A 258,992-nucleotide genomic window follows, 5' to 3' on the forward strand; every position below is an offset into this window, starting at 1 on the left:
AATATCTATCTCAACCTGTAGTTTTCTGACATGTTTTTTCAGGCCAGTCTTACTTTCTATCAGTGGACGAGTGATGGATAATTTTAAATGGAATCCATCTTTAAAATAATGATACTATGTAAGGACTGTATAGGACTGTATAGGACTGTATTAATAATATTAAACAATAGCTTAGGATCGATAGCTTGAGAGCTAGAGCTAGCTCCGGAGCACCGGAACTGAATAAATACTTTAGAAAGTAATCTAAGTACCATAAATACTCTTTACCAGAATAGAAGCAGAGGGCTTGTAACTTTACAGAAATGGTTATAAAAACCTTTTAGGCTATAATGAGTAAAAGTCAGAGTATAACAGAGTTAACAAAATACCTTAGAATGAATTTGACAGACACAAGAAAGAGAACTCAGACAAGCAGAACTTAGAGGGAGGTTCAATCAAATATATTCACCATTGTCTCGGGAGAGAAGAAGACATGCCATCCGGACAGCGTTTCACAACGATCTCTGCCCATGTTCAAATTGAACAGGGTTGATATAGCATACCGTAATCAATACACCGAAAAATGTGTTGAACAACAAGGTTAAAAAACATATTTGTTCACAAATGGACAGATAATGCAAGACGTCACGAATATTGCACACAGGAACTATCTCACGGGGCAGAGATAGTCCTGATATGAATATCAGTTAGTGGGACCGGGGGACAGGGCATGACGTCATTGAGTGCAGTTTACCAGTCTGTTAGAGAGAAATCTAACTTTCAAAGGCAAAAACACAGAGGCTGGGTGTTATGGCCAACGGAAACAAAACAATTCTTATCTACCAACGCTGGCTAGGGCTAAAGTATTACTATCGAGACTCAGAACCATACTATTTTAAAGTCAGTGGGACAACCGGACATCAAATGTCAGTCACAGGGCAATTAGATTAAAAGGTCAAAAGGTCAAAAGGCCATTCACCCACAAACTAGACCAAATATATCTATCAACGAGCATGTCCAAACTCAAACTGTTGCACAGACGCTCCCACTTTCTCTTCCCGCATAGACGAATCCACAGAGCCTGGCCCTGTAGGTCAGGTGTAGGCCTGCAATCAATGCTGAGGTGTCAAGCTGCAGTGCTGCTGCACTTAATGTGACACCTCAGCTATGCCTGAGGGCACCCCTCCGTGGATTTGTCTACATACTCTATTCTATGCGCACGTTTTAGGCTTTAGCTTTGTACAAGAGCAGTGAGATTTGAATTTTACATTGACTTCTGTCTGTCTACTTATATATTCCCCACAAACCAAACCGTCTGAACCTACCAACAACACACTACCAAAACATGGAAATAATTGATGAAAATGAATAGTTTATTTAATCCTTATGTTCCTCTACCTGGGCAAGGTATCATAATGTCTGGGCTTTCTGTCGTATTTCTCTCGGCATACTGTAGAGTGTAGAGTTTCTTCTAAGCAGAGTCAAACAGTTTAAAACTCAACTTTTAGTCATTAAAATAGATGCACACAAATTGCTCCGACGCTGTCAAAGTACACATATTTTATAAACCTCAGCATTAAAAAACAAAATGCACACGTACTGTATACATAACCAGTCAAATCACAACTGTCGCACCGACTTGCAGTTAAGTTAACACAGCGTATATAGTAAACTAAACCCTGCAGCGCATGCTGAGCAGCCGTAGTTCAGCAACATGTGACACCCTCCCCTCCTCTGCAACAACAGCGTCTCTACTCCCCTGGCTCGAAGGATAATAATGAGGGCTGGGGTTGGCACCTGGAGGTGCCTCTAGCTTGCAGCCTAGGGCCGGTTCACACTAATCAGCCTGGTGTGAAGGTATTAGCCCGGGCTGTCTGCTCGGACCGCCTCATTAAACACCTCCGCTGACGGGGGCCAACATCAGCCAGCTACTCAGCGTAAGTCCCTGGGCTCAGCAACTGCACTGGCTGTCCAAGACCTTACTCCCCTGACACCGTTCACATGGAACTCCAGTCCCGAAGAGGTGGGTGGCTGCAGTAACAATGCATATACTGTCTGTGTGTGTGTATATATAGGCTTGTTATTGCAGCAGCTGGGCTCAAAACTCCAATGTCAGTGTTTTGTATCTTCAACTAAACTTCAAGTATGTTTCTGTGTTGGGTGGGGGGGGGGGGATCGTGACCACAGGGTAAGGGAAATAATTTCATACCCAATTCTGTCTTTATGCAGTCAATATAAGGCCCTGAATCACGGAAATGAGACTTCAGTGAGGTGTCTTATTGCCTAAAAGCATGTGTCCATTGTGCGCTGCATGGTATTCCACTGTGGCGTGCGTGCTCTCAGTGATTGCCTCAGCTTGGTTTCAGTGATGACTACTGCATCTTAATGCCAAAATCTATAGATTATTACCTGAGCCTACATTAGGTGTATCAGCCCTGGCCTACGGCATCCACATAGCCTTATTTATTCATGAATGAAGATGAGAAAATAGCATTTGATCAACATTTTAATTTAATATATTGATCAGCATTATATTGTCGATGAGGAACTGTATAGTAGTCCTGCTGGGATTCCCTAACAGTGTGTAGAGGGCATGCTGCTGGTGGGCCTCGCCCCTTGTCGGTACACATGCACATGGGTTTTGGTTTCCTTAACGCCTGGATAGATTCCTCACTCAGCCCTAGGTTCTACCAAATGTTGGTCTATGTTTCACATGCCGAGTTCTTTTCGCAGCGAGTGAGAAAGTGCTGTGGTGAATGCAGGGTTCAATTGCCTTTTTGAGTATTGTGTTGCATTTTGTCAGTGAACTCTGTGTGTGTTGTAATCTTCTAAGTACTGGACCCTCGTCTGGTTCTGACAGACCGGTATTGTGTGTGTAGGCTGGGTGGTGTGTGACAACCCGGTTGAAGTATTCCTTGGTCCGGCGACGGACAGACGGACGGGCCCGGGAGAACAATAACATGACACGAGACAGTATCACGCTAAGACGTTCACAAGATTTTATTATACACACAGGACATGTATAGCTGGATCCTAATGACGTACCTCACAACACTTGAGACATAACAAACTTACTGCAGCAAGCTGACCTTGCTGTCTGAGATGAGATGGTGTCAGTAGCTAGTATGCTACAGTTCATTCAGTACACAATACATTGTGCTCTCACGTACAAGTACACAGCATAGGCACTCAGATCATATCACAACAGTGTGTATCACTGAAAGGCACAGAAAGGCCCTAAGCCCCTGTCGATAACAACCATGAGGAACTTTAAAACGTAACCCCCCCCCCCCCCCCTCTCTCTCTCGCACTCGCACACTCGCACGCAGACATGCACACACAGCTGTCTGGATGGAGAGCTGAATATTTGCTTTAACAGCATGCCGGGTCAGGAGTCAAGTGGATTTGTTCTTCATGAGTGCAGAGAATGAGTGCACAGAGGGGATGGGGGGGTGTAATGAACAAGTGGTGAAGGATGTTGTGGTAGAGGATGACATGCCGTGCAGGGTATAAGGATAGATGCACAGCTCCAGAGAGTGAGGTGGAGACCATGGATCAGAAAGACGGCAAGAGGCGGAATAGCGGGAGGAAGGGAGAGAGCGTCTGCTGGCCTCGGACAGCCGTGCATCCCTGGAGACTTCTTATCTCCAAGAAGATCCTCTGCACCCTGCCCCCCCCTCCCCCCTCTGCACCCTGGCTCCTGTCCTGTGCCCCCCCCGCACCCTGGCTCCTGTCCTGTGCTCCTCCCCCCTCTGCACCCTGGCTCCTGTCCTGTGCCCCCCCCCCGCACCCTGGCTCCTGTCCTGTGCTCCTCCCCCCCCTCCCCCCTCTGCACCCTGGCTCCTGTCCTGTGCCCCCCCCGCACCCTGGCTCCTGTCCTGTGCTCCTCCCCCCCCTCCCCCCTCTGCACCCTGGCTCCTGTCCTGTGCCCCCCCGCACCCTGGCTCCTGTCCTGTGTTCCCCCTCTCTTCTAAACCCGTGCTTCTCAAAGTGGGCTCCCTAAAAGGGGTTCATGTGGGTCCCCAGCAAAACAAGGAACACTTCATTATCGACAATCTCATAATATATTGTGTGATTGTGTGATGATGCATATAGGGGGGAGAAAGAGAGAGAGAGAGGGAGAGAGAGGGGGGGGGGGTACCTGTCACTGTGTGCCATGCCTTCAGGCGGCATGCAGCTGGGGGTAGGGGGTGTGCGGGGTTAGTGTGCATGTGAGGAGGCAAAGAGAAGGGAGGGTGGGAGAGAGATGCATGGTGTTGTCACCATGCTTGACTGAGAAGCCACCTTTTTGGTGTGTGTGTGTGTGTGTGTGTGTGTGTGTGTGTGTGTGTGTGTGTGTGTGTGTGTGTGTGTGTGTGTGTGTGTGTGTGTGTGTGTGTGTGTGTGTGTGTGTGTGTGTGCGGGTGCGGGTGCGGGTGCAAGTGTGAGCATGCGTGCATGAGTTAGCACATGGGTGTGCGTGTGAGAGACATATGGGGAGATGCAGAGCACTGACAGGCCTTATGTGATTCACGTCTGCCAGATTATTTTTGGTAATTTACTGCTATTGTTTAAAGTTATATTCAGTTCATACTGACACACACCTCCCTGGTTGCTTTGTTTGTTGTTTGAATGACTGTGTGTATGTAAATGTGTTTGTGTCTATTGCGTATAGTTCACAAACCCTTTTGGCTTTCCCTGATTTCTGGAGCCTTTTTATTAGGTGCTTGTACAAGAGAACGACTAACGTTTCGACCTATGCGGTCTTCATCAGAGTCATGATGCTATGAATGAACGATAACTTGCCTTATGAAGAATAAATTGAAGGATGTAACAAATAACAAATAATAAGACTTGAAATTAGACCATCCTGAACACATTTACTTTAAACTGTGTCCAGTTTTTTCCACTTTCTCTCATGTACCCCTGTCCCTATAGGGGAACATGTACGCCCATTTGGGAACCACTGGTGTATGGTGTGTATTGATTGATTTAATACTTTATTAGTCAGAAATGTAAACAGCACGTGGTACAGTGTTGAAGCCATAGTTCATCTTTTTTTAGCTTCGTATCTTTGGCAGCAGCTACAAACGTCGGATGCGTCTTGGTGTCTTCATGTCGCGGGCTTACAATGAAAATGAATGGTAGACTCTATCTTTGCATCTGCCCGTGTAAACGCACCAATAGGTAGCAGTAAACTTAGCAATCTCATGGGAGCTGCATGGGAGCATACTGTATGGATCCATCAAGTATCTAGACGGGAAGCTGTTGGAACTTTTAACGAAAACAAGCAGGCTATGGAATGCACTCATTTGATCCTATTTAATGATCCCCCGAAATGTGTCCGTATTTTCAATTAGTTCTCTTTTCTAGTTCTACTCTGTTGTCTAATGATAGTGCTTTACTCACTATAACGCCAGGTAATTGCACTCCCAGGGAAGTCAAGTTATTAAGCAGCTATCAAAATGATCAAGAATATATAGTTTTCTCATTTTCAAAACAATTTCCAGTTTGCCAGACAGAACAGAACAGAATTAGATCACAAGAGTCCAGCTGATTTGAGCCTATATTTTGAGAGAGTTGTTTTTTAATGAGTGTCACTGGAGAGGAAAACCTTCTATTCTGATTTCCTCACTCATGGAACACAGGAGCAACTGATAATTATGATCTACAATATTTGGTCTTATCACGTCCAGCCGGTCGCAGGTTCCGACCCTTGCCAAGGTTCAACGTCACTTCAATGAGACATCCTTCTCCAGGTGACCTAGTCATGGATGATCATTGCTCAGCTTGTGTCGAAGTATCCTAGTACTTTGGTCCGGGGACTGCTTAAATTAAAATATACAGCATTAGCGTTAGTCTGACGTCCCAATAATCTGACAACCATATAAATCCAACCATATAGAGCCCCATACTAACAATATCCCCTAACCCTAACCGGCCACATTGTAGGAATAACGGAACGACTGCGTGCATTGATTTTCACGCTGCACCATCTGTGTTGGTATTGATGATTAATCAAGTTCAATGTATAGTATAATTTAAACTGTAGACCCCCTGAGGCTTGCAGTTGCTGCCGGGATTTGTTTTATGGAAAATGGCTAAAATATGTTTGTTGACCGTCCCAGCCATACATGACAGACATTAAGTTTGCTGTCAAAACCGTTTTGGTCTAAGTTTACAATTCGCCCATCAACCTTTTACAACCTGGCTTCCCTTTTCTCCAAGCCTAGACTATATGTACCAGTATACTGTAGTACTGCACGTGCGACCATCAAAAAAGGACAATCCAGCAGCGTACAACCTATTACGTCCTGTCGTGTTCTGACAGACAGACATAATCAAATCCAATTATTCCCCTCCTCCCTCTGCTCCCCATTAGTGCTCGTCTCCCATTCTCCGTTCCAATTCCCTTCCCGCAACAAAACATTTGAATGACAATGGTGTGTCGGCCTGACACCGGCAGCAGTCACGCACACGTTCTCCTCCTCTGCCAACTCTCATCCTCCCTCCCTCCCTCCCCATGGCTCATCCCTCATTTCCCCAGGTTCCTCATTTTAAAATCGATCAAAAAGGAAAACAAATGACAGGATTTCATATCAGTGCAGAGATGCCTCTCTAGACTACAAGGTGGAATGACTATTTCCACAGACAAAAAGAGCCCCATTAGTGGCAGGTGACCTCGTACCACAATGTGTACCGTGGCCCCTGAATGAGTCGCCCTGGTGTGTGTGTGTGTGTGTGTGTGTGTGTGTGTGTGTGCGCGCGCGCTCTCTGGATAATCAAAGCCATAATTCTATAGTACCTGAGCTCCTCATCTAGTAAGACGAGTTCAGGTACATGGAAGCAATCTGTCACTTTTCTTACTTTTTAAATATTTGACTTTCTTTCACTCTGTCTCTCTCTCTCTCTCTCTCTCACAAACACACACACACACACACACCCTTGGGTTTCCTTAATGGCTGGCATCCCATTCATGATAAGAAGCAGAATCCATACGTTATAGAAATTATACTTCAGAATTATTTTGTAAGGCATGGGTCATTATGTGTTTCCTGTGCATTTCTGTTTTGCTGCACTTGGTAATAAATTCTGTTTCTGTGCAACATAAAACATGTTGTATACTTTGTCAACAAGACAAATCCTGCTGTCCTCTGGTACAGGGTTATGGTAATGTGGAGGATTTTAGTCAACCGTGCTTATTATGGTGCTCTCAGAGTAATCTAGTGGGAGAGAGGCGACACTATAGCGTTGACTCCCATTGTAACAATGGAATGCGGAAGTGCTCATTCTATCTCCATGGGATAGTTCCAATGTTTGGAACTATAGCCCATAGGCTCCCGCTTTGCGGCGAGATCAAAGCGTGTCGCCACTCTCTTATTAGATTACTTTGGGTGCTCTGCAGTACTGTTGTCTACTCTAGACATGTCCTAAGAAGGTTGTAGATCAGCTGTTTCCAGTGCGTGCAACCAAGTCTAACTCTATCCACCTGTTTCCTATAACCCATAAGTCTTTGTGTTTGTGTCTGCATAACTTCCTCTTGCTGTGTTGTCAGATTTGGCAAGAGAAACAAGTGGCCAGGTCTACATTTTAACAAAAATAGCACTACATATTTTCAGATGGATGTTACATATTAATCTGGGGTTCTTTGACGTGAAGAAATGTGAGAACCACTGGTTTAAACAACATTAGGAAGCAAGCCCAAAAAAACTGCAACCAGCAACTACCAATAATTTATTTGCAAGCAACTTTACAAAACAAGCAGAGGTCACTTAAGTGAAGCACACACAGTACCTTGTCCACGAAACAGGTCAATAGAGAAACCATGATGAGGTTCAGGACCACGGACAGTTCCTCCACTAGAGGAAAGGGGCTGACGCAGAAGGGTGAAATCAGCCCTCAACGGCTTCTGCCAGAAATTTGGGAAGCCTTCCCCTCCCGTACCCCTCCCTTACTGGGCCGGGCTTTTCTTTCTTTTTACATGAGTTGGGCGTTGTCATATTCAATTCTTCACTAGTCCGATCCATTAGAACACAGTTTGCCGGCCACTGCTACAGAGCTCACAATGAGGTTATATCTTCCCTTCTTCTCTGGAATCCTGCCTCAAAGCAGACCGGAGGTAGAAAACTGTCGTTCCCTGATGTCATCGCTAGGGACACATCAGTAAGCAGGAACTGGGGATGGCAATGAAGGACCGGAAAGTCTGGCGTGGAAGTATGAAATCCACGGTTGAAAAATGGTAATGATGATGTGTGTGTGTGTGTGTGTGCGTTTGCGTGTGTTTCTGTGTGGGCTTGTTTCTGTGTGTGTGTGTGTGTGTGTGTGTGCGTGCGTTGCAGCAAGGACTCAGATTGGCTAGGTGTAATTACAGATGTTTCAAGTTGACCTTGTCAAGGTGATTTACTGGTGTACAGCTCCTCCCCCGCTTTTAACCCTTTCCTCTTCTCCTCTTCACGGACGCTTTCGTCCTGATGCTCCCATGTTGCTTCATGGGAGACGAGCCAAAACACACGGACGGACGTGTCTGATCGATGTTGTGAGCTTGTAGATCGGCTATTTCCACAGTGCATTATGTAGCTTAAGTGGTTAATGTGAGTTGGAGCATTCACTGTTGTTATTGTCTGGTGGAAAAAGTACTGAAATGTTTTACTTAATGCAAGTAAAAGTATAGCAATACTGCAATATACTCTGTTACAAGTACAAGTCCTGAATTCAAAATGACTTTAGTAAAAGTACAAAAGTAGGCCTATTGGCATCAAAATGTAACAAAAGTAAAAGAATGAGTGTACAGAATGTCCCATTTCAAGTTTTCAAATGTCTAAAAATCTTTTGAAAATAGTAGATCTATACAAGCTCACAATGCATCGCATCGCAAAACATTGTGGTCGGCTATTTTCAAATGGCCAATAGGGCTGAAGTGGTTCATGTAGGCCTATGTTTTATAATCAAAATGAACGAACTACTACTAACTACTAAGTAACTACTAACTAAAGATTTCAATATAGTGGAGTAAAAGTATATTTGCCTCTGAAATGTAGTGGAGTAGAAGCAAATGTACTGACAATTTGACGTACTCAAGTAAAGTACAAATACCTCAAAATGAGTACAGTACTTGAGTAAATATACTTATTTACTTTACACCGCCGTCATTTCCTGCTGCTGTCCCTCTCTGTTGCACCTCCTCCGCCCAACTCTCCTTCTTGTTATCCAACTCTACCTTCTCCTCCTTTAACTCCGTAAACCTATTATTCTGTCCACCCTCACACATCCTCCTTTCTTTCCACTGTCCAACATCACTCTCTCCCTGCTGGGCCTCCTCTGTGGCCTGCCTCCCCCCGAGCGTAAAATGCTTCTGTACATAATAATATTGAGCGTTCGATTTGAAAACTAAAAACTAAAATACTTCCAATTCCGAATAGTCTGAAACTTTGCACACACGCCAAGGAAGAACCACCCCCTCAGATCTTTCAAATGGGCCACTATATTCAGCCCACTACACATTTTGCCATATACTGTAATTCTTGAACCGCAACGTTGCAGCGTCTTGTCGCACAAACTCTATTTCTCTATGGTTGACAGCCGGAATGTAGACGGCACCCGGGTGAGCAGTGTGGGTTAGCGCCCCAGCCTGTGTCTGCCGTGAGGAGGAAGCCCAAAAAAAAACACGCAAGGCATATCAGATAGTCTACATTTCCAAAAACAGAATGCATGTATTTTGTCCAGAAGCAGGGATAATAAAACAGGTATTACTGTAATCTCCACCGGCCATGAACATGAACCAGATGAACCCTGGTATTATCAACAACAATGTGGTGCACATATAGAAACCCATGAGAGTAAAGCAAACATACACACTGTCAAATTGCTCATCCGTTATCTTTTGCATGACAACGTTGTGATTCATGAATGAGTTATGAGACTTTGTGGGACGTGCAGGTGTGACAGAGGGGAGGAGGAGGGGTTCCAAGTGGAGGCCATGGTGAATGATGCGAGGATGATATTTGTGAAAGTGGTTGCGCTGTTCTCTCCCGGAGCATGTTCATTCATTTACTTTAACCATAGCAATGGAGTTACCCGGAACAAGAGAGCCATTACTAAGTGGAACAGGGAAGGGGAGCAGCTGGGGCGAAATTCACCTGCCGCTTCCAATGTGGATCACAAATTACACTCGCAACGGCAACACCCTGATGGGGGGCGGGGTGGGGGTTGGTGGCAGTGTTGCCCAATTTTGCGAGAGAAACAAGCAAGCATGTCTATGGAAAGAAACGAGCACCGAAACAAGTGTCTATATAGGGCAAGGTCAGTCAAACTTCATTGTCTAATGTTGTTTTAGAGCAGTGGTTCTCAAACACGTGCATTTCAAGGACCCACAAGTCAATTTGGATGCTCATCTGAAAATATTTTGTGCTAGTAACTCCCATACAAGATTGTAACGATGTAACGATTTCCAATATTTACAAGCGACTGTACTGGAAAACAAGCCCAAAGCAGCTGACTTGGCAACACTGTTAGGTTGTTGAGAATGGGCACACGCTTGGAGAGTTTGATAGACTAGGTCTCAGCATGAAGTGGACATACATCACACAGATTATCATGTTCTACAAACAAGCATGGACAATAACAAGAAATGCTTCAATAGGGACTAAAGGTGGACTGGAAATGAGCTTTTTGTTAACCCACTTAACCCTGCAATGGGCTGTTGAGTGGGTGGGTGGAGGGCCCTGCCGCCCTATATGCTGTACTTATGGGTGACCAGAATCCTGGTGGTTTCGTACACTGTCCCTAAACAAAAATAAATGAACAAATACTTGTTAAATTGACTTTTCTCCTTGGCAGTGATAGCTTTGAACCTTAAAGTATATATGAATAGAGACGGCACCCGGAGGAAACCCTGAGGCGAAATGGACATAGTGGCCGAATTTGTCATTGCCGCTCGAGCACATTGACTATCATTGCGCACGTTCATGTTATTGGGCCCATGACACGTGAACGAATGTTTCATACGTGAATGCGTGCAATGATAGTCAACGGCCAGCGCGTTCATGTGTTTGGGGCAAATCCATCCCAGAATGCACTCTGTTCCTACCCGGAAGGAGGAGTGAAATCGCCTCATGCGCTTTTGAGCAACTTAATGCAAGTGGATGGAAGGAGAACTCGGATGCCATCTCTATTAATATATACTCTAAGCTTTGAACACACCGTATGCTGCTTGTCAAAGATGGCGTTTCACTTCATGTCTTCCATCTTCGTTTGACTGAGATGAATCTTTAAATAGCACTGCCATTGTGCACGTGAATATTTGTTAAAATACAATTACATAAACTAACATTATAGAGCTCATGAAACGCTGACAACCACAGGGTCGGTTACGGAACATGTTGACTCTCCTCTCTGTGCCTCAGGCTTATTAAAACATTCTTGTGCTCCTCCATGGCTCATGTGCAGACCTACCACAAATTCTAATAAAAGGCTTGTTATCATGACTACCATGACCAGATATCCTATTTTATAAATTCATATATACACGTGAAGTGTGTGTGTGTGTGTGTGTGTGTGTGTGTGTGTGTGTGTGTGTGTGTGTGTGTGTGTGTGTGTGTGTGTGTGTGTGTGTGTGTGTGTGTGTGTGTGTGTGTGTGTGTGTGTGTGTGTGTGCGTGTGCGTGCGCGCGCGCGCCCTTCTCAGATCACCCCCTCCCTTGTTAATAGATACCAAAAGGCAGCGCAAGCATTCTTCTTGGTTGTCAGGTTTCTCTCCATATGTGCATTGTGCAGTGACTCGTTGCCTCGCATGGGGGCAGTGCAGTGCCATTCTCGTATTCTAATCTAAATAGTGCTGAGAGAGCCCGGAGTACATGATGATGAAAGCCCCACAGGCCGCTGTGTGGCAACAGATTGCTAATATATATTATATAGAATCCCATATAAACACAAATCAACTCATTCTACATGGGCACTCCCCTCCATCTGTGACTGGCTGTCAGGACACAGGGTAGCGCTGCTCGGAGAGGCTGACCTACGCCATCTATCTCTGCATGGGCCTGACAGTGTGACGTGTTCTTTGGCCTGAAGTTCCCCGTAACTGGCCCCCGTCTCTCTAGAAGCATTTCCATCACACTCCATATGTGACAGAAACTTTGTAATATAAGCAAACGACACTCACGCATGCATTATTTGTACCATGGATGATAATGTAGCAATCTGTCGTGCCAATAGGGCTGAGCTCGATTGGCAGGGCTGTTGCAGGCTGGGTCTTGGCTGGGGGCTACAATAACATGCCCACAGTTGAAATGGTCTTTATCCACATAAGATAAATGTGCACTTAATTGCACAATGTCATGGGAGTAATGAGTCACAGAGAGTGGGTGTGCTTACATCAGTGTGGAATTCAAAGGAAGTCTCGTGACACAAGCTTCTCGGTTGGTTAAAGGAAGAGGCTGGGATGTTGAGAGTGTTGCAGCGTTAGCCATTATCACAGCATGTAGTGGTGGTCGATAACAAAGCGTGTGCGTCAACGATGGAGTTTTAGCCAGGATTTATGCGCATGCTCAGACAGAGAATGTCTTGACGTCATGACGTCAACATGGCTTTGTATAATTAAGTGTAATACTCAACATCCCCACTCAGTAGCCTAGAAAAAAAAAAAATAGGCACTCTTAAAGGACCACTTCATTTTTCATGATTATTAGTGAGGACCTATTCAATTTCCTAGATTTCCTAGATTTAAATGACTATGTAAAAATGGAGATATGTTTTGCCAAAGGGACTTTCGTTGTAGCAGATTTTATTTGTCAAGCTTGGGAAAAATGACAGAGTACTCTGTATACATCTGAGGTGTAATATAATGAATTATGTAATGTAAACATGCTGTAATTGCAAATGTGAAATTGTGTCTTATAAACCCATGAGGGTTGGGCACAAGGTGTGCATGACACGAAAATAAATAAACAATCAATCAATCAATCAAAATATGAAGATAGGTTGAAAAGTGGTGAAGTGGTCCTTGTTTCTCTTTTTTTCTCTGTTCCCTGTGACAGTCTCGTTGCTTGCTATGTGGAGGGTAGAACGTTCGCAGTAAATACAAACGCAGAATGGAGAAATTACGCGTCAAGGGCTTCAGCCAAATATGGGGAGGGGAATGGGGAGGCTTCCCCTACTGGGCAGGGCTTCAGGCAGGGTTTCTTTTAAATTAGTTGGGCGTTGTCATATTCTAATGTAGACCGAATGCCCGGCCTGAGTGAGTGGCTTGCCTCGCTAATCATTCCAGTACGTTTTAACAACATTACAGTACGTTCTTTTTCTATCGGACGCAGCAACTACTGGCGATAGCAGGCGAAGAGGCGATAATCGAAAAGTGGGCGGAGGAACGTCGTTCAAAAACATGAAAATATCTTATCTTTTGGAAAACATCGTCCGGCGATAGCCAATCATTCATGTGTTGCTTTGTTTACCCTCCATGCGGAACGTTGATACGTTTACATTACATACGGTAATGACAGCAGGAATGCCCACTAGGAGATTCTTTATCGCCCTGTCGCCACTGTTCGGCTATGGAATCCTGCATGCGCCACTTTTTTGCGATAAAGTAACATTTTAGACCGTGACCGTGGCTGGTTAAGACTCACCCGTGGCTTCCCTGTGAGCTTATAGTTTTAGGTTAGTGTCAGGGGAACGGTTATTAATGTCCGACATACCAACCGTGGCCGATTAAGACTCACTCATGGCTTCTGCGTGCAGTGCCACTCAAAGTGACTACTGGGTTTGGCTCTTAGAGTATATATATTTATAGAGAAGGCACCCAGAGGAAATCTTGAGGCGAAATGGACATAGTGGCCGAAAGAAGGTATTGCAGCCTGGCCCCAAACACATGAACGCGCTGTCCGTTGACTATCATTATACACGTTCACGACGGACGACGCTCGTGCGCGTTCAACGGCAGCGCGTTCATGTGTTTGGGGCCACTCACCATTGCAATCCGTCCCAGAATGCACTCTGTTCCTACCAGGAAGGAGGAGTGAATCCGCCTCATGCGCTTTTGAGCAACTCAATGCAAGTGGATGGGAGGAGAACTCGGGTGTCTTCTCTATAGATATATATACTCTATGGTTTGGCTGGTTTTGTCAGTTGGAAAATCTAATTCAACATTCGACCAGGGGAGGCGCTAATGCTGCCTCTCCGGCTGCAACTTCTTTTTTTTTCTTTAAATTTTTATCCCACGATTTTGTAACCCAGTTTTCTTTTCACCCAGTGCCAATTATCTAATGTAATCCTGGGCGCTACACTTCCTCTGCCAACCTGGGGGGGGCAGTGGACTGACCTCATGCCTCCTTCTATGCATGAGGAGTCCAAGCTGCTTCTTTTCACCTGACAGAGGGGAGGGGAAGGGACACGTTATTCCGAATTTCCGACCAGTTCCTTTCCCCTCCATCAGGCGCCCCGGCTGGCCAGGGGGAGGTAGTTTTAGAGACCAGGATTACGGCATGTTTTTGTGAGGGTATCTACCCTAGGGGACACAGGGAGAACATGCAAACTCCACACAGAAAGGCCCTATCGCCAACCCCCGCCTCGGGTATGGGCACTGATGACGCGGAGGAGGGAACACGCCGCCAGTGCCCACAGTGTCCCCAGCGGGAATCAAACCCAGGACCTTCTAGCTGTGAGGCGATAGCACTACCAACTGTGCCACCGTGCCCCTTTCCGGCAACTTCTGACAAAAAACATGGTACTGGCTGACTTCATAAGCTATGTAAGCGGTTGTTTCACCCTGGTCTAAAACTTTTACTTTCCTGTCCTAAGTTTATCATCTGTAGCTCGTCGGAAATAACTTTATGTTTTGGAAACAATAGTGCGAAGAGGGGTTTTCACCACCGCTTTTGTGACGGATTCTATACCTATAACCAATGAGGGATATCTCTATACGGAAGCTCTTCTCAGAGGGAACAGCAGAGGGTGATCTGCATAGTGTTAGTCAGCTAATTACCCAACCCGCGAGAGTGTGTAATTCTACTCAAACTGTCATTGATCTCATTCTGACCTCGGACAAATCAAGAATCTCCAAGAAAGGGGTTATTGTATGTGGGCTTAGTGATCATTTTATGATTTTCTGTACGCGCAAAAAACTAAAACTAAAGTCTGACTGTCACAAAACAGTCATATCTAGGGACGTCAAAACCTACTCTAGCGAGGCATTTAACCTTGAACTGAAGAATCTGGATTGGTCCGATGAGCTCAGAAGCTCACTAGTTGAGGAAGCATGGCTTGACTTCAAAACCAAATTTACATCAGTACTAAACAACATGGCTCCTTTGAGAGCCATGGCTGAATTCGGACAAAGCCTACTGACTGCAATGAAAGCCAGAGACAAAAAATGCTCTGAACTTCTTAAATGCAAGTCCAAGCTAGCCAAGCGCTTCGACAGTGATCTCCTAACCCAACTGGGCATCCTAAAAACCCAACGAAACAAGCTAAGAAACATTGTAACTACCATGACTAAATCAGCTAAAAGTAACTTTATCAATGATAAAGCAGAGGAAACCCAGCACCACGCAGCAGCTCAAAGGCCCTTAAAACTAGGCTCCAGACTTCCCAAAACAGACTGGTCAGGCTCCTACTTGGCCTCACCCCCCGAACCCACCTCACCCCTGCCCACTTTGACAGGCTGGAATGACTTAGAGTCGACGACAGAGTACAGCATCTTGCAATGGGTCTGGTCCACAAGATTCGATACACCACCAAGATACCCATGTACCTGTCTAGATACTTCCTTAATGTTAACGAAGTCCATAGCCACAACACCAGAGGGAGTGCAACGAACCATGTAAGATTCGGCACAAACAAGGGACTAATTATTTTTCGCTCCTATGCCACCAAAATGTGGAACGCCCTACCAACATTCATTAAGACATGCGAATCCCTTGACTCCTTCATAACCGCTCTCAGGCACCTACAGACGGCTGCAATTCGAAACTGGCCCGTTAAATCTGAATCCCCCCCCACCACCCCCCCCCCCCCTTTTCCCCTCACTGTATTATGTTTCTTTTCCCTTTTTACCTCCTTTATGATGAATTCCTGTTCTGTTCCTTGACAATATAGAAGTGTCTATTTGTACGTCTCTAAATGTTTTGATGAATTGTAAACAAGTGTAATGCTTAATTGGGTCGTCCACTCACAGTTAACAGTCTTTGTATTGAGTTTTTGCTTGAAATGTTCTGTAATTCTGCAAACTGTTAATACATATCAAAATACTCAAGTGCACCAACACGATGGTTTCACGCAGTTGCATGTGTGCTAAGAACCGAGTCTATAGCTCGTAGTTCTTGACGTCACCATCAAGTAACAGTCGGAACCCCTTTGGCTATACTTTCTCTGGGCCCATAACCTGTTGTGGCCTTAGCCATTATCACAGCGTGTAGTAAATGGATGGTGGTCGATAACAAAACGCACCCTGGCTAAAACCCATCGATGGAGTTTTATGCGCATGCTCAGATACAAACTGAATGTAGTGTGCCTGCGTAGTGTTCACGCAGGCACGTCGTGATGTCAACATGGCTTTGTATAATTAAGTGTAATATAGTACACAGAGAAACAGAGAGAAAGAGCCACAGACTGCCTGCAGTCAAGTAGCCTACGCATACAGAGCTCTCACACATTCAACATTTAACACTGTCAGAAATACATAGTAGACAAATAGTCAGGCAGACAGATAGATATAGTAAATAATACAGACAGACAACAGAATGTCATAAAGGCTGAGAAAGCTGCAGTTATTTTTTGGAAGCATAATTGCAGTCAAATAATCAGCCAGACTTCAGTTAATTAGTCAGTAAGTCAGGCAGACATCAACAGCTATAACAGACAAGCAATCACTGCATTCCAGATCAGGTCATATTAAAAGGTGGCACAATCAAGAAGGCAACAGCTGGGACTAGCCAACAGGGAGAAATGTGAGTCCACACTGCCCCAATATATCCACGCAACATTAATATTTCAAATTTGTTTTTCTGAGAAGTTAGTAGATTTATGTAACAGATTTTTAAAGGGGAACTCAATGTTTATTTTAAAATGCGTTGCTTTGGTCTTTGGATTTATTCTGTAGCCTGTATGTTTAATTTGCCAATGCTACTAAGAAAGTGCATGGCATCAGAAAGTCATATTGCTCAGTGAAATGGAGGTTCATGATGTCTGGTGGAGAGTTAGAATTGGCATTAACACATTGAAGAAAACCGAATCTTGAACGTATAATTTGCATTTAAAAATGTGATAATATAGTATCTGCACCTCAAAGAATGACGTTATATAGTTCCCAGAACGGCGAGTAATTTTTTTCTAATTAAAAATGCCCGGACCAGAGGAATCCTGTCACACGCTGCCACAGCGCTATGTTGTATCAGTTCACTGCACGCAATGACAATGAAACATCTGCTCTGACTTAGCCTGAGGAGGGATCTGAATAAATAACATAAAGTTCTCTGAACTCTCTTATTATTCGTGCTGTGGCCATTCATTTGAGAGAACCACCAGGTTCACGTGAATAGCCTGACATTATGAATCTGTCGATAGTTTATAAATATCAGCCAGGCTGCGCCTATACAAATGACAACTTAGAAGTGTCTCTTTCCCCCCTTCAGTTCCAAGGAAATGAATAATTAAATAAAGAAATAAATAAATAGGCTAAGAAAAAGACGACTTCGGCTGCGCGGCTAAAGCCCTGCTGGGGGCGGGGGAGCAGCGTGAGCGCATTTACGCACAGAGAGAGAGAGAGAGAGAGGGGGGGGGGGGAGAGGGGGGAGTATTGAGAGAAAGAGAGAGAGAGAGAGAGAGAGAGAGACATAGGGGCAAAAGAGAAGCGCAAGCAGAAGCAACTCCAAAACTGCCCATCTTTCGAAAGCATCAACCACTCATGCAGTGAAGGTGCAACAGAAGATGCACTAGCACTGGTGATCTTCACCTTTATTACCTCCACCTGCGAATTAAGGCGCATGCCTCTGCAACACACGGCCAACTTCAAGTTCCCCCAGCAGCAGCGGCGCGATGAGCGGACACGACCATGGATGTGCCACATGAGGACCGGACAAACTGAACCGATCACAGCCCAAAGTTTGTCTCGAAACACTGTGACATTGTCTAAGAACAAGAACGTACAACTTTTGTTGTGTTTTTTTACGCGTCGTACGTCGTCCGACTCTTGGATTCCTTGGATTCCGCGCGACGTGTCTTTCTGTCTTTATATGTTCAGCCAAGGAGACTCGTAGTTGTTCAGGGTGGTCCCTTGTCAGGAAGGTGAAATGAAGGTATTCGGTTGGACCATAGCTATCCTCTGCCAGTGGATTCTACGCAAGGTATGGAAGTTTATTTTTGTGTATTTATTTATTTCCCTTTTCTTTTCTTTTTTCCACCTTTTTTTTAACCCCTTTTCCTTCATACAAAGTAATTAATATGCCTTATAATGTGACAGTGATGATCTGCAAGGTGCCGTTTTTCAAGAGATTCGCGAACATGAAAAAGTTATGCTTTTTATTCGACAACATAAAATGTACAGCCTATTTTTTTATTACCAGGATTATATTCAATATAGGGAGTTAACTTAATAGGCCTATAGGTTATGCCTACTATATTATATTTTATGAGCGTTTTATAATGTCATGTTTTCTGCAGGAATCTCCATAAAATAGGTGTAGCCTTATAGGCCTACTGTATGTGTTCGACAGAACTTGGTTCAAAGTTATGTGAGTAAAGAACTGCTGCTGGACTATGAAGTGCGAACGTGTTCAATAAACCAACATCATGGTATAATTTATGTCTTTCTTAAGTTTTGCCGTGTGATATTTATTTTCCAACTGCACGGAGGGATGTAGCCGGCTGAGCAGTTCCTCTTACCCCGCTTAAATAGCCCCTTATCTATTTATCTATGTGCGCTCGCAGCAACTTCCTCTAATTTTTCTTCAGAAGTTAAACACGCCCGTGGCTTGTTTTATTATCTCAGCATCGCTTAGCAAAGAGTTTGCAGCCTATTTTGGATATACTGCCTCTCTCTCTCTCTCTCTCTCTCTCTCTCTCTCTCTCTGCAATGTGTGAACACTGAACACGCGCGCGCGCGCGCACACACACACACACACACACACACACACACACACACACACACACACACACACACACACACACACACACACACACACACACACACACACACACACACACACACACACACACACACACACACACGTACAGTATAGGATGCTTGTGTTGTAAGTGCATGTGTGCAATGCATGCAGTGTACTGTAGGCCTATGTTGTTTGCAGTCAAACATCTTTGTGTACGTGTGTGTGCGCGCGTGCGTGCATGTTTTTTAACAATGAATGAACACTGCACTAAACAAAAATGTACACACTCTAGTGTCTAGTCTAAAGAGTTTAGTTTGCTCCAATATTAGGAAGAAGTGCACCGCACATTTAATGCCACTATTGAAGCCGAGGTTTGGCTACTCAGTGGTTTCATGGTGTATACTGGGAATGACTTGACATTTAGCTGTCCACAAAGTACTGCTACCTATCGGCCTACTGTAGTTCATTTAACCCCAACGCCCCACATAAGGAGGATGTGGGTGTCGCCTCAACCTGCAAATCAGATTAATGAAAATAGTAACTTGTCGCCATCAACTGTCTTGTTAATTTCAAGCTAAAGTATGGCCAACGTCAACACGATAGCTACCAGGCCTGAGGCCTCTAAGCCTATACGTGTCAGCCAAATCCGTTAAAGGGCAGTTCTCTATACCTATCCATCTCCTGAATTTAACTCTGAAAGACAGTTTAAGTCTGAGAGTTTACATACATTTGTAAATGCTCAGCATTATGTACACATTTATATAAGGATTTTACGGCCCCCAGCTAAACACACTATGGTTCTGTTGAATGAAGTGCTGTAGTTCTGTCAGAAAGACTTGCTTTTACACGTCAGCAGCAATTTAGTTAGCTGCAGTTTAGTTGATATTTATGGCATACGTAGGCGTGTGTATTTATTCATGAAAACCTTTTTTTGGGAATGTATAATTAAAAACAATGTAGGACACAAAAAATAAATGTAAAAAATGTCCGTGACCCACAAATGGGTTCCAACCCAGTGTTCGGGAAGCATCTGTAAACCACAGCTTCTCCTTTCAACTCTGACTCCACCTTTTGTCTGCTTTCTCTCCGTTGTCGTCATCCACTATTATGTCGTTTCATTATCACATTATCTCTCCTTTGTCTCTCGTTTCAACGGGTAGACATACCTCATATTTGTAAACAAAGCTGTAAAAAACAAATCTGACAACAAACATCAAGCATCACAGAGGGTTATACAGTAATGACAGCACTGCAACGCTTTATGGGCTATTTTTACATATCTTAAAACAACGCACTGCTGAAGTGTAAAAGCAGGTCTTTCTGACAGAACAACATCACACCATTTTTAGCACCAAAGCCATTGTTTGTGTAGAAGCCATTTCACTGTTTTTTTGTTGGTTTGGTTATTATTATGATTGTTATTATTAGTATTCGTTTTGTATTAGTTTATTTGATTATTATCTGGGCACCATGGACATGGGTACACCTCTCCAGGGCTTATGTATGGACAAGGGATGGGTGGGGGGAGGGCATGCATGCATCTGGGTGGACAAATGCTTATTTTATTTTATTTTACCAGCGCCAGGGAACAATGCCATGAGAACAATCTGTTTCTATATGCACATTTATTTTGGATCAGTAATCATGCAAGCTAAAACTTCAAGTTGGACAATGTGTTCTTTTGTCTGCGTTGAAGACAAGCCTTAGGTGCATCAGTGGTTTTTATTGACTTGTTTGGACTGTTCGAGTCGAGCCAGTGTCCTTTAGCTGGGACTTTACGCAACAGTAAAATCCGTATAATGTATCCATTTGTAACTCATAAATGGACCTTTTTACGGGTCCATTTGTAAACTCTCTGAGTTAAATTAACTATACGTTTAATTCAGGAGGGGGATAGGTATAGGATCAACTGTTTAAAACAGATTGGCTGCCAGGTATGCGTGTTGCTTAGTGGCCTGGTGTGGTCAGTGTACTCTTCATACACAGAGCATTTGATGGCTGTGATTAGGGTGTGATAAAAAAAAGAAGAAAGAAATGGGGGGGGGGGGGGGGAATAGCACCCCGTTCTTGCTGGCAGATTGGGGTTAGGCTCTATTGTGGCAGGTAATAACAGCTACGTTTCTTTTGAAGATTGAATGCAAATCATTTCACCGCTGGTGAAAGTGGAGCCACTCGTCAACCGCATGGGAGAGGAACTCCAGTTCAAGTATTGGGGTTGGGCTGGCATTGTATTATATATCAGCCACGCTGCTTAATAGTGTTCCATCTGAACACATATAGCTGTTTATGGTTTTCTCTTGTTGTCTTTTTTTGTTCTTTTTCTTTTTAACACAGCGTATTGTGTAGGGATAACAAATCAGTGTTTGTCACTGATTGGTTGGGGAGAAAATGCTTTTGGGGTCATACAAGTTGCAGAAATCTAAAATGTAAAAGGTACAAAGTGTAAAGTATAAAAAGGAAAAGGTGATATAACATTGAAAAGGAAGAATGAGGATGTGGGGAGTATATGGCATGCTTTCTTTGGTGGTCGTACTAGCACAAAACAAACCTCTACGTGTCTAATTGTGTAGTCTAGAGTGTACAGTACCTAAGTGCACAAAGGAATTATACAGACGTACACAGAAATGATGAAGAAGGGAACATATGACGTATATCATTTCTGAATCAACACTGTATGATTTATTTGATACATTTTTTTAGTGCAAAAAGCAAGGGTAGATTGGGTCTCATAGTAGTTTGAAAACAGAAAATCAAGCCAAATTTAATATGGTGCATAAGTGCAAGTCAGCTGTGTGTGTGTGTAGTGATTTTATGCACAAGAACGAAAGATGTGTGAAAAAGCAGCTGCATTTCAGTTTTTGAGCTCCCCGTAGAAACAATAGCATTAGCCAACATCACAACCCGGCAAAATCCTCTTATCTCTGCCATAAAACAACTATAGCAATATACCCCAGGGATATTACAAGGACTGAGTCGCTTTAATTTCATTATATCTAAGGCCTATTTTTCATTTATTTATTTATTTGTACTTTCACTTGCACAACTTTGCGTTTCAATATACAACTAGATGTGCGGCGGCCTCCTGCTGACTGCCACTATAGCAGAGGGAACAGAACGTGCACGCTGTGCATGTATGTATACCGGGGGGAGGGGGGGGGGGGGGGGTGCTGTACTCTACTAACACACGTGTTTACGTCAAGCGTCATACGTTGTTGTGCCAGAGTGAATCACATGCTTCTTCACACTTCATTGTGGAAATAACCTGAGCCATCACAATGGCATGAGGATCGCGTGTTTTTTTTCCCTCCCCCCACCACCCCCAACACTGATTGTGCCAAGTGCTCTCCTTCCCAGTTCCCCCGTCAACGAGTCTGTCTGTCAGTTTTGTCAGCTTGTCAGCCCAGTCACTCTATATGCGTTGTCTCTGCAGGCTTGTCGAAACACCCCAACCGATACTTTGTCATGCCCCCTGTGTGTCACGTGGCTGAATATAATATAGTCATAATAATTTAGTTCACAACACGTGAGCTTGTCCATCGCCCTGTTTTCAGTCATACAATGAATCCTGAAACTGTCATATATGGCCCAGTTTCCTCAACCAGGAGCCACAATTTGTAGTCTGTAAATCTGTGCAAATTATATTCTCTGTTCACAAACCGATTAGATGTGTAATCTGTTGAATCATGATGACAGAAGCAATCATATTACTGCTATCTATTGCCTCTGAAAATGTTCCCAGAGATCAAAGCGTTCTTTGACTTGGGCGGAAAAAAAGGGAACATTTTCATACATTAATGTTAAGGGATTTAAAAAATGGCGTGCTACAAGGTTAAACAAAGATTAATTTTTATTTAATTTGTTTTCTCATTCTCCACCTCCCTTTAGACGGCCCCATTTTGTGACCATTACTTTGAAAATGAGTCATTGCTTGCAGATTGCACTGAATAGGCTACTTACTGTACACCACCAGCCCTCTTATAAGCCTTCAGGACAGCCAAAGTTCATTTAAAAAGCATGACGCTGGCCCAGGCCGTAGCGTAACGGTCTGGGCACCGGACTGGTGATCCAGTCGCGGTGTGCCGCGGGTTCGACTCCCGAACCCGACACGGCCTTTACCGCATGTCATCCCCCCATCTCTCTCCCGTTTCCTGTCAGCCTACTATCTGTCCCTTAAAAAATCAATAAAAGGCGTAAGCCGCAAAAAAATATCTTAAAAAAAAAAAAAAAAAAAGCATGACGCTTTTTTTTCAAATGTAAAACAAGTTCTGACACGTATGATGGCATTGCATGACTCTCATTAACATCAACAATTGAGACCTTTTTTCTGTCTTTCTGTCTTTGCATTTGAGTGACATCATCACCTATAGAAAAAGTGCCTCAGGTATGTTCTATTCATAATAACCCACCAGATCTTTTTTTTTTGCAAGATCAGCGATAATGCTATTGAAATGGGCGTATGCTGCCGGCACAGAAATTGAAAGCTAAACTGCCAAGCCGCATTCAAACTGCAAACAGCCTGTGCACTCTCACTTTGACTGCCAGGTTGGCTATACATGAAGGAAAGGCGCAATATTGCTGAAATGATGGTTATAGCTTGGTTTGTGGCACACTGGAGATAGTTGACACCTGGGTTGGGATCTGGAACCGCAGGAACCGGATCCAACATTGAGGAACCTGGAATCAGACCATTTACAGGAGTCACACTCTCACACTGTCAGAGCTAGTACTGTATGTGGATTTCACGTCTGCTGTACAATTACAATACAATATCAAACGTTTTCATTCCAAGGACCACCATAACTCTCAGAGAAGGGGGTCCATTTGGCCCTTCAAGTTACCCAGAGGGTCCCTTGACCTCATTCACTGTGAGAACCACTAATATGATTTTCTTTTTGAGAAGCCTCTCAAAATGCATGGCTTTTGAAGATTATATGTTTTTTTGTTTAGAGCACTTAACATATATCGTTTGCCAGCCAAGTCTATGGACTTTGAGGATATATTTGGTATTTGGTTTCATTTAACGCTCCCAAGAGTTACATTATTGTTAAACATCTGCATTACTTCATTTACAAGAAGTCTACACAATTATAGAAGGTAGAAGGATTGTTATTTTGATAAACGTTTGGCAAAAGCATGGAATTGTAGACAAAATCTTATCCAACAACAACAAAATATGCTTTAGTTTTGGATTCGGCAAAAAACATTAAATGGTGGTCCGTGGGCAGAATAAAGGCAGAATAAATAATGGGCCTTGAAATGAAACGGGTTGGAAACCACTGCAGTATAGAGAAACCATGATGAGGTTCAGGACCATGGACAGTTCCTCCACGAGCGGACAGAGGCTGTGATTTTGCTCTTTCTGTAGACTAGACTAGAGACTAGACTATCTGATGAATTTGCTGATGTTATGCACTGAGAAACGTGTGTGCGTGTGTGTATGCGTGAACCAGTTGCCAGAAGGTTCGAGCTACAGATAACAGTAATGAGCATGCAGTACTCTTCAAGAGACTATAGCAAGTCAGCAACAAAGGTGTCTCACACTCTGGCTCAATATGCATTTGTCTTTTGAGAAACACACTTTTTCATTAGGTACACATGCACTAACATAAGGACCCTAGGCTGATTTTGTAGTTTGTTTTCCAGTTCAGGTTAAAAACTACAGCACATTAAAACATGACATAAATACATAAACATTGTTGCTGCAGCTAATCAAATTAATGTTAGATTTAGGTGTGCCAATATGCAAACAGCAGTGGAAACGGTACTCACATTTTTCACTCATCATAGTGTCTGAGCAAATAGGCATAGTAGTGTATATTTTACGTCATGATGATGTACGATGATAAGAGCGCCCCTCACTTCACACAGGTGTGATTTTTTACTTACATACACCGGTTTCCCCACTCGTGTATCCTTGCCCTCCTAGTTTCTTCCTCTAAACATCGTAGCCGAAAATGTGATGTGTGATGTGTTGTGATGTGTTGTGAGCTTGTAGATCTGCTATTTTCGACAAATAATCGCATATTTTCGCAGAGTGTTCGCTTGATATGACGTGGCCAGTGGCCACAATAGGGATACTATTACTATAGGCTTCACGTTGTTAACTTATCGAGAAGGTTTCTTTGTAATTCATATATCTTTCAAAGCATAGGGAAAAGATGGCCATGGTGACATCCTGCCTCCTGGATATAATACGATCTATTGGTGTCAGGTCTTTTCCATTTAAAGATGAAGCTGTTTCTTTCTCAGCCTGCTTCTACAGTAAGAGCCTCGCTGCCACTGACCTCAGGTCTCGGGGGCCCTGGAGGGAGATGGATAGAGACAGAGGGAATGAGGACTATAGGTGAGGAGAGGTGGCTTTCATGGGGGAATGAGCAGCGGGTTAGTTGGACGGTAGCCGCGAGGAGGACAAACATGGCGAGGAAGAGATGAGAGAGGAGTGGGTGTCCATCCGTGGGCCTAAAGATGGATGTCTCTGACACAGAACCTTATTTACCAAAGTCTTTCCAACGACCTCCTAGCAGATGATTTCAAAAGCAGGCTGCAACACAGCAGATGTGCCTTGTTTTTAAAGAGCAGATCTAGTTGACAGACAGATAGGCAGACAGGCAGGCAGCACGAGGCAGTCCTGTACCAACATTGTACAGCTTCCAGGGTACATGTAAATACTTAGCTGCATGGTCAGTAGAGTTCTGAAAAAAAAAAAAAAAGAATCCTCGACCAATAAACCAATCCACCGCTGTGTAAACAGAGTACGCAGTCACGTGATTCAAGAGTCAGCAGTACTAGACTATAGTGTATATTGACCACAGATCAGGCCTTTTTAAAAGTCTGCAGGTTCACGGAAAATGTGTTCTTTATGCCACAGTGGAAACATGAGAGAGAGAGAGAGAGAGAGAGAGAGAGAGGGGGAGAGAGATCACTGCATGGGCTCCATATCACCCAATAAGACATGGGTGTGTCTCTGCCAGGATAATCTGGAGTGGAGTGCCCATGGACAGCTGCTGCCACGGCCCCCAGGAGAGCAGCACGCGGCCCAGCCAGGGCCATGGTCCAGTCCGTCTCTCCCCTCTCCCTCTCTCACTGTCAAACTGCCAGCTCGTCTGCTGGAGGAGGAGGAGGCAGAGTGGGCGAGGGAGATGTAGTAGAAGAAGGAAGGAGTCATTTTTACACGGGGGGAGGGAGGTGGATGCTGAAGCAGTTTGTTCTTTTACGCCTTCCATTGTGATTTTCCATTCTGCCTGTCTCTTTCCAGCTCTGTCTCTCATTGAGAGAATCAAGCAGAGCATCTCTGTGAGTGAGAGTTTTTCTTTTCTTTTCACAGTCACACAGTCATGCTATGTGCGTTGACTGTAGCTCACATTTGCTTTTCTTTTCCTTACCATGTTCAGCAACTCTCTCTCTCTTTCTCTCTCTATTTCTCTCTCTCTCTCTCTCTCTCTCTCGGTTCAAGGTTTTTTATTGTTACGTCTTGTGTACAGGAACATAATTTTCGCTCAGCCCCTTGAACATTGCAGTAGCAAAGTGCCATGATAACGAAAATGATTGGAAAACAGAAAAGGAAAGCAAATGGCACTCAGTGTATAGTAGTTCTCCCCCCTCCCCCTGTTTCCTCCAGTGCACAGCAGGGCAGAGCAGTGAGGAGTGAGAATGCAGGTTGAGGTCAAGAGACCCACCACACCTGATCTATGTGAGCTGAGCTCACAAACCAACACACGCACGCAGCCAGGCACATACTCATACACAAGCACATGCGTGCATGCTTGCAGGTGCACAGGGGAATGTGTTTGAGCTCAATTCAGAGCTCACATACATACATACATACATACATACATGTATACAGATTACAGACATACATACATACAGATTACAGACATACATACATACAGATTACAGACATACGTATACAGATTACAGACATACGTATACAGATTACAGACATACATGTATACAAACATACATACAGTACATGTCAGTTTTCACATCAATCAATCAACTTTATATATATTTGTTTACATCAATGTAAATGGGCCAGAGTTAGCCGAAGCTAAATTTCATCTGTAGTCCCTGGGCAGGCTCTTAAAAAATGAATGATAAAAAGAAGGACAAAGTGTAGTGTGCCTGCACACAACACCATGCGTTGATGCCATGTGTGCATATGTGCAAGCACCCAACACTACGTCGATACAAAAACACAGTACAATACATATAAAAGAAAGACAAAGTGTGGTGTGCCTGCACACAACACCATGCGTTGATGCCATGTGTGCATATGTGCAAGCACCCAACACCACGTCCATACAAAAACACAATACAATACAGTACAATACAGGAACAGATCAACATGGTACAGGGGACAGAACAACGGCAAGTGAAGTGAGAAATGACACCGGTGATGAATACTAAATAGTGCTGATAGTTACTCATGATTACAGATTTGAGTTGTTTTTAGCCACCTTTTCAGGTTGAATTTGAAGGTCAGATAGTTGGAGGTCTCTCTTAATTCTGTAGGGAGACTGTTCCAGTGATGGGAGGCTCTCACAGAGAAGACTGTTTTACCAAACACACTACGTCTGATTGGCACTTTACAGTCCCCTCTGGTAGTTGCCCTTGTTGTTCTGTCACCACTGTCCCTTCGATCTATGAACTGTTTCAGTGGTGGAGGTGCAAGTCCATTTAAGATCTTAAAAATGAGGCAGGCATCTGCAAAGTGTTTAAAGCCGTCAAAATGAAATAAGTTGTAATTTTGAACTATATGGCAATGGTGGTAACAGTTGGGCTTTTGATCCAGTGTTTTTAATGTCTGTTTGTAAAGTGATTCTATGGGTTTTAAAGTTGTCTGATTTGTCTGTGACCAGGTTGTGAAACAGTAGGTTATGTGTGGAAAAAATCATAGCATGCATGAAGAGTTTGGCTGCATCTGTTGTTAGATATGGTCTTATGTGTCTGAAATTGGATAAATTGTATTTGATTTTATTGGCTACATTTTTAACATGCTTTTTAAATGTCAAGTTTGAGTCTAGTGTAATTCCAAGATATTTAAATTCTGATACTACCTGAATACTACTACCTTCAATAAGAACGTCAGTGTCAGGGTCTGTGGAGTTCCGTGAAAAAAACATACCAACAGTTTTTTTTGTATTCAGATGCAAGCTATGTTGTATGAATCACTGCTAGTCTCCATGGAACGGCTCCCGTAAAATTGTTCCCTCGGTTAAGTTGGAGGGAGCAAAAAAAAAAGAAAAAAAAGCCACACAAAAATGTCTAAGTAATCAACAATTTCTGAAAAGGAATCAATTTGGAAAATATTACAGGAGGTGCGCAGCACCATACCCTCATCATGGTACTGTCAGACACGTGGAATGCATGCTGGGTGGAAATGAATTGGCTAAGGGAATAATAATACCCCACACACACACACACACGCACGCACGCACGCACGCACGCACCCACGCACCCACGCAAACAAGCAGTCGCTAATGGAGAAATGCACATGTTCCACGGTTTTCCGCTGTTTCCGCCTGCACGAGCGAGGTGGTGGCTAGACAAAGAGCTTATTTATTACGCCACAATTACCAGTGAGCTATTACTGACCCGATGGCATCATGGGAGAAAATGAACACTTTGCTGGAACCGATAAGGGGGGGACATTATAGCCGGGTTTGTCATGGCCCTGTAACGCACTCCGCCAAGAGGACAGGCATCCATCACCCCCTCCCCCCACCCCCTCTCCCCCCTTCCGAGGGAGAAGGAGTGTGGGGGAGAGAGAGAGAGAGAGAGAGGGCGTGTGTTGTTCATCATTCTCTCTCATCTATAATGTCGGCTCCAGCTCAGACTAGGGGCCAAAGTGTGTTTGAGCGAACTGATGTGTTTTTACGACGCGACTGTGAGGTGTGATTAAGTTACCATATACGTCGGCGGACGCGCAATAAACGCCAAATATGAATGCATCACCTGCAAGTCAACAGATATCCAGCAGAGCTCTAGCAAAGCCCCCCCCCCCCCGCCTCCCACAACCCACTTTAGCCTGATTTATATACTTCGACGTGCGCCGGTGTCGGGCGGCGGAAGTGGCCGATTTACGAGCTCATAATGTGTCGGTGATATGGCACGTTATGAGCTTGTAAATCTGCTGTTTTCTGGAATTTATTTGAGAAATGGGGACACCAGGCTGAAAGTGGTTAATGTCCTAATTATATTCAATTAGGCCTATACTAGTTTTTCCCGAGTCTCTGCTGTTGTTGTTGTTGTTGATGTTGTTGTCCTCTTTGCAATGTCTTCATAAATAAAGCAAGAGAAGGGACACAGGCTGTGTACCATGTGGTGGTCAGCCCTACTTTGTAGATCGCGCTGCTCTACTTTGATGGTCCCCTGTCATCTCAGAGATGGGAGCGCTAAATAAATGTGTCCCCCATCGCTATAGCCTCACCCTGTCTCACGTACCCTCTGTCTGTCTGTCTGTCTGTCTGTCTGTCTGTCTCTGCCTCTCAGTCTCTGTCTGTTTTGGAGATGACGTGACATCTGTTGATGGGACCTGTTGTACGTTTCACACATTCCTGATCAGCAGCAGCTGTCTTCTCTGAGGGAGGTGGGTGGGTGGGTGGGTGAAGATTGGCGTTAGGTGGGTTCCACTGCGGCCCCTTTTCCACGAAAAAAACGTTGGTTTCTAGAACTGGTTCCGTTCTTGATTCTTGGAACCGTGGTTGCTTTCACGGAACCGGAGGGCAATTTTTTTTGGTTCAGTTCCAAAGCAACTTTAAGGGTTCTGAACCAATTCCTTTTCAGTTCAACCCCGGTGGAAAAGGAGCCCATGCCTGTGGTCGTAGTGCCTTGCCATTCCACCTGCTGGGAGAAAGTACACATCTCTGCTTCATAATGTCACTATTGGCTATTCCTTTCTGCGCACGTGTTTCTGTGTGCGTGTGTGGGTGTTTACTGGTGCATGACAGGAGCGTGTGAAAGGCATACAGGACCCTGAATTGCTTCACACACACAGCATATATAGTATCCATCCCTATATGTGTTGTCTCCATTTGCCCGTGTATACACGTAACATATAGTATATCCTGCGTAGCTTACATGCTACGCATGCATGCGACTGCATGCATGCGTCGTCAATACCATGCATCGCCCCCGTTATTAGACAGCCTTGGGGTTTTTCACAACGTCGGTGATTAATAGTGACACACCTGGGGCAGATATATAGAGCGGGATTTTGTGCATGTAATGAAATATTAAAGTGTAATCCCAGAGACACCAAATATATCATAACTCACACTGCAGACGACAGGGGTGTGTGTGTGTGTGTGTGTGGGGGGGGTGGATGCTCAGGGTCAGCACGGAGCAAGGACCCTGCCGCAGATGGGAGCGCGGAGGAGGAGGAGGAGGGATTCGTTTTTATCATTTTTTAATATCTCTGGCATGGCATTTGTAACGCATTAGTTCAGACATGCATTGAATTTATTGGATGCGTGACTCAGAGTGTGTGTGTGTGTGTGTGTGTGTGTGTGTGTGTGTGTGTGTGTGTGTGTGTGTGTGTGTGTGTGTGTGTGTGTGTGTGTGTGTGTGGGGGGGGGGGTGGATAAAAGACCACTGGAATGATAACCTCTTTGGTGAAGCCATGTGGACGACTGGGGATTGTACTCCACCGGACATACAGAAGTATTTCAGTCATTTTGAGGGGCGAGATTACATCATATGGCAGCCAAGTCTACGGTCTTTAATGTTTGTTTAGGACACTAAATGACTAAATGGCAACGTAAGACGTCATGTGGCCGATATAAATATTGTCACTCATTTTGTTTCATACAAGAAACCAGCCAGGATTGATAAAGGAAAGAAACAAGTACAACTGTAACCAATGTCTAACCAACAATTTAATTGCCAAGACAATCTTGTTTAAGAAAATATTTAGACTTCCAAACTGCTATAAGATTTTGTCATGTAGCAGATAAGTCTATGGACCCCCATGGCCTTTACAAAAGCAAAAAAGGCGCCCCTCACTTCACACAAGTGTGATTTTTGTTTAGCCTTTTATACTATATGACGTTGTACATCACATAATGGAAATAGACGATCTACAAGGCCACAACACGTCGCAGCATGACGCGGTGTGAGCTTGCAGATCTGCAATTCTTTGCAGAATGCAAAAATGACATGCCCAGAATTGGCAACGCTAGGATTCATGTGGTTAAGACATGCAATAATGGATTCGTGTCTGCTGTCTCCTGTTTATCCTTTCAGGATTTTCAGCCCTGGTACATGAGAAACAGGAGATGAAAGCAAGACAATCTTCTCGTACTGAGACATTATGAATTCTGTCCTGCGGACTGTCTGTCCATGCAAAGCATTTCTTTTCCATTTGTTCAAGGGCTGAGCTTAATGGACAAGAGTGGAGAAGGTGGCGCTCTCTCTCTCTCTCTTTCTCTCTTGCCCCTTTCCTGACACTGTCTATTTTTCTCCCTTGCACTCTTTCATCTTACACCTCTCACCCACCGCACCTGCCTCTCTACACCCCTCACAATTGAACCTCTAACCCCCCCCCCCCTCTCACACACACACACACACACACACACACACACACACACACACACACACACACACACACACACACACACGCATCCCTTTGCCTCGTCGCTCCCTTCTGTGCTCGTTCCTCTTTGTCTTCCTCCTCCTTCCCCTTTTTTCTGCCATGATGATGTTGGTCATGGTGATGATGTTGGTCATGGTGATGATGTTGGTCATGGTGATGATGTTTGGTCATGGTGATGATGTTTGTCATGGTGATGATGTTGGTCATGGTGATGATGTTTGTCATGGTGATGATGTTTGTCATGGTGATGATGTTGGTCATGGTGATGATGTTGGTCTTGGTGATGATGTTGGTCATGGTGATGATGTTGGTCATGGTGATGATGTTTGGTCATGGTGATGATGTTTGTCATGGTGATGATGTTGGTCATGGTGATGATGTTGGTCATGGTGATGATGTTTGTCATGGTGATGATGTTGGTCATGGTGATGATGTTGGTCATGGTGATGATGTTGGTCATGGTGATGATGTTTGGTCATGGTGATGATGTTTGGTCATGGTGATGATGTTTGTCATGGTGATGATGTTGGTCATGGTGATGATGTTGGTCATGGTGATGATGTTTGGTCATGGTGATGATGTTGGTCATGGTGATGATGTTTGGTCATGGTGATGATGTTTGGTCATGCCCACCAGTCTTGTAGCGTGTCAAGATTAAAATGTGAAGAGAACGCCGTGGACCTGGCTCGGCTGCCAGTACCTGGTTCTAGGCCCAGATCTGTGTCTTTTTTAAGGGGTTGGCACTGTAGGAGTCAAGGCGTCTATAAGAGTCTGTCTGTGAGTCAGGGCCTAATTCTTGTAAACCACCGATCAGCGCCACATTTACCGTATTCATTTCATAACGGAATTGAATGGTTGGTCTGATCAGGCTGAAACCTTGCTCAAATATAAAGTCATACCCTCCTGGCTTTTCTTGAGGGGCGCTAGCGGCTCCAACGTCTGGCTTTCGGAATTATGTAATTTGGCAGCCACGTCTATGGACTTTTTGAGGGGTGCAACCCCTCCAAGGTCTGGCTTTCGGATTTATGTCATGTGGCAGCCAAGAAGTCTATGGACTTTTCGATGGGCACTATAGCCCCTCCAACGTCTGTCTTTTGAAATTACGTCATATGGCAGCCAAGCCAAGCCCACTCATATGGTACAGCCAAGTATATGGACTATGTTTGTTTACAACACTTTAAACAGAGTATAGCAGCCAAGTCTATGGACTTTTAATGTTTGTTTAGAGCACTTTAGACAAACATTTCCAGGCGCCCCTCACTTCACACAAGTGTGATTTTTACTTTCTTTCAGGCACCCCTGCTGGCTGAATTGCTACGCTGTCATGCTCTCTTGGAACTTGTGCTTTTCATCAAGATGTCAGTCGAGGTCTTGCAGCTGAATTAAATAAACTCTCAGGTGTTGTTGTTTTTTGGTTCATTATAGCTTCGTTGCAGGACTGGGTGGGGGGTTGCTGTGAAGGAAACGGGGGGTATGCAAGAAGCATCCTTTAATTCGGTCCAGGTGTGCCTGGCTGGGGGGGGGGAGAAGAAGTGAACTTGAGGGGTGTGTGGGAGGAGCATGTCTCATGTTAAACACCCTCCTGCTGGCAGATTTCATTATGCTCGTCATGCAGCGCTTAACTGTCAGAATGTGTTAAAGCCAACTTGCCGTGAATGGTAGAATTCCACAGTTTTAATGTTGTTAAATTAATGTTCAGAACAACGTTGAGTGGCCCGAGGAAATCTTTGTTGGAGCTGTCAACGTAGTACGCCGTTAATTTTGGAGAACGTGTGTCAAAACTGCAAGGGCTGTGGTTTAATTAATGCTTGAAATACTAGAAATAGTTCTGTGACTGCAGGGAAGAGAAGTATGTCATGTATTTCAACACCAGAATTGGCATGTGTTTGTCCAACTGTGACCCGAGAATGTAACTTCAATATGTTTCCATTTTAATGAAGTTTATGTACTTTATATCCATATGCACTTATTATAGGCTCCAGAGTGTACACATTCTGCATGGGCACACATGCACCCAAAAATCTGTTCAGTGCATAAAAAAATCACACCCGTGTGAAGTGAGGGGCGCTCTTATCATCATATTTCATCACTTTTGGTGTCCTCAATAGGAGGGGCTAGCGTGTCTGTCTGTCTGTCTGTCTGTCTGTCTGTCTGTCTGTCTGTCTGTCTGTCTGTCTGTCTGTTTGTCTGTCTGTCTGTCGTATGAATCTGCTTCCCTCATTGGCCAACCCAAACCGCCAGTTTCACAGATCGGCGAAATGTCATGTCACATTTGGGCCGCAGTCCCTGATTGGCTAACCTGACCCTTCAGCTTAACTGATTGGAAGCGCTTTGCATAACGTTTGTGCTGCATTGCAGTATAAATGTAATCGACTTGCATCGTTCCCGACACGCAAGGCCCCAAATAGGCCCGCGCCCAGGGGACTGCCCATAAGTCCCACCTCCCGTTAGTCCGACCTATGTGGCAGGTTAAGACTGAGGTTAGGGTTAGTGACCTATGTGGCCGGTTAAGACTGAGGTCAGGGTTAGTGACCTATGTGGCCGGTTAAGACTGAGGTTAGGGTTAGTGACCTATGTGGCCGGTTAAGACTGAGGTTAGGGTTAGTGACCTATGTGGCCGGTTAAGACTGAGGGTTAGGGTTAGTGACCTATGTGGCCGGTTAAGACTGAAGGGTGGCCGAGTAAGACTGAAGTTATTGTTAGAAACTTACGTGGCCGGTTAAGGTGGAGGTTACGGTTAGGGTTTGGGATAGTATTAGTTCGGAATTATGGGAGGTCGGAATAGTGTTAATTAATTAATTTATTTATTTGACAGGGACAAAGCTCATTAATCAACATGTCAGTTTTCACATCAATGTAAATGGGCCAGAGTTAGCCAAAGCTAAATTTCATCTGTAGTCCCTGGGCAGGCTCTTAAAAAGTGAATGATAAAAGAAAGACAGAGTGTAGGGCGCCTGCACACAACACCATGCGTTGATGCCATGTGTGCATATGTGCAGGCACCCATCACTACGTCCATACAAAAACACAGTACAACAGATAAAAGAAAGACAAAGTGCAGGGTGCCCGCACACAACACCATGTGTGCATATGTGCAGGCACCCAACACCACGTCTTGTTGCTCTGTCACCACTGTCCCTTCGATCTATGAACTGGTTCAGTGGTGGAGGTGCAAGTCCATTTAAGATCTTAAAAATGAGACAAGCATCTGCAACCCTAACCCTAATAAGGAACAGGTGTTGTGATGTGGAGTGTAGCACGTCATCCTGAGGCTGAATATTCTCTATAGCAACTGTAACGTTGTTAAAGCAACTTGTATGATAAAGCAATTATTGTATGGCAAGGGCATTCATTGCCCTCATTGTGCCATATAGCCCTCGGACAAAAAAGATTGTACGATTGATTCCTGACTCCCATAACGGATGAAAATCCGAGGCAGTAAATATTGCGGCTCTACTGTCACTCAGCGTGAGTCAGAGTAAAATCATCCGGAGCCCATAGTAAAAAAAAAGAAAAAAAATTGGCATCCTGGTGGGAATAGCACAGATGGAACCCCTTCACTGGTAGTCTCAGTTCACTTAGCTCGCCAGATGTCATCCTCCCATCGGCAGGCATTTGGACCGGGGCCCCAGTCCCCCAGCATGTAGTAACATGACCAGTCAGTGACAGTGACATAATGTGGCACCTGGCAAGACAGAAACGGAGCGCAGAGCGAAAGGTAGAGGCGGAGGAGACGTAAACCCAATTTAAGCCCATTTATACTTAGTCGCCGACCAGAAATAGCGGCTCCACCATGAGGCGTCTGCAGCGCATTGTGAGCTTGCGGTACTAGTATTTGCGGGCGCCCACCAGAGCATAGAATTGAGCATATAACAGAGAAACACGCTGCACAAACGGCTATAGTGGCCGGGGGTAAGAGTGGCAGGGCATCTCATTGTGTTGCGAGTTGCATGATCTGGCGGTTCACTCCCTCCAGAGGAGTGGGAACAATGCAGCGCGGCATAAACAAGGAGGACGGGGAGCAGGGAGGGGAACCAGGCAGACTAATCCCCACGGCGACAACGGGGCCAGGCAGGGAGTGCTGATCACACTCTTCTTCCTCCCCTCATCATGACTTTGGGGAGAGAAGTTGGCAACAATGAACCATTATATGCACTCTACTGTGCTCCACAAATGCCCTATGCTCTACTCTGCCTCACTATGTTAAGCTACAGTCTGCCAGTTGCTATGTTTTGTGTCGCACTGTTGTTGTCCGTTGTAAGTCCTGCTGCTGTACAATGGCGTATTGATTATCTGTATCGATCATTATGTTGCCGACGCCCGTCTGTGTGAAGTGTTTGTGCTCTTAGTATTACACATTGCTTTGTCTACTCTGAAATTACCTACCTGGGTTCCATTTTAGAGGCAAATCTTTCCAGTGGGGAAAATGGCAACTAAAGCAATCCAAAAAGTCAACCAAAGAACAAGATTTCCTCACTGCTCAGTAAGAATACACGAGGATTCGAGCAGGAGCACTCGTCCAAGGTTACTTCGACTAAGCATATCACTTCATGGTACTGTACCATAGCACCACAAAGGCCTTAAAGGGCCACTTCACCCCTTTTGCAACCAGATCTTATTTTAATGATGTTTGGGAGTCAAGAAACACTTTCCAGGTGGTGGCAATATTCGGAACTGGCCCCTGTAAAAAGTTCCTCTCCTGTTCACTCTACTCTAAATTTGTGTTACATTACGTATTATATCACTCTGCAGTTTGTTTTTCTCTGAGCGGTCATGTTCTCAGTTGGTATTTACAGTGACTTTGTGTCCTGGTCTGTCACACAGTGAGGTGTTGAGATGTCACAATCTTGTCATGGTGGCCAAATAAATCTCTATTTCTCTGTCTGTCGGTCTGTTTCTCTCTCTCTCTCTATCCTTCCTCCCTCCCTCCCTGTCACAGACACACACACACACACACACACACACACATGCACACGCACAGTCGCACACATGCACACACTCGGGGAGATTAAAAGGATCTCTGACTGTGAGAGATTAACTGCCCTGTTGCCTTGTAAAACAGAATTGCCAAAAGGTTAAAAAAAGATATATATATATATATATATATATATATATATATATATATAGGTATCAAAACCTAAGTGCAGACCTTGAATGAGTAAACATGAACTTCAGAACCTAGAATTTATGGTTGCAATGTACTAGCTGAACGTCATTCTTGAGATTGACTTGGGGGTCTAACCTTAGAGTAATAGAAAAGGTGATGGGTCCACAAATTTTGCTCGTCTATAAGTGTACGCTCCAAGGCCCTCACAATCTGCAGCAACAACAACAAGCACAAGGAGTTGAGCAGGGTGATTTCTTTTTATTTATTTCAACCCTGCAGGCATCCATATTCTGGCATGTCATAAGCAAACATTCTGTGTCATTCCAGGTCTACTGACCTGCCAAGACCTCAGTGGCTGCATTGAGCTGTTGATGACGGCTATACTGTTTTGACCGCGATGGAAGCGTGGCTTTCACCCAATTTCAGTTGGGCCAAAATTGCGCTGCTGTTGGGAACAACATTGAGTGGGCAGAGGACATCTTTGTGGGAGCTGTCAATGTACGCCACGGCAACTCACTCGCTTTAGCTCACTCGGTGGTGGCTCTCGTTGCTCAAGTTGGCTTGAGACGGCACCTCTCCGTCGCGGTCAAAACAGTAGCTGTCATCAGCGCACAGAATGCAGCTAATATGAGATCTTGGTAGGTCAGTAGAAACCTACTGAGACCATTGAATGGTCTGATTTAATCAATGCAAGTTGTGCCTCATTCACACGTACCAATCAAGCAATGTTTGGTCTTTTTTTTTTTTTTTTTTGCCACCACAATGCTTTTCCAATGGGAGTCACATGGTTTGATCAAACATTTGTGTTTGATTGCTGATTGCTGGTGGTGTTCTGCCCCTCCAACCTCATCAAACAAAAATGTTTGGTCAAACCATGTGACTCCCATTGGAAAAGCATTGTGGTTGCCCAAAAAAACAAAAAAACTACCAAACATTTGCTTGATTGGTGTTTGGTAAGTGTGAATGAGGCCTCACAAAACTTTGTGTATTGATGTTTTTTCTTTTTATAATGAAGAATGTGACAATGTGTGTATCATTTTCTCTGGTTTCAAATGCAGTAGGTCAGTGCTTTACTACATGTTTCTTTATGATCTGTGGAGCATGGTCAGCAGCCTCAATATGTTTCCTTTGCTTCAAATTGTCCTTGAGCTCGTGTAGTCTTGTCATTGTCTCGTTGTCTTGGGTTGGGAAGCTCTGTATTTAGACCTATTCTAAAAACCCAGTGATTTGTTCTACGTAAAAAAAAAAAAACCTATAAGTTACACCCGTGTGAAGTGAGACGTGATCTTATCATTGTACATCATCATACATCATCTCATTCCGGCCAATCAGAATTTGCGTCCTCACCTTCGTCTTCAATGTTTGTGTTACGCAATGTTTGTGCTTACACGAACACAAAATTGTCCATTCATTGTCAATGGGATGTAATGTTTGTGTAAAAACTAGAACTTGACCGGCCGAAACCATGCCACGCCATTCAGGTTGCCAGTTGTCCGGGTGTCCGGGTGTGTGTGTGTGTGTGTGTGTGTGTGTGTGTGTGTGTGTGTGTGTGTGTGTGTGTGTGTGTGCGTGCGTGCAGTGAAAAGGGGCGATGAATGGGGAATGTTGCGCAATTAGAGTGTGTCAGACAAAAGTAATATTTGTACTGTAAATATGACAGTTGCATGGATGCAATGTAGCCTATTAGAATTCCTGTGGCATGCAGGTTTCTTTGTGCATGGAGAGATGTGTGCTAACGGAGTGGTTTGGTAGTAGAAGCCGAACAGATAAACTGCCATGTGCTTGTGTACCCCCTTCTTAGGGTAGAAGGATAACATAAAAATGGATGGATGGATGATTACAGTAGTTCCATCTTGATATGAATTGATTCCCATCTGTGATAACGTATATGCTCTTTATTGAGGTGGTAACCCAGCCTTCCTGTCATTTACTGTACCATGTCCGAGATTAGATTTGGTTGCCAAATGGTGTAGTTAATAGTCTAATTTTTGTTCTTTATTCAGACATCTGTCTAACATCCCTATTTCCATTACCTTCATCAGTGCTGTAGAGATTACATCTCGTTGTCCAATGGTTAAGTTAATAATTTCAAGATTAGAATGAATGTCATGTCATCACAGATAAAGAGATTTCCTCCAGACCTGTTCAGCTGCTCTCTCTCTCTCTCTCTCTCTCTCTCTCTCTCTCTCTCTCTCTCTCTCTCTCTCTCTCTCTCTCTCTCTCTCTGTCTTGTTTCAGAAGGTACACAGCAAAATGTACATTTTGCTCTGGGAGTTAGTGTAAACATTGTTATACTCTCACAGTGTACTTTAACAGTAGAGAGATAGATTTTACATTACAATATTCAAACTATCTATATTTGAGTCATGTGTGGACATTCCTGTGTAGACAAGGAATGTGACCTATTGACCCCCTGCAGCTGACACTGATCGGGGTCGGATTCAGCCAGACTATGCCGTGCAATGCATGTTGTGTTACAGGTGCAATGATAGGACGATTACACAGCTATGTGTGTCCGTATGTGTGAGCACGGAAAGCTGCAACATGGTAACTCTGTCATTTCTCGACCGTTACGAACGCGGGAAGGCTCGCCGGAACCGGGCCGCACCCCCTGGCCGTGTTCCTGGGGCCTGGATGTTGCAGGGACCCCCACACGGTACAGTTGCACCGCTCACTTCACACAGGTGTGACTTTTGTGTAACACCATCCAAAGGCGCGCAAAAAATCTAGTGATTTACAATCCTGCTTGGGGGAATTAAGCTGCTGCAGCATTAAAGGAAGCTTGATAGTACAAGATACATGATAAATGACTTCTAAAATGGTGCTGTGTTATTCGCTACAAACGATAAGACACAGGCCCCGTGTGAATTGTGAACTGCCACTGCGTGCTGTGAACCCTATGAAAGTAGTATGAATGACTCGATGCTCAAGTCTTCTCATAACATCAAGGAAGCAGTAAATGTAGTGCTCTAACTGTGGTTAACACTTGGTTAGGCTCGGCCCAGTCCCACTAAAGCTGTTCCTTGGAGTGGTTGCACCACTCAAAAAGGCAAAGAAGTTTAGGCATAAGTGTTTTAGCGGTGACGAAAATGTTGTCACAGTCACGAGAGACAGAGTAGAGTCGCTGCTTCTTCGCCCTGGAAAGGAGTCAGCTGAGGTGGTTCGAGCATCTGGTTAGGATGCCTCTCGAGCGTCTCCCTAGGCAGGTCCTCGATGCACGTCCCACTGGGAGGAGACCGCAGGGCAGACCAAGGCACAGTTTGAGGGATTACATCGACTCGCTGGCCTTGCATTTATTGAATTAACAAAGCAATGTTTTGGGGAACAGGTGAAGGTTTGTGCTAACCAAACTATTTGGCTGATGTTGACATTGGACATGTAGTAAGTAACATTAGTCCTTTCAGATAATATCTAATAGGACCAATTTTCACATATTATGTGCAAAAAAAGAAAAACACAAATGAATGCATACGTATAAATCTACATTAACTAGAACAATTCTATTGGCATGGCAAAGACAAGTGAGTGCATTTACAAGTGCTTGTGGGATAACTGTCCCCTAGAGACCCAGCCAGGTACTGTATAATGAGGTTAAATGATCTTTAAAGTTCTGTCTCAGAAGGGAAGGGAGATAGATAGAGACGGAGAGAGAGAGAGAGAGAGCGAGCCAGGAGATGTATACATACACGACTGAAGAATTAAACATATCTCCAAGCTCACAATGCGTCACAACGTCACACATTGTCAGCTTTGCTTATTTCCGCCGTATAAATCGGGCATAGATAACACATTTCCAGTCTTCTTCCTGTATTACAATTTACAATTTAGGCATTTAGCAGATGCTCCTAATCCAGAGCGACTTACATTAAGCAAGAACAAAACATGGCAATACCTCATATACATAAAAGATAGTTATCATGATACCATATCATGATCATACGTAAGCTAAGAATGTACAGTAACAGTATAATGAAACTATGCATATAGGCCTATACTACAGAGTGCTATGTCTACATAAAAATGCTATCTAAGTTACATAAGCTCAGCCTTTGCATACGCCTGTAAGGTCGTCGGGGCTAGGGCATTATGTCTATAGGTTTTTTTTGTAATCGCCATCCTTTGTGTTATCATTATTACCTTTTTATATCTTAATAGAATTTCCTAATTGTAAATTCTATTGTGACTTTTCCTTGTGTGCACAGGAGGAACAGAGGTTGTTTTTGGTGTTCTCTTTGAGGAAATGCTATGCAAAGGTGGGACGAGAACATGATTAATGCACCTGTACGGCTCCCAGTGGTTCAGCCACACTGCGCTGTGAATAACACCTTTACCTAGCACAGAGAGAGAGAGAGAGAGAGAGAGAGCCCTAAAGTCGGAATGCTGATTGCCAGAACTTAAGTGCCCGCTTTCCTGAAAGCCTCAGAGAAACAGATGCATAATTCCATCATTGATTCAGCCGGCGGAGAGTGGCTGTTTAGTTGGGGGTGGATGGAGGGAGCGAAAGTGGACGTGGTGGAGGGAAATGGAATGGGGGGGGAAGGGGGGGGGGGTAATAAAAATAACAAAACCCAGTCTCCACCTTAAAATTAAAAACATCACAAGATGAAATAAGAGGGCTGTGTCGAGCCACCAACTGAATATAAAATGCAAGCCTATATGGAAAATATGTGGTGCCACATGGAAGCTGCACAGAATGCTAAACTACTGTAGGTATGGGGGTACCTGACACCCCACAACACACTGCCTGCTGATTATCCCACAAAGAATGTTCAGAATGTACACATCTACACTCTGTCCAATGAAACAGCTTCGTTGCTCACCTAGGCAACAGGAGACAGGAACAGATAGTAGGCGAGAAGAGAACATCTCCCATGTTTAATAAGATTTTGTGTTATTTTTCTCTGCCTGTAATGCCTTTATCATTGCAGATTGGCTTAGTGGTGAAAGCTATTGATTTGAAGTCGGAGCTGCAACCAGGCTTCACGCGAGACGAGCAGAGATGGAGGCTGTTACCGCTAGGTCATTTGTACACTTTAGTGTGTCTTTCTCTTCTTTTTTTTTAACCCATTACGACGTCCGATTTACAAATGCCTTCTAAATCAGTATAGTTTTTTGTGCCAAGGACCTCCAAATTGATATGTTTGGCCGCGGACCCCCATCTGAAAATGTTTTGTGCCAGGGACCCACATCTGCCACCCAGAAGAGAAGATTTGTGTTAAAAAAAAATATATATCAAGATTTTTCAAAAATGTAAAACAAATACATGTACATCTGCTATTTTTGAGAATCCCATCAACATAAAATGTTGAAAAACATAATGTATCTAACTAAAATCTAAAATGAGGCTTTCTTACCTTTTATTTGTAGTTGTTACGTCCCCACCAAAGAGGTCCAGGAGTTATTTTGTGAAACAACCCATTATCGGCTATTTCCCCTACCATAAGCCCTCAATGGGGCATTGGGTTTTAGTGCTAATTCGCTTATTTCCATCGCTCGAAAATCAGTATGTAAATAGTAGGCTATCCTAAGTGGCACTTTACTACTTATTTCGATGGAAATAAGCGAATTAGCACTAAAACCCAATGCCCCATTGAGGGCTTATGGTAGGGGACATAGCCAATAATGAGTTTTGGCACAAAATAACACCTGGACCTCTTTGGTGGGGACGTAACAACTACAAATAAATGTAAGAAAGCCTTCTAGTCCGAAATTCTCCTTTAAGGGAATGGCTTCTTTTCCTCCTCACAGATAAACCTGTGGTTTTCTACTCCAGGAAGGAAGTGAGACCAGTGTCCATGACATCAGAGACACTGGGCTCACTGCTACAATCTAAAATATCTAAAACCACATATTACACACATAAAGACCCCCGGGAAAGTGTTCTAAAGCTTCTAAACGTCATTAACATATATTTTTTTGCAAAAAGGGTGAAGTGTCCCTTTAACAAATGGGCCGTATTTAATTGTTCTGTTAACAAAGCGAAGCTATCCCACCATCTCGTGCCATCGGTTGTTACCATGGAGAGAGATTGTTGACGTGTATCAGCTGGAGAGGGTGTGTGTGTGTGTGTGTGTGTGTGTGTGTGTGTGTGTGTGTGTGTGTGTGTGTGTGTGTGTGTGTGTGTGTGTGTGTGTGTGTGTGTGTGTGTGTGTGTGTGTGTGTGTGTGTGTGTGTGTGTGTGTGTGTGTGTGTGTGTGTGTGTGCGCGTGCGTGTGCGTGTGCGTGTGCGTGCATGCGCACATGCATGCTTGCGTGTACCTGCATGTAACAACTAGACCAGTCATTGATTGCTGAGAGTCGTACTTGTAGTGTGAATAAGGCAAGTGGATAAGTGGAAGGCTGTGCATGCGAGAGAGAGAGAGAGAGAGAGGTAGAGACCTGGTCCAGGAGAGATATATGGAGATGTGATGAGTGAGTGATTGTTTGTGTTGGGACCTAGTTCCTATTCTTAGCTGTTGGGGGGGGGGGGGGAAGGGGGGGGGGGCAGGAGTAATGATGGTACCTGACCTTACACACAGTCCTCAAGGTCAACCATCTACTGCTGCATTGTGGGTAAGGTGTTCCTGGGCCACTTGGGAGATCTGCCAGATTGAGTTTGATGCTGTTGTTGTTATTGTTGCCCATGACTTTGCCCCAGAATTCATCACTATTCTTCCTGAAAGAGTAACGGACACAATCGGGAAAAACAGCAATTTGTTCTGGGTTACAGTTCTTAACAGTTGTTTTGTGAAGCACGTTACAAGCAATATCTTTTTCATGGCACCTTCAACTTATGCATCGATAATTCATAGTAATGCCAATTGGGGGGTTACAAAAAAGGATCACTTCAGCACTGGGACACCGAGGTCTTTGGCTCATTAATCGAATGTGTCCTTTCTTTACAGTTTTACAGATTGTTGATAACAGTCACAATATTGTAAACAAGATAAATAAGAGATAATAATAAATAACAGATAATAATTAATATCACTAGACAATGGACATTTCCAGTGTCATATTTCTTGTGCACATTGAAAACAGGCCAGATAACTAAATTCTCGAATATTCAACAACATTTTGTGAACAGTTGCAGAGCAATCATGCCTTCATACATGTCCCACGAGCCTATAGACCAGCACTGGCTAATCGAGCCAGTGTCATCAGATTAATACCAAAATATGTGTTAATTAATTTGACAGTCTTTTAAAGTCTGAGCACATTCAACTCAGTCCAAACTGTCATTCAGTCTTTAGCCACGTTGACACAGTTTAGAGTGCTGAATTTTTACACTGCATGCACCAAAATTAATACATTATTATAGCCTGACAAGGCGCAGTCCTGAAACCACAGACATGTACGTTCAGTTGCTGAATGAGCAACACGTGTTGTGTAATTTGAGCAGGACATCTCTACTGGATTTAACATGAAATATGTCAAGCATATTGTGTTGTGGGTTGAGAGACCAATCTGTCTCTTTCTCTCTCTCTCTCTCTCTCTCTCTCTCTCTCTCTCTCTCTCTCTCTCTCTCTCTCCACCACTGGCACGCACGCACACAGGTCTGAGCTCTCTCACACACACACACACACACACACACACACACACACACACACACACACACACACACACACACACACACACACACACACACAGGTCTGAGCTCTCACTCATGACACCATATTCTGGCATGGACTGCTACATTTCAGATATGACTGTACTGTGTACATCTCACCCTCACGTACAATTGACTCTTAATGAAATTCCAGTACTTCTTCTCACAAAGGACTCGCAAAGTAACTGTGGGGCAGCAGAAATGTGACAAGGCTATGACACACTGAAAGCGTCACAGACACACGCACGCATCACTGACGCGCACCAAGATAAAAAATAAAGAGACCCTTCACCCCTCTGGTTTTGCTCCAACTCATTTCATAGCAGAGGGTCTACTGTACGTACTGTATGCCATGCATCGACGCCCCAAGATAAAAACCGAGCTCTGAGAGACGTGTCAACAGGTTTTGACGTGTCCAACTGATCAGAATCAACTTTATTGTCACAAAAAGTGGGTGAAATTTGTTTTTGTGCATAGTTCCCATCGTGTAATGTTTTTCCAGGAAAAACAAGAAATGGAAGAAGAGAAGGGGGGGGGGGGGGGGGGGGGGGACGACGACGGTTGAGCGCTTTTACCACCAAAAGTACAAGTAAATGGTTTCCGATCATTTAGAAGCTTGTTTCACAAACGGCGCAGCCGGCTTTAGTCGTACAACCAAAGGTATTTTTTTAATTATATTTACACATTACACATACACTGATGCCTCCAGTGTGCCTGCAGCCATTGTATGCAATGCGTGTGTTTTTTTGTTATTGTTTTTTTCAGGGGCGCCAGCCCCTCCTATATTCAGCTATAGTGTAGATTTTTGTCTTACACAAAGATTAAAGATGGGGTGAAATGGTTAATTTGGGCATTTTATTTTGAAGTTTCAGCCTGAAAAGTTATGTTAAGTTTGCCCATATGATGACCACGGATATGGTCTAAAAGTGTGAAAAACGTATTTTCCATTTCACTAGGTCTTTAAATTCCCATTGACCGTATAGAGTATACGTATGGCAGTATAGAGAGCAGGATTACTGCATGTTTCTTGTGAGGGTACCTACTACCTACCCTATAAGGGACACGGGGAGAACTTGAAAACTCTACACAAAAAGGCACTTTTGCCAACCCCGCCTCGGGTATGGGCAAGGATGACGCAGAGGAGAGATGCACATTGCACACCCCCAGCGCCCACAGTGGGAATGGAACCCAGGACCTTCTAAGCTGTGAGGCGACAGTGCTACCGACTGCACCACCATGCCTCCAAGCAATGCTGACACAGTGTGTCAGAGGCTTCACATTTCAAATCCCGTCCTTTGATTGACTGGTGAATAAAAATGTAATTGAAGGAATCACACTGAACAGAGAGAAAGAGAGAGAGAGAGAATGACATTAATGTGTGCAGTGTCCAAAGATGGGTCTGCTTATCCTGTCTTCTCTGATCAGTGATCACACCATAATGATGATGGACAGTCCTCCATTATATCCATTTCCCTGTGCCTTATACACGTGCACAAGCCCAAAACAATGCCATTAGGTGATTTAGACGGGGTTGCCTACTGCTGGAGATTTGCGCTGTACCGTTCTAATCAACCTCCGGAAACATACGTAAATATTCTGGGGCGGACATTTGGCAAAAAATAGCAGACAATAGCCGAAATACGACGTGTTGTGAGCTCGTAGATTGGCCATTCTCCGTAAAGAGATTTTGTGTAGTACTGACAAAAAGAGGGGTCCTATTTAAGACCCCTGAGGGTTTTACTCTGGTAAAACTAAGTAGGCCTACAGTGCATGTAGTCTTTTTTAATCCTTGAATGTTGAATTAGTTGGCAAATCAATTCCCTTGTGTGAACTGTGAACGTCATATGACATGGCACTGATTTGTCTGAAAATAGAAATATTGGTTGGTTTGGATTGTAAACTGTTGTAAAATATTGGAGGTTCTTTCTCCTGTGTGCAGGAAAAATAATAATAATCAGCAGCAAAGAAGTATTGGCTAGAAGAGGTGAGAAGAGAGGGGGGGGGGGGGGAGTCAGTCTGCCTTCGCTCTAGCTTGGATCATTAATTAGCCTTCTAATTAGCAGGAATGCCACAGTTGGAATGTGACGGCTGCGCGGGGACGTGTGTGTGTGTGTGTGTGTGTGTGTGTGTGTGTGTGTGTGTGTGTGTGTGTGTGTGTGTGTGTGTGTGTGTGTGTGTGTGTGTGTGTGTGTGTGTGTGTGTGTGTGTGTGTGTGTGTGTGTGTGTTTCTGTCTGTCCTGTGACTGTGACCTGCCCTGGCTCCCAGTTTCCCAGCTTGTTAGAAATGACAGATAGATTCTCCGCCGCACCCCACTCACATAACCCACCACCCCAACCCATCCATCTGCTGCTGGAAACACGCCAAATCTTTATGGCCATTTTGCTGTGCATGAGTGTGCGTGCGTGCGTGCGCATTATGTGAGCAATTATGTGTGTTTAAATTCATAGCTGTTGGCAAGGGCTGGAGGAGCCAAGAGCCTAAGCCTGAAAGAAAACCCTCACACTTTTTAGTTATGTTACTTATACTTTGTTTTTGTGTAATTCAGACGAGACCACATTTATTCTGTTGCTATTATGGTGATTTGTACAGTTCTTCAGAATCAGAGTTAAGATCAAATCTGATTTTAATAGTCAGTATAGGTTATATTCAAGGAATTTGCATTGATATGGGTCGGAATTCACGCCAGAAAAAAAGTTAAAGAGTAAAACGGTAACGACTTTCTTAGAAGTTTGGGTTGTTGCCATTTTTATTAGGAAGAATACCCGGAATGGATCCGTGTATCGGTGTATCCGGATCTAGATCTTCAAATAGTAAAATTAACAGGAAGTTAACATAAAAAAAACAGCATGAGTTTTTGTGATGCTCTATATTGACTGAATCAACTTCGTTTGTGTTTGTTTACGTACTAAATACACATACTAAAAGAGTGACATTGAAAGCTGCTCCTGTGTACAATGTAAGTCAATGAGGAGCATATTTTTGAATGATCAATTTCTAAACACTGAAGCAAAATGTTTTATTTCTTGTCCACATTTGGAGTTACATCATGGCAAGGTACAACCCAAACCTCTACAAAAGTGGTCCTCCCCTTTAAAACTTCACACAGTTCCGCCCAAATGTAATCGTTTGTTGCAGAAAAAATATTTTTGGGGGATAAATCCCCTCTATTACTTACACATGATCACAGGTGTGACATGACATTGTAATTGGCTAGCAAGATTAGTGGGAGGGGCCTATATAAGCGATTGCGGCAAACACACTTTTCGAGTGGTATATGATTTCACGCAGATTTCATACTTTATATATGAAGCCATGGGCGTTACATATTACTACAATAACTTTATATATGAAGCCATGGTCGTTACATATTACAATAACTTATGAAGCCATGGATGTTACATATTACAATAACTTATATATGAAGCCATGGATGTTACATATTACAATAACTTATATATGAAGCCATGGATGTTACATATTACAATAACTTATATATGAAGCCATGGATGTTACATATTACAATAACTTTATATATGAAGCCATGGATGTTACATATTACAATAACTTATATATGAAGCCATGGATGTTACATATTACAATAACTTATATATGAAGCCATGGATGTTACATATTACAATAACTTAATATATGAAGCCATGGACGTTACATATTACAATAACTTATGAAGCCATGGATGTTACATATTACAATAACTTATATATGAAGCCATGGACGTTACATATTACAATAACTTAATATATGAAGCCATGGACGTTACATATTACAATAACTTAATATATGAAGCCATGGACGTTACATATTACAATAACTTTATATATGAAGCCATGGACGTTACATATTACAATAACTTATATATGAAGCCATGGATGTTACATATTACAATAACTTATATATGAAGCCATGGATGTTACATATTACAATAACTTATATATGAAGCCATGGATGTTACATATTACAATAACTTTATATATGAAGCCATGGATGTTACATATTACAATAACTTATATATGAAGCCATGGATGTTACATATTACAATAACTTATATATGAAGCCATGGATGTTACATATTACAATAACTTAATATATGAAGCCATGGACGTTACATATTACAATAACTTATGAAGCCATGGATGTTACATATTACAATAACTTATATATGAAGCCATGGACGTTACATATTACAATAACTTAATATATGAAGCCATGGACGTTACATATTACAATAACTTAATATATGAAGCCATGGACGTTACATATTACAATAACTTTATATATGAAGCCATGGACGTTACATATTACAATAACTTTATATATGAAGCCATGGACGTTACATATTACAATAACTTTATATATGAAGCCATGGACGTTACATATTACAATAACTTTATATATGAAGCCATGGACGTTACATATTACAATAACTTTATATATGAAGCCATGGACGTTACATATTACAATAACTTTATATATGAAGCCATGGACGTTACATATTACAATAACTTAATATATGAAGCCATGGATGTTACATATTACAATAACTTAATATATGAAGCCATGGACGTTACATATTACAATAACTTTATATATGAAGCCATGGATGTTACATATTACAATAACTTTATATATGAAGCCATGGATGTTACATATTACAATAACTTTATATATGAAGCCATGGATGTTACATATTACAATAACTTAATATATGAAGCCATGGATGTTACATATTACAATAACTTAATATATGAAGCCATGGACGTTACATATTACAATAACTTTATATATGAAGCCATGGATGTTACATATTACAATAACTTTATATATGAAGCCATGGATGTTATATATTACAATAACTTTATATATGAAGCCATGGATGTTACATATTACAATAACTTAATATATGAAGCCATGGATGTTACATATTACAATAACTTAATATATGAAGCCATGGACGTTACATATTACAATAACTTATGAAGCCATGGATGTTACATATTACAATAACTTATATATGAAGCCATGGACGTTACATATTACAATAACTTAATATATGAAGCCATGGACGTTACATATTACAATAACTTAATATATGAAGCCATGGACGTTACATATTACAATAACTTATATATGAAGCCATGGACGTTACATATTACAATAACTTTATATATGAAGCCATGGACGTTACATATTACAATAACTTAATATATGAAGCCATGGACGTTACATATTACAATAACTTAATATATGAAGCCATGGATGTTACATATTACAATAACTTATATATGAAGCCATGGACGTTACATATTACAATAACTTAATATATGAAGCCATGGATGTTACATATTACAATAACTTAATATATGAAGCCATGGACGTTACATATTACAATAACTTATATATGAAGCCATGGACGTTACATATTACAATAACTTAATATATGAAGCCATGGATGTTACATATTACAATAACTTAATATATGAAGCCATGGACGTTACATATTACAATAACTTAATATATGAAGCCATGGACGTTACATATTACAATAACTTCTGCAAAGAGGGTTGCCGCTGCAGAATAGAACTAGCGTGAGAAATGCAATATGAACTAATTTCTTGTCACATTGCTCTCCTCAGAAAACAGATTGAATTGTTTTCATAACAGCACGTGGTTAGTTTGATAAACGGGTAAACTGCATATAGTTAGTTACTTTTAACAGACTACAAGGAACACCCTGTTGTGTCTCTATACTGCTGCAGCCATGCTGGCTGCTCTCTGTGCTCTGCCTGCCTCAGGGGAGAGGGGGTGGAGTTAGTTGGTTTTACAGACAGTGTGAGGATCCAATGGAGTTCAGAGGTTTCTTCAGAAGCGCTTTTTCATACTTTTCAATGTCGCATGCAGTCCCTCCCCCTTTCAGAACGAGTGGCCCAGGAAATGGTTCTGCATTCATTTTCTCCATAGGCTTTTCCTAAAGTATTTATTTAAAGACGGTTACGCCGCGGACAAAGCCAACTCGGATCGAGACAAATCAAGACAATGAACACAATGTTTTGGGCCGATCAAATAATTTATAAGAAGAAAAACAACAAAAAATGTGTTTTAACCTGCCGTTTTTTTCTACTTTCTAATTATTTGTTTGGCCCAAAACATTGTGTTTATTGTCATGATTTGCCACGACAAGAGTTGGCTTTGTCCACGGCGTAAACGTCTTTAAATAAATACTTTCTGAAAAGTCTATGAGGAAAATGAACGGCGATTTATTTTCCGGGTCTCTCGAGGGGGCGGGACTGCGACGCTCTATATTGTTTGTGTAAACACAAATATTGTGTAAACCCAAAATAGGGTCATAGGGCCTATGACATGCTCTGAATGGAGACGAGGGGTGTCGAACTCAACTTGGGGCGAGGGCCGCATTGGTCAAAAGGTCACTTGATGGGGGCCACAACCAGTTGCGGACGCACGCTCGATGTCTCAGTCAGTCACTGCTATAATATCTATCTATCACACACACACACACACACACACACACACACACACACACACACACACACACACACACACACACACACACATAGTGCTCAGACCCAGCCAGCCACACACATAGCTACTGGAGATTGGAGAACCTGATTTGGACATGATCTGATGCAGGACAATGTCACTATGACAGAAAGAGAAGATGGGTCTGGCCACATTCATTGTCCCTATAATGTGCACGGGCTACTGGCACCGTTCCACTTCATCATATCACGCAAGAGATGCCACACACCAGTATAGAAGAGAGATAGTCACTTACTCACTTGTTGTAACTTGTAGGGATGCCACAAAGTGACCATCAGCGAATTGCAGATTAATAATCGATTAATTGAACCCACCCCCCATATTAATCAATATCAGATAAAACTTATAAGATTTTATATTATGCACATGCCATGGTCACATAACCATTATATGTTGAGTGCATGCTTTGATGGTTACAGTTTTATAATCAGTTTTGATGAGTAAACCTTTGTGGAGATCTTCTCAGTTCTCATTGTATGCAGTTACTACCATTCAGGATGGAAAATGAAATCCATTTGGATTTGGGGAGAAGTAGTTTCATAAGGGGCTGGTATGAAGTGCTTGATATAAAGAGCCCATGTTCAGTTCACTAGTCTACACTCTACTCTACACCTGCCTTCATTTCATCTGATTGTCTGTCTGGCAGGCACTTAACAAGCAATCGTTAACTGTGTCTGTTAGAGAGAGGGGCAGAGAAGAGTGGCTTTGCTCAACTTGATTTATACTTATATTCTCCACTCTGATGAAGGTACATGTTCGATATATCATGCAGCCTTACTTATTAGCCTATATTGGCTATTAAAAAAAGGCAGGCGGGCCGCAGAAGACGACGTCACCAGTTTGACATAGGCGAACATTTGGTGAAAATCGGCGAACTTTCGGCTAAGCTGACCAACGAGTTGTGAGCTTGTATATTGGCTTTCGACAAGATTTGGTGTAAAGGGAAAAAGAGTACAGACCTCTGGGAGCCCTGTTCAATTAACTATGTACACATTGTACAGGGTAAAAGAATATGATGGTTACAGTGTAAGTAATTGTGATAAATGTTATTAACTATGGAATCGTGCATTTCCCGTCAGTCAGTCAGTGTATCACTCAAAATCCCCATTATGTTGCCCAGGTCTCGTGAGTCGTGACATCACGTGACATCATCAGGGATGGAGATCCCTGATGTCATAGTAAATGTGACCTGCTGTCACAAATAAGGCCATGCTTGTATTACTTGTATTGTATTGTATTACTTCAATGACGTGTGTGAATTAGTCCTTGTATGACGCTGCCAACCGAGCAAAATACTTTTCTCTCACTTTAAATTGGTTCAAGTTCTTGCCACTAGCCCAGGTGGCTGCGGAATAGCGGTCCAGGCACCTATAGGTCACGTCCACACAGAGATGTTTAGAAAGAATGTCATGTATGTCATAAAAATACACACAGAATCATCTCAAGACGTGTGTCAGAATAAAGGGGCTCATCTGGCACAGGGCTGTATGCGGACATCTGTCATGGCTGAGGGTTGAACACAAGAGTCTCACCATGCAGTTACATATAAGCCTAACTAACACTAATATGGTTACAACACTATAAGCAGCTTCTGCTAACATATATAGTACTCCCAGCACCAAGAACAACTTCTCACAAGAACAACTTCTCACAAGAACAACTTTTTTTGTGTGTATACAGATGTGGCAACTGAGCTCTTCACACTTCCTTGATCTTTCACTGAAAGTTCCCAGATTTTTCACACTTTTCCAACTGATTGTGTTGATTAAATGTGAAAAAGAGGTTGCGCATCAGCAATAGTTTTCATTTTTTCTTTTTTATAATGTTTTATTGGGTTTTTTCTTTTTTTACAAGGAAGGACATACAAGGAACATAGTACACAAAAACAAAACAGAACAAAACAAAAAAAAACATCATCCAAGACAAAATAAAACTGACAATAACACATACCCACCCACCCACCCACCCACCCACCCGCTAGCCCATCAGCAATGGTTTTCAACCCAAATCCAGTATACATCAAAAAATAGGAATTTCAAAATTCCAAAAAGGTAACACATCCAACAATTAAATAAATGGCGGACAAAGTACTCACATTTCCATTTCTTTATTGATTATTGTGCTGATTGTCCCATGATTTTAGAGTTAAAAAACATCTGGTTGCAAACGGGGTGAAGTGGCCCTTTAAGGACTTCTCCTTAATGCTATGTTGCGCATACATGAAATGCAGCACAGCCGTCGACTGCTGCAAACATGAAAAATAAAACGATTTCGCTACTCACCAGTAACCAATACAAAGACGGTTTTCTGGTGTCGAAAGCCTACTTTCCCTATAGTGGACGCACTGAGCCCCCCACCACACATAATGCACAAAATGCACTTTTTGGCCAGAAAAGAAACATTTTCACCGGAATAAAATGTTACTCCACTGCGCAGATTTTATTTTCTGGTCAAAAAGTGTGTCCAGTGTGTGGGGGGCTCAGAGTGTGTCCACTAGGGAAAGTATAGCTTTCAACTCCACAAACCCGTGGTGAGTAGAGAAAGTGCTGTGCATCTTTCATGCAAAAGCAGGAAGTTGAAAGTAGAAGTCGTTAACGCTATGGACCAGAGCTAGTGTTTATAGGCATACAATTAGGAAGATATTCAGGTTGACCATTAGAGGTCTGTAACTCTATAATGGCTTTGTTCATTTTTGTGTGTATGTGTGTGCGAGTGTATGTGCATGTGTGTATACTGTACTTGTTGTAAATTCATGTACTGTAAAGTTATGTTGTTTTATGTTTGTGTGTGTATTGTCTTTGTTTATTACACAGCTTGGTTGAATACTTGATTCTGATTGGTCAATCGCCAAATTCAGCAGTGTATTATTTCTGGATAATGACCGCTCCACTCTATAACAGAATGATGTCTAATCAAAGCCTCAGAGCACCTGCTGCGCCCCGCTTGATTGACTGCTGTTACCAACATGACAGCCATGTAAACACACACACATGTCATTTAGCTACAGCTACACATTGCTACACATTTGAGCGAGAAATAGACGATACAGTACCCGAAAATGGATTCTATTTGATCAACTCACTTCCTTGTTTTCCGACTGTGCTGCAGCTGGCCAGCACGACACTTTCATACCGTAAGCAAGGAAATTTGCTGTGTTTTGGGTCAATTTATTAATTTATGTATTAAGTAGCCATGTAATAAGCGGGATAATGTTTGGCTGAGTGGTCATTGTTGATAGATAAATCACAGACGGTGATTAACCACCCACGCGAATGCATTGCATGCACGTGTGTTTACCAAAGTGACACTGTAAAACCCCAGTGTTAACCTAGATAGACGAATGGAACAGCGGTCCTTTCCGGCTAATCGTCTAGCCCTGGGCCAGAGCAGACCTATACCACACACAGTAATTGAGCCGTAGACGTACTGTAGTTGTACTATTAGTCACAAGTCTGGGTCTCTCTGGGCCTCTTTATTGCTTTGCTGTATCAAAACAAGCCGTACAGTACCGTATGTATCAGAGCGGCTTTGTGTTACAAGTGCAGCCATCACAGTGCTCCCACTTTACTCTATACAACAGTCAACCTCTACTGTTCTTCCACCCAGGGGACGGATTGTTACAAAAGGAACACATAATGGTCTGGGAAGCGCTGGATTGAGAGGCGGCGGCATGCCTCCAATGTCTATACGCTGTTCAGCCGCTCGGAAAACAGCCGGAGAGTATTGGTGCAAAACTAAGGACAGGAGGGCATCTTGCAGACGCGTATGAGTTGTTGAGTGCAGTGAATGCAGGTTCTTCTGTCTGTCTGTCTGTCTGTGTGTGCTGTGCCTCAAGGTGAGATGACCTGAGTGGAAACAAAGCCCAGATGACATACAACAGTCCCATGTGGCAGAGAGAGAGAGAGTTCAATAAACATACACACAGAGAAAAACAGGCGCCAGTTGTACATGTATCTCAGTGTTTACTTGATGGATGGATGGCAGGATGGCAGACATGCACGAGGGCAGGCAGGCAGGCAGGCAGGCATACAGACGGACATGCGAGACAGACAGGAAGGCAGACAGAGAGTCAGGCAGGCAGGCACGCAGGCATACAGACAGACAGACAGACAGACATGCGAGCAGACAGACAGGCAGGAAGGCAGCTAAACAGGCAGGCAGGCAGAGAGACAGACAGGCAGAGATCCAGGAGGGAGGAGGGGTCGTCCGTTCACCAGTGGATAGGAGGGCACCAATAAGTGCAGTGGACACAATCGTCTGTGAAGAGACAACCCTGTGTTTCTCATTTCTGTTCATATCTAGTTTGATATTGGGACCCAGGGAGTGAAACCAAGTGCAATGATGGAAGACCACGGTATTTGTAAGAGAGAATGGGAGGGAGAGAGAGAGAGAGAGAGAGAGAGAGGGAGGAGGGGGGGCTGAGGTATAGGGGAGAGAGCAAGCGTATGAGTAAGCTGCACTCCGGACAAGTTCTGGATGAATAAAGACACTGACAGCTTCTCTGTCTCTCTCTCTCTCTCTCTCTCTCTCACACACACACACACACACACACACACACACACACACACACACACACACACACACACACACACACACACACACACACACATTACACTCTGTACTTCTCATCGGGTCCACAGAGGGTTTTGTATACCAGTATACAGTGTTGTAAACTAACCAAGTACATTTTGTATAATGACATTTTGAGAGACCTTTACATTACTGTGCAATATGTCGATTTTTCTGTACTTTATACTTGTCCACTACATCTCAAAGGCAAATACTGTTTACTCCATTGAAATTATTTGAAACCTTACTTTGCAGGTTTTATTATTATTAAAACAAAAACATACATTTTGCTATAGGGTGACAAGATGTCCCGGTTTGGTCAGGATTGTTCCGATTTAAAGCTACTGTATATATGAGTCCAGATATCTATATTAACAAGTGAGAACTTGTACCCAACACATGGCAAGAAACCCAAAGCCACAACAGCTACGTCGCTATTGCAACACCCACAACACCATCTTACACACTACACCCACACACACTCACACGGCAGTGACGTCACACACTTACCTTCGCAGTGTTTCAACGCTATCTCCTCCTATCGCGCCCAACGCCAACACTCAACACCACCCGCCAAACACTGGCACTGGCACTGCCACCAAAAATGCCTCCCTTCCACACTCACGCCGCCAATGCATTTGTTTACTACAAACATTATCGCCCGAAGCACCCACACCCCCGGAACACTGTTGCCCTTTCACCACGCTAAATTCGCCAGGTCTATGCAAGTGAGCACAAATTACATGTGAGAAAATTCATTCACAAGCCCACAAATGCCATTCAAATGCCATTCAACACACACTACGACTCGCTTACAATTCGCAAACCTGGCAACACTGCCCTGTCTTCTAATAGGCCCACACTAGCTCTCAGAATCTGATTCTCATCTCCCGCAGGAGAAGAGAAACGAGGAAGAAGAGGAATTGTAGCCTCACGATTTTGCTTATTCCTTCTAAATCTCTGTATTTAAAATATAACTAACTCAGCGAATCTCTTAGTTACATCAACATTGTACTTTGTCAGTAGTTTGTTTGTGCCTAAATATTACGATTACACGGATCGCTTTGGCTATTTTCGCCTGCCAGCCAACTGCCGAGTACACACGACTGCACACACACGCACACGCACGCCTGGCTTGCACACGCACACACGCACGCCTGGAAGCCACGATCTCTCTCTCTCGCCACGCCACGCCACGCCCCCCCCCCCCCCCCCCCCCCCCCCCCCCCACACACACACACACACACACACACAGGCTATGGTGGCGCCGCGCCAGCGAGACAGGACGTTATAATCTTGAGTTTCATTAAATAACTGTCTTTCTCCGCACGCGCACGTGCGCACACAACATTATTCAAGTGAAATGCGTAACGGCAATATTGGGCTAATATAGGCTACCAATATGTGGGTAGCCTACAGGGATTTACCCACGGAATGAATATATATATATATTCATCTATACCAGGGCTGCCCACACTTTTTTTTTTACTTCAGAGCTACTTTCAAAACCACCAGCTCATATACCCACCAAATAAAACTATCATCCCATTGCAGAAAATAGTTACAAAATGTAATTGAGGCTACATACAGTGGTGTCCCCTTCGTCTGTACCAGGCTGACTTCTATAGGTTTCGAAAGGTACCTTTCTTTTTTTTTCTTTTTTTTTTCTTTATTTACCCAGGGAAGTGGCTGAGCACAGGTGCTCATTTTCAGCAACCCTGCACATCGAAACACACACACACACACACACACACACACACACACACACACACACACACACACACACACACACACACACACACAACTATTGCATTGTGTGTTTGAGCTGACAGGCCCTTTTTTATGTCAACTCAACTTATGTCATCTCAAGCGGCAGATGCAAAAATAGTTTTTTATATTAAAATTATATATATTTCTAGGGCCATGTCATGTGCTCTACCTGCAAAGCCTTTGTGATCTATAACTTTTGGGCACCGCTTAACGTCAGATCAGTGGTTTTGTCGGCCAGCGCCAAAAATGCTCCCCGACAGCATAATCGGAGCAAATACCGGGCAGTGTGTATGAGCCATAACGTGTTGACTACACTACACTACACTAATAAGGACACATAATAATAACTAATAACCCATCCGTTACTACATGTGGAGTCAACTCCCGCAATTTCCTTCTTCCCATAGTGCGCGGCAGCGGCCGCGAAATTGTAGTATCTCTAAAACACTAATATCTCCCATTGTTCAGCATTCAATAACAAATTGTCATGGTTTTCATCACAATTAAAATAATATTTGTTGGGTCCAATTGTTCCATAGACGTTTATCTTGTTTAGTTCTGTTCATGTATGTATACTGCATGCTCACACCTAACCAATCACAAAACATGAACAATGCTTTGCGTGTCTGAGTTCAACGCTTATGTGTGTCAGTCAGTCGTTGCTTGTACAGTATGTAATGACTATAGTGCCACTGTGTAGTGCATATACTGTACATGTGAATGGTATACGTGTGAATGGGGGGGCTGGAAATATGCTATCCTCAACTTAAGCCCAATTTTATACTTTGGCTATTCAATAGCCGATCTACAAGCTCACAACGTGTCGCATCGCAGCGTATTGTGAGCTGGAAGATCTGCTATTTTCGTTAGTTTTTTTTTTTTTTCACGCACCAAGGTCGTCTGGATCGGGACTCGAACCGCAACACGCTGTCATGCTGCACCCACCCATGCCTCGCCCCTTATGCCTAAACTTCATTGCATTTTTTTTTACTATGTTGAAAAACATTTTTAAATAGTTTTTACCCGATGTACATTTATGCCAATACTTTAGCACTTTAACTCAACTACAATTCCGTATACAGCCCTTGTACTTTTTAATGTATATATTTTTTTGTAAATCAACACCTACTGCATGCAACATCAACAGTCATCAACAAACATAGTGAAAATAGCTGATCTACAAGTTTAGATCGGCCATTTTTCCACCCGACAGTGGCGCTGTGCAGTGGTTGGAGTGATTGGGTTACTTTGCCCTGCACCGTCTTCCAGCAGCCTGTTCTGTCCGGTCCTGTCCAGACTATAGAGGAACAGAATGAGAGCAGGGCCGCTGGTCAGCATTCTGCCTCTCTGTGTCCAGATGGTGGATGTGAAGGATCCAGTTAGGGGTCCCAGCGCTGCGTCCTTGAAGCCTGGGTGATTTATACGCCGGCAAAGGCATCCAAAAGGCAGCTAGGGGAAGAAAACTTACACTGTCCGCGTGTGTGTTTGTGTGTGTGTGTGCGTGCGCGTGCGTGTGTGCACGCGTGTGTGCGTGAGAGAGAGAGAGAGAGTGCAACGTGTGTATTCTTTTTAGAAGTCCAGTCACGTCTGCGAGTATCTTTTCTCTTCCATTTAACCTAATTGCTCTTATAGTATACAGAGTGATGCTTTTATTTATTTATTTGCTTGTCGATTTGTTTACTTTGGATGCTGCATGCTGCGGGAGTGCACGTGCATATACGTGTGTCTGTGTGAGTGTGCGTGCGTGCGTGTGACGTGCGTGCGTGCGTGTGACCTTGCAGTATAAGCGGTGGAAACGTCCCTGTGCCCCACGCTGCCTGCAGCTCGATGGGGTTATATCCATGATCACCACCCACTGCTTTGTCTCCAATTAACTGTGCCATCAGATGGCCCTGCCCGGAGCCAACAGGGGGCACGCAGGTCGCTTCTCTGAAGTAGCCGCCCTCAGCCCACCCCTGCAGCCATGCTCAGCCTGCCCCCCAGCGCATGCATGCGCACACACACACGCACACACCCTGCAGCCTGCCCCCACAGGAGGACAACAGGGGAAGAAAACGTTTAGTCTTTTCATCTTTTTCCAATCATCCAATTACGTCTTACCAGCACTGGCTGAGCCGGCTGAGTCATGAAAAGGCTAGGAAGGAGGGAGGGAGGGAGGGAAGGAAGGAAGGAAGGAAGGAAGGAAGGAAGGAAGGGAGGAAGGGAGGAAGGGAGGAAGGGAGGAAGGGAGGAAGGGAGGGAGGGAGGGAGGGAAGGAAGGACTGCATGAGTATTGTGTGGGTGTGGAAGGAAGGGAACAAAGTGAAAGGAGGGGAAGCGATTGGGGGTGGAGAAAAAAGCGAGTCTTTATTATGGTGAGTAGTAACTTTGACATGTCGGTGTCATGCCCAGCGCCGGTCCATCCGTCATCCATCCTTCACTGATGACTGAGTAGTGGAAACAAATCAGAGCAAGCCAGGCTTTATTTTGCCGCCTGGGTGACTCGCCGCGCTCGGCACAGGCCCTGCGTGTCCCTCCATATACCTGCCTGCTGGGAATTTATAACTCTTCTTCTTCTTTTCTCCAACTCCGTTCATTAGGCGGATGCGTCAGCACTGCAGCCATTTGTGCATGTGTGTGTGTGCGCATGCGTGTGTGTGTGTGTGTGTGTGTGTGTGTGTTGTTTTTTTGTACTCCCTCCAATTCATTTGGTTCCTTATTTATCTGCAATGTTTCTGCTGTTCATCTCTTGCCAAGTGCTACGTGTATATTTATTATTTGTGTGTCTGATGCGTTTGCGAAACACAGAGGGCATCAATCTCTGTCACTTAGCCACTCGGCGGCGTCGCTCATCCTGCCAGACCCCGGGAGTGACGCGTCTCCTCGCACCCGTCCTCGCCATCCCCCGCCTCCCCCCAACCCCACCCCACCCCACCCCCCTCGCTCCTCAAGTGGGAGGGAGCTTGCTCTAAACTGCCATGAATTTTAAAACTCTTTCGATACATAAATCTTCAAGAGAAACAAGGCGGATGGTAGGACATGTGATGAGAGGTGCGGGGGGATGAAATTGTTGGGGTGTTTGTTTTTTCATGCATTGGCAATCGGGAGTCAAATATATGTTTACACATTTACGAATGAGAAATCCAGGAGTGCCACGTCAGTTCTCATAGCTATTCCACTCTCCCCGTTGTGGCACACTGCCTGGGTGCCCACCCCCCCCCCCCCCCCCCCGCACACACACACACACACATACACACCCTACCACTCCAGTAGCAGACTTCTGCAACAGTTATTTAGATGAATGATTAAAGTTAAGGCACAGCCAGCAGGAGTCTCACCACTCTTATTTAAAGGAAGAATGGGGGAGCTGTCATCTTATGATGCATTGCCTACCACCCTGCATGCAAAGGAGACGGCCTCCCGCTACAAGCACACTGCCGCTGTCACTCTCTCTCTTTCTCTCTCTCCCTCCCTCTCTCTCTGTCTTTAATTCTCTCCCTCCCTCTCTCCTTCTCATTCCCTCTACCTATCCTTCCCTTCCTCTCCCACACATCATCTACTCCTATCTCTCTTACTGTCTGTCTCTGTCTTTCTCTCACTACCACCCTGTCCACCTTTCTCTGCCCTCTCTCTCTCTCTCTCTCTCTCTCCTCCCTCTCTCTCTCCCTCTCTCTCTCTCTCTCTCTCTCTCTCTCTCTCTCTCCCTCTCTCTCTCTCTCTCTCTCTCTCGATCTGTCTCTTTTTGTGCACGTTCCTTTCCTTCACCTCTATATCGGTGTCCCTACTCCCTAAGCTCCTCTCTGGTTGGTCCCCAAGTGGTGCTGCTGGGAGTGATTGATCAGGTGCGGCTGCATCGTTGGGAGACATGGCACTGTACCCACCCGCCCACCCAGCCACCCACCCAGCCAGCCAGGCAATCGCTGCCCGGCATGTTGATCTGATTTGATCAGAGATACGGGAGGTTCAAGGGAGGATTGCTGTGCGGCTGGTGATCTATTGCTGCTGAAGTCAGAGAGAGAGAGAGCAAAAACTTCTAATGGCTTTGTAGATAAGACGTGCCGCACTTGCTCGTATTATCTGCTCAGTAAAATGAACCTGCAAGGGCCCGAGGAGCCGCCTGGGTTCATTTGAGACTCTTTGAGTCAAAAGAACGCTGTAGATTTTACTGTGTACCCTGTAGGCTGTACCCTCATAGTCGGTTTAATCAATTAATCGGTTGGTTTGGTCTCAGTCAACCAAGACTTTTTCGGTCGATTAGTCATTTTTATGCTTATTTCCACGCACGTCTGCTGCAAACTCTATATTTAACCCTTGAATTCTGCCCGTATTATATGTATGTAACTGCAGTTCTATCTATTGTAATACTGTAGAGTCCGTTCTGAATCTCACCAACCTGAAAAGACTGCATGTTCTGTGCATGATTCATGTGCACTGCAAATCATATTTAACTGTTTATTAAGTCCTACTTTATGATGTTGTTGCACAGAAACGATAGCCCATCTACAACTTCACAACAATTGCTCTTTTTATTTGTGGAAATGTCACACATTTTGAAGATTTTCACCTATAATGGCATATGAACAGGAAGAAGGGCGCACACCAGTATTGGTGAGGTGCTGGCCTAGGGCGGTAAACATAGAAAAATATAAAAGGCTGTACACTCACAGCCACGATGCTATTTATTAAAAAATAAACCAACGTTCCGACCTGTAAGGCCCCCTGAAGAAGACACGTTGGTTTCTTTTTAATATTCAGCATTGTGGCTGTGAGTGAGCAGGCTTTTCTTATTTTTCTACCTATAATGGCATGCCTGAAATAGGGATGTGTGGTTGACAGATTTGTTGATTTAATCAACTAAATTGATCAGATATTCCTATTAGTTGATTTATCGTAGAATATAGTCGAGGACCGTAAAAGGGAGACTAGTAATGGTTATAAATGCTCATCGTACCATTGGTCTATATCAGTGGATCGCAAAGTCGGGTCCAGGGACCCCTAGGGGTCCTTGAGGATCCAGGGGGTCCCCAGGTAAATTATGGTTTGGAAACAAATGGACCCTATATGGGTCTGTAACTCTGAGAGTGTACACATGGAATTCTCAGAGTTAAATTAACATTGATTTTACAATATACATTGGGGGCCCCAGAGATAGAAATGCCATTAAATGGGGGTCTGTAGAGTAATGCATGTCAAACTGGAAGTCCATGGAATTAAATGGGGGTCTGTAGAGTAATGCCTGTCAAACTGGAAGTCCTTGGAATTAAAATGGTCGAGAATCTCTGCTAGAGTCGTACAAATCTTCTCGTATGGGGGTGTAGTAGACAAGGGGGGTATAAAGGCACAATTAAGCTATCGCGTCCAGCTATAGCACATACACATTGGATGGATCTAATGAACACGTTTGAAGTGATTTCTCTCTCTCCCATGCTGACACGTCATGCACATGCATATAAGTAGAGGAGACGGACAGATATAGCCCTGCAGAAGGGTCTGCTGACCTTTTGACCCTCAAGAATGGTCTCAATTCCTGCACCAGTGGCATACTGTATACAAATGTATACTGGAACCGTCCAATTCCAATTACTGGCCTTCATGTTCTTATCCACAAGGAAGGAAATCTATTTGACTTGTTTCCCTACAGACTCAGTTCCATGGGACACCCTTGTATCATAAAGACTTGATTCCATATCAGCTGGATTAAGTGTCATAAAGACTTGATTGAATTTCAGCTGGATAAAGTGTCATCGCCACAGATCACACCCTGACTTTGGATGTCAAAGGTTGAATGTTCCACTCAGTCACAAAAGCATTCATTCACAATTCCTGGACCCTCAATTGGAAATATGACATTCACGGTACAATAAATGTAGATTCATTACATTTATACATGTAAATACAGATTGTGTGTTATGTGAAATCTAAAGCCATGAAAAGTGCATGCGTACACCCTTTCCCAAAATGAACTTCAAAGAAATATTGCCTCACGAAAACATGTTGACGACGTCTGGAAATGTCACGAGACATCTCAATGTCTCCATCTTGCAAAGAGAGTGACATACAGAGTAACTGAGCCATGTATTGCACAACGAAGAGAACTATATATTTGGGGAGGCAGACAGAAGCAAGCCAGGATTAGTGGGATAGTGAAGAGTCCATGAAGACCGGATGAAGGGAGAGGAAAGGAACGGACGTCTGATGAGAGGGTCTTGACCACATCGCTACACAGACCAGATCCCGACGCTCTGACCTGAGCATCCACCAGGCGACTGAGCGTCCACCAGGCGATCCCAAGCACTACATCAACCAAGCCCAGGGGTTAGCCAGACCAGCAATCGAAACCCCTGCCGCTTGTACGCAACCTCTCTCCCTCAGAAGACAGAAGACCCCAGTCTGTCTCTCTCTCAAGCTCTCAACAAAGCCAACTCTCAGGAAAGTGATGCATTTACATCAGGTTTCTAAGTTCATGGCAAAGAACATTATCTATCATATAGTTATTTCATTATCATTTGATTTGTTTCTTCAATTCTATTTGAACCTGTATTAACCCTTGTTTAAAAATTCATTTGATTATTGTTCTACTAAGTTTGTCTATTAGCTTAGGTGTGAAAATAAATTGATTCATTTTTTTAAACAAGTCTATTATTTGCTCAAGAGTTGAACTTACTAATTTTTGACACATGCAAAGTAGGAAAGGCTATGTAATGGAAAAGACCTCTTACCTTCAGATTCCATAGATTTATTAAGATGAAATAATAATTGATTATTTTATAATCTTTTAATTGTTATATTAGTGGTTTAACTTAAAGGCTAAATACAAATCAATCTGGTGCTTATTCCTAAGCTCATTTCACTGGTGCCCCTTCTTAAATTCAGATTGATTTTGAGTCTTAATTTTTTAACTTATAATTCATATTTTTATAATTATGAATTACACTAATATAAAGTCTACCGGATTAAATATAACACCATACATACTACAGGGGTCCCTGCCATATATTTTCAAATGGGGGTCCGCAGGGCTAATTAGTGTCAATTTGGGTGTCCTTGACAAGTTGACATGAAAAAGTTTGTGAACCACTGGTGAACACCTACAGGTTAACAATGTGGATAAAGTTATTAGATATAGAATGACATCATACTGTTACTAAGCTGCCCGTTGGTGGTTATCCTCTGTCTGTCAGTAGGACATAACATTTACAGATCAGGTCATATAAGGTCATGTAATCTACAATCGAGATAATCTGTAAAAGATAAAAACATGGAATTGTATCGCAGGTTTTTTTTTTTCATAAGCAGCTTATAATCAGTTCCTGTGTCATACACCAGTGGTTATCAAAGTGGGGTCCGGGTATACCCCCAGGGGTCCTGGGGGGACAACGACAAAAGCATGTGTTAATACAGCATCACAATCATTTTAACCACTTTATCCATTGGCAATTCAAAAATAGCAGATCTACAAGCTCGCTTTCAAAAAATATATATACTATATCAAACATGTTTTTTTTAACAGAATCATCTTCTCCCTAGCACAAGATATTTTCAGATAGGCGTCCACGGCCAAATAAATATCAATTTTGGGGGTCCTCGACTGTCTCCCTAAAAAAGGCCATTTTAGATTTTAGTATGACAATCTTGAAAATATGGTGTGCCCTGTGACGATTGGGTCCAATATTTAGTTCAATGACCATGGAGCTAAAGAATGATTCAGAATATCTGTTCACGTTCATTCTCAGATTGGAATGAATAGACTCCAACATTATTCCAGTCTCCTGAAAACTTCACAGATGCGGGAAGTAAACCTGAGATTGCGAGTCTTGCTATGTCCGTCTTGGGATAGATCCAGTCCCTCGTAGTGGCTTGTATTACTACTATATGTATAGGGAAGACAATGTGTTTCATGCTGGTATTTGCCATGGCAGAACTGCCAGTCAAAGCGAAGAAGACTCGACAATCACAGCGCATCCTCACCGGACATGCTTGCAGAGACTCTTGGGTAATGAAGTCAAGTGCTCTGCCATGTTATTTGTGTCCAAAGTGGCCAATGATATCCCAACTATACATAGCGCTGCTTTCACATATATTTTTATTCAATTGTTAAATTGTGATATTCTCAAACATGAAACAAATGAAATACAGACAGTGTACATTTCCCAAAAGGAAACCGGTGAAGCATCTGTGTCATTTATAGATTTTTTTAGTTTCGTTTTTTTTTCGTTAATGGCTATTCAAAAATAGCTGATATACAAATTCACACAGTACTGTATGTCAATTCACGGTTGTGCATCTGTAATTTTTGTATGAGAACTACTGGTTTAGAAGGCATTCGTAGAATCAGCGTCAGGTCTTAAGGGTTAATTCAGTCTGACCATGAAGCAGGTATGAATTATAATCCCCTCTGTTGATAAAACAAAATCACACCCATGTGAAGTGAGGGGCGCTCTTATCATCATACATCATCTCATTCCGACCAATCACAATTTGCGTCCTCACTTTTGTCATCAATGTTTGTGTTTACACTGGCCTAATGTGCACAAACACTAGTAGGAAACGGTAGCAAAACAATGTTTGTGTTTACACAAACCCTCAAAGCTGGACATAGAAGGGGCTTGCGGCCCTCAAAAAAAAAAGAATGATCAGAAGGGGGAAGAAGAGGCATCCAGCCCAGCACATCAAAACTTGATGATAACCTGACTCAAAATGTGGGCAACAACCCCTCGAAATTAATGGCCGAGGCCATCATCTTCCCACTGAGAGTAAACAAGGCAAAGTTGTAAAACAAACCACCATGTTAAACCTCAACAGCTGTACATTATAATTACATTGTTTATGTAAAGCCCAACTAGGGACAAGAGAGGAACATTAGCAAAAGCTATAAAGATCTGTGCAGCACATTCACTCTTGGTCCTGGATCTACATTTAAACCGCATTGTCCCTATCAAATAAAAAGCAATACAACACAAGCACATCCTGCACTGCATTGCCTTTTATTTTATTTTGCCCCCACCTTCGAAATGTTCAAAAGCACACTCAAAACCCACCTTTTCAAACTGGCTTTCCCTACATAACCCCCCCCCCCCCCACACACACACACACACACACATACACACACACACACACACACACACCCTCTTTTGATTTTGATTTCTAGTTTTTAACCTTTTAAACCTTTTAATTTGTTTTCTAATAAATATGTCTGTACCTAGAAAAGCGCTATATAAATCGTATATATTATTATTATTATTATTATTATTTTAGAGTTTATTTTCAGATATGTCAGGAAACCAAGCTAAGGGCAGAGAGCTGAGACGAGGTTTGAACCCAGGGCCTTCCTTATATTACACTCACAAGCTGTGCACTACAGTAACTGGCCACCAGGCACCCCATTTATTGCCTTTATTACAGTCATGTCTTTTCTGATGTTTATTGGTTGTCTATGAAGAATCCTTGTACTGCCCATAAAGGCCAAAATCGAAACCAAAATGTTTTGCTGTTAGCTATTTTAAAAACAAAGCAAAAATAAAGTAATAAACTACAAATGAAGAAAGCACCATATGGCGTTCCAAAATAATCTTATCTATACCATCTGTTCTGTACCAACCATTGCCTATGAAGTTTAAGAACAAATAATTCTGTAGTTAATGTATGGTTAATTATAATGTTGCAATCCTTTCCAGTGTCCTATAGCCTGAAGTGTAAAATTGTTTCACTATTGAGCCATTGGGTCATCTTAAAATCGTTTCATCATTGTGGTCCAAAAATAAACAAGCTGTCTCTGCGTTATTGTCAGGGAGGTATCGTTTGCGATAGTCAGTCACTCATACGTATATGATACAGTCTGTTTCTAGCGAAAATGTTACTAATTCAGTAGCAGTAACAATAGCGTTTTCTCTCAGTCAGTTGATTCTTCATATCCATATATGAGGCGGTCTAAAATCCCCCTATGGGGATTACAATGCAAATAAAAAGTACATGAACCAGTGGATTTCCGCCCTGCGCCGATATTGACGTCAGACTTCGGTGCTCTATAATGGCAAGCGTACGTGGGAACTGCAAACTAAGGCCAGCTGATGTTTATGTAATATTCTTGTCAACTATAATGAAAAGAACACAAAACTAGAGTGAATCAACATTACTGTTAACCACTTAAAATCCTTTTGCCTAGCTCTCCACACCAAATCTCTTCACTGGAAATAGCAGATCTACAAGCTTGCGACGCAGCGTTCTATTATGTTCGTCTATTAATTGCCCAGAATAGAGCTAGGGTTCATGTACTTAACCTGTGTTTGAACTGAAGTTCATGTTTACCCCTTGGACATGCTAGCTGATCTAATCCTGGCAATGTGTCAAATCCTTCAAGACTTAACAACATTTTTTTTTCTTTGACCAAATGATTCACAGATTGCCCTGTAGCTTCTTTTTTCGTGATTTCCTTCTTATGTTATTACAAATGAAGACTGACACATTACCGACTGCAAACAGACACCACAAAATTGGCTAGATAGTGATGCCAACTGTGTGGTAATTAAAAGCATCCAGAAGTTCATTCACTTACATCAATACACCTGTCCAAGTACTTACTCATAGACTGCTGTTTTAACAAGCAGGCTGTTTGTTCCTGTATATACCTTCTGCTGCTCTACTACCTTAGTATTGGATGGACTGGCTCCAGAACATATTGACTCCTTACTTCACTCTTAGCCCGAGTGCCACAATGTTTTCTCAACAGTAGCAGTGGGTTATTTCCTCCAGACCGGTTCACCTGCTATTGACCTCTCTCTGTCTCTCTCTCTCTCTCTCTCTCTCTCTCTCTCTCTCTCTCGCACGCACACACGAGTGCCTACACACACACACACACACACACACACACACACACACACACACACACACACACACACACACACACACACACACACACACACACACACACACACACACACACACACACACACACACACACTCACACACACAGCCTTTGTATCTCTATGGGCGACACTCAGCCAAAAGCCTATGTAGCGAGGGTAGAAATCTGTTTCTGGCTGCATCACATGGATTCACGTGGATAGCCAGAGTGCCTGACTCTGCATCGGAAGCAACTGGGATGGGGGGGAAACTTTGCCTACCTTGCATCCATTTCACATACTGCACTATCATTTTTTTTACAAACAATTTCTCCTGAGGGGGTAGGGGTGAGTCTGTGCCATATAGCATCAGCATTGCATCTGATGATCAGTGTTGCCAGAGTTTGTGTGGAAACAAGCTGCCAGGTCTATGAAAACAAGCCCAAAAGAAACGACTATTTACAGCCCGAAAATAACTGATCTACAAGCTCACAACGTGTTGCAGTGCACAACGTGATATAAGCTTTTAAATCTGCTATTTTCCGCACAAAATAATTTTGGGGGGAAATATGTCACACATATACATGAACATTTCTCCTATAAGATCACTATGTGGTTCTAGGAGAGATATGCACTGTACTACCATACTGCATGGCATGGTTTTCTCTATAACCAGTTTCAAACATTGGTTTATCAAAACTGAAAACATTGGATAAATGAAAACATCTAAGCAAGAAACTGTCCACTATTTGTTTTATGCTTAATATTACTTTGTGGCTTTTTCACCGCAGAATATGGTTCTAGTACACACAGATACATACACATTCATAAGCAGTGTTGGCAAAATATTACTTTAACACTAATATACTACTTATTACTTATTACTTTTAAAAAAAGTAATAAAGTTACACTACTTATTACTCCCTGAGAAAAGTAACTAGTTACTTATTACTTTACTTATTACTTTTTCTCTCGCCCCCAGTAATTGCATATTTTGTCACCAAAAGTCTTACTTTGGGCCCAGGCCGTGGCGTAACGGTCTGGGCACCGGACTGGTAATCCAGTCGCAGTGTGCCGCGGGTTCGACTCCCGAACCCGACACGGCCTTTACTGCATGTCATCCCCCATCTCTCTCCCGTTTCCTGTCAGCCTACTGTCTGTCCCTTAAAAAATCAATAAAAGGCGTAAGCCGCAAAAAAAAAAAAAAAGTCTTACTTTGCATTTTCAACATTAGCAGTCCCCCCTCCCCTATTCTGCAGTGTTTATTTAACTCATGATGATGGATCCATTTGTACACATAGATTAGAAGTAGATTTCGACGTGGAATATAGCTTCTTCCGTATGCACAACTTGCAGTGGACAATAATGTTCATCTCGTCTTGATCACGGACATACTCAAAATAATGTGAATACTTCCAAGTATTGAATGTTATAACGCTTTGTTGTACCGGTGTTTCTGTCTCCTCCACCTCCTCCATTGTTAGTTTATTTACATCTCTTCTCTCTAACAGTGCAGTCTAACGAGTTACACACACTAGTTTAGGTTGTTGTTCCGTGTTCCGGACGGTTTAAGGCCCGCCCTTCTGCATCCGATACTTCACACATACGTACCGACGAGTGTGCATCGTTTCCGTATCCGCTCTAGAGTCTAGATCTAGAGCGGATCAGCAGTCTGCAAAGCAACTCCACCCCAACCCAGTCTACCATTATAAATAAACACTCAAACCCACAGTTCCACCAAGGCTCGTGAAAATAGTAATAATATTACTTTTGAAAAAAAGTAAATGTAATATTATTACTCAAAATGTGAAAGTAACTAGTTAAGTTACATATTACTGGAAAAAAGTAATAATATTACTGAAAGTAGTATATTACTTAAGTTACTTGCCAACACTGTTCATAAGCACATACACCTGGGATTTTCTATATTTCCCTTCCAATTCAATCTTAGTAGCATCTGTAATATTCTGCAATATTGTCAGCATACTACACTTAAGCCAGTGCACAGTAAACAGTATATTCATAAATCCTTTGATGAAGACATCACAGTGCAGCACTGCCATCATTTTCATTTCTGTTGTCTTTTTGTCTTTCTTCTTTATTCGTTTTACCTTTCTTTCTTTCTTTCTTTCTTTCTTTCTTTCTTTCTTTCTTTCTTTCTTTCTTTCTTTCTTTCTTTCTTTCTTTCTTTCCTTTAATATTACAGTGTAACTGAGTAAGAAAGTACTGCCGCAGCAGACAACCCGCAGCACTCCAGGTTAGAATACAGTCCTTACGGTGCAAGGCTCGAATAAATACGTTGAAATAAAGAAAATGCCAGCACTCATTGTATGTCCTTTTTATAAGAATTTATTTACCTCTGACGTTGATAACGAACGCGTTTCAGCCTGTGTGGCCTTCGTTAACGCTGACGAAGGCCACACAGGCCAAAACGCGTTCGTTATCAACGTCAGAGGTAAATACATTCTTATAAAAAGGACATACAATGAGTGCTGGCATTTTCTTTATTTCAAAATATTACAGTGTATAATATAGTAGCCTATGCTGGACGAGTGAAAAAAAGTCTAACTCTAAGTAAAATACTTTAACCCACATTCAACCACAATAATGTTTTAACATACAGACTATTCTTCAGCAAAAAGGGATTTCAGAGAGTTCAGCTGCCCCTCTTGAAACAATATTGTAGATATTACCTCTCAAAAGAAAAACGAAGAAAAAAAACCCTGATTATTCTCTATGGGTTGAAGTGGTTCTTTCTCTCTTTTGTCTTTTTCACTTATTGCCCTCATAATCTGTGTGTGTGTCGTATATATATTGTCTCTTTACCTCTCTCCTGTCTTCTAACGCTCCCTTCATATTGTCTTACAGACCTCTTTGCTTTCCCTTTGCCCGTTGCCTCCCTTCCTCTTCCCTCTCACTGTGTTATCTGCCTGGGCTCCATTTCCTTGCTCCGTGGTACTCCCTGACTCAGTAGCTTTCATTTTCATGATAATCCAACAACACCACTGGACTGCGAAATCACTTCTACTGCCTTCTCACCACACCACCACCACCCCTTCCCTCGCTGGGATCCCCCTCCGTCCCTATTGGTTTATCTTTTCTCCTTGGGGCTTTATTTTGCTCTCTGTAATTAAATGTCATTTTCAGCTCTTCCCCGTTCTTTTCTTCTTTTGTGTGTGTGTGACGTGTGTGTGTGTGTGTGTGTGTGTGTGTGTGTGTGTGTGTGTGTGTGTGTGTGGGGGGGGGGGGGGTCATCTGATCATTGTCAAAATAGAAAAGGGTCACGTGTGTGTGAGTGAGATGCATAATGTCTTGGCATAGGTTAAGCCTGGTTAAAACCCACTACCACTTAGTCAGGGAGTTAACATGGTAAGTTACACATTATCTTTGTCCTAGTTTCCTTATTAATGGATTTTATAATACATTCAGTTATAAGTCGACAGTATAGTTTGTGGTGATTGAGTTGTGAAGTACTGTATAAAGTGCAGCAGTGAAACGTGATATGATTTACATTTAAACTAGAAGTGCACTCTGTCGAGGTGCCAACTTGCACCTTGTGTGCAAGCAGAGCGAGCAAGTACTGCTACTAACTAATGTCTATTACAACTGCTGTTCTAAATGCTTTAGACCCGTTATTGACCTTATACCAACCTTGAAACGTACCTTAGTTACGTCACCATCACCAGCCAATAAGCGACAACCCTGACATACACATACATACATACGAACAAACGTACAAACGTACATACGTACAATGCATACATACATACGTACATACGTACATACGTACATACATTACATACCCGACGGACACCACCGACATACGCAGGCTGCAGCCGATTACAGTTCTTGCACGCTCTGCTTGCACAAGTAATAATACAGTTATTAGTATAGTGCCAAACCACAACAAGTTGTTTCAAGAGACACACATATAGAGCAGAGACCCAACATTGTCCCACCCTGAGCAAGCACTTTTTGCAACAGTCTAATAACGGCATGGCTCCCATGTGGATCATTCTGAGCCCATAACAAGACCCAGTGATTCTCATTTCAAGGACCAGTTTGATATGCATTGATATAGGCCATAGATTTCTTTTCTTCTTTTTTTGGAGGGTTGCTAGCCCCTCTAACACCTGCTTTGTGTGTTCCTCCCATGATGTCATGTGTGTGGCCAAGTCTATGGACCTTTTATGACGACATTTCTTGCGTACATCAAAATCAATGGCAAAAAATGACACAGGTGGGTGACATCAGAGAGGAGGTGGGTCACATTATACATAATCATTGTGAAAAGAATCCCCCAATCGAAGACCCCTGATGGTCCCCAGACCCAATGTTGAGAAACTGTAAAACGTGTTGCAGAGAGAGACTGAGAGTGAGAATGCAGGCAAAGGAGATGGAGAGGTTTGTTGGGCTTCCACACGACCTAGCACCGAAGTGATCAGGCAGTAGTAGTAGTTTAGTAGTAGCTTGAGTAAAGCATCTTATGAGTTAATATTTAGCAAAATAGTTAAGTGACTATGGCACCGCATTGTAAAGACAATGCTGTGGTCACTCACTACCGATACAGTGCAGTCACTACCGAAACACTGGTTGTTTTGTCTAAAATCAAAGATAGTGAGTTATCAACCAATATTTTAAGATCATGTTTGGTTAGGTGTATGTGTAATGTCAACTACCAATAATGCTGAAATCAATATAATCAACTTTATACATTTTACAAAGCATGTTGCGTTTTGATTACTCTCAATAATTCAACATAATTGAAATGTATTTAATTGTGGAACCACCTACCTAAATTCTTAAAAATGGTCTGTACAGGGGGGAATTGAAAAACTTTATTTGAATGTTTCGGTAGTGACAAATGTTGGGAGAGGAAAGATATTCCAATACATTATTAAAATAAAATATGATAATTGACTGTGCCTTTACTAAATATGTATCCCTTAGATCTGTTTTTTCCAAAATAGCATACTAATTTCACACAATTTCCAACTCGTAAAAATAAATAAATAATACAAATAAATACAAACATACATATTTAGCCACTTGCTCGAATGCCCCCGCCCCCTGTCCAAAAATCACGAAAATCGCTAAACTGAAATAAAGCATTTAAAGAATTAAAGAATTTAACACTCTAATAACAACCTACTGTAAAACATACAATCAGCAAATTGCAAGATAGCCGAGGACAAACAGACACACAGTCACAGAAACATACTGACACAAACTCTTAGATGGCTTGCTCTTACACATTGTCATATTTCATTGTAAATAGTCAAAAAATCACACCTGAAGTGTGAAGTGAGGGGCGCTCTTATACATTGTCTCATTCCGACCTCGGACCAATCACAATTTCACATCTCCCATCAACTCATTCTGGCCAATCAGAATTTGCGTCCGCACCTTCGTCTTCAATGTTTGCGTTTACTGTTTACCCAATGTTTGTGTTTACACAATCACTGAAAACTGGCCATTCATTGTCAATGGCATTCGATGTTTGTGTTTGCACAAACACTGAAAGCTGGCCATTCATTGTCAATGGCATTCAATGTTTGTGTTAGGACAATGTTTGTGTTTACACAAACCCTCAAAGCTGGACATAGGAGGGGCTAGCGCCCCTCAATAAATTAAAACTTAGAACAATAACAAAAATAGACAATCTTCAAGCTACAGTACAAGCACAACACGTCATCATGCAACCCTTGTAGAGCAGCTTTCATACAGGGCTGAAGTACATACACATACAGTATCCCCCAGGACAATCACTTACACGTTGTGCACAGCTATTCACATGCCCACATGACACACAGAGATAAAAAACCCCATTTCAAGGCTTGTGAGCCTGCTTTTAAAATAGGTCAAAGTTAGGCCACATCTCAGGTCCTGCAGGCTTTTATAATCACTTGGATCATAGCAGACTGTCGCAGGTTCTATGCTTACAAAGACCAATCGTCCACAAGAGGCCATATATCCTGCAAAAGTGCCCTTGAGCAAGATATCTATGCTGCTCGTTAGGAATCAGATAATAGCATTCATGAAATGAATCTGTGACAGCTCATGGACCCCTGTCAGTGACTCATATCTCTCTGTCTGTACGACATTCTTGTCGTTTGGTATTTCACCTTGAAGTTCAGTGGCACAGTGAAATAACATTCTTCTACAATAGACATTTAAAAAAAAAAATCTGTTGCCATTATATACCCATATACATGACTTGAGAAGCTGAAATTGTGTATGCTGTTAACTACCTGCGGAATTGTATCAGGCATTATTTTAGATAAATAGTGTTCCGACTTCAAAGTAAACCCGGGTGTTGTTTTTCTCAGCTTCACAACCTCCTTTCTTGTGCCTCTGATGGAATAAAAATAGCTTAATACAAAAAGCATACGTTTCTACTGATTGCCTCAAAGGAAAATCAGACATCTGTTAAGAGAGAAAGATTAAAAAATTACGTAGAGAAGCATTCTCGCTCACACAGAAAACAGTAGGCAATATTAGATACTGTAGCTTATTGTAGCGCAAAGCAGTGGGAGGGGAAATGTCCATTTCACTCCTCTTCGTGACAGCGAATCAATGCAGCCGGGGGCACAGATAGAAATGAATTGATTGTCACCAATAAAACTCCAATTAAACAAACAGAACAAGCCTGGGAGAGAGAAGCCTCCTCCGAGACAAGCAGCTCTCATCTTCTCATCAGTCCTCGGGGGAGGTTTGGGGAGGGGGGGTGGCAGAGAGCGAGGTCCATTTCCTCTGAACAACACTCTCTAGGAGTAGAAGTTATGGATGAATGTGAAGAGTGGGCATGCTACAGATGGCGAATCAGATACCCATTAGATTAGAGAGAGGCAGAGGGAGAATGCCATTGATCCAAACGCATTCCTAACGATGTAACGGGATCTTAATTATGGTGGCATGCATCTGACCTATCAGGATTCTAGTCAAATCCAGAGTGCGCTTGACTTTGTTAGCATGAAGTCCACTCACCAATATGTCTCCTTTTTGCGCTCTCTCTCTCTCGCTCTCTCTCTCTCTCTCTCTCTCTCTCTCTCTCTCTCTTCTCTCTCTCTCTCTCTCTCTCTCTCTCTCTCTCTCTCTCTCTCTCTCTCTCTCTCTCTCTCTCTCTCTCTGCTGGCAGCTACTGTACTGTACTTTCACTCACAGTGCCTTCACTGTATTTCATTCTTATGTATGCACTTATGTATGTTCTAGTCCTCCCTCCACCCACCTAAACAGCAGTTAAGGATCCTTTATGCTCTTACAGGCCATCAAATGAAGTTAAAGATGAATAATGTTCCCCGTCCCCCAGAGAACGCACGTGCTCTCCCGACTCTCTTCCCTTCTCATCTCAGTTCTTTGCTAATATCATTTTCTCCTCAGTATCTCCTTCTATCTCATATGCTCCCTAATTCGATTGTTCTTTTTTTCCCTGCTATTGAGTTCCCGCATCATATATATCTGTATTCAGAGAGTCACAGGAATCCCACTCCATCTCCACATGCGATTTTCGGCATTGCTCTCCGGAATGGGAAACACGTTGCTAAATGGAGGAATGCGCTAATGTCATATTGTGAAACACGTGGAATGCCAAAAACATATATCACTTCAATTGAATTTTCGCTGAGCTTCGATGGTGTTTATGGATCCATGTAGTGGGTTGTATAGAGTTAAACCTTATTACTCTTGTTTATCTTTATGATGTGTTACAACGGTTTCTCCATATACTGTACTGTAGAAGCCTTTTAAAAAATGTTTTTAAAGATATCTTTTAGGGCTTTTTTATGCCTTTATTGCTAGGTAGACAGTAGTGTGACACACAGCAAAGGTCGTCGTGATCGGGACTCGATTTCCAGCCTAGGTGCCCGGACCGCTAGGCCGGCCCAGGCCGCACAATATTTAAATTGATATCCGAATTCCAATTATTTGCAGGGTCATATCGGCCGATATCGATACCGATAATTATGTCATTATTATGTATTATTTGCTGAATTAAAGAAGCTGGTGAAAGTAGTCACTATAACAGCTGAAGCCCAACACACACCGTCTGTGAAGCGGGTGCGCAGCGACGCGGCACAGTATTGCCGCACAGCAACACCCACAGGATGCGGCACACTACCGCGCGGCTGGCCAGCCACGCCCACGGATTCCCGGATGGAGGCCGCATGGCAACGCCTGGAAAATAGAACAGCGGCGTATCGGAGCGTCAGGCGAGGCGTGAACTCGCGCCGGCGCGCGTCTGACGCCGCCGGTGTGGGATAGGTTAATTGAAAATAACGGAGGCGGCTGTTTTGACGCGCGGCGTTCACAGACGGTGTGTGTTGGCCTTGACACAGAGACAGGCAGACTGGCTGCCGTCATCAATATCGGTGAAAATAATCTGGATTATATTTTAGATCGGTATGGCCGATTTTCATACGCTAATGATTATATTGTGCATGCATCTCTAGGCCTACTTTATTTTAATCGTTTTGTAGAGCCCGCCGAAGCCAGATGTTCAGTCCTAGATCACAGGATATTAAAAGAACAATTAACTTGAATTATTCAATGAACAAGCAAACAAGCAAATATGAAATACACAAACTGAACTTTAGTTAACCACTTATAAACCCTATTCTAACCTTTCTAACCTCACAATGCATGACCGTCAATATAGGGACACCAGTGAAGTAGTTAAAAATCGCTTCATAACTGCACGTAAGTAAGCCTTGCCGAGCCATGAGCCTATATTACAGTATATTACAGTAGCGTGAGCTACTTGATGTAGAAGTACACCTCCTGGACATGATGCTATACTGTGTATATGTCGCAGGGATACCCTTGGTTCTGAGTGACAAACAGGGAGGCATTGGGTCCCATCTTTCAGAGCCTTTGTTATGTTCCAGCCGGGGATCGAACCCCAACCTCCCAGTCAGGGCGGACACTTTAACTGCAGATACTGATGTCAAATAAGCAGTGGTGGAAAAACTACTCAAATGTTCGCTTAAGTAAAAGTATCAATATCCTATTGTAGAAATAGTCTGTTACAAGCACAAGTTTGGTATTAAAAAGTCTGTGATGCGTTATGAGCTTGTTGATTGGCTATTTTCCAATAGCCAAAGTTTAAATAGGGTTTATGTTTTGTAATAATTCAAACCTTTCAAATAATTATAGTGGGATAAAATTACATTTGCCTCTGAGATGTAGTGAAGTAGAAGCAAATGTATTGAAAATGGGAAGTACTCCAGTAGAGTAAAAGAGAGTACTTGAGTAAATGTAGATTATACTTACTTACTTTACATCACTGCAAATAAGTCAAACAATGGCCTATATTTCGGGCAGACCGGTATATCGGTTATAGGCTCTACCCTTTTCTCTTATTATTTATTCAGATTTAACAGTGGTTATTGGGAGCTATATGCTATAGCATATGCCTTGAACAGCCCAGTGGTTGTTGGAGAATAGAGTGTAGCTTTAATGAATTACTACCGGGCAAATATGATCTATAATTACAGTGTTTTTCCAGCAGCATCCCAGAGGTTAAAGAACAGAGCGTGTGATTACCAGTGAGATGGTTTAAATCCACAGATCAGCAATAGCATTTAATTTGGGAGTATAAAGTGGTGACTGGAGGGCTGCTTTGGTCCCATAAGGGCTGTTAAAGTGCCTTTAAATAAAGCTATTTAACCCATTAACACACACAGCTCCTGTGGAGTTCCTCAAGGCTTGTATTGTTCAGTGCCTAAGACCAAGGAGGTGTGTGTGTGTGTGTGTGTGTGTGTGTGTGTGTGTGTGTGTGTGTGTGTGTGTGTGTGTGTGTGTGTGTGCGCGTGTGTGTGTGTGTGTGTGTGTGTGTGTGTGTGCGTGTGCGTGTGCGTGCGTGTGGCTGTGCCATCTCTCACCAATCTCACTAGCTAGCTATTGATGTAAACGGTCATGGTCACATGATATGAATGATATAATGAAAGGCATACAGAGTGGACTGAAGCCTGTGTTTCTCACACCGTCAATGTTTCATTGGTGGCATGCTGCCTGATGTGACCTTAAAGCAACATCTGCTCGTTGGCAAAATAAATAAGTCTATAGCTTCATATGGATTTCATGTCAACAGAAAATATTTGATATGTATTCTAACAATTCCACACCCTTTTCAAAGGATTTCCTGTCAAGAGAGAAAAAAAAATGTGATATTTATGCTAATAGAAAAGTCCAACCATTTATTGGTTTCCGTTGACATTTTATTACTTTCATAGCACAGGAAAAAAAAGTAGCTCTTTGACTAAAGTAATCTCTCTCCATTCTATTGATGTAGGCCTATACCTAGCCTGACCCAGAGCGAGACATTTCTCGTCTAGAGGGGCGGGTCGCGCCTCAGAAATGCGCGCACCCTGATTGGATCTCATCGATCTGTCCGTCACCCCCGGCCCCTCCTCTCCCCCCTAGTGCAGCGCTACGTCACATCATTTAGAGCGACGCCCACCCGGAAGGGTTGACTCCCACTTTTAGACTTGTTCAGCCCACGGCTTTTTCCAGGCTTTCATCTTTCGCGCAGACGAAATGAAAGCCTGGCTATCGAGGCTAGCCTATACCGTATGCTGGTAAAGTTGCTGATTCTGTATAGTCCACGCCCTCACGCATGCATGCATGCACAAACGCACGCGCACCTCCCCCCCTGTACCACTCTAACCCCTGATGATCCTAACATGAGATCCTGTATTTTTTACAGGCTTACTTCGCTGATAAAGCTGACCTCAGGAGTTAGGGGGATGATGATGATGATGATGATTGCAGTGATGATGCTAACCAATTATGTTGATGGTTCTTGTTTAAGCTGTGAGCGCCCATGAGCTAGTGAGCTGACAGCGTTCATAGTGGCATCGCAGTATCCTGACAGATGGCAACATGTAGAGCTTGCTGACAGCGCAGAATCTGCGCATTCCCCTACATGCAAGATGAAGGCATTCTGCCAGAATGCCTCCATGCTGCATGTATACGGGGCCTATATGTCTCTCGTGCTTGCCTATATTCCAGTCATATTATCAACACGCTTATACCTGTACGCTGTCGGCTGCCTGCCTGCAAGTCCACTCACACTGCCAATACATAGTGGTAGTGGAAGCGGCACCTATACTGTACTCGTGTAATCGTTTTTTACTTAAACCCATTTAGGCCTGACGTCGAAATAAAAAAAAAGTCCTCTGAAAGAATATACATTAAAAGATTTGTGCCGCATTTTCACGATTTTTCAAAAATCGCAGACCCACAAGCTTGGGTATGAGCTTGTAGATCTGCTATTTTTCAATAGCTAAAGTATAACATAATGCTTAGTTAAAACACCAAAATGGGTTCCCGCCACAAAATGGGTTAAGTGAAGTAAAGGTAGAAATAGCACAATGTAGAATACTCCTGTTACAAGTCCTGCATTCAAAATGCTACTTGAGTAAAAGTGCAAAAGCATTGGCATCGAAGTACTCATTATGCAGAATTATGTCCCGTTTCACAACAATGTCCCATTTCACAAAACAGCAGATCTGAAATGAAACGGCGGTTAAGTGGGTAACATGTCATTGTTGGCCAATGTATAGTTTTGTAATAATAATTAAAAATCTGCAAAGTAGGCTAACTAGTAACTATAGTTTTCAAATAATTGTAGCGCAATAAAACGTACTAGGCCTATATTTGCCTCTTGAGTTGTAGTGGAGCAGCAGAAGTACTAGACAAATGGAAATAAAGTAAAAGTAGTCTACGGTACTTGAGTAAGTGTACTTGCATGGTTACCTTCTACCACTGCCGATATCCAAGGTACCTCCTGCAAGGCTGCTGAACAGTCAAATCCTCATTCATTGACATCTCGGAGCATGAATATTGACCCGTAAAGATTTGACTGTGTGCACAGGACCTGATCAACAAGGCCTGTTAGAAATCCTCATTGAGTCATTATCCAGTCACTGGTCATTTATCAGCGTCTTTCTCGCTCCTTTCTTTTTTTTTGCAATTCATTTCACAGACGTCGACAGACTTCCAGTTTATTTTCACCTAGATCAATCCGCCCAGAGATCAGCGCTGTGGGCGCGTTAATGAATGACCAGCAGAAATAGATACATTAATTGAATGACTGAATACATTAGGCGATGTATCGAGCGCTGCATGGCTGCCTCGACAAATAGCAACGCACAGTTGTTATTGGGTTCAGTGATTGATGGCGGACGAGTAGGGCTTTGGCATAAAACTGTCTGTTCCACAGCAATGCTTTAGAATTAGAGGAGACAGAAACTGTCCTTGCATTACTAGACGGCAAGCGCATAGGACCTGATCTTTTTTTCTCTTTTTTGTTTTTGTTTTGCACAGGTTTTAGTCTGTGCCTGTTTGTTGGTTTGTTTATCTGTTTAGACAGACGTTTAAAACTCACTCCTCTGGTGTTTCTCCAAAGGCAAAGCATTATGTAACATTGATGAAGAACAGATTGCCATCCCCCTCATGACAGTTTGGAGCTACAAGTGTGCGTGGACGTCAGCCGCTCTCAACTGTTTGTGGATGCAGGGCCCACTTGAACATTTAAAAAAGTGTCCGCGGCTCACCCTTATATCAGTGGTTCCCAAAGTGGGGTCCTTGAGGGAGTTCCAGGGGGTCCTCAGCTAAATGATAGTTTGTAACCAAATGGACCCTTATGGGTCTGTAACTCTGACAGAGTTTTTGTTTTTACAATATGAATTGGGGGTCCCAGAGATAGAAATGGCATTAAATGAGGGTCCATAGCCTTAATGCATGTCAAACTGAGGGACCTTGAAATTAAACGGGTTGAGAATCACTGCTGTAACAGTCTTCTCTTATGGGGGTCCATGGGCTAATTAGTGTCAATTTGGGGGTCCTTGACATGAAAAAGTTTGGGAACCACTGCTCATATGACCACTTACACTAAGTGTTCATATGTTTATTTTAATGGTCAATCGATTGTGTTCTGCTTGAATCAATGGAACTAAGATAGTACACTTATACAGTACATAGTTCCTATTTAGTGGTATCATTAAAATAAAATAAAAGTTTTCTGAAATAAATAAATAAATACAAATAAACACGTTGCTAACAACTAAGATGACACGAATGCGCTTTCCCGGTTTCAATTGGTTAAAGGAAAAATACTGTGCCATTATTCTTTTATATTAATGTTATATTATTATTAGCGTTTTGGAAATTATTTGGGGGCCCACTTGCAATACCCTCACTGAGCACCAGTGGGCCTCGGCTCACAGGTTGAGAATCAAATGGTGGAGAGAGAGAGAGAGAGACAGAGAGAGAGAGAGAGAGAGAGAGAGAGAGACAGAGACTATACCTGATGAAGGCCACAGAGGCCCAAACATTGTATTTTCTGCAGCTGCATGAATACAAATATTTTTCTGGGAGCATTAAGACGGTGTGGACCTTCTCTCTCTCTTTCGCAAATATTATTTATTCAGATCTAGCACCTGTCCAAATTGCAACTCTTGAGAATCACTGGTGTGTGTGTGTGTGTGTGTGTGTGTGTGTGTGTGTGTGTGTGTGTGTGTGTGTGTGTGTGTGTGTGTGTGTGTGTGTGTGTGTGTGTGTGTGTGTGTGTGTGTGTGTGTGTGTGTGTGTGTGTGTGTGTTGCACGTGCGTGCGTGCGTCAGCGTTCGTGTTGAACAGGAGGATGGCAGTGATGTGATTGATGGAACATGAAAAGAGAACATGAGCAGATTCCCAGTCAATCAGCCCAGTGTATACTCACCCTGTCTGTGGATTAAAGGCAGAGCTCACTTCCATTACCATGTAGAAAAAACAACGACCTTATAAACAACTAAAATGATTGTGTTTTCTGGTCCAGTGGAGATTGGGATTCAGGGTGCAGTGGTACTCTCTGTGTGTGTGTGTGTGTGTGTGTGTGTGTGTGTGTGTGTGTGTGTGTGTGTGTGTGTGTGTGTGTGTGTGTGTGTGTGTGTGTGTGTGTGTGTGTGTGTGTGTGTGCGCGTGCGAGCAGTGCACACATGCGTGCCGAGGGTCTGTGTGTGCGTGTGCCGTGCTGTGTGCACTGGACCTTTACTTACATTCATAGGTCTGGTCTCCTAATTCTTTTGTAAAGACATACTCCCTGTGTGTAAATTACTTTTTTATCCACGCAACCCCTGAATTACATTGTTACATTATAGCACCCTGTAAATCAGATTAACAGTAGGTAGGTACATGTAAATCTTTCCTGCTAAACTACAGTATGTCACGAGCAAAACTTGAGAGAATATTCCATATAGACAGATTGAAAATAATACTTGGTGTTTATAACCGAATAAGTACATCGACACCTTGTGAGCTTGTAAATTTTCTATTTGAACTATTTAAAAATGTTTTTCAAAATTGTTAAAAGAGGCAAAGAAGTTTAGTTTAGGGATAAGGGATAAGGCACCGGCAAAAATAGGGCCCTTGGTGTACTGTAGGCTGAAAAAGACAGTTCATGGGTCAGTTTTTCTAAGTATAGAGGGTCTAAGAAGGGGTTAAACTGAAGTGACATTGATACATTCCAAATATTATCATATTATATTCTGAGCCACGACTGGATTTGCTTGCGTCAAGCCACCCCCACTTTGAGATCGCCCTGATGTGGAGTTATGATTATATTTATTATGCATTCATATTACAGGTACATCAAATTACACAGCCTAATGGTGGAACAATGCTATGGGCTGTACTTTAGGTTTAGGGTAGGATTTGACAATCATTTATGTATAATTTACTTTTAATGAGCGGCTGTCTGAATGACTTTTAATGACATTCTCTCTGCTCTCTGTCTGCTTCAGGTCCAAGGGCTGGATAAGCAGGTGGACCTCTCAGACTTGGGCCCGGTGGGGTCGGTGATGAAGACGCTCCCGTACGGCGTGGCCGGAGGTGCAGCGGGCGGTCCGACGGGCGGTGTGGTCAAGCCTCCGTACCAGACGCGCATCTTCTCCACCTCCATCGACCACCAGACCCCCATCAAGTCCAAGCCGCCCACATACAGCTTCCTGAACCCCTACGACTGGGCCAGGAACCAGTCGCTGCTGCTCGACCAGACAGGCTACCGCTCCAAGCGCAAGCCCTCCATGGGCTCCAAGTCGTCCAGTAAGACCAAGAAGATCTTCGGCTGGGGAGACTTCTACTTCAACGTCAAGACCATGAAGTTCAGCCTGCTGGTGACGGGGAAGATCGTCGACCACATCAACGGGACGTTCACGGTGTACTTCCGCCACAACTCGTCCAGCCTGGGCAACGTGTCGGTCAGCATCGTGCCGCCCACCAAGGTGGTGGAGTTCGAGGTGCGGCAGCTGCACCCCCACAGCCAGCCGAGCGTGCAGCTCCACCAGACCCACCAGACCACCCTCGACCCCAAAGAGGTAAAGACCTTCAATTGCCGCGTGGAGTACGAGAAGACCAACCGCTCCAAGAAGCCCAAGCCCTGCCTGTACGACCCGTCGCAGACCTGCTTCACGGAGCACACCCAGTCCCACGCCGCCTGGCTGTGTGCCAAGCCCTTCAAGGTCATCTGCATATTCATCTCTTTCTTCAGCATCGACTACAAGCTGGTTCAGAAAGTGTGTCCGGACTACAACTTCCAGAGTGAGCACCCTTACCTGGGAGTGGGATGAGGAAGTGACGCTGAACCGTTGAGGGGAATAATTTGAGAAAAGGAGACGATGATGAAGTTGATGATGATGATATTATAGTGATGGTGATGTTACTATTATGATGATATTGACAGGGACAGTCTTCTGTCCGCTCTCGACTGCTGTCGAGCTGCGGATTTAAAAATCCAATATAATCAGCATTATGGATGGTTAGGAAATGGTTATATTTTCTGACATTCTTTTCAAAACTTTGTATTTGTTCACTGTTTTTTTTGTTCTCTCTCTCTCTCTCTCTCTCTCTCTCCTGTAAATAAATAATGTACACAGACTCTGCACAACTATTGCTTTTAGACATTGGTTTCTCAGTGTTATTACGTTCTGTCTGTTGGAGAGTTCTGTTGGAAAAAAAAAGAAGAAGAAGCTGGAAACAAGTAAATCTGGTATTTCGGTATGCCCTCCAACTACAAAGCAAACCTCTGAAATAGCTGTGCTATGCCATTGCTGTATGGCAGACATTAACGTTCTGGTAGACTGACTGTTAATCATTCCCTCAGCTCTACATTTCAAGAGAGTTCTATGTATGAGAAATGCTATGCTGGATATGCATACAATATAATGTATGACAAAGCACATTAAAATCTCTTTAACTGTTTGTCTGTCTTTCACTTGTTGTGATCTCTTCTTCGCTGCAGGAGGAAGAATTGGTCAGAAATTCAACATTTTGTCCCTTCGGGTAGAATGTCCAAAAGCGTTACTTTTCAGGAAGTGAAAAAAAAAGAAGAAGAAATAAAGAATGTTCCAATGTGGATCCAGTTATTATTCAGTCTCAAGCTCTACTTTTTCATTTGTTAAATATTTATAAAACCCACGAACACACTTGATAAATAGCAAAAATAGCCAATCTAGATGAAGCTCATGAACGTGTCTTGTAGATTGGTTATCTTTTCTACTTACCGGTATATGTATGACGAAGTAGGGCATTCATTTAGGAAAAAAACAAACATTTTATCAATTTATTTTTTCAATTTGCACATTTAGTTACTGTAGGTTTCAAATGGAATGACGTGGGTACAGTATATGTAACAGCTAGCTTTTTGTAACAGCTACAGTAGCAGCACAAAATAGGCTCACTTCACACACAGTGTACTGTAAGTAATTTCTCCATTTATGTTATCTTTGCCAAATTCAGCAACAATCTGAAATTAGGCCTTAAGCTGCATTGCTTTCTAATGAAGAATTGATAGCCAACTCCAATTATCTAAAAGTGTGGGGAATGACAAAATGATTGTCATTGCTAGTATTAGTCCATGTGAGGGCATGACTGAAACCTTTCTGTTTGGGTGATATCCATGTTTGTATCTGTCTGTCTTTGAAACGGAATAAATACAACTAAGGAACTAGAATACAAAATGCACAAATTAGTTCTTCTAATATCATATCACATATCAATGATATCACTAATGGACAGAATATTATCTGTGTTTGATAAATGCAAACAGGGAAAAGAAAAACCCATGAGCACAAGTTGTATAAGTCATCAGATGTATGATGATAAGATTATAATTTAAGGTGCTTTACACAAAACATTAAGCATGACTCTGAGCATTAAGACTGTAAAAGAAACACATTATAAAAAGGCCATTTGAACACAATTAAAAATAAGTAGTTGAAATTAAACCAAAAGATAAGAGAATGAAATGACATCGTAGAAGAGATGCTAAAAAACTAATTAATAGGCAGCAGCACAGTTGTATCAGACGAGACGTGCAGTTTTACGTGGTAAACAAACTCACTAAAAGAACAGGAATGCTGCTTCTTCACATTCAGTAAAACTGCATTCAGAAAGTAAACCTGCCCTGCAGTGGCGGCCTTATATATGTTTCAATCGTTTCAATTGAAACGGGCCTCGAGTCTCCAGGGGCCTCCCCCAAAAAAAAAAAAAAATAGTAGTAGTAGTAATAAGTATAGTGTGTTGTTTGGTTGTAATTGTATAAATAGTAGTAGTAGTAATAAGTATAGTGTGTTGTTCCCAGTGTGTGCACTCACTGCACTAGCAGCGCTGACAGTTGTGATTGCATCATTGTATAGCCAATGCTGCCTTCCAGTTATACCTTAAAGTAAAAAAATGTTTAATCAAGCAAGCTGCTTTTGTGTATTTTCTACTTGGCTGTGTATGCTGTTCATGCTTTGAAGTCCGATAATACACACTGACAAAAAAAATAATATATATATTTTCTTTTTTTTTAATTATTAATTATTAAAATTATGACGTCATGAACGGGGCCTCCCGATCCTTAAGGCCGCCCCTGCTGCCCTGCTCCAGATGCCCTAGATAGAACCTAGGGGTGCGTTCGGAAATGTGCCCCGGGAGTGCACTCACCTATTAGTTTGCATTGCACAGTGCACTTTAACCTGAGACCTGAGAAGTCTGGATGGTTCGTGATGTATCACAAGATCAGGAATGCATGTACTGTAGGCCCTACCATTCAGTGCTTTATAAACCAACAGTAGTATTTTGAAATCAATCCTTTGACAGATGGAGACACTTTTAATTGATATTATTCACGTTTTAGTAAGGAACTATAAAGGCGTTTGCATTATTAATACATGCATCTTTGTTGACAATATTTGGATTTTGGACTATATTGCGATATATTATTGGTTACAATTACTGACCACTGATTGAGTGCACACACTATTCTGTCACTATTCCTTGCTGTCTCTTCCTCTTGTCTTGTTCTCAGTCTCTCTTTTTCTTCTCAGTCCCTCAACACAATCATATGTTCCTTGTGTCTTTCTGATCAAAAGATAATAGTGCTGAGGAATTTCATTAGAAAACACACAGTCGATGCTAATTGAATCTTCATCTCGCCGTGGCTCAATATCCTATTATGTTGTTGATCAATGGCATTCAGATGGAGGTCCAGGGAGCCTGGGAGGTCCATGTATCTCCGGTGGGCTGCGGTGGACATTCAGGACACAGAGATTGATGGACTCCCTGCAACCCAGATTCTCTGGAGATCCACTCTTTATCATGGAGGGAGTCACTACAGTGGTTTAGTCAAGTGAAGAATCACCAAACCAGTTGTCATTGAAGGATCCTTAATTGTTTACCCCTGTGTGTGTGTGTGTGTGTGTGTGTGTGTGTGTGTGTGTGTGTGTGTGTGTGTGTGTGTGTGTGTGTGTGTGTGTGTGTGTGTGTGTGTGTGTGCGTGTGCGTGCATGTTTCTGAGAAACATGCTGAAAATTAGTCTGCAATAAAGAATGAAATGAATAAAACATTATGCCTTTTGTAATTCAGTTTGTAATATTTCAGAGAATAATTTCACACCACTAAAATCGAATGAACTGCATTATAAACACTCTGAGAGAAATATAATTTCACATCATTGTGATGCAACATTCTCCAGTTCATGTAAGATACATATGCAGTAGGCCTATGCATTAATATAAAATAAGCAGCAATCTATATATATTTATTTATCTGGTAGCTCATGCCCCAAGATCAATTATTTGGGAATTGTGGGTATTATTAAAGACGATTTGTATTGATTTGTATTGGACCCTCTTGTAAACAAGTGTAATGCTTATTGTATCAGACGAGACGTGCAGTTTTACGTGGTAAACAAACTCACTAAAAGAACAGGAATGCTGCTTCTTCACATTCAGTAAAACTGCATTCAGAAAGTAAACCTGCCCTGCTCCAGATGCCCTAGATAGAATGCTTAATTGGGTCGTCCACTCACAGTTAACAGTCTTTGTATTGAGTTTGTGCTTGAAATGTACTGTAATTCTGCAAACTGTTAAAAAATATTTCAATAAATCAATCAATCAATCAATTCCACTGTATTAGATCGATATTTGTCTATCATATTTGTTGCTGAATATTGCGAAATGAGCATTCATTCAATGACCTGAGAGAGTGAGACTGGAGCATCTCACGCCAGACTACATGCCCCATAAACCCTTTCGGCGAGACAACCGCACACGTAACCACCCACTTCAAAACAACCCTTTCCCAACCTGACCAGGACCCCTTCATACAAACAGCGGTGGCTTGTGTGACAGCAGTGCGACTCTACTGACACCTGGAAACATGCTGTCTTTCACTCTGAGACAACTTGCACGGGTAAGAACATCACACTGGCCCTTGATTTCATGATCGATGCTAGCTTACTATGTTCTGTGAAGAGCTGAGATGACAGGTGAACTAGCTAGCTGATCTAGGTAGCTATAAGACTTAACCAAACGTCAAATTAAAGCTGAACTGCTACTTTGGCTCTCGAAGGATGATCGTGTGTAGCAGGAGATAATTTTGTCAGCGATCTCTGTCTATTTCGTACATATTTCTCCTGTATAAACGCTGTAATAATAACTGCCCAGCACCACTGAGAAGCTAGCATGCTAGCTGCTGCCTGTTAGTCCATGCTGCTGCTGTGCATCCTCCTTCCATACAGGGCATGCCATGATGCAACAGTGTCGGGTCTGTTTCATCATGAGCTTCTGCCGCTGACCTGACGTCACCTGAGTCAGTCAATGCCGGGCATAGTAGGCTACTATTAGTAGGGTTATGTCAGTGCATACTACATAAAGTCGTTAAAAACCAATTGGCAAATATTGCTTCTTGTCGTTGTAAATCCAGCTACTGTAGCTAATTCGATTATTTAGGGGAAATATAAGTGATCATATTACTGCTTTATTACATTATCATATAATTTGTATATAGTACTATATACTGTACAGTTATTTGCTGCAGTTGTATCAAAACTTTTTTCTGTCTTTAGACAGGCGGTCATAAATAATTATTAGATGGCCCTGACACCAGAGTGCAAAGTGCAGAGGGACTGCATGTCTGCTAAGAACACCAAGGAAATATTAACTTGTTTCCTTGCTTATGTTGTTATGTAACGTGTTATGGCTGCTTACAAAAGTAACAATACTATAGTCTTATTTATTGTGACTATGCTAGTGTGAATAATAATAAACATATTCTAAACCCTGTTTAATCTTGTTAACTAGGATCTGAAAACTACTCGGTGTGTTAGTTAGTATTCTTAAAATAAAGCATTGTGTCTCTCTTAGACGGCTCAACATGCTATTGTACTTCTATCAGTTTACTGTAATCCTATTTCAAGATGAATAATCTCAGTGAACTTGAAGTATTGTCTATCTCCATTGCTGTTTTCAAAATGTTTGCTGTTCATTGGTTTAGACTTTAGAGCACTATCTTCACTGTTATCTATTCCGTTAAACTTGGGCTTTGTGTCAAAGGGAGATGGAGCTGTTCAGAAATGTTTGAAATGTTAATGTTAAACAAAAGTGACCCGCTTTGCAGTGTAAAAACCACAAAACGGGTTGTTTGAGTTCAGACAGATAATGTTGCCAAGTTTTTGCTGACTTCTCGCATGGTCAGTTTAATACATGTGGCTGTGTTAACTTTGAGGTTTCACATTAGCCTGAGTGGTTCACGTGTTTACTGTACATGTGTCTCATATTGATGGTAATTGTATAAGCATGCATCTTCATTATGGTTCAAATGGACTCACAAGAGGGCCTTCTTTTTGGACAAAGCCTTGTGATGTCCTTACAGAGTTGCCAATGCTCTGAGCGTGAATGTACATGCTTGTGTGTACACTGTACAGTACATGGATGTATTTTCATTTGTATTTTAGCATTTTTAAAAGGAACACCTGTCTAAAACGTATGAATCATTATCTGTAGAAAACAGATTTTATTCTAGTTTTTTTAGGTGACTTCTTCTAAATAGACTACTGTACTTGCAACAGGTTTGGAATTTAGACAAAACGAATGTTTTTAAAACATTATGCAAAGCGTGTGCTAGCTATTGTGTTGGGTAATCATGCTTAATGCTTTTATTTATTGACTAACTAATATAAACACCCACATTACAATGTACTGCACATATTTCTCAAGGTTTATGGCTTTGGAATAACGTGCCAAGTTATTTAAGTCGTCTCTTAACTTTGATGCCAATTTGATTAAAAAAAACAGTAATGTTACCTAAAGTAAGCCAGGGCCCACCCAGAAATGTTTGCTTGCATATCATTTGACCCCTATAGTCATTATCCAGCATTGAAAGTTTAGTTTCTATTTAGCATGTTCTTGCTTTGAGAGAAGCCAAAGCTCAGTCTTCAACCAATGAGGACCTGTGAGAGAAAGCACTCCCCCATACCAGTACAGATCCACAATCTTTTGAGGTCAATTGGCTAGAATGTCAACTAAAAACTGTAGACATCCGGATTGGGCAGCTTGATGCAGGCTTGACCGGATTTTGGTATCTGTGGTATTTTACCGACCATTCACGCACAGTGGCATTTCTGCTCTTACATCATACTTTGGGTTTGGGGTTTCCTAACTCTACCTGTTTGAGCATGACTTCGAACTTGGGGCATTACATTTACTTAGTTTGACTCTGTTCCACAGATAAATAATGTGACAAATTCTGATCTACAGGCTCACCATGTTCTCGTTAAAGTTTATACAATAGAGGCCCAGCACTCAGGTGTGCTTTTCCCACGTCCCTCTTCTGTGCTTGATGTTTGGTACCCTGCTGAGGCTGCCAGTTGGCACCATTCCACCACGGTCACAACTGTTGGCAAAGTTCCATTCTAGCCCTCCGGTATCGTGTATAGTTTGCTCCAAATTCCAAGACTAAGCTAGTGTAGTGCGATATGGGTTAAACCCTGATGAAACCAGCCTACCTCATGACTCTGGTTATTCTATTAGCCCTATTAAAAAAGCCCTAAATGGCTGAAAGCTCACAATGTGACGCATTGTGAGTTTGTACAGTAGATCCGCTACAGTACTTTATTTTCATGTTTGATAATTTCCGCCTGTAATGAAATGCTCAAAGTAGGGATGCCAGGGTGAACGTGGTAAAGAAACTGTGGTAGATTCTAGTTTGTATGTTTAATATCGGTATGTTTCAAGGGATAATTTATGTAGGCAGTGTTCTTCAATGTAGTTCACACTTTAATACGTTTGATAGAAATATTGTAAATGCACTAGGAGAGATGATTTTCAAAATCTGTATTGATTATTTTATTTTCATGACCACAGTTGATTTTCGAAAGGGCTGGTTATTGTTAAACAACCAAGGCGTTGGCAATCCACAATGCCATACATAGTCCAGTGATTCTCAATCTGTGGGTCGGGACCCCCAGGGTGGTCCCCACATGATTTTGGAGGGTCCCCAGAATACCGGTAGATGACAGTGAAGTAACAATTTAATGACTTTTAAGGCCTTTTTTTAATGCCAAACAAAAGGAAAGAAAAGAAAAAGGCCATTATTGTACCAAAATGTCAAATAAATATTGTGAAAATAGCAAGTAGAAACTTGCTTTAACACATTTTGGGCGGGAACCCCTTTTGGTGTTTCAAGCATTCTGTTATACTTTAGCAGATCTACAAGCTCATAGCATGCCACCGAGTGGCGCGCTATGAAGTTGTAGATCTGCTATTTTTGAAAAATCGTGAAAATATTTATTTCAGAACTGGAGGATTTAGAAGAATTTAAAAAAATGTTGGTCAGGCCAAATGTCACATTTTTGACTATCGGTCAAATCATCTATAGTCGGTGGTCTACGACTCAGATCGTCTTCGGATCCAAAAGCTCTGGCAGGATCACTCTAATCACATGATCACTACACTAATCACACAATCACTGTAATCACATGATCACTACACTAAGTAATCACACAATCACTCTAATCACAGGGCACTGAAGCAGCAGATACACATTGTATTATTTGGAATTCATTTGGGGCCGCTTCCGGTTCCCAGTTCGGCAGCACAATTATGTAAAGTGCCATTGAATTAAGGCGCTATAAATGCACCATTTAATTTGAAGTTTACAACCCAAGGTTGAACCAAAGTTCAACATCACTTTACGTTACAGACGGTACACCTTATCCTCAGTGCACATGTTTTACACCCCTGAATACATTACAGCTTACAGAAAGTTACAAGAAGAAATACCTGAAATACCTGTTCACTTTGCTCCTGTGTTTTATAGATAATGGGTAGGTAGGAGGAAATTATTGGTTATTGTCAGCGCCTTTATGTGGGGAAGAAACATTTCTTCTTTAACTTGAAAATAACTAGCATTGTGTGAAAAGATTGAAAAATTCTTGGTGGGTGGGTGGGGGGGGGGGGGCAAATATTACTGCTTCCAAAATACATTTTGCTGAACATACTGTGGATATAATGTAAGCTATGGAAGAGTGAAAGAGGATACGACGACAGGTCACAACTCAAGCGCAACCCTCACATTATCACAAGCGTCCAGTGCTTTTAGCGTTTAGTATCTCAATCCAGTGAGCATTCGGGGGGTGACGGTGCGTAGCGTGAGTACAGTGAAGTCATCTTCTCTGTTGGATGTCTTGTGTGCAGATTACAGAGTTAATGCCGCTGTCTTTCACCTCGGCCTCTTCCTCCCGCTGGAGATTGGCTTTGTCGCCGGCGGCGCTTAGCGTTCTGATTGTTGCTCCGACAACCTCTTGACCTGACAGGACTGAAGGTGCTCTTGAGAGTAGACACATACTGTAGCACGCACGCACACACACGTGCACGCACCCACACACAGAGTACACTACGGGGATGGATTTCTCAGTCTGGTGTCATCCAGGTTGAATCACAGGGCAATTTGTAACGGGCAGCCTTCCTATTAGTCGGTGACAGAGAGAGAGAGAGTCAGACTGACTGGTGCCCTGGTGACACTACTGCTTCCCTTCAACCTCAGCAACTATCTTTTTCTCATGGCTGTTATTCTATTTATTATTTTTGCCAGTTTTGTTTGGGGGGGAATATTTGTATTAACATTTAAATGTATTAACGAATCCCCACATTCAAATAGATTTTTATAATTGACTAAATGTATTTTAGTCTGATTCACATATACTTCATCACCCAATGGTGTGGCACAAAATAGCTGATGTATAAGCTCACAGTATCCTGGCTATTTATGCCATTTCATTTAGAGTGGCGCTAGACCAGGAGAGACAAGTCTGCAAGGAGTGAATAAGAGGACTTTGGACACGGCGGCCGGTCAGAACAACCAGTGGTGTCTTGGCTAATCGAGGCTTGTTATGTGGCAAGAATACGACTGACTGTCTATATCAGTGTTTCTCAAACGTTTTCATGTCAAGGACCCCCAAAATAATTTGAATTTGGCCACGAGCCATTTGAAAATATTGTATGCTACTGATACTACTAGTGTTAAAAACTTCTAAATTATTTTCAAAAATAGCACATCCTGTATAGCGTCAATCCTTTTCATCCCTGGCTATATTCGTCACATTCTTCTTTTTCTTTTTTCCTCATAATCTGTATTACAAGGCCTATTGTTTTTTTTGTTATCAAATGTTTTTTATTTAAGACAATAAGACACGTTAACATCATGAATGAAAACAAAACGCATATAAAAACACATAACAGCAAAAGCAAGGAACACAAAAACAAACAATGGTAAATGGTGCATTTATATAGCGCCTTTATCCAAGGCGCTTTACAGAGATTGTGCATTACATTCACCCATTCACACACACATTCATACACCGATAGCAGCGGAAACCATGCAAGGCACCAACTAGCACATCGGGAGCAATTAGGGGTTCAGTGTCTTGCTCAAGGACACTTCGACAGTAACTCTGGGGGAGCCCGTGTTCGAACTGGCAACCTTACGGTTACCATCCAGGCACTCTACCCCTGAGCCACCGCCGCCCCAACAATCCCACCCACCCCTCCCCTCGAGACCAAAGATGCCACAAAATGTCAGTACTCCTACTACTACTAACAAAAAATAAATAAATAATGATACAAGGCCTATTGTTGTTTGTAGCAGTGGCTGATGGACAGCAGTCATCTGAGAAATTGATCTCCTCTCAGGATCCCGGTGCAGGAAATGGACAGAAATGATGTGATACGTAGTGTAGTATAGTCAGTCTAAATGAAATGATTAGTTCTTCTTTCTTTTTTTCCATCGTCTTCTGTCACGGTCACAGATGTTTGACAGGAGTGACAAAACCTCCTGCCGACATCGAGTCAACAGTGTCACCCGTCTGTGACGGGAGCTGTTCCCATCTGTGTTGGATTGGATGTTGCACTTTTCTGCTGCAAAGTTTTCATCAAGTTCACCTTCAAACGACGGCTTGATCGGCCTCCTAAAAATAGTCCCCCTTCTGTGACAGATCTGGTGCGTTGCATCTTGGCTCTGGCTTTTCCAGGGGATCAATTAATCATGTGTTTATTAATTATAATATTCCTGTAATGACGGGCGCGGGGATTGGACACACAATATACTGGCAGGCACGGCACACAGGCCTGTGGGAAGGGAAAGACGGGCCGCGGGGAGCGCCCCATGCGTTGTTTGTTTTTGGGATCTGGAGCTGTTATGTCCTGGAACAGATCCTGACAAAGACGGAAGTAATAAAAAAAAACATTGTTTGTTTTTGGGATCTGGAGCTGTAGTGTCCTGGAACAGATCCTGACAAAGATGGAAGTAATAAAGAAAAAACAGCACGCAGAAGTGCCACTCGGCTCTGCCTGCTTAGCAGCTTACGATGATGTGAGGGGAAGGAGGGAGGGGGGGCGACCAAGACAGGTGCCCTTGTCTCCTCCACACAGTCTGCAGCAGCTCTCTAACAGGCAGCCCCTGTGTTTGCCTCCTCTGCTGCTGCTCGTTGGCGTCACAGTAGAAACGCAGACAGCGAAGGACGGTTCCTATCAAGGTTTAACGACCCGTGTGATTTCTCGGTGCAGGAATGCGTCTTCACAAGGCAGGCCGACCTGTCTCCCTGGGCGCCTTAGTCTTCCACCCAGAATCCCAGTCGCTTCCCTCCACCCCAAACCCCCTCCCTTACTTACGACTGCCACCGGTGACAGAAGGCCAGGGGAGAGGAATCCCAAAATCGGGCACTAATGTGCCAACCTCGTCCCTGGGAGTGTCCCCTCGGCTACACTGGGGAGCAAAAGAAAGATGAAGGCAGGAGGATGAGACCAGCCGCAAGGGAGTAGATGGCCTAGGCTGCTGCTAAGGATGTACTTTGGCTGACTTTATAAACTGTAGACAGTAGGGTTATTACCGCCCCCCCCCCCCCCCCCCCCCCAAAAAAAAAAAAAACTTTTTTTGTTTTTTTTGTTTTTTTGGGGGGGGGGAATAATAAGAGGGCTAATAAAAGTTACAGGTATGGTGTGTGCGATATTAATTGTGAGATTACCATAATGACGGTAATCATTAAAGGACCACTTTTGAACCTATCTTCATATAATAGGTCCTCACTAATAGTCATGATAAAATCTGTGTCTGTGTCACATAGGAGGCCTAAACTAATTGAATACCCCTGCCATAAAGCATTACACTTGTTTACAAGAGGGTCCACCATTTTCAATTCATCATATCATTTTGTACACTATGCACTTCTATAAAGCCAAAAACAGGAAATCATCATAAAGGAGGTAAAAAGGGGGAAAACGTATACAGTGAGGGGGGGAAAGGGGTGGGTGGAGTCAAGGGATTTACATCTTAATGACAGTTGGTAGGGCGTTCCACATTTTTGTGGCATAGGAGTGAAATGAATTTAGGTGGACCCTCTTGTAAACAAGTGTCCACTCACAGTTAACAGTCTTTGTATTGAGTTGTGCTTGAAATGTAGTGTAATTCTGCAAACTGTTAATAAATATTTTAATCAATCAATCAATCAATCCTTGTTTGTGCCGAATCTGGGTTGCACATGGTTTTTTGAACTCCCTCTGGTGTTGTTGTGTTGCTGGCATGATTAGACTGACTGAGCGTCACTGTTTATTATGATACACTTTTCATTTCATAAAAAAAAAAAAAAAAACATTTCATAAAAATAAAAATAAATAATAAAAAACGTTTTTTTTTTTTTTTTACCGCGGTAATGGTATGCATTACATACCGGCGGTATGGCGGTATTGCGGTTATTGCACCCAGCCCTAGTAGACAGAACTGTGGTGAAACATGTCTTGACTATCTCTGCTTATTTCTTCCCCTTTTTTCCTCAGTTTCCCCTCTCACATGTAGTAGTCCCTGGTCTTAGGGAGGGTGTAGACCAGTGGTTCTCAAAACGTTTTCATGTCAAGAACCCCCAGATATATTTGGGCACAGACCCTATCTGAAAACATTTTGTGCCTGGGACCCCCATACAAGATTTGTGTTATCTACAAGCTCACAACGCATGACGCATTGTGAGCATACAGTAGATTGCCTATTTTCAAATGGCCAATGTACAGTACTGTATATGGTTAAAGTGGATAAACTGAGTTTGATGCTACAGTATATAGCGCTCCTGGAGAATGACACAACACCAATGTATCATGCCATCTCCCAATTACAAGTTTACAGCCTCTCTTATACAAATAGGCTTTTGACTGCTGGTAACAGGTGAAAGAGTTATTTACTCTACTACCTCTGTCAGCAGTTATCTTACATGGACTGAAATGTCATTTTCCCAGATACACTTTTTAAAAACGGAAACAACAATGTCATCTCAATGTATTGTACTTAGCTTAGGATTTAGAAGGCGTTTTTAAAATCAGCCTCACATGCGTTTAAAATCAGAGTTTACAATTAAAATACTTGAGTGAATCCTCCTCCGTCTCTGCCTCAGAACCATGGGTTGGACTGACAACCCTATATGTTCACAATCAAGGACCACACCACCACATAAAGACGTTTAACAACATTTATTTACAAAAATAAGAATGCATGAAATGACCCATTCTGACCTGAGATCAGATTCTAACGCACAGAAGAATGGTGGTTCTTTAACGCATTTTGACCTGAGATCAGATTCTAAAAATGTCTTAAATCCTTTCTTTTCAAAATCTTTTTATTAAAGTTTTTTGACAAACCCAGGGGCAAGCATTAAACAGAGACATATCAAATATGAAAAATAAAATAAAAAATAAACTCCATCCCCTATCCCACCCACCCACCCCCCACCCACAATCCCAAGGATAGTCGGAAAATACATAAATCTATATATCTATATACACATACACGAAAAACATGCATACACAATTACAAAAAATAAAATACAAATAATAAAGCAGATTATAATAGCAGAGCAGAATTTGTTTTAGTTGTGGTTGGCGTGGCCGAGGCATAGGCACGGCACACTATACTGTTTGTGTGTTGTGGTAGAATGTCATAAACGGACCCCAGGTTTTGTAAAACTTTTTTTCAGAGCCGGCAATTGAAAACCTTAACATCTCCAACTCGAGACAGGACATTATATCACGATAAATGTCTTAAATCCTGACGGTTTAAAAAAATAGCAGACCTACAAACTCGTAGCGCGCCACTCGGTGAATGAATAACCTGAGTAGTGTATTGGCGAGATGCCGGAGAGTGTGAGTATGTTACGGATTGGAATGTTTGTGGAACCATAAGACTAGACCTTATGGAAGGTAGTTCCAGAGAGTTTCCAAGGGTTCAGGATCCACTGGTCTCTCGCATCCACAAAAGTGGTGAAATAATCAGGATCCTTGGAGTGAACAGTTGACCAAGGGGGTTGGTCAGACAGGCCTGCCAGTGCCACTACCGGGATGACTCTGATTGAACTGAGACATTAATTTGAGACGCAGTCAGTTCTAAATACAGTATGTAATGGACATTTTGAGTTTAATTAAGAGATTGCCTTTTAGTTCAACGGTGTTACATACCTGTTATTTGTTCTGTTATTGTGTTATTGTGAAATACTTTGTGTTGAATTGAACTGACGTTACTGAAGGTACTCTGCAGTCTAGAGGGGGGGGTGGTGTAACGCAGGAACAAACGCCAGCCTATGCCCAGCCTACAGTATTGTTGTCAGCCTATTGTGTGTGTGTGTGTGTGTGTGTGTGTGTGTGTGTGTTCACTGTAATTCTGATTGGATCTCGGGCACAGAGAGTTCTGTGGCGTGTCTGTTCTGCACGCTGCTTGAGTTGTGTTCCGGTTTTCAATGTATGGACAGACTGACAACCAGAGACTGTATATAGTAGTGTGAGAGTTCTAGCCTATACCTCTATGTTATCGTGCTAACCAGCCGTTGCAAGTATACTGCCGTAAACATTTTGCCAGTAAACATCCTGCACTGGAGATTCCTCCATGTTGTGGCATTATTTACCATTCGCCTCCACAACAGTATTTTATTCAACCAAACACCAAAGCAGTTTTTTTTTTTTTTTTTTACAATGCTTGTACATTGCACTGCATTTGTGTACAACTTGGTGCATGTTGCAATCCAAGACTTTTTGCATACATGCTTTTGTTAAGTACACACATGTACTATTCCTTCATTGTGTTTTTACGTGACCTTTAAGCCTCCAGCATTATGGTGATTGATTTCTAACGATGTGGGAGGTGTCGAATGAGTGATGGACAAGCACTAGTGTTGATTTAGAAATTAGCCTATTTGGTTTAAGTGCATACCTGTCAAAATGTGTTTTCCCCTCTTCTCAGTTCACTACCATGCTGCTAATAAAAGTAGAGAAGTGATTTATCATCAAGATTGAATGGATTCCATTCCTCAGCAATTAATTTTCTGAAATTGGTTATGTTACTGACACTATCAGCTCTCTGTCAGCAGGCCCTCTAGACCTTCCAAGTTGGTTTTAATTTTGGTGGGATCATTTAAATGTAGTCCTATCCTTTTCACACATGACAATGTAACAGCATCCTTGCCCTCGAACACAATGGGTGCACTCTCCAATCTCGATTGGAAACCATATTCACACTGTAGGAAGTATAGGTTGAAGAGGCTTATACTCTGGATGATAGTGTTAACCCACGAAGGTATCAATCGGGATATGACCACATGAACCCTATAGTGTCCCTATTCTTGGGTGAACATTTGGCCAAAAATAGCCGATAGCCTGCAAGCTCGACTATTTTCGGCGAAGAGATTTGGTATAGAGGGAAAAAAGGCCAATAGGCCAATAATAGAGCCTTGGGTGACCCTGGTTAACGAAGTGTAGAGTTTAAGTTAATGCTTAGCCATGGTTAAATAAACTAAAAAAACTAAAAACATACAGAGACGGAGCAAGTCAAAACCATATGGACTCTGCACTCGCATGATCAGCCATTGGAGCAAAAGCAGCGGAAAACTTGTCAGCCCCAGTCCAGATTAGATAAGGTGGAAGTGCTGAATGTGTTCTCTCTGTACCGTCTTCAGCACACTGGGGCAGTAAAAAAAACTCAGTTGGCAGAACTGCTGATAGAGGCATAATTGAACAACCATGCTGATTATTGATATCATACAAACACGCCATCTTCTAATTATACCGGGCTCACATATTTGAGTGCAAGAGAAGATGATGGTAGTACTGTAGTAGGGGGGGAGGAGAAAATGATGGGACTGAAATGTTGCCTTATTCATGTTGGACAAATCGACTGCGGCGCTGCACGTCGTTTCAAATGTGTAAAGAATGATCAAAGGCGCTCCCCACAGAGAGATTGTGTTCTACTATACATACGTCTTCATATCTTTAACAGTCCTTGTTTGAGACTGAGGCCTCAGCTCAATTCTTCTCGAGTCGATGATGCGCCATTAATACCACCAAGTGGTAAGAAAACAAAAATATTACAGTATTTGTATTCTTGCAGCGTCTGGTTTAGGTATATGTATAGTTTTATATTTAAGCCCACTTGACACCGCAGCCAACATCAAAATTGATGGGCCTGGACACCACTATGATGATGGCCAGAGCCTTTCTGATAACTCTTTTAAAACTGTGTAATCGCTTGTCGTGGTGTTCAAACATATTCCAAAGTGCCGACCACAACAACAGAACGGAGCAGGAAGTGCTCCGCACCGCTCCACCCCCTCCATTGTAATGATTTGGGACTCAATTTCCATTAATGTGACCCACCAAACTTTTGGGTGCTGTAAATGAATTGGACTTTTTTTGCTGCTTGCCTTCTTCAAGGGGCTGTATGGCTTTCAGAAACCTTAGGTTAGGTTTTAAAAGCTGTTTTTAGAAGTCTCAACAAGTCTAAAAGGGTTAAGTTACAGATAGTGATATATTATTGATATCTAGGACCAAATATTACAGTATCACCGTGAGTTACTCCCCTAGTATGCATTAAGGTGTAGTTACATTGTGATGCATTGGGTCCATGGCCTATCACTGGTCCCCATTGACCAACCCATCCTCCTTGTCTCTTCTCTCTAGCCACTGCGCCAGCACGCCCCCCTGGCCCTGAGCGTGCGCGGGCAGCAGTCCTATGCAGCGGAGCTGGAGGAGGAGCGCGGGTGGACGGGGCAGGACAGCCTGGCCCAGGAGGACCCAGAGATGTGGGACCTGGTGCAGAAGGAGAAGGACCGGCAGTGCCGCGGCCTGGAGCTCATCGCTTCTGAGGTAACGCAAGTATACCAAACTTATGTAGATCTCCGAGTAGCGGATCTGAGATCGTGTTTGTTCAGTTCTCGTCTTGTTTTAGCATCCAACCTTAGAATAGGGCCATCATTGGCACACAGGAGGGCAATCACTGGCACACTGTAATTTGTTATAGTCAATTTATGTACTCATGAACTATTGTGTAATCTTTTGCAGACCTTTCCACCGTTTTTCAGTGTTTTTTACTAACCTTTCAAGACCCTCAGAATATTTCGCTCCATGACGATGTACACACCTAGTGTCTCAAAAGAAGGTAGAGAAGCTGTGCTTGGGAGAAAAGCATGCCATCGATGCTCCGTCCCCTAGTTATTGGCAGTTGAATGTAGCTTGTTTTCACCAAAAACGCTGTCTAGCAACAGAAAGCAGATACAAATGTATTTTTTATAAATCCTTTTAAAGGGATTGTGACATAAAAAAAAGGTTTTGGAATTGTTCTTGTTTTTTTTAGGTTTTTTAATCTCAATTGCACCCAAAAAACATAAACTTTTAACATTCAGTAGATTTTCTGTGATCTGGGGTTTTCTGGCTCAAACAGGTGCTCTGATTTGCCGGCAGTAAGTGACATCACTTACTGCAAATCCCATATATTTCAATGGGATTTGCCAGCAGATGTCACTGTTTCACTGTGTTGCCTGTTTTCATTGTAGCTCAAAACCCCCAAAAAACCCCAAAGAAAACTTCAGACCACAGAAAATCCACTGAATGTTCAAAGTTCAGGTTTTCTGGGTGTAATTGAGGTCATAAAACCTAAAAGAAAAAAGAAAAAGAAAAATAAATGAAAATGAATGTCATAAAACCTTTAACATTACACTCAACCGGCTTGGTAATCTTGTAATGATGTTATGTAATCTTCTTCGGAGGTTCCATGGGTTAGCTCACATGTTGCGTAAGATCGCCCTCTATCGTAAACACTGAAACCACCAATATATGTCAGTACATGTGCCAAAATATGTCAATGGCAGTCGTCAATGAGTCCCCTCACATCTATTCAAACTCTGAGCTCTGACTTTTCTGGGAGATACTATAGGTGGTTTTATGGAACAACTATAACTTTTTCCTGTTCACACGTGTGTCTGGGTAGTTTTCATGAATGTGTGTAGTTAAACTGGAGATACAGAGTAGCCTATATATGCGTATATTATCCAATTAAATTGTAATAGCCGTAACCTCATATTCATTGTTGGAGTATGAGCCTCATATATGGTAAGCATAGCATATGGTACTCTACTCTTCCTGACACCTCCTGCATATTCCCCCTCCAGGCATTCAGACGGGACACAGAGGCCTGGGTGCAGTAGAGTGGAGCTAGAAACCAACTGGTACAATAACTCCACTGTGTCCTTCTTTGAATAAAAGCCATATGCACCAGGGTGGATTCAAACCCACAACCTCTGTGATGGTGGGCGGGGACAATTTAGTTTAGGCATTTAAGCAAGGTAAACACGAGGTGATGAAATGGCTATTTTAGCATTATAGGTAAACCAAGAACTCAGTCTAAACAGTATAATATAAAACATTTAAAAAATCTAATTATACAGACTTCTAAGCAGGTTATAATGCATTATGGGAGGCATATCAAGTGTTACCAAAAATCGAATCTGCCCCCATATACAGTACCCACCTACAGTAACGCAACAGCACGTTGATTCTTAGTCAGGGTGGTTCACAATCAGTTGAAAACCCCTGGACTAGTGGTTTGCGAGATTAGCCCTGGACAGACAAACGGACACACACACACACACACACACACACACACGCACACGCACACGCACACGCACACGCACACACACGCAAACACAACAACATCACCAGTAGTTTTTCTTCTACAGGACCTTTTCAGTTCTCCTGGCAGTGTAGTTGATAAATGTAACTTTGGTTCGGTTTTGCGGCTTCTGCTGAGCTTTCTCAGGAGTCGGTGGCACCGAACAAAACGGCTCGAGACGAGATCCAATGCTTCGGAGAGCTCGTTCTCTATGAAAGTCATTTCCCTCTGCAATCTCTGGAAGGTTTATCTGTCTAAGCTTAGATCGTTGGCTTCTATTCTCTTGGTAAGTTTTTTTTCACTGACTGGAAGACCCGGCAGACTTTCGTCGGTGTTTGAGATGCAGTCGACAAGTGTGCATCTGTTGTTCTTTTAGTGCAACTTCTCATGTTGCGTATGTGAGTCCTCCATGTTGCGAACAGGTAGTTGTCACTATTTTTATGTCTGTTCCTAAGATCTGACCTTTTTCCTGACTCGTTTCATTAGAATGGTGCAAGACCACAGTCTGAGCTTCCTATTCACCAAATCTGTCAATGGCCCCACAATGGTCTCCACTTACTTTGAAAGAAGAAAATAAAGGCAGGATACAACACTATTTGTTTTGTTTTTCTTCTTACTAATTATTTGATCGGCCCAAAACATTGTAATTATTGTCATGATTTGTCACGATCCGAGTTGGCTTTGTCTGCGGCGTAACCGTCTTTAAATAAATACTTTTTGAAAAGCCTATGGAGAAAATGAATGGAGAATCATTTCCTGGGCCACTCGTCGTTCTGAAAGGGGGCGGGACTGCGACGCTCTATTGCGTTGAGGATATCCTCGAGTTAGGCTCATGTCTCATTGATTTTAGCTGCCCACCACAATTAAAATTCGGCATTCATTTTTAAGGCTGTGATTAAAATCATGAAAAACATTGCTGCTTTCCACAACGTTTGCAGCGTCCCTCCCATTCTAAAAAGATTCTCATCTTTCTCACAGAACTCCACACCCCTTCAAAGGAAAATAAACATTTTCTGAATTAGCTTTTTCGACCACAGAAATGCTCCGCTTGCATTGCCTTCTGTAAAGATAAGAGTAGTGATCAGTCATTACCAAGGTGCCAAGGCACCTTGGGGCTGTGTGCTGCTCTCTTTTTCATTTTTATTTATATATTTTTTACTATAAAAAAAAAAAGCAGATGTCTTTTTTTATAATCTAGTGTTGTTCCTTTCCCTCTCTTCTGCCTCTCCTCTTGCTGCCACCGTAGTTGCTCAGTGGAGTATATCAGAGCCCCTTTGCACCCACCCCTGCCCCGCCTCGACACAGAGCCTGACCGCTCTGCTGGGAGATAAAGCTGATATCTTCATATGGCCTCTCTCTGCCTCACTCGGCAGGTCTTTCCTCTAAGGGAAACATTCATTTGTTTTACGCACCCTTGCATGCATGCACGCACACTCACACACGCACACACACACACACACACACACGCACACACAAATCCTTGCACACTCTCTTTCTCTCCAGCGCTAAGAGGAAACAATTGCATTTCCAATTCTAATGGCTACGCAGACCTCAGCATGACTGGTGGGAAGGCTCTTACAGGGGTTGTTATCTCCCTTCATCTCTTCTTGGCTCTCAGGTGAATCATTAGCATAGAGCTGAGGCTCTATGCACAGAGCAGCGTGAGGTAACATTTGAGAAATGGACGTTGTGAGGAGGGTTTTCCTGGGACTAAAATTGTTGTTTTTTTTATGGATGAAAAGGTTACAGATTCAAACGGAAGCTTTAGGGTTTACTTTAAATCACTGCAAGAAAAAAGGAAAAATAATAGCTAAATTGGCGTGTGAGGCTGCTATTGGATTAACTTACTGTAGCACACTGGACATAATTTCTTCTTCAGTGCTTAACCACTTACTGTAAATCCTATATATTTCATCATACTATGTACATGATGAATAGCGAAAAATAGTTTTTTTTATCCCAGGAACCCATTGCTTTCACCCAGTGTCAATAGTGTAATCCTGAGCGCTACACTCCCTCTGCTAACCTGGGGAGAGCAACTCCTCATGCTTCCTTCTGTGCATGAGGAGTCCAAGCTCCCCCGGTTGGATGTAGTGCGTGGAGGAACACGATATTCCAACCAGCTCCATCAGGTGCCCCGGCTGGCCAGGGGCACCTGTCAAACCCAGGACATTCTGGCTGTGAGGTGACAGCGATACTGAGTCCGACTGTGCCACACCATGCCCCCCTGTTGTTTTGTTTTGCTTTATTTATTTTTTTCTTGAAAATGTTGGTTAATTGTGGAAAACGTTCAATGGTCTTTTAATTGAATGTTTCCATGTGTGCCTAATGTGTTTTCAGTGCCATGCATTGTTTATAATATAGTTATAATAATAATAATATACAGATAAAAGAAGAAGCAATGCGTGAGTCTGTGAATATGGAAAACCGTAAATGGGTGCTCTTTGGAGAGGGTTTTCAGTTTCAGGACAATAGTTATAAGTTCATATAAGTATAAGTTGTAGATCTCACAGTGGGAAAAAAATAACGTTGACCAACACCTCCGGGTGAAATGGGTTGGTCTTGGTCAGCTGCGTTTTTCAACCCCATATGTTCTACTTGAACTGAACGGAGCTGTCTTGGACCTTTTTTAAGTTCTCCATCTTTTCTTTCCCCCACTGTGATATCTACAAAGGAATTGAACTTATTACTCTTTTCCTATAGTTGTTATAATATACAGTAGTAGTTGTGTATTGTACACTGTGAGAGTTTACACTGATGCTGAATTGAAAACACCATAAAAAACCCTTGCATGAACGGACAGAACTTCTTTGCCATGCACCACAAATCGTGCTGTGCTTTTTGCCTCATTTGGAGTGTTTATGTCGAGTGTTGTGTCCTGCAGCGAGTGGTGACTGGTGTTGCTATGAGAAGTGCCGGGGTTCGATACTGCAATGATCCGTCTGCAGCCAGAGGGGAATTTCACTATCACTTAACACACTTTAATTTGCAGTCCGTGTCCCTTCTGTCCACTGCAGCCATTGATCCGTGTGTCTCTCTTCGTGTGTGTTTGTGTTTGTGTGTGTGTGTGTGTGTGTGTGTGTGTGTGTGTGTGTGTGTGTGTGTGTGTGTGTCTTCGTGTGTGTTTGTGTCTGTGTGTCTGTGTGTGTACCTGTATGTGTGCGCACAGAATTTCTGCAGTCGAGCTGCTCTGGAAGCGCAGGGCTCCTGTCTGACCAACAAAAACAGTTACAACAAGATCAGGTGCAGCCATTGATCCATATGTCTCATGTCTCTCTCTTTGTGGGTGTGGTTGTGGTTGTGGGTGTGTGTGTGTGTACGTGTGGCTGTGGGTGTGTGTACGTGTACGTGTGGCTGTGGGGGTGGGTGTGTGTGTGTGTACGTGGGTGTGGGGGTCTGTGTGTGTGTGTGGGTGTGTGTGTGGGTGTGGGTGGGTGTGTGTATGTGTCGGTGTGGGTGTGTACGTGTGTTTCTGTGCACAGAATTTCTGCAGTCGAGCTGCTCTGGAAGCACAGGGCTCCTGTCTGAACAACAAGTACTCAGAAGGTTACCCGGGGAGAAGGTGAGTGCCCCTACTTACACAAAGTATGTTTTGCACTCCGTCTGTCCGTCCGTGTGTGTGTGTGTCCGTCCGTCCGTCCGTGTGTGTGTCCGTCCGTACGTCTGTCCGTCCGTCCGTCCGTCCGTCTGTCTGTCTGTCTGTCCGTCCGTGTGTGTGTGTGTGTGTGTCTGTCCGTGTACAGATAATCTCGGCACCGTCGGCCCGGTTGATGCCAAACTTTGCACACACACGGATGCAAATGACGATCCTCTGCCCCAAATGTTCCAGTTTTGCAAAACGCATTACTTTAGTCGTACACATCTTTTCCATACATCACGCAAATTGGAAATATGGGCAAACAGACAGATCTGATTGCCCATATTATTCCATCACGATTGGCTAAGATTGCCTATCAAAGTTTGCAGGATTGGTCCGTTTTGAACAAAATGCCTCAAATCATGAAAGCAGAGTGCAATTTGAGGGAAATTTTGCATGCACATTCCTAAAAGGCAGAGGAATAAATCTCACCCTTTTCACATTGGCCAAGCAGGTGCCAGGTGCACTTTTACAAAACACATTTTTGGAACAAAATGCCTCAAATCATGACTTTGAATGTCGAATTGCCATCAAAGGCATAAGAAGGAATGGCACCAAGCCGGGACGCCTGATGGAGGGGAAAGGAACTGGTTGGAATAACGTGTTCCTTCCACGCGCTACGTCCAACCAGGGAAACTCCCCCCTGTCAGGTGTAAAGGAGCAACTTGGACACTCAAGCATGAAGGAAGCATGAGTTCGTTGCTCTCCCTAGGTTGGCGGAGGGTGTGTAGAGCCCAGGATCACATCACAGGATGATTGACACAGGGGTGAAAATGGGTTACAAAATCGTGGGACAAAAAATATAAATTATAAAAAAATTAAATTAAAGGAATGGCACCATTTTCACATTGGCCTATTCTAAGGTAGCCTCGGAAACCCAGACGTTTTATTTAATTCTAATGTAACCTACCTTCTCTCTCTCTCTGCGCAATGTCCCCATACCGCAAGACGCGCACACCTAACTGCTTTTCAACTGCTAAATAGGCCTATGACATTTCTCATGTCATTATAACGTGCTTAAAAACACTTGTTGCTTGTCTTCTACAACTTGTAGAAGATAACATTAATAGTTGTTAATGACATGATGTGGGTAATAATATTTGACTGGTCGCAGATCTTTATATAGCTCTCTACTCCCCCTAGTGGACATAATATCTACATTGTGAAATGCGCAGATCACGCAAACCTCAACAAAACAAAAAGAAAACAATACAATACCAATGGCCCCCCAACTGTAGCCTGGTGGAAACCTGTGCTCCAATGAGCACTTTTTCTAGTTATTTCTGCAACAATCACAGACGTGTTCTAATGCGTCTCTCATTTGGCATTATTTAGGATTTGTGGAATTTAGGCTCATATTAAATCCCATGGAGTTGCTGTATTTTTTGTTTTGTTTTGTTCATTGTTGTGTTTTCGTCTCCTACTCTATTGCTTTGCTCTAATGTAATGACATCAAAGAATGATGAAACTGTGCACTGTTTTCTCCTCTTCATCCACTTCCTCTTTAGAAATGTCCCACTGATTTTCACTTCAGTTGATCAAAAAGTTGGTTAATGTTATTGATGTTGTTTGCTGCGTCGATTAATTAGATCTCTGCAATACATTGTTAACGCTAGTGGTAGTCAAGTTCAAGTTCAAGTTCAAGGTCTGCTATTTTTGAAAAATCGTAAAAATGTGGCACAAATCTTTGAATACGGTATATTCTTTCAGAAGACAATTTTTTTTAATTTCGTTGTCGGGTCTAAAAGGGTTAAGTAATTTTTTTTATACCAATACTTTACTCAAGTAAATTCTGAATTCGGCACTTTTACTTGTAACGCAGTAGTGCTCCATTGCAGTATTGATGCTCCTACAAGACAACTGAGTACTTTCTCCCGGCGCTGCCTGTGCCAGGTACTATGGCGGTGCAGAGGTGGTGGATCAGATCGAGCTGCTGTGCCAGAAGAGAGCGCTGGACGCCTTTGATCTGGACCCCAGCCTGTGGGGGGTCAACGTCCAGCCGTACTCGGGCTCTCCGGCCAACTTCGCTGCCTACACGGCCGTGCTCAACCCCCACGACCGCCTCATGGGCCTGGACCTGCCCGACGGAGGACAGTCAGTACACTCCATACTTCATACTTTTAACATTTTAAGCACTTACATGTATCTCATCATTTTGTTTTAACTTTAGCTGTTGAAAAATAGCAGATCTACAAGCTCATAGCAGAGTGCCGCGCCATGAGCTTGTAGATCTGCTATTTTTTTTAACTCACAAAAATGTGACTCAAATCTTTGCTTCTGGGTGGTCCGTGTATACACATAAATTTGGGGGACCTTGACATAAAAAAGTATGAGAATTAACTACTGATGTATAGAAACAAGTTATTCAGAAAAGTTACATGATTTAGAAGACATTAAGACAGGTCTTAATGGGTTAATTCACTCAATCTTCCACTCGGTACCTCTTCACTACTACAACTACAGCTAAATATTGTTCTTCTGCAACTTTACTGCCTACACGGCCGTGCTCAACCCCCACGACCGCCTGGCCCTGCCAGACGGAGGACAGTCAGTACTGCATACTTGATACGTGTCTCTCTATATCCTCCCCCCCACTCTTGTTATTAATTCACTCTTTCAGTCACTCCTCTACTCTCTAATTCACTCAAAATCTTCCACTCTGTGTACTCTTCAGTCTTCACTACTGCAACTACAACTAAATATTGCTCTTCGGCACTAAGGAGAATTTTGTATTTTTTTCTTTCGTTTCTCAACCGTTTAAATTTCAAGGACCCCCAGTTTGCATTAGGTCACGGACCGCAAGATTTTTTATTTCCGCCCGGGGGGTTTGATTATTTTTTTGCCCCTGTCTGTCCGTCCGTCTGTCTGTGCGCAGCTGATTTCGGGTACTGCTGGACCCATCACCGTAAAATTTCACACACACACACACACACACACACACACACACACACACACACTCACACTTTCAATTCTGACCATAAGGCAGGGGTCGGCAACTGGCGGATATGATAAAGTAAATATATATATATATATTTTTTTTTAAATAATTTTAGTCTTACAGAAGGTTTTCCACACTGTGATGTACAGTATATATTCAGTCATGAAAGCAAGCATGCAGACTCATTGACTTAAATACCGTGTCAACTTTCCTCTTTATGCTTTTGGGTAGTTGCATTTTCTCTTTTCTTCCTACTGTAACTTGACAATTAAAATGTTTAACGAACTAAAGTAAACTGGCTGCCACATGCATAGCGGCGCTCCCAGACCCCAGCTGCTGCCAATCAATCCCGTAATGACAGCCCAGTTTATGCTGTCGTGTCCCGAATTTAGCCGAAGTACAATACATTCATTTTTCACAATAATGTTAATTGAAAAAACAGTGTGCTTACAGTTTATTATGCCACTACACAACTCCTTTTTAATTTTAATTAATTCTCTTCATCACAAATGTATGTTTTATAAGGCAGTCTGTTGCAAAACATACTTGCCAACCCCTGCCATAAGGGGGTGTCACTTGTGCAAACAGTCGAACAAACTCTTATTTCTCATCACAGCTTCGTCATGTCCTGACGTTTGCACTCCGCAACTGACACGTTGGGTAGGAAACCTGGAGCGCACCACAAAAATGGAGAAATGACTAGATTTCTAGTCTTACAGAATATGTTTTGATCATGTACACTACAGTACAGTATGTATTATGTTTCAGTCATGAAAGCAATTAAGCATGTAGACTCATTGACTTGTTGCATACTGTCTTCCCAGTCTGACCCATGGGTTCATGTCTGAAGTAAGGAGGATCTCAGCGTCGTCCATCTATTTTGAGTCCATGCCCTACAAACTCAATGTAAGTAGAGACCTCTGCAGTTATATCCACATACTTCTAGTTGACTCTTTGAATGCGGTGGTCAGAGGTGTTTGTATTTGTATATATTGGGTAACGTGGTTATGGCTATGAGTCCAGTCATGACTTGAAGCTGCAACATACATATAATACTGTAATATATTTGAATCTGTATAGTGCCGTATGTTAACACTATATAACTAATGCAACTGCGGTGATTGGGGGTGGACTATATCTGCTCTTCTATTGAGAAGTATCAGCTAGGGCCACTACTGATTGATTGACGAGAAGTATTTTAGAAAACTGAAATGGAAATAACTCAACTTCCCAAACGTGCTCTCTGTTCTAGCTCAACAGAAGAAAAAAACGTTGCGGCTTGTACTGGGGATCTGGATTAGAAACCCGAAAGTTACAGATTGCAGCATTTATTTATTTTTTCACTTAATTTTTATTGAAGAAGAAAAAAAGAAAAGAAAAGGACAAAAAGTAAAAGACAAAAGGCTGCATTTTTCATATTACAAAAAAGAAACATTCAGTGAAATCCTATTGCAATATCGCTAGGCTGAGAGAAGAGATTCCACTTTTCCCATTTTTTATAGAATTTATCCTCTTGTAGTCTAAGTATGAATGTTAGTTTTTCCATAGCATACAGTTCCTCAATAATGTCCATCCATTGATCTTTCGTTGGGTCCTGTTGGCACCAGCGTCGTGTGATTGCTTTTTTACTTGATGCTAAGAGGATCTTGATTAGATATTTATCATGTATTAGAAACTCTTCAGGGATATTTCCCAACAGTAGAAAAGAAACAGTCTGAGGTATCTCAAAACAAAGAATGGTCTCCAAGGTGGAGTGGGTATCCAGATTGCAGCATTTTAAAGTCCATCTTAATGTTTGTTTTTTTCCTGCTTTATCTGCGATACAACTGCAGGCACCCAAATTGGACATTACAATGCTAGAATGTATAAATGTAGACAGGCAGGAGGAGTATATCATGGTCACATTGGTATGCTTTTTCTGTGATTTACAATGTAGCTGATAACATCTGTACTATCCCACTGCTGTGAACCTCGCTCGTTCCGTACTCCATTCTAGTGAGAAGAATGGAGTGATAGTGTGTGTGATAATATATTGTGTAGTTCATCATTGCCATATCTGTTGGTTTATCGTGGCTTTAAAAGTATCCTCACTCCTTATGCGTTCTGTCAGAGATGAACATGCCATGTCGTTAAGTGACCAGTAGCGTTGTTCATCCTCTCGCTGTTTGTTATAGTGTGTGTATACATTTGGCTTCGGCAGTAAATAGTACTGATAGTTTGAAGCAGCAATTATCATGAGGAAAGGAATTATTCTCCATGTTGGCATCATTAAGACAGAAGAAACTGCTAAGTAAAGTGTGAACATTGTTAATTAGTTGCATGTTGTCAGTGTTGCACATGACAGCACACAGGGATTCCTTCGCTGGCCTTGCAAACTTGAGTCCTCAGTACATTGAATGCCATTGTCTTATTAAAGGACAGAGACTACAATTTAATTTATTAATTTATTTTCTTTTTTTGGGAAGATCTACTGGTTTGAGATAGTTCTGTTGTCTTGGTTACATTTACTAGTCTTGTTTGAGTGTTATCCAATGCATTTGAAAAAATACCTTCAATGTATGCAGTGGTTTGGAAAACAGAATCAGATAAATAAGATGTACATAAACATTTATTGTTTTGCTGCAGTGGGCCAGTCTGGGCCCCACAGCGACAGCAGTAAGGCTGGGCATTTCTCAAGTCATTCTCACAGATATGAGAATTCAGTGAGTTTGCCATGGTGTTTTCTTTGGTTGTGCAGGTGGGTTGTTGGTAGTAGTTGTGGTGGTAGTAGCTGATCGATGCCCTGGAGAGAGTGCACGTGTCCAGGCTCACTGATGGATGGGCGGGCAGGACCCCTCTGCGAGAGAGATAATGGGAAATCGACAGGCCGGCCAGCACCGGCGGCTCGCCTCTCACAATGAGCACTGTGATGGAGTGAGGGGCCGCACAGAGATGGGAGATTATTTGCTTGTCTAAATAAAAGCTTTCCTGCTCCTCCCTCGCTAGCTTTTTGGCTCTTCTAGGCTATGGTCTCTGCGTCTACTCGTTCTCCATCCTTCCTCTCTTTCGCTCTCTCTCTCTCTCTCTCTCTCGCATTTATCTTTCTTTCTTATTCTCTCCGTCACTGTGTCTCTCTCTCTCTCTGTCATCTCTCCAACCCGTCACTGAGCTGCTCCACGCTGTTCTTTTTCTCTTCTTTTTATTAAGATTGTGCTTTCTAAAGAGAAGAGTCACGACAAATTCTCCTCCCATATCATCTGATCAATTAGAAGAGGCACGTTTGAACTGGTGTTTTATGCACTAATGGCATTTGCGCCAACTGTTCCTCCTCGATCAGTTTGTTGGAAATTCAAGTCCCTTGTTCCCCAAATGCCATTTTTAAGATGGCTGAGAGCCTGAGACGGATGGTTTGTCTTAGGAGTGTTATTGGAAACCTTTTTTTTCGTATTTTTCTGTCCACACTCTGCTTTCAGGGAATGTTCACCAGATGTTATTGACACTCTAACCCCTCCTCCCAAACTATCTCTCTCTCTCTCTTTCTCATTGTCTCTGTCTCTCAACCCATCCTCTCTCTCTCTCTCTCTCTCTCTCTCTCTAGCCCGCCACAGGACTCATTGACTATGACCGAATGGAGATGACTGCCAGGCTGTTCCGGCCCAAACTCATCATTGCCGGCACCAGTGCATACGCCCGCCTCATTGACTACGCCCGCATCAAGAAGGTGCATAGGGCCGCTTTATTTAATGCTCAACCAACCTTCACCCTCCCACCTCTGTCAAACTCTCTCTCTCTCTCTCTCTCTCCCACACACATACACACACACAGACACAGACTCACCTGCTACCTGTATTTTTTTCTTCTCATTTCCTCTTTCCTCTCTGGACATTAGGAAGTTCGGACATCCCCTTTCTCTGTATTTAAAAGTCAGCCAGCCGTAACCACAGCACTGTCTCTCTCTCTCTCTCTCTCACACACACACACACACACACACACACACACACACACACACACACACACACACACAAACAATGGTGACTTGTCACCTCACAGCACACCTCTCTCTTTTAGAATGCACAAGAGTCCCATTTATCTGTTTTGTGCTGAATGTCCACTCAGTCCATGACTGGCCCTCACTGTTGTGTGGAGTTCCACTTTAGCCAGTAGTATCAGATGGAGAGTTGCCTTGTCGAGAGAGCCACGTGTTTATTAACTACTCGCAGCTACTCGGCCTGAAGAGCCACCATATTATCTCTCTGTCTCTGTGGAACTGTTCACTGTTTTATGGGGCAGCCTGCGTGAACAGGCGGCCACCAAGGTCATGAGGGTTACAACGCCTAAGAGTACCACACTATTTTTCTCCTTTTCTTATGCTCATCTCTGTCTCTCTCCCGAACTCATTTCCATCGTCAGCATTTACGTTCATAACCTTGCATTCTGAAGTCCCTCCAGCAACCCTCCTGTCTCCCTGAATTCCAATCTAATAATAAAGATGTGCTGATCCAGTTTAGATATGAAAAGGACAGAAGATTGTCACGATAATGCACATTAATTGGGACTCTAAAATGATTGCTTATCGCTCTGATCATTTGCCAGCGAGTGATTTGCATGTTAGCGAGCTATTTATTGTTTGAGCCCCACTCAATAAAAACTGGCAGGGAGCAGTGCAGGTTTATTGAATATGCCATAATGTTTCAGGCCCTCTGAAATAAATACTAGTGAAGAGTATAATTACACCAGCCTGCCACTGTTGTGTCCAGTCCTCTGCCCATTTGAAAACATACAGTGCTTCTTGTGACTGAAGTTAATACTATTTATTAAAATCGCTTTAAGGATGTTCTGCAGAAAGTGTGACTGTTTTCCTTCCCCTCATACATATAACTCCATATGCAGTCTCTCACTTTCACCATATATAAATGTACCGTGAATAAATAAATGCAAAACTAGAGTTATAATCCAGATCCTTTTCTTCTTCACTCTTCAGTTGTGCGACGAGGTGAAGGCCTACATGCTGTCGGACATGGCCCACATCAGCGGCCTGGTGGCAGGCAAGGCCATCCCCTCTCCCTTCGACCACTCTGACCTGGTCACCACCACCACTCACAAGTCCCTCCGAGGAGCCAGGTACAGTGGAGATTATAGGGAGGAGGAGCCAGGTACAGTGGAGATTATAGGGAGGAGGAGCCGGGTACAGTGGAGATTATTGGGAGGAGGAGCCAGGTACAGTGGAGATTATAGGGAGGAGGAGCCAGGTACAGTGGAGATTATAGGGAGGAGGAGCCAGGTACAGTGGAGATTATAGGGAGGAGGAGCCGGGTACAGTGGAGATTATTGGGAGGAGGAGCCAGGTACAGTGGAGATTATAGGGAGGAGGAGCCAGGTACAGTGGAGATTATTGGGAGGAGGAGCCAGTTACAGTGGAGATTATAGGGAGGAGGAGCCAGTTACAGTGGAGATTATAGGGATGAGGAGCCAGGTACAGTGGAGATTATTGGGAGGAGGAGCCAGGTACAGTGGAGATTATAGGGAGGAGGAGCCAGTTACAGTGGAGATTATAGGGAGGAGGAGCCAGGTACAGTGGAGATTATTGGGAGGAGGAGCCAGGTACAGTGGAGATTATAGGGAGGAGGAGCCAGGTACAGTGGAGATTATAGGGAGGAGGAGCCAGGTACAGTGGAGATTATTGGGAGGAGGAGCCAGGTACAGTGGAGATTATAGGGAGGAGGAGCCAGGTACAGTGGAGATTATAGGGAGGAGGAGCCAGGTACAGTGGAGATTATTGGGAGGAGGAGCCAGGTACAGTGGAGATTATTGGGAGGAGGAGCCAGGTACAGTGGAGATTATTGGGAGGAGGAGCCAGGTACAGTGGAGATTATAGGGAGGAGGAGCCAGGTACAGTGGAGATTATAGGGAGGAGGAGCCAGGTACAGTGGAGATTATAGGGAGGAGGAGCCAGGTACAGTGGAGATTATAGGGAGGCGGAGCCAGGTACAGTGGAGATTATAGGGAGGAGGAGCCAGGTACAGTGGAGATTATAGGGGGGAGGAGCCAGGTACAGTGGAGATTATAGGGAGGAGGAGCCAGGTACAGTGGAGATTATAGGGAGGAGGAGCCAGTTACAGTGGAGATTATAGGGAGGAGGAGCCAGGTACAGTGGAGATTATTGGGAGGAGGAGCCAGGTACAGTGGAGATTATAGGGGGGACGAGCCAGGTACAGTGGAGATTATAGGGAGGAGGAGCCAGGTACAGTGGAGATTATAGGGAGGAGGAGCCAGGTACAGTGGAGATTATAGGGGGGACGAGCCAGGTACAGTGGAGATTATAGGGAGGAGGAGCCAGGTACAGTGGAGATTATAGGGGGGAGGAGCCAGGTACAGTGGAGATTATAGGGAGGAGGAGCCAGGTACAGTGGAGATTATAGGGAGGAGGAGCCAGTTACAGTGGAGATTATAGGGAGGAGGAGCCAGGTACAGTGGAGATTATTGGGAGGAGGAGCCAGGTACAGTGGAGATTATAGGGAGGAGGAGCCAGGTACAGTGGAGATTATTGGGAGGAGGAGCCAGGTACAGTGGAGATTATAGGGAGGAGGAGCCAGGTACAGTGGAGATTATTGGGAGGAGGAGCCAGGTACAGTGGAGATTATTGGGAGGAGGAGCCAGTTACAGTGGAGATTATAGGGAGGAGGAGCCAGGTACAGTGGAGATTATAGGGGGGAGGAGCCAGTTACAGTGGAGATTATAGGGAGGAGGAGCCAGGTACAGTGGAGATTATAGGGAGGAGGAGCCAGGTACTTTGGAGATTATAGGGGGGAGGAGCCAGTTACAGTGGAGATTATAGGGAGGAGGAGCCAGTTACAGTGGAGATTATAGGGAGGAGGAGCCAGGTACAGTGGAGATTATAGGGAGGAGGAGCCAGGTACAGTGGAGATTATTGGGAGGAGGAGCCAGGTACAGTGGAGATTATAGGGAGGAGGAGCCAGGTACAGTGGAGATTATTGGGAGGAGGAGCCAGGTACAGTGGAGATTATAGGGAGGAGGAGCCAGGTACAGTGGAGATTATTGGGAGGAGGAGCCAGGTACAGTGGAGATTATTGGGAGGAGGAGCCAGTTACAGTGGAGATTATAGGGAGGAGGAGCCAGGTACAGTGGAGATTATAGGGGGGAGGAGCCAGTTACAGTGGAGATTATAGGGAGGAGGAGCCAGGTACAGTGGAGATTATAGGGAGGAGGAGCCAGGTACTTTGGAGATTATAGGGGGGAGGAGCCAGTTACAGTGGAGATTATAGGGAGGAGGAGCCAGGTACAGTGGAGATTATTGGGAGGAGGAGCCAGGTACAGTGGAGATTATAGGGGGGACGAGCCAGGTACAGTGGAGATTATAGGGGGGACGAGCCAGGTACTTTGGAGATTATAGGGGGGAGGAGCCAGTTACAGTGGAGATTATAGGGAGGCGGAGCCAGGTACAGTGGAGATTATAGGGAGGAGGAGCCAGGTACAGTGGAGATTATAGGGAGGAGGAGCCAGGTACAGTGGAGATTATTGGGAGGAGGAGCCAGGTACAGTGGAGATTATAGGGGGGACGAGCCAGGTACAGTGGAGATTATAGGGAGGCGGAGCCAGGTACAGTGGAGATTATAGGGAGGAGGAGCCAGGTACAGTGGAGATTATAGGGAGGAGGAGCCAGGTACAGTGGAGATTATAGGGAGGAGCCAGGTACAGTGGAGATTATACTTTGGCTTTGACACCTCATTTCAGAGCCTGATGGAAGAGGGCACAATGATCAAAATGGTCTGTACTCTGTACAGTACCTGTACCTGCACCTGCATCTGCTTAGCGCCCACAACAAGCTCTTTAGTTTCCAATGTACGGTAGTTTGATATGCCATATGCTTTTGTTGGTATTATCAAACCCTGAATAGGTCTCATGCGGCTGCAGATTAACCTTTTTGTGGCAGTGCGCCTCAGGTGTGCATTCTTAAAGAGATTAATAGTGGAAGAAAACTCAGAGCTACCTTTGTTCACAGCATGCAACTCTCTGTGATTGCTGCTGACGCCTATTTTGTGGTTGTAAAACATTGTACTAATACTGTAAACTGTATGTATGTATGTATGTACTATGTATGTATGTTTCAGTGCACTTCTATTAATTTGCTCCATTTTTAAGAGCATGGCCATATTCTGATTAATGTGATATATCTATTTTCTGTATCTGTCAGAGAAGTGGGATATTGATTTATTTTATCTTTTTATATTATAAGAATAAAACGATGGCTTTATGTAATGTGTCATCACTAGTGCAGTCCAGAGTGTGACAATTGCTTGGCGCACTGCTTTGCAGCGTTTTCAGGAACCGTACGTGTCATGGCTGCTTGCAGTGTTCTCGAGGACCACTCATCCGATCGGCTTCACACTTGACCCACTCCACTCCCTTTGGGGCTTAACAATACACCAAGTGTGAAGTCAATCGGATGAGCGGTTCTAAAGATGTACAAAGGACAGGCATACAGTATACATACAGGGTTTCGGTAAATCTAAAGATAGATGGCAGGATAAAAATAGCGTTGTCAGAAATATTCAGTTGACTCTTTCACTGACTGCCTGTATCATGATTATCACAATGCTCTGTATTATTGGGAATCAGCCCGAACCTACAAGGGACTATCCTTTGTGTTATGCATAGAGGTGCATGAGTGACATTGGCTACCCAATATGCACCGCGTTTCATGGTGGTCTCACTTTTTATACTTTTATGTGACGTTGTATAATCGCCTAGGGAGTTAATTCATGAAAAAAAAACACTAAAACTTGGAAAATGGATATTGGAGATGGGATGTTTCTGCCCGACAACAGCGATATACTTGATCAGTAGGATTCTCTTGTTTTGTGTCGTGTCCTTCAGAGCCGGCCTCATCTTCTACCGTAAGGGTGTTCGCTCTGTGGATAAGAAGGGCAAGGAGATCATGTATGACCTGGAGGACAAGGTCAACTTCGCCGTCTTCCCCTCCCTGCAGGGCGGCCCTCACAACCACGCCATCGCCGGTGTGGCCGTGGCACTTAAACAGGTCAGGCAAAACACATGTCAGTGTTAGTGACAAACTTGTACCTGGTGCAAGACATTGATTTTATCGAAGTAAAATGTAGACTAAAGATTTCTGGTGTTCATTCTGGCAGCTGAACCACAATGGGAGATAGTATATTCTATATTCTTTCTTTGGTTGAAATGAGACAATTTGATTCAAGGTCTTGTCACCATTGGAAACCAAATTTGTTGAAGCTATTACAGTAAAAAGTCTTAGCGTAAATATTACAATTTGAGAACAACACCTTTTGAAAAATTGAAATAGAAAGCTGTTGAACTCAAACGTTGTGTGTTTGTGTGTGTATCCAGGCTCAGTCTCCCATGTTTAGAGAGTATATTGGCCAGGTAATGAAGAATTCCAAGACTATGGCTACAGCTCTGCTCAGCAAAGGCTACACACTTGTCTCAGGTAATAATAAAACTAAACTACATGTTCAAGATTCCCAAGCACAAATATTATTTTATTTAATCTATCAAATTGATTAGTTAGATTAACTGTTGTCTCTCTCTAATTTCAACTGATATTCAACCGTTCCTGGAACCTGCCAATTACTTGGGTTGTGAGCAAGTGGCTGAATGTGCTAAATCTTGTACTGTGTGTACAGTATTCTGTATAATGTACTGTAATACACAAGCCTCAGCTGTTTTTCGGACCTATAGCCTCCAATACAATGCAGGCCAATTTATACTCTACACCCTGTCTATCAGTCCCTCGTCTGATGTGGCTGAGAATTAGACAAACAATCTTGTGCAGTTTTGTGACGAGTCAGACTTTTGCTCTATGAATTCACCCGGTTCAATAATTGGTGGCATGTACAGTGGTGGGTTCTTTTCTCTCGCTCCAGTGTGACACTGTCACTGAGCGAGACAACTTCATGTATTTTTGTATTCTATGTTGTTTCCTTATGGAGAATATTGGGGGGCAAGTAACATTCCTGCTGGAAAAACAAAACAAAAAACAGATTGAATAAATAAGTCTCTTTTATAGGTAATTTCTCTCCCTGAAAACATTGCGTTCATATATTAACTCATCTTACATTCATTTTATTTGGACTTTTGCTCCTGGATTCGATCCCAGTACCAGTGATTTTGAAGAAGTTGAAGTGAAAACAGTCCAATAGCAAAAAAGATTACCTTCATTAGCTTCATTTTGAACTCAAAACCCATCCATGGTTAAATCAACACAAACCTTAATTTGGAGACATTTGGGGCCATCACCTGACTGCATTTTAGAGTAAGGTTTAGCATTCTAAAGGTCCATGATTTGGAAATTAAAAACTCATTCTCAACCATTCTGGACCAGTTATCACTCTACTCTCTACTCTACTATTTTTATTTTAAAGAGAAAGCTAGATCTGTCCGCTAAGTACAGTTTGAATATTTCAGGTGGGACAGACACCCATCTGGTTTTGGTGGACCTGCGGCCTAAGGGCATCGACGGAGCGCGGGCCGAGAGGGTGCTGGAGTTGGTCTCCATCACTGCCAACAAGAACACCTGCCCTGGGGACAAGAGTGCCCTAACTCCTGGAGGCCTGAGGCTAGGTACTGTATGAAGACCATCTCTACATAATGCCATATGTGGCTGCAGGGACGGATTAAGACTTGCAGATTAAGACTCCCTTGGGCCCAGTTGCCTTTTTGGGGCAGTGCTTCCCAAACTTCTTAGCTCAAAGACCCAAAAGAGACATTTTATGTCTCCCAGGGACCCAAGCCAGTGAAAGTAGCCGTAGCATCTGCTATTCTTTCACTAAGGTCGCCTTCACACCAGAAAGCTTTACTGCGATTAAAACGAATACTGCTGCACATTGTCGGAAAGTGAGCTGGTGGGAAAGGTGGGAAGCCTCATTCGAATCCTAATCGCACTTGATTTCGATTCGGTGCAGGTGGGAGTTGGAGACGGAGAAGGGAGAATATTTTACGCAGCGCTAAGATGTCCCCTTTTTCCGTGAATAGACGTGATCGAATGAGGAGACCGAAGCCCTCATCGAAATAATATTTCGATTGATTAATGTGCTCATCTGACCATATTATGGTCAGATGAGCACATTAATCAATTGCTTAAGGCAACTCAAAAACACTGCAGTGTACATAATATTCTGTCTGTGCGTAAACATGGAGGGCTGTCACTGTGTGCAGGGATCCAAGTGCTGGAGACTTACGCATACTTAATCATGATCTATAAACTGTATAGCATGGCATATGCATAGTAGTAGCCTACTAATTTTATATGATCATATAATCTATATAATCTATAGGAGTACATATTGTAAACTAATTAAGGATCATTTTGCGCTCCCGTCTCCATGTGCCCAAAATAACAGTACGCACGCACTTCAACTATTCAACTATTACTAGAAGCATAATTTTAACACCATAGATGTCACTGTGTAGTTTATGAATTGAACACATTGATAAAGTTCTCTGCTGCGTTTCCAATTGCTGCGGATGACAGCGCAGTGTGAACGCAGCAAATTAAATATGCAAGAATCCCAATTTCTCCGCCCATTCGCATCGAGTCTACCGAAGTATTAGGTGTGAATGCCTTGATTTTATTATTTGTGAAATTATTCTGAAAAATATGTTCGAGAGGTTCGAAAAAATAGGTAAAAAAAAATATATATACACACACACACACACACACACACACACACATTCTCTCTCACACACACACACACACACACACACACTGTGTGTATATATATTATTTTTGTATGAAGAAAAAGGGATATTTGATCGCAACCCATGAAAATGAGTCCACATTCCACAAAAGGGTTCCAACTTCCGAACCACTGTTTAGGAAACACCTTTTTAGAGAGGCCCCACCGCCACCACCCTCACCACCACAACACAAAGGGGTGACTAGGAACCATGTATGTACCCTCGAAAGTTTAGGTGTTTAAAATCATTTGGAAAAACAACAAAAAAGAACTACAGAAGTGGGGTCTGGATGGTCTAGGTCTGCAAGTTGTGTTCATTCACTATACTTTTCCTGTATTTAACTACAGTTATGGTAGGTCATAACTGCCTCATTTTTTATACTTTCCATTAGTACTTCTTACCCTCTCAAGATATAGATACATTATATAAAGAGTCGTCATAAACGGTTAAACCAGATCGCACTGAGCTGATCATCATTAATTAATTAGTGTTTGGTTTACTCGCTTGTTCTTCCAATAAGTTGTACTTTAGTCTCTAGTTGCTTTGAAGACGGGGCCCTTATTAGCTTATTTTTCTTTTTTGACCCAAAATGTGGAGCTATTTGTGTGAGCAGCCAATCAATCCACAAGCACGTAGCAGATCTGCACACATGGAGAGTTTGTTGGGGGCTACCCACTCATAGTTCAGGAAGTTCACAGCTCTCAAATCACACATTTCTTAGCATTCTAAAGTAAGAATCACTGATGACTGATTGGGCAAAATGAAAGAAAATTTGAAGTAGAAGTAAAGTAGAAGTTTTATATGTGCCCTTTGATACATGTATCGCACGGTGTGTGATACAAAAAGAAACACCGACTCTCATGTTCTCGAATTAGGCAGTGGATGTTTTATGGATTGAGAGAATAGAAACATATTATTATTATTATTTTATCATAGCTGTACACACAAGCTCTTTTTCCCTTCTTTTTTTTCTTTTCTTTTCTTTTTGGGTGGGAACATGTCAACTTACTTTCAGGCGTTCCTGTACTCTGTTCTCTTTTCCAGGTGCCCCAGCCTTGACCTCCAGACAATTCAAAGAAGCGGACTTCCTCCAGGTGGTGGAGTTCATGGACGAGGGCTTCCGAATTGCCCTGGACGTCAAGAAGAAGACTGGCAAGTGTGGGGGGAGTGGGAAGAATGTTATTATTGTTATCAGCGTAGGCTGGTTGGCAAACGCAATCAATATACATCTATGGCCCTTTTCATCTTTTAATAAAGTATATAATTGTTGTTCTGACCACACGCAGCATTCTGAAGGTGTCAATAAAATAAATAAAGTAAAAAATAATCTACACCTTGTGCTACCGTATACCTTGCCTCAAGGCATGTTTACCTTATTCTACTACAACAAAATGACCAGCATTGGTTATAAAACACAGGAAGTTAAAGCCCTGCTTTCTCCAACTCTCTTTTCTGTCTCTCTTTCTCTCTCTCTATCTGAACCTCCCTCGCTCTTCTCTTCTTCCTGTGTCCTCCACAGGTAAGCTCGCGGACTTTAAGAACTTCCTGCTTCAAGACCCAGAGACCGTGTCTCGGATCGATGACCTGAAGCATCGCGTGGAGACCTTCGCCAGGCCGTTCCCCATGCCGGGCTTCCACGACCACTAGGACTGGGCCAAAACGAATCGTAGCGGAGGTGTGGCCAGGGTCAGACAGCTGGGTAGAAGATAATGAGGTGGTGGTGGTGGTGGTGGTGATTGTGGACGGACACCAGTCAGTATGGATAACTCTGGAGATGATCACAGACTTTGTTTCCTCCTCCGTGTAACCTGCCAAGAGAAGAGTATTTCCTTTTGTGAAGTCATCCAGTTACATTATACATTGTCTGAGCCTGGCCTTTAAACGAGAGACGGGTTGAGATAAAGCAGCGTCATTTCAGAGTAATTCCTCTTTATAGTTCGTGCAAGTTTTCATGTAAAGATCCACTTGTCCTTGCACTGCTTCTTTAACATAGTGTCAAAAATTTAACATATCAGTCGGAAAGATTAATCAAATGACAATGAACGTGCTTTCAGAGTTCCACGTGAAGCCCTTTGCTGTCAAGGACTGTGACTTGATGATTTTATTATTAGACGCAGAAGAGTCTTAATGCTGTTGGGCAACAATCTTAACTAAAGTGACTTATGTAGATGACTATGCTCACATTGAGAAGTGAATATGTGTCAAACCCTGTAACATTGTGACATTTTCTGTATTTAACCTGATAAATGATAAAGAAATGGAGTGGTGTTCCGTAAAGCAGCATTGGTAATAGCCCATTAACCGAGGGAAGCAAATATATAATTTGACGTTACGTTTTTAATTTCAGTATTGGGCATAGATGGTATAGGGGTAAAGTATCGAATTTATGCCAGTTATTCTAACTGAGAAAGCAGAATATACAATGACACATTTTAGTCAGTGAAAAGGTTGTCTTAATTATTTTAATGGTACTTTCTATGTATTACAAAATATATATACATTATTAAAATGAAGGTGTTCAAGTTAGAGATTGGAAGTGTGAAAAGTACCACTCACCCCCAACTTTGCTTTGTCTTCTTACATACCATAGATTTGATATTTGCAAACCAGTATTTCGGTATTTTGTTACCGTGTCCGTTTTTTGCAGATAAATAAATATATATATATAAATAGAAAAATCACGCTGGATTTCATGACCTTTTAGATATGTTTACAAAGAGTACAAACTTTGTACTTTGTTCTTTTTATACGTAATTATTTCTCTAAGTCTTAAACTTCCATTCTCTAAGTCTTAAAGCTGTCATTAGTTTTATTTTGAGAGAAATTAACGAATTGAAATGAACGTATTAGAGGTGCTCCGATCAGGGTTTTTTGGGGACTGTTCCCGATCACCGATTGTTTTTCTTGTGCGTGGGAAATTTGAATATTTCCAAAAGTATTATATGTCAAAACTGTTCCTGTATGTGTGGGGAGGAAGGGGAGAATGTTAAAGCCTGTCACAAAGATTCAAAACGATATTATACTACCGGTATATCTGATTGACTTTTATATCACTTAAATGGTATAAAAGATCGGTTTCTCCAGATCGGATAAATCACCGATCGAGTCCTTTTGGAGTGAAAATCAATCGGAGCATCTCTAGAACGTATCCCTGCATATCCGTTTAATTGTCAAATATTTCAGTTTTCATTTCATATCACAGTATTTTTTTTAACATGATATTTATGTCCACTGTTCACACAATCGGGGGCATTTCGATTCTTGTCATCACTGCATCAGTGAAGGAACAAGCTTATTGTCCCTTTGTCCAGTGGTTCTCAGAATGGGGTCCAGGGGTCCTTGAGAGGGTTTCAGGGGGTCCCCAGCAAAATGAGTTAATATGGCATTAAAAACAGTCTAACCACTTTAACCCATACACTACTTTGGCTATTTGAAAAAATAAAACATTTGAATATTTGTGAAACATTGTAATGCTAAAATGAACTAATTTTATATGGGGGTCCCTGGCACAACATCTTTTCTGATGGATGGATGGGGGGGGGGGTCTGCTGCAGAATACATACAGTATCAATTTGGGGCCCCTTGACATAGAAAATGTTTGAGAACCACTGGCGTACTAGTCAAACGGGCCTTGCCGTACAGCACAATGACGGAACAGGGAGAGGACTATGGCATGTTGCCTATCTTAAGTGTGTTTCACATCTGCACAGTTTTGAAAACTTTCATTTTACAGAACATTTTTATAGAGATTAATCCTAATAAAAATATATATATGCAGTAATTCAAATTCTTAAGTGTGTCGTGTCATTTCTATAATTATTCGTACCGTACACTGTGGACAACTATAAAGGTTAAATACATTTTCTACACTTTACCCACTGCACTCTGATTAAACTACTTGGTATGCTTGTATTATAACCTTGACTGCCTACTTGCATTATGCTTGGTTAGTTTGCCACATACTCACTGCATGTCTTGTACAGCTTCTTGAACATTGTCATGTCAGATTACATACAACAGTAGCATAATATAATTAAGGAATGAATAATGGACTCACTCTATGACCTGAATTCTGTGTATTTTTGCTGATTATTTTTAATGGCCCCCATTGTCCGATCTACATATAAATGACTAATTTCACTCCCTGCTGAAACCAGAATAGATCCTCTGTCCTTCATTATTTTGGTTGCAGGAATCATTGAGACTTTACTGACACGGGATAATAACTGTAAAAGTTCTTATTCTCTGGTAACACTGGTGGGCTAGAAAAAAAAGAACGAAGAAGCTATTCTGGATTGAACGGTAGCCTATAATTTACTATGTCTGCACCATGGACAGGGAATCTACCTATCAGTTCCGATGATTATTTATTGAGATATGTTTTACAAAATCTAACTATAAAGTAATCACTGTAGGCAATATTGCCTTTCTGGTACATTTCCTTAAAATACTATACCAATCTATCCTGAAACTCTATCACTATAGAGTCACATTATGGATGACGAAATAAAACTCACTTCCCATGATAGCTGATTATTTGACAATAAATCATGTCTGTTTTAATGAGAAGGGGGATAAATGACACATGTCAGCAATTCATTTGAATCATGTATGTACGGTATTTAGTTCGTCATTATGTGTGTGCGCACGCACGCTTGAATCTCTCCCATGCTTGCCTGTCATAATTAGACATGGTGAAACATGATATGGTAATACAGAGACCCGAATGCACACAGGAGCTGTCTGCCTGGGTTATTTCATTTCAAGTGTTGAAACACCCAAAGCTCACTAACGTGCTGTAATTATCCCATAAAACATGAGTGTTCTTCATGCTTGTGTGTGTGTGTGTGTGTGTGTGTGTGTGTGTGTGTGTGTGTGTGTGTGTGTGTGTGCGCGCACGCGTGTGCGTGTGCGTATGAGTGCGTGTGCGCGCACGCAGTTAGTGTGAGTTTTGTGTCTATAGGCAAGATTGATGGCACATTGATGGATTGATGGAAGCCAGTGTCGTGGTTCACACAGGACTTACACTTGTGTGACAATATCAAAGTGTGTGTGTAAGCCTACTTGTGTTAAATACTATAGTATGTGTATGTCTTCCGAAACCATGAACTATATAGTATGTCCTTTTATCATGTTTAGAAAATAAATAAAAAAGATCCTCCAAATCGTCCAAAACTACATACGTATGTCTTCCGAAACCATGAACTATAGTATAATCCGTATATCTTGTGTTCAATCAATATTCTGTCTGGTGTCTGATATTAAGGAAGACATACCTATTTCGTTTTTCATGACTTTGGAGGATTAAAAAAAAAAAAAAATCATGAAAAAACGACATGGTTTCGGAAGGCATACTATAGTCTGTCCCCCCAGTGCCTCCACAGTGCCTCCACAGTGCCCCCCAGTGCCTCCCAAGTGCCCCCCAGTGTCCCCCCAGTGCCTCCCCCGTGCCCCCCCCAGTGCCCCCCAGTGTCTCCTCAGTGCCTCCCCAGTGCCCCCAGAGTGCCTCCCCAGTGTCCCCCTTGTGCCCCCTTGTGCCCCCACAGTGTCCCCCCAGTGTCCCCCCAGTGCCCCCCCCCAGTGTCCCCCCAGTGCCCCCCCAGTGTCACCCAGTGCCCCCAGAGTGCCTCCCCAGTGTCCCCCTTGTGCCCCCACAGTGTCCCCCCAGTGTCGCCCCAGTGCCCCCCCCAGTGCCTCCCCAGTGCCCCCCCAGTGTCCCCCAGTGTCCCCCCAGTGCCTCCCCAGTATCCCCCCAGTTCCCCCCAGTGCCCCCCCCCAGTGCCCCCCCAGTGTCCCCCCAGTGCCTCCCCAGTGCCCCCAGTGTCCCCCCAGTGTCCCCCCAGTGCCCCCCAGTGTCCCCCCAGTGCCCCCCCAGTGCCCGCCCAGTGTCCCCCCAGTGCCTCCCCAGTGTCCCCCCAGTGCCCCCCAGTGTCCCCCCAGTGCCCCCCCAGTGTCCCCAGTGTCCCCCAGTGTCCCCTCAGTGCCCCCCAAGTGTCCCCCCAGTGCCCCCCCAGTGCCCCCCCAGTGTCCCCCCAGTGTCCCCCCCAGTGCCCCCCAGTGTCCCTCCAGTGCCTCCCCAGTGCCCGCCCAGTGTCCCCCCATTTCTTCCCCAGTGCCCTCCCAGTGCCTCCCCTGCAGTGCCTCTCCAGTGTCCCCCCAGTGCCTCCCCAGTGCCCCCCAGTTCCCCCCCAGTGCCTCGCCAGTGTCCCCCCCAGTGTCCCCCCAGTGCCCACCAGTGTGTCCCCATTGCCTCCCCAGTGCCCTCCCAGTGCCTCCCCAGTGTCCCCCCCAGTGCCTCCCCAGTGTCCCCACAGTGTGTCTTTCTTCATTTTTTCATTTTTTTCAAATTCTCAAAAATGATGAAAAACAGTGTGCTATAGTATGCCGTACGATATGGGCTATAGCCCATGGTCCAAAATGATGAAAAACGAGGATTACAAAAAAATCAAAAATTCAAAAAACGATGGGCTATAACCCATCGTTTTTTTCATTTTTTTCATTTTTTTCAAATCCTCAAAAATGATGAAAAACAGTGTACTATAGTATGCCGTACGATATGGGCTATAGCCCATGGTCCAAAATGATGAAAAACGAGGATTAAAAAAAAATCAAAAATGAAAAATCGATGGGCTATAACCCATCGTTTTTTTCATTTTTTCATTTTTTTCAAATCCTCGAAAATTATGAAAAACGGCGTGCTATAGTATGCCGTACGATATGGGCTATAGCCCATGGTCCAAAATGATGAAAAACGAGGATTAAAAAAAAGAATAAAAAATTCAAAAAACGATGGGCTATAACCCATCGTTTTTTAAATTTAATTATTTTTTTCAAATCCTCAAAAATTATGAAAAACGGCGTGCTATAGTATGCCGTACGATATGGGCTATAGCCAATGGTCCAAAATGATGAAAAACGAGGATTTCTTTTTTCTTTTTCAAAAAACGATGGGCTATAACCCATCGTTTTTTCATTTTTTTATTTTTTTCAAATCCTCAAAAATGATGAAAAACGGCGTGCTATAGTATGCTGTACGATATGGGCTATAGCCCATGGTCCAAAATGATGAAAAACGAGGATAATTTTTTTTTTTCAAAAATTCAAAAAACGATGGGCTATAACCCATCGTTTTTTTCATTTTTTCATTTTTTTCAAATCCTCAAAAATGATGAAAAACGGCGTGCTATAGTATGCCGTACGATATGGGCTATAGCCCATGGTCCAAAATGATGAAAAACGAGGATAAAAAAAGAAAATTTAAATAAAAAAAACGATGGGCTATAACCCATCGTTTTTTTTTTCATTTTTTAATTTTTTTCAAATCCTCAAAAATGATGAAAAACGGCGTGCTATAGTATGCCGTACGATATGGGCTATAGCCCATGGTCCAAAATGATGAAAAACGAGGATTAAAAAAGAAAAATTAAAATTAAAAAAACGATGGGCTATAACCCATCGTTTTTTTTTCTTTTTTTTCAAATCCTCAAAAATGATGAAAAACGGCGTGCTATAGTATGCCGTACGATATGGGCTATAGCCCATGGTCCAAAATGATGAAAAACGAGGATATTATTTTTTTCAAAAAAAAAACAAAACAATGGGCTATAACCCATCGTTTTTTTAATTTTTAAATTTTATCCAAATCCTCAAAAATGATGAAAAACTGCGTGCTATAGTATGCCGTACGATATGGGCTATAGCCCATGGTCCAAAATGATGAAAAACGAGGATTAAAAAAAAATTCAAAAATTCAAAAAACGATGGGCTATAACCCATCGTTTTTTTCATTTTTTCATTTTTTTCAAATCCTCAAAAATGATGAAAAACGGCGTGCTATAGTATGCCGTACGATATGGGCTATAGCCCATGGTCCAAAATGATGAAAAACGAGGATTAAAAAAAAAATCTAAAATTCAAAAAACGATGGGCTATAACCCATCGTTTTTTTCATTTTTTCATTTTTTTCAAATCCTCAAAAATGATGAAAAACAGTGTGCTATAGTATGCCGTACGATATGGGCTATAGCCCATGGTCCAAAATGATGAAAAACGAGGATTACAAAAAAATCAAAAATTCAAAAAACGATGGGCTATAACCCATCGTTTTTTTCATTTTTTTCATTTTTTTCAAATCCTCAAAAATGATGAAAAACAGTGTACTATAGTATGCCGTACGATATGGGCTATAGCCCATGGTCCAAAATGATGAAAAACGAGGATTAAAAAAAAATCAAAAATGAAAAATCGATGGGCTATAACCCATCGTTTTTTTCATTTTTTCATTTTTTTCAAATCCTCGAAAATTATGAAAAACGGCGTGCTATAGTATGCCGTACGATATGGGCTATAGCCCATGGTCCAAAATGATGAAAAACGAGGATTAAAAAAAAGAATAAAAAATTCAAAAAACGATGGGCTATAACCCATCGTTTTTTAAATTTAATTATTTTTTTCAAATCCTCAAAAATTATGAAAAACGGCGTGCTATAGTATGCCGTACGATATGGGCTATAGCCAATGGTCCAAAATGATGAAAAACGAGGATTTCTTTTTTCTTTTTCAAAAAACGATGGGCTATAACCCATCGTTTTTTCATTTTTTTATTTTTTTCAAATCCTCAAAAATGATGAAAAACGGCGTGCTATAGTATGCTGTACGATATGGGCTATAGCCCATGGTCCAAAATGATGAAAAACGAGGATAATTTTTTTTTTTCAAAAATTCAAAAAACGATGGGCTATAACCCATCGTTTTTTTCATTTTTTCATTTTTTTCAAATCCTCAAAAATGATGAAAAACGGCGTGCTATAGTATGCCGTACGATATGGGCTATAGCCCATGGTCCAAAATGATGAAAAACGAGGATAAAAAAAGAAAATTTAAATAAAAAAAACGATGGGCTATAACCCATCGTTTTTTTTTTCATTTTTTCATTTTTTTCAAATCCTCAAAAATGATGAAAAACGGCGTGCTATAGTATGCCGTACGATATGGGCTATAGCCCATGGTCCAAAATGATGAAAAACGAGGATTAAAAAAGAAAAATTAAAATTAAAAAAACGATGGGCTATAACCCATCGTTTTTTTTTCTTTTTTTTCAAATCCTCAAAAATGATGAAAAACGGCGTGCTATAGTATGCCGTACGATATGGGCTATAGCCCATGGTCCAAAATGATGAAAAACGAGGATATTATTTTTTTCAAAAAAAAAACAAAACAATGGGCTATAACCCATCGTTTTTTTAATTTTTAAATTTTATCCAAATCCTCAAAAATGATGAAAAACTGCGTGCTATAGTATGCCGTACGATATGGGCTATAGCCCATGGTCCAAAATGATGAAAAACGAGGATTAAAAAAAAATTCAAAAATTCAAAAAACGATGGGCTATAACCCATCGTTTTTTTCATTTTTTCATTTTTTTCAAATCCTCAAAAATGATGAAAAACGGCGTGCTATAGTATGCCGTACGATATGGGCTATAGCCCATGGTCCAAAATGATGAAAAACGAGGATTAAAAAAAAAATCTAAAATTCAAAAAACGATGGGCTATAACCCATCGTTTTTTTCATTTTTTCATTTTTTTCAAATCCTCAAAAATGATGAAAAACAGTGTGCTATAGTATGCCGTACGATATGGGCTATAGCCCATGGTCCAAAATGATGAAAAACGAGGATAAAAAAAAAAATCAAAAATTCAAAAAACGATGGGCTATAACCCATCGTTTTTTTCATTTTTTCATTTTTTTCAAATCCTCAAAAATGATGAAAAACAGTGTGCTATAGTATGCCGTACGATATGGGCTATAGCCCATGGTCCAAAATGATGAAAAACGAGGATTAAAAAAGAAAAAGAAAAATTAAAAAAACGATGGGCTATAACCCATCGTTTTTTTTTCGTTTTTTTCAAATCCTAAAAAATGATGAAAAACGGCGTGCTATAGTATGCCGTACGATATGGGCTATAGCCCATGGTCCAAAATGATGAAAAACGAGGATATTATTTTTTTCAAAAAGAAAACAAAACAATTGGCTATAACCCATCGTTTTTTTAATTTTTTAATTTTTTCCAAATCCTCAAAAATGATGAAAAACTGCGTGCTATAGTATGCCGTACGATATGGGCTATAGCCCATGGTCCAAAATGATGAAAAACGAGGATTAAAAAAAAATTCAAAAATTCAAAAAACGATGGGCTATATAACCCATCGTTTTTTTCATTTTTTTCAAATCCTCAAAAATGATGAAAAACAGTGTGCTATAGTATGCCGTACGATATGGGCTATAGCCCATGGTCCAAAATGATGAAAAACGAGGATTAAAAAAAAAATCAAAAATGAAAAAACGATGGGCTATAACCCATCGTTTTTTTCATTTTTTCATTTTTTTCAAATCCTCAAAAATGATGAAAAACGGCGTGCTATAGTATGCCGTACGATATGGGCTATAGCCCATGGTCCAAAATGATGAAAAACGAGGATTAAAAAAAAAATCTAAAATTCAAAAAACGATGGGCTATAACCCATCGTTTTTTTCATTTTTTCATTTTTTTCAAATCCTCAAAAATGATGAAAAACAGTGTGCTATAGTATGCCGTACGATATGGGCTATAGCCCATGGTCCAAAATGATGAAAAACGAGGATAAAAAAAAAAATCAAAAATTCAAAAAACGATGGGCTATAACCCATCGTTTTTTTTCATTTTTTTCAAATCCTCAAAAATGATGAAAAACAGTGTGCTATAGTATGCCGTACGATATGGGCTATAGCCCATGGTCCAAAATGATGAAAAACGAGGATAAAAAAAAAAATCAAAAATGAAAAAACGATGGGCTATAACCCATCATTTTTTTCATTTTTTCATTTTTTTCAAATCCTCAAAAATGATGAAAAACGGCGTGCTATAATATGCCGTACGATATGGGCTATAGCCCATGGTCCAAAATGATGAAAAACGAGGATTAAAAAAAAAATCTAAAATTCAAAAAACGATGGGCTATACCCATCGTTTTTTTCATTTTTTTCAAATCCTCAAAAATGATGAAAAACAGTGTGCTATAGTATGCCGTACGATATGGGCTATAGCCCATGGTCCAAAATGATGAAAAACGAGGATAAAAAAAAAAATCAAAAATTCAAAAAACGATGGGCTATAACCCATCGTTTTTTTCATTTTTTCATTTTTTTCAAATCCTCAAAAATGATGAAAAACAGTGTGCTATAGTATGCCGTACGATATGGGCTATAGCCCATGGTCCAAAATGATGAAAAACGAGGATTTAAAAAAAAATCAAAAATGAAAAAACGATGGGCTATAACCCATCGTTTTTTTAATTTTTTAATTTTTTTCAAATCCTCAAAAATGATGAAAAACGGCGTGCTATAGTATGCCGTACGATATGGGCTATATAGCCCATGGTCCAATATGATGAAAAACGAGGATTAAAAAAAAGAATCAAAAATTCAAAAAACGATGGGCTATAACCCATCGTTTTTTAAATTTAATTATTTTTTTCAAATCCTCAAAAATGATGAAAAACGGCGTGCTATAGTATGCCGTACGATATGGGCTATAGCCCATGGTCCAAAATGATGAAAAACGAGGATTAAAAAAGAAAAAGAAAAATTAAAAAAACGATGGGCTATAACCCATCGTTTTTTTAATTTTTTAATTTTTTTCAAATCCTCAAAAATGATGAAAAACGGCGTGCTATAGTATGCCGTACGATATGGGCTATATAGCCCATGGTCCAATATGATGAAAAACGAGGATTAAAAAAAAGAATCAAAAATTCAAAAAACGATGGGCTATAACCCATCGTTTTTTTTCATTTTTTTCAAATCCTCAAAAATGATGAAAAACGGCATGCTATAGTATGCCGTACGATATGGGCTATAGCCCATGGTCCAAAATGATGAAAAACGAGGATTAAAAAAGAAAAAGAAAAATTAAAAAAACGATGGGCTATAACCCATCGTTTTTTTTTCTTTTTTTTCAAATCCTCAAAAATGATGAAAAACGGCGTGCTATAGTATGCCGTACGATATGGGCTATAGCCCATGGTCCAAAATGATGAAAAACGAGGATATTATTTTTTTCAAAAATAAAAAAAAACAATGGGCTATAACCCATCGTTTTTTTTATTTTTAATTTTTTTCCAAATCCTCAAAAATGATGAAAAACGGCGTGCTACAGTATAGTATGCCGTACGATATGGGCTATAGCCCATATCCTCGCGGTGTATAGCGGTGTATGAGAATGGGTGTTGCGGAGGATGAGAGCATTCCTCTCATCCTCCGCAACACAATGCATTCTCTATGGCAATAGCACAAACTTTGGCATGCTACTAGTCCTACATACTTACACCTAACAACCCCATTCTAGCCTACTTAGGTTCATCTTACGGTGGACATGTTTGCCTGAAAAGGAATCTTTGAAATGTTTCATAGTTTTAGAAATATAGTGCTTTCAAATTTGAGACATTTAACATGGGGCTCAATGGCAGCTCTATAGGCACGTCAAAAGTCACTTTCACCTAGAAACTCCATTCACACTTTTTATTATTCAGCTTACTGTTGAGACACATGCTGGAACTTTTTTTTATTTTTATGTTTTGTAGTTTATGAGTTATTTAACTTAAACGCCCAATGCATTCTCTATGGCAATAGCACAAAATTTGGCATGCTACTAGTCCTACATACTTACACCTAGCAACCCCATTCTAGCCTACTTAGGTTCATCTTACGGTGGACATGTTTGCCTGAAAAGGAATCTTTGAAATGTTTCATAGTTTTAGAAATATAGTGCTTTCAAATTTGAGACATTTAACATGGGGCTCAATGGCAGCTCTATAGGCACGTCAAAAGTCACTTTCACCTAGAAACTCCATTCACACTTTTTATTATTCAGCTTACTGTGGAGACACATGCTGGAACCTTTTTTTATTTTTATGTTTTGTAGTTTATGAGTTAATTAACTTAAACGCCCAATGCATTCTCTATGGCAATAGCACAAAATTTGGCATGCTACTAGTCCTACATACTTACACCTAGCAACCCCATTCTAGCCTACTTAGGTTCATCTTACGGTGGACATGTTTGCCTGAAAAGGAATCTTTGAAATGTTTCATAGTTTTAGAAATATAGTGCTTTCAAATTTGAGACATTTAACATGGGGCTCAATGGCAGCTCTATAGGCACGTCAAAAGTCACTTTCACCTAGAAACTCCATTCACACTTTTTATTATTCAGCTTACTGTGGAGACACATGCTGGAACCTTTTTTTATTTTTATGTTTTGTAGTTTATGAGTTATTTAACTTAAACGCCCAATGCATTCTCTATGGCAATAGCACAAAATTTGGCATGCTACTAGTCCTACATACTTACACCTAGCAACCCCATTCTAGCCTACTTAGGTTCATCTTACGGTGGACATGTTTGCCTGAAAAGGAATCTTTGAAATGTTTCATAGTTTTAGAAATATAGTGCTTTCAAATTTGAGACATTTAACATGGGGCTCAATGGCAGCTCTATAGGCACGTAAAAAGTCACTTTCACCTAGAAGCTCCATTCACACTTTTTATTATTCAGCTTACTGTGGAGACACATGCTGGAACTTTTTTTTATTTTTATGTTTTGTAGTTTATGAGTTATTTAACTTAAACGCCCAATGCATTCTCTGGCAATAGCACAAAATTTCGCATGCTACTAGTCCTACATACTTACACCTAGCAACCCCATTCTAGCCTACTTAGGTTCATCTTATGGTGGACATGTTTGCCTGAAAAGGAATCTTTGAAATGTTTCATAGTTTTAGAACTATAGTGCTTTCAAATTTGAGACATTTAACATGGGGCTCAATGGCAGCTCTATAGGCACGTCAAAAGTCACTTTCACCTAGAAACTCCATTCACACTTTTTATTATTCAGCTTACTGTGGAGACACATGCTGGAACTTTTTTTTATTTTTATGTTTTGTAGTTTATGAGTTATTTAACTTAAACGCCCAATGCATTCTCTATGGCAATAGCACAAAATTTGGCATGCTACTAGTCCTACATACTTACACCTAGCAACCCCATTCTAGCCTACTTAGGTTCATCTTACGGTGGACATGTTTGCCTGAAAAGGAATCTTTGAAATGTTTCATAGTTTTAGAAATATAGTGCTTTCAAATTTGAGACATTTAACATGGGGCTCAATGGCAGCTCTATAGGCACGTCAAAAGTCACTTTCACCTAGAAACTCCATTCACACTTTTTATTATTCAGCTTACTGTGGAGACACATGCTGGAACCTTTTTTTATTTTTATGTTTTGTAGTTTATGAGTTAATTAACTTAAACGCCCAATGCATTCTCTATGGCAATAGCACAAAATTTGGCATGCTACTAGTCCTACATACTTACACCTAGCAACCCCATTCTAGCCTACTTAGGTTCATCTTACGGTGGACATGTTTGCCTGAAAAGGAATCTTTGAAATGTTTCATAGTTTTAGAAATATAGTGCTTTCAAATTTGAGACATTTAACATGGGGCTCAATGGCAGCTCTATAGGCACGTCAAAAGTCACTTTCACCTAGAAACTCCATTCACACTTTTTATTATTCAGCTTACTGTGGAGACACATGCTGGAACTTTTTTTTATTTTTATGTTTTGTAGTTTATGAGTTATTTAACTTAAACGCCCAATGCATTCTCTATGGCAATAGCACAACATTTGGCATGCTACTAGTCCTACATACTTACACCTATAGCAACCCCATTCTAGCCTACTTAGGTTCATCTTACGGTGGACATGTTTGCCTGAAAAGGAATCTTTGAAATGTTTCATAGTTTTAGAAATATAGTGCTTTCAAATTTGAGACATTTAACATGGGGCTCAATGGCAGCTCTATAGGCACGTAAAAAGTCACTTTCACCTAGAAGCTCCATTCACACTTTTTATTATTCAGCTTACTGTGGAGACACATGCTGGAACTTTTTTTTATTTTTATGTTTTGTAGTTTATGAGTTATTTAACTTAAACGCCCAATGCATTCTCTGGCAATAGCACAACATTTGGCATGCTACTAGTCCTACATACTTACACCTAGCAACCCCATTCTAGCCTACTTAGGTTCATCTTATGGTGGACATGTTTGCCTGAAAAGGAATCTTTGAAATGTTTCATAGTTTTAGAACTATAGTGCTTTCAAATTTGAGACATTTAACATGGGGCTCAATGGCAGCTCTATAGGCACGTCAAAAGTCACTTTCACCTAGAAACTCCATTCACACTTTTTATTATTCAGCTTACTGTGGAGACACATGCTGGAACTTTTTTTTATTTTTATGTTTTGTAGTTTATGAGTTATTTAACTTAAACGCCCAATGCATTCTCTATGGCAATAGCACAAAATTTGGCATGCTACTAGTCCTACATACTTACACCTAGCAACCCCATTCTAGCCTACTTAGGTTCATCTTACGGTGGACATGTTTGCCTGAAAAGGAATCTTTGAAATGTTTCATAGTTTTAGAAATATAGTGCTTTCAAATTTGAGACATTTAACATGGGGCTCAATGGCAGCTCTATAGGCACGTCAAAAGTCACTTTCACCTAGAAACTCCATTCACACTTTTTATTATTCAGCTTACTGTGGAGACACATGCTGGAACTTTTTTTTATTTTTATGTTTTGTAGTTTATGAGTTATTTAACTTAAACGCCCAATGCATTCTCTATGGCAATAGCACAACATTTGGCATGCTACTAGTCCTACATACTTACACCTATAGCAACCCCATTCTAGCCTACTTAGGTTCATCTTACGGTGGACATGTTTGCCTGAAAAGGAATCTTTGAAATGTTTCATAGTTTTAGAAATATAGTGCTTTCAAATTTGAGACATTTAACATGGGGCTCAATGGCAGCTCTATAGGCACGTAAAAAGTCACTTTCACCTAGAAGCTCCATTCACACTTTTTATTATTCAGCTTACTGTGGAGACACATGCTGGAACTTTTTTTTATTTTTATGTTTTGTAGTTTATGAGTTATTTAACTTAAACGCCCAATGCATTCTCTGGCAATAGCACAACATTTGGCATGCTACTAGTCCTACATACTTACACCTAGCAACCCCATTCTAGCCTACTTAGGTTCATCTTATGGTGGACATGTTTGCCTGAAAAGGAATCTTTGAAATGTTTCATAGTTTTAGAACTATAGTGCTTTCAAATTTGAGACATTTAACATGGGGCTCAATGGCAGCTCTATAGGCACGTCAAAAGTCACTTTCACCTAGAAACTCCATTCACACTTTTTATTATTCAGCTTACTGTGGAGACACATGCTGGAACTTTTTTTTATTTTTATGTTTTGTAGTTTATGAGTTATTTAACTTAAACGCCCAATGCATTCTCTATGGCAATAGCACAAAATTTGGCATGCTACTAGTCCTACATACTTACACCTAGCAACCCCATTCTAGCCTACTTAGGTTCATCTTACGGTGGACATGTTTGCCTGAAAAGGAATCTTTGAAATGTTTCATAGTTTTAGAAATATAGTGCTTTCAAATTTGAGACATTTAACATGGGGCTCAATGGCAGCTCTATATAGGCACGTCAAAAGTCACTTTCACCTAGAAACTCCATTCACACTTTTTATTATTCAGCTTACTGTGGAGACACATGCTGGAACTTTTTTTATTTTTATGTTTTGTAGTTTATGAGTTATTTAACTTAAACGCCCAATGCATTCTCTATGGCAATAGCACAAAATTTGGCATGCTACTAGTCCTACATACTTACACCTAGCAACCCCATTCTAGCCTACTTAGGTTCATCTTACGGTGGACATGTTTGCCTGAAAAGGAATCTTTGAAATGTTTCATAGTTTTAGAAATATAGTGCTTTCAAATTTACAATGGGGCTCAATGGCAAAAATGATGAAAAACGGCGTGCTATAGTATGCCGTACGATATGGTCCAAAATGATGAAAAACGAGGTTAATTTTTTTTTTCAAAAAACGATGGGCTATAACCCATCGTTTTTTTATTATTATTATTTTTTCAAATCCTCAAAAATGATGAAAAACGGCGTGCTATAGTATGCCGTACGATATGGGCTATAGCCCATGGTCCAATATGATGAAAAACGAGGATTAAAACAAATTCAAAAATTCAAAAAACGATGGGCTATAACCCATCGTTTTTTAATTTTTTTTTCTTTTTTCAAATCCTCAAAAATGATGAAAAGCGGCGTGCTATAGTATGCCGTACTATATGGGCTATAGCCCATGGTCCAAAATGATGAAAAACGAGGATTTCTTTTTTTTTCAAAAAACGATGGGTTATAGCCCATCGTTTTTTTTTTTTTCTTTTTTTTTTTCAAATCCTCAAAAATGATGAAAAACGGCGTGCTATAGTATGCCGTACGATATGGGCTATAGCCCATGGTCCAAAATGATGAAAAACGAGGATTAAAAAAAAAAATCTAAATTCAAAAAACGATGGGCTATAACCCATCGTTTTTTGTTTTTTTTAATTAATTTTTTTTAAATCCTCAAAAATGATGAAAAACGGCGTGCTATAGTATGCCGTACGATATGGGCTATAGCCCATGGTCCAAAATGATGAAAAACGAGGATATTATATTTTTTCAAAAATTAAAAAGAACAATGGGCTATAACCCATCGTTTTTTTTATTTTTTTATTTTTTCCAAATCCTCAAAAATGATGAAAAACGGCGTGCTACAGTATAGTATGCCGTACGATATGGGCTATAGCCCATATCCTCGCGGTGTATAGCGGTGTATGAGAATGGGTGTTGCGGAGGATGAGAGCATTCCTCTCATCCTCCGCAACACAATGCATTCTCTATGGCAATAGCACAAACTTTGGCATGCTACTAGTCCTACATACTTACACCTAACAACCCCATTCTAGCCTACTTAGGTTCATCTTACGGTGGACATGTTTGCCTGAAAAGGAATCTTTGAAATGTTTCATAGTTTTAGAAATATAGTGCTTTCAAATTTGAGACATTTAACATGGGGCTCAATGGCAGATTTTGGCACATCAAAAAATCACTTTCACCTAGAAACTCCATTCACACTTTTTATTATTCAGCTTACTGTGGAGACACATGCTGGAACGTTTTACTTTGAATCTTTTTATAGTTTCTGAGTTATTTAACTTAAACGCCCAATGCATTCTCTATGGAAATAGCACAAACTTTGGCATGCTATTAGTCCTACATTACAGCAACCCCATTCTAGCCTACTTAGGTTCATCTTACGGTGGACATGTTTGCCTGAAAAGGAATCTTTGAAATGTTTCATAGTTTTAGAAATATAGTGCTTTCAAATTTACAATGGGGCTCAATGGCAGACATTGGCACGTCAAAAATCACTTTCACCTAGAAACTCCATTCACACTTTTTATTATTCAGCTTACTGTGGAGACACATGCTGGAACTTTTTACTTTGAAATGTTTTATTATAGTTTCGGAGTTATTTAACTTAAACGCCCAATGCATTCTCTATGGCAATAGCACAAACTTTGGCATGCTACTAGTCCTACATACTTACACCTACGTAGCAACCCCATTCTAGCCTACTTAGGTTCATCTTACGGTGGACATGTTTGCCTGAAAAGGAATCTTTGAAATGTCTCATAGTTTTAGAAATATAGTGCTTTCAAATTTACAATGGGGCTCAATGGCAAACATTGGCACGTATAAAATCACTTTCACCTAGAAACTCCATTCACACTTTTTATTATTCAGGTTATTGTGGAGACACATGCTGGAACTTTTTACTTTGAAATGTTTTAGAGTTTCTGAGTTATTTAACTTAAACGCCCAATGCATTCTCTATGGCAATAGCACAAATTTTGGCATGCTACTAGTCCTACATACTTACACCTAGCAACCCCATTCTAGCCTACTTAGGTTCATCTTACGGTGGACATGTTTGCCTGAAAGGGAATCTTTGAAATGTTTCATAGTTTTAGAAATATAGTGCTTTCAAATTTATAATATGGCTCAATGACCGCCGTTTCAGTGGTCACCTAAAACCAGTATGAATAGGCCTTTAGATTTCGAGGGGAGTGAGAGAATTACACAACACCACCAACGGTTTTGAGATTTGCATGATTTGGGGACTGCTGATCTTAAGCGCAAGTGTGAAGTCCCCCAGAGTAATTTGATTTGGCCATGTGTCTGTCCGTGTGAGTTGGAAACATGCACACGTGAGCTTCCTGCTATGAGGATGAAAGAATAAAGAGCCCCACTATCTCCACTGGATCAGGGGAAATCTGCCCAGGGCCTGTCTTCATCAGCCATGCTAATGTTGTTACACCACCACCACCACCTCCTGTTTAGCTGCGTGTCCTATTTACTTATTTAGTTGTCCCCCACTTCCAACAACTGACTTACAGTATATCTCATCTGCAGCCATTAAAATTAATCCTTATCTAAAAAAAACCCCACATCAAATCATCACATTCTGTGCTACAGACACACACACACACACACACACACACACACACACACACACACACACACACACACACACACACACACACAAAGCTGTGCATAGGACGGACTAGCGCCCCTCAAAATCTGTGTCTCCCTTTCTTTCTCAGATTTTTCTTGCTATATCTGCTTTTCTTATTATCTCTCTCTCTCTCTCTCTCTCTCTCTCTCTCTCTCTCTCTCTCTCTCTCTCTCTCTCTCTCTCTCTCTCTCTGCCCAGGGCTTAAAGTGTGGAGACGAAAGTACTCTCTTCTCAAATATTACAAGGTGGCAAACAACACCAAGTATACACCCACATGTGACAGCTTGATAACACGCTGCCACACTTCCTCGTCTGGTAAGGCCTGGGATGTCTCAGTCTGAGAACGTTTTTGGAAACATGCACTGTTTGACAGACATATCAACCATGGAGACATACAGTATCAGCATTGTTTGTTTTCTGCTATCGATTCCATTGCTTAGCTATAAAATGGCAAGTACATGACAAAAAAAAGTGCCCTTCTGGGCACAGGTCTCCACCAGGATTCTTCCTCAGCCTAGTGGGAATATGCGTGCACAGTCTCATCGCAATGGGACGCTGCGTTGAGGAGTTGTGGCGATTTGTACAAAGCGGGCTACTCCTGAAAACTGTAGGAGCCAATCGTGGCCAATCAGGATGGAATATGAGAAATCAAACAAACCTGTCTTGATCACATGACTATGGAGATCATGTGTACCGATTTGCGTGAAATTTGGATAAAATCTGAAGGAGTAATAATAGAAAATGTGTTTTACATATGTCGGCCTCCTGGTGGCGCTATAAAGAGCAGATGTGAAAAATTCCAGACAAAGGTTTTTCCTTGGCCTCTAGGGAGTTGGCATACAAAGTTATCCACAGATCCGCAGTTAGAGGTAAAAACACTTTTCGGCCAGTTATAGCGCCACCTTGAGGCTGAGTTGAAATTGTTCATGTGGCATTTCGTCCTCGGCCTAGTGGGAATGTGGGTGCACAATTTCAGGGAAATCACGCGATGTGTTCGGTGTGAGAAATCTGAAAGACCCGTTTCGTTGAATGGCTCTAGAGAGACTGTGTACCAATTTGCGTAATGTTTGGACAAAATCTGTAGGTGTACTGTGCAAAAAATAACAGGCCGTTCTGGAAAGTTTGGGGCAGAGGTTCATCGTTGGCATCCAGGGAGTGTGTGTGCAAAATTTGGCATCGACCGGGTTAACAGTGGCCGAGATTAGCTGCTCACGGACACACGGACACACGGACACACGGACACACGGACGGACGGACGGACACACGGACACACGGACGGACGGAGTGCAAAACATACTCTCCCCCCATGCCTTCGGCCTGGTGGAGACAAAAAGGAAAGCCAGAAATATCCAGGCAAAGTATCGGCATATCAAAGTCGACATTTAACCTTCGTACACGGAAATGTTCAAATTGCCTCAAACTAAAAACGGTTAGAAGGAACGCATACAGTAAGTGAGATGTAAAAAAGAAAGTGTGGGGGAAAAAAGGGAAATACAATTCCAGTGTCTGTCCATGCTTGACAGACTTTTATCCCAACTGTGAGTTTGGGGCTGACACCCAGGCAGGCCTGCTGGTGCATATTGCATGTGGTCTCGCATCGTAATTCAAAGAATATCAAATGGGACCAGCACAATCGCAATGGCCTGTGAAGCTTTTCAGGTAGGATAATGACTGTCTTCCCCCCTGTGTGTGTGTGTGTGTGTGTGTGTGTGTGTGTGTGTGTGTGTGTGTGTGTGTGTGTGTGTGTGTGTGTGTGTGTGTGTGTGTGTGTGTGTGTGTGTGTGTGTGTGCACACTTGCATGCATGTGTGTGAGTGTACACTGTCAGAAGCCCAGAGCCCGCTGACAAGTAATAAGCTGGGCTAAAGCAAGCACACTGGGCATAATCGCAAAAGCACACACACACATTTACTGTATATGTATATGCATGTACAGTACGGACACACATACTGTACACACACACACACACACACACACACACACACACACATGCACGTACACCCTCGGACACACAAACACACACACAGCAACAGCCACCACATACTGGGCAAGGCACGTGTACGTGCACCCTCTCTCTCTCACACACACACACACACACACACACACACACACACACACACACACACACACACACACACACACACACACACACACACACACACACACACACACACACACACACACACACACACACACAGCAACAGCAACAGCCACCACATACTGGGCAAGGCATCACAGAGTCAGGAGGTATATTGCTGTTTAAAGGGGGTGATGCTTGCACCAATCCTCACTTCGCTTCAGCCCACTGGCTGTTCGCTCTGTTCGAGGAGGCAACAGATAGCTTGGCGGAAGCCATAGATTGTCTATTAAGGAATATATTAGGGGAAGTCAGTGTTGCAACCTTGGTGCAATTTGTGTGTCATTGTTGGTTTATAGGCTGCGGTTGGGTGTCCCACTAGGGTATCGAGTGAGGACAAGTATGCATAGCTGTATGCCTGCAGTGCACATATAAACACACTTTCACACACACGCATGCACGCACGCACGCACGCACACGCACACACACACACACACACACGCACGCACGCACGCACGCACGCACGCACGCACGCACGCACGCACACCCACCCACCCACCCACCCACCCTTCACCACCAATAAACTGTCCAAAATTGGACACTTGTGCCAGCAGGAGGCATATTTAGAGAAACTCTGGGTTACTTTAGTAACCTCAGTTTATCAAGCGAATCGAGCGAGAGAATCGCCTAAGGGTGGCACCATGGAAATGGCGCCACCCTTAGGCGATTCTTGAGCGAGATGAGCTTAGATAAACTATTGATACAGAGTCAGTCATTTCACAAGCAAACCTCCACCAAATGGAAAATGAATGTTTTGGTCCTTGCAAACAGCGATGAAACAGTTCAATGACTCCTCTCTCCGGGCTGCGTCTTCCTGCCTCTCTGTGGGACTCTCTGAGAACTGGTTTATATGACCCACATGCATCAATGTTTGATGACTGATTTCTATTTTTGGTCCTCTTCATCCACAACTTCAATCTCAGCATGTGTGCCTACATGTGACATACTTAATTTAGGATTAGTGCAGTAAATGGTGCTTGGTAAATAGTGATTGGAAATACAAGCAATTATTGCACTTTTGTAGAACATTCCAGAGTTTGGTAAATATTGTCATCAATAATTTGAAATCTGGGTACACAATTAAATCATTGTCAGTGTAGACTGTTTCTCCCCCTCAGTAGCATCGTAATGTATTGGCTTATTTTTTATTCCTGTATGGCATATTTTCTGTAAAAAGGTCAGTGAAAAAATGGGGTTGGCAGAGTCGGCAAGATGACAAAAGAGAATATATTTTTAAATCGTTTTTTAAAGGCATTTATTAGCTTTGTTAAAATGTACATTTGGTTGTCATGTTGGTTTCATGTCATTGGAAAAGTATTTTGCACCATTTTAACAAAATTACAGAATGGTGTAACCACATACAAATATTGAATATTTTACCCACTTTAAGTGAATGAATGCTTACTCATTAGTCATTATAATTATAACGTTACATTATTTTTTAAATATCAAATGGAAATAGATTTCATTCCACAGTTTTCCTGTATATAGGCTACTATTATATTCTCATGAAAAAATACAGCTCACACCGATTGACATTACCCTGTTACACCATTTACAACATTTTCACCTTGTGACACCACAGGCACTATAACAGTCCTGATATATGATATCTTAGAGCCGGATATCAAAATCCGTACTTCTACTTATGTCTGGATCCGATTCATATTAAGGTAACTCCTCCCAGGGGGACGGCGGTGAGGTCGGCCAAGCAGACCACGGGTACTTCCCTCCCGTCCCTGCAGAACTCATATGATAGCAGGTGTTTTGGCACTTATTGTAGCAGAGCAAAAAGGACTGTGAAGGACAAATAACCCCCCAGCAATGGACTGTTAGTGCCTGTGGTGTCACAAGGTTAACACGAAGAGACTCAACAAGAGCCTTGAACAATGTAAAAATATATATATCACTTCCAGGTTTATGCCTTCAATCTGTAAACACTACTTTCTTTCCCCTCCTTTTTTGGGACAAACCCCTCTGCACATATTGTACTTTGTACATCTTGTAGCCTACTTGCACATTGTATATACTTTTTTACTTATATACAGGTTACTAAATTATTCTCTGTTCATATTGTGTACACTCCCCCTTTGCTTCTGCAACGTTTTACCTTTACTTGTCTAATATTATATTCAACCTATACTATATCCAGTATTATCTTGTTAGGGCCCGAGCACTGCACCAGTGCAAAGACCAGTGCAAAACCCTATTGAAATGATAATTTTATTGAAAATTGAGGGTCTAAACTCCTGCTTGGCAAAAATACTAAATTGGGGAGAATTGTTTATGTAAAAAAAAATAGAGCCTTGGTATTTTCCCTTTTTGGCCAATAATATTCTGGATTTGAGTCTCATGTCATTCCAATCTCTTCTTAATGCTCCCTATATTCTACCAATATTGAAAATCTGCTTCAACAGTATAGCAATCAGCCACTGTGTTCATGAATACATAAATCACAATAGGTCTAATTACTAATACTATTCTTTAAAATCGTTCGTGTTTTATTTATTCAGTATTATTGAGGGTAATAATGTGCAGGAGACGAGTCCAAGCAGGAGATTAAAAGGAATTATTACTGCAAGTCTGCAACACCATAGTCGTAGTCAGTGACACATGGACGTCCTGCCAAAGTTGCTTACTGAAGGACCTTTAGAAGTCAGGGCCCTCTTTCTTCAGGCTCTTGTAGTCTGTGTTGACGGCCAGAAACTGTGAGACAAAAGGAATACATTTAAATTGTTTTTGCCTAAATTAAAATCAGTGCCAAAATCTAGGGGAGCAAAAAAAAAGAGAGAGTGGATACAGTATGACTGTAATGAGTGCATGCTATGCAGACCTCTCTAACCATGAAAGGAACCGCTTTTTTAACGTCAGCTCCGATTAGCTTCTTCCCTCGTATTTTTGGAGTGTTCTGCTGTCTGGCCTCTTGTCTCCTCGCCCTCACCCGCGACCCCCCTCCCTCTTCATTAAGATCATTGTTTGGACTCCGGTGGAATCTTGATGCGAGACCTTTGCCTGGCCATGAAGAATTAAACATGCTGTGTCCTGACCTTTTGTCTGCAGTGCACTGACTTTCAAACTGCAAACTGGCAAGCAGTGCTACCTTGAACCATTCCCTAGCCCCCCCCCCCCCCCCCCGCTCACCCCCACCGATCAGTTCCCTGCAAAAAAACATCATTATTGTTTATGCCCTGTTTTTCTTCCTTATATCAGCCTTGGTAATATTTGCATTAGCTTGTCTGGGGATGTAACTAGTTTAGTAGCCCTCGCTTGAAGAGTTCAGTTAAATGCCCACTAAAAAGACTCCTGTTGGTACCATCTTCCTTCATTTATGCCATGTTGCTCTTTTGTTTGAACAGATGTGTCGGGGGTGCCCACAGATAAAAGAAATAAGCTGTGGTCGTGGTCCATCTAAATTAGTTTCTCTAAATGGGAGCGCATTGAAAGCCATTCTTTGTCTAGATTGGTTTTCCCAATGGCCATAATTGGAGTGATGAGTCAGACGGTATATGTTAGCCTATATATTATATATGCAGTTTGTGGAGGAAGAATAGTCACCTTCTGCTGGTTGGTTGGGTCCAGCTTGTTCCAGGGCTCTGGACTGTTCTTCTTGTCCCTCCAGCTGACATGGAGAGAGAGAGAGAGAAAGAGAGACAGAGAGGTTGAGAGAGGAGTGGAGGGGAAAGGCTGCTGAGTGAGAGGTAGGCTACTGTAAATACACAGCAGGGCCCATGTGAAATAATGAGTGGGGAAGGAATGGAAGGGGTACCACAGCTAAGCCAGATTTATACTTTGTCGTATGGCTGTGTTGCACGGCGTAAACAACCGACCGTCCGACCTACAAGCTCAGCTGTTTTCGTCGTGAGACGCTGTCATTTAAGATGGATCATGAATTACGGGCACCAGGAGAGAGAGAGAGAGAGAGAGAGAGAGAGAGAGAGAAAGAGAAAGAGAGAATGTGATTATGTGATGAGGTGAACTCAGTCCAGTGACTTGGCAGTGTTTCCTCTGTTCATTAAACTCAGTCTGGATCTCACACATGGCTGTCCATCCCTCTTTCCCAAAGAAACCACATCACACCTAACCTGACGCTGCCAGATCCAAGAAGCTTGCTACACAAATTTGTTTCACAGCTTATTGTCTCCACCAGGCCGAAGGCATGTGGGGAGAGTATGTTTTGCACTCCGTCCGTCCGCGTGTGTGTCCGTGTGTCCGTGAACAGCTAATCTCGGCCACCGTTAACCCGGTCGATGCCATATTTTGCACACACACTCCCTGGATGCCAACCATGAACCTCTGCCCCAAACTTTCCAGAACGGCCTGTTATAGCGCCACCAGGAGGCCGCTTTGTGCAAAACAAGTTTTTCGATGCCATATTTTGCACACACACTCCCTGGATGCCAACCATGAACCTCTGCCCCAAACTTTCCAGAACGGCCTGTTATAGCGCCACCAGGAGGCCGCTTTGTGCAAAACAAGTTTTTGCACAGTACACCTACAGATTTTGTCCAAACATCACGCAAATTGGTACACAGTCTCTCTAGAGCCATTCAACGAAACGGGTCTTTCAGATTTATCAGACTCCATCCTGATTGGTTAAGATTGGCTTCCAAAGTTCACAGGAGTGCTCAGTTTCAAACAAAATGCTGCAAATCATGAACACATCGCGTGATTTCCGTGAAATTGTGCACCCACATTCCCACTAGGCCGAGGACGAAATGCCACATGAACAATTTCAACTCAGCCTCAAGGTGGCGCTATAACTGGCCGAAAAGTGTTTTTTTTTCATCATTTTTGAGGATTTGAAAAAAATTAAAAATTTCAAAAAACATGGGTTATAGCCCATCGTTTAAAAAATAAATAAAATAAATTAACCTCGTTTTTCATCATTTTTGAACATGGGCTATAGCCCCTACCGTACGGCATACTATAGCACGCCGTTTTTCATCATTTTTGAGGATTTGAAAAAAATTCTAAATTTCAAAAAACATGGGTTATAGCCCATCGTTCTTTGAATTTTTGAAAAAAGAAATTAACCTCGTTTTTCATCATTTTTGAACATGGGCTATAGCCCCTACCGTACGGCATACTATAGCACGCCGTTTTTCATCATTTTTCATCATTTTTGAGGATTTTTTAAAAAATCAAAATTTCAAAAAACATGGGTTATAGCCCATCGTTTTTTGAATTAAAAAAAAAAAAAATTAACCTCGTTTTTCATCATTTTTGAACATGGGCTATAGCCCCTACCGTACGGCATACTATAGCACGCCGTTTTTCATCATTTTTCATCATTTTTGAGGATTTTAAAAAAAATCAAAATTTCAAAAAACATGGGTTATAGCCCATCGTTTTTTGAATTTTTGAAAAAAATAATTAACCTCGTTTTTCATCATTTTTGAACATGGGCTATAGCCCCTACCGTACGGCATACTATAGCACGCCGTTTTTCATCATTTTTGAGGATTTGAAAAAATTTCAAAATTTCAAAAAACATGGGTTATAGCCCATTGTTTTTTTAATTTTTGAAAAAAAATTAACCTAGTTTTTCATCATTTTTGAACATGGGCTATAGCCCCTACCGTACGGCATACTATAGCACGTCGTTTTTCATCATTTTTCATCATTTTTGAGGATTTGAAAAAAAATCAAAATTTCAAAAACATGGGTTATAGCCCATCGTTTTTTGAATTTTTGAAAAAAGAAATTAACCTTGTTTTTCATCATTTTTGAACATGGGCTATAGCCCCTACCGTACGGCATACTATAGCACGCCGTTTTTCATCATTTTTGAGGATTTGAAAAAAATTCAAATTTTCAAAAAACATGGGTTATAGCCCATTGTTCTTTTAATTTTTGAAAAAAAATTAACCTCGTTTTTCATCATTTTTGAACATGGGCTATAGCCCCTACCGTACGGCATACTATAGCACGCCGTTTTTCATCATTTTTCATCATTTTTGAGGTTTTTAAAAAAATCAAAATTTAAAAAAACATGGGTTATAGCCCATCGTTTTTTGAATTTTTGAAAAAAAAAATTAACCTCGTTTTTCATCATTTTTGAACATGGGCTATAGCCCCTACCGTACGGCATACTATAGCACGCCGTTTTTCATCATTTTTGAGGATTTGAAAAAATTTCAAAATTTCAAAAAACATGGGTTATAGCCCATTGTTTTTTTAATTTTTGAAAAAAAAATTAACCTAGTTTTTCATCATTTTTGAACATGGGCTATAGCCCCTACCGTACGGCATACTATAGCACGTCGTTTTTCATCATTTTTCATCATTTTTGAGGATTTGAAAAAAAATCAAAATTTCAAAAACATGGGTTATAGCCCATCGTTTTTTAAATAAAAAAAAAAAAAATTAACCTTGTTTTTCATCATTTTTTAACATGGGCTATAGCCCCTACCGTACGGCATACTATAGCACGTCGTTTTTCATCATTTTTCATCATTTTTGAGGATTTGAAAAAAAATCAAAATTTCAAAAACATGGGTTATAGCCCATCGTTTTTTGAATTTTTGAAAAAAAAAATTAACCTTGTTTTTCATCATTTTTGAACATGGGCTATAGCCCCTACCGTACGGCATACTATAGCACGCCGTTTTTCATCATTTTTCATCATTTTTGAGGATTTAAAAAAAAATCAAAATTTCAAAAAACATGGGTTATAGCCCATCGTTTTTAGAATTTTTGAAAAAAAAAATTAACCTAGTTTTTCATCATTTTTGAACATGGGCTATAGCCCCTACCTTACGGCATACTATAGCACGCCGTTTTTCATCATTTTTGAGGATTTGAAAAAAATTCAAAATTAAAAAAAAACATGGGTTATAGCCCATTGTTTTTTTATTTTTTGAAAAAAAAATTAACCTCGTTTATCATCATTTTTGAACATGGGCTATAGCCCCTACCTTACGGCATACTATAGCACGCCGTTTTTCATCATTTTTGAGGATTTGAAAAAAATTCAAAAAAAAAAAAAACATGGGTTATAGCCCATTGTTTTTTGATTTTTTGAAAAAAAATTTAACCTCGTTTTTCATCATTTTTGAACATGGGTTATAGCCCCTACCGTACGGCATACTATAGCACGCCGTTTTTCATCATTTTTGAGGATTTGAAAAAAATTCAAAATTTCAAAAAACATTGTTCTTTTAATTTTTGAAAAAATAAATTAACCTCGTTTTTCATCATTTTTGAACATGGGCTATAGCCCCTACCGTACGGCATACTATAGCACGTCGTTTTTCATCATTTTTCATCATTTTTGAGGATTTGAAAAAAATTCAAAATTTCAAAAACATGGGTTATAGCCCATCGTTTTTTGAATTTTTGAAAAAAAAATGTACCTCGTTTTTCATCATTTTGTAACATGGGCTATAGCCCCTACCGTACGGCATACTATAGCACGCCGTTTTTCATCATTTTTGAGGATTTGAAAAAATTTCAAAATTTCAAAAAACATTGTTCTTTTAATTTTTGAAAAAATAAATTAACCTCGTTTTTCATCATTTTTGAACATGGGCTATAGCCCCTACCGTACGGCATACTATAGCACGTCGTTTTTCATCATTTTTCATCATTTTTGAGGATTTGAAAAAAATTCAAAATTTCAAAAACATGGGTTATAGCCCATCGTTTTTTGAATTTTTGAAGAAAAAAAATTAACCTTGTTTTTCATCATTTTTGAACATGGGCTATAGCCCCTACCGTACGGCATACTATACCACGTCGTTTTTCATCATTTTTCATCATTTTTGAGGATTTGAAAAAATTTAAAAATTTCAAAAAACATGGGTTATAGCCCATCGTTTTTAGAATTTTTGAAAAAAAAAATGTACCTCGTTTTTCTTCATTTTGTAACATGGGCTATAGCCCCTACCGTACGGCATACTATAGCACGCCGTTTTTCATCATTTGAGGATTTGAAAAAAATTCAAAATTTCAAAAAACATGGGTTATAGCCCATCGTTTTTAGAAATTTAAAAAAAAAAAATTAACCTAGTTTTTCATCATTTTTGAACATGGGCTATAGCCCCTACCTTACGGCATACTATAGCACGCCGTTTTTCATCATTTTTGAGGATTTGAAAAAAATTCAAAATAAAAAAAAAACATGGGTTATAGCCCATTGTTTTTTGATTTTTTGAAAAAAAAAATTACCTCGTTTTTCATTATTTTTGAACATGGGCTATAGCCCCTACCTTACGGCATACTATAGCACGCCGTTTTTCATCATTTTTGAGGATTTGAAAAAAAATCTAAATAAAAAAAAACATGGGTTATAGCCCATTGTTTTTTGATTTTTTGAAAAAAAAATTAACCTCGTTTTTCATCATTTTTGAACATGGGCTATAGCCCCTACCGTACGGCATACTATAGCACGCCGTTTTTCATCATTTTTCATCATTTTTGAGGATTTTAAAAAAAATCTAAATTTCAAAAAACATGGGTTATAGCCCATCGTTTTTTGAATAAAAAAAAAAAGAAAAACTCGTTTTTCATCATTTTTGAACATGGGCTATAGCCCCTACCGTACGGCATACTATAGCACGCCGTTTTTCATCATTTTTCATCATTTTTGAGGATTTGAAAAAATTTCAAAATTTCAAAAAACATGGGTTATAGCCCATCGTTTTTAGATTTTTTGAAAAAAAAATGTACCTCGTTTTTCATCATTTTGTAACATGGGCTATAGCCCCTACCGTACGGCATACTATAGCACGCCGTTTTTCATCATTTGAGGATTTGAAAAAAAATCAAAATTTCAAAAAACATGGGTTATAGCCCATCGTTTTTAGAAATTTTGAAAAAAAAAATTAACCTAGTTTTTCATCATTTTTGAACATGGGCTATAGCCCTTACCTTACGGCATACTATAGCACGCCGTTTTTCATAATTTTTGAGGATTTGAAAAAAATTCAAAATAAAAAAAAACATGGGTTATAGCCCATTGTTTTTTGATTTTTTGAAAAAAAAATTACCTCGTTTTTCATCATTTTTGAACATGGGCTATAGCCCCTACCTTACGGCATACTATAGCACGCCGTTTTTCATCATTTTTGAGGATTTGAAAAATATTCTAAATAAAAAAAAACATGGGTTATAGCCCATTGTTTTTTGATTTTTTGAAAAAAAAATTAACCTCGTTTTTCATCATTTTTGAACATGGGCTATAGCCCCTACCGTACGGCATACTATAGCACGCCGTTTTTCATCATTTTTGAGGATTTGAAAAAATTTCAAAATTTCAAAAAACATGGGTTATAGCCCATTGTTCTTTTAATTTTTGAAAAAATAAATTAACCTCGTTTTTCATCATTTTTGAACATGGGCTATAGCCCCTACCGTACGGCATACTATAGCACGTCGTTTTTCATCATTTTTCATCATTTTTGAGGATTTGAAAAAAATTCAAAATTTCAAAAACATGGGTTATAGCCCATCGTTTTTTTAATTTTTGAAAAAAAAAAGTAACCTCGTTTTTCATCATTTTTGAACATGGGCTATAGCCCCTACCGTACGGCATACTATAGCACGTCGTTTTTCATCATTTTTCATCATTTTTCAGGATTTGAAAAAATTTAAAAATTTCAAAAAACATGGGTTATAGCCCATCGTTTTTAGAATTTTTGAAAAAAGAAATTTACCTCGTATTTCATCATTTTGTAACATGGGCTATAGCCCCTACCGTACGGCATACTATAGCACGCCGTTTTTCATCATTTGAGGATTTGAAAAAAATTCAAAATTTCAAAAAACATGGGTTATAGCCCATCGTTTTTTGAAAATTTGAATTTTTTTTTAACCTCGTTTTTCATCATTTTTGAACATGGGCTATAGCCCCTACCGTACGGCATACTATAGCACGTAGTTTTTCATCATTTTTCATCATTTTTGAGGATTTGAAAAAAATTCAAAATTTCAAAAACATGGGTTATAGCCCATCGTTTTTTGAATTTTTGAAAAAAAAAATTAACCTCGTTTTTCATCATTTTTGAACATGGGCTATAGCCCCTACCGTACGGCATACTATAGCACGTCGTTTTTCATCATTTTTCATCATTTTTGAGGATTTGAAAAAAAATCAAAATTTCAAAAACATGGGTTATAGCCCATCGTTTTTTGAATTTTTGAAAAAAGAAATTAACCTTGTTTTTCATCATTTTTGAACATGGGCTATAGCCCCTACCGTACGGCATACTATAGCACGCCGTTTTTCATCATTTTTCATCATTTTTGAGGATTTAAAAAAAAAAAAAAATTTTCAAAAACATGGGTTATAGCCCATCGTTTTTAGAATTTTTGAAAAAAAAAATTAACCTAGTTTTTCTACATTTTTGAACATGGGCTATAGCCCCTACCTTACGGCATACTATAGCACGCCGTTTTTCATCATTTTTGAGGATTTGAAAAAAATTCAAAATAAAAAAAAACATGGGTTATAGCCCATTGTTTTTTGATTTTTTGAAAAAGAAATTAACCTCGTTTTTCATCATTTTTGAACATGGGCTATAGCCCCTACCGTACGGCATACTATAGCACGCCGTTTTTCATCATTTTTCATCATTTTTGAGGATTTAAAAAAAAAAAAAAATTTCAAAAACATGGGTTATAGCCCATCGTTTTTAGAATTTTTGAAAAAAAAAATTAACCTAGTTTTTCTACATTTTTGAACATGGGCTATAGCCCCTACCTTACGGCATACTATAGCACGCCGTTTTTCATCATTTTTGAGGATTTGAAAAAAATTCAAAATTAAAAAAAACATGGGTTATAGCCCATTGTTTTTTGATTTTTTGAAAAAGAAATTAACCTCGTTTTTCATCATTTTTGAACATGGGCTATAGCCCCTACCGTACGGCATACTATAGCACGCCGTTTTTCATAATTTTTCATCATTTTTGAGGATTTAAAAAAAAATCTAAATTTAAAAAAACATGGGTTATAGCCCATCGTTTTTTTAATTAAAAAAAAAAAATAACCTCGTTTTTCATCATTTTTGAACATGGGCTATAGCCCCTACCGTACGGCATACTATAGCACGCCGTTTTTCATCATTTTTGAGGATTTGAAAAAAATTCAAATTTTCAAAAAACATGGGTTATAGCCCATTGTTCTTTTAATTTTTGAAAAAAAATTAACCTCGTTTTTCATCATTTTTGAACATGGGCTATAGCCCCTACCGTACGGCATACTATAGCACGCCGTTTTTCATCATTTTTCATCATTTTTGAGGTTTTTTAAAAAATCAAAATTTAAAAAAACATGGGTTATAGCCCATCGTTTTTTGAATTTTTGAAAAAAAAAATTAACCTCGTTTTTCATCATTTTTGAACATGGGCTATAGCCCCTACCGTACGGCATACTATAGCACGCCGTTTTTCATCATTTTTGAGGATTTGAAAAAAATTCAAAATTTCAAAAAACATGGGTTATAGCCCATTGTTTTTTTAATTTTTGAAAAAAAAATTAACCTAGTTTTTCATCATTTTTGAACATGGGCTATAGCCCCTACCGTACGGCATACTATAGCACGTCGTTTTTCATCATTTTTCATCATTTTTGAGGATTTGAAAAAAAATCAAAATTTCAAAAACATGGGTTATAGCCCATCGTTTTTTAAATTAAAAAAAAAAAATTAACCTTGTTTTTCATCATTTTTTAACATGGGCTATAGCCCCTACCGTACGGCATACTATAGCACGTCGTTTTTCATCATTTTTCATCATTTTTGAGGATTTGAAAAAAAATCAAAATTTCAAAAACATGGGTTATAGCCCATCGTTTTTTGAATTTTTGAAAAAAAAAATTAACCTTGTTTTTCATCATTTTTGAACATGGGCTATAGCCCCTACCGTACGGCATACTATAGCACGCCGTTTTTCATCATTTTTCATCATTTTTGAGGATTTAAAAAAAAATCAAAATTTCAAAAAACATGGGTTATAGCCCATCGTTTTTAGAATTTTTGAAAAAAAAAATTAACCTAGTTTTTCATCATTTTTGAACATGGGCTATAGCCCCTACCTTACGGCATACTATAGCACGCCGTTTTTCATCATTTTTGAGGATTTGAAAAAAATTCAAAATTAAAAAAAAACATGGGTTATAGCCCATTGTTTTTTTATTTTTTGAAAAAAAAATTAACCTCGTTTATCATCATTTTTGAACATGGGCTATAGCCCCTACCTTACGGCATACTATAGCACGCCGTTTTTCATCATTTTTGAGGATTTGAAAAAAATTCAAAATAAAAAAAAACATGGGTTATAGCCCATTGTTTTTTGATTTTTTGAAAAAAAAATTAACCTCGTTTTTCATCATTTTTGAACATGGGTTATAGCCCCTACCGTACGGCATACTATAGCACGCCGTTTTTCATCATTTTTGAGGATTTGAAAAAAATTCAAAATTTCAAAAAACATTGTTCTTTTAATTTTTGAAAAAATAAATTAACCTCGTTTTTCATCATTTTTGAACATGGGCTATAGCCCCTACCGTACGGCATACTATAGCACGTCGTTTTTCATCATTTTTCATCATTTTTGAGGATTTGAAAAAAATTCAAAATTTCAAAAACATGGGTTATAGCCCATCGTTTTTTGAATTTTTGAAAAAAAAATGTACCTCGTTTTTCATCATTTTGTAACATGGGCTATAGCCCCTACCGTACGGCATACTATAGCACGCCGTTTTTCATCATTTTTGAGGATTTGAAAAAATTTCAAAATTTCAAAAAACATTGTTCTTTTAATTTTTGAAAAAATAAATTAACCTCGTTTTTCATCATTTTTGAACATGGGCTATAGCCCCTACCGTACGGCATACTATAGCACGTCGTTTTTCATCATTTTTCATCATTTTTGAGGATTTGAAAAAAATTCAAAATTTCAAAAACATGGGTTATAGCCCATCGTTTTTTGAATTTTTGAAGAAAAAAAATTAACCTCGTTTTTCATCATTTTTGAACATGGGCTATAGCCCCTACCGTACGGCATACTATACCACGTCGTTTTTCATCATTTTTCATCATTTTTGAGGATTTGAAAAAATTTCAAAATTTCAAAAAACATGGGTTATAGCCCATCGTTTTTAGAATTTTTGAAAAAAAAAATGTACCTTGTTTTTCTTCATTTTGTAACATGGGCTATAGCCCCTACCGTACGGCATACTATAGCACGCCGTTTTTCATCATTTGAGGATTTGAAAAAAATTCAAAATTTCAAAAAACATGGGTTATAGCCCATCGTTTTTTGAATTTTTGAAAAAAAAAATTAACCTTGTTTTTCATCATTTTTGAACATGGGCTATAGCCCCTACCTTACGGCATACTATAGCACGCCGTTTTTCATCATTTTTGAGGATTTGAAAAAAATTCAAAATAAAAAAAAAACATGGGTTATAGCCCATTGTTTTTTGATTTTTTGAAAAAAAAAATTACCTCGTTTTTCATTATTTTTGAACATGGGCTATAGCCCCTACCTTACGGCATACTATAGCACGCCGTTTTTCATCATTTTTGAGGATTTGAAAAAAATTCTAAATTAAAAAAACATGGGTTATAGCCCATTGTTTTTTGATTTTTTGAAAAAAAAATTAACCTCGTTTTTCATCATTTTTGAACATGGGCTATAGCCCCTACCGTACGGCATACTATAGCACGCCGTTTTTCATCATTTTTCATCATTTTTGAGGATTTAAAAAAAAATCTAAATTTCAAAAAACATGGGTTATAGCCCATCGTTTTTTGAATAAAAAATAATAAAAAAAACTCGTTTTTCATCATTTTTGAACATGGGCTATAGCCCCTACCGTACGGCATACTATAGCACGCCGTTTTTCATCATTTTTCATCATTTTTGAGGATTTGAAAAAATTTCAAAATTTCAAAAAACATGGGTTATAGCCCATCGTTTTTAGATTTTTTGAAAAAAAAAATGTACCTCGTTTTTCATCATTTTGTAACATGGGCTATAGCCCCTACCGTACGGCATACTATAGCACGCCGTTTTTCATCATTTGAGGATTTGAAAAAAAATCTAAATTTAAAAAAACATGGGTTATAGCCCATCGTTTTTAGAAATTTTGAAAAAAAAAATTAACCTAGTTTTTCATCATTTTTGAACATGGGCTATAGCCCTTACCTTACGGCATACTATAGCACGCCGTTTTTCATAATTTTTGAGGATTTGAAAAAAATTCAAAATAAAAAAAAACATGGGTTATAGCCCATTGATTTTTGATTTTTTGAAAAAAAAATTACCTCGTTTTTCATCATTTTTGAACATGGGCTATAGCCCCTACCTTACGGCATACTATAGCACGCCGTTTTTCATCATTTTTGAGGATTTGAAAAATATTCTAAAAAAAAAAAAACATGGGTTATAGCCCATTGTTTTTTGATTTTTTTAAAAAAAAATTAACCTCGTTTTTCATCATTTTTGAACATGGGCTATAGCCCCTACCGTACGGCATACTATAGCACGCCGTTTTTCATCATTTTTGAGGATTTGAAAAAAATTCAAAATTTCAAAAAACATGGGTTATAGCCCATTGTTCTTTTAATTTTTGAAAAAATAAATTAACCTCGTTTTTCATCATTTTTGAACATGGGCTATAGCCCCTACCGTACGGCATACTATAGCACGTCGTTTTTCATCATTTTTCATCATTTTTGAGGATTTGAAAAAAATTCAAAATTTCAAAAACATGGGTTATAGCCCATCGTTTTTTTAATTTTTGAAAAAAATAAGTAACCTCGTTTTTCATCATTTTTGAACATGGGCTATAGCCCCTACCGTACGGCATACTATAGCACGTCGTTTTTCATCATTTTTCATCATTTTTCAGGATTTGAAAAAATTTCAAAATTTCAAAAAACATGGGTTATAGCCCATCGTTTTTAGAATTTTTGAAAAAAGAAATTTACCTCGTATTTCATCATTTTGTAACATGGGCTATAGCCCCTACCGTACGGCATACTATAGCACGCCGTTTTTCATCATTTGAGGATTTTAAAAAAATTCAAAATTTCAAAAAACATGGGTTATAGCCCATCGTTTTTTGAAAATTTTAATTTTTTTTTAACCTCGTTTTTCATCATTTTTGAACATGGGCTATAGCCCCTACCGTACGGCATACTATAGCACGCCGTTTTTCATCATTTGAGGATTTGAAAAAAAATCAAAATTTCAAAAAACATGGGTTATAGCCCATCGTTTTTTGAAAAAAAAAAATAATAATTTACCTCGTTTTTCATCATTTTTGAACATGGGCTATAGCCCCTACCGTACGGCATACTATAGCACGTAGTTTTTCATCATTTTTCATCATTTTTGAGGATTTGAAAAAAATTCAAAATTTCAAAAAACATGGGTTATAGCCCATCGTTTTTTCAATAAAAATAAATAAAATTAACCTCGTTTTTCATCATTTTTGAACATGGGCTATAGCCCCTACCGTACGGCATACTATAGCACGCCGTTTTTCATCATTTTTCATCATTTTTGAGGATTTGAAAAAAATTCAAAATTTCAAAAACATGGGTTATAGCCCATCGTTTTTTGAATTTTTGAAAAAAAAAATGAACCTCGTTTTTCATCATTTTTGAACATGGGCTATAGCCCCTACCGTACGGCATACTATAGCACGTCGTTTTTCATCATTTTTCATAATTTTTGAGGATTTGAAAAAATTTCAAAATTTCAAAAAACATGGGTTATAGCCCATCGTTTTTAGAATTTTTGGAAAAAAAAATGTACCTCGTTTTTCATCATTTTGTAACATGGGCTATAGCCCCTACCGTACGGCATACTATAGCACGCCGTTTTTCATCATTTGAGGATTTGAAAAAAACTCAAAATTTCAAAAAACATGGGTTATAGCCCATCGTTTTTAGAAATTTTGAAAAAAAAAAAATTAACCTAGTTTTTCATCATTTTTGAACATGGGCTATAGCCCCTACCTTACGGCATACTATAGCACGACGTTTTTCATCATTTTTGAGGATTTGAAAAAAATTCAAAATAAAAAAAAACATGGGTTATAGCCCATTGTTTTTTGATTTTTTGAAAAAAAAAATTACCTCGTTTTTCATTATTTTTGAACATGGGCTATAGCCCCTACCTTACGGCATACTATAGCACGCCGTTTTTCATCATTTTTGAGGATTTGAAAAAAATTCTAAATTAAAAAAAACATGGGTTATAGCCCATTGTTTTTTGATTTTTTGAAAAAAAAATTAACCTCGTTTTTCATCATTTTTGAACATGGGCTATAGCCCCTACCGTACGGCATACTATAGCACGTCGTTTTTCATCATTTTTCATAATTTTTGAGGATTTGAAAAAATTTCAAAATTTCAAAAAACATGGGTTATAGCCCATCGTTTTTAGAATTTTTGGAAAAAAAAATGTACCTCGTTTTTCATCATTTTGTAACATGGGCTATAGCCCCTACCGTACGGCATACTATAGCACGCCGTTTTTCATCATTTGAGGATTTGAAAAAAACTCAAAATTTCAAAAAACATGGGTTATAGCCCATCGTTTTTAGAAATTTTGAAAAAAAAAAAATTAACCTAGTTTTTCATCATTTTTGAACATGGGCTATAGCCCCTACCTTACGGCATACTATAGCACGACGTTTTTCATCATTTTTGAGGATTTGAAAAAAATTCAAAATAAAAAAAAACATGGGTTATAGCCCATTGTTTTTTGATTTTTTGAAAAAAAAAATTACCTCGTTTTTCATTATTTTTGAACATGGGCTATAGCCCCTACCTTACGGCATACTATAGCACGCCGTTTTTCATCATTTTTGAGGATTTGAAAAAAATTCTAAATTAAAAAAAACATGGGTTATAGCCCATTGTTTTTTGATTTTTTGAAAAAAAAATTAACCTCGTTTTTCATCATTTTTGAACATGGGCTATAGCCCCTACCGTACGGCATACTATAGCACGCCGTTTTTCATCATTTTTCATCATTTTTGAGGATTTTTAAAAAAATCTAAATTTCAAAAAACATGGGTTATAGCCCATCGTTTTTTGAATAAAAATAAATAAAATTAACCTCGTTTTTCATCATTTTTGAACATGGGCTATAGCCCCTACCGTAGGGCATACTATAGCACGCCGTTTTTCATCATTTTTGAGGATTTGAAAAAAAATCGAAATATCAAAAAACATGGGTTATAGCCCATTGTTTTTTTAATTTTTGAAAAAAGAATTAACCTAGTGTTTCATCATTTTTGAACATGGGCTATAGCCCCTACCGTACGGCATACTATAGCACGCCGTTTTTCATCATTTGAGGATTTGAAAAAAAATCTAAATTTCAAAAAACATGGGTTATAGCCCATCGTTTTTTGAAAAAAAAAAAATAATAATTTACCTCGTTTTTCATCATTTTTGAACATGGGCTATAGCCCCTACCGTACGGCATACTATAGCACGTCGTTTTTCATCATTTTTCATCATTTTTGAGGATTTGAAAAAAATTCAAAATTTCAAAAACATGGGTTATAGCCCATCGTTTTTTGAATTTTTGAAAAAAAAAATTAACCTCGTTTTTCATCATTTTTGAACATGGGCTATAGCCCCTACCGTACGGCATACTATAGCACGTCGTTTTTCATAATTTTTCATAATTTTTGAGGATTTGAAAAAATTTCAAAATTTCAAAAAACATGGGTTATAGCCCATCGTTTTTAGAATTTTTGAAAAACAAAAATGTACCTCGTTTTTCATCATTTTGTAACATGGGCTATAGCCCCTACCGTACGGCATACTATAGCACGCCGTTTTTCATCATTTGAGGATTTGAAAAAAACTCAAAATTTCAAAAAACATGGGTTATAGCCCATCGTTTTTAGAAATTTTGAAAAAAAAAATTAACCTAGTTTTTCATCATTTTTGAACATGGGCTATAGCCCCTACCTTACGGCATACTATAGCACGCCGTTTTTCATCATTTTTGAGGATTTGAAAAAAATTCAAAATAAAAAAAAACATGGGTTATAGCCCATTGTTTTTTGATTTTTTGAAAAAAAAAATTACCTCGTTTTTCATTATTTTTGAACATGGGCTATAGCCCCTACCTTACGGCATACTATAGCACGCCGTTTTTCATCATTTTTGAGGATTTGAAAAAAATTCTAAATAAAAAAAAACATGGGTTATAGCCCATTGTTTTTTGATTTTTTGAAAAAAAAATTAACCTCGTTTTTCATCATTTTTGAACATGGGCTATAGCCCCTACCGTACGGCATACTATAGCACGCCGTTTTTCATCATTTTTCATCATTTTTGAGGATTTGAAAAAATTTCAAAATTTCAAAAAACATGGGTTATAGCCCATCGTTTTTAGAATTTTTGAAAAAAAAGAATGTACCTCGTTTTTCATCATTTTGTAACATGGGCTATAGCCCCTACCGTACGGCATACTATAGCACGCCGTTTTTCATCATTTGAGGATTTGAAAAAAAAATCAAAATTTCAAAAAACATGGGTTATAGCCCATCGTTTTTAGAAATTTTGAAAAAAAAAATTAACCTAGTTTTTCATCATTTTTGAACATGGGCTATAGCCCTTACCTTACGGCATACTATAGCACGCCGTTTTTCATCATTTTTGAGGATTTGAAAAAAATTCAAAATAAAAAAAAACATGGGTTATAGCCCATTGTTTTTTGATTTTTTGAAAAAAAAAATTACCTCGTTTTTCATCATTTTTGAACATGGGCTATAGCCCCTACCTTACGGCATACTATAGCACGCCGTTTTTCATCATTTTTGAGGATTTGAAAAATATTCTAAATTAAAAAAAACATGGGTTATAGCCCATTGTTTTTTGATTTAAAAAAATAAAATTAACCTCGTTTTTCATCATTTTTGAACATGGGCTATAGCCCCTACCGTACGGCATACTATAGCACGCCGTTTTTCATCATTTTTGAGGATTTGAAAAAATTTAAAAAATTCAAAAAACATGGGTTATAGCCCATTGTTCTTTTAATTTTTGAAAAAATAAATTAACCTCGTTTTTCATCATTTTTGAACATGGGCTATAGCCCCTACCGTACGGCATACTATAGCACGTCGTTTTTCATCATTTTTCATCATTTTTGAGGATTTGAAAAAAATTCAAATTTTCAAAAACATGGGTTATAGCCCATCGTTTTTTGAATTTTTGAAAAAAAAAAGTAACCTCGTTTTTCATCATTTTTGAACATGGGCTATAGCCCCTACCGTACGGCATACTATAGCACGACGTTTTTCATCATTTTTCAGGATTTGAAAAAATTTCAAAATTTCAAAAAACATGGGTTATAGCCCATCGTTTTTAGAATTTTTGAAAAAAGAAATTTACCTCGTATTTCATCATTTTGTAACATGGGCTATAGCCCCTACCGTACGGCATACTATAGCACGCCGTTTTTCATCATTTGAGGATTTGAAAAAAATTCAAAAATTCAAAAAACATGGGTTATAGCCCATCGTTTTTTGAAATTTTGAAAAACAAATTTAACCTCGTTTTTCATCATTTTTGAACATGGGCTATAGCCCCTACCGTACGGCATACTATAGCACGCCGTTTTTCATCATTTTTGAGGATTTGAAAAATATTCTAAATTAAAAAAAACATGGGTTATAGCCCATTGTTTTTTGATTTAAAAAAATAAAATTAACCTCGTTTTTCATCATTTTTGAACATGGGCTATAGCCCCTACCGTACGGCATACTATAGCACGCCGTTTTTCATCATTTTTGAGGATTTGAAAAAATTTAAAAATTTCAAAAAACATGGGTTATAGCCCATTGTTCTTTTAATTTTTGAAAAAATAAATTAACCTCGTTTTTCATCATTTTTGAACATGGGCTATAGCCCCTACCGTACGGCATACTATAGCACGTCGTTTTTCATCATTTTTCATCATTTTTGAGGATTTGAAAAAAATTCAAATTTTCAAAAACATGGGTTATAGCCCATCGTTTTTTGAATTTTTGAAAAAAAAAAGTAACCTCGTTTTTCATCATTTTTGAACATGGGCTATAGCCCCTACCGTACGGCATACTATAGCACGACGTTTTTCATCATTTTTCAGGATTTGAAAAAATGTCAAAATTTCAAAAAACATGGGTTATAGCCCATCGTTTTTAGAATTTTTGAAAAAAGAAATTTACCTCGTATTTCATCATTTTGTAACATGGGCTATAGCCCCTACCGTACGGCATACTATAGCACGCCGTTTTTCATCATTTGAGGATTTGAAAAAAATTCAAAAATTCAAAAAACATGGGTTATAGCCCATCGTTTTTTGAAATTTTGAAAAACAAATTTAACCTCGTTTTTCATCATTTTTGAACATGGGCTATAGCCCCTACCGTACGGCATACTATAGCACGCCGTTTTTCATCATTTGAGGATTTGAAAAAAAATCAAAATTTCAAAAAACATGGGTTATAGCCCATCGTTTTAAAAAAATAATAATAATAATTTACCTCGTTTTTCATCATTTTTGAACATGGGCTATAGCCCCTACCGTACGGCATACTATAGCACGTAGTTTTTCATCATTTTTCATCATTTTTGAGGATTTGAAAAAAATTCAAAATTTCAAAAAACATGGGTTATAGCCCATCGTTTTTTCAATAAAAATAAATAAAATTACCCTCGTTTTTCATCATTTTTGAACATGGGCTATAGCCCCTACCGTACGGCATACTATAGCACGCCGTTTTTCATCATTTTTGAGGATTTGAAAAAAATTCGAAATATCAAAAAACATGGGTTATAGCCCATTGTTTTTTTAATTTTTGAAAAAAGAATTAACCTAGTTTTTCATCATTTTTGAACATGGGCTATAGCCCCTACCGTACGGCATACTATAGCACGCCGTTTTTCATCATTTGAGGATTTGAAAAAAAATCAAAATTTCAAAAAACATGGGTTATAGCCCATCGTTTTTTGAAAAAAAAATAATAATAATTTACCTCGTTTTTCATCATTTTTGAACATGGGCTATAGCCCCTACCGTACGGCATACTATAGCACGTCGTTTTTCATCATTTTTCATCATTTTTGAGGATTTGAAAAAAATTCGAAATATCAAAAAACATGGGTTATAGCCCATTGTTTTTTTAATTTTTGAAAAAAGAATTAACCTAGTTTTTCATCATTTTTGAACATGGGCTATAGCCCCTACCGTACGGCATACTATAGCACGCCGTTTTTCATCATTTGAGGATTTGAAAAAAAATCAAAATTTCAAAAAACATGGGTTATAGCCCATCGTTTTTTGAAAAAAAATAATAATAATTTACCTCGTTTTTCATCATTTTTGAACATGGGCTATAGCCCCTACCGTACGGCATACTATAGCACGTAGTTTTTCATCATTTTCATCATTTTTGAGGATTTGAAAAAAATTCAAAATTTCAAAAAACATGGGTTATAGCCCATCGTTTTTTTAATTTTTGAAAAAAGAATTAACCTAGTTTTTCATCATTTTTGAACATGGGCTATAGCCCCTACCGTACGGCATACTATAGCACGCCGTTTTTCATCATTTGAGGATTTGAAAAAAAATCAAAATTTCAAAAAACATGGGTTATAGCCCATCGTTTTTTGAAAAAAAATAATAATAATTTACCTCGTTTTTCATCATTTTTGAACATGGGCTATAGCCCCTACCGTACGGCATACTATAGCACGTAGTTTTTCATCATTTTCATCATTTTTGAGGATTTGAAAAAAATTCAAAATTTCAAAAAACATGGGTTATAGCCCATCGTTTTTTCAATAAAAATAAATAAAATTAACCTCGTTTTTCATCATTTTTGAACATGGGCTATAGCCCCTACCGTACGGCATACTATAGCACGCCGTTTTTCATCATTTTTGAGGATTTGAAAAAATTTCAAAATTTCAAAAAACATGGGTTATAGCCCATCGTTTTTTCAATAAAAATAAAAAAAGTAACCTCGTTTTTCATCATTTTTGAACATGGGCTATAGCCCCTACCGTACGGCATACTATAGCACGTCGTTTTTCATCATTTTTCATCATTTTTCAGGATTTGAAAAAATTTCAAAATTTCAAAAAACATGGGTTATAGCCCATCGTTTTTAGAATTTTTGAAAAAAGAAATTTACCTCGTATTTCATCATTTTGTAACATGGGCTATAGCCCCTACCGTACGGCATACTATAGCACGTAGTTTTTCATCATTTTTCATCATTTTTGAGGATTTGAAAAAAATTCAAAATTTCAAAAAACATGGGTTATAGCCCATCGTTTTTTCAATAAAAATAAATAAAATTAACCTCGTTTTTCATCATTTTTGAACATGGGCTATAGCCCCTACCGTACGGCATACTATAGCACGCCGTTTTTCATCATTTTTGAGGATTTGAAAAAAATTCGAAATATCAAAAAACATGGGTTATAGCCCATTGTTTTTTTAATTTTTGAAAAAAGAATTAACCTAGTTTTTCATCATTTTTGAACATGGGCTATAGCCCCTACCGTACGGCATACTATAGCACGCCGTTTTTCATCATTTGAGGATTTGAAAAAAAATCTAAATTTCAAAAAACATGGGTTATAGCCCATCGTTTTTTGAAAAAATAATAATAATAATTTACCTCGTTTTTCATCATTTTTGAACATGGGCTATAGCCCCTACCGTACGGCATACTATAGCACGTCGTTTTTCATCATTTTTCATCATTTTTGAGGATTTGAAAAAAATTCAAAATTTCAAAAACATGGGTTATAGCCCATCGTTTTTTGAATTTTTGAAAAAAAAAAGTAACCTCGTTTTTCATCATTTTTGAACATGGGCTATAGCCCCTACCGTACGGCATACTATAGCACGTCGTTTTTCATCATTTTTCATCATTTTTGAGGATTTGAAAAAATTTCAAAATTTAAAAAAACATGGGTTATAGCCCATCGTTTTTAGAATTTTTGAAAAAAGAAATTTACCTCGTATTTCATCATTTTGTAACATGGGCTATAGCCCCTACCGTACGGCATACTATAGCACGCCGTTTTTCATCATTTGAGGATTTGAAAAAAATTCAAAATTTCAAAAAACATGGGTTATAGCCCATCGTTTTTTGAAATTTTGAATTTTTTTTTAACCTCGTTTTTCATCATTTTTGAACATGGGCTATAGCCCCTACCGTACGGCATACTATAGCACGCCGTTTTTCATCATTTGAGGATTTAAAAAAAAATCAAAATTTCAAAAAACATGGGTTATAGCCCATCGTTTTTTGAAAAAAAAAATAATAATTTACCTCGTTTTTCATCATTTTTGAACATGGGCTATAGCCCCTACCGTACGGCATACTATAGCACGTAGTTTTTCATCATTTTTCATCATTTTTGAGGATTTGAAAAAAATTCAAAATTTCAAAAAACATGGGTTATAGCCCATCGTTTTTTCAATAAAAATAAATAAAATTAACCTCGTTTTTCATCATTTTTGAACATGGGCTATAGCCCCTACCGTACGGCATACTATAGCACGCCGTTTTTCATCATTTTTGAGGATTTGAAAAAAATTCGAAATATCAAAAAACATGGGTTATAGCCCATTGTTTTTTTAATTTTTGAAAAAAGAATTAACCTAGTTTTTCATCATTTTTGAACATGGGCTATAGCCCCTACCGTACGGCATACTATAGCACGCCGTTTTTCATCATTTGAGGATTTGAAAAAAAATCTAAATTTCAAAAAACATGGGTTATAGCCCATCGTTTTTTGAAAAAATAATAATAATAATTTACCTCGTTTTTCATCATTTTTGAACATGGGCTATAGCCCCTACCGTACGGCATACTATAGCACGTCGTTTTTCATCATTTTTCATCATTTTTGAGGATTTGAAAAAAATTCAAAATTTCAAAAACATGGGTTATAGCCCATCGTTTTTTGAATTTAAAAAAAAAAAAAGTAAACTCGTTTTTCATCATTTTTGAACATGGGCTATAGCCCCTACCGTACGGCATACTATAGCACGTCGTTTTTCATCATTTTTCATCATTTTTGAGGATTTGAAAAAATTTCAAAATTTCAAAAAACATGGGTTATAGCCCATCGTTTTTAGAATTTTTGAAAAAAGAAATTTACCTCGTATTTCATCATTTTTGAACATGGGCTATAGCCCCTACCGTACGGCATACTATAGCACGCCGTTTTTCATCATTTGAGGATTTAAAAAAAAATCAAAATTTCAAAAAACATGGGTTATAGCCCATCGTTTTTTGAAAAAAAAAAAATAATAATTTACCTCGTTTTTCATCATTTTTGAACATGGGCTATAGCCCCTACCGTACGGCATACTATAGCACGTAGTTTTTCATCATTTTTCATCATTTTTGAGGATTTGAAAAAAATTCAAAATTTCAAAAAACATGGGTTATAGCCCATCGTTTTTTCAATAAAAATAAATAAAATTAACCTCGTTTTTCATCATTTTTGAACATGGGCTATAGCCCCTACCGTACGGCATACTATAGCACGCCGTTTTTCATCATTTTTGAGGATTTGAAAAAAATTCGAAATATCAAAAAACATGGGTTATAGCCCATTGTTTTTTTAATTTTTGAAAAAAGAATTAACCTAGTTTTTCATCATTTTTGAACATGGGCTATAGCCCCTACCGTACGGCATACTATAGCACGCCGTTTTTCATCATTTGAGGATTTGAAAAAAAATCTAAATTTCAAAAAACATGGGTTATAGCCCATCGTTTTTTGAAAAAATAATAATAATAATTTACCTCGTTTTTCATCATTTTTGAACATGGGCTATAGCCCCTACCGTACGGCATACTATAGCACGTCGTTTTTCATCATTTTTCATCATTTTTGAGGATTTGAAAAAAATTCAAAATTTCAAAAACATGGGTTATAGCCCATCGTTTTTTGAATTAAAAAAAAAAAAAAGTAAACTCGTTTTTCATCATTTTTGAACATGGGCTATAGCCCCTACCGTACGGCATACTATAGCACGTCGTTTTTCATCATTTTTCATCATTTTTGAGGATTTGAAAAAATTTCAAAATTTCAAAAAACATGGGTTATAGCCCATCGTTTTTAGAATTTTTGAAAAAAGAAATTTACCTCGTATTTCATCATTTTGTAACATGGGCTATAGCCCCTACCGTACGGCATACTATAGCACGCCGTTTTTCATCATTTGAGGATTTGAAAAAAATTCAAATTTTCAAAAAACATGGGTTATAGCCCATCGTTTTTTGAAATTTTGAATTTTTTTTTAACCTCGTTTTTCATCATTTTTGAACATGGGCTATAGCCCCTACCGTACGGCATACTATAGCACGCCGTTTTTCATCATTTGAGGATTTAAAAAAAAATCAAAATTTCAAAAAACATGGGTTATAGCCCATCGTTTTTTGAAAAAAAAAAATAATAATTTACCTCGTTTTTCATCATTTTTGAACATGGGCTATAGCCCCTACCGTACGGCATACTATAGCACGCCGTTTTTCATCATTTTTGAGGATTTGAAAAAAATTCGAAATATCAAAAAACATGGGTTATAGCCCATTGTTTTTTTAATTTTTGAAAAAAGAATTAACCTAGTTTTTCATCATTTTTGAACATGGGCTATAGCCCCTACCGTACGGCATACTATAGCACGCCGTTTTTCATCATTTGAGGATTTGAAAAAAAATCAAAATTTCAAAAAACATGGGTTATAGCCCATCGTTTTTTGAAAAAAAAATAATAATAATTTACCTCGTTTTTCATCATTTTTGAACATGGGCTATAGCCCCTACCGTACGGCATACTATAACACGCCGTTTTTCATCATTTGAGGATTTGAAAAAAAATCAAAATTTCAAAAAACATGGGTTATAGCCCATCGTATTTTGAAAAATAAAAAAAAATAATTTACCTCGTTTTTCATCATTTTTGAACATGGGCTATAGCCCCTACCGTACGGCATACTATAGCACGTAGTTTTTCATCATTTTTCATCATTTTTGAGGATTTGAAAAAAATTCAAAATTTCAAAAAACATGGGTTATAGCCCATCGTTTTTTCAATAAAAATAAATAAAATTAACCTCGTTTTTCATCATTTTTGAACATGGGCTATAGCCCCTACCGTACGGCATACTATAGCACGCCGTTTTTCATCATTTGAGGATTTGAAAAAAAATCTAAATTTCAAAAAACATGGGTTATAGCCCATCGTTTTTTGAAAAAAATAATAATAATAATTTACCTCGTTTTTCATCATTTTTGAACATGGGCTATAGCCCCTACCGTACGGCATACTATAGCACGTAGTTTTTCATCATTTTTCATCATTTTTGAGGATTTGAAAAAAATTCAAAATTTCAAAAAACATGGGTTATAGCCCATCGTTTTTAGAATTTTTGAAAAAAGAAATTTACCTCGTATTTCATCATTTTGTAACATGGGCTATAGCCCCTACCGTACGGCATACTATAGCACGTCGTTTTTCATCATTTTTCATCATTTTTCAGGATTTGAAAAAATTTCAAAATTTCAAAAAACATGGGTTATAGCCCATCGTTTTTAGAATTTTTGAAAAAAGAAATTTACCTCGTATTTCATCATTTTGTAACATGGGCTATAGCCCCTACCGTACGGCATACTATAGCACGTAGTTTTTCATCATTTTTCATCATTTTTGAGGATTTGAAAAAAATTCAAAATTTCAAAAAACATGGGTTATAGCCCATCGTTTTTTCAATAAAAATAAATAAAATTAACCTCGTTTTTCATCATTTTTGAACATGGGCTATAGCCCCTACCGTACGGCATACTATAGCACGCCGTTTTTCATCATTTTTGAGGATTTGAAAAAAATTCGAAATATCAAAAAACATGGGTTATAGCCCATTGTTTTTTTAATTTTTGAAAAAAGAATTAACCTAGTTTTTCATCATTTTTGAACATGGGCTATAGCCCCTACCGTACGGCATACTATAGCACGCCGTTTTTCATCATTTGAGGATTTGAAAAAAAATCTAAATTTCAAAAAACATGGGTTATAGCCCATCGTTTTTTGAAAAAATAATAATAATAATTTACCTCGTTTTTCATCATTTTTGAACATGGGCTATAGCCCCTACCGTACGGCATACTATAGCACGTCGTTTTTCATCATTTTTCATCATTTTTGAGGATTTGAAAAAAATTCAAAATTTCAAAAACATGGGTTATAGCCCATCGTTTTTTGAATTTTTGAAAAAAAAAAGTAACCTCGTTTTTCATCATTTTTGAACATGGGCTATAGCCCCTACCGTACGGCATACTATAGCACGTCGTTTTTCATCATTTTTCATCATTTTTGAGGATTTGAAAAAATTTCAAAATTTAAAAAAACATGGGTTATAGCCCATCGTTTTTAGAATTTTTGAAAAAAGAAATTTACCTCGTATTTCATCATTTTGTAACATGGGCTATAGCCCCTACCGTACGGCATACTATAGCACGCCGTTTTTCATCATTTGAGGATTTGAAAAAAATTCAAAATTTCAAAAAACATGGGTTATAGCCCATCGTTTTTTGAAATTTTGAAAAAAAATTTAACCTCGTTTTTCATCATTTTTGAACATGGGCTATAGCCCCTACCGTACGGCATACTATAGCACGCCGTTTTTCATCATTTGAGGATTTAAAAAAAAATCAAAATTTCAAAAAACATGGGTTATAGCCCATCGTTTTTTCAATAAAAATAAATAAAATTAACCTCGTTTTTCATCATTTTTGAACATGGGCTATAGCCCCTACCGTACGGCATACTATAGCACGCCGTTTTTCATCATTTTTGAGGATTTGAAAAAAATTCGAAATATCAAAAAACATGGGTTATAGCCCATTGTTTTTTTAATTTTTGAAAAAAGAATTAACCTAGTTTTTCATCATTTTTGAACATGGGCTATAGCCCCTACCGTACGGCATACTATAGCACGCCGTTTTTCATCATTTGAGGATTTGAAAAAAAATCTAAATTTCAAAAAACATGGGTTATAGCCCATCGTTTTTTGAAAAAATAATAATAATAATTTACCTCGTTTTTCATCATTTTTGAACATGGGCTATAGCCCCTACCGTACGGCATACTATAGCACGTCGTTTTTCATCATTTTTCATCATTTTTGAGGATTTGAAAAAAATTCAAAATTTCAAAAACATGGGTTATAGCCCATCGTTTTTTGAATTTTTGAAAAAAAAAAGTAACCTCGTTTTTCATCATTTTTGAACATGGGCTATAGCCCCTACCGTACGGCATACTATAGCACGTCGTTTTTCATCATTTTTCATCATTTTTGAGGATTTGAAAAAATTTCAAAATTTAAAAAAACATGGGTTATAGCCCATCGTTTTTAGAATTTTTGAAAAAAGAAATTTACCTCGTATTTCATCATTTTGTAACATGGGCTATAGCCCCTACCGTACGGCATACTATAGCACGCCGTTTTTCATCATTTGAGGATTTGAAAAAAATTCAAAATTTCAAAAAACATGGGTTATAGCCCATCGTTTTTTGAAATTTTGAATTTTTTTTTAACCTCGTTTTTCATCATTTTTGAACATGGGCTATAGCCCCTACCGTACGGCATACTATAGCACGCCGTTTTTCATCATTTGAGGATTAAAAAAAAAATCAAAATTTCAAAAAACATGGGTTATAGCCCATCGTTTTTTCAATAAAAATAAATAAAATTAACCTCGTTTTTCATCATTTTTGAACATGGGCTATAGCCCCTACCGTACGGCATACTATAGCACGCCGTTTTTCATCATTTTTGAGGATTTGAAAAAAATTCGAAATATCAAAAAACATGGGTTATAGCCCATTGTTTTTTTAATTTTTGAAAAAAGAATTAACCTAGTTTTTCATCATTTTTGAACATGGGCTATAGCCCCTACCGTACGGCATACTATAGCACGCCGTTTTTCATCATTTGAGGATTTGAAAAAAAATCTAAATTTCAAAAAACATGGGTTATAGCCCATCGTTTTTTGAAAAAATAATAATAATAATTTACCTCGTTTTTCATCATTTTTGAACATGGGCTATAGCCCCTACCGTACGGCATACTATAGCACGTCGTTTTTCATCATTTTTCATCATTTTTGAGGATTTGAAAAAAATTCAAAATTTCAAAAACATGGGTTATAGCCCATCGTTTTTTGAATTTTTGAAAAAAAAAAGTAACCTCGTTTTTCATCATTTTTGAACATGGGCTATAGCCCCTACCGTACGGCATACTATAGCACGTCGTTTTTCATCATTTTTCATCATTTTTGAGGATTTGAAAAAATTTCAAAATTTAAAAAAACATGGGTTATAGCCCATCGTTTTTAGAATTTTTGAAAAAAGAAATTTACCTCGTATTTCATCATTTTGTAACATGGGCTATAGCCCCTACCGTACGGCATACTATAGCACGCCGTTTTTCATCATTTGAGGATTTGAAAAAAATTCAAAATTTCAAAAAACATGGGTTATAGCCCATCGTTTTTTGAAATTTTGAATTTTTTTTTAACCTCGTTTTTCATCATTTTTGAACATGGGCTATAGCCCCTACCGTACGGCATACTATAGCACGCCGTTTTTCATCATTTGAGGATTTAAAAAAAAATCAAAATTTCAAAAAACATGGGTTATAGCCCATCGTTTTTTGAAAAAAAAAAAATAATAATTTACCTCGTTTTTCATCATTTTTGAACATGGGCTATAGCCCCTACCGTACGGCATACTATAGCACGTAGTTTTTCATCATTTTTCATCATTTTTGAGGATTTGAAAAAAATTCAAAATTTCAAAAAACATGGGTTATAGCCCATCGTTTTTTCAATAAAAATAAATAAAATTAACCTCGTTTTTCATCATTTTTGAACATGGGCTATAGCCCCTACCGTACGGCATACTATAGCACGCCGTTTTTCATCATTTTTGAGGATTTGAAAAAAATTCGAAATATCAAAAAACATGGGTTATAGCCCATTGTTTTTTTAATTTTTGAAAAAAGAATTAACCTAGTTTTTCATCATTTTTGAACATGGGCTATAGCCCCTACCGTACGGCATACTATAGCACGCCGTTTTTCATCATTTGAGGATTTGAAAAAAAATCTAAATTTCAAAAAACATGGGTTATAGCCCATCGTTTTTTGAAAAAATAATAATAATAATTTACCTCGTTTTTCATCATTTTTGAACATGGGCTATAGCCCCTACCGTACGGCATACTATAGCACGTCGTTTTTCATCATTTTTCATCATTTTTGAGGATTTGAAAAAAATTCAAAATTTCAAAAACATGGGTTATAGCCCATCGTTTTTTGAATTTAAAAAAAAAAAAAGTAAACTCGTTTTTCATCATTTTTGAACATGGGCTATAGCCCCTACCGTACGGCATACTATAGCACGTCGTTTTTCATCATTTTTCATCATTTTTGAGGATTTGAAAAAATTTCAAAATTTCAAAAAACATGGGTTATAGCCCATCGTTTTTAGAATTTTTGAAAAAAGAAATTTACCTCGTATTTCATCATTTTGTAACATGGGCTATAGCCCCTACCGTACGGCATACTATAGCACGCCGTTTTTCATCATTTGAGGATTTGAAAAAAATTCAAATTTTCAAAAAACATGGGTTATAGCCCATCGTTTTTTGAAATTTTGAATTTTTTTTTAACCTCGTTTTTCATCATTTTTGAACATGGGCTATAGCCCCTACCGTACGGCATACTATAGCACGCCGTTTTTCATCATTTGAGGATTTAAAAAAAAATCAAAATTTCAAAAAACATGGGTTATAGCCCATCGTTTTTTGAAAAAAAAAAATAATAATTTACCTCGTTTTTCATCATTTTTGAACATGGGCTATAGCCCCTACCGTACGGCATACTATAGCACGCCGTTTTTCATCATTTTTGAGGATTTGAAAAAAATTCGAAATATCAAAAAACATGGGTTATAGCCCATTGTTTTTTTAATTTTTGAAAAAAGAATTAACCTAGTTTTTCATCATTTTTGAACATGGGCTATAGCCCCTACCGTACGGCATACTATAGCACGCCGTTTTTCATCATTTGAGGATTTGAAAAAAAATCAAAATTTCAAAAAACATGGGTTATAGCCCATCGTTTTTTGAAAAAAAAAAAATAATAATTTACCTCGTTTTTCATCATTTTTGAACATGGGCTATAGCCCCTACCGTACGGCATACTATAACACGCCGTTTTTCATCATTTGAGGATTTGAAAAAAAATCAAAATTTCAAAAAACATGGGTTATAGCCCATCGTTTTTTGAAAAATAAAAAAAAATAATTTACCTCGTTTTTCATCATTTTTGAACATGGGCTATAGCCCCTACCGTACGGCATACTATAGCACGTAGTTTTTCATCATTTTTCATCATTTTTGAGGATTTGAAAAAAATTCAAAATTTCAAAAAACATGGGTTATAGCCCATCGTTTTTTCAATAAAAATAAATAAAATTAACCTCGTTTTTCATCATTTTTGAACATGGGCTATAGCCCCTACCGTACGGCATACTATAGCACGCCGTTTTTCATCATTTGAGGATTTGAAAAAAAATCTAAATTTCAAAAAACATGGGTTATAGCCCATCGTTTTTTGAAAAAAATAATAATAATAATTTACCTCGTTTTTCATCATTTTTGAACATGGGCTATAGCCCCTACCGTACGGCATACTATAGCACGTAGTTTTTCATCATTTTTCATCATTTTTGAGGATTTGAAAAAAATTCAAAATTTCAAAAAACATGGGTTATAGCCCATCGTTTTTTCAATAAAAATAAATAAAATTAACCTCGTTTTTCATCATTTTTGAACATGGGCTATAGCCCCTACCGTACGGCATACTATAGCACGCCGTTTTTCATCATTTTTGAGGATTTGAAAAAAATTCGAAATATCAAAAAACATGGGTTATAGCCCATTGTTTTTTTAATTTTTGAAAAAAGAATTAACCTAGTTTTTCATCATTTTTGAACATGGGCTATAGCCCCTACCGTACGGCATACTATAGCACGTCGTTTTTCATCATTTGAGGATTTGAAAAAAAATCAAAATTTCAAAAAACATGGGTTATAGCCCATCGTTTTTTCAATAAAAATAAATAAAATTAACCTCGTTTTTCATCATTTTTGAACATGGGCTATAGCCCCTACCGTACGGCATACTATAGCACGCCGTTTTTCATCATTTTTGAGGATTTGAAAAAAATTCGAAATATCAAAAAACATGGGTTATAGCCCATTGTTTTTTTAATTTTTGAAAAAAGAATTAACCTAGTTTTTCATCATTTTTGAACATGGGCTATAGCCCCTACCGTACGGCATACTATAGCACGTCGTTTTTCATCATTTTTGAGGATTTGAAAAAAAATCAAAATTTCAAAAAACATGGGTTATAGCCCATCGTTTTTTGAAAAAATAATAATAATAATTTACCTCGTTTTTCATCATTTTTGAACATGGGCTATAGCCCCTACCGTACGGCATACTATAGCACGTCGTTTTTCATCATTTTTCATCATTTTTGAGGATTTGAAAAAAATTCAAAATTTCAAAAACATGGGTTATAGCCCATCGTTTTTTGAATTTTTGAAAAAAAAAAGTAACCTCGTTTTTCATCATTTTTGAACATTGGCTATAGCCCCTACCGTACGGCATACTATAGCACGTCGTTTTTCATCATTTGAGGATTTGAAAAAAAATCAAAATTTCAAAAAACATGGGTTATAGCCCATCGTTTTTTGAAAAATAAAAAAAAATAATTTACCTCGTTTTTCATCATTTTTGAACATGGGCTATAGCCCCTACCGTACGGCATACTATAGCACGCCGTTTTTCATCATTTGAGGATTTGAAAAAAAATCAAAATTTCAAAAAACATGGGTTATAGCCCATCGTTTTTTGAAAAAAACAAAAACAAAAATTACCTCGTTTTTCATCATTTTTGAACATGGGCTATAGCCCCTACCGTACGGCATACTATAGCACGTAGTTTTTCATCATTTTTCATCATTTTTGAGGATTTGAAAAAAATTCAAAATTTCAAAAAACATGGGTTATAGCCCATCGTTTTTTCAATAAAAATAAATAAAATTAACCTCGTTTTTCATCATTTTTGAACATGGGCTATAGCCCCTACCGTACGGCATACTATAGCACGCCGTTTTTCATCATTTGAGGATTTGAAAAAAAATCTAAATTTCAAAAAACATGGGTTATAGCCCATCGTTTTTTGAAAAAAAAAATAATAATAATTTACCTCGTTTTTCATCATTTTTGAACATGGGCTATAGCCCCTACCGTACGGCATACTATAGCACGTAGTTTTTCATCATTTTTCATCATTTTTGAGGATTTGAAAAAAATTCAAAATTTCAAAAAACATGGGTTATAGCCCATCGTTTTTTCAATAAAAATAAATAAAATTAACCTAGTTTTTCATCATTTTTGAACATGGGCTATAGCCCCTACCGTACGGCATACTATAGCACGCCGTTTTTCATCATTTTTGAGGATTTGAAAAAAATTCGAAATATAAAAAAACATGGGTTATAGCCCATTGTTTTTTTAATTTTTGAAAAAAGAATTAACCTAGTTTTTCATCATTTTTGAACATGGGCTATAGCCCCTACCGTACGGCATACTATAGCACGCCGTTTTTCATCATTTGAGGATTTGAAAAAAAATCAAAATTTCAAAAAACATGGGTTATAGCCCATCGTTTTTTGAAAAAATAATAATAATAATTTACCTCGTTTTTCATCATTTTTGAACATGGGCTATAGCCCCTACCGTACGGCATACTATAGCACGTCGTTTTTCATCATTTTTCATCATTTTTGAGGATTTGAAAAAAATTCAAAATTTCAAAAACATGGGTTATAGCCCATCGTTTTTTGAATTTTTGAAAAAAAAAAGTAACCTCGTTTTTCATCATTTTTGAACATGGGCTATAGCCCCTACCGTACGGCATACTATAGCACGTCGTTTTTCATCATTTTTCATCATTTTTGAGGATTTGAAAACATTTCAAAATTTCAAAAAACATGGGTTATAGCCCATCGTTTTTAGAATTTTTGAAAAAAGAAATTTACCTCGTATTTCATCATTTTGTAACATGGGATATAGCCCCTACCGTACGGCATACTATAGCACGCCGTTTTTCATCATTTGAGGATTTGAAAAAAATTCAAATTTTCAAAAAACATGGGTTATAGCCCATCGTTTTTTGAAATTTTGAAAAAAAAATTAACCTCGTTTTTCATCATTTTTGAACATGGGCTATAGCCCCTACCGTACGGCATACTATAGCACGCCGTTTTTCATCATTTGAGGATTTGAAAAAAAATCAAAATTTAAAAAAACATGGGTTATAGCCCATCGTTTTTTGAAAAAAATAAATAAATAATTTACCTCGTTTTTCATCATTTTTGAACATGGGCTATAGCCCCTACCGTACGGCATACTATAGCACGTAGTTTTTCATCATTTTTCATCATTTTTGAGGATTTGAAAAAAATTCAAAATTTCAAAAAACATGGGTTATAGCCCATCGTTTTTTCAATAAAAATAAATAAAATTAACCTCGTTTTTCATCATTTTTGAACATGGGCTATAGCCCCTACCGTACGGCATACTATAGCACGCCGTTTTTCATCATTTTTGAGGATTTGAAAAAAATTCGAAATATCAAAAAACATGGGTTATAGCCCATTGTTTTTTTAATTTTTGAAAAAAGAATTAACCTAGTTTTTCATCATTTTTGAACATGGGCTATAGCCCCTACCGTACGGCATACTATAGCACGCCGTTTTTCATCATTTGAGGATTTGAAAAAAAATCAAAATTTCAAAAAACATGGGTTATAGCCCATCGTTTTTTGAAAAAAAAATAATAATAATTTACCTCGTTTTTCATCATTTTTGAACATGGGCTATAGCCCCTACCGTACGGCATACTATAGCACGCCGTTTTTCATCATTTGAGGATTTGAAAAAAAAATCAAAATTTCAAAAAACATGGGTTATAGCCCATCGTTTTTTGAAAAAAAAAAATAATAATTTACCTCGTTTTTCATCATTTTTGAACATGGGCTATAGCCCCTACCGTACGGCATACTATAGCACGTAGTTTTTCATCATTTTTCATCATTTTTGAGGATTTGAAAAAAATTCAAAATTTCAAAAAACATGGGTTATAGCCCATCGTTTTTTCAATAAAAATAAATAAAATTAACCTCGTTTTTCATCATTTTTGAACATGGGCTATAGCCCCTACCGTACGGCATACTATAGCACGCCGTTTTTCATCATTTTTGAGGATTTGAAAAAAATTCAAAATTTCAAAAAACATGGGTTATAGCCCATCGTTTTTAGAATTTTTGAAAAAAGAAATTTACCTCGTATTTCATAATTTTGTAACATGGGCTATAGCCCCTACCGTACGGCATACTATAGCACGCCGTTTTTCATCATTTGAGGATTTTAAAAAAATTCAAAATTTCAAAAAACATGGGTTATAGCCCATCGTTTTTTGAAATTTTGAATTTTTTTTTAACCTCGTTTTTCATCATTTTTGAACATGGGCTATAGCCCCTACCGTACGGCATACTATAGCACGCCGTTTTTCATCATTTGAGGATTTGAAAAAAAATCAAAATTTCAAAAAACATGGGTTATAGCCCATCGTTTTTTGAAAAAAATAAATAAATAATTTACCTCGTTTTTCATCATTTTTGAACATGGGCTATAGCCCCTACCGTACGGCATACTATAGCACGTAGTTTTTCATCATTTTTCATCATTTTTGAGGATTTGAAAAAAATTCAAAATTTCAAAAAACATGGGTTATAGCCCATCGTTTTTTCAATAAAAATAAATAAAATTAACCTCGTTTTTCATCATTTTTGAACATGGGCTATAGCCCCTACCGTACGGCATACTATAGCACGCCGTTTTTCATCATTTTTGAGGATTTGAAAAAAATTCGAAATATCAAAAAACATGGGTTATAGCCCATTGTTTTTTTAATTTTTGAAAAAAGAATTAACCTAGTTTTTCATCATTTTTGAACATGGGCTATAGCCCCTACCGTACGGCATACTATAGCACGCCGTTTTTCATCATTTGAGGATTTGAAAAAAAATCAAAATTTCAAAAAACATGGGTTATAGCCCATCGTTTTTTGAAAAAAAAATAATAATAATTTACCTCGTTTTTCATCATTTTTGAACATGGGCTATAGCCCCTACCGTACGGCATACTATAGCACGCCGTTTTTCATCATTTGAGGATTTGAAAAAAAAAATCAAAATTTCAAAAAACATGGGTTATAGCCCATCGTTTTTTGAAAAAAAATAATAATAATTTACCTCGTTTTTCATCATTTTTGAACATGGGCTATAGCCCCTACCGTACGGCATACTATAGCACGTAGTTTTTCATCATTTTTCATCATTTTTGAGGATTTGAAAAAAATTCAAAATTTCAAAAAACATGGGTTATAGCCCATCGTTTTTTCAATAAAAATAAATAAAATTAACCTCGTTTTTCATCATTTTTGAACATGGGCTATAGCCCCTACCGTACGGCATACTATAGCACGCCGTTTTTCATCATTTTTGAGGATTTGAAAAAAATTCAAAATTTCAAAAAACATGGGTTATAGCCCATCGTTTTTAGAATTTTTGAAAAAAGAAATTTACCTCGTATTTCATAATTTTGTAACATGGGCTATAGCCCCTACCGTACGGCATACTATAGCACGCCGTTTTTCATCATTTGAGGATTTTAAAAAAATTCAAAATTTCAAAAAACATGGGTTATAGCCCATCGTTTTTTGAAATTTTGAATTTTTTTTAACCTCGTTTTTCATCATTTTTGAACATGGGCTATAGCCCCTACCGTACGGCATACTATAGCACGCCGTTTTTCATCATTTGAGGATTTGAAAAAAAATCAAAATTTCAAAAAACATGGGTTATAGCCCATCGTTTTTTGAAAAAATTTTTTAATAATTTACCTCGTTTTTCATCATTTTTGAACATGGGCTATAGCCCCTACCGTACGGCATACTATAGCACGTAGTTTTTCATCATTTTTCATCATTTTTGAGGATTTGAAAAAAATTCAAAATTTCAAAAAACATGGGTTATAGCCCATCGTTTTTTCAATAAAAATAAATAAAATTAACCTCGTTTTTCATAATTTTTGAACATGGGCTATAGCCCCTACCGTACGGCATACTATAGCACGCCGTTTTTCATCATTTTTGAGGATTTGAAAAAAATTCGAAATATCAAAAAACATGGGTTATAGCCCATTGTTTTTTTAATTTTTGAAAAAAGAATTTACCTCGTTTTTCATCATTTTTGAACATGGGCTATAGCCCCTACCGTACGGCATACTATAGCACGCCGTTTTTCATCATTTTTGAGGTTTTGAAAAAAAATCAAAATTTCAAAAAAATGGGTTATAGCCCATCGTTTTTTGAAAATTTGAAATTATTTTTTTAACCTTGTTTTTCATCATTTTGTAACATGGGCTATAGCCCCTACCGTACGGCATACTATAGCACGCCGTTTTTCATCATTTTTGAGGATTTGAAAAAAAATCAAAATTTAAAAAAAATGGGTTATAGCCCATCGTTTTTTGAAATTTTGAAAAAAAACTTTAACCTCGTTTTTCATCATTTTTGAACATGGGCTATAGCCCCTACCGTACGGCATACTATAGCACGCCGTTTTTCATAATTTTTGAGGATTTGAAAAAAATCTAAATTTAAAAAAACATGGGTTATAGCCCATTGTTTTTTGAAATTTTGAAAAAAAACTTTAACCTCGTTTTTCATCATTTTTGAACATGGGCTATAGCCCCTACCGTACGGCATACTATAGCACGCCGTTTTTCATCATTTTTGAGGATTTGAAAAAAAATCAAAATTTCAAAAAAATGGGTTATAGCCCATCGTTTTTTGAAAATTTTAAATTATTTTTTTAACCTCGTTTTTCATCATTTTGTAACATGGGCTATAGCCCCTACCGTACGGCATACTATAGCACTCCGTTTTTCATCATTTGAGGATTTGAAAAAAATTCAAAATTTCAAAAAACATGGGTTATAGCCCATCGTTTTTTGAAATTTTGACTTTTTTTTTTAACCTCGTTTTTCATCATTTTTGAACATGGGCTATAGCCCCTACCGTACGGCATACTATAGCACGCCTTTTTCATAATTTTTGAGGATTTGAAAAAAATTCAAAATATCAAAAAACATGGGTTATAGCCCATTGTTTTTTTAATTTTTGAAAAAAGAATTAACCTAGTTTTTCATCATTTTTGAACATGGGCTATAGCCCCTACCGTACGGCATACTATAGCACGCCGTTTTTCATCATTTTTGAGGTTTTGAAAAAAAATCTAAATTTCAAAAAAATGGGTTATAGCCCATCGTTTTTGAAAATTTGAAATTATTTTTTTAACCTCGTTTTTCATCATTTTGTAACATGGGCTATAGCCCCTACCGTACGGCATACTATAGCACGCCGTTTTTCATCATTTGAGGATTTGAAAAAAATTCAAAATTTCAAAAAACATGGGTTATAGCCCATCGTTTTTTGAAATTTTGAAAAAAAACTTGAACCTCGTTTTTCATCATTTTTGAACATGGGCTATAGCCCCTACCGTACGGCATACTATAGCACGCCGTTTTTCATCATTTTTGAGGATTTGAAAAAAAATCAAAATTTAAAAAAAAAGGGTTATAGCCCATCGTTTTTTGAAATTTTGAAAAAAAACTTTAACCTCGTTTTTCATCATTTTTGAACATGGGCTATAGCCCCTACCGTACGGCATACTATAGCACGCCGTTTTTCATAATTTTTGAGGATTTGAAAAAAATCTAAATTTAAAAAAACATGGGTTATAGCCCATTGTTTTTTTAAATTTTGAAAAAAAACTTTAACCTCGTTTTTCATCATTTTTGAACATGGGCTATAGCCCCTACCGTACGGCATACTATAGCACGCCGTTTTTCATCATTTTTGAGGATTTGAAAAAAAATCTAAATTTCAAAAAAATGGGTTATAGCCCATCGTTTTTTGAAAATTTGAAATTGTTTTTTTAACCTCGTTTTTCATCATTTTGTAACATGGGCTATAGCCCCTACCGTACGGCATACTATAGCACTCCGTTTTTCATCATTTTTGAGGATTTGAAAAAAATTTGAAATATCAAAAAACATGGGTTATAGCCCATTGTTTTTTTAATTTTTGAAAAAAGAATTAATCTAGTTTTTCATCATTTTTGAACATGGGCTATAGCCCCTACCGTACGGCATACTATAGCACGCCGTTTTTCATCATTTTTGAGGTTTTGAAAAAAAATCAAAATTTAAAAAAAATGGGTTATAGCCCATCGTTTTTTGAAAATTTGAAATTATTTTTTTAACCTCGTTTTTCATCATTTTGTAACATGGGCTATAGCCCCTACCGTACGGCATACTATAGCACGCCGTTTTTCATCATTTGAGGATTTGAAAAAAATTCAAAATTTCAAAAAACATGGGTTATAGCCCATCGTTTTTTGAAATTTTGAAAAAAAACTTTAACCTCGTTTTTCATCATTTTTGAACATGGGCTATAGCCCCTACCGTACGGCATACTATAGCACGCCGTTTTTCATCATTTTTGAGGATTAAAAAAAAAATCAAAATTTCAAAAAAATGGGTTATAGCCCATCGTTTTTTGAAATTTTGAAAAAAAAAATTAACCTCGTTTTTCATCATTTTTGAACATGGGCTATAGCCCCTACCGTACGGCATACTATAGCACGCCGTTTTTCATAATTTTTGAGGATTTGAAAAAAATCTAAATTTAAAAAAACATGGGTTATAGCCCATTGTTTTTTGAAATTTTGAAAAAAAACTTTAACCTCGTTTTTCATCATTTTTGAACATGGGCTATAGCCCCTACCGTACGGCATACTATAGCACGCCGTTTTTCATCATTTTTGAGGATTTGAAAAAAAATCAAAATTTCAAAAAAATGGGTTATAGCCCATCGTTTTTTGAAAATTTGAAATTATTTTTTTAACCTCGTTTTTCATCATTTTGTAACATGGGCTATAGCCCCTACCGTACGGCATACTATAGCACTCCGTTTTTCATCATTTGAGGATTTGAAAAAAATTCAAAATTTCAAAAAACATGGGTTATAGCCCATCGTTTTTTGAAATTTTGACTTTTTTTTTTAACCTCGTTTTTCATCATTTTTGAACATGGGCTATAGCCCCTACCGTACGGCATACTATAGCACGCCGTTTTTCATCATTTTTGAGGATTTGAAAAAAAATCAAAATTTCAAAAAAACATGGGTTATAGCCCATCGTTTTTTGAAATTTTGAAAAAAGAAATTAACCTCGTTTTTCATCGTTTTTGAACATGGGCTATAGCCCATACCGTACAGCATACTATAGCACGCAGTTTTTCATCATTTTTGAGGATTAAAAAAAAAAAAAAAACATGGGTTATAGCCCATCATTGTTTGATTTTTTGATTTTTTTTTCAAATCCTCAAAAATGATGAAAAACAGCGTGCTATAGTATGCCGTACGGTAGGGGCTATAGCCCATGTTCAAAAATGATGAAAAACAAGGTTAAAGTTTTTTTTCTTCAAAAATTTAAAAAACGATGGGCTATAACCCATGTTTTTTTTTGTTTTTTGTTTTTTTTAATCCTCGAAAATGATGAAAAGCGGCGTGCTATAGTATGCCGTACGGTAGGGGCTATAGCCCATGTTCAAAAATGATGAAAAACTAGGTTAATTTTTTTTTTCAAAAATTCAAAAAACGATGGGCTATAACCCATGTTTTTTATTTTATTTTTTATTTTTTAATCCACAAAAATGATGAAAAGCGGCGTGCTATAGTATGCCGTACGGTAGGGGCTATAGCCCATGTTCAAAAATGATGAAAAACGAGGTTAATTTTTTTTTCCAAACATTTAAAAAACGATGGGCTATAACCCATGTTTTTTATTTTATTTTTTATTTTTTAATCCACAAAAAAGATGAAAAACGGCGTGCTATAGTATGCCATACGGTAGGGGCTATAGCCCATGTTCAAAAATGATGAAAAACAAGGTAAATTCTTTTTTCTTCAAAAATTTAAAAAACGATGGGCTGTTTTTTTGTTTAATCCTCAAAAATGATGAAAAACGGCGTGCTATAGTATGCCGTACGGTAGGGGCTATAGCCCATGTTCAAAAATGATGAAAAACGAGGTTAATCTTTTTTTTCAAAAATTCAAAAAACGATGGGCTATAACGCATGTTTTTTTTGTTTCTTTTTTTTTTTTTATCCACAAAAAAGATGAAAAACGGCGTGCTATAGTATGCCGTACGGTAGGGGCTAAAACCCATGTTCAAAAATGATGAAAAACGAGGTACTTTTTTTTTTTCAACCCATGTTTTTTTTAATTTTTAATTTTTTTTTAATCCTCAAAAATGATGAAAAACGGCGTGCTATAGTATGCCGTACGATATGGGCTATAGCCCATGGTCCAAAATGATGAAAAAGGAGGATTTCTTTTTTCTTTTTCAAAAAACGATGGGCTATAACCCATCGTTTTTCTTTTTTTTTTTTTTTTAAATCCTCAAAAATGATGAAAAACGGCGTGCTATAGTATGCCGTACGATATGGGCTATAGCCCATGGTCCAAAATGATGAAAAACGAGGATTAAAAAAAAATCAAAAATTCAAAAAACGATGGGCTATAACCCATCGTTTTTTTAATTTTTTTATTTTTTTTCAAATCCTCAAAAATGATGAAAAACGGCGTCCTATAGTATGCCGTACGATATGGGCTATAGCCCATGGTCCAAAATGATGAAAAACGAGGATTTCTTTTTTTTTTTCAAAAAACGATGGGCTATAACCCATCGTTTTTTTATTTTTTTATTTTTTTCAAATCCTCAAAAATGATGAAAAATGGCGTGCTATAGTATGCCGTACGATATGGGCTATAGCCCATGGTCCAAAATGATGAAAAACGAGGATTTAAAAAAAAATTCAAAAATTCAAAAAACGATGGGCTATAACCCATCGTTTTTTTCATTTTTTCATTTTTTTTCAAATCCTCAAAAATGTTGAAAAACGGCGTGCTATAGTATGCCGTACGATATGGGCTATAGCCCATGGTCCAAAATTATGAAAAACGAGGAAAAAAAAAAAAAAATCTAAATTCAAAAAACGATGGGCTATAACCCATCGTTTTGTTTTTTTTTTAAATTTTTTTTCAAATCCTCAAAAATGATGAAAAACGGCGTGCTATAGTATGCCGTACGATATGGGCTATAGCCCATGGTCCAAAATGATGAAAAACGAGGATATTATTTTTTTCAAAAATTAAAAAGAACAATGGGCTATAACCCATCGTTTTTTTTTTCGTTTTTTTTTTTTTATCCACAAAAAAGATGAAAAACGGCGTGCTATAGTATGCCGTACGGTAGGGGCTAAAACCCATGTTCAAAAATGATGAAAAACGAGGTACATTTTTTTTTTCAACCCATGTTTTTTTTAATTTTTAATTTTTTTTTAATCCTCAAAAATGATGAAAAACGGCGTGCTATAGTATGCCGTACGATATGGGCTATAGCCCATGGTCCAAAATGATGAAAAAGGAGGATTTCTTTTTTCTTTTTCAAAAAACGATGGGCTATAACCCATCGTTTTTCTTTTTTTTTTTTTTTTTCAAATCCTCAAAAATGATGAAAAACGGCGTGCTATAGTATGCCGTACGATATGGGCTATAGCTCATGGTCCAAAATGATGAAAAACGAGGATTAAAAAAAAATCAAAAATTCAAAAAACTATGGGCTATAACCCATCGTTTTTTTAATTTTTTAATTTTTTTTCAAATCCTCAAAAATGATGAAAAACGGCGTCCTATAGTATGCCGTACGATATGGGCTATAGCCCATGGTCCAAAATGATGAAAAACGAGGATTTCTTTTTTTTTTTCAAAAAACGATGGGCTATAACCCATCGTTTTTTTATTTTTTTATTTTATTCAAATCCTCAAAAATGATGAAAAATGGCGTGCTATAGTATGCCGTACGATATGGGCTATAGCCCATGGTCCAAAATGATGAAAAACGAGGATTAAAAAAAAAAATCAAAAATTCAAAAAACGATGGGCTATAACCCATCGTTTTTTTCATTTTTTCATTTTTTTTCAAATCCTCAAAAATGTTGAAAAACGGCGTGCTATAGTATGCCGTACGATATGGGCTATAGCCCATGGTCCAAAATTATGAAAAACGAGGAAAAAAAAAAAAAATTCTAAATTCAAAAAACGATGGGCTATAACCCATCGTTTTGTTTTTTTTTTTTAAATTTTTTCAAATCCTCAAAAATGATGAAAAACGGCGTGCTATAGTATGCCGTACGATATGGGCTATAGCCCATGGTCCAAAATGATGAAAAACGAGGATATTATTTTTTTCAAAAATTAAAAAGAACAATGGGCTATAACCCATCGTTTTTTTTATTTTTTTATTTTTTCCAAATCCTCAAAAATGATGAAAAACGGCGTGCTATAGTATGCCGTACGATATGGGCTATAGCCCATGGTCCAATATGATGAAAAACGAGGATTAAAAAAAAATCAAAAATTCAAAAAACGATGGGCTATAACCCATCGTTTTTTTAATTTTTTCATTTTTTTCAAATCCTCAAAAATGATGAAAAACGGCGTGCTATAGTATGCCGTACGATATGGGCTATAAAATGATGAAAAACGAGGATTAAAAAAAAAATCAAAAATTCAAAAAACGATGGGCTATAACCCATCGTTTTTTTCATTTTTTTTTTTTTTTTCAAATCCTCAAAAATGATGAAAAACGGCGTCCTATAGTATGCCGTACGATATGGGCTATAGCCCATGGTCCAAAATGATGAAAAACGAGGATTTCTTTTTTTTTTCAAAAAACGATGGGCTATAACCCATCGTTTTTTTATTTTTTTATTTTTTTCAAATCCTCAAAAATGATGAAAAACGGCGTGCTATAGTATGCCGTACGATATGGGCTATAGCCCATGGTCCAAAATGATGAAAAACGAGGATTAAAAAAAAATCAAAAATTCCTATCGTTTTTTTCATTTTTTTCAAATCCTCAAAAATGATGAAAAACGGCGTGCTATAGTATGCCGTACGATATGGGCTATAAAATGATGAAAAACGAGGATTAAAAAAAAAAATCAAAAATTCAAAAAACGATGGGCTATAACCCATCGTTTTTTTCATTTTTTAATTTTTTTTCAAATCCTCAAAAATGATTAAAAACGGCGTGCTATAGTATGCCGTACGATATGGGCTATAGCCCATGGTCCAATATGATGAAAAACGTGGATTAAAAAAAAGAATCAAAAATTCAAAAAACGATGGGCTATACCCCATCGTTTTTTAAATTTAATTATTTTTTTCAAATCCTCAAAAATGATGAAAAACGGCGTGCTATAGTATGCCGTACGATATGGGCTATAGCCCATGGTCCAAAATGATGAAAAACGAGGATTTCTTTTTTCTTTTTCAAAAAACGATGGGCTATAACCCATCGTTTTTTTATTTTTTTATTTTTTTCAAATCCTCAAAAATGATGAAAAATGGCGTGCTATAGTATGCCGTACGATATGGGCTATAGCCCATGGTCCAAAATGATGAAAAAGGAGGATTTCTTTTTTCTTTTTCAAAAAACGATGGGCTATAACCCATCGTTTTTTATTTTTTTATTTTTTTCAAATCCTCAAAAATGATGAAAAACGGCGTGCTATAGTATGCCGTACGATATGGGCTATAGCCCATGGTCCAAAATGATGAAAAACGAGGATTAAAAAAAAATCAAAAATTCAAAAAACGATGGGCTATAACCTATCGTTTTTTTCATTTTTTTCAAATCCTCAAAAATGATGAAAAACGGCGTGCTATAGTATGCCGTACGATATGGGCTATAAAATGATGAAAAACGAGGATTAAAAAAAAAAATCAAAAATTCAAAAAACGATGGGCTATAACCCATCGTTTTTTTAATTTTTTCATTTTTTTCAAATCCTCAAAAATGATGAAAAACGGCGTGCTATAGTATGCCGTACGATATGGGCTATAGCCCATGGTCCAAAATGATGAAAAACGAGGATAAAAAAAAAATCAAAAATTCAAAAAATGATGGGCTATAACCCATCGTTTTTTTTAATTTTTTCATTTTTTTCAAATCCTCAAAAATGATGAAAAACGGCGTGCTATAGTATGCCGTACGATATGGGCTATAGCCCATGGTCCAAAATGATGAAAAAGGAGGATTTCTTTTTTCTTTTTCAAAAAACGATGGGCTATAACCCATCGTTTTTTATTTTTTTATTTTTTTCAAATCCTCAAAAATGATGAAAAACGGCGTGCTATAGTATGCCGTACGATATGGGCTATAGCCCATGGTCCAAAATGATGAAAAACGAGGATTAAAAAAAAAAATCAAAAATTCAAAAAACGATGGGCTATAACCCATCGTTTTTTTCATTTTTTCATTTTTTTTCAAATCCTCAAAAATGTTGAAAAACGGCGTGCTATAGTATGCCGTACGATATGGGCTATAGCCCATGGTCCAAAATTATGAAAAACGAGGAAAAAAAAAAAAAAATCTAAATTCAAAAAACGATGGGCTATAACCCATCGTTTTGTTTTTTTTTTTAAAAAAATTTCAAATCCTCAAAAATGATGAAAAACGGCGTGCTATAGTATGCCGTACGATATGGGCTATAGCCCATGGTCCAAAATGATGAAAAACGAGGATATTATTTTTTTCAAAAATTAAAAAGAACAATGGGCTATAACCCATCGTTTTTTTTATTTTTTTATTTTTTCCAAATCCTCAAAAATGATGAAAAACGGCGTGCTATAGTATGCCGTACGATATGGGCTATAGCCCATGGTCCAATATGATGAAAAACGAGGATTAAAAAAAAATCAAAAATTCAAAAAACGATGGGCTATAACCCATCGTTTTTTTAATTTTTTCATTTTTTTCAAATCCTCAAAAATGATGAAAAACGGCGTGCTATAGTATGCCGTACGATATGGGCTATAAAATGATGAAAAACGAGGATTAAAAAAAAAAATCAAAAATTCAAAAAACGATGGGCTATAACCCATCGTTTTTTTCATTTTTTTTTTTTTTTTCAAATCCTCAACAATGATGAAAAACGGCGTCCTATAGTATGCCGTACGATATGGGCTATAGCCCATGGTCCAAAATGATGAAAAACGAGGATTTCTTTTTTTTTTCAAAAAACGATGGGCTATAACCCATCGTTTTTTTATTTTTTTATTTTTTTCAAATCCTCAAAAATGATGAAAAACGGCGTGCTATAGTATGCCGTACGATATGGGCTATAGCCCATGGTCCAAAATGATGAAAAACGAGGATAAAAAAAAAATCAAAAATTCCTATCGTTTTTTTCATTTTTTTCAAATCCTCAAAAATGATGAAAAACGGCGTGCTATAGTATGCCGTACGATATGGGCTATAAAATGATGAAAAACGAGGATTAAAAAAAAAAATCAAAAATTCAAAAAACGATGGGCTATAACCCATCGTTTTTTTCATTTTTTAATTTTTTTTCAAATCCTCAAAAATGATGAAAAACGGCGTCCTATAGTATGCCGTACGATATGGGCTATAGCCCATGGTCCAAAATGATGAAAAACGAGGATATTATTTTTTTCAAAAATTAAAAAGAACAATGGGCTATAACCCATCGTTTTTTTTATTTTTTTATTTTTTCCAAATCCTCAAAAATGATGAAAAACGGCGTGCTATAGTATGCCGTACGATATGGGCTATAGCCCATGGTCCAATATGATGAAAAACGAGGATTAAAAAAAAAATCAAAAATTCAAAAAACGATGGGCTATAACCCATCGTTTTTTTAATTTTTTCATTTTTTTCAAATCCTCAAAAATGATGAAAAACGGCGTGCTATAGTATGCCGTACGATATGGGCTATAAAATGATGAAAAACGAGGATTAAAAAAAAAAATCAAAAATTCAAAAAACGATGGGCTATAACCCATCGTTTTTTTCATTTTTTTTTTTTTTTTCAAATCCTCAACAATGATGAAAAACGGCGTCCTATAGTATGCCGTACGATATGGGCTATAGCCCATGGTCCAAAATGATGAAAAACGAGGATTTCTTTTTTTTTTCAAAAAACGATGGGCTATAACCCATCGTTTTTTTATTTTTTTATTTTTTTCAAATCCTCAAAAATGATGAAAAACGGCGTGCTATAGTATGCCGTACGATATGGGCTATAGCCCATGGTCCAAAATGATGAAAAACGAGGATAAAAAAAAAATCAAAAATTCCTATCGTTTTTTTCATTTTTTTCAAATCCTCAAAAATGATGAAAAACGGCGTGCTATAGTATGCCGTACGATATGGGCTATAAAATGATGAAAAACGAGGATTAAAAAAAAAAATCAAAAATTCAAAAAACGATGGGCTATAACCCATCGTTTTTTTCATTTTTTAATTTTTTTTCAAATCCTCAAAAATGATGAAAAACGGCGTCCTATAGTATGCCGTACGATATGGGCTATAGCCCATGGTCCAAAATGATGAAAAACGAGGATTTCTTTTTTTTTTCAAAAAAACGATGGGCTATAACCCATCGTTTTTTTATTTTTTTCAAATCCTCAAAAATGATGAAAAATGGCGTGCTATAGTATGCCGTACGATATGGGCTATAAAATGATGAAAAACGAGGATTAAAAAAAAAAAAAAAAAATCTAAAAAAAAAAAATCTAAATTAAGAAAACGATGACCCATCGTTTTTTTTTTTTTTTTTTTTCATTTTTTTCAAATCCTCAAAAATGATGAAAAACGGCGTGCTATAGTATGCCGTACGATATGGGCTATAGCCCATGGTCCAAAATGATGAAAAACGAGGATATTATTTTTTTCAAAAATTAAAAAGAACAATGGGCTATAACCCATCGTTTTTTTTTTTTTTTTTTTTTTTTTCCAAATCCTCAAAAATGATTAAAAACGGCGTGCTATAGTATGCCGTACGATATGGGCTATAGCCCATGGTCCAATATGATGAAAAACGTGGATTAAAAAAAAGAATCAAAAATTCAAAAAACGATGGGCTATACCCCATCGTTTTTTAAATTTAATTATTTTTTTCAAATCCTCAAAAATGATGAAAAACGGCGTGCTATAGTATGCCGTACGATATGGGCTATAGCCCATGGTCCAAAATGATGAAAAACGAGGATTTCTTTTTTCTTTTTCAAAAAACGATGGGCTATAACCCATCGTTTTTTTATTTTTTTATTTTTTTCAAATCCTCAAAAATGATGAAAAATGGCGTGCTATAGTATGCCGTACGATATGGGCTATAGCCCATGGTCCAAAATGATGAAAAAGGAGGATTTCTTTTTTCTTTTTCAAAAAACGATGGGCTATAACCCATCGTTTTTTATTTTTTTATTTTTTTCAAATCCTCAAAAATGATGAAAAACGGCGTGCTATAGTATGCCGTACGATATGGGCTATAGCCCATGGTCCAAAATGATGAAAAACGAGGATTAAAAAAAAATCAAAAATTCAAAAAACGATGGGCTATAACCTATCGTTTTTTTCATTTTTTTCAAATCCTCAAAAATGATGAAAAACGGCGTGCTATAGTATGCCGTACGATATGGGCTATAAAATGATGAAAAACGAGGATTAAAAAAAAAATTCAAAAATTCAAAAAACGATGGGCTATAACCCATCGTTTTTTTAATTTTTTAATTTTTTTCAAATCCTCAAAAATGATGAAAAACGGCGTGCTATAGTATGCCGTACGATATGGGCTATAGCCCATGGTCCAAAATGATGAAAAACGAGGATAAAAAAAAAATCAAAAATTCAAAAAATGATGGGCTATAACCCATCGTTTTTTTTAATTTTTTCATTTTTTTCAAATCCTCAAAAATGATGAAAAACGGCGTGCTATAGTATGCCGTACGATATGGGCTATAGCCCATGGTCCAAAATGATGAAAAAGGAGGATTTCTTTTTTCTTTTTCAAAAAACGATGGGCTATAACCCATCGTTTTTTATTTTTTTATTTTTTTCAAATCCTCAAAAATGATGAAAAACGGCGTGCTATAGTATGCCGTACGATATGGGCTATAGCCCATGGTCCAAAATGATGAAAAACGAGGATTAAAAAAAATTCAAAAATTCAAAAAACGATGGGCTATAACCTATCGTTTTTTTCATTTTTTTCAAATCCTCAAAAATGATGAAAAACGGCGTGCTATAGTATGCCGTACGATATGGGCTATAAAATGATGAAAAACGAGGATTAAAAAAAAAAATCAAAAATTCAAAAAACGATGGGCTATAACCCATCGTTTTTTTCATTTTTTAATTTTTTTTCAAATCCTCAAAAATGATGAAAAACGGCGTCCTATAGTATGCCGTACGATATGGGCTATAGCCCATGGTCCAAAATGATGAAAAACGAGGATTTCTTTTTTTTTTCAAAAAACGATGGGCTATAACCCATCGTTTTTTTAATTTTTTAATTTTTTTCAAATCCTCAAAAATGATGAAAAACGGCGTGCTATAGTATGCCGTACGATATGGGCTATAGCCCATGGTCCAAAATGATGAAAAACGAGGATAAAAAAAAAATCAAAAATTCAAAAAATGATGGGCTATAACCCATCGTTTTTTTTAATTTTTTCATTTTTTTCAAATCCTCAAAAATGATGAAAAACGGCGTGCTATAGTATGCCGTACGATATGGGCTATAGCCCATGGTCCAAAATGATGAAAAAGGAGGATTTCTTTTTTCTTTTTCAAAAAACGATGGGCTATAACCCATCGTTTTTTATTTTTTTATTTTTTTCAAATCCTCAAAAATGATGAAAAACGGCGTGCTATAGTATGCCGTACGATATGGGCTATAGCCCATGGTCCAAAATGATGAAAAACGAGGATTAAAAAAAATTCAAAAATTCAAAAAACGATGGGCTATAACCTATCGTTTTTTTCATTTTTTTCAAATCCTCAAAAATGATGAAAAACGGCGTGCTATAGTATGCCGTACGATATGGGCTATAAAATGATGAAAAACGAGGATTAAAAAAAAAAATCAAAAATTCAAAAAACGATGGGCTATAACCCATCGTTTTTTTCATTTTTTAATTTTTTTTCAAATCCTCAAAAATGATGAAAAACGGCGTCCTATAGTATGCCGTACGATATGGGCTATAGCCCATGGTCCAAAATGATGAAAAACGAGGATTTCTTTTTTTTTTCAAAAAACGATGGGCTATAACCCATCGTTTTTTTATTTTTTTATTTTTTTCAAATCCTCAAAAATGATGAAAAATGGCGTGCTATAGTATGCCGTACGATATGGGCTATAAAATGATGAAAAACGAGGATTAAAAAAAAAAATCAAAAAATCAAAAAAAAAAAATCAAAAAAAAAAAAAATCTAAATTAAAAAAACGATGACCCATCGTTTTTTTTTAAAAATTTTTTCATTTTTTTCAAATCCTCAAAAATGATGAAAAACGGCGTGCTATAGTATGCCGTACGATATGGGCTATAGCCCATGGTCCAAAATGATGAAAAAGGAGGATTTCTTTTTTCTTTTTAAAAAAACGATGGGCTATAACCCATCGTTTTTTATTTTTTTATTTTTTTCAAATCCTCAAAAATGATGAAAAACGGCGTGCTATAGTATGCCGTACGATATGGGCTATAGCCCATGGTCCAAAATGATGAAAAACGAGGATTAAAAAAAAATCAAAAATTCAAAAAACGATGGGCTATAACCTATCGTTTTTTTCATTTTTTTCAAATCCTCAAAAATGATGAAAAACGGCGTGCTATAGTATGCCGTACGATATGGGCTATAAAATGATGAAAAACGAGGATTAAAAAAAAAAATCAAAAATTCAAAAAACGATGGGCTATAACCCATCGTTTTTTTCATTTTTTAATTTTTTTTCAAATCCTCAAAAATGATGAAAAACGGCGTCCTATAGTATGCCGTACGATATGGGCTATAGCCCATGGTCCAAAATGATGAAAAACGAGGATTTCTTTTTTTTTTCAAAAAACGATGGGCTATAACCCATCGTTTTTTTATTTTTTTATTTTTTTCAAATCCTCAAAAATGATGAAAAATGGCGTGCTATAGTATGCCGTACGATATGGGCTATAAAATGATGAAAAACGAGGATTAAAAAAAAAAATCAAAAATTCAAAAAAAAAAAATCAAAAAAAAAAAAAATCTAAATTAAAAAAACGATGACCCATCGTTTTTTTTTTTTTTTTTTTCATTTTTTTCAAATCCTCAAAAATGATGAAAAACGGCGTGCTATAGTATGCCGTACGATATGGGCTATAGCCCATGGTCCAAAATGATGAAAAACGAGGATATTATTTTTTTCAAAAATTAAAAAGAACAATGGGCTATAACCCATCGTTTTTTTTATTTTTTTTATTTTTTCCAAATCCTCAAAAATGATGAAAAACGGCGTGCTATAGTATGCCGTACGATATGGGCTATAGCCCATGGTCCAATATGATGAAAAACGAGGATTAAAAAAAAGAATCAAAAATTCAAAAAACGATGGGCTATAACCCATCGTTTTTTAAATTTAATTATTTTTTTCAAATCCTCAAAAATGATGAAAAACGGCGTGCTATAGTATGCCGTACGATATGGGCTATAGCCCATGGTCCAAAATGATGAAAAACGAGGATTTATTTTTTATTTTTCAAAAAACGATGGGCTATAACCCATCGTTTTTTTATTTTTTTATTTTTTTCAAATCCTCAAAAATGATGAAAAACTGCTTGCTATAGTATGCCGTACGATATGGGCTATAGCCCATGGTCCAAAATGATGAAAAACGAGGATTAAAAAAAAAATCAAAAATTCAAAAAACGATGGGCTATAACCCATCGTTTTTTTCATTTTTTCATTTTTTTCAAATCCTCAAAAATGATGAAAAACGGCGTGCTATAGTATGCCGTACGGTAGGGGCTATATCCCATGTTCAAAAATGATGAAAAACGAGGTTAATTCTTTTTTCTTTTAATTAAAAAAACGATGGGCTATATGGCCATGTTTTTTGAAATTTTTCATTTTTTTCAAATCCTCAAAAATGATGAAAAACGGCGTGCTATAGTATGCCGTACGGTAGGGGCTATAGCCCATGGTTTTATAGTTTCATAGTATGCAAACACAGTAAAGAACCTAGAGGCATCTATGAAAAGGCAACACAATGAGCAGAAAATAAAAATGAACCATGTAAATACAACAAATTGAGCAGAGCACTGCAGGGAGTCGAACCACATTCCGGTAAACCAGAAGTACCACAACCAGTGCCTTGGTTTTTGTTTTGTTGTACAAAAGGTCCATTCGTTGAAATGTAAATTTTGCATTTCAACAGTAAGGTAATTTCACAATTTACATTGTAGGCAATAATTAATAACGGTATGGCACCAGGCCAAAGCCATGGGGAGAGTGTGTGTGAGTCAGTTTGTTAACAGCTAATCTCCAGCACCATTAACCCGGTCGATGCCAAATTTTGCACACACACTCCCTGGATGCCAACGATGAACCTCTGCCCAAATTTTCCAGAACGGCCTGTATAGCACCACACATTTTCTTATGCCCTCCGAGACTATAGCCTTTCGCTTTTCCGTGATTTTTCAAATCCTCCGAAATCGTGAAAAACAACATACTATAGTATGCCCTCCGTGACCATGGACTATAGCCTTTAGCTTTTCTGCGATTTAACCTTTTTTCAAATCCTCAGCAATGATGAAGAATCGCGCACTATAGCGTGCCACTTAATGACCTTGAGCAGAATAAATGACCTTCAATAAGACTAGTAAATGACCTTGACCAGTATAAATGACCTTGACAAGTACAAATGACCTTGACCAGTATAAATGAACTTCACCAGTATAAATAACCGTGACCAGTATATGACTGTGACCAGTATAAATTACCTTCATGAGACTAGTAAATGACCTTGACCAGTATAAATGACATTCATAAGACTAGTAAATTATCTTCACCAGTATAAATGACCTTGACCAGTATGCGGTCCGTGACCATGGACTATAGCCTTTTGCTTTTCCTTGATTTTCACCTTTAAAAAATCCTCAACAATGATGAAGAATCGCGCACTATAGCGCGCCGCTCAATGACCTCTGAGACCATGGACCAATGAATGAAATACAACACATTAAGCATGGCACTGCAGGGAGTTGAACCCCGTTCCGGTAAACCAGAAGTCCGACACCAGTGCCTTAGTTTTTGTGTTGTTGTTCATTTACAGGTCCAGGTGTGCATACGCATCACATGACATACTGGCAGAAATGATACAGCACCTGGAACCTAACGCAAAGACCTGGCTCGTGGGGATGCTGAATACATGCATGGCACAGAAAACAATCCCTTCTGTCTGGAAAAAGGCCAAAGTGGTTGCAATCCCTAAACCTGGCAAAGACCCATCATCCCCAAAGAGCTACCGACCCATTTCCCTCCTCTGCATCACCTACAAGAGAGGCTGCTACTCCAACGCCTCATGCCACTCATAGACACCAAGCTGACTAAAGACCAAGCAGAGCTCAACCTCACCCAACACATTGAGGATGGGTTTGAGGGAAAACAAATAACTGGAGCAGCAACTGGGCGAAGCAATCACACAGGCAGCTTGTGCCTGCCTTCCTGCCTTCCTCATGTGGAAGCTGCATAGTTGAGTTTGTGTGTGTCTTTCTTTTTCTGTCTTTCTTTCTTAGGACGAAGATCAAGGTAGACGCCGTTGGAAGGCTCAACACAAGCTGATGCCCCTAGAGATGCATCCCAAAGCTTCCCTCAGGCAGCCCAGCAAGCCAGCTAGCCAGCAAGCCCGCCCAGTCAGCCAATGCAGCCAGCCAGCTCCGCCAGTCAGCCAGTGTAGAAAGTCAGGCTGCCAAGCCAGAGCATATCAGCCCTTGCAGTCAGCCATTGCAGCCATACCAGCCTTGCTCAGTCAGCTCAGCCAGGCCTCTCTCGAGGCCTGGCTCTCTGTCTGCCTGGCCCGGTCTGCCCTGCCCTGCCTTGCAGCAACAGAACGAGCCTTGCTAGCAAGCCAGCCAGCTCAGAATACGAGCTCAGCAAGCCAGCGCAGCTGGCAAGCACGCAGTTAGTCTAAACCAGTTTCAGACAGGCAGGCCAAGGCAGACAGACAGGAAGACCGAGGCGCCTAGGCAGGCAGACAGGCCAGGAAGGCAACAAAGTGCAGGCAGGGGGACTATCCGGCCTAAGGCTGCGCTGCAAGGGTTGGAGCCTGGCTTGCTCCTGCTGGTCTGGGCTGAGTGGCTGTGGCTGCACAGTAAGGCTGCAGTAACCTAGTCTGGGCTTGTTGCTGCACTGGCTTGCTCAGCTCGCATTCTGAGCCTGCTGGCTTGCCAGAAAGGCTGGTTCTGTTGCTGCAAGGCAGGGCGGAGCAGACTGGGCCAGGCAGACAGAGAGCCAGGCCTCGAGAGAGGCCTGGATGAGCTGACTGAGCAAGGCTGGTATGGCTGCAGTGGCTGACTGCAAGGGCTGATATGCTCAGGCTTGGCAGCCTGACTTTCTACACTGGCTGACTGGCGGAGCTGACTGGCTGCGTTCGCTGACTGGGCAGGCTTGCTGGCTAGCTGGCTTGCTGGGCTCCCTGAGGGAAGCTTTGGGATGGATCTCTAGGGGCATCGGCTTGTGTTGAGCCTTCCAACGGCGTCTACCTTGATCTCCGTCCTAAGAAAGAAAGACAGAAAAAGAAAGACACACACAAACCCAACTATGCAGCTTCCACCTGAGGAACCGAGACGCGAAAAAAGAACTGAGCGTCACTTGGGATGGTCACAAACTCTCCAACCATACCCACCCCATGTATCTTGGAGTTACACTGGACAGGACACTCTTCTTCAAAAAACACCTGGAGAACACAAAAGCCACGGTCAACACCCACAATAACATCCTGTGAAAACTAGTGAACTCCAAGAGGGGCGCAGACCCACAAACAATCCGTGCAACTGCCATGGCCCTGTCTTTCTCTACAGCAGAGTATGCCTGCTCAAGCTGGAGCCGATCACGTCACACCAAATTGGTCGACACAGCCCTAAATGACACCTGTCGCATCAACACGGGATGCGTCAAGACAACACCTGTCCCGTGCCTTTATGCACTAGCCGGCACCTCCCCCCGCACATCAGACAACTGTGTATCGCTCAAGATGAATGGAGAACACAGGAGATAGACAGTGAAGTTGGGAATGAACGAAGGAAAGTCTGGAATTAAATGATAGAGAACACCTCACACACACATAGTTTCCTTTCGTGGCTGTTTACATTCGAGGGTTGCCGGTCCTCTCGAACGGAACAGTTTAACGTCATGCCCAGGACGAAAAGATATAGAGAACACCAACATGACAAATAACAGCAGGAAGGCATGGGCCACAATCCACCGTCTTGGCAAAGACCACACCACCCATAATTCACAACGGTCACAGCAAACTCTATTGCATCACAACTGGTGTAGTTATTGGATGGAGCCCGCACACCACCAAAAAAAGAAAAACAACATACTATAGTATGCCCTCCGTGACCATGGACTTTAGCCTTTCGCTTTTCTGCGATTTAACCTTTTTTCAAATCCTCAACAATGATGAAGAATCGTGCACTATAGCGTGCCACTTAATGACCTTGACCAATATCAATGACCTTGAGCAGTATAAATTACCTTCAATAAGACTAGTAAATGACCTTGACCAGTATAAATGACCTTGACAAGTACAAATGACCTTGACCAGTATAAATGACCAGTAGAAATGACCGTGACCAGTATATGACTGTGACCAGTATACATGACCTTCATGAGACTAGTAAATGACCTTGACCAGTATAAATGACCTTTATAAGACTAGTAAATGATCTTCACCAGTATAAATGACCTTGACCAGTATGCGGTCCGTGACCATGGACTATAGCCTTTTGCTTTTCCTTGATTTTCACCTTTAAAAAATCCTCAACAATGATGAAGAATCGCGCACTATAGCGCGCCGCTCAATGACCTGAGACCATGGACCAATGAATGAAATACAACACATTGAGCAGGGCACTGCAGGGAGTTGAACCCCGTTCCGGTAAACCAGAAGTCCGACACCAGTGCCTTAGTTTTTGTGTTGTTGTTCATTTAAAGGTCCAGGTGTGCATACGCATGTGCGCCTGTGCGTGTGTAGGTGCATGTGTGCATGTGTGTGTGCACGCTTCAATGACCACTGTTGGACCCAATGGCGATCAAGGACCTCAGGGAGCCACCCATAATTCACAACGGTCACAGCAAACTCTGTTGCATCACAACTGGTGGCCAACAGTCGTAACCAACACCACCGCCGACCCACAGGAGAATACCATCGCACAGTGGTATAAGACCAACCACAATCAGCCAGCCCTCAAACCAAACCATTCGACCTAGAAGAACTCGAAACCCGGAAAAGCAGCAGGGATTGATGACATACTGGCAGAAATTATACAGCACCTGGAACCTAACGCAAAGACCTGGCTCGTGGGGATGCTGAACACATGCATGGCACAGAAAACCATCCCTTCTGTCTGGAGAAAGGTCAAAGACAAGTGGTTGCAATCCCCAAACCTGGCAAAGACCCATCATCCTCAAAGAGCTACCGACCCATTTCCCTCCTCTGCATCACCTACAAGAGAGGCTGCTACTCCAACGCCTCATACCACTCATAGACACCAAGCTGACTAAAGACCAAGCTGGTTTCCGTCCCGTCCTGTGCTGGACAGAGCTCAACCTCACCCAACACATTGAGGATGGGTTTGAGGGAAAACAAATAACTGGAGCAGCAACTGGAGGGCGAAGCAAGCACGCAGGCAGCTTGTGCCTGCCTGCGTGCCTGCCTGCCTTCCTGCCTGCCTTCCTCATGTGGAAACTGCATAGTTGACTTTGTGTGTGTCTTTCTTTTTCTGTCTGTCTTTCTTAGGATGAAGATCAAGGTAGACGCCGTTGGAAGGCTTAACACAAGCCGATGCCCCTAGAGATCCATCCCAAAGCTTCCCTCAGGGAGCCCAGCAAGCCAGCTAGCCAGCAAGCCCGCCCAGTCAGCCAACGCAGCCATCCAGCTCCGCCAGTCAGCCAGTGTAGAAAGTCAGGCTGACAAGCCAGAGCATATCAGCCCTTGCAGTCCGCCATTGCAGCCATACCAGCCTTGCTCAGTCAGCTCAGCCAGGCCTCTCTCGAGGCCTGGCTCTCTGTCTGCCTGGCCCGGTCTGCCCTGCCCTGCCTTGCAGCAACAGAACCAGCCTTGCTAGCAAGCCAGCCAGCTCAGAATACGAGCTCAGCAAGCCAACGCAGCTGGCAAGCACGCAGTTAGTCTAAACCAGTTTCAGACAGGCAGGACAAGGCAGACAGACAGGAAGACCGAGGCGCCTAGGCAGGCAGACAGGCCAGGAAGGCAACAAAGTGCAGGCAGGGGGACTATCCGGCCTAAGGCTGCGCTGCAAGGGTTGGAGCCTGGCCAGCTCCTGCTGGTCTTGGCTGAGTGGCTGTGGCTGCACAGTAAGGCTGCGGTAACCTAGTCTGGGCTTGCTGCTGCACTGGCTTGCTCAGCTCGCATTCTGAGCTGGCTGGCTTGCCAGAAAGGCTGGTTCTGTTGCTGCAAGGCAGGGCAGGGCAGACCGGTCCAGGCAGACAGAGAGCCAGGCCTCGAGAGAGGCCTGGCTGAGCTGGCTGAGCAAGGCTGGTATGGCTGCAGTGGCTGACTGCAAGGGCTGATATGCTCTGGCTTGGCAGCCTGACTTTCTACACTGGCTGACTGGCGGAGCTGACTGGCTGCGTTCGCTGACTGGGCAGGCTTGCTGGCTAGCTGGCTTGCTGAACTCCCTGAGGGAAGCTTTGGGATGGATCTCTAGGGGCATCGGCTTGTGTTGAGCCTTCCAACGGCGTCTACCTTGATCTCCGTCCTAAGAAAGAAAGACAGAAAAAGAAAGACACACACAAACCCAACTATGCAGCTTGCACCTGAGGAACCGAGACGCGAAAAACCGCCACCGACCCACAGGAGAATACCATCGCACAGTTGTATCAGACCAACCTCAATCAGCCAGCCCTCAAACCAAACCCTTCGACCTAGAAGAACTCGAAACTGCAATGGGAAAGTTGAAACCCGGAAAAGCAGCAGGGATTGATGACATACTGGCAGAAATGATACAGCACCTGGGACCTAACACAAAGACCTGGCTAGTGGGGATACTGAATACATGCATGGCACAGAAAACCATCCCTTCTGTCTGGAGAAAGGCCAAAGTGGTTGCAATCCCCAAACCTGGCAAAGACCCATCATCCCCAAAGAGCTACCGACCCATTTCCCTCCTCTGCAATCTGCATCACCTACAAGAGAGGCTGCTACTCCTGTTTACATTCGAGGGTTGCCGGTCCTCTCGAACGGAACAGTTTAACGTCATGCCCAGGACGAAAAGATATAGAGAACACCAACATGACAAATAACAGCAGGAAGGCATGAGCCACAATCCACCGTCTTGGCAAAGACCACACCCCCCATAATTCACAACGGTCACAGCAAACTCTGTTGCATCACAACTGGTGTAGGTATTGGAAGGAGCCCGCACATCACAGGTGTAAAAAAAACGTTCTGTATTGAAATACTGACAACGTTTCGATCTATTTGATCTTCATCAGGTCATGTGTACACAAAACATACACTTTTATACTAAGGGAGTGCCCCCATCAACCAATCAAAACACCACATTTTGGTGCCACTCCCATCACTGCAGGTGTGACACGTCAACCCTGAGTGAGTAGGTGGGGACCCAGACATATTGATGTAAATATAGTCTGTTCAGAAATGTTAGTGCCTCTCATAGAGCTTGTAGGTGATGCAGAGGAAGGAAATGGGTCGGTAGCTCTTCGGGGATAATGGGTCTTTGCCAGGTTTAGGGATTGCAACCACTTTGGCCTTTCTCCAGACAGAAGGGATGGTTTTCTGTGCCATGCACGTGTTCAGCATCCCCACAAGCCAGGTCTTTGCGCTAGGTCCCAGGTGCTGTATCATTTCTGCCAGTATGTCATCAATCCCTGCTGCTTTTCCGGGTTTCAACTTTCCCATTGCAGTTTCAAGTTATTCTAGGTCGAAGGGTTTGGTTTGAGGGCTGGCTGATTGTGGTTGGTCTGATACCACTGTGCGATGGTATTCTATGTGGGTCGGTGGCGGTGTTGGTTACGACTGTTGGCCACCAGTTGTGACCAACACCGCCACCGACCCACAGGAGAATACCATCGCACAGTGGTATCAGACCAACCTCAATCAGCCAGTCCTCAAACTGAACCCTTCGACCTAGAAGAACTCGAAACTGCAATGGGAAAGTTGAAACCCGGAAAAGCAGCAGGGGTTGATGACATACTGGCAGAAATGATACAGCACCTAGGACCTAACGCAAAGACCTGGCTTGTGGGGATACTGAATAAATGCATGGCACAGAAAACCATCCCTTCTGTCTGGAGAAAGGCCAAAGTGGTTGCAATCCCCAAACCTGGCAAAGACCCATCATCCCCAAAGAGCTACCGACCCATTTCACTCCTCTGCATCACCTACAAGAGAGGCTGCTACTCCAACGCCTCATACCACTCATAGACACCAAGCTGACTAAAGACCAAGCTGGTTTCCGTCCTGGCCGCTCCTGTGCTGGACAGAGCTCAACCTCACCCAACACATTGAGGATGGGTTTGAGGGAAAACAAATAACTGGAGCAGCATTCAGAGATCTCTCTGCTGCCTATGACACTGTCCAACACCGCACAATGGTCAGGAAAAGCCTCCTCAACAACAGGCGCTTCTATGTCCAGTTAAATGACCAGAGGAGTAAATGGAAAGCCCAAAAGAACGGCCTACCACAAGGTAGCCTGCTCGCCCCCTCCTTTTCAATATCTACACAAACGTCCAGCCACTACCCAAAGTAGTAGTACTGGAATGAAATGATAGAACACCTCACACACACATAGTTTCCTTTCGTGGCTGTTTACATTGGAGGGTCGCCGGTCCTCTCGAACGGAACAGTTTAACGTCATGCCCAGGACGAAAAGATATAGAGAACACCAACATGACAAATAACAGCAGGAAGGCATGAGCCACAATCCACCGTCTTGGCAAAGACCACACCACCCATAATTCACAACGGTCACAGCAAACTCTGTTGCATCACAACTGGTGTAGGTATTGGATGGAGCCCGCACATCACAGGTGTAAAAAAAACGTTCTGTATTGAAATACTGACAACGTTTCAATCTATTTGATCTTCATCAGGTCATGTGTACACAAAACATACACTTTTATACTAAGGGAGTGCCCCCATCAACCAATCAAAACACCACATTTTGGTGCCCCTCCCATCACTGCAGGTGTGACACGTCAACCCTGAGTGAGTAGGTGGGGACCCAGACATATTGATGTAAATATAGTCTGTTCAGAAATGTTAGTGCCTCTCATAGAGCTTGTAGGTGATGCAGAGGAAGGAAATGGGTCGGTAGCTCTTCGGGGATAATGGGTCTTTGCCAGGTTTAGGGATTGCAACCACTTTGGCCTTTCTCCAGACAGAAGGGATGGTTTTCTGTGCCATGCACGTGTTCAGCATCCCCACAAGCCAGGTCTTTGCGCTAGGTCCCAGGTGCTGTATCATTTCTTCCAGCATGTCATCAATCCCTGCTGCTTTTCCAGGTTTCAACTTTCCCATTGCAGTTTCAAGTTCTTCTAGGTCGAAGGGTTTGGTTTGAGGACTGGCTGATTGTGGTTGGTCTGATACCACTGTGCGATGGTATTCTATGTGGGTCGGTGGCGGTGTTGGTTACGACTGTTGGCCACCAGTTGTGACCAACACCGCCACCGACCCACAGGAGAATACCATCACACAGTGGTATCAGACCAACCTCAATCAGCCAGCCCTCAAACCAAACCCTTCGACCTAGAAGAACTCGAAACTGCAATGGGAAAGTTGAAACCCGGAAAAGCAGCAGGGATTGATGACATACTGGCAGAAATGATACAGCACCTGGGACCTAACGCAAAGACCTGGCTCGTGGGGATACTGAATAAATGCATGGCACAGAAAACCATCCCTTCTGTCTGGAGAAAGGCCAAAGTGGTTGCAATCCCCAAACCTGGCAAAGACCCATCACCCCCAAAGAGCTACCGACCCATTTCCCTCCTCTGCATCACCTACAAGAGAGGCTGCTACTCCAACGCCTCATACCACTCACAGACACCAAGCTGACTAAAGACCAAGCTGGTTTCCGTCCTGGCCGCTCCTGTGCTGGTCAGAGCTCAACCTCACCCAACACATGGAGGATGGGTTTGAGGGAAAACAAATAACTGGAGCAGCATTCAGAGATCTCTCTGCTGCCTATGACACTGTCCAACACCGCACAATGGTCGGGAAAAGCCTCCTCAACAACAGGCGCTTCTATGTCCAGTTAAATGACCAGAGGAGTAAATGGAAAGCCCAAAAGAACGGCCTACCACAAGGTAGCCTGCTCGCCCCCTCCTTTTCAATATCTACACAAACGTCCAGCCACTACCCAAAGTAGTAGTACTGGAATGAAATGATAGAACACCTCACACACACATAGTTTCCTTTCGTGGCTGTTTACATTCGAGGGTCGCCGGTCCTCTCGAACGGAACAGTTTAACGTCATGCCCAGGACGAAAAGATATAGAGAACACCAACATGACAAATAACAGCAGGAAGGCATTATAAATTACCTTCATGAGACTAGTAAATGACCTTGAGCAGTATAAATGACCTTCATAAGACTAGTAAATGATCTTCACCAGTATAAATGACCTTGACCAGTATGCGGTCCGTGACCATGGACTATAGCCTTTTGCTTTTCCTTGATTTTCACCTTTAAAAAAAATCCTCAACAATGATGAAGAATCGCGCACTATAGCGCGCCGCTCAATGACCTCTGAGACCATGGACCAATGAATGAAATACAACACATTGAGCAGGGCACTGCAGGGAGTTGAACCCCGTTCCGGTAAACCAGAAGTCCGACACCAGTGCCTTAGTTTTTGTGTTGTTGTTCATTTAAAGGTCCAGGTGTGCATACGCATGTGCACCTGTGCGTGTGTAGGTGCATGTGTGCATGTGTGTGTGCACGCTTCAATGACCACTGTTGGACCCAATGGCGATCAAGGACCTCAGGGAGCCACACATAATTCACAACGGTCACAGCGAACTCTGTTGCATCACAACTGGTGGCCAACAGTCGTAACCAACACTGCCGCCGACCCACAGGAGAATACCATCGCACAGTGGTATCAGACCAACTACAATCCACCGTCTTGGGGAAAATAAATAGCTGATCAATAAGCCCCAAACGCGTTGCACTGCGACGCGTTTTGAGCTTGTACATCGGCTATTTTTGCTACAACAGTAATATGCAACGTGGCCTTCTGGAGTGAGAGTGGAAATATAGTCTCTATCGTCAAAGTTGCCCACCCCCATTCTAAACACTACAACATGCAGAGGAGAAGTCATAACAGAACCATCTAAACACTACAACATGCAGAGGAGAAGTCATAACAGAACCATCTAAACACTACAACATGCAGAGGAGAAGTCATAACAGAACCATCTAAACACTACAGCATGCAGAGGAGAAGTCATAACAGAACCATCTAAACACTACAACATGCAGAGGAGAAGTCATAACAGAACCATCTAAACACTACAGCATGCAGAGGAGAAGTCATAACAGAACCATCTAAACACTACAGCATGCAGAGGAGAAGTCATAACAGAACCATCTAAACACTACAACATGCAGAGGAGAAGTCATAACAGAATCATCTAAACACTACAGCATGCAGAGGAGAAGTCATAACAGAACCATCTTAAACACTACAACATGCAGAGGAGAAGTCATAACAGAACCATCTAAACACTACAACATGCAGAGGAGAAGTCATAACAGAACCATCTAAATACTACAACATGCAGAGGAGAAGTCATAACAGAACAATCTAAACACTACAACATGCAGAGGAGAAGTCATAACAGAACCATCTTAAACACTACAACATGCAGAGGAGAAGTCATAACAGAACCATCTAAATACTACAGCATGCAGAGGAGAAGTCATAGCAGAACCATCTAAATACTACAACATGCAGAGGAGAAGTCATAACAGAACCATCTAAATACTACAGCATGCAGAGGAGAAGTCATAGCAGAACCATCTAAATACTACAACATGCAGTCATAACAGAACCATCTAAACACTACAACATGCAGTCATAACAGAATCATCTAAACACTACAGCATGCAGAGGAGAAGTCATAACAGAACCATCTTAAACACTACAACATGCAGAGGAGAAGTCATAACAGAACCATCTAAACACTACAACATGCAGAGGAGAAGTCATAACAGAACCATCTAAACACTACAACATGCAGAGGAGAAGTCATAACAGAACCATCTAAATACTACAACATGCAGTCATAACAGAACAATCTAAACACTACAGCATGCAGAGGAGAAGTCATAACAGAACCATCTAAATACTACAACATGCAGTCATAACAGAACCATCTAAATACTACAACATGCAGTCATAACAGAACCATCTAAATTCTAAACACTACAGCATGCAGTCATAACAGAACCATCTAAACACTACTCTGTTCACCTCTAGTCGATTCTTTATTCAGCCACGGACCACCATTTGAGGCCATTTAGCCTCTCAGACCCATTTGAGCCACTGACCACAATTGTGAGCATTAGAGTATAATTATTATGAATAGAGAAGGCACCCAGAGGAAACCCTGAGGCTGAAATGGACATAGTGGCCGAATGAAGGTATTGCAGCCTGGCCCCAAACACATGAACGCGCTGGTCCGTTGACTATATCATTGTGCACGTTCACGACGGCAGCACGCTAGCTAGCTAGCTAACGAACTAGCGTGCATCCCAGAATGCTCTGTTTCTACTCTGTTGTGTTCATATATTATCTTTCTACTACTTTAAAAAACCATGATCCAGTAGTCGAATGGTTAGAATCGATGCTATGTGAACATCCGGGCCCGGGTTCGACTCCCAGTCGATGACCGAGTATCTTTTCTTCTTAACAAACACAACTGTTTGTTTGCATCAAGTGGAGGTCCATAATTCATTCAGTATCTGAGCCGGCCACGGGACCACCATTTTTAGGCTCAAATACTGAATTGAATAATGGACCTCGACGAGAAAAGCTAAAACAATTGTGTTTAGTTTGGTAAGAATGAAGCTAACTTCTCAGTCCTCGACGGGGAATCGAACCCGGGCCTTGTTGTCTGCTAGGCGCCGACAGTAACCTTTCGGCCACTGGAACACGGTTTTACAGAGCGGCACGAACATAATATATAAACATCACAACAAAGTTAACATCATATAAAGTGATCACAGATGTTTGAACAACAACAACAACGTTTAAGTATTAAATAACATTTAACGTACCTTGCTGCGGACACGACGACGAGGCGGCGGACATGGTGACGTGGCAGAATCAAAACAACACTGAAGCAAACCCCCCTCCACGCGTCTCTTCCGTATTTGAGGAGGGGGGGCGTCACTTCCTTCCGGGTGTGACGTGACGTGAGGCCACGCCCGCGAGTCTTTTGCCGCGATTTTCTTTGTAGTCATTATTGTAGTCCTCCTTACGTTACATCCGGGTCCCGTCCGCTTCTATTATGATTCTGAACGCGTGAATCTTTTTATTTTTTTACAATAGCGTTATTTTTCAGAAAGGAAGCCATTGAGGGTTAAAGTGTGTCTTAATGCTTCCAACTCGACTATAATTATTATTAATGTAATTGTAAAGAAAAGAAAATGTATGACGTGGAGCTTTCTTGAGTAAGACCCGGAAGCGGGTTACGTCACGGCTTGAATAGTCAATAAAGACATCAGTCCCCTTTCTGGCAGCGTCCTTAGTGGTCTAGCGGTCTAAACACCCGACTTTCAATACAACCTTATGTAACTTCACGGGTTCAAACCCCGCTGATGTTTTTCTCAATCATTGATTCATTTTTGATTGATTGATTGAAATATTTATTAACGGTTTGTAGAATTTACAGTACATTTTAAGCACAAACTCAATACAAAGACTGTTAACTGTGAGTGGACGACCCAATTAAGCATTACACTGCAACCCCACTGTGGCTATACCTTTTTATTCACAATGCAAAGTTATTGTACTCCTAATAATATATCATGGTGTAGTCTAGCTCTGGTTTGATTGATTGAAATATTTATTAACAGTTTGTAGAATTACAGTACATTTCAAGCACAAACTCAATGCAAAGACTGTTAACTGTGAGTGGACGACCCAATTAAGCATTACACTTGTTTACAACAGGGTCCACATTGTTCAATTCATCAAAACATTTAGAGACATACAAATAGACAATTCTATATAGTTAAAGAACAGAACAGGAATTCATCATATAGGAAGCAAAAAGGGAAAAGAAAGGAAGCCAATGAGGGTTAAATGGGTCTTTAATGCTTCCAACTCGAGTAGAATTATTAACGTAACTGTACACGTGTCCGGAAGTGGCTCTGGAAGGGCGGCTGACGCTGACGTCATGGCTTACATAGACAATATAGAACTCTATCTCTAAACCTAGCAACTTAACTTTGCCGGTTCGAGCCCCGTTGATTACTTTCCAACAACACCGACTAGTTGTTTTGTGAGGTTATTGTTAGGGCTAGTTTGACATGCATTAGGCTACCCCCATTGAGTGGTATTTATATCTCTGGGACCCCCAATCTATATTGTAAAATCAGGGTTAATTTGTTCTCTGAGAGTGTTTAAATCATGGAACATTGTCGGATTTATAGTTGTCGTGTATATTTGTACGTCTAATTTTGATGAATTGAAAATGGTGGGCCCTATTGTAAACAAGTGTAATGCTTTATGGTGTCGTCCACTCACAGTTAACAGTTATTGTATTGAGTTGTACAGTGAAATGTACTGTAATTCTGCAAACTGTAAAATAATCAATCAATCCTGCCTGTGTTCTACTATGCTAGTGTCGACTAGGCTATATGGTGCTGCTCTACTACCCGGCTATAGGATCAAGGCTCTTTAGTCGAGTATGGGAAGCCGTTTAGGCCATAAATGCATCAGGAATTAATTTGGATAATGGTAATGGAGATATTGTAAAAGTTGTCACTTTATTAATCCCCCAAGGTTCTTTTTTAAACAAAGAAAGTCTGAGTTTCTATATGGCTATGGGCTATGGTAGTAATAATAATCATATATATGTGTGTAATTATTTCCATTCGTTTTGTTCCCATTTTTCCCTACATAAGTAAATAAACTAATTATCTTTTGGGAATTTGCACCTTTGCACACCCACAATATGAAATATATATGAAAGCAGGGAATCATAGCTTCAAATTGACATATTGGTCATGTTCAGTTTCACCCACCAGTTTTGGAGATATGGCTTATAGAGCAATGTCTTACAGAGAAACAGCGAGTTGAGAAAACAGGCATGAAAGGTTCACTTGTGGTCTTTGCACCTATAGCTACATGTTTAAGCATTTATTTCATATTTACATGTCGATTTCAGCTCAGACACTTATTGTCTCCACCAGGCCGAAGGCATGGGGGGAGAGTATGTTTTGCACTCCGTCCGTCCGTGTGTCCGTCCGTGTGTGTGTCCGTCCGTCCGTGAGGAGCTAATCTCGGCCACCGTTAACCCGGTCGATGCCAAATTTTGCACACACACTCCCTGGATGCCAACGATCAACCTTCCAACTTTCCAGAACGGCCTGTTATAGCGCCACCAGGAGGCCGCTTTGTGCAAAACAAGTTTTTGCACAGTACACCTACAGATTTTGTCCAAACATCACGCAAATTGGTACACAGTCTCTCTAGAGCCATTCAACGAAACCGGTCTTTCAGATTTCTCAGACGCCATCCTGATTGGCTAAGATTGGCTTCCAAAGTTCACAGGAGTGCTCAGTTTCAAACAAAATGCTGCAAATCATGAACACATCGCGTGATTTCCGTGAAATTGTGCACCCACATTCCCACTAGGCCGAGGACGAAATGCCACATGAACAATTTCAACTCAGCCTCAAGGTGGCGCTATAACTGGCCCAAAAGTGTTTTTACCTCTAACTGCATGGATCTGTGGATAACTTTGTATGCCAACTCCCTAGAGGCCAAGGAAAAACCTTTGCCTGGAATTTTTCACATCTGCTCTTTATAGCGCCACCAGGAGGCCGACATATGTAAAACACATTTTCTATTACTCCTTCAGATTTTATCCAAATTTCACGCAAATCGGTACACATGATCTCCATAGTCATGTGATCAAGACAGGTTTGTTTGATTTCTCATATTCCATCCTGATTGGCCACGATTGGCTCCTACAGTTTTCAGGAGTAGCCCGCTTTGTACAAATCGCCACAACTCCTCAACGCAGCGTCCGATTGCGATGAAACTGTGCACGCATATTCCCACTAGGCTGAGGAAGAAATCCTGGTGGAGACCTGTGCCCAGAAGGGCACTTTTTCTAGTTGGGATCTGGGATCGCGGAAGCAAATTCGATGACGGGGCTGTTCCTTTTTTTCAAGATACTTGGTAGATGATTGGATGGGACCGTCTGTCTATCACCGTGTGGGCGTGCAAACACAACCAATCATATTGACGTGTCTAGATAGCTTCACATCCGTTTTCGCACATATCCCGCCCTTAGCTCACGCTGATTGGTCCGGTACGGAACGGATTTTTGTCAGCTCAACTCCCTGAGAGATCCCAGATGAAGGCTGTGTTGGGGAACATGGTTACCCAATACCGCCCTCATCTGGCAGCGTCAGGTTACATCACACCACCAAGCACAAACGAAGGGACAGGGAGGATCGGAGGACGGAACAGAACCTAATGGGCAGTTGCTGACCACAGCCGGCAGTAGCACACAAAGATGAGGTCAGGCTCAATAGCTGACCGCTAGAACAAGTGGTATACAAGTGGGTGCACACACATGTAGCACTGTGTGCAGTACCTCAGTCTATGGGACCATCTTTGGCAGTGCAGCTTTGTTCAGTTTGGTCAATATAGTTGCTCTGCGACTCCATGTTGTCATTTTGTTAGTTTTCTGCCCAGCATAGGAGCAGAAAAAGAGCACACTCATGCACAAATAACATACATACAGTATGACCCCCCACCTTCCACACAGTTGTCTTGTTTGTTTTGTAAATCCTGTGATGCTGTCTCTTATTGTCAATCCTTTGCCCATTTGTTTTGTCACTGGTCGTGCCTTACACACACACGCACACGCGCACACTATTATTATTATTATTATTAATAACAACAATCAAATAGTAAATAAATAAATAAATAGTTTGAGGACCTATGGTTGCCCTCAGCAATGCTACAGTACTTCCAGGGTGCAACTAGAGCAGAAATAATTTTAAATTATCCAGTGCACACCTCAAGAGTGTTTTCTTCATACAGATAATAGTCATATTGCTAGAGTGGAGCATGGGGAGCAGCTGCTCATTTGCATTTAAAGCTATACGTAAACAGTATCGGCCTGTCAAAAAGAGGACTGGAGGGACTGCAACAGAGAAGTATAGATGCTTGCAAGAATGCATAATCTACAGTATATCTTCAAAGTATGTATGTATTGGGGCCTCAGAACAATTTTAACTTGTTGAAAACTAATATAATTTGACCTTTAACCACTTGAACCCTACAGTAATTGGCCGGAGTCTCCCAGGGGTCTATAAAAAGACTACCTCCTTTTTCCCTTAACACCAAATCACTTTACCAAAAATAGCCCTACATCTACAAGCTCACACAAAGCAGAGGTGCTGTGAGCTTGTAGATCGGCTATTTTTGCTGAATGTACATCAGAAAATAGGGAAGCTAAGGTCTGGTTACTGTACATACTGTAGGTGTACAGTACATGTGTCCCATAACACATTTTGTTGCCATTGGCACTTCCCGTCCTAAAATAAATACTGGTGGAATCCTGTAGTTCTAATTGCCTTCTCATATGGAACAGAGTATAATATGCAGTGGCGTGCACAGACATTTAGAGGGGCAGGTGCTCAAGTGAAAAAAAGGGCACCTTGTGCAGCACATTTTGGGGCGGGAACCCATTTTGGTGCTTTAGCTATTGAAAAATAGCAGATCTACAAGATCATAGCGCGCCACTCGGTGGCGCGCTATGAGCTTGTAGGTCTGCAAAAAAAAATTAATCAAAGAACCACTGACATAGAAACATAGCTTTAGATTGTGTGGTCTAAATAATACAGTAGAAGCATTTTTTATCAAGATTTGATCAATGTCACCATGGTCCACAAAATGTTTATTTTTTATTTATTTGTATTGCCAAAAAGGGCAGGGGGTGCTCTAGAACCCCCTAGTGTCTATCTGTGCACGCCACTGATAATATGCATGCAGACTGCAGGTACTTACATGACGTGAGGTCCTCTGGCCAGGCGCAGCAGGTAGAGGACGGACCCACTGAGGCCCAACGCCACAAAGACAAACTGAGGGATCAACTGAAGGGACAGGAAAAGACAGCGACAAGATAAGAGAGTATACAGGAAAGGAGTACATTATAGTTCCTGCAGAGACATCCGATGATAAACAAGCATTATTCTACTTTGGATCTGATGTACAGTACAGTATATAGTATATACCATGCAAACAAACACACGTGTATAAATTAGTAAATAAAAAAAACCACACATGCACGTGTAGAAGAAATACATTACAGGAGCGTTACATGGTGTCCCTCAAATCACCAGTGCTCATGTTCAGGAGAAAGGAAGAAATGTGTCAAAAAAGGCATAAAAAACAAGTCCAGGCACTCAAGGTGGATTTTGTAGGCTACAGACATTAAGGGCTGTATTTTGCGTGTCTTAAGTACCAGGTCTTATTACCTAACTTGAGTAAACTAAAGACCTGGAAGCTTGATAAGTTAGGTAATAAGACCTGGTACAAAATACAGCCCTAAATGTCTGAAGCCCAAATTAAAAATATGTTTGCCTTTTTGATATAATCATAATCATCCTTTCTCCTGAATATCTGTATGTGTGCTGGTTCACGCACGTTTGTGTCTGTAATATGCATGCATGCTTGTGTGCGCGTGCGGCATGCATGTGTGTGTCTATGGGTGTCTGCATTTGTCACAGGATATGCATCGCTGTCCAGCAGAAATCTTGTATCTCAATACTTTTACTTTTTTTCCGCCGTAAATGAATGGCCTACTACTTCATCATACACGCTCTTATGGGTCGAGATGCATCACATTGTGAGCTTAATCTAGATAGACTATTCACACCATTTCAAAATGTCTAAAATCATAATGAAAAAGCAACGGTTTTGGACTTTACACCCAACAGCAACGATGTATCCTTGCGTTTATAATTATGTCTGCCCCATCCACACACACACACACACACACACACACACACACACACACACACACACACACGCACACACACACACACACACACTCACTCTCACAAGTGGTTGTTATTCTAGCTGTGCATCTCCTTGTCCTGCTCCATATTCATGAGGACCAGGCCGCATGTGACAAAGCTCATGCTGTCAGCCCCGGGTTGAGCGGGCAAGGACGTTGTCTTCTCTCTCTGTGTCTGCCTGCCTCTGCTCCTACTCACCAACAGCTGTCAGCCGGACCGACAGCTTTAATGCTTCATTTGTGCTCCGTCGTACAGCGGTGTTGCACGCCAAAAATAGCAGATTTTCAAGCTTACAGCGTGTTGCGGATTAGCGCCTCTCGGAACCCTCCGTAAAGCTTTTCTGAAATTTGGATGTCACTTTGCGTAGGGTCCCTGTGCGTATCTATATTTTCGTATTGAAATGATAGAACGCGGACATAAATATCGTCGTTAACGTCGTGTCTGCGCCGTGTTTGAGAGCTTCTGAATTTGTGAACTATAAGTACTATAAATACTTAACGGCTTCCGCGCCACAGGAGATATTTGCAGCGGTATTTATAGGTACTTATAGTTCACAAATTCAGAAGTCCTCAAACGAACAAAAGCCGTCAAAGAGCGCAGAAGGACGTATGCGAAGGTATTTACGTTTATTTATGTGTGCGTACCCGGTGGCAGGGTGGAGGTGGAATAGGACCCCATGGTCTGGGTCTCAAAAATGTCAGAAACTTCAGTACCATTGGGTTCTGCTTGTAGGGCTAGTGGTGGATCTGACCCGTTGTGTGCTTGTAGGCTACATCTGCTATTTTCGCGATGCGACACGCCGACACTGTTGTATAAGTATAAAATAAGTTCAAGCTTGATTTATACATCACGCACACACACAGTGAAAGACCAACATAAATACACAGAGACATATGTTTGCACATAGGCTACCGACAGACATGTGCACACGTACGTGCATGAGCACACACACGTACACTGTATGCATGTACACACCTTCCAAAAACGTTGCGAGTGGTGTTGATGAGAAAAGTTAAAATAGAAGGATAACGTGAAATGTCATTACACCAAAAGCTTGAGCGAGACAATTCACTCAATATAGGCCTATTTTGTGTGTGCGTTCTCTTGCGCACCAGTGCGCGTGTCTCCCACAAGTTCAGTGGAACAGCTGTTCAACGCCCACACACATCTAGTCATGCTGAGTGACGCTGAGTATAGTGACAGTCAGCTCAGGTTGAACTGAAGGATCTCTCTAATCAACCGACTCCAGACATCTGTCTTTTGGCTGATCACTGTCACCTGCTTTGGAGTTGATTAGGAAAGATGCTTGTGACCAAAATGGAATAAAACATGAAAATTGAAATGCACAGCTTCAAAGTTGTGGTGTAGTAGACACACAGCATGTCATGTGCATATAGACACGCACGTCGCACGCGCGCGCGCGCACACACACACACACACACACACACACACACACACACACACACACACACACACACACACACACACACACACAGCTTGATTATAATGCGAATGCACACATGGATGCTCACCTACTCATGCCAGCAAAAATGTGATTAATGTGGTAAAAAGTGCTCACCTTTTAGCATTAGTCCTGACTCCTGACCGATATTGGAAGCATTTTGTAGGCTACTCTGTGGAGCTCAATACTGTTGCTGGCCTTATTACTTCCTAGCGGATGATATCATTACGTCATCATGTTGTAGTCATTGTTTTGTAGTCATCAGCACGGAACCATCTAAACCAGAACATCCTTTCCCTCAAACTGGAAGAATAATAGAGAGTATGCACAGGCATGATTTTCAGGACACGCCCCCCTCATCTAGACTGAGTTTGGAAGCGCTCGTTGGAAATCACTCAACCTGTTTCTAAATGTCACATAATGCAGGAGGCAGCAAAATGTTGTGTTATTGAAAACAAGCACTTCCAAACTCTGACACTTAGAAAAATAATCAAATGCAGGGCATTTATTGACAGAAAGTAGCTCATAACGTTTCTATGGTGGATTTTCATGAAACAAAAAATATTGTGTTTGTTGTCATGATTTGTCACGACTCGAGGTCTTTAAATAAATACTTTTTGAAATGTCTATGGGAAAAATGCTTTGGGATTCATTTCCTGGGCCTGGCGTAGTCATGAAAGGGGGCGGGACTGCGACGCTCTATAAAAGCCTTGATGCGGCGTAGTGCGATATTCTTCCGGTTTGAGGGAAAGGATGTTCTGGTTTAGAAGCTACAACATGACTACAACATGTCTGACCGGATCACACAGCAATTTAGTAACACAGACCAAGCATTCCTCCGAGGTGGAAAGCCTGGTGATGCGAGGTTATCATAATACAGTGTTTTCACCTTTAAACAATTTTTATTTTTGTTTTAACCCAAAAATATCACTTGTTGTGAATTTACTTTGACATGCAAGAGCTATTGTAAAGTTTATTCTGAACTAAATGTTATGTAAATATGAATGAATAATAATAATTAATTGAGGCTTAAGTAATTTTAACTAATGAAGAAAAGACACACTGGGACCAGTGAGCCAGTTTAACTCACACATAGCAATGCACCACACAGTTTTGGAACAACTATACCACCAGTACCGACTCTCGCTATTCTTACCCACCTATGAGCACTCATCCTGGGCATATAGAGGCCACCGAAACATTTTGATCTACAAACCCACGTGTCCCTTAACTAATGACCTATTAACATTGGTTAAGTCATAGTGATTGAATCATTCATTAACACTAGGAAGTCTGAGCAGCCGTTCTGACCGAATTTGAGATTTCAATGTTTATTTTCTCAGCCCATGGAGTCCAGAGAAAGTTCCCCTTGCATGACTTTAATGATGAATTAATGATGGATTAATGGTGAATTAATGTATGAGTTAATTAAGCGTTATGTATGAATTTGCTCCCTATATTAAGTTCTGACCCATTAACGCTAAACTTAATAGTTACTTAACCTCACCAAGATTATACCTAACCCTAACCATAACCTCACAAAAACTATGCCTAACCCAAAGCCTAACCTTAACCCTAGAAGACTAAACATCATCACTAAACACGGATATATTTTACCCAATAATTCCATAAAGAATATTTCTCATCAAAATATATTGAAGTACAGCAGGGGTGCCCAAAAGGTAGATCACGATCTATCAGTAGATCACAAAGGCTGTGCAGGTAGATCACATGACATGCCCCTAAAGGATATTTAACTTAAATATTAAAATAATATTTTGTGGCATCTGCCACTTGAATTAAGGTGACTTGATTGATTGACATAAAACAGGGCCTGTGTTGCTGTACACAAACGTTGGTAGCATTATAAATTAAATACCAAAAAGCCCTACCTATTCCATATCTTCCCCTCTATTTCCCAGTACAATTGTCTTATACTGTATGTAACGCCAGTGCCGCTATTCCAACCCTCAGGTACATTTTTCTTAATGTATAATTTATTTCAGTGGGTAGATCTTGTTGAGCTGGTCATTTTGAAAGTAGCTCTCAAGTCAAAAGGTGTGGGCACCCCTGAAGTACAGCAATACATGGCAACTTGAGGTACAGGGCAAAATCTGTGGAAAAACGTGGGTATTATTTAAAAAAAAAAGAAAAAAAAATGGAGCTGGGAACTAAACACTAAACATGGGTGACATTCACCCGAACACCTGCCTGTAGAAAAAACCAGGGATGTGGGCATGGAAATAAACCTTCCTTCTATGATGTCACTGAGCGTCATGAAGGTACTGAAAGACCCACCCACCTCAGACATCAGCAACATTATGAAAATTACAAAAAATATAATGAAAATCACCCGTGTTTATTGTTCTACAATAGCATTAAGCCTTTTTCTCTCATGCATGTGGGGTGGTCCACATCACAAACATAAAAGCAAAATGTACACCATGTGAATATAGTCAAATCAAAGGACAATATTGATTCCCACAACATGCTGTGGTAGCCTCAATAACTCCTTATACTGTATAAAATCAACTAACATGGAGGCATGTTATACTCTGTGGAGCTCAATACTGGCCTTATTACTGTGCTGGTGCACTGCCAAGTCAATCCCGTCAATCCATTGCTCCAATTCAACAGTGGAACATCAAACACAAAGCCTGTGATGTGTTACTTTTTTAACCACTTAAATGTTGCATTTAAGCGCATTGTGAGCTTGTAGATCTGTCATTGTGCCAAATGTTCACCTATGACGCTATTTGTGTCAAACTGCAGACTCAAAGGCTAAACTGCTGTTACTAATACTGACATATACTTGAGAACACTAAGCATTAGCATTACTGTATAATGAAGATGCTACCAGAAATGTAATCTGAATAGCAGATACGTTGTGTCTCGAGAATTCGACATCAAGGCACTATACTCTGTCAGCCTACAGTACATAAAACAACAGGCCGGTCATCTTCCTTTTAGAAGCAAGATAATCCAGAGGAGGAGCAAGTCATCAAAATAATTTAAAGATGTGTCATATCATGATCATCCTGATAATGACCGAATCAACAACCACCACCAGCTGATAGCAGAACATTTGAGATTCTCTGTCCATATGACAGTGCATCAGGTTCAATTATATAACAGGCTAACAGCTTTATTTGAACCAAGCATGTAGAACTGTCTCTGGCTTGTGGTGCCTTGTCAACCCAAAAACTACTTAATGAAGTATGTGTATGTCACAGAAATAATACGATTGTTAGATATATGAAGAGAGGAGAGCGCTCAACAGAATACGAGAAAGACTGTAAAGTCTCTTCTACAACATAATGACGGATAAATCCAACCTACCCCTGGATGTTTCTTTGCATGTTTAAGCATGGTCCTAATCATCTTTGCTATTATTGAATATTGATATTATCCCAGACTTCCAAACACAAGCAAAAAAAGACAACTATCAAAATAAAATCCGAAACAAAACCTGATTCTGAAAATAAAAATAAAATAAATGAAAGACAAAAATGAAAGCTACGGTTTGATGAACATATCCCTCCAGATCTCTGTATGCAGATTGATGTAAACAGGCACATTTGTTTGTCAAAGTGAAAATTGCCTGATGCAAGGAGACCTGTTGCCAAACCCATCCCTCCCTCGACATGATTCCCACCCACCCCATTCACATGGATAGAGAGCTGGTTCAGTGGACACACACACAGAGGGAGAGAGGGGGGAGACAGGGATATAGAGACAGACAGAGAGAGAGACTGAGAAAGTGAGAGACAGAAATACAGAGAGAGACTGTGATAGAGAGTGACAGACAGACAGACAGACAGACAGACAGACAGACAGACAGGGAGCGAGGCAGACAGGGAGCGAGACAGACAGGGAGCGAGGCAGAGACAGAGACAGAGACAGAGAAAGAGACGCATATATACAGTATGTGGGGGAGACGGGGGTAGAGACTAGAGAGAGACTGAGAGAATCCAAACCCTAATAGTGACATCTGGGAAATATCCCTGACCCTGTGCAGTATCTGAACGTACCCCTCTGTGTGAGTACACTGGCTGTGACTCGATTCAACAAGTGCAATAATAAAGCAATCATGCATTTATTCAGTGCATGGTGGAACGTATATTATTCTACTATACCTTTAAAACTACCATAAACCCATTGTGCTACACAAACTTGCTGACAAGCCTCCCTTTCCACTGACATCCATCACTTCAAAGCGGCGGTCTTTAGAAGTTTACCCAGTGCTCAATCAAACAGTGCAGCTGAGCAGCTCGTTATGTGTGCCAGAGCAGGGGTGGGGCCGGGGCACCAATAGGGAGCCACCGGTGACATTTCCCTGGGGTTGAGACCTTTGTCCCGGGGAAGATAATGGCAATTGATTGCCAAGTAATGCAGCGCCTGCAGACCTTTCAAGTTCCTTAAGAGCACTTTGGGACCTAATGTAATTAACAGGAAAAATGCAATGTGGGGCAAAATGCACATTCAGGCAATTAAAAGCACCCTGTTTAAGATACTGTGTTCCTCCTCACCGTTAATCACGTTTAAAGAGGATGACACTTTGCGGTTGCATTTCGTAAAACCACCACTTTGTTCACATTAGCTCTATCTCATGTTCAAACTTCAGCAGTAAATATCTCCCCTTGCAAGCGATTCCCAGGTTGTAGGCAGGGGCACACTGTTGGATCACCAAATAATTGGCACGAAGGTTTTAATGATTATATAACAAGTTCACAATGCATGGCTTGTGGTCAGATTGAATTGAATTATCTTGATGATATGTCTGATATGTTTGATTATATTTATTTTCACTGCATTCCTGATATATTGTCACAATTTAATAAACAAATTATGTTTACTATACATTAACTCTGACATCCCTATTTCAAAATGACTCTATATTTGTCAGAAAATGATTTTCTTCTTTCTTCAAATATATCAGATCTACAAGCTCACAACACATCTCAGCTGTTTTCAATGTCTGTCAACAAGGTAGTAGTGACTCAACCACTTGAACACCAGCATCCCTATTCTGGGGGTGGGGGTAACGTCGGCGAGGAGGTTTGTTGTCGTGTAGACAGAAAACAGTGGTCCAAGTAAGGCTACAGTTGTAACTCAGGTCTGCTTCACTAAGAATTAAATGAGGGTTCAAGTTGTTAAGTGGTTAAAGAAAGCCCTCTTTCTTTTTCCTGCTGATTTCATTTACCGTCCACAAACAGTCTTAAACAAACATTAAATTCCCATTGACATATTCATAGTGTCTGAGCAAATAGGCATATGGCTATATCTTGCGCCACCCCTTAACCCTAAACAAATTTGCCATTTTGTACTATTTTAAAAAAAATAGTTCAAATAGCCGATCTACAAGCTCACAATGTCTCGATGTAGATCGGCTAGTTGAACTATTTTAAAATGTTTTTCAAAATAGTAAAAAATGGCAAATACGTTTAGGGATACGGGATAAGGGTGGCGCAAGATGGAGCCCAACATAGTGTCTATTTACGTCATGATGATGTACGACGATAAGAGCGCCCCTCACTTCACACAGGTGTGATTGTTTTATTTACAAATGACATCCTGAATACATTATTCACAGAGTCAGCTTGAGGGATAAATATTTCTGTCATAGAGGACAACAAATCCCTCGGGATATTTTTTATACTTTTCTGGTTGAGTTTGAAAGCTTAGCTAAAAGGAGAGCTGTGCCAATTTCCTATCCAACATCATCATGGCCTTGGGGTGGATACCTTGTATGTCCAAAACAGTTCCTTTTAGCAGATCTACAAGCTCACATTGGCCCCTTTTCCACCAAGAGAACTTTGGTTCTTAAACTGGTTCCGTTCTAGATTCTTGGAACCTTTGTACTTTTACATAATCGGCGGCCATTTTTTTGGTTCCAGTTCCGAACCAACTTTAAGGGTTCTGAACCAATTCATTTTCGGTGGAAACACTCTGAACTGGTTCAATATTAGGTGGGGAAAAAAGAACCGGACCGGTTCAACCCTGGTGGGAAATGGGCCTCTGTAGACCTATAGTGAAGTAGGGCATTAATCAACGCTGGGAAAAATTGATAGTTGAAATGTGTAGATACAAATTTTCTACCCGACATTGTGAGTGATTTATGCTGTTGTGAGTTCATTCCACAATCTACGAGACACCCTGAGATGTTTCAGCTGACATTTGTCTGTAGAGAGAACACTGTTTCTGTACACACCTGGCGACAAAGTTAATGGCCGTCATTTTTCAGCGGAGCGAGGATAGAGAGATTGATGGAGGAGGAGAGGTGCTCAACAAAAGAAGATGGGGTGCGACGCATTAAGATGAGAGAGGAAAGATAAAAGTCAATATATTGTGTGTCACAATATGTGTCACACGCACACTCACACGCGCACACACACACAGTCTGTATTACTATACTTGTGAACCGTGAAATGTGTTAGCAAAGCATTGAAAATAACAGAACATTTTAATGCCTAACCCTAACCCCAACCTGAATTTTTTTTAAGTCTAAAAATATTTTTTACCATAAAATAACAATTTATTTTGTGAGGACCATGAAACAATCATGTGGGGTCATTTGGCTCTCACAAGTACAGTAAAACAAGTGCTCACACACACCAGTCTCCACCATTGTTTCCCAGCAGCCCACTGTTCAAAGGGAATGGCAGGCATGCATTTTCCATGCGGTGATGCGGCTAAGAGGATGAGTGCCTTTACTGAGATTCTCCTCTGTAAGAATGTCTTGTGAAAACGGCTGTGTTCCTCTTTGATGTTCTGACCACCATGCACGCTCCAACACAGAAACCTTGTATCTCCATTCTCCAAATATCAACTGTAGCGCCGCACATACTATACATTGGGCAAATTTAGTTAGTAACCTGAGACTTGTGCTTTCAAGTTAGTTACTTGAGCACTCAAGTTAGTACTGTGACTTGAGCAGCCCAAGTTAGTAACTTGAGCGCTCAAGTTAGCATTTCATTTTTGTTCCCTCTCTCAACAGCCACTCCGGGGCTCCGTAGTTATGCCAGCTGTGTGTGCATGTGTGGTAGGCCTATAGGGTGCTGCCATTAGAGTCCCCCAGCACTATGACAGGGATTGGGAATACAGAAGGCCCATTTAAAGCCAGCCAGTCCTCTCTGACAAACAGAGCGCTGACCCTCTCCGTGATCCCACCTGGATAACCTGCAAATAATGGATGGCTGTGTCACTGATTTCTCTCCCTGTGATTTTGGTCCATGATGGACCAGGAAGTGGCTGGCACACACACGCTGGTCCCCAGACGCTCAGAATGTTTGCTGGGTCATGAATATAGACAGCTCCAGCATTCTGTTGTTGCTATAGGAGATACGCGATAACACATGTCAACATCCTGCCAGGGGTTCTACATTACACCACTAGCTAATTTCACCACGCTCAAGATGGCCTCCCTATATTTCACGCATGGCATTGAACTTGGCATACACGTCGCTCACAGCTGCCCGAGGGAGTGCCATGCCCAGCGTAGAGTCGGTCAGATAGGCGTCACGCCGAACCACCGCTCTGACCGATGAGAGGCATATATGGAGCTCCACTTGTCCAGAACCGATGATCCAACCAATATGTCCATATAATCATGCCCATGGATCTCCATATATGGTAAATAGTGCATTTATATAGTGTTTTATCCAAAGTGCTTTACATACATGTATTCACACACTCATTCATACACTGATGGCAGATAGGAAACCATGCAAGGCACTAACCTGCACATCTGGAGGAATTAAGATTTCAGAATCTCTTGCTCAAGGACACTTTGACACTGGGCACCTCGCGGTTCCCATCCGGCCACTCTATCGACCACTGTTTTCCTGAGCCACTGTCGCCATAAGGTACAAGGACAGGCAGATACAGAGAACGCCATATGGGCATAAGATAATAAGACACAAGAGGGACACAGGCAGGGGGACAGGTATTCTGACAACAGATACAAAGGGCATTACCGGAGTGGGGCATGCATTCCCAATTTGTCCTCATTGTTCCCGAGGAGTAGATATGTGCCCAACGGGCACAGCTGGTCTGAGTTAATTGTCCAGAACGTTTGAGAAATGTTGTGCCCATATATGGAGCAGACTGATTTGCAACTGATACCATGACGAGTCACATCGAGGTTAATCAACACACTCCACACATTTCTGCATTTTCTAGACTTGTATAACAAAGAGTTATGGTGTGTTCTGTGGGGAATAATCCGTTTGCAATTGATCTCATTTTCAATTTCAACAGTGAGTGAACTTGCAGTGGATTTGACACGTTTGGTCATATTGGTATTCATTTGTCAGAGCAGAAGGGGGAAACAGGGCTTTGTTCTTAAAGCAGAAGGCATTCCCACTGAAAGCCATGTGTGAATGGAAGCATGAAACATCAACACAATCTGTTTCCAACTTCTCCAAGAGGTATGAATAACACCTCTCTCTCTCGGGCTGTGCGATATGACAACATTTCGGTTTAGATATATTTTCAGTTAATTGCTCAGGCCTACACGCACACGCACACACACACACACACACACACACACACACACACACACACACACACACACACACACACACACACACACACACACACACACACACACAGCAGGGGTCCAGGTTGCATCACCTACTCGTGAGCTTGTTTCTACTAGAAGTGTTACTGCGGCTTGTATTTCATCCCAAACACAGAGGTGTGGGCAGCGGCCAGCGGTCATGCCTTTGTATGCCCAAAGCTTGTCCCACGGGCTCTGCCGTGGCTTTGATGCATTTTTCAAAAGGACTCTGGGCATGAATGCCAAAAAAAGAGAGAGAGACGTGTGGCTGTGCACACATACAGGAAAACGCACAATATCCTCACCATTTCTTCCAGTGTCACTTTTCCTTTGGTGCGCCTGGATCTTTGTAGCAATAATAGAACTTCTTTTGAGACCCCGGTACTGCACCTTGACACAGGCAGATGACAGAACTGTGGCAGAGTTGAAGGGTGTGTTCTGGAAACACTTTGAAACAATCTCTCTCTCTCTCTCTCTCTCTCTTCCCCCCTCTCCCTCTCTCTCCCCCCCCCCCCCCCCTCTCTCTATCTCTCTCTCCCCCCTCTCTGTCTCTTCCCTCCCCCCTCTCTCTCTGTCTCTTCCCTCCCCCCTCTCTCTCCCCCCTCTCTCTCTCTCTCTCGCTCTCCCCCTCCCCCCCCCCTCTCTCTCTCCCCCCGCCCCTATATGTCTGTCTGCCTCTCTCTCTCTGGGTTGGACCAAATGTTCTCTAGGTTTATCTTCCCAGGCAAGAAGAAAATATAGTGAAATATTATTTCAGGAATATAAAAGAGTCAGCTGAATGTGTATCTGTCACTAACAGAAAGGCCCTGTTCAGTAAGAGATGAATATCTCTCAAGGTTATATAATACTGTAATCAAGCATGTTTTTTTCCCCTGCATTCACAATGTGCATTATTACAGTCAGGTACACATCCATGCAAATTGGCTATCGCAACTGTTTGTAAAATTAAAATGCCAACAATCGTTAAGCAGTTTGAGATACTTTAAGGTAAATGAAGGAGTAAAAGTAATGCCAAGAGTCCATTTTTCTCCTCTTCCTCACAGCACAAACAACACTTCTACTTGCAGTTTATTATCTGGGCTCTAACAAGTGGCGCACCACAGTATGTGCGACACTGCTAATTACTTAACGCTACAAATGCAGCAAAAACTAAAAAAGCACTTAAAAAGGAGCTATGTCAGCTCCTCCACAAGGGCTGTGTGGAACGATGGGATGCTGCGAGCGGCCAATAATTCTAACATAACAGCCTAATATTGCAACGTACTCTATGGGGCAACGTCATATCTGAATATGAGAAATAATAGCTTTTCTTCCTTCTGTCTGCGGCCTGTGATGAAAAGCACACTTTATTGCCACAATCATAATGGAATTATCTCCAGGTGTGACGAGGGGCATGTAATGAAATCATTACTAAGGATTACCTGCTCTTTTTTTGGTGGGCTTATTAAAGGGGGAGGTGGGGTGATTGGAGGGTGAGCGAGGGGGGCTGCTCTCTCTCTCTCTCTCTCTCTCTCTCTCTCCTGAGTGATTGTGTGTTTGTCAGGAAGGCAGTCATACCATTTGTGTCTGGCATAGAAGCCTGCAGGGAGCCATGAGATCTGATTGGGAATGTGTGGGGCTGCCTGCCTGCACTGTTGTATTGATGTGTTTGAACATAGGCCTCTCATTTCCATGCCCTCAAAGCCCACATAAAAATGGCTTTTCAATAAACGTTAAACTTTGATGCATAGTTTATCTGTGCGGACTGTAATAATAGTTTCCCCCCACACAAACAGACATGGCACAGACACACACACACACACACACACACACACACACACACACACACACACACACACACACACACACACACACACACACACACTCTCTCTCTCTCTCTCTCTCTCTCTCTCTCTCTACTCTATCTTTTCTCACTCCCCCTCTCTCACTCACAACATGTGAGCTTGTAGATCTGCTATTTTCTAGTATAAAAAAGGGCTTAAGAGAGTAGTTTCTATCAATTCAACTCAGCACCATGGACATGGTTTAGTTTTTGTCGCACTCCTGAGTCAATAATGTATGATGACCAGTGGAGTCGCGCTAGGAGACATTAGCAAAAACCTCCCAAAGAAATAACCTTGAATGACTTCAAGGCCTCATGGGGTGTGGAATTGATAGGACATCACATAAGTGATTTTTGTGATGAACTACACCTTAAAATGGTCAATTAAGCCTAACAGTGATCATGTTACTTCAGTGATTTTCAACCCTTTTCATATCAAGGACCATTATTACTTGCGCAAGCAGAGCGCGCAAGTAATGTTTTCGCCCGGTCTCTTCCGCCGTGACAGCTGTCCCGCCATTCGATGTTTATGCGGAAAAACATCAAATCTGTGCCTGTTTTGCTGGGACCAAAATTAATGACCACAAATGACCATATTTCTTACGTCATCATTGAGAGCTAGTCATACGTATACTATATACATACTCAGTAAAAATAAAATAGCAAATTGTGCCTGATCTGCTGGGACCAGAGTACGTGGTCTGTATATGTATGACTAGCTCTTAATGATGACGTAAGAAATATGGTCATTTGTGGTCATTTGGTCCCAGCAAACCAGGCACAGATTTGCTGTTTTCTTGCATAAACATCAAATGGCGGGACAGCTGTCACGGTTTTTGGCGCAAAGTAACCACAGTATACCGCTAATCAACTTACAACTACACACTCTATATAGTATATATGTATACGTATATAGTATATGCCTATATACTATACTATATATAGTATATGCCTACAGTATATAGTATATGCCTGCTTTGCTGGGACCAAACGACCACAAATGACCATATCTCTTACGTCATCATTTAGAGCTAGTCATACGTATACTATATACATAATCAGTAAAAATAAAATAGCAAGTTGTGCCTGATCTGCTGGGACCAGAGTACGTGGTGTGTATATGTATGACTAGCTCTTCACCCAAACTTATATAGATAGAAACTTGAATCATACTTAATAATACTAGGTGTTTATATGCATAAAGTAGGTAGGTAGCAAATAGTTACATCTAAAAATTATACATTTCAAACGTTCCTTCACAGAGATACTGAGATTTGACAGTTTACAGCGGTCGAAAGGACTTGCGCGCTCTGCTTGCGCACTAGTTGGCCATTTATGGCCTACTAGTGTGCAACAAGCAAGTATGCACTCGACAGAGTGCAGTTCTAGTTTATTCTGCATTGGAGCCACAGACCTCCATTTGATGACATTTAGCCTCTCAGATCCAAGACAATATTTTGTTGTCGATAAGATGTCCACAATTCCACGCTGTAATGATGTTGGTACCATCAGGAGAGATAACAGGCAAACGTTGATCAACATCATTATTTTACATTTCTAATTCTGTAGACTTCTTGTAAATTAAGTAATGCCGGTGTTTAACACATATGTAACTCCTGAGAGCATAAAAAGGTCCATTTGGTTTCATTTTACGCTCTCACAAGAGTTAAAGATCTATAAGGGTTTTTACCAACTCTACCTCATTTAGCTGACCCTCAAGGACCACAGGTGGTCCCCGGACCACTGGTTGAAAACCACTGTGCTTTATTCCTCGTATAGTGCTATTACATAAACAACAGTCAACCTTCCGCCTTCGAGGAGGAGGGTGTGGGGTGCGTGTTACCCATATAGACGTTAAGTTTAATGAGCGGCGCACAGGCAAATCGCAGTGGTTAGGGCCATCCATAATTCTCTTTGATTGAGTTCTATATTGCTAAATCAATGTGCTTTGGCTCCCCACTCACTTGTAGTTAATATATATCTAGTGCATGACAAAGGCACTGTGTTTCTTCCCTCATCAACTACCAGCAGCCCCAGGGTGTTTCACACGTCCGAGTGACTCAAAGATTCTTTGAATTATTCATCTGTATTATTATTGCCATTGGCACTGGTGTTTATGTCCGATTTTGGGAGACAGAGACCGGGGGCTAATTGCATATTTTGCTCTTTCTAACAGAAGACTATAGTTTATTTAAATCTGAAAGTGTAAGATTTTTTACATTTTGTATAGGCTACACTCTCCAAATATTACTTTACAACCCTGGGGCAGAATGAAATGACGAAATATTTAACTACCCATTAATGCCTTGTTGAAATATTCCAGACAGGTTTTATTCTTCATATCGTCAGTAGCATGATCCAACACTGTGCACATCTTATTATATATATAAATGATATTGTATGCGTGTATCTGTATAGCGTCGCTGTCGGGCGAAAACCTCAAAACTGTTGCTTCTCAGAAAATGGAACGAGATTTTTCGGAAATTGTGAAAATAGTAGATCTTCAAGCTTGTCAGGATGCATTGTTAGTTATGGGTAACATCGGAAGTTTTGCATCGTGATCTTAAAGATCGGCTGTTTTCGCGACTTTTGGCTGACACTCTTGTATGATGAAGGTCGTCATTAAATGACAGAAAAACATTAAAAAGTTAAAATTTGGAGAGACAAGGTTTCTGCCTGACATAGTCATGGGCATAGTGGCCTGTGGTCGGATCTGTGGCTCTCTGTATCATTGTCCCTTTCATGCCCATATGGAGATCGTTGATGTCATCAGTTATGTTATATCAGCAGTATATGTTCATTTCCATATATGGGCATGAGCCCTTTTGTGCCCAAACAAATCAGTCTTGTCATCCATATTTGGGCGTCGCCTCATTGGGAACTCCTTATATGGTTATGGTTGCGTCCTCCCGCCCGCTGGCCGACCCTCCTTTAACCCAATTTTAATATCGGATATACAGTGTGTACACTGGCAGAATCTGTGTAGTCGCGCGCGCGCGTGTGTGTGTGTCTGAGTGTGTGTGTGTGTGTCTGAGTGTGTGTGTGTGTGTGTGTGTGTGTGTGTGTGTGTGTGTGTGTGTGTGTGTTTGTGTGTGCGCGCGAGAGAAAGAGTGCGTGTGACTCTCATTCAATAGACCGTCTCTAGAGCTGTCGCTGAGCTTGAACGATGCGTACGTTACTGGCTGTCGTCGCGCGGTGATGAATAGCCCCACGTAACGACACAGGAATAATGCTTAAAAACAGAAAATTAATCTAACTCGTGAATAAATGTATTAAACATTTGTTTTGTGCAACGCTCAGCAACCGTCTGCACTTAGCTAAAGGAAGGAGGGGAAGGATAGAAACAGAAAGGGTGTGTGTGCATGGGTGGTGCTGTTGGCTCTGGGCAGGGTGGAGGGGGTGTGTGAGGGGGTGTCAGCTGTGGGCAGGCGGCAGTAAGCGTAGTGGTACAAAACCCAAGCACTCAGCAGCTCCAGCAGAGCTCCATTAGTCTTCATTTTCCACGGGACATGCAACAGGGCCCTCACGTCTTTAGGTACAAACTGAAATTTATTGGGCTGGCCCATTTGCGCTAATTGAAAGAAATTGTCTGTCTGTTTGGTTTCCAGTGAGCTTGCAGGGGAAGAAGAGTGGGGTGGGGTGTGTGGGTGGGTTGGGTGTGTGTGTGGGTGGGTTGGGTGGGGTGGGGTCACAGCTGATTATTTGAGGGCCCTGCAGGCTGGTAGCTAAGCCCTGAGCTAGCTAGCCCCTGCCCTGGTTTTCCTGTTAATGGTTTGATCCATGAGCGCCCTCCGCTGTGCAGACAAGTCAGCGCTATGGGAATCGTTCCAGGAAGAATCGTTTAAGAAGGGCTATGATTTAAGGAGGGGTGGGGGGTCATTTAAGGAGGATTTATTGGCTCTTTTCTAGATGAAGGGTACTAGTACACAGGCAAGCAGACTTCCTTCAGCGTCCAGTGACCCCGTAATGGTGTCGGCTGGTGTTTGTTTGCGTCTGTCATGAGTTGAGTCTAATCATGTCCTGGATAGGGTTGGGAACTTTTAGGATTTTAACGATTCCCTCTTAACGGTTTTCACAATTCCTATATTATAGGGGGTTCCATCCAAATGGACCCTTATAGGTCTCTAACTCAAGTCGGGGAGCGAGTGACGCGGGCGTTCTCGCTTGGATCAGCTACTCGTCTGCACATGAGGGGCGTGGGTCGTGTAGCGTTGAAAAAAAGCTGACCACAATCCAGCTGCAAGAAACGAGCATGTACGCTCATACTTTCACGGGACCTCGCCCACTTGCGTCAGCGCCCCTAAACATCTCTGCGCGTTCAAAACAATCCCCCACCTCTCATTGAGAATGAATTACCAAGGCGCGCCAGTCGCTTCCTGTCTGAAACGACCTTTAGAGTGTACAAATGTCCAATCTCAAGAGTTATGGTGGTCTTTGAAATTAAAAAAGTTTGTGAACCGCCTGTATTGTAATGGACGTGAAGTCCACACACCAGTTCTGACAGCGTGATAAAATGTGATGAAACCAATGGACTATTATGCATACACGCCATTTTGGAAAGAACTTGGGCCACTTCCCTACTTCCTTCATAGGTGTTGAATGTAATGAAGTCTGTTTCATTACGGGTGTGTAACACTGAGTGTACAAATGGAACCAAATCTCAGTCTCAGAGTTATTAGTGTGGTACGAGGCGTCAAAAAAACAGCTCCCGTAGGATTTTTGTGCTAAAATTGATTTTTTTTGCAGATCTTGGTTCTATAGGGTCCAAACTATGAGAAAATGATGGGGTTCAAATTTTCCCGACCCCCACCCCGTTTCTGGGGGGGTCATCTATTTGGGACCTCCCAGAACAGTATGCCAGCCAGTTAATGTCCGGTTTTCATAATATTAGAATTCTTCAGTATGTTTTAAAACATTCTGAGTTGATTTCTTAAACTTTTAAAGTGGTCAAAATAATCTTTTTTGACTTTTGGTAGGGGTGTTTCCTCACCTGGGACCTCCCGGACTGACCCCTGGGCCTATCCCAGTTCTCATTACATTCCTTGCTCTGCTCCTGCTCCAGAATATTGTCAAATTAGATCATAAATGAAGCATAAAAGTATTTGTAGCTGGGCTCTGATATAAAAAAATAGTAGTAGCCAATACCAGGGGTCTTCCACAGGGGGCCCATGACCCCTAGGGGGTCCTCAGAGTTACTATACAGTAACACCAAATCATTGTGGGATAGGAACTTTTTTCTTTTTTTACATTAAACCACTTGAACCATAGCATCCCTTTTCTAAGGAGAACTTTAGCCAACAATAGCTGATCTACAAGGTTGTAGTTTGAGCTTGTAGATCAGCTATTTTCAAAGTAAGGTGCCTCAGACCCAAGTGTAGCAAATATTGCTGTTAAATAAAGATCAGCCAAGACCAGCCAGGCTGCTGCTGTCTTTCTCTTTTCTCTTTGTCTTTCTGTTGTCGCCGTCGGTCAGGTGACTGGGAGGGCTACTTGTCATCCTTAGAGGAACTCATCAAGTATTTCTTTGCTCGTGATCTCCTTAAATATGCTCGACTGATCTCTTGCCCAAATGAACGCTCTTGAACAGAATGACCCAGAAACATGGAACGCACTGAAGTCAGGTGAATTTGTGGTGGCAAAGTCAGAGATACCGTTCACTCATCTCTTCACAGATCAAGCCCTTGAGCAGGAAATCAAGAAGCTAAAGGGACATGGTGGGATGGTTGGACTCAGTAGAGATGAAGCAGCTCTGGACCGACTAGTCACTACCACACCTCATCTTTCTGGTCTAGTGAATCAGTACCTCAACAGCTTCCCAAAAGCTTCCAGGTCTTCAAGGAAAGAACATTATCAGCTCTCAGGAGAGATTGCATTGAGGTCAAGAGAAAATGCTCTCAAGCAATGTAAATTGATTGAGTTGCACTGTGGAGGCAATCTGTTCAAAGAGAACACACCATTGAAGAGTCTGGTTTCATCAGCGCTTGTGTCAGATGGGGCAAAAAATGACATTCTTCCTGGGCCTACACAATTTTCCTGGGCCTACACAATTTATCTGGTGCTGACTGGGTAGGAAAATTAGTTGGAATCTCCAAGAAGACATGGGTCAATGCCTACTTGAGGCTTGATGATGATGATCCTGCCATTAACTGCTTCAAGGACCTTGGAATGGGTTCCATTCCTCCTGAGCTTGTTAACGGCAAGCTTTCCTCACCATTGGAGCATTTTGCATGCCGTGTTTACAGTCCAAAAGGTCCAACAACCTTGCCATTATTAGATGGGAACTATTTCGGTCAAAGAACTTGGAGGGTGAGATGCTACCTCCCACTCGTGCTGCACTGCTACCACATATCCTCTGTGCCAACTACGTCACAATGCGGGATAAGTCATTCATACCTGACAAATTGCCCTGAGCTTCCACCAATCGAACAAAATGGATGGAATTCAGATAGTGGAGGGTATGTTCCAGTCAGGTCTTGCCCTCCCTGCTCCAAAGGCAGTACTTGAGCTCATCACATGTGGTTGCAAAGCAGGTTGCAAGGGACGGTGCAGCTGCTCAAACAATAACCTGCCTTGCACTCCTCTCTGCAAATGCTATGGTGGAGATTGTGTCAACACTATGAGGGAGGACATTCAAGATGATGATGACGAAGATGAATAGATCCTGCAAATAATGTATTGTAGGCATAATTGACCATGGGCTCTTTAAGAGGATAGGTGTGTGTGTGTGTGTGTGTGTGTGTGTGTGTTGTGTTGTTAGTGTGAGTGCAGTGTGTGAAATAAATGGACACGTTCTGCATGCCCAAAGTGAGAAGTTGCAATACCTTTATTCCCTGCAGTAACATCTGTCAACAATAATGGTAGAATACTAATAAACTATCAAAGTACTTTCAAAGGTACATAAACGCAAGATATTCTAATAATATTCGAAATACTTGCAAATCACATATATGGGTGCAAGAATAGGGGCAAAACTAGTCCCGGCCCCCTGTGGAAGACCCCTGGTATTAACTACTACTCATTTTTGTAAACTTTTAATGCTTAAATTATTATCTAATTTGACATTGTTCTGGAACAGGAGCAGAGCGAGGAATGTAATGAGTACTGAGATGAGTCCGGGGGGCCCCGGGTGAAGAAAGACCCCAACCAAAAGTCAGAAAAGATTATTCTGGCTACTTTCAAAGTGTAAGAAATCAACTCAGAATATTAAAAAACCTATAAAACAACCCTAATATTATGAAAATCGGACATTAATTGTCTGGCGTACTATTATGGGGGGTCCCAAAATATATGACCCCCCAAATAAGGGGTGGTGGTCGGGAAAATTTGAACCCCATCATTTTCTGACAGTTTGGTCCCTATGAAAGCCAAAAAAGCAAAAAAATCACTTTTAGCAAAAAAATCCTACGGAAATACACCTCGTACCACACTATATGGGGGTCCTTGAAATGAAAAGGTTTGAGAACCACTGCACACTAAATGGATTGGAACAGAGCCTTAATTAGTATCATCGGTAACACCTGGCCCCCATAAAATCTGAATCCCCCCCACCTACCCACCCCTTTCCCCCCTCACTGTATATGTTTCTTTTCCCTTTTTAACTCCTTTATGATGAATTCCTGTTCTGTTCTTTGGCCATATAGGAGAGTCTATTTGTACATCTCTAAATGTTTTGATGAATTGAACAAGGTGGACCCTCTTGTAAACAAGTGTAATGCTTTATTGGGTCGTCCACTCACAGTTAACAGTCTTTGTATTGATTTGTGCTTGAAATGTACTGTAATTCTGCACACTGTTAATAAATATTTAAATCAATCAAACCTAGGGACGTTAGTAGGAGTTATTCTGTGTGTGTAGAGCCCATTCTGGTTGGTTCCTCAACGTTGGATCCCGTAACAGATCCCAACCCTATAGTCCTGGAGAGCAAGGCCAGTGCTAATTACCACTCATATTTTATATGCATTCTAACAGAACATCTGGATCTTCAAACACCTGGATAACGTGTGGGAAGTGCTCTCCAACGTCCAGAGTCAGTTGTAACTGCTCACCGGGGATATTATGTTGAATAATAATAAGACATATGGCTTATCATTACTATGCTCTAAAAAGATGTGGATAACTGCGTTGCAGTCAGAAAATCGCAGGTCATACCTTCACCAGGGGTGTCACAAATGGCTCAGCCTGCAAACTGAAACTTTGGTCCATCTGTCTGTGTGTCTCTCACTGGGAAGGGAAGGAAGGAAGAAAGAAAGAAAGAAAGAAAGAAAATAAATGAGGTGGTAATTTCTATGGATATCCAGTATCCATCTGGAGATCTTAGGTGAAAGTGATCATGGAAAAACTTGTATAATTTGTAATCTTTATAAATGTAGCAATCTATAATTAAATCCTACTATAAAATAGAGGAAAATGACAGTCTGTCTTCATTCATTTTTCTCATGTGTTGCCCAATCAATCTGACATCGCACTGATCGCACATGCACATTGAGTAATAGCATAGACAGGGACTTGCAAAGAGTATAGCAAAGATTATCTTTGCTGTACAGTAGACTATTTTCACAATTTTAAAATGTTTTGGACATACAGTAGAAGGGTTCCACTCGACAGCAACGATATCTCATTTATTTGTGTCAAATAAAAGGAAAGAAAAGGGGAGGTCTCTGTTCCATAACCATTGTAAAGTTATTCATACATTTAATGAAATGAAATTATTGCCCCCGGGTGATAATAGAATCGGAAGGGAATTACTTCCCACCATTCCCATTGTTAAATTTGAATGAATCTCTTAGTGTGGAAGAGTGTCACAAACCTTATGGCAGAATCTTGGAAAATGTATCCATCTATGGACATTCTTCCAGACATATAGCCTACTGTACTGTACTGGGGTTCTGTTCTGTTCAGAAAATAGCAGAACTGCTTCATTTACACCTGGTCGCGCAGCTGCTGCTAGAGCTACACCGGAAATATCTGATCTACAAGCTCACAGAGCTTTCAAATGCTTGAAATTACAACTGCAGTTGTTGACCGTTATTCAGTTCCGATCTGATGGATTGAAACAGTTTGTGCTGCTGCTTCAAGCTGGTCCAGCTTTGGAGCTGGTCTTAACCTTTTAGAACCAACACACCCCCAGCTTACGGGTCCATTTGGTACCATTTGTACACTCTCTATAGACTGAGGATTTTAAAGTGTATATTGGGGTCCCAGAGATAATACAAAAGGACATCAATTGAGGATCCATAGCTGAATGCATATCAAAATGGGGGTCTTGGCAATGAAAATGGAACCTGAATCTAAACTCCTCAGTGTTTATTAAACTTTCAAGTCTCAATGTTAGAGACACCTAAGGGTCCTTTTGAGAAAAGGTTCTATTAGGCTAGTCTTTCCCACAGCTGGCCTGGGTTCTACTCTGCCCCCTCACTCTCAAGTCTCTCCTGTCTCTTCTGTTGACTGTCTATCAGAAATGAGAAGCATAACAGGCCAAACATAAAATCTTTATTTTTTAAGTAGCCCATCGCGTGAACTCGAGGCGAACTGAATGACCCGGACTTGCTGTGTAGACGTGTGAAAGCCATTCCGCCACATTACAGTCACAGACACTTAAAAACATAATCCTCAACTGTCAAAAACAATTCGACAACTTATGCCTGCCGCCTTCCATCCCCTTCCCCTCGCTGTCGCCGGGTAGACAAACTCCCTGGCATCTCTCTCCCCATCTCTCCACCATCACCTCCCTCTCTCCGCCACAAATATAATTGCCCGTATTCAACACGTTGCCATCCAGAAGAACTGGGAGGGAGCGACAGGTAGGAGGATGAGGAGGCGTCGTGGTGTGAGTGGTAAAGTAAAAAAAAGAAAATTAAAAAATTAAATAAACGCTTTCTCTGTGGAAATTGACTGGCAGCCCTGTTTAAAATAATAAGATGCAGCTGTTGATAGTAGCGACTGTCGGCAGCGCTACTTCCCCGTGGCCCTGGTGGCAGCGAAGGAGCCATGATGAAGGCAGACAGCTGACAGGTGCTCCAGGATGATGCTGCCATCAGGTGCATCTGTTAAACTTAACTCAGAGATGGGGAGGGGGAGAGAGAGCTACAGGAAGAGAGTGACAGAGAGAGGAGAGAGAGAAGGTGAGAGATGGTGAGAGAATACACGAGCGAGGGAGAGTTAAGGTCCTTGCAGACTGCTGCATTCTTTTGGAAATATGGCAGTAAAAACGCCGGAAAATGTACAAAAAAACGCAGGAGTCTGCAAGGACCTTAAGAGTGAGAGGGTGTGAGCGAGAGAGAGAGAGAGAATAATGTGAGAGAAAGAGAGAGAGAGGCAAAAGATGGCAAGTTGAGAGAGCCTTGTCAGAGAGTGGTAGAGGATTAAGAATATAAGAGATGAGGAGAGAGAATGTGTGTGTGACGTGTGGCAAAAATATTGTGTGTGTGTGTGTGTGTGTGTGTGTGTGTGTGTGTGTGTGTGTGTGTGTGTGCGTGCGTGTGTCAAGGAAGCTTTGAGAAGGAAGAGAAGTGGTCACGTGACTGGGCTGCGCCATGACACTTTCATAGACACTTTCATGGGAGCCAAACTACCCGGAAGTTTGGCAGAATGCGCTGCAGTAAATGAGAGCTCAGTGACCAGCTCATGAACAAACATTATTTATGAATGACTGAGACCTTTTGTAAAGTAATCATTGGAAAATACACACATTATTGTCTTCTTTGTTGCTTTTCAATGTGTACACTGTGTACATTTTATAGAGGTATGGTATCTAAAGAGCACAAAGTAGCTTTCTGAACATACCAAGTATCACGAGATGTCCCACCGTTTCCTGTCTGGCAGCCAAATCTCACAATACTTCGGAGCCAGAAACGATACCTGCTGTTGTTTAGATCCTCAGGCTCAGATAATATTATATACTGTGCACATCGAAAAGTAAGTGATTAGAAAACAACCTGTGATATGTCTTCTTTTATATTCCTGAACCGATTATATGACAAAGGTCTCAATTGTTCATAAATAATGTTTGTTATGAGCTGGTCCAGCTCAGCTCCATTCACTGCCATGTATTCATTGCACTTCCGGTGTGAGTGACCACTTCTCTTCCTTCTCAAAGCTTCCTTGGTGCGTGTGCGTGCGTGCATGAGATTGTGTGCATGACCCAGCTTGGTATAAATGTGTGCATCAGCAGCAGCACAAGGCGCTATATAGCTCACAGGACCTGCATGCTTTGGCGTGCAGCGGAAAGAATGTGACAGCAGGACAATGCCTGATGCTCTGTCAGAGTAAAAACGCAGAGGGACTGTTAATCACCTTATTGTGGTGCAGGCTACGTCTGTACCTGTGGCAGGGAACCTGAACCGCTGCGTGGCTCCGGGCGCAGGCTCTTCTCCCTCCCTGACTGTGAGGTCAAGAGCGCTCTGGGAGAGCCGAGTCAAGCGGTTCCTCCCAGAACGTGTCTTGTGCTCTCTCCTGTTCCTCCCGAAAAGGAGTGTGCTCAGCTCTGTCCTATGCTCGGTGTGTTACTTGTGAGAGAGACATATAGGCTACGGTACAGCGGTAGAAAGAAAAGCCTCATTTTATACTCCAGTCCACACATTCCTGGTAGTTGTGCTCATTGTTCTCGGCCCGAGAGCAATTAAGGCGCTCGGGAAGCAAGCACTGATGTCACTTAGAGGTAAGTGACATCAGGTGTTAATTAACCTTTTTAATCATGTCGGGGGCCGCATTGGACAGCTCCGCGGCCCGCAGATCGCCACTTTGACACCCCTGCTCTAGTGCGTCCGTGTCGTTAGCGTGAAAATCTGTTATTTTCGGCAAGCGGCGCCGCCATGCGACGGGAGTATAAATTGAGCTCGAGCCGATGTGCACGTCCGTACCGCCATGTGGCAGGATGGGGAACCTAGTGACAGAGCAGAGTGTGTCTCGGGTAGCCCGACAGTGGCTGGGAGCGCTGTCACCAATTTGTTCCTAGCCATGGGGGACATGCAGGGGATGGAGAGGCGATGGCAGCTCCCTGTCCTCATCACGGCTAATGAGGCCCAGGCAGGCTTCTTGCTTCTTCCACCGTGTGCGTGCGTGCAAGTGCGCACGTGCGTCCATGTGCGTGTGTGTGAGAGATTTCTGTGTGTGTCACGACTAGGCTGCCAGTGCCCATAGTCCTTAAAGTTGGGCTGATAACAGGTGTATTCCCCCACATCCGCAGCTCACCTCGTCTGGCTCCACCGGCTGAATTATTCACCTGGTGCCGAGGAGGAGCGCAGGAGATCAGGCCTCGTCCGAGGCTGATCCTCCGACTCCGACGCAGAGCTCCTCCTGGGGGACCCTCGATCGCGCCAGCTGGGCCAATCAATCCTTCAAGTGGGGGAGAAGAGGAGAAGGGAGTGGAAGAGGAGAGAGAGGGAAGGAAGGAAGGAGTGTAGAACATGGTTCAACACCTGCTGCAACAAAGTAAGGGCTTAAATGCTGTGCACAGAGGCCCACTACCAGATTAGCAAGACATCCATGAACAAGAAAGCATGTTTTTTTGTGGATTTCAGAGATCTTGTCTTACTAACCAATGACATGCTCATTATGAGCATTTGGCTTATTTCATGAGCTCCTTCTTTTCTTTTTTTTGGCAGGCTAATTAATCAAGCTTCCTGCAAAGCCACACTGGTGTATAATGAGGACAGGAGGATTTACAAATACATTTATGAAACATGTTAACCAGTGAGAAACAAAATGAGCTGCTTGGGATTTGTGGTTCAGGAGCTCCCCTCTGTGGTCTAAACAGGGAAATGAATCCAAGGAAGGCAGAAATTCAACAGCCTTTTTCTGTCTTGACTTGGTCATGTCGTTCCAACCATGAAGATTGTATGGAAACGATAACAAAAAGTCAGAAAGATTAACCAAGTCAGGTTTATTTAAAATGAATGTGCCCAAAGACTGATAACCTATGAAGAATAGACATGCAGTGCAGACATGATGCACATGCAGCCTGTGTAGTGTAGCTAGTTCAGGCAGGCAACTCGAGAGCGTGCCTACCTGATCAGGTGACAAGTCACATGCACTCTTTACCTGATCAGAGTGGCTATTTAAACGGCTCTGCCTACCTGCTCATTCCTGGCTTCTCTCCTGCTGTGCGGACTGCTGCGTCCCTGCCTGCCTCGCTTGCTGCTAACCTGCGGCTCATGAAGTTTGGGGTATTGTATTATAAGTGAAAATAAATTAAAAAAATAATAATAAAAAAATGGAAAGAAATAGCCAATCGACATGCTTGCGTCACTGTGGCGTGTTGTGCTATACAGTACGACACCTAGAGGTCATGCTACTCCGGTTTACACCATACCCAGAACAAAGTGATTTGAACTGACCTTGCAAAAAAGGTTTAAAAATAAGTAAAATAATTACTACTAAAGTATCATAATTAAGCATAAGGCGGGTTGCGGTCACCAAAACAGTAGGTTTCATCCAGCAATCTGCTCGTTAGATTATGAGATATCTTGTGTGCAATGTTGACATTTTCCCTGAGGATGGTACTAGACTAGACTCAAGAATGGTCAACTGTCTGAAGGAATACCAGAATTTTCGCCCCAAAACACGCTCGCCCTGGGGTAAATCTGGCGACCTCAGACTGGTCGCCACCAGGTATTCCAAAATGTAACCGCAATATGCCTAAACCTAACCGTAGTCCTAATCTTAGCATTAGTAAAACTATGCCTAGCCCTTAACTTATTTCTAACCTTATCCTCACAACACATTCACACACGGAAAAAGAATAGGGGCGAGCATGTTTTGGGGCAAGTCTTCGGGTTACCAAATGAAGCTATGGACCACTGAACCGGAATAGGAAATGGGTATGCCATCTTCTGGAACCCTACTACAGTTATGAACATGAACGTGAACACATATTTGGTTCATTCTTTAGCCCCATGGTCACTGAACTAAATATTGGACCCAATAGTGTCGCAGTCCCGCCCCCTTTCATGACGACGTCAGGCCCAGGAAATGAATCCCAATGCATTTTTCCCATAGGCATTTCAAAACGTATTTATTTAAAGACCTTTTAAGCGTCGTACGAAGCCAACTCTTGTCGTGACAAATGACAACAAACAATTAGAAAGTAGAAAAAAACGGCAGGTTACAACACTTTTTTTGTTGTTTTTCTTCTTTGTAATTATTTGTTTGGCCCAAAACAATGTGTTTATTCTATTGTCATGATTTGTCACGACAAGAGTTGGCTTTGTCCGCAGCGTTTATTTTCCGGGTCTCTCGAGGGGGCGGGACTGCGACGCTCTATAGTGCTTTAACAATAAATATCAGGCGCAATGGCTTAATTCAGAGTGCCAAATCAGGAGAAAATTAACTATATTATCGATCTCTCTCTGTCCCAGCAACAGTCTTGCAGGATCTAGCACCAGTAAACATTGTACGTTCTTCGCGAGATCATACAGCGCCCACCTAGGAAACAATTTGTAGGATTTGTGTACCATTCCGTCTCTAGTGGCTTCAATTGGGATGGCGGTTCTTCATAAATTAACCATCTTTGGTGCAACCATATGTGGAGGAACAGTACCCACTCCCACTTCACCAACCTGTAAGAGTTGCTAGTTTAGTAGTCTCGCGTGGCCAGACCAATATTCCACAATCTCCAAAAATATAATATGAACTACAGTACATCTCCCGAAAGATGAGAAAGGAAGCGGTCAACGGTTAGTCATTTCCATTCACGAAAATACATTTAAAAATACAGAATATTTTCATTTCTGTAAGCAGCAAGCTATATAATTTATATGCTTTGAATAATTTGATTTGCATTAGGAGACATTTACGCAACTGTAAAGATGATACGAAAGCAACAGGACATCCTGCATGGTTTTCAGTGATTCCATGGCCTTGACTGTTTGACATAAGCATTATGACTGTCTGTGTTTTCACCTTGCTCCTGCTGGAGGTCTGTTGCAGATTCACATTTTATAAAATAATGTTGTATGTATGTGATCACAAGAATACACCAAGCATTAAAACACAATATTTACCAATTTAATAGTAATTGAACACAAGTCAAGTTCTAAAACAATTCAAACTAAGTACAACATTGTGGAGAGAATATCAACATGTCACCAACATGTAGCATTTGTCTAAAGCTTAATATTTATATCAATCCTTTACGTACAATTACAAATGAGCAATGATTGCTTGGCCACTTGTACATGGGAGTAGAGTTGGGATCCTTCAGGATTTCATCCATTTTGGTTCCTTAACAATTCCCTCTCAACAATCCAATTCCTTAATGGATCCCTTTAACGATTCTGATTGGTTCCAATCAGAATCTGAGTGTACATATGGAACCAATTAACGAGTCCATTTGTAGACTCAGTTATGGTCCTTGAAATAAAATAAATATCTGAGAACCAACAGTATTGTAATTGCTCCGGATCCCATCATGGGAGAGAGGAAAGAGGATAGCGTTCTGGGTAAAGTAACAAGATGGGGGAAGAGAGGGCGAAGAACGAGAGGCAATAGTAGAAAATGAGGGAGAGGGGAGGAGGGGAAATGGGTTCAGAGAAGATGGAAGCGAGGCAGGAGAAGAAATGAGGGAGGCAGAGGAAAAGGAGAGATGGCCAGATGATGCTGAGAGGGAAAGCCGTATGGGATATAAAGAAACTGAATTATTCTGCTGATTCACAAAACAGCAAAACAAAACATGGCCAAGACAGTGGAAGATAAATCAGCTTTTTCCCCACACATCCCCACTGGGACCCTTATGCAGTGGGGGAGAGTGACCCTTATGCAGTGGGAGAGAGAGAAGTTGATTGTGCCATCAGCAACAAACCAACTCCCCCTTCTCAGGGAGCTGGGGACAACTCTGAATCCCATGGATCTTCAGATTGTAACAAAATATTGAAAGATCATTCTTAAGACTTTGTTTACACTTTTTTTTTTGGCAATGCGTACTGTCCAGGGACTAGTTGAGACTAGTTTTGAGTTTATATACAAAGTGGTTACATGGCATTCGTTGACATTTTGTTGCTCATAGATTCATAAAAGTAAACAAATTTACAGAATGGACACTTATTGCCACAGTAGAAATGTTAGGGGGGGGGGGGGTCCTATTCCAAGGTAGATGCATGCCGAGACTACGTACATATTTATCCTCCGAGACAAAATGCTGCAGTCCACTTGGTTCCAAGACTTTTATCAATCATGGCCATTTGAAAACATCAAGCCCACTCATCTGACACAGTTGGAACGAAATTGAGAATGTATAGAGTATAGACCTCAGATCTTCCTAATTGGCCCATGCTTAGGTCGCATTGACCCATGCTTAGGTCACATGGACCCATGCTTAGTCCAAAGAGACTGGTTGGAATAACATGTTCCTTCCACGCTCTGCATCCAACCAGGGAACCCCCTCCCCCCTGTCAGGTGTAAAGGAGTGACTTGGACACTTATGCATGAAGGAAGCATGAGTTCAAGTCCGTTGCTCTCCCCAGGTTGGCGGAGGGTGTGCTTATAAAAGCACCTTTAAAAATGTCACGAAGTACTTATCTACATATAAAACCAATATTCTACAACAGGTCGTTTCGAGGAAGCAATCTGATTGGTTGAAACGGCTTCTAGCTGTGGGTTAAACCAGCACCATTCACCACCTAATCAAAACAAAGAATTCAGCTGCTCTGTTTTCCCAGAGCTCTAGCAAACTCGGTGGCTAGGCTAGCTAGTTTATTGGGATATTTGTGGTCGTAGTGACTACATCTGACATTAAAAAAAAGTTTTAAGGGTAACTGTTGTAGAATTGCAATATTATACTCGAGGGTGTGGTTTAACGTGATTATTGCCACTTCAGTGATGCTTGCGGAACTCGACTTCGTCTCGTTCCTTACCGCATCACTGTCGTGGCAATAAACATGTTAAACCACACCCTCTCGTGTAATATTGCTTAAATCAAACCTGGTCCATCACAATCTATTATAAACTAGCTGTATGTGTGTAATAATTTCCATAAATGAATAAAAAAATCGTTTAAGAAGTGAACTTGTAGATCTGTATTTTCACTAATGCTGAATGTCTAATTTCTGTTTTGGGTCACGGGGTAAAAGGTTTGGGAACCACTGGGCTACAGAGCCTCAATGCTGAGCTGCCGCCATTTGTCTGCAACTTATGTTAATTCACCCTCATTCGCCATTCGGCTGCCGTGTTTAAGTGGTCAGATGAGTGGGCCACATCCATTTTCAGGGCATGTTTATTTTATTGATCAATCAATTGAATGTGTCCCGCCTTGGATCGATGGAACTAATGTAGCTACGCATCTTTAGTGTTTTGCCAACTATTTGGAGGCCCACTTGCAATACCGTGCCATGCAGATTGGGAATGGATGCTGTAATTAGTGCAATCCATTCATAGACTTCGAGCAAGTAATTATTTCGTTCTTACAGTTCACACCAGTGCCGTCATTGTGTTCAGCATTTCATATCTTTAATATCCTAACTTTCTGACACTCCCCCTTCCCTTTATAGTTGCAACTGCTTTTAAAGTAATACCCCCCCAAATGACAAACCTTTGGTTTTCTATTAATTACCCTGTGAGGGCTTCAAATCATTGAGAATGTTTTTTTTTACTGTATTCCTTCAAATTGAATGAACAATCCAAATACAAAGAAAATATGTTACATTTAAGAAAATAGGTCCATGACCGTGACTAATAACAAAAAAAAGTAAACTATAAAAACATATTTGCATAGGAAACCTGCCTCACAGTACAATCCAAGTGTCATGATGTATCCAGTCATTTAATCATCAGTACTTTCTGATCAAAACTTTACTATTTAAAACACTTACGGGATAAACAGTCTCATGCTAGAATGAGGAGTCAGCACGCCCGGGCAAGTACGTTCGTGTGAACTCGGTTTGTGTTGAACCCACGTGCAGGATTCTTCATTCATTCACTGTGAAGGAATGTGAGATAAACTAAACCTCTTTAATCTCTTCCTGATTATAATAACCCTTCACAAATGTAAGACATATTTATTGTTAAAGGCCCAATCCTGGCATGCATCTACAGTATAGAGCTGCTGTCGGCCAGAAACCTGCCATCTCCATATATTGAATTGTTGAGAGGAGCCGGTTGAGAGGAGCTTTCGTTACTAAATAAAGAAACCAGCGCTTCTTTCACCTGACAAATATGTGATCATTTCTTGTTTTTTGTATTTTTTAATTCCCTTCTTCAAAATGAGTGTCACACAAAGAGTGTCACAGAAAAGTAGTGAAAATAGGCAATCAATACAAGGTTTCCACCCGACAGCAAAGATTTAGAATTTGACCCCCCCAGCCCCACCCCTGATGTAGATTTTGAAGTTTTACCTGAATTAACACACACACACACACACACACACACACACACACACACACACACACACACACACACACACACACACACACACACACACACACACACACACACACACACACACACACACACACACACACACTGTGTAGTTGCCTTTGCAACGACAAGACTCCAAATATTGGCAAGATATCTTCAATGGCGGCTCCTTTAATTGGAAATTGATAATGTATGTGCTAAAAGGCTGACTTGCAGTGCAATGCAAGTCAATTTGGACGATCAATTTCTAATCAACAAAGCAAATATTGAAGATATGTCGCCAATATTTTTATCAACAGCAAGTTCATTTAAATACACAACCCAAACAAGTGTCATTTTGCTTCAAATATGACCATTGACAGTCAGCTTGTCTGCACTGTAGCTTAGAAAGGCAGCTGGAAGACATTAATCTCAGGGCGTGGTCGTAGGGGGCTTCAAAAGGCCAGTCTTTCTTAAGTAGCGGACAATGAGAGGCACAGTCACCAGAGTGATGCTGATGCGCACCGGGGAGAAGAGCTTGTGAATGGCGTAGGCCAATACGAACGTGCTCGTCCCTGCCGCCATCTTGGACTCGACGAACGCCTCGCTGAAGCCCAGCTTGCAAAGCACTGCCGCCATGTCGACCCCACTGGTGAGACAAGAAGCCACAGAAATAAAAGGTTTGAATGTACCCACCACTTTAACCCTGGCGATTTTCTTTTTCCCTTTCTTTCATTTAAAGAAATATAGCAGATCAGCTATTTTAGAATAGCCCAAGTATAAAACAAGGCTTAAGTAGTAAATGGTGGTGTTAGTGATACGTTTAGTTAATGTGTTAAAAATAAACTCTATATTCTGATAGAAATATGTTATATGGCCTGCTTGTTCAGTAACCGGAGTCTTCCCGTCTCTGCAGCTCCATAGCAAACAAGAAAATACATGTCGTCAGGCCGGAACGGTCCAATCAGGAGAGATAACTCATACAGGACACAGGATTGTGACATTGGAAATAATGAAACGAAACAACAAGCAGACAAAACTGGAACCGAACCACTATACAATTGTAACTGAGCTTTGTGGGGCTCTCCCACCTGATTGGATCAAATTGGTATCTCAAACTGAAAATGTTATTTTGTATTTACTAACAGACCCCCGTTACTGAACAAACACTCCATCTATACTATAGCTATGGTTACCATTAGGATATATAACTTATCTTTTCTTTTTTTACATAAACATCACTTTAACAGATGAGAAGAGTGTGGATAAGGCAGAGGCACACATATAGACCTCCACTAGAGGGAGTATTGTCATATACTGTAGGAGAGGTTTGTTATAAGTGAGAGTTTAAATTTACAATGTTTCAGCTTTTTTCTTTCATGCAGATCCCCAAATGTCACACGGTATTGCACAAATCAATCCAAAGAAAGAATCAAAAGGAATCAGCCCAAAGTTTCAATGAATCACACCACTGGAGAGTAAATATACACAAGGCTCAGAGGTACATCACTACGGCATATCGCTCTTTCACACTTTAACAGCTCTGGTTGTGCTAGCCAAGCTTCCGTCCAGCTAAATGCAGGGATCCATCTGTGCCTTGACAACTGGTTACCCCAGCGCTGAGCATTGAAATGCCACTCCTCGTGCCTTGGCTCGGTGGCTAGACAGCGATAATGCTCCATACATTGTGCAGTCCAAGGGTCATTAAGAGAGCTACAGTATATAGGGTGGAAACCTTGTATGTACTGTACAAACTTTGTCACCAGAAGAGTGCCTTGGATTTTGATGTGAGGTTTCTGCAACTACATGAGGAAACCGCCAAGCAGCCAGATAATCTCTGCCTAGGCTCTCTGGAATTCACACCCCTGGCGAGAGAGAGAGAGAGAGAGAGAGAAGGCTACAAACTCTGGCACTGGAGAGATGGGTCTATTTTCCCTGTCAGCCACATAAAGCAGTGGTTTTCAACCGATTATGAACCAGGGACCACCACCCTGACTGAGAATCAAGTATCAACCTGGGGACCACCACCCTGACTGAGAATCAACCTGGGGACCACCACCCTGACTGAGAATTAACCTGGGGACCATTGTTGTGTTGGGAGGGGAGGATATGGTTGTGGTGTGGGGGAAAGAAATTTACCTTCCATATTAAACTCATGTTGCTGTTCATAACAGTAACTTATTCTATGAGTAAGAAGACACTTGCGATTGATTATGGGCACATTTCCTTATAATGGTGACTCAACCAGGCAATCCGGTACGGTTTCCCATGAGATTCTAACTCACTTTTCTGTGGAAGTTCTTGACATCCGACTTCCCAGTAACTGACAACATCGACGCGTCATCATTTGTCACCAGATCATTTACTGCATTGTTTCTCTTTCTCTAACCCTAACCCAATACAATAAATTCAAATACGAATCTTCACTTTCCTACATTACTAAATGCATGGTCAGGGACCACATGCAACACCTTCACAATATAAAGCATTCAGTTGAGTTGATACTTTTATGCCGACATTTATGAAAATCAAACAATAAAAACATGAAACGATACATTGGAATATGGTACCAAAGATTGGTACTACTTTGAGTTTCACTGATCTTCTGTATAAGATTCTAAATCATTAGGCTATTTCGACCTGGTTTGAAAAGCATTTTGAAGCAAACTTGTTGTAAGTGAGCTTGAAAAACAGCTTTTTTTTATAACATATGTCAAATGTTATGGAACTGAAGTATTTGCCCAAGCGTGGTTCTGTGACTCACTTGTGAGACTACACTTTTTAACACTTCATGACTGTCACTTGCGGTTATTTTTGGTCAGCGACAGCTAGAACAAAGTGTAAAACTAGTGAGTCACAGTAACCCACAAAAACAATAGGGCTGTTGATTACTTACTTAGCGATTATTTGTCGATTACTTTTTGATTAATCTGCCGATTACTATTTACATTAATCGATTAAGCGAACAGAGCGCTTTTTTATTTTTACTTATTAAAAAAAAAACATTTCACCTATAATGACATGACCAACATAGGGACAGATCATTCATCGATTCAGTTAGTTCTACTACTTTGATTAAGGGTTGCACCCCTAAAGACTTTCGTCGGTATAGGGCGTCACAGTCCCGCCCCCTACCAGGGCCCAGGAAATGATTCCCCTGTTAATTTTCCTCAGACATTTCAAAAACTATTTATTTAAAGACCTTTTAAGCCTCGTACAAAACCAACTCGAGTTGTGACAAATCATGACAACAAACAAAATTCGAAGAAAGAAAACGGCAGATTACAACAGTTTTTTTGTTGTTTTTCTTCTTTGTAATTATTTGTTCGGCCCTAAATGTTGCGTTTGTTGTCATGATTTGTCACAACTCCAGTTGGCTTTGTCCGCGGCATAAACGTCTTTAAATAAATACTTTTTGAAAAGCCTATGGAGAAAATGAACGGGGAATTCACTTCTGGGTCTCACGTCGTCATGGGTCAGGGGGGCGGGACTGCGACGCTCTATTATCAATTAGTCCCAGAGCACTGGGGCATTTTAACAATGCTACCTGTTGACGAGGAGGTAGAACATTCCCAGGGACATGAGGGACATTGTGATGTGGAAGGAGACTCCCACTGCTCCATACTCTTTGAAGACCTTCTGTAGCTGCTGGGTGGTGTTGGGCTTGTCCTGCTGTGGCTCCGGCTCCGGCTCCCCTGGGGCCTTAGGAGAGGAGGAGGAAGGAGGAGCGGGGGAGGGCTCCTTCATATTCTGCTCCTCCTGGATGAACAGAGAGAACATTGAAGAAAATAGAGAGAAAGAAAGAAGAGACAATGAGGATTATTACAATATAATTCTAATCGTATAGGAATGAAAAGGTGTGTGAATGTGTGCGTGTGTAGAAAATGGGGTAAATTTCCTCAACAAACAAATCATTTTTCAGAGGGAGAGAGAGAGAGAGAGAGAGAGAGTCTAGATTCTGAAATTCCATCAGCCAGCATTGCCAGTAATAACACAGATACTCTTCAGAAATAATTTGGAAGCATAATGTGTAATGCCCCGCTATAGAAATCCATCCAACAATGTGCTATGAAGTCTACTGAATAGGAGAGTTGGAAAAACATCTACAGTACCTACCTTCTACCTTCACGAGTAAGACATTGTAATAATAATCATACATACTATAATCATCATACTATAATTCTAACAATGTCTGTCTGTCTGTGTGTCACTGTGACTGCCATAGCTCCTTACTGCCTGCACCAATCACAGGCATTGACCATGTGAATATGGAGGGCGTAACGAAGCCGTTTTTTCGATTTGACACATTAATGATTATTAATGAATTTATTAGTCAATTACAAACGCACCCGGGCGCAGTACCCCCCACGGCCACAAGGGGGGGGGGGGGTATCTCGGGGTAAGGGGCCGGGCTAGTAATAATAATACATTGTTTGAATCATCAAATCATCAATCATCTTGTCTCTGTGGTTCTTACTGTGGCTGTGTGATAAAATTAAATAATATGAAATCTGAATTGTGAGAGACAGGCCACAAGAGACTGCATTTTCACTCTTTTAAAGACAGCCTTCCTTGTGAGACAGGTTTGCTGAACCTCACCCACCAGTCCAGCTGCATTTTTGAGAAACGTATGAATCGTTGTCAGGCAAATACTTTGTGAAAATAATAAAATATGACAGTGTCATGCGAAAGTTGTTATTTAAAAAAAGAATTTAATGACTTGCCCAAAATAGGTACGTAATGAATGGTGAGTTTTAGCTCTGAGTGGTTTTGAACCTGTGGGTCAGAACTTCGCTGTGAAGGAAAGAGGGTGCTGGATTTATAACACAAGACAAAATGAAAGCGAAATTATCTTGTTTTCATATGTTGGAAGCCACAATTGTGTAAAATGATTACCCGAGAGGCCCTATATCCAAACCAAGGAAATAACAAGCATACAACAAGGGGCAACACACACAAACACTATATTTAAACACTAAAAAAAGAAAATGGGTACAATTTCATCGATTCACATATATCACAACTCATGACCATTATATTTGACAGGGAAAATATTAGGGATGCACCGATCCGATACTCGTATCGGAGATCGGCGCCGATCCAGGCTAAAATTCTAGATCGGGTATCGGATCGGTGGCCGATCCATTATCCGATCCGATCCGATCCGATAATTATGTGTAATTACAGTATGAAAACAACTCTACCTCCTCTGTGACACAGCAGTGTAGTATTGACAGTATAACATGTGGAATGCAGCCAGGCTAGCCTGCGCACACATTAACCTGGTCTAATTGTTGCACAGTTATTTAATAAATAATTCAGTGCATTTATATCTGTGTTTGTTACATTTTGTTTTACAAAGTTGGGAAAGTAATGTTTAAGTCAAGCCTTGATGTTGCCTTACACAAAATAATGATTCCAGACTCCACACAGTGAGACATACAGCTTAATAGGTTATTACGTTTCTTTGTGGGGGGTATCGGATCGGTACTCTGTATCGGCAGATACTGGACCCCCATGTATCGAAATCGGTATCGAATGCCAAAAAGCCGGATCGGTGCATCCCTAGAAAATATAATGTCCTCATAATTGTGGTCAACATCATGACAATGAATTAGCTTACGATGGACATAGATATTGAGATCCATAGGATAAATGGCTTTATAAGATGCAAAATAAAAGCAGCTTAGTCAGTTGGGCAGCAATGCTGCCGACAACCTTGAGGCGAGTGGGCCAGACAAAGCCTGGACCTCTACAGTATGTGTTCACTCTATTGAGAGCAAGTCCAGACGAGCCCATTCACTGAGTCAGCTGATTAAACATAGACTATTGTTGTGTTATTTGTGTAATTCAGTGGGAGAGCACAGACACATGCGCACACACACACACACACACACACACACACACACACACACACACACACACACACACACACACACACACACACACACACACACACACACACACACACACACACACACACACACACACACACACACACACACACACACACACACACACACACACACACACACTGTGCCTTTGACCTTGGGACCACCACTGTAATGGAAAAAGCACCAGGTACAATCCAGCAGTGTGACTTGAAGCAGAGAGAGCTGGCAGGTCATTGCAGCATGCCATGTTGTAGTAGTAGTAAATGGATTAGTTCCATCTAGTAGTACACATTACATACAGTAAGTCACTTTCACACATACACTGTATTACGGAAGCTTTCCAGACTTTAAAAACGGAGGGGCTGTATACATGTATGAACGCACCATTCCACCTCATGCTTTATGCTGGCCCTTGAGTTAAGTCCGGGTAATGTCAGATTGAGCCCAAAACTACTCAATGCGTGCCGTGAACACGGTGATTGTCCGGTCAATTTACATTCAGTGAGTGGGGACGTGTTGATAACAAGTGGAGCCTCCAATCCTTCCAAGGTGTTTGGACTAACCGTAATTAACTCAAATACTGTTACATCCTCTTTTTATTAGCATTTGAGTTGGAAATATTCACAGATTCCATAAGCGAAACAAAACATAAACATCTATTTAGATGAATAAGACCTGCACTTGGACACAGCTTTGAGGGTTTGTGTAAACACAAACATTGGATTTAGTCAACTGGACCCGAGTTGGCTCTGTACTTTGACTTTTTTATACACATAATCTCTCTCAGTGCATTTTGAGCATCTGCTATTGTTGGCTAATGTTCCTCCGTGGCATATGGATTCTGGTTAAAAAAAACTGTACATAAAAAAATAAAAATGTACATATGGTATATACTGTATATATATATATAGTATAGAGTTAAGATTTAGAATTTTCTGGCATCGGTACGGGTGGCTGGAGTGGGTGTCCCTCATTTGAATGTATGTCGTTGTCAACCCTAGTGGGGGGTGGTCTCTGAGGAGACAACTGAGCTCAGTTATGTTGGGGCCACAACGGGGAGGCGTATAATAAAGTAATAAAATATTTTACCTTGCATATAGAACCTGGTGCATTCCAATTTCCATTACCTACTTTTTACAATATTATACGTTATGAAATGCCTTTAGGTAACTGACATGACTTGACTTTTGTGGAGGGAGGGTAGTGTGTTAAGTCCAGCATGTGATATGTATGTTCTAGGCCATGAGCTCCACCCAAGCACAACATACAGATACCAAACATCCTCAAACTGTCAGTAGTGCTTATCTGTACTCCAGGGACTGGGAACTGCCTTTAACCACCAACAGAAAAACATCACTTCTGTGTTCTACTAGCAAGCAACGTTACATTTTAGAGCAAGAGCAAGATCCGTCTATTCTGGAAAACGTTACAGTGTACAATCCCCTGGTGCTGTATGGGAATCTATCGATTCTATGGACTATGGCAGCCAGGGTTCGATTTTAATTTAGCATCGCTATTTTGGGCACATTTTCTAAATTAATCAAAATGTGTCTACATTTTAAAATAAAAAATTACATTAAACAAATAGTAGATCCATAAGCTAGCAAAATGCATTGCATTGTATTTATCGTACAAAGAATAGGGCTTAAGTAGTTAAGACAATGTATCTCTCCGTTTAGTTTTGGGTTTTTTTACAAGTTGAACCCCGACTTTGACGACAAGGAGGACTGAAGCAGTGACACTTTGCTTAAAGTACAGTCTGTAACTCTGTATAGGGCACTGAACTGTCAAAGAGTACAGTGACAAAACCGTAATGCATGGACAATCACTCTTCTCAACAGCAATTTAAGCAGTAGAGAGAACAGCTTTGTCAACTATAAAGAGGACATGGTGTTCATGTACCATACTCAACAGCAAAGACATTCAAAACTCCTACTGCCAAAAACAGGAAACGCTAAACTATATAGTCTATTTTTAGTCGGTCTAATAACGGTGTGGCCTCCCTGTGCAGTGTGATATTTGGAGGCCAGTCTGAAGCTTCAATATTTGGGCAAATATTTGATGATATTTGGGCAAAATGTGGAGTACATAGACTACATACAGTACTGTACGAGAACATACAGATAAACTCTGTTCTATACAGCTCAGCTCACTCCTTCGGGGCACGCTGTGAAAATGTCACTGTATAACATTAACAACAACTAAATATCTACCGATGATGTCATTTGGAGAATAACGGTCCATTTAAAAGCCTAAGCATCAGTGTGCGCTAGGCTACAGTATATGAGCATGCAAGATGCATGCTCATATGCATTATGTATCGTTTCGAAATTATGGGTAAATGTATGTAATGTTTTGTTATGTAAACACTAAACACTGGGAAATGTTAGAAAGAGCCTTAATATCTTTTAATATTCATAAAAGGATTTCTGAGCCATTTCTGGTTGCTCTGTCTGTCTAGCTATCTGGGACTACGTCGATCCAACTGATTAAAACCAACAGAGAAGAACAAGGAAATAAACAAAAACTGCCCATTTCTCTTTGCCGCCACTTGTCACAGAATTTGTCCTGAAACCGCAGGATGAGGCCAGAGCTCGGTGACATTGTCAGTAGTCCAGCAACAATGGACAATAGAGTGGGGAGGAGAGTGGGCGAAAGAGCAGGCCACTGCTTTTCAGAGAGGACAGGGCTGAGCCAGGCCAGGCCACGCTAAAAGCAAAGGCAGGCAGTAGCCGTGGGAGTGTCATGTGATTGAGTGGCCAAAGGGAGTTGTGCCAGGGAGGGCGGGTAGGAGGGGAACAGTAGGCCTGCTGTGTCTGATAACAGCTTTTCAGGGGAATGAAAACATACATAACACACACTCACAAAGACCTTGTTAAATGCACACAAAAGAGGTATGCGTGCGGCGTGCGCGACACACACACTCTCACACACACACAAAGTGGGAGGCAAAGGCTCTTTGCCATCCAGCCCTTTACCCTTTGCCAAAGGGTAGAGGGCTGGACCCCTCAGAGTAGACAGCAGGCTAATGCAGCATCAAAATAGTGGGAGTGAAGTCTAGTCTTACAATCAAACCAAGGCATGGCCTGATGGCTTGACCATGTCTTATTGCTGCTGTCAGACATATTTTTAATTGTATTAAAAAAAAAGTTCACTAATGTGTTATTACAATTTGTCTTAATGTGCACTTAGTTTGAATTGCATTGTTGCTGAAATGTGGCATACAAATATCTTGCCATGCCCATTTTCAGAAACAAATATGGAGTGCACGGCTACTGTCATAAACAAGTATAGGGACAGCAGTTTGCACTGGTAGTTGTTTTCAGCAGCTACCTGCGTTGCATTTTAACAGGGCCAGAGTGCCTGCTCAAAGAGAACAAGGCTCCTGGGAACACGGACAGTGACTGGAGCCAGTGACTCAGCATCATTTGAGTTCTGTGTTGAAACCACAAATGAAATTGCAGAGAACCAATCTACAAGATCAGTGTAAGTTGTACTTGCGCTACTTTCACTACAAGCTCACTATAAGCTTATATATCTGCCATTTGTGATATTTAAAAACATGTTGGGTGGGGACAAGATTTTTGAAACTTTTTGAAAAATATTAGTTTTGTTCTATAGCTATAGAACATGGCAGGACACATCTTTTACGAATTACCCCCTTTCAGATACATTTTGAACACAGCAGTAACTGCATGTTGAAAAGCATAGAATAAACAAACCACGTGGAGACCTTGGTCCTTGCATAACTATACTGTCTGACTGCTGTCTGCTGTTTACAGTGGAAATATTCTGGATCCCATCCCACATCCCGAAAGAATGGTCAGTTGAACTTGAGCTCTAACTGGCTAGCTGGTTGCCAGGCAACCGTTGTGCAGATATAGAAGGACATGGATATTTGAATTACATTTTCTCTGTGAAAATAGAGAAGAGAACAAGTCCACCTAGTCCTAGATGACAACAACTACCTACAGTGTAGTTGTTGTACAGGGCAACTTACATTCAACAACATTGCCTTCTCGAAATGTTTACATTACACTATGACGACAGCTGTCAACGGTTGCCTAGTGACAACCAACTGAGCCAATCGCCGCACTACAGCCCCGCCTGACTATAGGATCAACATTATACACTGAAACCCCCAGGTTGCAAACCCAAATTTTGTGATATTTCGTCATATTCCGCTCGATCGTGGATCTTCGAGCCTTGACCTCAAACAAGTCAGACTTTCGTGTCGCCACCACCAGATCAACATTGACAATGACCTCGCGTGTCGTGTGTGAGGAGCAAAGCCACAGAGCAAAGCATGACGACACTGTTTAAACACTTAATTGGGGGGAGTGGGTCCAGGGGGTTAGACAAATACTATAGTTTAATTTACCCCTTTGTTGTCGGTTTCCCCGGCGTCTGCCTCGCGTCTCTGCGTGGCAGCAGCTGTAGACGAGGCTCTTATTTGCATGGTGTTTGTGTTGTTGGAACAAAGTGGGCTGCAGCAGCAGAGCTTCGTGCCACCAGTAAACAAAGCAGCAGCACTCACTGTTTCTACTAGTCTACTTCGGCACCTGTTTGCTGGTAAGAGTGACTGGCCGTACTGGTCTCTTCCCGTGAGACCCACCCGGTCAAAGAAGTGTCCACGGTCCGTGATCCAGACAGGAGACAACGATGACGACGAGTCCCACTTTTGGACAGCAATAATAACCTTCTCCCGTGTTCCTTCTTCTCGGCGTGAGCGCGGAGCACGGAGCTTTATGGCCGCCGCGCAGAACGCACGGGGACATTGATATGTACAGTTATTAGGTAATAATGTCCATGTGACGCCCCACCGTCTGTTTACATTCACTTGCACATGCGACGAGCCCGATGATGACCTGAAAGCTTGATCTACAGCCGCCCACAGCCTCGCTCCTCCGCGGCTGTAAAACATGGTCACGTTGCTAGAAGACGTATAGAAAGTGTCGCCGTGTCACACAAATGATAATAATCAAAGGACTATCCACTGCCAACAGCTAATAATGCGTGGCAGAGAACATGTGGCCTCATATCTCCCAGTCCCACGAGTCCCACCACTTGCTGATAATAAGTTAGAGCCAATGAGGTTGACGCGCCTTCCTAGATAGATCATGAGTAGGCTACGTAGATGGGGAGCAAAGGGAGGGGGGACTTAAAGGTGTAATGTAATTGGGTTATGTTTGTGAGGGGAGTAGTACTTCGACGTAATTAGGTTATGTGTGGTGTACTAAATGTGTCTCCGTCGTAATTGAATGCTGTTAAATTCAACAGTGTTGTATTGAGTCAGTGACAAATCAATGTGTCATTCTTTGATCTGACTGAGAGATTTTAATAGGCAGCATCACACATTCACAATGTTTTAGCCGGCTGCTTTAAGCAATATAGAGGACGTAATATATAATACACTTTCTATAAGATCCCACAGATTCAGTTGTTTTTGTTTTTACAAAAACACTCGATTGCGAAATGCAGAAAAGAAGGGAGGAAGTCAGGAAGAGATGCTGAGTGACATGAGTGTACTGTGCAGTGTGGGGTATTATGAGCTGTAATTTGAAACTCACTGCTGCTGCTAGCTATGGTGCACTCTATTTGGGAGGTTGGGTATCAATTGTGTCCTGTCAACATAAAAGCAGTCCATTCAACTCCATACTCCATATTCTTGAAATATATAGTCAAGACAATAAAACAGGCTATTATGATGATGTACTTTTCTTCACCTGCTGCTAAAGCTCAACATTTTGTAAATGTGTAATGCTGTATTCGACCCCTATGGGAACACATATCAGTCTGCAGATTATATTGTCATTTAAAACATTGAAACTTTTCATTCATATTTTGGGTGAATTCAAAGGCAATTGTAGTCCTACACAGTAAAATCCTCAGTGTTAATTTAACTCTGCACTATCAGAGTTACAACAAATGGATAAAATAACATTGAGGATTTTACAGAACAGTTGCAACATGTTGCTCTCTTTTCTTTTCTTTTTTCCCCACTCAATTGTTTCTTATAACAGGGGTTCTCAACGTTTTTGGCCAGGGACCCACAGAAATGCTTTGGAAACGTCTCGCACATATACAGTTTGTATACGGTTACAGGAATGCATGCAAAGGGGTGAATAAGGTGAGATGGATCTAGCAGTGGAAAAGCCCTATCTTGCGCCAACCCTTACCCCTTATCCCTAAGCTTATTTGCCATTTTTAGCCGATCCACATCGACATGTTGTGAGCTTGTAGATCGGCTATTTGAACTACTGGTATATCTTAAAAGGTTTTTCAAAATAGTAAAAAATGGCAAATAAGTTTAGAGATAAAGGTTAAGGAAGGGGTGGAGCAAGATAGGGCCCAAATCAAATCAAACTTTATTTCTATAGCACATTTACAGCCAAGGCCAAGGCTGACCAAAGTGCTGAAGAAGGTCAAAACAACAGGACAAAGCAATATAAAGCAACAATACAAAAAGGCAGGAAAAATGTACGAGACAATAAAATATAAAACAAGAGCATACATGAGCACAGAGCAGAATATTGGATGTGTCATTTGGGTAGAGGCTGTTGGCTATAGACACTGTAGACTTTCTTCCTGTGCAATGTTGATCTTTTGCAATGTGCCACTGCCAGCAAAGTATTGCTGCACTCGTTTGAATAGTGGATTTCTTTGTGGCAGAGCATGAATGCACTTTGCATGGCCTTTTTTATGCATTCTCTTAAAAACACCCCATAGAGGAATCATGCTGTTGTCCTTTAACCAACATTTGAACCTCCAATTGTATCTACCATCTTCACAATGCATAATTTTCTTGCGCATTCAAATATGCATGACGTAGAGGAAGAAAGTATTTCTAATGCACGGTAAGTTGAATTTTGATGTTGAGTAACGCCTGGCTTTGTGTGTTCCCCCCATGACGCCATGTGTGTGGCCAAGTCTATGGACTTTTTGTGATGAAAATTGTTCCAACCAGGGAAACTCCCCCCTGTCAGGTGTAAAGGAGCAACTTGGACACTCAGGCATGAAGGAAGCATGAGTTCAAGTCCGTTGCTCTCCCCTTGTCCCCCATATATGGGGACTAGGTTGGTGGAGGGTGTGTAGAGCCAAGGATCACATTAGATGATTGACACAGGGGTGAAAAATGGGTTACAAAATCGTGGGATAAAAAATATATTAAAAAAAAAAGAAAATTGTTCCGTACAAACTTTCAGGCCAAGCCAATGTAGGCAAATGACATCACGTGACTTCATCCTCTTACATGATCTCCTATGTCCAGCTTTGAGGTTTTGTGTAAACACAAACACTGTGTAAACACAAACATTGAATGCCATCGACAATGACTGGCCAGCTTTGAGAGTTTGTGTAAACGCAAACCTTGAAGACGAAGTTGTGGACGCAAATTGTGATTGGCCGGAATGAGATGTATGATGATATAAGAGCGCCCCTCACTTTACACAGGTGTGATTTGTTATACTGCTATAGAGCGTCGCAGTCCCGCCCCCTTTCATGACGACGCCAGGCCCAGGAAATGATTCCCAATAAATTTTTCCCCATAGACATTTCAGACAAAAATGTAAAAAGAACCACCGCTCATCTGCTGAAAAAACTTAAGAGAGGTGCTGGAGCCACAAAGGGAACATGAGAAAAATAAAGGGAAGCTCCGCACACTCAGATCTGCGCACAATCAATGTATTTATTTAGCATGCTTTCGGTCTACTGAAATTCCTCAGGCAATCCATAGACATTTCAAAAGGTATTTATTTAAAGACGGTTACGCCGTGGACAAAGCCAACTCGAGTCGTGACAACTCATGACAACAAACACAATATTTTGGACCAAACAAATAATTACAAAGAAGAAAAACAACCAAAAAAGTGTTTTTATTTATTATTTGTTCGGCCCAAAATATTGTGTTTGTTGTCATGATTTGTCACGACAAGAGTTGGCTTTGTCCGCGGCGTAAACGTCTTTAAATAAATACTTTTTGAAATGTCTATGAGGAAAATGAACGGAGAATCATTTCCTGCGCCCTGGTAGGGGGGCGGGACTGCGACGCTCTATAGCCTCTTGTGATAGATTGTCCTGGGCGATGGACCCTGTGCACACTATCACATGAGTGTTTCTGTGCTCCTGCATGAATGGAAACCAAGAATGCGTGAAACATCCCTCTTACGCTTAAGAGGTCTAGAGAGCAACCAGTCACAAGTGAGTGGAAGAGTCCAACCTGATTTATGCTTCGACACTCTTCAGTTGGAAATAGAATATATTATATATATACATACAATATACAATGTTTGTGTCACACACAACGTTGTTGCAGAAACATAAATCAGGCTTTATACTCAGGCTATTTCCACAATGGCTCTTCATCACCAAGTCTGTCAGACCTGCATGCATAACATGACGGAAAGAGTATCCATTTAGACCTCTTAAATTATGCATACAATGGGATGCAGTTCAAATAGCCGTGGCCAGCCACCGAGACCCCATAAATCCACCTGCTCCTGGGAAAAGAGCAGAGGTTCTGACCCATGATCAATCTGTCTTTTAGTGAATTAGCAGGTCCGTTCACGGCCATGTTCTCCTGTTAAAGGTCCATGTTCCTCCACACTGAATATTTATCCGTCTATATATATTTCTACTCCATGCCTCCCTCTCAAGCTGTAGTTTAAGCCCTCCATCCATTCATCCATCCATCTTTCCGTATTTGGGTGAGGGTCCAGGGAAGCCAGGCATGGAGGGCGATCTTTGTCACTGCGCGAACCCTTATGCGCTGAGGTGACACCTGTCAGTGAGGAATGTTGAACGGGAGGAGTAGGACGGACGGAGGTGCTATGTCCCCTCGGTGTGGGCTCCTACAAAAGCAGTATAGGGTACAAAAGCAGTGGCAAGTAGTGGGAGGAATTAATTATTTGCATAATGACAAATTTGGGAGACAAAAGGCCAAATAAAGGTTATAAAAATCGATCCCTTCCTCTGAACAACAACCCATCCACCCCTCCCTCCCACTTGGCCTCTATTAATTTGATGTCGATATCCAACTAGCTTGCTGTCCATCCATAAATAGTAAATACATCTTTGACTCCCATTATCCCCTTAATTAGTGGTGTGTTGGAATGTTGGAATCAGGCTCCCGTCCATCCATCCATCCAATCTCCCTTCTTGCATCCCCCATCCATCCATCCAATCTCCCTTCTTGTATTCATCCATCCATCCCTCTGCGAATCTGTGGTGTGATCTGTGTCTTTATGTTATTTCTGGCCTGGATCCATTTGCCCTCTTGGCTGAAGAGGAGCGGAGGGTCTGAAGGGTTTGAAGGACTGGGGCAGGAGCCAGCTGGCTGGGCCTGAATACGGCCCGTTCAGGCCAGAGGACAGCAGAGGCACAATGGGAGGGCCGTCATGGAGCACAGATGCAGCCTGGATTGTGCTTCTGTGTCTCAGTCTATATGCCCCGCAAGCATTGACCGCCACCAAGGGAACATGAGTGGCATATTTTCTCTAGACGTTGGGAGAAGTAGTTTAGTGTACACGTTAGACTAATTAGGCAGTTAGTGTTTCAAATCTGTGGGCTAATTGGCTACATTCAAAAGAATGTACAAAATATAGGTGAACAATATGACAATAGCGCTATACAGCAAATATCAGTTTTCCTACCACCAGTCCACCACATAACACTCCCCTAAAATGTTCAAAAATGCAGTTGTTGCTGGGCTGAAATTTACATCCACAGGGCTAGCCTAGTGCTCAAAATCCTACAGGCTGACATGGCCCAACATGATGTGTGAAATGTACTGTTGCCAAAATACGAGTTGTCTTTTACTGGCCCCTCTCCTCATCTCTGCCCCTTTCTAAACCAACTGCTGTGTCAAAGTAACGCCTCCACCACCACAGTGAAGCATTTAGAATTTCTGAGCCCAGTGACCCCAGAGCAAGTGAGAGGAAGTTCAGAGAGAGAGAGAGAGAGAGAGAGAGAGAGAGAGAGAGAGAGAGAGAGAGAGAGAGAGAGAGAGAGACACACACACACACACACACACACACAGAGACAGACAGACAGACAGAGGGGGGGTATGCAAATCACCGGTGAAGCAAGGCCTTGAAGGGCAGCATTACATTATAAACGGGGGCACATAAACGTAAACGGCACCATTAATGTGAATGTGACATGCATGTATTATAGTAGCTCGGACTTGCAGTGAGTAAAAGAGCAACTGAATACATTTAAAATTGCCATTAAATAGCAAAGAGCCCCGGGATTGTTTCATTTCACCCCCAGTGATGTGTCCATCTCATAGACTTCTGCTTATAGTATGCCAGGGCTGCACTGGCTTACTAACGTGGAACGTGAATACAAATTTAAATAAAAACAAACAATGAAAAACTTGACTGATATTAACCTGCATGAGATGTGTCTTTGAA

General features: G+C 40.6%; 4 protein-coding genes across 4 annotated transcripts; 2 read left to right on the plus strand and 2 right to left on the minus strand.

Moving 5' to 3' along the window:
* Window positions 1-17,816: 17,816 nt before the first annotated feature.
* On the plus strand, window positions 17,817-84,061 carry nxph4 (neurexophilin 4). The gene is made up of 2 exons (XM_083771936.1): window positions 17,817-18,292; window positions 82,852-84,061. The coding sequence occupies exons 1-2, from the start codon at window positions 18,239-18,241 to the stop codon at window positions 83,674-83,676; spliced, it is 879 nt and encodes a 292-aa protein (XP_083628062.1). The 5' UTR covers window positions 17,817-18,238; the 3' UTR covers window positions 83,677-84,061.
* A 3,587-nt stretch (window positions 84,062-87,648) lies between these two features.
* On the plus strand, window positions 87,649-123,913 carry LOC310863527 (serine hydroxymethyltransferase, mitochondrial-like). Its single transcript, XM_083771937.1, has 12 exons — window positions 87,649-87,784; window positions 99,853-100,038; window positions 105,322-105,401; window positions 107,370-107,570; window positions 109,239-109,320; window positions 111,992-112,114; window positions 113,375-113,514; window positions 117,289-117,451; window positions 117,778-117,877; window positions 118,855-119,010; window positions 121,171-121,284; window positions 121,646-123,913. The coding sequence occupies exons 1-12, from the start codon at window positions 87,752-87,754 to the stop codon at window positions 121,771-121,773; spliced, it is 1,506 nt and encodes a 501-aa protein (XP_083628063.1). The 5' UTR covers window positions 87,649-87,751; the 3' UTR covers window positions 121,774-123,913.
* A 19,185-nt stretch (window positions 123,914-143,098) lies between these two features.
* LOC310862523 (NADH dehydrogenase [ubiquinone] 1 alpha subcomplex subunit 4-like 2) lies at window positions 143,099-233,248 on the minus strand. Its single transcript, XM_083770460.1, has 5 exons — window positions 233,169-233,248; window positions 232,511-232,582; window positions 211,506-211,591; window positions 145,365-145,428; window positions 143,099-144,515 (listed from the first exon to the last, which is right to left on the minus strand). Exons 2-5 carry the CDS (start codon window positions 232,562-232,564, stop codon window positions 144,459-144,461), a joined length of 261 nt encoding a protein of 86 aa, XP_083626586.1. The 5' UTR covers window positions 232,565-232,582; window positions 233,169-233,248; the 3' UTR covers window positions 143,099-144,458.
* A 9,478-nt stretch (window positions 233,249-242,726) lies between these two features.
* Window positions 242,727-253,649, minus strand: fam210b (family with sequence similarity 210 member B). Its single transcript, XM_083771829.1, has 3 exons — window positions 252,962-253,649; window positions 246,234-246,445; window positions 242,727-243,335 (listed from the first exon to the last, which is right to left on the minus strand). The coding sequence occupies exons 1-3, from the start codon at window positions 253,502-253,504 to the stop codon at window positions 243,119-243,121; spliced, it is 972 nt and encodes a 323-aa protein (XP_083627955.1). The 5' UTR covers window positions 253,505-253,649; the 3' UTR covers window positions 242,727-243,118.
* Window positions 253,650-258,992: the final 5,343 nt, after the last annotated feature.

This window comes from Protomyctophum parallelum, assembly GCF_964188405.1.
Source record: "Protomyctophum parallelum genome assembly, chromosome: 8".
In the NCBI taxonomy this organism is placed as follows: Eukaryota; Metazoa; Chordata; class Actinopteri; order Myctophiformes; family Myctophidae; genus Protomyctophum; species Protomyctophum parallelum.

Excerpts from the sequence above, each read along its gene's own strand:
- nxph4 (XM_083771936.1), top strand. The coding sequence starts at position 18,239 with ATGAAGGTATTCGGTTGGACCATAGCTATCCTCTGCCAGTGGATTCTA. Across the intron at positions 18,293-82,851 it reads GCCAGTGGATTCTACGCAAG|GTCCAAGGGCTGGATAAGCA; the intron begins GTATGGAAGTTT and ends TGTCTGCTTCAG.
- LOC310863527 (XM_083771937.1), top strand. The coding sequence starts at position 87,752 with ATGCTGTCTTTCACTCTGAGACAACTTGCACGG. Across the intron at positions 112,115-113,374 it reads ACTACGCCCGCATCAAGAAG|TTGTGCGACGAGGTGAAGGC; the intron begins GTGCATAGGGCC and ends TTCACTCTTCAG. Across the intron at positions 117,878-118,854 it reads AGGCTACACACTTGTCTCAG|GTGGGACAGACACCCATCTG; the intron begins GTAATAATAAAA and ends TGAATATTTCAG.
- LOC310862523 (XM_083770460.1), bottom strand. The coding sequence starts at position 232,564 with ATGGACCAAAGTTTCAGTTTGCAGGCTGAGCCATTTGTGACACCCCTG. Across the intron at positions 211,592-232,510 it reads TTGTGACACCCCTGGTGAAG|TTGATCCCTCAGTTTGTCTT; the intron begins GTATGACCTGCG and ends CTGTCCCTTCAG. Across the intron at positions 144,516-145,364 it reads ACCCAACCAACCAGCAGAAG|TTTCTGGCCGTCAACACAGA; the intron begins GTGACTATTCTT and ends TTTGTCTCACAG.
- fam210b (XM_083771829.1), bottom strand. The coding sequence starts at position 253,504 with ATGTTTTACAGCCGCGGAGGAGCGAGGCTGTGGGCGGCTGTAGATCAA. Across the intron at positions 246,446-252,961 it reads GGGAAACCGACAACAAAGGG|GAGGAGCAGAATATGAAGGA; the intron begins GTAAATTAAACT and ends CTGTTCATCCAG. Across the intron at positions 243,336-246,233 it reads TTCTACCTCCTCGTCAACAG|TGGGGTCGACATGGCGGCAG; the intron begins GTAGCATTGTTA and ends TTGTCTCACCAG.